General features: G+C 47.3%; 3 protein-coding genes and 1 long non-coding RNA gene across 5 annotated transcripts in view; 3 read left to right on the forward strand and 1 right to left on the reverse strand.

Moving 5' to 3' along the window:
* Window positions 1–24,158: 24,158 nt before the first annotated feature.
* Window positions 24,159–158,661, reverse strand: UNC13C (unc-13 homolog C). 2 transcript variants are annotated; one of them, XM_083586098.1, is made up of 33 exons: window positions 158,426–158,661; window positions 148,969–152,176; window positions 130,999–131,021; window positions 130,361–130,422; window positions 118,870–118,948; window positions 110,432–110,503; window positions 103,608–103,827; window positions 101,533–101,760; window positions 98,550–98,691; window positions 84,555–84,724; window positions 82,498–82,613; window positions 81,348–81,511; window positions 78,728–78,878; window positions 75,721–75,789; window positions 73,110–73,199; window positions 72,332–72,460; window positions 68,565–68,698; window positions 66,688–66,773; window positions 56,254–56,380; window positions 52,631–52,727; window positions 51,672–51,815; window positions 49,815–49,892; window positions 48,179–48,256; window positions 47,362–47,391; window positions 44,147–44,235; window positions 40,946–41,095; window positions 40,223–40,346; window positions 38,457–38,513; window positions 37,803–37,883; window positions 30,098–30,245; window positions 27,362–27,454; window positions 26,066–26,225; window positions 24,159–25,973 (listed from the first exon to the last, which is right to left on the reverse strand). In XM_083586098.1, the coding sequence occupies exons 2-33, from the start codon at window positions 151,940–151,942 to the stop codon at window positions 25,688–25,690; spliced, it is 6,651 nt and encodes a 2,216-aa protein (XP_083442224.1). In that variant the 5' UTR covers window positions 151,943–152,176; window positions 158,426–158,661; the 3' UTR covers window positions 24,159–25,687. The 2 variants fall into 2 exon arrangements, with proteins under 2 accessions (XP_083442224.1, XP_083442225.1); XM_083586099.1 differs by lacking the exon at window positions 47,362–47,391.
* A 24,943-nt stretch (window positions 158,662–183,604) lies between these two features.
* WDR72 (WD repeat domain 72) lies at window positions 183,605–258,190 on the forward strand. Its single transcript, XM_083586340.1, has 20 exons — window positions 183,605–183,704; window positions 188,354–188,520; window positions 189,601–189,707; window positions 192,261–192,339; window positions 193,774–193,948; window positions 195,337–195,413; window positions 196,525–196,644; window positions 197,541–197,686; window positions 198,014–198,110; window positions 200,886–201,027; window positions 201,820–202,065; window positions 203,956–204,176; window positions 206,565–206,763; window positions 214,302–214,516; window positions 224,669–225,480; window positions 228,329–228,414; window positions 231,816–231,898; window positions 233,006–233,162; window positions 249,127–249,222; window positions 257,678–258,190. Exons 2-20 carry the CDS (start codon window positions 188,365–188,367, stop codon window positions 257,731–257,733), a joined length of 3,270 nt encoding a protein of 1,089 aa, XP_083442466.1. The 5' UTR covers window positions 183,605–183,704; window positions 188,354–188,364; the 3' UTR covers window positions 257,734–258,190.
* Window positions 258,191–277,930: 19,740 nt separating this feature from the next.
* Window positions 277,931–288,358, forward strand: part of LOC310749799 — a 14,528-nt gene continuing 4,100 nt past the window's right edge. The window contains exons 1-2 of the long non-coding RNA XR_014541795.1: window positions 277,931–278,052; window positions 279,170–279,362. This is a non-coding gene — a long non-coding RNA (uncharacterized lncRNA). The remainder of the gene's footprint in view (window positions 278,053–279,169; window positions 279,363–288,358) is intronic.
* Window positions 283,442–283,808, forward strand: LOC310748734 (large ribosomal subunit protein eL39-like). The gene is given in 2 exon segments (XM_083584587.1): window positions 283,442–283,536; window positions 283,543–283,808. Coding segments are annotated over 2 exon segments (150 nt in total). The 5' UTR covers window positions 283,442–283,464; the 3' UTR covers window positions 283,621–283,808.

The raw sequence follows: 288,358 nt of genomic DNA on the forward strand, positions 1-288,358 counted from the left end.
TGCGTATCCTGCACAGCTAAGGGAATGATTCAGCAGTTGTTTCTGTGGTCCCACCCCATCTCAAGCACCAAGGGAACAAATCCAGCCAGCCTCATAATACCAACAGCTCCTTTAGCAAGGAAAAGGTACAAAGGTAAGAACAGAGTGGAGAGACCTCCATTACTAAGAAATCAATGAGATATTATATGCCAGGTTGTTGTTTAGCATTTCCCTATAATGCCCAAAGTGGTTCAAAAGCCTTGCTGAAGCGGAGTCAAGGCGACACTGTCTACCCCCCCATCTCCCCCCTGCTCTGTCTTGCATTGGCTGAAGCAAACATTTATCCCCTTTCATAAACTTTTTTTGGGGGTGGGGCGGGAAGTGCATGCATCTTTACATTTCCTCACGTTTCGGTCATTTGAGGAAAAAGTGTGGCTAACCCAAACTCAACACTCACCCTCCTTTTCTGCCTTTGGTGAGGGAGTTTTCAAAATCACTGCTCCTGAGATGCCACAGCAGTGGTTTCTTCTCAGGTGCATTGAGTGTTGGCCAAATAGGAGGCTATTTTGGGTGGTCCCAGGCTGTGCCCAGGCCTCCTGGGAAGGAGGAACAGAACAGCGGCTGACCTCAGGTTAGAAAGTGGGGGGCAGCTTCCCAGGACAAGAGGAAATCTGTTCCTGGAAAGTGAAATGATGTCTATGCTGGTGGTGTGTTGCTCAGCACCACGGCCAGATCCAGGCATGGCAGCTTGCATCCAACCACATTTATTATGTATAAGCAACTCTGCCATTTTTTTTCAATCTCAGAAATCAATAGTTGTTTTCTATCTTCTACAGCAAGCGCTGAACAAGAGAAATCCATTTCTAGCAAATGCCTGAAAGAGGAGCCATAAATCAGGCGCTTTGCTCTAAGCCCTGGGGAGGCCAAGAGGAGGCCTTAAAATGTCACTTGGTTGATTTTATTTGAAGACAGTATTTCTTTTGCTCTGGAGGACACTCTTTCATTCATTTCTCTGCAAAATTTTACACTGCCTCAAAAGTGACAGGTGCTTATTTTAATTTTTTTCATCTTCTTTCTAGCTGTGGCCTGAATGACTGATGCGCCATCATTTTTTTTGAATTCCACCCTCTTGGTTTCCATTTGGTCATGGTCAGCTGGTACCAGAATCCACATTTTTCTGGTTGCATTCTTTTTCAAAATTGTCCTGGAGAGCTGTGCAAGAGGAGCAAACTTTGGTTTCAGGAAGCAATAACAATCCCTTGTGTCTCAGCCAAAGGCCAGAATAATTCATTTCCTTTACCCATGAAAAGTTTAAGAGGCATTCCCAAATTATTTTATTATTAATAAATGTCTGCTGTGTTTTTTTCTTTAATGTCAACTTTACTTCCAGTAATTCCCACCGCCATGTTTCCATTTTGAGTAATAATTATCAATTCTTCCATCTGTGTCCATGTTAAAACTCTCCACTGTGATCACATATTAAAATAATATTTCATAATTCTCTTTGTATATATGCTTTACTTCACACCCAGTTCAGTATTTCTGTTTACTGTTGTATTTCCATTTTCTCTCTCTCAGCTCCATCAATGCCAAATCCAGATGATTCTCCATCTCTCCATTTATTATTTTATCCTCCCTTCTCCTCCAAGCCCTTGTATGAAAGGCATTTCCATTTCACCATTTGCCTTCTCCAGTTTTGCTGTTTCATCATCCTGTGCTGCCAGCTCTTCATCCATTTTGCCTGAAGTCTCTACATCATCTCCAGTTCTGTTTTTCATTTCATATATCTCTGATTCATTTTCTTTCCCCATTTCATCAAATGTTGATCTGATCATTTTTAATTGTTCAGCCATCTACTGCCAAACAATACCAACAGTCACTGGGAGATCCAAAGAATTGCCATACAGGATGTTTTTCATGCTGTTAATAACTCAGTCTCTCAACTATACCTTAAGATTTCCACCTTAAGAACACAGACACAACAAGATTCTTTTCCCAGAGGAAACAATGGCTGGTTTACTTTCAGTTTCCTATCAAAAAAAAAATTTTTTTTAAGAAGAAAAAGAAAGATTTTTCACACGAGGAATTCCCCCATTTGTTTATTGTCAACCATAAATTAAGCTTTTTGCTCTGCCTTGGACACTTGAACAGCCAGTTTTTCTTCTCTTCTTTTTAAAGACAGAAAGCAGCTCTTGAAATTTCCCCAATAGGAAAACTTGCACCAGCAGACAGAAAAATCTCTCATAAGATACAGATTATCTTGTCCCAAAAATGTTTAAGAAAGAGAGGATGCAGATCTTATACCCACGAAGGGTTCTTACATGCTTGGTTCCTCAACATGCTAGCTCATTTTAGCTCCTTGTCTAAGTCCCAGATGCCAGCAGCAGAAAATGGCTTTGATCAGAGCATTTGAAGTTACTCCCTCAATCACTCTTTATCTCAGAGTGATTTTATAATCAGACCTTCAGTCTGATGACAGTGGTACCTTGGGTTACAGACGCTTCAGGTTACAGACTCCGCTAACCCAGAGATAGTACCTCGGGTTAAGAACTTTGCTTCAGGATGAGAACAGAAATTGCGTGGTGGCAGTGGGAGGCCCCATTAGCTAAAGTGCTACATCAGGTTAAGAACAGTTTCAGGTTAAGAACGGACCTCCAGAACGAATTAAGTTCTTAACCCGAGGTACCACTGTACTATCAATCACCACATAATTATCTTCTGTCAGTAGAGAGCCAACAAAAGACCATCAGTCCCCTGGAAGTGAGTTTTAGTGACTGGTTGTCTTGTCAATGACTTATAGCAGGGACGGGTGACCTCCAGTCCACCAGGATTCCATTTAGCAGACCAAGCCATTTTGGTGAAGTTTCACCCATCTGCCAGTCACCCAATATCATGTAACAGGTGGCTGGGATGGACTAAGAGGGACTTCTGAAGTGTTGACGACCCGCTGATTGGTGGTTGGGCTTCAGCACATCATTCTTTGCAAATCCTTGCTTGGCACATTGAAGTCCCGATGATGAGCTGATGGGTGCTTCAAAGTGCCCCACAGACCAATGTGGAAGGAACCTGCAAAGAATCATAGACTCATAGAATTGTAGAGTTGGAAGAGACCATGAAGGGTCACTTAGTCAAACCCCCAGCAATACAGGAATATTTTGCCCAGTGTGGGGCTCAAACCCATGGCCCTGAGATTAAGAATCTTATGCTCTTACTGTCAAATCTGATCCATGTGGGGTAGGAGAGGAACTGGCCTTCTGGCAGGAGCCAACTCTCCACCCTACTTTACAGCATTCTTAGAGATTGTTTTGCTTCTGAGACTTTATATTGTTAAGATTTTCCAATTTGCAACAACTTATTTATGCTTATTCCCCCAAGCCCCTAATTTTATCTCAATATTAGCAGAATATATTTCTCGTACATCTTGTCTTACCCTCTTTAAAATCTTAAGCAACTTCTCATATATGGCTTCAGCATATTGCATTTATGCTTTTATAATATAGTGAAGCATTCTTATTGCTTTTGCTCTTAAGTTAGCTGGAGTGGTGAGAGAGTGTTAGGAGGATAATAGCTTTCTTATAGTTCGCTTTTTCATCTATGATTTCTTATTACGCCTTAAGTAGGTAATGCAACGGCTTCATGTTCCTTCTGTTTTTAATAGCCCCATTGTAATGGTTTCAAGCAGTATATGGTAATCGTTTTTATATTACTGTTTATTTTGCATCATGCTTTCCCTTTAAAATGAATATTTGCAATCATTTACTATTTGTCAATTATATTAATACATTTTAAATTGGCTTTCCTTTTGGTGTGGTTCTGGCTCACCATATGCTCACTGGATTATCTTGGGTGACGTTGAGACTTCCGGTCAGCGCCGGCGCTTAATGGCGGATCTCAACCGGAGCTCCGGGAGAGATCTGCTTCGTGGGTTCGGGTCCTGTCAGCTACGGCGAAGCGGGGACCCTTAAAAATCACAGGCGCGTTGCCTGTGAACTGGAGACTCGGCGGGCACCTTTGCGCCCCCCCGACGCTGCGAAATAGCCTTTTTAAAGGCTCCGGAGGAGCGGAGGGGTCTTGGAGCGGTGCTGAGAGTCGTCTTCACCCAGCCTGCGAAGCGAAGCCGCGTCGCCATTAGCGGAGAGCGCTGACTTCTTCCCGGGAAATTGGATTAAAAGAACAACTATCCGTGAGTAGGATTGACCGCTAAAATATAACTGGACACTAAAAGTAAAGAAATTGGGCACCGAGACGGACAAGCACTAAAAAGGAAGTCTGCTTTCCGTTCTGTAGCAAGATCAAAGCGAAAGGCACTCTAGCTGTAACTGCTTGAGAGGAAATTTGCGGGATTTAAGAAATCCACCACCAAAGCAAAGAACTCCCCCCCCCCCCGAAGGCAGGAGGAGGGGGAAGAAGATTTTAAAAGTGTTTCCCTGCCAATTTAAAAGAATTGGATTAAGTATCGCTGCTCTTTAACCTGGGATCGGACTGCCGGAGAAAAGGAACCAGCTAAGGACTGTTGCTATAAGAAGCTAAAAAATATCTCAAATTGACTTTGGTTACTTCCAATTTGAAACACTGTTTCTGTGGCATTACAAAGTTACTTACAGGACATTATTGACTGGGATCCCCTTGAAAAAGGAAAGAAAAATTGAAAGGGACTAGGAAACTTTTATTCCTTCTTTTTTGAAGAGTGTGGGATTACTTTGAGAAGTATAGAATTGACTCTACGCCCCCTAGAGGACCTACAAATTGTTTCAGCAACAAGTGGAGTTTAAAATTTGAGAACTTTGTTTGTGAGTTTCAAAGTCTGGGAATGACCTTGACTAAAAGACTTTGTTATGGCAGATGGTAAAGAGAAAGGGGAGTTACAAGAAACAACCTTGAGATCTGGCAGACAATACAAAATTGACACTTACATGCAAAGAAGGGCTTCTGTAACAGGAGCCTCTGGAACTATAGTGGCTGCAAAGCCAAAAGCGAAAGCAATGTCTACAGAAGAATCATTTGCCAAGGTATTGGAGAAGATAAATGACTCTTTGGAGGAACTAAAAAAGCAAGGTGCGGAGACTAAATTGCAAGTTGCTGAAACTAAAGTACAAGTTGCTGAAACAAATAAAAAAATTGAAGAAATCTCTGGGAAAATTGACCTAAATACTAAAAGTATAACTGACCTAGGGAATAAAGTGAACTCAAATGCAGAAGCAATTGGGAAATTATTGGAAGATTCATCTACAACACGAAAGATAGCCGAGGAAGCTAAGGAAATTGCAACTGCTGCGGAGGAAAAATTTCCACCAGTTTACAAGAAATTGGATGAATATGAACTGGCACTCTCTATGCAGGATATGCAACGCAAGGAGAGGAACCTGAGGATCAGACTTGTGCCGGAAAAGGAAGGAGAGAACTTGGTGGATGATTTGACAAAAGAATTTTCTGACTTTTGGAAGCAGGAGCTGAAGAAAGAAGATTTTAAGATAGAAAGTGCATTTAGATTGGGAATAAGACAGAAGAGAAATCGACCCAGAGATTGTCTTATTACCTTAAGATCAAAGGAGGAGCGAGATAAAATATTGAACCTGCACTACCAAACAGCCCTTCGAATTGAAGACTTTTTTATTGAGATCTTTAAAGACATCCCTAAGAGTATCTTGGACGCAAGAGGACATTATAAAGACCTGGTGACACTGCTGAAGAAGAACTACATACCATTCAGGTGGGAATTTCCCCAAGGCTTGTCTTTTAAATATAAGGGAAAGAAGAGAAGAATAAAGACTGTAAGTGATAAAGACAAGTTCTTGGGAGAACACGAAGAAGACCTACAGAAAGAGACATTTCCAGGACAAGGGCATCTATCACTGGACACGAACACGGTACCACCGACAGACGAGGAACAAAAACAGGGAGCTGTAGGAGGAAGGAGTAAATAATCCCATCATGGCTCTGCAACTTCTAACCTGGAATTGTAATGGCTTAAATATTCCCAGGAAGAGAAAAAATATATTTCATGCCTTAAAGAAAGACCAATTGGACTTGATTTGCCTACAAGAGACCCACGTGACAAGAGCACACAGAAAATTATTAATAAATAAAAGACTGGGACAGGAATTTATATCTTCAGACAGAGTAAAAAAGAGAGGAGTGGTGATCTATGCAAAAGAAAAATTGCAACCGAAACAAATTTTTAAAGATGATCAAGGAAGATATTTGGCAATTGAAATTCAATCTCAAGGAGAGAAGTATTTGATAGTGGGAATCTATGCACCAAACGAAGGGAAAGCTGAATTTTTTAAGAAGTTGCATGAAATTTTGATGGACCATATGGATTACAACTTAATTTTGATGGGAGATATGAATGGAGTGGTTTCAACAAATATGGACAAGGCACAAAGACAGGTAATAACAAAAGATGGAAGACTACCAAAGACTTTTTTTGAAATGACTGACAATATGGACTTGATTGATATTTGGAGAACAAAACACCCATTAGAAAGAGAGGGAACCTTCTTTTCTGAAGCCAAAATGACATGGACAAGGATTGACCAAATCTGGGTGACTAGCAGTATGGCTCCGAATATAAAAAAAGTAGAAATCTGCCCAAAAACTTTCTCCGACCATAATGCTGTAAAGATGGTGATGAGGCAAACAACAACTGGTTCCTTCAGATGGAGAATGAATGACACCTTATTTAGAGACAAGGAGATCTGTAAGAAGGCCCAAAAAATCTTGAAAGACTATTTTGAAATCAACTTAAGGTCTGAAGTAGAAAAAAGAATAGTATGGGACGCTAGCAAAGCCGTGATGAGAGGGTTTTTGATTCAGCAAAATACTTTAAAGAAGAGAAAGCAAAATGAGAAAAAGGAGAGAATTTTGGAAAAGATAAAAGAAGGGGAAAAACAATTAAGATCGAAGCCAAAATCCCAAGAGATTCTAAGAGAAATCAAATTTCATCAAACACAATATATGGAACTGATGAATCAAGAATTAGAGTGGAGAATTAAACAAATGAGACAAAAGACTTTCGAATCTGCTGATAAATGTGGCAAGTTACTGGCTTGGCAAATAAAGAAGAGACAAAAACTCAACACGGTAACAAATATAGAAGTGGAAGGAAAAAACATAAGCAACCCAGCGGAAATTAGGAATTGTTTTCAGAACTACTTTAGACAACTTTACACACAAGGGCCGCAAAAAGAAATGGACATACAACAGTTCCTCGAGGAAAATGGGCTGAAAAAGGTTTCGCATGAAAGTAAGATAATATTGAACCAGGAGATATCAGCACAAGAAATAGAAGATGCCATTCAAGGCATGACGCTGGGCAAATCCCCTGGACCGGATGGACTGACTTCCAAATACTACAAAGTTTTGAAGGAAGGGTTGATACAACCTTTGAAGGAAGTCTGCAATGAGATTATGGAAGGGAAAAGGGCACCCGATACGTGGAGAGAGGCCTACATTACACTTATACCAAAGACAGAGACTGAAAAGACCCAACTTAAAAACTACCGACCCATCTCGTTATTGAATGTGGATTACAAAATCTTTGCTGATATTTTGGCAAAAAGACTGAAGAGAGTTTTGATGGAGGAGATTCACGGGGACCAAGCGGGCTTTCTCCCAAAAAGGCACTTGTCGAACAATGTAAGGAATATAATTGACATTTTGGAAAAGTTGGAAGTGAACATAAACACTAAAGCTGTTTTGATATTTGTGGATGCCGAGAAAGCCTTTGACAACATTTCTTGGAGTTTTATGTTGAAGAACCTCCGGGGGATGGGGGTAGGCCAAGGGTTTGAAAATGGTATAGGTGCAATATACTCTGAACAGAAAGTCAAACTAATTGTAAATAATGTGGTTACAGAAGAGTTCAAGATTGAAAAAGGGACACGTCAGGGGTGCCCTATCTCCCCATTACTTTTTATATCGGTCCTGGAGGTTTTGCTTAATATGATTAGGAGGGACCAGTTGGTTAAAGGGATTCAGGTCGGAGCTAAACAATATAAACTGAGAGCATTTGCAGATGACTTAGTACTTACATTACAAGAGCCAGAAGCTAGCACGAAAAGAGTTTTGGAAATAATTCAAGAGTTTGGTCAAATGGCAGGATTCAAATTGAATAAGTCTAAGACAAAGGTTTTGGAGAAAAATTTGACACAGATAGAAAAGGAAAGGTTTCAGAACGAGACAGGGTTAACTGTGGTTAAAAAAGTGAAATATTTGGGTATAAATATGACAGCTAAAAATGTGAATTTGTTTAAAGATAATTATGAAAAAACTTGGAGAGAAGTGAAAAAAGATTTGGAGATTTGGTCCAACTTAAAGCTTTCCTTGTTAGGCCGTATTGCAGCTATAAAAATGAATGTATTGCCAAGAATGTTGTTTTTGTTCCAAGCATTGCAAATAATTGATAAAATGGATTGTTTCAAGAGGTGGCAAAAAGACATATCTAAATTTGTCTGGCAGGGCAAAAAGCCCAGAATTAAATTTAAGATACTAACGGATTCAAAGGAAAGAGGGGGGTTTGCCCTGCCAGACTTCAAACTTTACTATGAAGCGGCAGCTTTCTGCTGGCTGAAAGAATGGCTACTTCTTGAAAACACAGACATTTTGGATTTGGAAGGTTTTAATAACATTTTTGGGTGGCATGCATATTTGTGGTACGACAAGGTTAAAGCACATAAAAGTTTTAAAAATCATATTGTCAGAAAAGCACTACTAAATGTCTGGGACAGATATAAAGACTTGCTGGAAAATAAAACTCCAAGGTGGCTGTCGCCAATGGAAGCTAAGGCAGTTAAAAAGTTAAATATGGAGTCCAAGTGGCCAAGATACTGGGAAATTTTGGAAAAGGAAGGGGACAAATTGAGATTGCAGAGTTTTGAGAAATTAAAAGGGAAGGTGAGAGATTGGTTCCACTACCATCAAATTAATGAAGCGTTTAAACTGGACAGTAAAATTGGCTTCCAGGTGGAAAAATCAAAATTGGAGACAGAACTGTTAGAACCCAGTACTAAGAATTTGTCCAAAATGTACAATTTGCTGCTGAAATGGAATACACAAGATGAAACGGTTAAATCGGTCATGATTAAATGGGCTCAGGACATTGGTCATAATATTTTGTTTGCTGATTGGGAAAAGTTGTGGACCACCGGGATAAAATTTACGGCATGTAATGCCTTAAGAGAAAACATTATGAAAATGATATATAGGTGGTACATAACCCCAGTCAAGCTTGCAAAGATTTATCATGTGCCTGACAACAAATGTTGGAAATGTAAAGAAACTGAAGGTACATTTTTTCATCTTTGGTGGACCTGCCCGAAGATTAAGGCATTCTGGGAAATGATCTATAATGAACTTAAAAAGGTATTTAAATATACTTTCCCCAAGAAACCAGAGGCCTTTCTCTTGGGTATTGTCGGCCAAGGGGTGTTAAAGACGGATATAACTTTCTTTATGTATGCTACAACAGCAGCTAGAATACTCATTGCAAAGTACTGGAAGACGCAAGAACTACCCACACTGGAAGAATGGCAGATGAAGGTGATAGACTATATGGGCTTGGCAGAAATGACGAGCAGAATCCGAAACCAGGGAAGAGAAGCAGCGCAAGAAGAATGGAAAAAATTCAAGGACTATTTAAAGAAATATCATAAAGTTAATGAAAGTTAGAATGATGTTGGACTGGAAAGTAAATGGTTACTATTAGCAATGGTTAAGACAAGGAAAATAAGGAAGAATAGTCTAAATTTAAATTAAAATAAGGGAAGATTTGCTGAACAATCGATAAGAATTTGGAATACAGAAAGGGGAAGCATGAGGAAGTCGGGGAAGATAGGATATGAAATTAGGATATGAAATGATACATGTTTTTTTTGTTTTGTTTTTGTTTTTGTATGTTTATGTTTGTTGTATTGTGTTTATATGGAAAAATAAAAATATTTAAAAAAAAAAAAAATATCTTGGGTGACGTTAACTCTTGCCTTAACTCCTTCCCAGAAGAGAGCCATGACCCAAGATTCCCGCAAAAGATATGTGAGATTGGCTTGCAGAGGCCCACACCTTGGGCACCTGTCTTCTTGCAGTCTAAAAATAGATAAGGGATGAATGTTTAAAATCTTGACTCGAATGAAGAAAGTACGAGTTGCACCTTCAAAAACAGAGAGTAACCGAGTCACTGTTTGATCTGCAGATTTGTATGCCTGTCACTGCAGAAAGAAACTTGGCTCAACCCAACTGGGGGAAGGTCTGTGGAGATTCCTCATTTTTCGTTTGCTTAAAGGAGAAGGACAGGCAAGAACACCGATCCCATGCAAAGCAAAGCAAATCCATTGCAGTTTTCCCTTTTCATTTATGAGAAGAGTGAGAAAAGGCTGTTCTTTCAGAAAATGAGAAATGAAAGGTGAACTTCTCCTCTGTAAGCCACAAGGGCAAAGATTTCCTACCTGACCCTGGAGGCTCCTTCTGCCTCCAGTGGAAAAGACTTTTGAGGCAGAAGCAGCAGCAGGCCTTCCCATCTCCATGTTGGTGTTCAAGCTGTCCAAATTTCAAGGGTGTCTTGGGGTGAAAGCCACTGACAGGGCAAGTGATAAACTTGGCTATTAAAGGATAATATATAATTTTGCTTTTTGATTGACACTAAACCTGTCACTCATATAACAAGAGTTCCTCGGAAATTCTCCCAAGGGCACCTCTCACTTGGAAAGCTTTTTATTTCTTTATCACAGGAGCAAGATGGGAGTCAAACTTGACAAAGCCGCTTGAGGGTGAATGAAGGCTTCCTCCTTCTTTCCCGGTTTGGCAACCATGAGCAGCCCAACATCAGTTTAGGGTAAAAGCATGCAGGGAGAAGGAAATGAATTATTAAACCTGGCGCATTTCCATTTAGAAGCTGTGAGGGCACGAGACAAATAACAGCCCAGTGCGGTGCCCCAGAGAACGCAGGCCTGGCTGTTCCCTTTGGACTCTTGTCCCCAAAAGAATTATAGCCAGTTTCAAACCCAAATTGCTTAAACACCACGAACTCTTTTGTGGCAGGCCTGGAAACCACATGATGAGCACTTTCTCCAGGGCTGGAAAGAACAAATTGTTTCTTTAAGCTCTTTTTCTATATCTTACTGAGCCACCCATTATGCAGATAGTTATAACTTGGTTGAAAAGGAAAAGGAAATATATATTCAGAGTGCTGGTCTGCTTCTAGTGTTCCCCCGCCCTCCTCCTCCTCCTCCTAAACTGAAGTCTGCTGCCTGATCTTTGTGTCTTGATGGCCTGATTTCCTGGACTGAAGCTCTGGGCTGCTCCACAGGGAAAGACTGCGCTTCCCAGGACAGAGGCAGCTAATGAGAAGAGTCATTTCATCACCTCCGTGCTATTTTTACAAGTGCAGATCTGAATTTAATTTGGCATCTAGTTCTGAGCTCACCTGAATCCACCAAGCAGGAATCTCAGATGGCAATTTGTAGAAAACTGTATTGGCAGATTCTGATTGAACACAACTGGTTTGCAGAAATAGCTCTAAACGAGTTAATTATGGTGCGGCTCATCTTTTTAATATTATGCAGCTGCTCTGCCTGGGAAAGGCTTCCTTGCCCCTCTTGGAGCGTCTTGTATCTGGCCAGGCCTGCCTGGCCTGGAAGAAACAGGGCAATTCACCAGATGCTGCCTGTCCACAAACCTCAATGGACATATGGGGAGCGATGAGCAATTCTGGCTGTGCCTGCCTGCAGGCTGATGGATGGCCCCTTGGAAAGGGGTCTTCCTAGAACTGAGCCCAGGAGTTGGAGGCTGATTGGCATGGCAAAGCTCCCAGGTATTATGGTCCTGAAATATGGTTGGGCAGGTGGCCAGACGGCTAACGAGTCTCTGCCTTGGCTTTTGGGATGCAGCATGGTGGCTGTGAGGGTCTCTGCCTTCTAGGCAATGTTCCTCTCTTGCCTGCATCTCCAGACAAATTAAAGCTCAAGGACCTGTTCGTCTACATTGCTTGAAAGTCTGCACTGCAAAGTATAAGCCAAAAACCAAATAAGCAGCAGCATCCCCATCCCCTAAGATGTGCAAGGGAGGTGCCAAAACACCCCCCTTCCCCTGACTTCCACTTCCTCAACCCTCATTGGAGTTTCCAACTTCCTCCAAATTGTTCAAACCTATGAAATTTGCACTTTCTGAATCAAAACGTGAGCTGAAACGCAGCTGTCTTTTGACATTTGCACTACTTAGAATCTTCCATTGCGGTTCTCCAGCCAAATGTGTGCAAAATGCATATTACAAGGGTAAAAATGCATATATTTCTAGAAGCTGACGAAGGCCCTGGGGAGCTGCTTCCTGTGTCGGTGGATGCTTTGGGGCCAGATGCACCAAAGATCAGGCCTGGAATAATAAGGCAGCTTCTGACGTTCCTAATACAGCCAGGGCAGAAGATCTACTTTAAGTGGGAATCTATTTTTGGTGTGTGGGAAAAAAATTCCCAAACTGGATTTTATTTTTCTCATGGCTTTGTTTGTAGGTGGGGAACTGGAGCACCTAAATTTATAGGCATTTCTTCTTTCTTTCTCACCCCCTCATCTGCCAGAATTCCCTCCCACCCCATTTTTAAGGGCGGAGGAGAGTAGGAGCAGCTGCCTCTGGGTCGGCTTCGCCCTTCTCAGCTCTAGTGTTGTTTTTCCTTTGATGCGTTTTAAATAAGAGAAACAACCAGATATTCAGCTCGGCCAGAAAAAAAGAAGTAAAATTTCCCAGCAATTCATTGCTAGTGGCCAATTTCACTCTGGGCAGCCAAGTGTTGAAAGCTGATGGTTTTAATATTTTTTCCTTTCATAATTTATTAGAATTCCTCCCCAGACGCAAAACAGCACAAAACAATGAAGCTGATTTTTCCTTTTTAATAACCCCGGTTAACGTATTTAATTTTGTAAAAGTTATGCCTCCTTCTGTCAATATCTTAGAAAGAGGTATTGACTGAGACTTTGGCTGTATGCATTATACCGTACTCAATTAGTTGGTTTAGAATCTTTAGTGGAAACCCTTAGAAATAAAGTCTGAATGATGCAGGTTGACCGGAAGGGCTGCTTCTCTAGAAGAAAACAGAGTAGTAACATGTGCACAACTAGGGCAGGCTCTCACTAAGAATGTAGAGGCACAATAGCCACTCAAAAATGGAGACTTGATTCCTAGCGAAAAGGACCAGTGGTCAGGGATGATGGGAACTGTAGTCCCAAAACATGCATGCAAACCTTCCTGACACTGGGTCATGGCCCTTTCCCAAAGGCAACGACTAGGCTTCAAAGGTGCACTGCCTCTGAATGTGGAGGTTCTACACTGCCACTCTGACAGCGGCATGTTTACATAAAGCAGAGCTTTGACAAATGGGAAGAGACTTTAACCCTTCCCCGCCCACCAAACCCCTCCAGTCTCAAGACAAGAGTCATAAAATCATAGAACTGGGAGTCTTTCTCCTTTAAGCTCCCACGCCCGTAGCTGTAAAAACCCACCACTGTTCCTCCAAGAATATCTGCTCTGCTCTCAGCCAACCCTTCCCCCTCCTTTAGAAGCCTTTTGCAAAGCCAGCAGTAGATGGAAAAGAGGCGCAAGTGGGCCCATATTTCTCATGTTGTGGTCAGACCTGAGTCCTGGCCCGGCCAATACTAAGTTACAATATCTGGGAAACTGTTGCATCCCCATTTCCCCACCCAACTGGCTAGCTGTATAGCAGGCAGGCTGAATCAAAAAGACTAGCTGTAAAAGGGCAGGGCCATGGCTTTCCCAATTACAAACGTAGCTGCAAGAAGTATTGTTTGTGTGGCCGGAAAAGGGCATTTTCTGTGGCAGCCCGTAAATTGTGAAACTCCCTGTGCTCCGAAGCGCCCTCTCCGATTGCATGGAGCCCGGACAGCCCCGTGGTTTTCCACGGATCTGAGGGCAATGAAACAATCGTTGAGACGGCTAGAGCGCCGGTGGCGGATAACTCATTCCGAATCTGACCGGACACAGGTTAGAGCTCAACGTCAAGCCTACCAAGTGGCGATAGCGACGGCGAAGAAGAATTTCTTCGCCGCCTCTATTGCATCTGCAGAAAACAGCAGCAGGAGACTTTTTCAGGTGGTTCACAATTTAGCGGAACCACCTGCAACATCGGGGCCCAGTACGGGCCACATGTTCTCCTGCAATGATTTTGCAAAGTTTTTTGCAGATAAAATCGCTCAGATTCGGGAAGAAGTAGACTCCACCGTGGGAGCAGGGCCGGGGCGGGAGAGTGCTAGAGTTCTGTCTAGTCAAGTTGAGTGGGATCAATTCCAGTCTGTTACCTCCGAGGATGTGGACAGGCTGCTTGGACGAGTGAAACCAACCACCTGTCTCCTGGATCCTTGCCCATCCTGGCTTATAAAAGCTAGCTGGGAAGGACTGGGCGATGGGCTTCGTGGGGTGGTGAATGCTTCCCTCCGTGAGGGAGCCTTCCCAGACCCGCTGAAAGAGGCGGTTATTAAACCGCTTCTTAAAAAACCATCTTTAGATGCGGCCACGATGGCCAACTATCGCCCAGTCTCAAATCTTCCATTCTTGGGCAAGGTGATTGAGCGAGCGGTTGCCGAACAACTCCAGGCACGCCTGGAAGAAGCGGACCATTTGGATCCCTTCCAGTCGGGATTCAGGCCTCATCATCGGACTGAAACTGCCTTGGTCGCACTGGTTGATGATCTCCGGCGGGCTAGGGACAAAGGTGAGAGCTGTTTCCTAGTTCTGCTGGATCTCTCAGCGGCGTTTGATACCATCGACCATAACATCCTTCTGGACCGTCTTCAGGGTCTGGGAGCTGGAGGCATTGTCATACAGTGGTTCCGCTCCTTCCTCCTGGGCCGTGTTCAGAAAGTGGTGGTGGGGGATGAGTGTTCAGACCCCTGGGCTCTCACTTGTGGGGTGCCTCAGGGTTCTGTCCTCTCCCCCATGCTTTTCAACATTTACATGCAGCCGCTGGGAGAGATCATCAGGAAGTTTGGGCTGGGTGTTCATCAGTATGCGGATGATACCCAGCTCTACCTCTCTTTTAAATCAGAACCAGTGAGGGCGGTGAAGGTCCTGTGTGCGTGTCTGGAAGCGGTTGGAGGATGGATGGCAGCTAACAGATTGAGGTTGAATCCTGACAAGACAGAAGTACTGTTTTTGGGGGACAGGAGGCGGGCAGGTGTGGAGGATTCCCTGGTCCTGAATGGGGTAACTGTGCCCCTGAAGGACCAGGTGCGCAGCCTGGGAGTCATTTTGGACTCACAGCTGTCCATGGAGGCACAGGTCAAATCTGTGTCCAGGGCAGCTGTTTACCAGCTCCATCTGGTACGTAGGCTGAGACCCTATCTGCCTGCAGACTGTCTCGCCAGAGTGGTGCATGCTCTGGTTATCTCCCGCTTGGACTACTGCAATGCACTCTACGTGGGGCTACCTTTGAAGGTGACTCGGAAACTAAAACTAATCCAGAATGCGGCAGCTAGACTGGTGACTGGGGGCGGCCGCCGAGACCATATAACACCGGTCTTGAAAGACCTACATTGGCTCCCAGTACGTTTCCGAGCACAATTCAAAGTGTTGGTGCTGACCTTTAAAGCCCTAAACGGCCTCGGTCCAGTATACCTGAAGGAGCGTCTCCACCCCCATCATTCTGCCCGGACGCTGAGGTCCAGCGCCGAGGGCTTTCTGGCGGTTCCCTCCTTGCGAGAAGCAAAGCTACAGGGAACCAGGCAGAGGGCCTTCTCGGTAGTGGCGCCCGCCCTGTGGAACGCCCTTCCAGCAGATGTCAAAGCGATAAACAACTACCTGACATTCAGAAGACATCTTAAGGCAGCCCTGTTCAGGGAAGTTTTTAACGTGTGATATTTTACTGTATTTTTGGTTTTTATGGAAGCCGCCCAGAGTGGCTGGGGAGGCCCAGCCAGATGGGCGGGGTATAAATAATAAATTATTATTATTATTATTATTATTAGAGGTGCACCTGCTTGAAGACACATCTCTTTATCCTGGCCTTTGACACCTGAGATTCTTAGGACCTGCTCTACTTTTGTACCAGTTACAGATAGGTAGCCGTGTTGGTCTGCCATAGTCAAAACAAAAAATTTTTTTTCCTTCCAGTAGCACCTTAAAGACCAACTAAGTTAGTTCTTGGTATGAGCTTTCGTGTGCATGCACACTTCTTCAGATACAGAAACTACTTTTGTAGTTTCACTGTTTTTAATCTTCTCTTTTAAACCTTTGTAACTCTTGGTCCTTCGGGTAAAGGTTGGGTAAAAAAATCAGTGTAATGTGAGAAGCACAATAGCTTGCAATCCCTTCTACTCACCCCATTTCTTTGCAATTATGTTTTTTGCTTCTTTCGAAAAACACCTTACAAGTTGTTGATGACGCTTGAAAGAGCCCTTCAGATATCCAAGCTGTGTCCATTAAGGGCCCATTGGTAAGGCCTAGCTAGTTGTCAATGGCAACTTTCAATTTTCGCTCCAGATGAATTTGGGCCAAATCCGCAACAAACATTTAAAGCCCTTTTATGCCACTTACCAGCGGGAAGGTAAACGGCGTTCCGTGTGCTGCGCTGCCTCACCAGATGCAGCTTGTCACGCTGGCCACGTGACCCGGAAGTGTCTGCGGACAGCGCTGGCTCCCGGCCTATAGAGTGAGATGAGTGCACAACCCTAGAGTCTGGCAAGACTGGCCCATACGGGCAGGGGTACCTTTACCTTTTACCTATGCCACTTTAAACAGTCACAATTGACTGTGTGCATCTGTGGGCAGAGAGGCAATTGTTACCCTGGGCTCAGGGAGGCAGCCCACTGGATCCTCACAGCCAGCAGCCTCTGGACTCAACACCTGGCCACCCAGGAGGCTTTTGGGTGCCAGGAAGGGTTCCGAACTCCAGGCACCCCCCTTCTCTTCCTGCTCATGGCACTAGGGAGAGGCTAGTTAAAGATGCAGCTCAGCTTCCCTCTGACGTGGGGGATGCCTCATTAAGCAGGGCTTTGCTTCTCATTTGCAGCCAGCTTCTCACTGGTCCCACTTGAGAGGCGAAGTGCATTTGTAGCAGCTGTGTTGCAGCTGAGCCACAGTGTGGGGGGGCCAAAGCCACCTAGCCAAGGAAGAAGAGCAGCACTTAAAAATTAACAAGGGTGGGGCAGGAGGAGTGATGACATTTCCCTGTATTTGGGCTCCACTGCACAGAGACTGCCATTTTTCCTGCCGCTGCTACTGCTCACATCCTAAGCACAATGGATATTTTATCTCCTGGTAAAGAAGCCAGAAGGTGGGTTTTTGTTTTGTTTTGTTTTGTTTTACTATTCCGTGCCAGCAGTGTGTTGTTGCTGGTGGAGGGAATGCCTGTTTGCAAATGAACATTTTCCAGACTGGTGCTGAAGGCCCTGAATGCAGATCCTGCTCCATTCATTAATTAGAGCAGGGATAGGCAACCTCGGCCCTCCAGATGTTTTGGGACTACAACTCCCATGATTCCTAGCGAAAAGGACCAGTGGTCAGGGATGATGGGAACTGTAGTCCCAAAACATCTGGAGGGCCGAGGTTGCCTATGCCTGGATTAGAGGATGTGTCTTCCTGTATCTTCCTTCTGTTTCAAGAGTCAGGACAGTGGAGGCAATCCAGGCCTATCAGGGTTTATTCAATGTCCCCACTGAAGTGAAGAGCGAGGTGTGCAAGAGGGTGCCTGCCTGTAAAGGGGGGGGGGTAGCCATTCTTAGGTCTGCGGGATGTATCATTCACTGTAGCAGTCAAATACAACATTTCCTGTTTCCTAGAGTGGACACTCAGGGGAATGTTGCTCCAGACAGGGAACACTTCCTGTCATACCTGCTTTGGAGCATCCTCCCCCTGTGTGTGGCCAGGTAGATGGGCGTGACCCTAGCAGACCCTATAAAAGGGCCAGTCACACAGCCATCTTCCTCTCTTGCCTCTTTCACCTTTTTCCATTTTCAGCTTTTTGACTTCTCTGCTGGCTCTTGGCCAGCAACACATGGCTCATCCTTACAGAGGATGTAAGCCACAAGGTAGAAAGTCCGAGGCCTAGCTCAGACTTCTTTTCTCTTCGAATGTAACTGTAACTACAAGATAAAGCCTGCCTTCAGGATAATACTGTGAACTGAATGTAAGTAAACTTTACCATTACTTTTAAAAGACAACTGTCGTGTCATTATTGTTTTTAAGAGGGAATTAAAGGGGAAATTTACAAGGAACAATCCAATCTGGACAAGCCAGACTGGTTTGCTCAACTAACGAATCCATCAACTTGCTTCCAGCAATGTGCAAGGGAAGGTGCTCTGCTGCTAGCTCACTAGCGTGAGTGAGGAAGGATAATATTTAATCAATCTATCCTCTCCTGCTACCCACAACATTCCCACAAGGTCCTCCTCTTGGGCCACGGAAGGCACAAGCACAGCGATGGTAAGCAAAACAGCCTACAAGAAAGCTGCCGGTCTGACTGAGGCCCCCAGAAGCACCGCTGCCTTTGGAGGGTGAATATTATTGGAAACAAGTGCACTGTCAGCTTGTTTTAGGGAGGGCTGTGGTGACAGGCTGCTACTCCTCAAATTAACATCAGCCTTTGCCTTGGGCACTGTAGTGCCGGGGAGACAAATGTTCTGCTGTCATTTTAGGATCTGCGGAGGGGCAGAAAAGGACTGCAAACTGGGTCCTGTGGTGGGAAACTTGGCTGGCTTGATTGAATGAAGGCTCAATCCCACTCCACCCTCCTACCCAGGAGGGGAATGGGGACTTGAGCCGACCTCTGTCTAAAGATGCCGTACTGGTTTCTGTGTGGGGCATGTAATGATGAGAGGGGAATGCAACTCAGTTCACATTTAAAGGTGAATCTAGCTGCTCTGCGCTCCCCTTAACAGTGTGCAGACTGAAATGCTGCCATCCTCTGAAAGCCATATGGCTCTGAATTCTGCAATGCAGTTCTCCAACCAATAATGCATTCAAAACAGCATATACTAGGGGAAAGTGTGAACATGATTGTAAGTAGTGAAAAACAGGATATGAAAATGCCTGATATTAAAGGAAATTGCTTGCAAATATAGGCAAATTTGCATCAAAATGTGTATATTACGATACATGCACAGAAACACTAATAGATTTTCAAGGGGACTTTAAAAATCGCAAACTGAGGTGGAAATGAACTTAATACTTGAAAAATAAGAAATGTCATCTGACACTTTTACCCATCGCTTGGTGTGGTTTGTCAAGCTTCCACCTTGTAGAGAGGCCATCCTTCCAAGGGCTGCAACCAGAATTTAACCAAGCAACTCAGCAGGGAGGGGCTATGGATTAGGAACCTTGCCTTGGTGTCATGAGCAAAGACTGGGCAAAACTAGCCCATTCCTAAGAGTTGGAGGTGAGGTGGCTGGCTGGCAACTGAGGGAGCTGGGGGCCTTCTTGGTGTGTACAACACGCTCTGGAACAGGCATAGGCAAACTCGGCCCTCCAGATGTTTTGGGAATACAATTCCCATCATCCCTGACCACTGGTCCTGTTAGCTAGGGATGATGGGAGTTGTAGTCCCAAAACATCTGGAGGGCCAAGTTTGCCTATGCCTGCTCTGGAAGGTGGGGGCTCATTTGGCACACCCTTTGCAATCTTTTTGGGACCCACAACCTTCTTATTTTCTCAGGCCTTTTCCTACCGATGGAGCTATTGATAGCTGACCGCATTATTGCCATGTTATCCAACTGCTGCATTTTAAGGATTTCCTTATTTTTATCTTGCCAACCACCCTACTAAAATTTATTGAAGGATGGCAAAGAAAGAAAGAAAGAAAGAAAAGAAGGAAGGAAGGAAGGAAGGAAAAGAAAGAAAGAAAGAAAGAAAGAAGGAAAGAAGGAAAGAAGGAAAGAAGGAAAGAAGGAAAGAAAGAAAGAAAGAAAGAAAGAAAGAAAAGTTCAGCACTTTTAGCTGCCATTGCCTTCAAATGGCGATAAAGGCAGCCGTGCCTGGCCGGGGCAGTCAGCCATCAGACTGTCCATCCATTGCATAGATATGAAGAAAGCTTTTTCTTGCTGAATCAATTTCTGTTCTTGATGGTCTCCAGAGGAATATTTGTACTTACTTGATGGGAGGAGGGAGGGAAAAAAATCAATGAAAAGTAATAAGTATCAGAAGACCTTTGAAGTTTGGGAGATGGAGTGAGCAAAAAGCAATTCTGCCCCGGCGCTTCTGATGTACCCCTTTGGCTGCTCTTGCAACGCCTCAGTGGTGTGATTACAGGCTTCTGGCAGAGCCTTCCAATTAACCTGTTGGCCAAAGGGAGTCTCATTGCAGCCTGCTAGCACTCTGCGCGGAAGCGAGCTCTCAGGAGCTCTTGTGCTATTCTTGGTGGCTGTGGAAGCGCTGTGCTTTGAGGTGGGGGCAGAGGACATCCTGCCATTTTCAGTCTAGAACTGGTCAGCCCACCCAGTGCTTGTCTTGGGAGTACAAGAGATGGGAGATTGACAGGCCTGTCCCACGTGGTCCTCTTTTAACACACAGTTGTGGTTGGTGGATTCCACCCCGTGCAAATGAATGCAAGAGTCAAACCAAACCAGGGAATCTTCACATTGTGTTCACTAGGGTTGCCATATTTCAAAAAGTAAAAACCAGGACACCCTGAAAGTTAGAAAGACCCCAAAATTGTTGAGCCCTATGTTCACAATCAATACTTGTTTCCCTCCCTAACAACCTTGTGGGGTGTGTATGTGTGGCAGACTTTTGACTGTTATAGCTAAGCAGCAATGAGAAATTTTTAATCCTTTAGTACACACAATGCATTTTAATGGGTGTTTAATTTGTTGGTTTTCTTGGGCGCTTATTAAAAAAAATTCCACATGGAGACTGGGTAGATTAGATTTTGAAATAAACAAGAAATAGTAAAGAGAAGAAGTCCTGGCTATTTGGCACTAGGGATCCTCTGTTCTTGGGCAGAGAGGAAGGTCTCTGTTATTCCGGGAGAAATCAGGCTAATATAAAATTAAGGCCCCTTCCTCTCCAGCCCCCGCCCTCATCCCTCGCTTGCCACAGAAACCAAATGTACCCTACACTACACTCCTTTAGCACAACAGGCTGGATAAAGCTCAATTGCCCATGTAATTGCTTTGTATTTCTCTGCTGCCACAAACTTCATTTCTGATTAGGGAAAAATTCTACATGCAGGAGGAAAAAAAAAACACTGCCAAGAAAATTGCTTCTATTTTGATTCCCTGCATCTTCCCAGCAGCTAGAAGTCTCCAGACACATGTGTCAAGCAGGTTGCCTACAGCACTCGGGGAACCAAGCAGTGGGAGAGACTTCTAGCAAATCATTTCTTGGACACGAGCATCTTCCTTCCACAGCCTGTTTGCCATTGACAGACATGATATGCAACAGGCCTCAAGACAATAAAACCCAGACCGCAGCACAATCTGCCTTGGACACAGTGGAAGGAGGAAAGAGCCCCACAACTGTGGCACCACAAACAAAGCCATGGGCTTGGAGTGTGTGGCCTCGGCAACCTAACTTTGAGGTTGGCTCTGCAGAAACATTCAGTGAGGTTTCAGTACTATGGACAGCTCAGACCAGCACATTTATAAAGCTAAGCAGAGTCCAGTATGGATTCAACCTGGATGTGGGGACATGTGTTGAGATTCCGGCATTGCAGGAGGTTGGGCTAGATGATCTTTGGGGTCCCTTCCAACTCTTCAATTCTATGAGCTGCCCTCAGAGGCAGCTTCTTCAGACCAGCCTTGCACAGCCTTAGGGAAGGCAGGGACCAGCTGTGCCCAGATCACTCTCCCTGGGGATCATCATTGGGAGATCACAGCTTGTCAGGACCACGGCTGGAGTCGCTTTCCATTTCTCCCCTAATCTTCACATGGCAAAAGAGCAATCTCTGAAGTGATGGGCTACAGTGGTAACTGTGCAAAAGCACACACAATGGCCTCAGACGGAAACGAATCTGCTTCTAGCCATAGCCAAGATGCTCTCATTATACTCATTCCATCTGGAGGTTTACTGACATCAAAACAAACCAGCAATTAAACAATTTCTCAGATATGACAGTTTGATCTAAACAGGGAAGGAAAAGAGGGCAAGACAATCTTGGAGATGAGGAAACTCAGTAAGGACAAAGCATTAGTTACTCTCCAGTGGAGTCCCTGTGGAAATATCCTTTGGGAGGAAAATCGGTCATCATGAGGAGGCGCTCAGGAAGGATGAGCGATCCACTAAAACCATAATCATAACCAGGAACAAACATGATCCACCTTCTCCCTCTTAGATGATTCATGGGTGCCAGGAAAGGAGATGTGGCTTCTTAGATGAGCAATCATTTCATCCTTGTACTATCTAAAGGCTATTAATTAAGGTTCCTGTGAGCCTTGGAGGGCACACTTGGCTCTGGGTGACAGCTTGAGCATGGCCTAAAAGGACCCCTTTGCCTACATATTTAGCTACAATTGGGGGCTGCCACCCACCCCGTCAGTCTCGACTCACAGGTAAACTGGAAGCTCCAGCTGATGTGGTGAAATGTAATTGTACAGCACTTAGAAACCCCAGAGTTATGTGGTGTACAGATTGCCAAGACATGTGCCCCAAGGAGGCCTAGGTGACCCACAAGAAGTCAAGTCAGCTACTCAAGGGGAAGGCAGGTGATATCCAGGCCCTGAGGTGGGAGAAGAGGCCAGCTTTCCTTCATCTGCTGTCCTGCAGATGTTGTGGACGTCTCTGACCATGGGCCATGCTGGGGGGCACTGGAATCCACCAACATCCAGGGGGCCTCTTCTTGTGTGGCTACCCAGACACTATCAGGTAAGCAAACCCTTTCTTCCCAAAGGGCCTATGGGAAGGTGAGCATGTTTGTCCTGTGTCTCTGTCCCTGAATGCATTTTGTTGCAGGAGAAGCAGGAAGATGCTGAAGGGAGCCACACTGCTAGTTCCACAGCCATCCTGGAATATGGCTGTTCCCACTTCCCCTCCTCCAGGCTTGGAGGAAAAGTGTCCTTCTGTAAACTCCAATGTGAAGCGGACTTTCTATTATCTGACTAAGGCTGGAGGCTGATTAGTAACTCCCACCTTCCAGGACCCTCCTGCTATTTCACAGCTCTGTTTCTAAGGCGTAATCTAGGGAGAGTGGTCTTTCCGTGGGCAAATCCAGGGCTTACAGGCCAGGTCCAGCCCATGAGGCTCACGTATCAGCCCTCTGACAAAATCGGGCACCTCTCCTTGCCCTAAAAAATGGCTTCTTCTCCTCTGAGCACTGTTGCTAAAGTTCTCCAAAGGTGCCGCCCTCTCTGTGCAAGCTGTGTGTTTGCTGCATGTGTCTGCACACTGGTCATGCCCATCGCTGGGTGTGCGTGTGGCCCTCAGAGAGTTGGCCAACTCCCAATTCTGCCCTTGGGTGGGAAGCAGTTAGCCACCCCTGGAGTAGAATCAACCACCTACTTCCTTTGAGCCACCTGCCTCATTCTCAGAAGTCGAGCCTGGAGTATGTGGCATGGAGGAGGAGAATGTCCCCGGCGCTTCCCTTTCCACTGGAGAAAGGGAGGGGCTTCCTGGAGAAGAAGAGTTTGGACTTGATATCCTGCTTTATCACTACCCGAAGGAGTCTCAAAGCGGCTCACAATCTCCTTTCCCTTCCTCCCCCACAACAAACACTCTGTGAGGTGTGTGGGGCTGAGAGACTTCAAAGAAGTGTGACTAGCCCAAGGTCACCCAGCAGCTGCATGTGGAGGAGCAGGGAAGCGAACCCGGTTCACCAGATTACGAGTCTATCGCTCTTAACCACTACACCACACTGGCTCTCAGACATCAAAGCATCCTTTTTTATAGAAAGGCTTTCCCAGTTTGGGCAAGGTTTGAGACTGGCTTTGGACTGTACTGTCCAGCCTTGGGTATAATCCTTGGATCTGCCCAAAGGAATACTTCAGACTGGGATGTGTGTGTTGTTCTGGGTAGTGTGTTGCCTAGCTATGCCAGGGCAAAATTCGAAGCTCTGTGTCAGTCTTGCCCAAGTCCACCAGTGACTGCCCTTCTTTTGAGTCATGCTGTGATAGAAGGCAGCTGCAATCTATCTGTCTGTCTGTCTGTCTGTCTGTCTGTCTGTCTATCTCTCTCTCACACACGTTCATCCAAATCACCTTCCTGATGGAACCATGTCTCTGCGGATGGGGAAAATCAGGGCAAGGAGGCAAGTGGAGAGCAGTTTCTTCTTGCTTTATTGTACAATTTCTCACGAAATATATTTACAGCACATGGATTTTTGCCTCAGTGCAGGACATAGTCATGTTGCATAAGTAGAAACCTTTGAACTTCTATGAAAATAAAAATAAGAAGAAAAGCACTTAACTGCGACTTCAGCTAAGTATGTAAAAGAACATCTGTAATGGTCAGAGTGAAAAATGTTAACAGCAAAATTGCTTCTCATGAAGGATCTCTAGATGGAAACCACTGAGCAGCATCTTCCATCTCGTTAACCCTGTATAGTCCGGCAGCATTTCACACAACAAAACTCTGTAAAGCTCTCTCACACATGCACACGCACACACGCACGCACGCACACACGCTGCATCGAACACTACCCACGGGGAATGGCTCCTGTGTGGGCTACTAGGGAGCAGCCCTTCACCCACCGCTAATGGAGCACATCCCAGGCGCCCTGAGCCAAGGAAGACAAGGGCCTGCCTCTTTTGCCAGCACCCCACACCCCCTCACTGACTTGAGAGCCCCCTCCTCCTCCACCTTCTCCTCTTCCTGAAGCAAGCCCCGAGGGTCCTTCCCTTCCACTTCAACGGAGAAGGAGGGGGCAAGGGCCCACCTGCTCCCATGGAACACCCCACCCCATGGAAGTGAGCCGGGGGGAGCGTGCATTTCCAGGGGTCCCACGGGGGCCCTGCCTATGCCAGTGGCAAATCACCAGACTGGGGTGATGGGACTACCCTTGCATTACAAAGATGATGTTACCATGGCAGTTTGAGAGAACAAAGTTATCTCAAGTTATCAAACATCAGTAACAAACGGAGTTAAGCTTCTCGTGGATGTTGCTTGGACAGCATTTCTTCACAGTGATAAATATGAAAGGTTGGAAAAAAAGGTCAGCATAAAACATTTCCACTTTTTGTTTTTTAAAGTCTGTATGCAAAAAATCATTTCTTTTGTTATCAGCAATTATAAAATTACAAACCCTTTCTTGAAGTAACTGCATCTGTAAGTTATGATAGAAAAAGATCTTGGGAAGTGAGGCTGAAAACGGAGTTTGCATAAAATGGAAGCTGGAAATTAGCCCAAACGTGGGGGGGGGGGGGAGAGAGGGGGGGGACTTGGTTAAGATGACGCTGGAGAGGCCACATGGTAGTTGAACAGAGACAGCTAACAGATGACTCAACCCAAAAGTCTAACATGTTATCGGGGAAATGCATACTAGAGGAGAGACTGGGATGAGACAAAATCAACGTTTCAAAGGATGCCATTAAGCGTTTGCTTTTCATTGCAGTTTTGGCACTTCGTTGAAACAATTACTTATTTTTCCCCAAAGACCCAAACATGTAGAAAAGGTCGACAGCTCTTGGACATAACCTGGCAAATATAGTACTTTTATGTTCTGGCAAACACGGAAACAGAGTTAGTTAAACATTCCCACAGAGTTGCACACACATGCATGATTCAGATGTCGGTAACACTGGGTCAAGGGTCTTGGCGCAGACATTTTGCATTTACTCGCGAGGAGCTTTCAGGCTGTTTCTTCGACGGACCGTGTTTCCGATTTGAGCCGGACAAATTCTTTTGCGACATCGTCATTGGTCCTCTGGGAAAGGATCCGCAGGATCGTCAGCCCGGTCTCGTCCATGCAGATGTTCCTCAGCAGAGGGTGCCAGGCGGCACAGCTGCCCTTCTCTGCCAGGCTCCGCAGCTGTATGACAGCCATGCCGATGACCCGGTCCTCTCTGGCAAAGCAGTAATCCTTCACAGAGAGGTGAAGCTCATAGGCCCCGGGCCTTTCTTCGCTGCTCAGGAGGCTAGAGAGAGACGGGACACACACAGGGATTTACCACACCGCCCCCGTCCCCGCTGCCACCAGCCACAGAGAGAGCCGAGAAGGGTCACTTACAACTGGAACGTCTCGTTGTATTTGGGAGACCAGGTGTTGCTCTTTGTCTTCGTCCCGTGCTTCCGTTTCTTGTCGCTGAGGCTGGGCCCCAAGATGCAAACCTCCACAAAGGGCCGGAACATAGCACTGGTTTGCCAGTTGAGGTTATTAATGGCGACAACTGAAAACATCAACCAGACACACGGAAGGAGGGTCAAATGGAGCTCTAAAACACACACACACACACACTTGAGGAAATACAGCTCTTCCTTGACCATTGCTCCACATGGGGATGGTCAAGAGACAGGGTCTTCCCCGTGAGGGCCCCCCCTCCACAAGGACCTCTCCCTGGAGTCACATTTGCTTTTTACATTCAGATGTCAGGTGAAGATGTTCTTGCTCACCCAGGCTGATATTTTGCTGTTTTGCCACTGACAATTACAAGACATCTCTGTGTTTTAATATTTTTTAAGAAATATATAGCTATTTGCGGGTTTGGGGGGGCTTTATTTTAGGGACGCGGGTGGCGCTGTGGGTTAAACCACAGAGCCTAGGACTTGTTGATCAGAAGGTCGGCGGTTCGAATCCCCACGACGGGTTGAGCTCCCGTTGTTCGGTCCCTGCTCCTGCCAACCTAGCAGTTCGAAAGCATGTCAAAGTGCAAGTAGATAAATAGGTGGGAAGGTGGGAAGGTAAACGGCGTTTCCGTGCACTGCTCTGGTTCGCTTAGTCATGCTGGCCACATGACCCAGAAGCTGTACGCCGGCTCCCTCGCCAATAAAGCGAGATGAGCACTGCAACCCCAGAGTTGGTCAAGACTGGACCTAATGGTCAGGGGTCCCTTTACCTTTACCTTTATTGTTGCTTTATCTTTTATTAGCAGTCTTGTGCCGGACACCTCATGCAGTTTTGAAAGGCTCTTGATTCAAGAGGACTGATTCCAAACATAGGTAAAACCGCTGCTTGATATCAGGAACCATCATGCAAAATTTGGTTATGAAATCTAAAGAGGTCAGTCCGGGCTCTTTTGGAGGGAAGGAGAAAACACCTTTGGCTCCAAAAAGCCTTGCCTTTGTGTTCCTTCTGGGAGAAACCTGCTGACCCCTATCATCAGCTCCCTATCATTTCTATGGAGGTTAGCTCAGGACAAGGGCTTTCCAGAGCCTGCCTTCCTTTGCCATCCTCTGAGTGGATCACTTCAGATCCCCAAGGCAGAGCAGCTCCAAAGGCACAACCTGGCGAGGAGGAATTGCCTGCCATTCAGCTTAGAGAGGATGCTGCCACCTTCATGCAAAGCCAGCATATTTTGACACCCACCTTTGACGGTGACTTTATGCTCTCCGGTTCCCGGGTTTGTTGTGAGGTCCACTTGGAGATGGATCTCCCCCACTGTGTTGTTGCTTGCCTGACCTGCAGCAGAAGGAAACAAGCTCTGATTAAGTGCCAAAGGGGCCAAGAGAAGAAGTCCCTGCCCATGGGAGAACCTGCCCACATGTTGGCGAGGCAGGTGCTCTGTTTTGTTCTGGGTGGGGGATCTTTTGAGGGCACCCAGAATGGCTCCTTTGTTTCATATATTCTTCTACACATTGCCATTCTTTCCTTAAAGTTTAGTTTGATTGTAATCTTAAGGCTGCTGTCATTTTTGCCAGCTCAATAAATTCACAAAGCTTATTTTGCCATTCAGTTATCGAGGTTACGTTTTCCCGTTTCAAATTTTTCGCTATTAATATTCTGGCAGCAGCTGTGGCATACAAAAACACTTTTTCTTTCTTGTCGATGGGGATGTCTATTGAAACTATACCTAGAAGGAATGCTTCTTTGTTCCATTCTGATGCAGAGATTGGAGATCTGTGCACAGGAATCAAGTCCATTGGCTGAAATAACCAGAGACAGGATTTTTACCCCACTGGCTGTGGGGCCCAGTTCTACAACAATAGTATACTGGCACCCCCTTGCAGTGGGAAGGAGGAAGGTGTGAGTGTGATGACGAGAGGAGGAATCCTGCCTGAATGTCAGTGCAACCCATGGATGTGTGTGTTGTGTAGGGTCTGGGCTGAGGGTGTGTGTTTACTTGCCACCCACAGATTCCGGCCTGAGCCTCACCAAAGGGAACCAAAAGGGCCCCAGACCACTCTCTGCAACCAAATGGTGGTCACAAGCTATCTGAGCTGCCCAAATGTCCAAAGAGGCAAATGAGCAGAGCCTCCCTGGGGATGCAACGAGAGAAGGGCTACTGCAGTGATGGGGCAATGGCTAAACCATCTGAGCGAGATCAACGGCACCTTTCCCTGCCCAACCTTGACTGGAGAGTGGGAGGACCCAGCAGCAGCAGCCCCAGCCCTAGCCAGAACATCCTTTGAAGGGCAAGGTGCACCATTGCATGTCCCCCACGGTCCCGGAGGTATGGGGTGTGTAATGATTTCCCCTTTATCCTCACAACAACCCAGTGAGGCTGTGTACTGTTTCCCACAGGCGAGGCTGATGGAGCCAATGACCTCTTGTGGGGATTTGGGGGGGAGGAGGGGGCAGATGCACCCCCTGCCCATGGCTGGGCTGGCATTTGAGCTCCAGTGTTCTGAAGCTAAGCCGGCTGCTCTCCCGCCATCGGTGGCAACCCTCCCCACTTCTCAGTTAACGCAGAAAAGTAGAATGCTTCCAGCTGATTGCTCCATCTGTGGAAAGGGAGCCTTTTCGAAACTCATTCATCACTGTCCAGACCCTATTTGTTAACGGAGACAATGTGTGCGGGGGGGGGGGGGGGGAGCTGGGCTCAAAATTGGATGCAAAACAACATGTCAGGGAAACATTTCAGCTGCAGCGCCCATTCCTGGGGCAAGACAAAGAAGCTCCTGCTGATAAAACCAGATGCTTATTTTCCTTCTCAGAGTGGGGTGGAGAACGACCCCAATGTCAGATTTGTGTGTGTTTGTGTGTGTGTGTGTATGGGGGTGGGGAGGGAAATGCAAGGATTTCAGGGCCAAAGACTCTGGTGGCTAAACTGACACATATTTGACATCTGTTGTGGCTTTTTAATTCCTTATCATGTCTACAGTAGCCGTATTGATGGCTTCCCTCACCCTTCAACATGCGAAGGAAAGGGATTTGTGTCTTTGGTCGGCAGAGCAAGTGCATGAGCCCATGTCATCTTTCAAAGCAAAGGTCACTTACCATGCAGTGAATTGCACAATTGAATGGCACTACACACACGCACACACACTTTTTTTTAATCCCTCCAATTTGCATAAAATCAGAAAACTGCAAAAGGAAACCATATTTAAAATTTCTTTATCAGATCTCTTGGACAGCCTTTTGAAAAAGCGTGTACTGAGAATTTACAATTGCTTTCTTTTCGTACTAGTAAAGGCTAGTCAGAAGCATGCCTATAGATATAGATATAGATATGATTCCTCAGATTTGCACAAAACCAGAAAACCACACAAGCAAAATTCAAACTGCCTATGTAACTTTGTTCTTTTTTTTAAACTGCCCAAGAAGTGCACAAACAGGGTTTTTTATTTTTTAAAAATGTTTTGTTTTTTAAACCACTTTTTCTAAAAATAAAAAAGACATGGTACATGTACAGCTATCTGTGCCCATGCCCAGCTGGTTTTTAAATGGCATAATAGGACCAACAAATGAGAAGGCAAAAGGGAATGTCTCCTAGTATGAAGGGGGAAGAACACAGAATATTGAGGGGGCCCAGTCCCGTCCTTGAAAATTTGGGGATGCCTCGGCCCCCCTAGATAACTTCCCTGATCCATCCCTAAATCCAGTAATCGCAAGTCACAGTAAATGGTGATCTCTGAAGGAACTGGCTTGAGGGGAGGGGGAACTTGGCTTGAGGGGAGTGCTTGAAGAACCACACAGACTCTCTCCCTTCCAGGAAGGAATTGCCATTCTCAGCAAAAGCAGGCCTTGAAGGCGGCCAGTAGTGGCCACATGCCATTTTCCCAGGCCAGCAAGTTATTCTTTCTGCGCTTCCTTTGGCTGCCATTGGGCTGCTGCCCTGAGTATCCTTTCAGGCCAAGCCTTTGTCAGTTGCTGCTCACTTACTTTGTGAGGTCTGGGTGTCAATGAACTTCTTGATCAGGACGTCTGTCGTCTGGGTGTAAAGGTTGAGGGCGTACTTGAGAGACTGCATCTCGGGACTCTTCTCCAGGTAATTCTTTTTCAGCCCATTCCCTCCGGCGTGGAAGTATTGCTAAAAACAGAAGCACAGATCCAAATTGGAAACGGAATTGTTAGACACTAATGTTAAAATTCTCTCCAAAATGTATAATTTGTTGTTAGAATGGCATACAAAGGACGAACAAGTTAAATCTGTGATGATTGATTGGGCAAGAGACACAATATAATGTTGGAAGATTGGGAAAGGCTGTGGAAGAAAGGGGTTAAGTTTACTGCATGTACTGTATTAAAAGAAAATATTATGAAAATGATGTATAGATGGTACTTAACCCTGGTGAAATTAGCAAAGATGTATCATACAAATGATAATTTATGTTGGAAATGTAAAGAGAAAGAAGGTACTTTCTATCATATGTGGTGGACGTGTCCTAAAGTAAAAGACTTCTGGGAAAAGATATATAATGAGTTGAAAAAAATGTTGAAAAATACATTTATTAAAAAAACCAGAAGCCTTTCTACTTGGAATAATAGGATTGGAATTGCCCAAAAAAGATGTTAGACTGTTTTTGTATGCCACTACAGCAGCAAGACTTTCATTAGCCAAAAATTGGAAATCGCAAGAGATACCAACAATAGAAGAATGGCAGATGAAGATGATGGACTTTTGGGAGCTGGCTGACCTGACTGGAAGAATCCACAACCACAAAGAAGAGGAGACACAAGAGGATTGGAAGAATATTTAAAGAATTTCAAAGAATATTTGGCTAAATATTGTAATATAAGATAAATAGAAATTTCTTGGAAGTAGTAATTAGGCTTAGGGATAGATTATGAATATGTTATTAATAAAAATTAGGGATTAGAATATTAATAAAGGAGAAGAAGTTAGTAAATGAAAGAAGTTAATATTATTAGAAATATGAATTTGGAGAATTACTAAATAGGTGATATAATGAAATTCAGTTAGAGGGGATTCAAGGAAGTCAGTTATCAATGTACTGAAACTAGGATTTGGAAGTTAAAATTCATTTTTATGTGTTTTTCTTTGTTTTTTGTGTGTATTGTAATGTTTTTCTTTTTTCTTGTTTTTCTTTTTTATGTGATAAGTGTGAAAACCAATAATTTTTTTGAAAAAAACAACCCCAAAAAACAGAAGCACAGAGAAAGGGAGGAGAGGAGAGACACCAGATCCAGGAGGTCACCTGGCCTCTGAGCTTCTTGGCTAGCCAAGGATCCCTGAAGGATCTATCGTCTCACCCTTTATGTACTCAAGCTGTGTAGGGCTTTGTATGCCTGGATCAGCACTTTGAGCTGCCAGGACCAAAAGCTTCTGAGTTTTGGGGTTGTTTCTCCATTGGGGAGGAGGATTTCTCCCCAAGGCTGCCTGGGAAATGAGGAGCGTGATGGCTGCAAGTCATGTTGGTGTTACCTGTCTACCTGCCGAATCAGAGGTAGCTGCATGGAAGCCTGAGTCCAAGTTGCTGCTGTGGGGTGCAGTGGGGCTGCTCTTGGGCTCTGCTTGTGGGCTGCCCTTCAGAGCATCTGATGGACCCACCGCTATGGGGCAATGAGGAAGTTGGACTCATCTAGCGGGGCTCTCCAACCATTATTGTAGAGGCAATGCCACCTTATAACATTTCTTATTAACTTTTCAAACTTTACAAATTATTTTAAACCACCATCTGAATAAATCTCTCCTGTCTGTTGACGTCCCTTCCATTGTGTTCTTTTCTTACCTTATAAAGCTGCTATATTACTTATATTTTACCCATTATGTATGTTAATTATAAAATATTTAAACTGCAATTCTCACCTGCAGCTATACTTCAAATCCTGCATACATTTTAAGATAACCATAACTTTTTTTTCAAATATTCCACAAAATATTTCCATTCTTCAAGAATTTTTCTCTCCATTCTGTTCTTTAATTCTCACAGAACGGGGAGGCAACGGCACTTTAAAAAACCATCTCCTATTACCTTGTGTGGATTATTCATTCAACCGATATCCCCCCTTCCTTCCAAAGATGCCCATGGGGTCAGAGGAGGATGGGAGCCATGTTGAATACTCAGCTCCCTTCTCATTTGGGTCTCATTTTATTACACAGGGGACATGACTGTCCCACATTCCAGCTCGAAAATGGTGCGCTGATGCTCCTTTGCTTCTTTTTGTTTTCCCAGAGCGATTTGTGGTAGGTAGGTCAGCATTTTATTTGTTTAGCTATAAGCCACAACAAGAAGAAGGAAAATTCGGAGTTGAGCCACAAATTTAGCTCTTAACTTCCTGGCCGTAGGTGCAAATGAAGGAACAGGCAAAGTAACGGAGTGATTTGTGCTCTTCCCCCACCCTCGCCGTAGAATAACTTGTCCCTTGGGGGAAGAGGCAGCATAATGATGATGATGATAATTAATAATAATAATAATAATAATAATAATAATAATAATAATAATAATTTATTATTTATACCCCACCCGTCTGGCTGGGTTTCCCCAGCCACTCTGGGCGGCTTCCAACAGAATATTAAAATACAATAGACTATTAAGCATTAAAAGCTTCCCTAAACAGGGCTGCCTTCAGATGTCTTCTAAACGTCAGATAGTTGTTTATTTCCTTGACATCTGATGGGAGGGTGTTCCACAGGGCGGGTGCCATTACCGAGAAGGCCCTCTGCCTGGTTACCTGTAACCTCACTTCTCACAGTGAGGGAACCACCAGAAGGCCCTCGGAGCTGGACCTCTGAATGATGGGGGTGGAGACGCTCCTTCAGGTGTACTGGACCGAGGCCGTTGAGGGCCTTAAAGGTCAGCACCAACACTTGGAATTGTGCTCAGAAATGTACTGGGAGACAATGTAGGTCTTTCAAGACTGGTGTTATGTGGTCTCGGTGGCCACTCCCAGTCACCAGTCTAGCTGCTGTATTCTGCATGCCCATAAGGCATCAACCTTAGCTTGTGCTGGATCCAAGGCAATCTTGGGGACCAATGTGCAGCCAGCAGAGGCCTCTGCAGCACTTCAGGACCGCTCTGGAAGGAGGCTGTCTCGGGGGGGGGGGAGGGCCAAGCATGACTCTCAAACCCCTCAGTGGCGACATCAGGAGATGACAGAGGCAGAGGAGTCACTCCTAAAACTGAAGCCTAACTTGTATGCTGCATGGTTATGCCCCTACCATGCTTTTATTTGAGCAGATCAACCCTCAAAACTAACTCAGGGTCTTCAAGGATAGCTTCCTGCCTGCATTTGGGCCAGAAATGAACAACAAAAAGGCAGAAACACCCACCCCCCCACCTGCTGCCTCCCCCTGCCCAGCCCTTTGCCCTGGCAGCTGAGGAGGAGCGTGCAAACTGGCTTTTAACCTTGTGACATTTCCCATCACTTTGCATGTCTCTGTCTCCTGTAAAAATCCAGGGTTAGCGCATTGTTCCTTTTCTCTGTGTTCCTCCTCGCTGCTTTCCAAATTTTTTATTTTTTCTTGGGACCCCTGAGGCTCACAAAGGCTGTTCCTGCTCTTTGCTGCAACAGCTTTAGTTACTGCTGAACACAATCTGGAGCCAAATATTAAGAGTCAGACTCCCTAAGTTTTGTGTGTGTGTTTGTGTGTGTGTGTGTGTTTATATTCATCAGAGAGAATGCGGGGAAAGCAGAAATCTGAAAAGAATGGAGGCAGCTGCCCATGGCAAGAGCTCAAAGTTTTCATTCAAGGGAGACGATCTTCAAAAGCCTGATTAAGCCATCCGAGGGTTTGAGACTCATGTCTGTGTCACTTGAAAGAATCTGAAACATCGGTGTAAAATTGTTAGCCATTCCATCAGGCTGCCTCAGTGGGAGAGATGAGGAGCAGAAAGCTCTTTCCATCAGCTTTGTCTCCCGCCCTTGGTTGCTTTCCCTGCCAGCTGGTCATTGTAAGAGTGACCAATTAAGTACTGGCAGCTGAGATTGCTCCCCCACTTTCCTCCCTTTTCTCTTGTGTGTTGTGCTGTTTAGAGTGAGGCCTTGGGTGTCACGTATTCCATGGATGGGGGGCGGATGGACGGATGCTCAAGCAGGACATTTCTTTGCCATGTTCACCACGCTGAAGACACAAGTTGCTTTTCAGTTTAAATGGTGCCTTCCTTCTTCAGCACTGCCAGCTGCCATCGCAGCGATGTCAACGGCACGCCCAGCTGCTTGATTGCTTCTGGACGGTGGCCAATAAGATTTAAATTGCTGGGAGGGAGAGTTAATTAGCAAGCAATTATAAATTAAAAGTGTACAATTAGACACATCTTTCTAGATAGAAGAGCAGCTCAGAAAAGGAAGGGTGGCCGGAGGGAGCTTTGAAATTCATCATCCTTGATTGTTTTGAGGGAGCTGATAGCATCTGAACATGTTCACACCTAAAGGTGTATTTCTCCACAACAAGGGCTTTACAGCAGGGGTGCAATAAGAACGTAGAAAAGCCTGCAGGATGAGGCCAGTGACTCAGCTAGTCCATCATGCTCTCACACTGGCCAAGCAGACGCCTTTGGGAAACGCTCATGTAGGATTCGATCGCAAGAGCCCTCTCCCCTCCTGTGGTTTCCAGCAACTGGTGTTCAGAAGCATTGCTTCCTCCTACTGTGATTACAATCTAAAAAGCAGCCAAATTATGCCTTGAAGGTGCTGAGTGGCAGAAAGAGCACTGAGATATCCCTGGGCACAAGTTTCTTTGCCGCAGAAGAGGGCAAACTAACAGGGCTCCAAGGTACCAGTGTGGAACAGTGCAATGGCCCTTTTTATCCCACACTGGAACAAATATTTTAGGCATCCTGAGCTGGGGGTGGAAATCTCTATGTTAAAGATCATAATAAGAAGCTGGCCTCCAGCTGATGTCATACATGATGTCATGTGTGCAGCAGGCAAGGGAACAATCAAAGCAACAATCTGGAGTGCTGGAGCAAGGTGCAAGCTCATCCACCAGCCGATGAGAAGCCACTTCTCCCTCCCAGCGCTTCTCTTTGAGGCCTTCTGCTCCCCTTTCCACTTCTGGAAGCAGGGAGGTAAGGAAGAAGCTAGGTGATGGTTGTTAGGCAGAGGGCTGGTGCATCCCTTGAACTGTAGTTCAACCCACCTGCCTATCTTGTGATGTCATAACCACATCATATGATCGACAGGTGGGCTGTCCCACTCATCTGTCAAACTCAGCTCACAGGGCCAAAAAAGCTCCGCTACCCCCCGTTTGAGACAATTTTAGTCTTTGAATATAATAGCTGCATTCTCAGCTTCACAGTAAACTAATTAAAAAATAGCTCCTACTTTTTGATCACGATCTTCTATTGTGCTCTTTTGAAGTCAGATTCTTGAAAAGATCAAAGAAATAGCAGAGTATGATATTCCTTTAAAACTCAAAATAGTACTTTGGGCTTACTTAAATCATGTTGCTTTTTAAGGAGATTTTAGAACCGGTCATTTGTTTACTGTCTGCAGCTAAAACTGCCTTAGCTGCCAAACAGAAATCCTGAAACTCTCAATGTATAATGTATGGGGAGAAGTATGTATTGACAATCCCTTTCTTAACTAAGCTGACATATTACTGAAGATCAAAGGGGGATTTCCCTCAAGACAACTTTGTTAAAATGTGGGCTTGATTCACATCTCTGCCTTCACATCCATGGAATCGATTTTTGATGAAGTCTGGGATATAAATATTTTAAATAAAACAATGTAATTGGAATGTTAATTTCCAAGTAGCCTGCAATCAATCCACTGTTCTATCTTTTTGCAAGTCATGGCTTTGCAGGGCATTGTGTTCCATAGTGCAGTATTTTGTATTGTGATGTTACAGCCAAATGGTAAGTTAAGGGAGCAGCAGCTCAAGGGGGAATTTGGGAACCCAATACCCTTGGCATGGTGCATGCCCCATGTCTGAATTGTCCTCTTGAAAGAAAGGGGGATGAAGAAGAAGAAGAAGAAGAAGAAGAAGAAGAAGAAGAAGAAGAAGAAGAAGAGGAGGAAGCAGCAGCAGCAGAAGCAGCAGCAGAAGCAGCAGCCAACCTGGGGACTCGTTTCTCCATTACAAATCAGGAGCAGCCCAACCTCGGACCATCCAGCAGTTGCTGTGGGACTCTAACCCCCACATCTCCTGACCACTGGCCATGCTGGCTGCTGGGGCTTCTAGGAGATGGACTCCAACGCCAGCTGGAGGGCACTTTCTTGGTTACTCATGTGGCCCCAGTTGCTCCAGTTCAGCAGTGTGCAGCAGGAAGGAGCTGGGAGGAGCCTTGTATGCACTTTTGCACATCTTTAACCTGTTGGCTTTGCTGTCCCTTTTAGAGGCATAAGACCCTACAGATCTAATTTAGGCAGGGATTTGGAAAATCCCTAGAGGACGATTTCCTCTAGTGGCATATCTGGCGGTTCCCCCGTAGCCACAGTTTTTGAGAACAAGGCAGTCCTTTAAAACAGGAAATGATGCAAAATATTACCCCTCCTCACCCCCAAGGACACTTGCTTCCTGGCTTCCCCAGTAAAAACCCCTCTTCCCTCCTGCCACTGGAGTGCCACCCCCAAGACTGCAACAAACATGCAAGGCTCCAGATTCTGGTCCAAAATGTTTCAGGTCAGCTGGAGATCCACTTTTTTAAAATGGGGAAATCAGATCCTCCACTCCTATGATTCTGGCCTTGCCGCTCTGATCCCACCACGACCACTCTGGATTAATTCTGCCGGAGCCATCGTGGCAAAGATTAATGCATTCAGCTGAGCTCCTTGACACCTGGCAGGCAAGTTGGCACCACTCCCAAATGGGGCCCAGCGAAGAGAGTAGTTCATCATGATCTTTGAGTGAGAGCCAGTTATGTGGCAGTGGCAGCTAATTAGCCAAAGGATGAGAAATGCGGCAGAGCAGCTGATGGAGAGAGGGAGGAAACAGGACTTACTAGGGGGACACTTCTCTCCCCGACCCCCCATCTGAGTCTGTCCTGCAGATTTGGCCGCTGTTGCTCACACTCAGATCAGATGGCCACAAAGCCCACTCCACAGGGCTGCCTGTGAAGTGTTTGGCAGCGTCAGCTGGTGTGTGCCCACTTTTCAGGGTGTGTTAACTTATTCCTACTTGCACTGGCTTACAGCTTATTTCAGGACTTGAGGGTGACTCTTTTTGTGGCTGCACCTGAGCTGTGCAGTGCATTTCCTGAAAGAGGTTTGGGTGGATAGCCTCTTGCCTGAGTTTGGAGGACAGCAAAGACTCCCCTCGCCACCCCTGCTTTGAGTTTCCAACCTCCTGCTGCAGTTGCTGTGCTTTTAAACTGACCTACTTGGTTTTACGCTCCTCTAGCTGCCACTTTAAGGAATTCAAATATGCATTTGTTTTTATTTTTCACAAATTTCTTGTTGTTAATCTAGATGTTACTGTTTCGGTGTGGAAATTTCTAAAATTAACAGAAAAACTGGCTCTCTGGGTTTGCTACTTAGGCAAGAGGTGTCTCCCAGCCCTTCGCGGGGCTGAACTGATTGGAGATAAGGGTTAGGCTCTCCATCCTTGAACTACAACCTCTTTCACTGTTGTGCCTAAGGTCGCCTGTCCCTTGTGCAGAAAGAAGACTCCAGCCCAGCAACTCCACAGGACATGCTTGTGTCCTTTTCTTATGCCAGTGTCCAACTGATTAAGTCATACCTTAATTGTTGCCAGCACCACATCCATTATTGCGCACTGCCTCAGAGTCAGGCTTTTGGTTTCTTCTCGGATGACGTGGTCCTGAAAAAACATACAAAGATGGAGTAACTGCTGCTTGCTCTATCCAAAGATGGTCAAATACCTTTCCGCCTGTATAAAATAAGGTGGCTGACACTTTTGCAGCTGCTCATTGTGGAGTCAATGAGGTACACAAAGGGAAGTTCCTTGTCTCTGGCTAGGTGGTACCAACTGAGCTTCTCCGTTACAGAGAAGAGCCTTGTGCCTTGGTGGGAGGAAAAAAACACAGCACAGGGAGGGGAGATGCTTAATTCACGCATGCAAGATGTGGTGATGAGTGTTTGCTAAGATGGCTTTCAAGAGGGGATTAGGCACTTCCATGGAGGAGGTGGAAGAGGGGATAAGGTCTGGCTGGAAGAGATGGATCCTTGGCCCCCAGCCTTTGCATTCCATGGGGAGGGGCCAACAATGTTCTACTATTACTGGGGGTGGGGGATGACTGTGCCCTGAGAGCAGCACAGTTGCCAAGGCAGGAAAGGGATACCCCAGTGCCTGCAAGGAGTTAATGTGAACAAGCCTCAGCCATGGAGAGGGTGTTGTGTCTCTTTTCCTTCAAGCTGCATAGACTTCCCTTACCTTTAATTTAGACAACTGGCCAAAGTCTTTGGCTGCACTGAGGATCATCGGAGGGCCCTGTGGAGAGAATAAATAATATAGAAGAAGAAGAAGAAGAAGCAGAAGAAGAAGCAGCAGCAGCGGCAGCAAGAGGTGGGAAAGTGAGACTGCCATGGTGGGACTGCCCTGAGGGCCAGCCAAGGGGGCTCCTCTCACTCAGGGCACTTGGCTTGGGTGCCACTCTTCCTGAGGCTGGGGGGGGGGCAGGGGAGACCTTTCCTAGGTTGATGCCCTAGACTACCAAGTGCTCCCAGTGGGCAAGTGGAGCTGCCAAGGTGTGTTCTGCTCTAGACTTTTCAAAGGCAGAGGAGCAAAGGCTGCCTGCCTTCTCTAGCCTGGGCTGGAAATGGAAGGGAAGCAAAGAGGAACTGAGTCTGCAAGAGTCTGCGGTCCCAACCTGGGGAGGCCCAGCCAGGTAGTGGAAGATTTCTGTGGCCAAGCTGAGGAAGATGACGATCCCTGGGGGCTGCCTGCTTTCAGGAGCATGTTGAGATTCATTGGGAAAGAAGGAAGGAAGAAGTTTTCAGCACAACCATCAAAAGAACCATCACTGTGGGCAAAAGGAGTTTGGATTCAATGCCATCCCCGCTGCAGCTGCCTGTGGTTCTGTGGGCTGGTTTGGGCAGCCAGTGGAAACTGCGGGCACCAAGCAGTGCGTGAACCTCCTCTCTCAGTCTCAAAGTTGCCCTTTGCTCAAGGGAGCAGAAGGAAGTCCTTCCCATGAGTCAAGGCTACCAGGCAAATGAAAGTGAGAGGGTCGAGACCCCGTTTCAAGGAGCAGAGGCCTCCAAGCACCCTCACGTTGCCCTCTAAAGTGTGTCAAGTGGTTGCCATGGCAAAGGAGCAATTAGCTGTCAACAGTGAAAGGATGGAGTCCACCTTCACTAATTGGATGAGGAAAGTGGCAGGCAGACTCCCAACTCTCGGTCCTCACTGCCAACTGCATGCTGCGGAGGAAGCCGCAGACCATCCCCCCCAACTGAACACTTGGGCGACCTCCACAGTGGGTGACCCTGACAGGACCCGGTTGCCATTGAACTCCATCCCACAAAGCTGACTCCACACTGATATGCTGTCTTTTCCGAAGCCAAGAGCCCTCTTGGTTTGCTGCTGCTAGCTGCTTAATTCACAAGCAGCCCCCTCTCTCTGAAGGCAGTTTTCATGCCGGCTTCGTCTGAGGGAAAGGGAAGTCCATGTGTCTCTTGAGAGGGCCAAATGCATCCATCCTGCCCTCTTTTCAGGGACTTAGGGACAGATTCAGCTATCGAGTTCTGCCAGCAGAAGCAAGGACTTCCACTAGGGCAACAGGCTTTCCCCTCCCTACACATCCTCCCAAATTGGCTGTGGGGTGTGTGCCAGGAAAACTCCCAGAACAGCATGGGGAGGCAGAAGACATGGTGGGGTGGGGTGGGGCGTTGTTCTGTCTAGCAAGCTCATATGCCATTGTGCTGATGAAACGATTGCCACTGTGCTATGCTGAAGTCCTCCCTTATAATTCCAAGCAGCATAACAGCAGCTTACGAATGTGGGCTTGTAGGATTTCAGTTCCCCCAATGAGGGGGGGTGTCCCTACCCCCCTATGACTTTCATTTTGAGCATCTTCCCACCAACAAGCACACAAGAAAAGTAGCTAAAAAGGTGCATTTCCAAAGAGCTGTTTTTGTTTCTATGGCAAAATGGAGCCCAGACCAAGTGCTGGTTCTCTGCAAGGCTTACGGGAGACTCACAGTTTGGTCTGTCAGTGGTGGGAGTACAATCTGCTTTTCTATCCGGTTCAGGACCAGTTTCCAGAGCTCTTTCAAAACACGCTTCAGAACGGTCTTCTCGCAGATTTTTGCCGATAGGCTTAAGCTGCAAAACAATCCAACGCTCTCAAAATCTTCATCTATATAGGCAGTTTACAAAGCAAAAACTATGTAACCATGCAACTAGAATAAAAGAAAAACGCACACTGCTGATAAAAACCCAGACTCTAAATGCTTCCCCAGCCTTCCCTCCCACCAGGGAGAAGCCCACGTACATCACAGCTCCGCTGGCAGGTAGTGACTGCACGAAGAAGCAAAACCACGAAGCAACAGGAACAGATGGCAGGGGGAATTGAGGGGCCGTTTTCATGGGTTCCTTGCCTGCTGCAATTATGGGCCTGGCTGCACAATGGGGTGCCTGGCACACAAAGCATGGCACAGAACAATGCAGTGCCCAAAGGAGCCAAGCCGAAAAGAGGATGAAGTCCGGGCTATGGATCTCTTCTAGGGGGAGAATAGGGGATAGGTCCTTGTGGGACCATTGTGGATGTTCTTGAGACATGAATGAATGTGAGCTGCTTTGAGAGCTGAGAGAGGGCACCAGGGTCCGGGTATTGGTGCATTGCAGAGCCCAATGCTGTTTGCCACAGACCAGACCATCTGTCTGGACACAGCAGTAAAGCCCACAGCACCTGCCCTGCTTACGTTTTGTCCAGGAAGTCCATCAGGGGCCGCAGCACAATCTCTGCATCCACTGTGTTGTTGTTCTTGTTGGCAGCCGCAGTTCCGTCTCCTTTCATCTGGTTCAGCTCCAAGCTCATCTGCCGCACACACTCCTCAATGACAGGCTGGAAGCTGGAAGGGGCCAGAAAGGAGGGGATGGGGTGTCAGAATTCATGATCTATGATTGCAGTCATGGGATTTTTGTCTATCACATGACGGTGTATGTTTTGACTCCACAAAGTGGGAAGTGACGGAGACAGGATGTTTGCGTTACTGTGTTCCGTGAAGTGGGACTTTTGTCCTTTGTTCTTTTTCCCTTTGCTGTCTGATGCTAGAGAGAGAGGGAGCCATGTTGGAGTGCTCCGTGTCTGTTTATATGTAAATAAAGTAGATTAGCCAAAATGCTGAGTTGCTGAGGTCTGTCATGAAAGGTGCGCAAACTCTGCGGATCCCTAAGTGTGCCGATGTCAGTTGGCATCGGTCGCTGTGATGTTTGGGCTGAAGAAAGCTTTTGAAGCTCCCGAACGATGGACCAGGAGGGAGGGAAGATGTTAGTCGGGCATGTGTCTCTGCCAGGGTCCTACTCGAGTGTAGGCTGAACTCCTGACATGGGGATGGAGGTGCCATAACTGGTCAAAATGGCAAAGCAGACCCTTCCCCAGAGGTTCTCTATGTTGCTGCCTCCCCTCTAGGAGGCCACGGCCCCCTTCCTTGTGTGGTAATTATACTTTAAAGAGTTGTGTGGACGTTGCCCCAGGTCATTTGACCCTCTTAAATAGTTCTCCCCCCCCCACTGGCATATCTACACAACACATTAAAGTTTAAAAATAACATATGACTTTTATTTGCTGTACCGGCTCTTGTCATAGTGAATGTACAAGAGAGGTAGGCAATACAGTGGTTGCGAACGGAATCCGTTCTGGAGCCCCATTCGCAACCTGAAAGGAACATAACCCGCGTCTGCGTATCTGTGCACGCGCAGGTGGCGATTCGCCACTTCTGCGCATGATGTCATTTTGCGCGTCTGCGCATGCGCAAACGGTGAAACCTGGAAGTAACCCTTTCCGGTACTTCTGGGTCACCACGGGATGCAAACTGAAAACGCGCAACCTGAAGCAAACATAACATGAGGTATGACACTACTTCTGTTACTGAAACATACATGAATTTGTATCCGAGGCTGATTAATATTTACAGACTGAGGCAGCAGCAAAGCACAACACACTTGCTGCTTTAACAAGTTAAAATCCACACAGCAGTTGATGACTGAACTAACTGATAAAAACTGCCTCACTATATGACATGGCAAGTACTGGTGCCAAATATAGGGGGCATCCATACCACGACCTCTGAGGGAACGTCCAAGGCCCTGCAAAGTCTCTGACGTGACTTCCAGTAGAAACCATTGGGTGCCATTGGGCACCCATAATCTGGGGCCCAAGTTGGCACCCCTGATCACAACATTCTATGCTACAACATTAACCCTTTGCGTGGTATTTTGGATGCACCATTCCCACACCCCTGACAAGGGCCATTTCCCCTTCTCCTAGTAGAAGTCTTTGGCACTCTGGATCTCTGGCTGTGGGGTGAAGGGCAGAGGCTGACCCAAGGGTGGGGCAGTGTCTGAGGAAACTGAAGGTACTTTCTATCACCTTTGGTGGACGTGCCCAAAGATCAAGGCCTTTTGGGAAATGATCTATAATGAAATTAAGAAGGTACTTAAGTGTACTTTTCACAAGAAACCAGAGGCCTTCCTCCTGGGCATGGTGGGCCAATTGGTGTCAAGGAAAGATAGGACGTTTTTTATGTATGCTACAACAGCAGCAAGAGTTCTTTTAGCAAAGTATTGGAAGACACAAGAGCTACCCACGCTGGAAGAGTGGCAGACGAAGGTGATTGACTATATGGGACTGGCCGAGATGACTGGCAGAATCCGTGACCAAGGGAAAGAGACGGTGGAAGAAGATTGGAAGAAATTTAAAGTTTATCTTAAGAACTGTTGTAAAATTAATGAGTGCTAAAATGTCATGGGTAATGTAAAACAGAATTGCAATGATAAACGATTGGGTTAGAGAAAAAGGATCAAAGAAATTGAATCATAAGTATCCGAAATTAGGGGTTGCTGAAAAAGTTTAAAACAGGGATGCAGAAAAGGGAGGTATGGGGAAGTCGTTGAAATAAGGTTTAAGAAAAAAAGGTGATGAAATTATACGTGTTTATATGTTTGTTTGTTAACGTGCTATGTTGTGAATTGTTAGTTCTTGTCTGTTAATATATGTTGTAAAACCAATAAAAATTTATTATATATATAAAAAAAGGGTGGGGCAGTGTCTGATGCAGAGAGGGCACTAGAGACCAGGTGTGATCCTGGGTGGGGGACATTTTGGAGCTTGAGTTAAACAAAAATTGACGCCCCACCCACACAGAAGGGGTAAGTGAAGATCTACATCTGGAACGGGGGCGGGGGGAGATAAAGATCTACATCAGGATCTGCTACCCTGGAGGATCCTGCCGCCTGAAGTGGTTGTCACACCTTGCCTCATGGGTGGGTCGGCCGTGGGGGGTTGAGGTTCCACAGTGGATCCACACCCAACCTCCCACCCCATTCTGAAAGCCCTTTTGGAAAACCTGGCCATGCGCCATTCCACTCCCTCTTCCCCTTCCCGGGCCAACCACATGACAAAAAAAGCCCTTTGCACCCTAGCACAGGGGTCAGCAAACTTTTTCAGCAGGGGGGGCGATCCACTGTCCCTCAGACCTCATGGGGGGCTGGACTATACAGTATTTTTTTTGGGGGGGGGAATGAACGAATTCCTATGCCCCACAAATAACCCAGAGATGCATTTTAAATAAAAGCACACATTCTACTCATGTAAAAACACTCTGATTCCTGGACTGTCTGCGGGCCAGATTTAGAAGGCGATTGGGCCGGATCCAGGCCCCGGGCCTTAGTTTGCCTTCCCATGCCCCAGAACATCTCATATATTATTTCCTTTAATGCATTTGACCCCTGCCTTTAGGAAAATCCTTGGTAAGGCAGATTTCTAAGGGGCACAGGGACTTCCCAAGACATAGTAGCAAAACAGGGACTGAAAAGTGGCTCCCCCCCCCCCAATGCTGTAGAGTATGTAATGCAGCCCCACAAGTGTGTGTCTGGGAGCGGCAATGAAGCAGGCCCATTACCTGGCGCCGTAGGTCACGCTGAGCTCATCCAGGACGCCACTGAGCTTGGCCTGCAGCTCTTTCAGGGCCTCACTGGCCTCCGGGTCCAGCTGGAAAAAGGCAACGGTGAGGTTAGTTCCCCCTGCTCGGCTTCACCTGCTTCTTCTCTGCATCGGAGTTAGTGGGAAGGAGGAGAAGGCATCCATCGATTAGATGGCATTAATGGAAAACAAGCGTGGAAACCCTTTGAGGCTGTGCGGGGATGGAAAGTGAGACCCCAAACAGGACTTGAATTGACAAAGGGCACGGCCCACTCTTAAAGTCCGTCTATACCCACCTCACTGGACTGGAGGGGGCATGGCCTGCCTCCTAGGGGGGTGAGAGCTGCCATGTATTTCCCTTCCTCAGGCCTCGGTGGAAAACAGCCACCTGCTCAGGCTGCCTCTGGAAACGCCTGGTGGAAGATGCACAAAGGGAGAGGAGGGGCAGGAGGAGCTGCGCTCATTGGCTAAGGGGGATCCATGGAGGTGCCCGTCAAGCCAAACACAAAGGTGTCACCAGAGGCAAAGATGGCCTCCCCATGCCACACCCTGCCCGGCTGGCTGCCTTTCCCTTCCCACTACAGCATGGCTGCAGCTGCCCATTTATTACGCAGCCTTCTGAGGCAGGCACCTGCCCTGCCCTGGGGCTGCACTTGCTTAGAGGCCTTTTTTTGGATCGGGAGGGGATTCCACGCTGTTTTGCATTAGTGTAGAGAGAAGCAGAGCATCCAGCAATGAGGAGAAGAGCGTGGCAGACTCTACGGGTGTGGCTATTATTATTTTTGTGTGGAGCATGCTGTTTCCGGAGGGGGAAAGGAGGCTTCGCAGGTGGGGGAGCTGCTCACTGTTAGCCCTTTGAGGCCGTCAGGGTGGACCAACAAGAACCTGGACCGCCAGCACAGGCTGCATCTAGAGGAGGCCCAAGGGGCACAGCCTTGGCACGCCATCTGGGATGCAACCACAGATGGAAGACAACCACGGCAGCCTTGTGGCCAAGGAGGATGGTGGCAGACGGGCTTTGTGTCATGGAATGGGAGAGGGAGAAAGGGGTCCATGCACAGGCATTTTCGTTGCCCCACTGGCAGTGCAAATCCCACCTACCCCCAGAGCCCCTTTCAGGCAAGGGAGGGGCCCAGCCCTTTTGGCCCTTGGGGTTCACAGACTCCCACTTCACTAAAGCAGCACTCAGATCCCGTTTTGCTAAAAACATCTCTATGATGGGAATTCCAGCTGTGGCAACTCCATGTCTACAAAGTCCCCTTTGGAGATGGGATACATGGGAAAGGGGATCAGTGCTACGAAGGGGGTCACACTACTGCAGCTTCTCTGGATGCCAACCCCAATGGCCCCCACACCACACTAGGCTTGGCTATCCATCTGCATGGAGAGCATCTGCATGGTCACCTTGCATGATCCCAGGGAGCCCGACAATACTGGTGGGGTTTGCCTAATACATGGGCATGGGCTTGTGTGGTCTACAGAAGACCACTACTCCTGGGGAAGGCTCTTCAGAAGCTGACATGGTGGGTGGGGCATAGGGAAGACTCTCCATTAGCAGCAGGGAGGCCTTGGAGAGCATTTGGTGGAACTGGCTTCCAAGGCAGACCTGGGGAGCCCTTCAGCTGGACTTGGAAGCCTGCAGGTGGGAGAGGGAGGTTCTCCCTGGGGAGCCATTGCTGGTCAGCAGCACAGACGGCAGCCGATGGGACAGACCAGTGGACTGACTGGGTGCAGGAGAAAAGCTTCAGACGCATCCCATACACAGACTCTGGAGCACATGCTACTCTTGCCGGGTAATCAACTCTCTGCGCTGAGACCTGATCATCCACAGGCATTGCTAACCGCGATGCACCATTAATTGCTTTTCTGAAAATGCCCATATCGCCTACGTCACCCGAGGACAGGCAGGTAATTCAAACACAGAAAACAGCAAACTAAAGCAATTGAGTGCAGATCCACGGGCCGGGCCGTGGAAGCCACAGAGGCCCCCTTCTAGCACTTGCTTAAGCCTCACGAAAGACAAGCAAGGAAGGGGAGCTTCCGTTTTGCGCATGCTCGGAGAAGAGGCCGGCTGTCGATTTCATGGAGGGCTGGCCTGGGGTGGGGGGAGGGGGCAGAGGCATTTGCATTGCACCTCTGCCACCGATCCTTGGGCGGGTGCTGGGCCTGCTGCTTGCCCAGTCTGCATGCCCTTTAGTAAGAAAACAGAACAAAACAGAGCTCCCACACACTGAGCCTGCCCCTTTCCTTTCACAGAAGACGAAAGCTCAGCTCGGCTTTCCCCCCATGGAACTGAATGGGCAGCCCTTGGGAGCTTCTGCTGAGATGGAAGGAGGCTTTCTCCAGCCTCAGTTGCCCAGGGGTATGATGGGGAAAACATGAGCACTCTTCTTCTTCTTCTTCTTCTTCTTCTTCTTCTTCTTCTTCTTCTTCTTCTTCTTCTTCTTCTTCTTCTCCTCATAAGCTAAGCAAGTGCTTGATGTAGAAACGTAGGAGAGGTTAACAGGCTGCAACTTAGCGCAGAGCAAAATGTGGATTCTCTAAATCTGCAGGTCTTAAAAGTAGGTGAATGTGTGCTTGATTGTGGCCATTGCTGGTGGCTTGGAAGTTTTCAATTCACTCAGGAGGTCCAGTGTGTGCGCGTGCACAAGTGTGCCTTGCCCTCCTCCCTCCCAGCATTAGAAAAATGTGCCTCTTGGCCACATCCTTCCTTCCTTCCCTCCCTTCCCTTCTCAACTGGGACTTTAATTTGTGATATCCAAAACACCCCCTGCAGTGAAGCTGTCTGATGCCCTCTTCTTCTGCTCCCGCCCAGGTGTGACGTCCAAGTCTGTTCATTTATCCAGTTGCTTTCAAATGAATTAAATCAGCTTAAACCCCAGTGCTTTGGTTTACAGCCGCATTGCCTGTTTGTTTGCTTGTTTGTTTGTTTGTTTTTGAAGCAAACAGTCGTCCCCCCCTCCAGCAAGTCTTCATGGGCTTTGCATTCTAAAAAAGAAGCCATCCGTTTGTCCACTGAAAGATCTGGACTCCAATCTTTCTGGTGACTTAGGATTTGTCGATGAAGCACAGACACATAGCACCTCAGTAGTGCAAGGGCTCTGAGCCGCCCAAGGAGGAGGAGGAGGAGGAGGAGGAGGAAGAGGAGAAGGAGGAGGAAGAGGAATAAGAGAAGGTGCGCTTACTATCACAAACCTCAAAAGAGAACCGCTCTCCTTCTTGCTTCTGCTCATGGAATGGCAAGTTAAAGGTATTGGACAAAGACAGGACGACAGATTACAGACAAGCAGTGGGCACCCCCTGACTCCCCTTCCACTCCCCGCCTGCCCACAGAAAGCAAACCACTAGCCCAGCTGGAAACAGACACATCACCAAATGGAGTCACAAGATGGCCTAGCAGGAGCCATAAGGAGGAAGAGGTGCCAGGAGGAGGCAGGAGACCAGAAGGGAACACACAGTGGGCAGTGCCAGCCGCACACCACAGATAACGGCCCATCCAAGGACATGGACTTCTCTCCCCGCTCAAATGTCTCAAGCCCCGTCCCCCCAAAAGAGAGGATGAGCCAATGGCGGATGGAAAAACCAGCAAGTCCAACACAGACTTTGTGCGGGCTGTCTCCTTTTTTTTTTTTTTGAAAAAGCACAGGACATATTCTTTGTTCCCTGGCTTAACCCACTTTGGCTGCAAAAAGGGGAAATCTCAACAAAACGCAGGGAACAAATGTGCTCCCATAGCAGGAAGACTGCCGAATCTGGAGGGACTCTCCTGTCCACATAATTTCCTCTCCTGGGATGGCAGGCCCAGAGCGGCCTTTCTAAGCTCCTAGGCTAGGGAGGCAGTCACGGAACACAGTTGGTGGCTCTGCAGACACCTGTCAATCAAAAGCAGGACCGGAACGAGATGCAGGCACCCCAGACGGGCCTATGGATGCCTGAAGCAGCCTAAACCTCCATGTTTTTTTTTCTCTTGGCAGAGCTCAAGGGTCAAAGCACACAAGCCATGACAACTCACCTCTTTGCCCCCCATGGCTTCAAACATCTTCTCGAGCAGAACTCGCAGTTGCTGGATGTTGTTCATCAAGATACAGGGCTATGAAGAAAAGACACGGCATGGATTTATTTAACTCTACCAGGAGGGCCCCAAAACAGTGCTAAGACTGACCAGGGAGCCCTAATGGAGGCGGAGGGTTCTGGAATGGCATCTTGGGGCTTGAGGGGTGACCCTAACTCCACCCCCAGCCCAAGGTGCTGAAAAAACAGAGCCCCCTCCCCTGTTTATTTTGGGGTTTGTTTTGATGTTTATGTATTTTGTGGCCATTTGGTGTAGTGGTTGGAATGTTGGGAGGCCGGGATCTGAATCCCCACTCAGCCATGAAACTCTCTGGGTGACTTTGGGCCACTCACTGCCTCTCAGCTGAACCTACGTCATAGGATTGTTGTGTGGCTTAAATGAGGAAGGGGAGAGCTATGTACACCCCCTTGAGCTCCTTGGAGGAAAAGGTGGAATGTAAATGCTAATAATGCTAATAATAATGCAAATAAAAGTGAATAATAATAATAATAATAATAATAATAATAATAATAATTTTATATTGTATTTCTACAGTGAAGTGCCCTGAGATCTATGGATGAAGGGCACTATAGAAATTTACTACTACAGTCATACCTTGGGTTACAGATGCTTCGGGTTGCGTTTTTTCGGGTTGCGGACCGCTGAAACCCGGAGGTACCGGAACGGGTTACTTCCGGGTTGCGGCGGTTGCGCATGCGCAGAAGTGCTAAATTGTGCTTTGCGCATGCGCAGACGTGTAGAATCGCAACCCGTGCATGCGCAGATGCACCACTGCAGGTTGCAGATGCTGTGGGTTGCGAACGTGCATCCCGTACGGATAACGTTCGCAACCCAAGCGTCCATGTACTACTCCTATTACTACCCTTTAATTGATTTACCACTTCTCTATACCGTTCCAAAAAGTTCAGGGTGGTGTACATGGGGCCGTCCTTTTAGCCATCACAACAACCCTATGAGGTGGGGCAGGCTGAAAGTGACTGCTCCACAGCCTCTCCGTGGCTGACAGTGCGGACTGCAGTCTGGGCCTCCACAGTCTCAGCCTAGAACACTGTCCATTAAGCAACACTGGCTGGCTCAACAATCCTGAGCTCAAGGGACAGAAAACCTGCCCTGGCCTAAAGCAGCTCAGGAGATCAGGGAAGAGGGTACTTAACCCTTTTCTCTCATTCATCTGAATCGTTTCCCTGAAGCTGCTACTTGGAGATGGGGTGGAGGGAGGCAGCATCTATAAAAGTGTGGCATCTATATTACCCCCTCCCCACCCAATCTGTGGTTAAAAGCAGCTTCATGAAGACAATTGGGGAAAGGCTCAATTGCCTCTCCCAGAGCGCACCTTCCCCAGAGCTGCTGCATGGGCCTGCTAATTAGTAAAAGCTAATGAGTCATGGCTCTCTCTCATCTGGTCCCTGGAAGGAGTCGCTGACCCCACCTCCCCAAGGACAGGAAGCCACCTGCCCTCCACCTGGCCAGCCTCTCCCCTATGAGATCACGCACCACCCTCCGCACAGAACCTGTCTCACCCCAACCTGCCGGGATCGTAGGACAGCACATTAAGAAGAAATTAAATTTCACTCACCAAATTTTCTTTATCGCAGTAAGAGCTGAAATCATTTGTAATAATTACAGCATACTGAACAAGCACTTTATGGATCGTCTGGGGGGAAAGCACACACAAAGGAGCAGCAGTCAGTGTCACATTACTGTGGCAACTCCACGGGGGGGGGGTGAGTCCTTGGAGCAGAAGAGCCAAGCCTCATCCCAGACCCCCTGGCCGAGGAATTAAGCTCCCTGCCACTTGGTCCAGAGTGGGGCTGGTGCCTTTGGCCCAAAGGCACATCAATTAAGTGGGTATGTTCCTAGGGATGGAAGACTCTCTGGCAATGTCGTTTTCTCCCAGTTTCTCACTTCTCCAGGCTTTAATTATTTTCTGCAGCCATCTGCTATTTTTGTCTGTGCGCCCCACCACAATTCAGGCCATGGTTTTGTTGTACCCCACCCCATCAGAAATCTGCTCTTAACTCCTGAAACAGGGGGAAGTTGAGGAAAGGGGGCCTAGCAGAGGTGGAGCAACTTGCTCTGGTATCCGGAGCGGCGCTTGTCCCAGGGGGCGTGGCACACGTTCCAGGGGTGCACGGCGAGTGGCGCGCGCCCTGGGAGGCGACGCCAATCGAGGGTCGGCATTTTGTCCCCCCCCGAAATAGCACCTGGGGCGTACCGCCCCCGACCCCACCTCGGAACACCCCCAGGGCCTAGGACCCCCTGGTTGCCTCAGTGGCGTAGCGTGGGGGTGCAGGGGGGGCCGGCCGCACCGGGCGCAACATCTGGGGTTAGGGCAAATCCACGGGTTAGGGGGCGCAAATCCATGGGTTAGGGGGCACAAATCCACGGGTTAGGGGGCGCAAATTACTTGCCTTGCCCCGGGTGCTGACAACCCACGCTACGCCACTGGGTTGCCTAACAACCAGGAGTGCATAACCATAAGAACAGCAATAACACAAGGACCGGCTCTTCCCATATAAACTGACCAAGACCCTGCAATACTCATCTAATAATAATAATAAATTTTATTTATACCTCGCCGGCCAGGACCGGGCTCAGGACGGTTAACATCAAAATAAGATACATTGAAAACATAACTCAAACAATCAATTAAAATACAGCTTAAAATCAAATTTGGAGCAGAATAAAATCAGATGGAACTATAGGGGATGGGAACATTGAGGGCTCACCACCTGAGGCCCTTCTTTGTCTGCCTCCTCCCTGAGAGGTCTGGAGGGGGGCAACACGTGAACAGGCCTCTTCTGTGGTGGCTCCCCGCTTGTGGAATGCCCTCCCCAGGGAGTCTCGCCTGGGGCCTTCATCACATAGCTTTAAGTGCCAGGCGAAAATATTTTTATTCCCACAGGGAATTAATTAAAAATCGATGGCCTTTTAAACTGTGTGTTGGGGTGGTGATATTGTTTTGTTTGTTATTATGTCATGTATTTTCTGTTTTTATATAGTCAACAGGCCTGTGATGCTCGGATGAAGGGTGGTATATAAATTTAATAAAATAAACAACATAAGCATGGCATTTCCATCTTTGTTGAGCCAACACTGGGCTGGGCAGACTCTGCCGGACTAGAGCAGCTTTGCCCCTCCAAGGCATCTCGTGCCCCCTCCTATCCCATGGATGAGGGCCCAGTTACCTAGATAAGGTGTGGCTGACCTAACACACACAGCTCTTATCCTGGACAGACATGACATCTAAAGGGAGAATTTCAGGACGTCACAGGGCTGGAAAAGTGGAGATTTCCTCTCTGACAGGGCAACAAGCAAGAGCTGAAGAATGCCAGCAAGGCTTAATATACAAGGCTACAGATTAAAACACCACAGGGACAAAACGTGACTCCTCCCTCACAAACCCCAAGCTGCTCAGAGGATGCAAATCTACCTTAGAAAACCTTCTCATGAGATGAGAGAGAGCTTCTGGATTAGGGCACTCCAGCTTCTTTATGATCTCAAAACTCTGGTTGAGCTGTGTGAAGACGTCCACCACTGAGCAGGAGAAAAGGGCATGGTCCGATGTTCTCTGGAACTACACAGACACCACAACACACAAAGACACACCGTTAAAGGGCGCTTGTGCAGGGTGTGTGGCTTCCCGGCTGGAGGCTCTTCTTCTCAGCCTATTCATTCTTTCCACTTTTCTCCAGAAAGTGAACCCCAGACACACCCAAACAGCCACAGCAGCACCAGCCGTGGTTCCTCAGCTGAGCACACCAGGAGTGCAGCACAGACTGAGCAGCCCACATTTGAAAGAACGGGGTTTTGGAAAATCTGCCATCTAAATAGGTCATCAAGCAGCAATAGGGTCGTGTAAGGTTTGCATTCAGTGCTGTGTTGAGGCTGCTACGCTCTGTGGCGGCAAACACAGATCTTTCTCCTCACTCACGGTGGTGGGGGTGGGGTGGGCAGTTCCTGGCCATGATTCCCTCTGCTGCTTCTGCAGAAAGATGCCCTTTTTACAGGATAATGCCTGGCTACAGCTACTGCCTTAATTATAGCTCTCTGGATAGGATTGCAAATGCTGTCACAGCAAATCAATGAAAGGGGCATTTTTGTCCAATAAAAAATTCCTCCTTCTCTTGTTTTCACCTAGCAAAACAAGCCACTCTCAAATCTCTCCATGGTGGGGGAATAAGAGAGGAACAGGGCAAGGCAATAATCCATGTTTGCTGTGAAACAGGAAGTGCAGATGTGCATTTATTTACCTCAGGCGCCACGTTATATGCCAAGGAACCTCTCGGCTCTAGGCTGCTGTGGATTGAGTGTGTGGGCCTCAGGACCACCGCCCCATCACCCAAAGTGCTCCCTGCCTCAGGGCCTCCCCCACTTCACAGCTCTGCTCACCCCGTCCTTCTTGTCTCTTCCCAGTGCACCGTGAAGAAACTCCATGGAGACGTCCTCATTCTCATCCAGCCACTGCATGACAAAAGGCTCAAACCACCTAGGGAGGGAGGAAGGCGGCTGCTTCACCCACATTCTCGTTTTTCAGACAGTCAACACAGGTTCCTCCTTGTGCCTGAACGCGCGCAGAGTGAAGCAGCCTTGACGCAAAGGATATGGTGCCTTGGAAGGGGCTCAAGGCAACCCTCAGCCCTGCAGTCCTATAGCTCTGAAACTCCCCTTGCTGCAGTATTGATTTTTTTTTTTTTTTACTAATCTTTTTATTGATATTTTGGAAACAACATCAAACAATACAAAAAAGAAAAAAAACTGAAAAGAAAAAAAAAGCAAGCAAGCAAACAAACAAACAAACAACAACAACAAACAACACCTATAAACATAAAACAGACAAACCAACATAACATCACTCAATTGACTTCCTTCCATCTCGGTTTAGGCAAAATAAACTCATCGCTTATCTGCAGATTGTATTATATCAGCTCTTTACATCGCAGGTTTTAGATTCCGCCCACTGTGATTTTGGTAATACCTAGATTGGTTTCAATGTAACTTAGAAATTTATTCCAGTCGTTCGTAAACTTAACGATTTTTTGGTGCCTAATTTTTTGTGACATTCTAGCTAATTCTATATACTCATATAATTTCATTTGCCATTCTCTAATGGTGGGGATATTGGGAGTTTTCCAGTTTTGCGCTAACAAAATCCTGGCGGCCACCATTGCATATTGAAAGAATGTTTGGTCTTCATTTTTGATCTCCTCTCCGATCATACCTAAAAGGAACGCTTCAGGTTTTTTGGGGAAGGTGTATTTCAGTATTCTTTTTAATTCATCGTAAATTTGTCCCCAAAATCTTTTCACTTCGTCACAGGTCCACCACATGTGAAAGAAATTACCCTCTTTAGTTTTACATTTCCAGCATGTGCTGTCTCCGGTCTTATACATCTTCCCCAGTTTTGCCGGGGTGATGTACCAACGATACATCATTTTCTCCATGTTTTCTCGGAGAGCAGCACATGCTGTGAACTTCATACCTTTCTTCCAAAGTTTTACCCATCTGTCAAACTCCAGATTATATCCAAGGTCTCTGGCCCATTTGACCATGACTCCTTTCACCTCTTCATCTTTAGTATCCCAGTCTAACAGTTGGTTATACATTTTGGATAAAAGTTTAGTATTACTTTCTAAGATTTCCACCTGGTACCTGGACTTTTTTTCACTCATTCCTATTTTTTTATGATCGTACCATAACGCATTAATTTGGTGAAATTGTATCCATCCAGTTAATTTATCCTTTAGCTCTTCGTACGGTCTAATTTTCCACCCTCTTTCTGATTTAACTAGGAGATCTTCGTATGTCCATCTTTCACATTCCAGATTTAACTTTTTTATTGTTAAGATATCAATTGGCGAAAGCCACCAAGGGGTGTCTCTTTCAATCAGCTTTTTGTTCCTGTTCCAAACTTCTAATAACGAGCCTCTAATGATATGATTAGAGAAGCCTCTATGGATCTTTCCTTTATCATGCCACAAATAAGCATGCCAGCCGAATCTAATGTCAAATCCCTCTAGATCCAACAAATCCGTGTTTTTTAAAATGGCCCATTCTTTTATCCAACAAAGACAAGCGGCCTCATAATAAAGTTTTAAGTTCGGAACTGCAAAACCCCCTCTTTCTCTTAGATCCGTGAGGAGTTTGAATTTAATTCTTGCCCTTTTCCCTTGCCATATAAATTTAGCTAAAGTTCTTTGCCAATTCTTAAAACATGCCGTACCTCTAATTACCGGGATATTCTGGAATAAAAACAGTAGTCTCGGAAGAATGCTCATCTTAATCGCGGCCATCCTTCCTGTCCAGGACAATTTTAACCTATTCCAAGTATCTAAGTCTTTCTTAATTTCTCTCCAGACCTTGCTGCAGTATTGAGGCATCCACAGCTGGGGGATTCCAAGGTTACGGGGGGGGGGGGGAAGGGCTGCATTATGACTAAACTGTCAGACTGGAGAGGGTGGGGTCTTTTGGCCTGCCTTGATTCCCAGCCTCAGCACTCCACCTGCCCTTGCCCAAACAGGATTCCACATTTTGCAGGAGAGCAGGGAAAGAGTGGCAGCTTTTATAAGGGAGAAATTGAAATTGAAATACAGTGGTACCTCGGGTTAAGTACTTAATTCATTCCAGAGGTCCGTACTTAACCTGAAACTGTTCTCAACCTGTAGCACCTCTTTAGCTAATGGGGCCTCCTGCTGCTGCCGTGCCGCCGGAGCACGATTTCTGTTCTCATCCTGAAGCAAAGCTCTCAACCTGAAGCACTATTTCTGGGTTAGCGGAGTCTGTAACCTGAAACATCTGTAACCTGAAGTGCATGTAATCTGAGGTACCACTGTACTTTACTGTCACTTGTACAACTTGTATACAGTGAGATTACACGAGCACCCCCCACTCAGCTCTCTTAGTCTTAATTCCCCTCGTTTACTGACGCACACCCACCAAACCTGAAAGTCAGTTGCCCTGTTGTTATCTTTTCTTTCAGCAGCCTAACAGCCCAGGGATAGCAGCTGTTCTTTACCCTGTTGGTGCGACTAATCCTGCTTCTATATCTTCTGCCTGAGGGCAGGAGACCAAGAAAGTGCCGGCCAGGGTGTGAATCATCCCTGAGAATTTTCCTCACTCTCCTGAGTCAACGTTCTTCCGCTATTTCATCCAGCGGATTCACGGGACAGCCCATAATATCTTGTGCTGTATTCACCAGCCTCTGTAGGCACTTCCTATCAGATGATGTCAAACCAGCGTCCCACACCGGGAATTCCAAGAAGCAACACAACAAATATGGCATGCAGCTTTGGTGTGTGTGTGTGTGGGGGGGGGGAATGCTCAATGAACGGAAAAGAAAAACCAGTCCCGAGCCTGCTGGATCAGGCCAATGGCCCATCTAGTCCAGTATTCTGTTCTCAGGGTGACCAACCAGATGCCAGGGGAAACCAGCAAGGGGGATTTGAGCTCAAGAGTACTTTTCCCTCCCTTCCAGCAGCTGGTATTCAGAAGTGAGCATAGACATCCTGACTAGCAGCCATCAATAGCTCTCTCCTCCAGGCTGAAGAATTTCCAGAATTGCCACGGCCTCCACACTCCTCCAAGGGGGTGCCACGCAGTCTGCATGATGTGGGCAAAAGCCTCCAGGCAGGAGGGCGGCAGCAGCAGGTGTTGCCTTCATCCTAGGAGGAGCCACCCAGAGCCCGTCTGGAGCTTCTTCCAGCCTTGTGTCTCCCCACTCCCCCATTAATATTCTGATGCCTGCAAGAGGTTTTAAGTATAATTGCTGAAAAGCCCCTTCCTGAGAAACTGATTGCCTTTTCTCTGCAAAAGGTTCACTGAGAAATAAAGAAGTCAGGGGAAAGACATTTAGAGTCTTTTAAAGTTCTAAGTGCACCTTAACACAAATGGACTCCGGTTTGAAGGATGTGCTGGATGAATATTTAAAGAAAACTGAGCCCAACAAGCAGAATAAAAGCTCCAGAATGTTCTTCCTCCCCCCAACTGAAACATTCTCTCCCCCCCCCCCCACTTACAGAGAGTATTCAGGCACTGCATCTCTGAACGTGGGGAGTTCGCGCACATATTCATTATAAAACCATTTCACTTTGAAGTGCAAATTCATATAATCTGTGCTCTTGCATAACCGTTGCTTTTCATGCTCTGTAATGGAACACAGAAAAATAAAAATAACATATTTAATAAAGTTCCAGCTGTAAATAAAATTACAGAGTCCCCGTGCACATTTTAGACCCAGCAAAATAAATCCTAATGGCCTTTTAACACCTGAGATCTGCTTAGGTTTCAGAATTGCTTTGTGCTCATTGATCTAAGCCAGGGGTCAGCAACCTTTTTCAGCCATGGGCCAGTCCACCATCCCTCAGACCGTGTGGTGGGCCGGACTATATTTTGAAAAAAATATGAACGAATTCCTATGCCCCACAAATAACCCAGAGATGCATTTTAAATAAAAGGACACATTCTACTCATGTAAAAACATGCTGATTCCCGGACTGTCTGCGGGCCGGATTAGGTTGCCTACCCCTGATCTAAGGTGGTACAAAACCCACAAGTGAGTCACAGGCCTGAAACGGTTAACGAAAGAGAGTAACAGAGCACTGGACCTCATGGAAAAAGCAGACCCACTGCAGAGATGGGCTGTGCCTCTCACGAGAAGGGCTGAAGGCAGATATACCTTGTGTGCAAAATTCCTCAGGTTCAATCCTCAATGGCATCTATAGGCAAGGATGAGAGAGGGAGGGTCTGGAGAGCCACTGCTGCCAGCCAGTGTAGGCCATACTGAGCTAGAAGAACCAACTGTCTGACTCGGGATAAGGCAGCTTCCTATATTCCCAACAGCCAGAGAGGACTCAAGTAAGCGAGCCAAGTCAATGCCAGGGGGCTGAGGCAGCTGTCAAGAGGTCTCCCTCTCTGACGGGCAGCCTGCTTAAGCTCAGGAGAGTGGAGAGAAACCTGTGAGTGTCTGGTGTGTGCCACAAGGTCACCAAGAGAGGCCTTATTATGGGCTCCCTGAGCCCACCCTGGAGACTCACCAAAGCCTCAGGCAGAATCTTTCTCATAAGAGCTGCAAGATCAGAGCTGGCTGCAATGGACCTGCTTTACTGTGCTGTGGATTAAGACTCATAGAACTCTAGAGTTGGAAGATACCCTGAGGGTCTAGTCTAACCCCCTGCAATGCAGGAATCTCAACTAAAGCATCCGTGACAGTTGGCTTATTCCTCTTGTCCTGCTGTTTCGTCCCAGGGAGAACTGCTCTTTAGCATTCAGTTGGAGCAAGCAGCAATTTGGGGTTGCCATGGATTGCTGTTGGTTCCAGTTTAGAGCTGAAGAGTGGATTTTCCCTGGGAAAGCAATGGGACAAGGGGAAAACCCCTCGGACCCGTACCAAGAAAGCATGAGTCAAGCAGAAAATAGTTTGGACTCAAGCTTTCTAGGCATGGGACAAGCAGGAGTGTGGATAAGCCCTGTGCTCTTGGTGCTGAGCCCCTTGGACTCTGGGGAAGGGTCTAGAAACCAAACCATACCCTGCAAGTAAATGCCGACTCAGCTCTGAGTGGCCCCACTTGCCTGCTCATAAGAGACTTGCCATGCAAGATTTGTTTTTCCCTGGGCCAGTGGGTGGGGCAGTGGCAAGAGTGACCTTTGAGTCAGCCTATGTGCTTGCTGGTGCATCTGAAGAGGCTCTGTTCAGCTTGATCCAATCAATGCAAGCATCTCCTGTGCTCAGGTCCTGCCTCACACTGAGAGCCAGTGTGGTGTAGTGGTTAAGAGTGGCAGAGTCGTAATCTGGGGAACCGGGTTCGCATCTCCGCTCCTCCACATGCAGCTGCTGGGTGACCTTGGGCTAGTCACACTTCTCTGAAGTCTCTCAGCCCCACTCACCTCACAGAGTGTTTTTTGTGGGGGAGGAAGGGAAAAGAGATTGTTAGAAGAAGAAGAAGAGTTTGGATTTGATATCCCGCCTTTCACTCCCTTTAAGGAGTCTCAAAGCGGCTAACATTCTCCTTTGAGACTCCTTCGGGTAGTGATAAAGCGGGATATCAAATCCAAACTCCTCCTCCTCCTCCTCCTCCCCCTCCTCCTCCTCTTCTTCTTCTTCTTCTTCTTCTTCTTCTTCTTCTTCTTCATCTTCGCCACTCCATCAAGGCTGCTTCCAGGAAAGAAGGAACAGGAGGGTAGTGCCGTGCAGCTCTTTGGATGGGGCCCACTAGAACTCAGATCACTTTCAAAAGGTGTCACCTTGCAAATGATGATAAAGGATCTGTGCCCCTAATGCAATCCGTATGTAAATAAGGTCTGTGGTGTGGTTGCTAATGTGTTGGTTTTCCTCCAGAAGGTGCATTTCATTTGGTGTGTGTGTACAATGCTCCTATTGCTCATTTCCAGAGAAGCTTTTTCAATTCAGGTAGTGAGATGCCAAAAGCTCTGCTTGATGAAGACAGATGTCCAGGCGGTTCAATTTCTCACTTCCAAAACAGCTCTGTCCTTTTGGATCGACTTTTTTTCTCCAGCAATTTTGTCCTTTGCAGACCTGCAGGCTGAAGTTCTAATTAAGAGTGGCAAACTTTGTTAACAATTGCTTCAGGAGAAACACGGCACATACAGTTCCAAGTCAACAGCCACCCACATTTTTCCTTGGGGAAAGATCTGGGTGAAGTTCTTGCATTGCAAACTTATTTACGAGCAAAATCCATTTTCCTACCAAGGTACGTAGTTAGGAATGGCCGGTTCAATTTCTGCCCAGGTAAATGGCTGCATAGCTGACAATAAAAATAAACTGCAGGATATTTATTTATCGGGAAGTATCGGGAAGTTTTTAAATATTTGATATTTTTGTATGTTTTTATATGTGTTGGAAGCCGATCAGAGTGGCTGGGGCAACCCAGCCAGATCGGTGGGGTGTTGTTGTTGTTGTTAATTGTATTGCAACAGTTGAACCACCTTCCATCACTGCTAATATGGTTAAATGCAGTAAATGAATGGAAGAGCAAGAGGAGAGCCTTGCTGGATCGGGGGGGGGGGGAGGGGGAGTATCAGGAGCTTGTCCTACTCTCGAGTAGGACCCTGGCAGAGACACATGCCCGACTGGCATGTTCCCTCCCTCCTGGTCGTTCGTTCGGGAGCTTCAATAGCTTTTTTCTGCCCAAACAGCATAGCAACCGATGCCAACAGACATTGGCACACTTAGGGATCCGCAGAGTGCTCACAGTTTGCGTAACAGAACTCAGCAACTCTGCATTTTGGCTAATCTACTTTATTTACATATAAACACACACGGAGCACTGCAGCATGGCTCCCTCTCTCTCTAGCATCAGACAGCAAAGAGAGAAAGAACAAAGGACAATAGTTCCAATTCAACAGAACACAGTAAAACAAACATCCTGTCTCCGTCACTTCCCACTTTGTGGAGTCAAAACATATACCGTCATGTGAAAGACAACAATCCCATGACTGCAATCACGGAGCAGGAATTCTAACATTGAGCTCATACAGTCTCCAGTTCTCCCACAGTGGCCCATAATGGGATGCTCGCTTGAGGGCAACTATTGCCGCCTCCTCAGCTGCTCTTGCACTCACAAGTGGTGCAACAGGCGACAACAACCCTCCAGGGCTGACCTTGGTCTCTTTTATGGCCTCAGGGACAGGGGGCCAGTTGGAAGGCCCCTTTCCTGAGCCAAACTCAAGACCCTGACAGAAGGCACAGGAGGCACATCCTGCAAAACCTTTGGAGCCAGGCGCATGGGTAAGTCTATCTCCTCTGCAGTGTTCACATTATGCAGAACTGCATTGCTCTGCCAGAACAAAATATTGATGCCAACTACAGCCAATTAAACATACCAGCCTTGTTCAAAAGCACCCTGGCCAAGATAGGCGGGCACAGCTCCAGCAGTGGCTTCGCTTGCGGAGGAGGTCCTTGTTTATGCTCAAAGGACTCTTTCGTTCTCCCTCCCAGCTGTTCCCTTCTTACCACTTAGGTTTAACAGCCACAGGACAGGATGAGGCCTGAGTGCTGTTTGGTGGCTGCAGCCCAAGGAAGACCTGGGACAGCTCAGTCAGTGGAGCATGAGAGTCACATTGGGTAAAAGATTCCTGAATTTCAGGGGGTTAGACCAGATGACCCCGGAGGTCCCTTCCATCTCTACAATTCTATGAGCAGTTTCTACCGGCAGCCACTCTCTAAATGGTCCCAGCGCTGGAAGTGAATGTTCTGCAGCCTCCCAGGTATGCCTTGACCCACCCCCTGCCTGAAAGAGGCTTTGGACCCCATCTGTCCTAAGAAAAAGCAGGCAGTGGCAATTTTTAGGTTGTGCAGGACGCACCCGTGAGAGAGGAGCTTGCTGATCGAGAGAGCCACTGGGGACTCCCTGGTGAAAAAGCTTCCCAAGTTTGAGCCTGTTGTAGTTCTCCCGGCTGGGGCTGCCACACAGTTGGATCCTCCTTAAGCTTCTCTTGATCAGGGCAGCAGAGCTGAGCTCCTTCCACTGCCCCTTATGAACAACGCAGGGGCACAAACGAGCAATTCAAGTTCAGGGAAGGGGGAACCTCAGGACCCCATCCCATGAATGCTCTCTTCTATCTTCTCTTCGAGAGTATTTTGCCCCCGAAGCTCTCCTTAGGCTACACCCCTTATCTCCAGGCCACACCCATCACTAACTCACCTCCTGCGGTAATTTTGCTGGTCTGGAATGTGTCTGTGAGCAAGGATCATGCCTCTTGCTTGCTTGGAAGTGTGTGTGTGTGTGTGTGTGTGTGTGTGTGTGTACAGAAACCTCAGAACTTTTGTGTGGACAGGATGTAGCCTACAGTACAAAGTTCTGAGTCACATTCATTGCTCTGCCTAGTCTATGTTTGGCCTAACCTGCGCTTGTCTCCGTCCCAGTTCCCCACTAGCATGCAGCCTTTGGAAAGTTGACCAAGACGGAATGTGGTCCTTTGGCTTAAAAAGCTCTCCCTGCCCCCACCCCCCATGCCAGGATAATTTGCAACACCCCCTCACTGTGAGCTGGATGGCACCCAGCAAGATGCCCCCTATCTAGGTGTGAAATTGGCCAGCAAGGAGTGTTTCCCCCCCCTCTGCTTCCAGCAAGAACATGGCAAGTGCCAAATGGATTGTCCCTCCATCAAATGGCTTGGAAGGTCTCCATGACAACCAAGTTCCAAAGAAGCCTTCAAGTCTTCTGGAAGAAAAGCGCAAGGACATAATCCATCTGCATCCAAACTCTCAAGGTGACTGGCAAGACTTCCTCTGCCCTTCTCTGATGCCAATGTTATTTATTTATGCCTTTTTTCCTCCTTCAAAGAGGAGGCATTTTTTTGTTCCATAATGAAAAAAAACAATCTGTCATTTTGGGAAGGATATCAGAAAATGTGTGTAAACAAGACTACCCGCTTCCACTTAGAAATATAATGGAAATGCCACAGATCTCCATTCTGGAGAGCCCTGACTAAGCCAGTGTTGTGTAGTGGTTAACAGTGTTGATGAGGACCTGAGAGACCAGGATTCAAATTTCCACTTAATGGGAGGGGAAAAGCCATGTATGTCACCTTGAGCTGTTTGGAGAAAAGGTCAGATATAAACAAATAAAAATGAAAATGAAATAATAATCAAGCATGTGCTTCAATTACTAGCAAATAAAATAGTTCCAATTCTGATGGGATTTAAAGGGAAGTATCTAAAATGAAATATTTTCTGCTGGTTTCTATTGCAGCACCAGAGTTAGGGTAGTTCCCACACACAGAGCTTCAAGCCAAGGGGGTGCAAAACAACAACAACAACAACAACAACAACAACAACAACAACAACAACAACACCTATATTTACATAGGAACTTACTGAGAAGATCCATTAAAAAGCAACAGTATAAAAAGGAATTATTGTGAAAATAGGAAATATAGGAGATGCCAAATTTTGTCTTTGCTCAGGGTGCCATAATACCAAAATCCGCCCCTACCTATTGCTTCAGAGATTTTGTATTTAAATGGCGTCTCTCGGATGTCTTCCCTTCCCCAAGTTCTGGTCTGTAATGCGGGGAAGGCTGCTCTGAATTCTCCAGGGCTAACGGCAGATTGGGGTGGAACTTACTAGCTCCCATCCACTGACACATTCTGGGCTCAAATGAGATAAAACACCCCATCTCAGATGCCACATCCAGACAAACTGCCACAACCATCTCAGGGCAGCCGTGAGGAGTGGGTGTTTCTTGGACCCTAAGCCCCTCTTCATTTGGTAATGCTGCACAGAGGCAGAAACTCTACTTTCCCGTACTATTTTTCAGGCTCCTCACCCCGATGACTGCCAGCAGGATGTTTTTGCACATGTTCCTCAAGGGACGCAGCATCTCTCAGGCTTCTAGCAACAGGCTTGGCTGCGAGACGAACACGAGGCCCACTTCATCATCATGATGACTCTCTGTCTGCCTCGACAGGCAGAGACAAACGGCACAGATGCAGATCAGCTGTTCTCTGCCAGCGCTGACTCTTCATGGTGCAACTCTGGAGCGCAGAAGGAGGCTGGCGACCATCGCCCAGACACCCGTGAAGGAGTTCACCCATGGCCAAAACCCAGGCCTGCAAAGGCTCCTTCCTTCTTCCCTGAGCCTTGCAAAGTGGAATGGCTGCCGGTTTGTCGGACACTGGTACTGTCTCTGGCTGCACAGAGAATGAGGCGATGCCCAAAGCCGCAAGGCCTCAAAGCAGGGCTCATTCAGGCCGCAATTGGTGGCAGAGCGGAGGCCGCTTTTGCACCTGCGATGGATGTCCACGTTTCTCTTCTTACTCTTCATCTAGGACTTGGGTAGGCAAACTAAGGCCCGGGGGCCAGATCCGGCCCAATCGCCTTCTCAATCCGGCCCGCGGACGGTCCGGGAATCAGCGTGTTTTTACACGAGTAGCATGTGTTCTTTTATTTAAACTGCATCTTTAGGTTATTTGTGGGGCCTGTCTGGTGTTTTTACATGAGTAGAATGTGTGCTTTTATTTAAAATGCATCTCTAGGTTATTTGTGGGGCATAGGAATTCGTTCATTCCCCCCTGCCCATATAATCCGCTCCCCCCACAAGGTCTGAGGGACAGTGGACCGGCCCCCTGCTGAAAAAGTTTGCTGACCCCTGATCTAGGGAGTCTGTATTCTGGTGGGGTTGGGTCCTGGCCTTGCCTTGCCTGCACCAGGCTCCAAAAGGCTTTGTTGGAAACAGTCCCCTCAGGGCTTGGCAGCAAAGGCCAGAGACCAATTGTGACAAGCTGCCAAGTTTTATATCTTTGCTTAAAATAACAAGGCATCTCTACGAAGGAGAAGAGGATGGCAAAGGGCACAGAGCTTCCCAGCTCAAGCGCCTGGCCTGGCCTTTGGGAGCCTCCACCAGCCAGGACTCAACATGTGGTCATCTCTGGTGACAAAGCCACAGGAGCTGCCCAAGTGCATTGGTGGACGGGGTGTTCCGGCCGGCTCAGCCTCTTCTTGTCACCAGCAATGGCCAGCTGGTTGGGACAGAGAGAGGAGAAAGATTGCCTGGGATCCCTGGGCTCCTTAGGACAGTCTTCGAAGCAGGAGAGACAGGGGCGCAAGGCTGGCTGTGGCTGGGTCCAGAGCATTCTTCAAAAGTGGGCAGGGAGCGGGGAAGGGCTCTGGGCTGGGGGCTGGGGGCAGAGACCTCACCACAACAGTCTGGGGGCACTTCTTTCTCTCTCTCTCTCTTTTTTTGCAAGCTTCTGCTTCTGCTCAACAGCCTTCATTGAAATCTCTGTTGCTGCTGGTGGAATCTATGTTTGAATGCTCCTCCATGTAAAAACATGCTAGTTTGCCTATTCAAACTAGCACAGGAGGGGAAGGGTTCTAAGGCTGCCTTCTCTCTGGAAGGCAAATTATGTTCGGGGAGGGCATTCTTTGATTCAGCAAAGCATTCAGGAATCGGACTCACAAGCTGCAGGCTGAAGGGCTTTTGTCCAGCAACAGTGAAGCAATGCTAAGCTTACCTTACCGCCCCCCACCCCCACTTCCCCAGTTTGAAATGCACAGGAAGCCCAGCTGGCTTGACTTTGTAAAGAGACATGCCCTCTCCCTTGCTTAAGGAGGCTGCAGCAGCAGCAAGGCAGCCCCAGGACGGCAACCTTCCTCCTCCTAATCCCCAGATCCAGCCTCGTGAAGTCAGGTGGCCATGGAAGCATCGTGTTGTTGGGGCAACATCTGTTGCCAGGCAGAACATCAGCAGCTCTCTGGACTAAAGCAGCATTAAGGTCTTACGCCACTAAGAGCAGGAGATAACAATGTGGCACAACCCACAACGTTGGAGAAAATAGGTTAGAAAGCAATGGCATCCCTGCGTGGGGCCTTTCTGAGGCCACATGGCTCCTCTCGGACAATTCATGTCTACTAGAGTGGATGGAGCAGAAATACAGGAGGGCAGCTGCCCCGCCCTCTCCCAGGCATGTTTCCCATCCATCCCAGTCTTGCTTTTTTTATACTGTAGGTGCAATGCCTTCCTTTATTCCACATTAAAATTTCATTTGCCTTCAAATAGTTTCATTCAGCAAGTAGTATTAGAATTAGGATTAACAATGCTCCGAAGCAGCACTGGGTGCCTTGGCTTCTATGTCTTGGGAGGTTTCAAAGAGAACCCTACCCTCTTGGGGGACTGACTTTTGAGAAGCCCTGGCCAAGTTCAAGCCCCCTTGCCTGATGCTGGCCACACCTGTGTGGTGATATCAGGACACTCAACGGCAGGAAGTGAGGGAGGGGAAGCAGGGGTTTCATTGGGTTGGGGAGGGGGTGGGAGTGGGGTCAGTGGGCCAAGAAGCCACAGCAGTGGGAGAATGGAGCAGGACAGGGCTTTCTAGCCACTGACACTGGAAATAGAATTTGCATTCTTAGCAGAGATGCTGACCATTTCGGTTAATTCTAAGCCAACCCGCCGCCCAATCAGGAGTGCCAACTTGGACCCGCAACCATGGGTGCCATGTAGCGTGCATGGCCCTGGCACTGAAATTTGTGGGTGCCTGGCTCCTTCATGGGGAATTTTGTTGGTGCTTGGGCACCCAGGGAGTTGGCATCTATGCCCCCCAATGTTTTAGACTATAATTCCCATCAGCTCCAGCACCCTACAATTCTGCTGGCTGCAGTGCATGGCAATTGTGGTCCAAAAAGCAACTTGGTCACTCAAGCCACATTTTCTTAATTGAAAACCCAAGCAGTCACACACCCTTGGGTTAACGCTGTTGCATTTTGCAGCCCTGTAGCTAAGCTCTTAGTCTTGTCTCTTTAAAAGTAGCTTTTATCAAGTTAGCTCTCAAGCTCCAGGAAAATATTGCTGCTGAACAGCTCAGTGGGAAGCCATTTTCTGCTGCTCTGAATGTGAAGTGAGTTGATTTCTCAACAAAGCCAGATGCGTAGAGGTGGTCATTTCTGGTCTGGATGCCCCCAGCCACCCTCCCGCCATGGTTCTGCCACTGCCTCTGCCATTCTGCCTATGTCCTCCTTTCTTTATCCCCTGTGTGCATTTCCATGTGCCTCAGCTGGGAGGGGGTCGCTGCCTCATGTTGACGCTCACTCTGTCGAGCGTTTCAGGGGAAAAGCCAGCCATGCAGCCCTCAGCGGTTGCTTAGTTAACCGATAGGGATCCCTGCCAGGCTCTCCGCTGGAAGATTAACAGCAGACAGGAGGGAAAAGAGGTTCAGAACACGCTCTGTGGTGGGCCAAGGGAAGTCTGTGTCCCAGTGATCTTGCTTTGGGCAGATGGAAGGCAAAGGGTTGTTGCCAGTCCACACACACAAACCCTAGTTATGATTTCCGGCCTTCTGGGTGACCATGGCAACCAAGCCTCTTCCATTTACTCATTTGCCTTTGCCTCTGGAGTGGCAAGGCTCATGTGCCAGTGGCCAAGTCTGTCCTAGGATGTGGGGCCACACAGGACACCCTATGTTTTTGGCACCAACGGGCCAGTGGGGTGTGTTTGTGTGGCACAGGTGGCAGCAGCAGCAGCTCCCCATCCCATCAGGGTCATGAGCCCTCCACCCTGGCTTCCTGATGCTGCCATGGTTCAAATCCTGGAAATGCCACAGGAAAGGGATGCAAGGCCAGCTTCTCAAAGTAGAGGACAATGATGGAAGGAATCATCCTCTCAGCTGCACATAAATCCAATTCATGTGGCCAAGTGTAGTGTGAATAGCCAAAGACTTATTTCGTCAAACACCCATGATGCTCCAGGAAGAATATTTTCTACTCTTGCGTTGCTCCTTTGTGGAGAACTCTAAAGACTCACCACTTTTATTACACTGGCAAATGCTTCTGGGGATGAAGATGTTTTGACCGGCCAGCTCTCCACACTGGTTAATACTAAATGTACCATTTTCTTTGCTGGGTCATTCCTGCGAACACCCCACATCCCTGCAATCCCACCTGCTGCTCCACATAGAAATAGCCCCCTGCTCTGCTAGGGAGCATCTGCACCCCCTACCTTCCAAGGCGTATTTCATGTCCTGCGCAAAAAGGGTCCACATGATCTCTGAACTGACTTTGCCCATGTTCAGCTCTTGAGGGAACCTGGAAGAAACCAACCGGAGGGGCGTTGTCAGTTCTCCTGCTGGCAAGGGGGCACCCTTCAGCCCTAGACGCCCCTCAAAGGGAAGGGCTTGGAAGATAGTGGTTCCCCCCCCCCCGGCTTGCACTGTCCCTCAGACTTCCCCATGGCAATCGCTGTACATGGGAAAGGGTCACGGGAGAGGGAGGGGCAGCTGCTCCCCCTAAATCAATAAAATTAAATAAAAATACATAGCTAACTGAGGTTCTGCCCCCCCCACAAGAGGCCTGCCCCCATTAAGAAAAGGCTTGCCCCCCCAACAAAAATTCTGGCTACATCCATGGGGAGGGGTCATTCTTCTGGGCAAACCAGCCGCCTTCCCATCATATACATAGATTAAAGGAGTGGCAGTTCCCCCACCCCACAAACACATAACGAAAGTAAGAAGGGAAGCAAGAGGACCTGTCCACTTTCACTTTGTGTGCACAGAACTATCCTTCCATGGATGAGATGGAGGGAGGCTCTACGACGTTCCTCTGAACCTCTGGGCCCATAAAGGTCCACTGAACTGGGATGGCAGGACTGGAACTGTTGGAACTGTGGGTGGGCAACAGTCCGTACAGTATTCATTTGGAGGTTGCATGGAGGAGCATGTCCTCTTCTGGGGAGGGCTCCTATTTAAATAGAGCTCAGGGAGAAGCTGGAGGGGAAGAAGTGGGGCTGGTTGGGCTGGTGCCCACCAAGGAAAGCAGGAACGGTTTTAAGCCAGAAGGAAGCTCAATTCTGGCAACCAGAACTGTTAGGAAAGGGTCCTGAGTGAGCTTCAGCAGGGTGCTGGGGTCAGGCCTAGCTCATCAGCAGCCCCTCAGCCTTGCCCAAAGATGCTCAGCTCCTGATTTTGCGAGGCTTGTCAGGGCAATGCCAGCTCCATGGGATGGGCAAGAATGAGCTCTTAATGCGTTTTCCATAGCTCATTGCTAGATAAGCTTTTCCGGATTATTTTGCTTTCAGGAGTGCTGTGCAAATTTGGCATTTTAAAAATATCCTCTTTATTTGTTTACCTTAATTCCCAGGGACTGGGGAGTGCAAAGGTGGGGAAGATCTCCAGCCAGGGCAGCGCTGACTCCCGAAAGGAAATCAGCATAAGGGAGGGTGGTTTTGTCAGCAGGTGGTATCAGGCTAGCTCTTGATCTGGGGCCACCTGACTTTAACAATGGTGGCTGCTGTGGCTACTCCACACAGTGGCCACTCCTGGGCTGTGGGTTGCCTACCTGCAACCACAATTCCTGTGGCTGGTCTACTGACCTAGTAGCACTACTTTCCTTCCTTAATGACCATTTGTAGTGGGGTGGTGTTTTTTTTGGATGGGGGAAGCATACAGCAAAGTAGGGTCTCTGGCACAGAAAGTCAAGCATCCTAAGGTCTACAGATGTGAACAAAACATTTAAAAAGAAGAAGAGTTTGGACTTGATATCCTGCCTTTCACTCCCCTTAAGCGGCTAACAATCTCCTTTCCCTTCCTTCCCCACAACAAACACTCTGTGAGGTGAATGGGGCTGAGAGACTTCAAAGAAGTGTGGCCAGCCCAAGGTCACCCAGCAGCTGCAGGTGGAGGAGCAGGGAAGCAAACCCAGTTCACCAGATTACGAGTCCACCGCTCTTAACCACTACACCACACTGGCTCCCAAAAAGGAGCTAAAATGCTACAGCAGAAAGACAACTTTTCTTCTGCTGATTATTCCTAGCAGTGCTCTACGGGTGATCTCACAGCAGGCCTTGTGAAATGTCTGTCTATCCCCCCCCCGCCTTCTTACTGGTTCAAGACAGGAGTGTAGGCCATCTTGTCTTCATCAATGATGGTAACCATGAGGGTAATGAGCTGCGTCCAAAAATCCAGATTCTGAGTAGTTGGACCCTGTTCCTCCCGAGGAATATCTTGCTTTTTACCCTGTTACCGGGAAAAGGAAAGGAGAAAGAGTCCATTCTATTTTTCTATTAACACTGCCCCCCCCTTTTGCTAAAAGCAGGATGCAGAAAAAGCCCTGCAAAACAGGCCTTCCCAGGATTGCTAGAAGTGCTTGCCTCTTTGCATCTGCTCAACAAAGGCCTCCTCTGGGAAGGCAAGAGAGCCCAGGCTGAGCACTGCACTGCCCTCCTTGGCCACACGCACACCCACCCTGACCGCCTGCGGTGCCAATGGTTGGTCTGAGCAGTGCCTCTCCCAATTATGCTCTGCAGAGCAACTCCTCAGACATCCCTCTCTCTAGGCACAGCTCTCCCTTAGAAGACGCAAGTGCAAGCCAAGCAGCTGGTTGGAAGTCAAAGCTGATCCCAGTGATGGCTGCAGCCTTGCTGGAGGTGCAAGGAGCTGTTCAGCCAGGCAACTGCTGAGGCCAGGAGCTTATGGCACAGCTGGGCCACTGCTGCCTCCTCCAGGCAGTGATGGTGGGTTTTAGTTACTGGTTTCCCCTTGGAACCAGCACTGCCATTAAGGGGCTATTAATTGCCAAGGCCTCAGCCGCACTAAACAGGAAGCATTAAAATGGACTAGGCCAGGCAAGAATATGCTTTTGATTAAAGTGATAGACGCCCTTGAAGGCTGCCTTTGACAGCAGAACAAAAAAGGAAAACACCACAAATCAGATCAAGAAAAGGACAGGAGGACAGCGCAGTAACAACATCCCTGGAAAAAGCCAGGGACCAAAGGAGGAAATTCCAGACTCAAGCATCCATCCTGTGATTTTATCTCTGTGCTGTTGTTTTAAACCATTTTTACAAAAATTAAATCTTTAAGTAAATTAAAAAATTATATCTATTTTTAAAAGTTGTTATGGAAATGCAATTTACATGCTATTGTTTCATATGCGTTATTATATTGTAAATCACTTCAGGGGTGCCTCATGAAAAGCGGTTGAACTACTGAGAGCACAATCACATGGGCTGTTATTTCAATACTGTTGCATTGATCGTTTTCCTTTATGCTGTGAGCCATTTTGGGTGTTCCCTGGAAAAAGGAAAGCGGGGTGTACATCTGAAACCCAGTGCTGCTGCTCTCCAGACCTCCTCCAGCTGCTTGGAATCCAGCTTCTTTGTCTGGAAAAGGTTGCAGCTACTCAGCACTTATGGCAAGTAACAAATGTTAAAACCAGCAAAAGAAAACTGAAGGGCAAGTCAGCTGAAAATAGATGGGGGAGCCCTGGGACCCTGTGGAGTCTCTGGGTACAGACCCTTTCATGCTGCCCTGATTGTTCTCAGAAGGAACGTTCTGCCAGGATTTCTGGTGCTGCTGAAAGACCTCCCAATATTGTTGTTGTTGTTGTTGCTGCTGCTGCTGCCGCCACCGCTGCTACCTTTGCTCTTGGGGAACTTTAGCAGGTCACATACTTCCCTTATTTCACACACATGGGCCTCGTTTGCATCTTACTCGTGAGTAATGCTGATTCTAATTGCTCCGGATGTACCCAAAGTTAGACATGAAAAGCACTGCTCAAAGCAAGCTACTTGTCTGAGCTCTTGGGCGTGCTTTCTTCATGCCAAACAAGGATCAGCCTCCAAAATATTGCCTTTGTTTTAACATCCACAAAGAGCCACGCAGCCTGAGCTGCTTGGATCCTTGTAAACACGAGTTGATGGCGAAGGTGACCGTGGAATGTGTCCGAATGTCATTCAGAGATTAGCTGGGAGACAAATGATGGCTATGAAGGCAGGCAGAGGCAACTCATAGGTGATAAGGGCTATCATTGTTTTGCATCAGTGACTGAATTCTTGCTATGCGTCAGAAGCAGCCGGTTGTAATGACAGTTCTGAGCACCAGACCCCTTCAGGTTCATCCAAGAGGTAACCGAACCACACACATTGTGCTTGTAAAGAGGTAACTGTTGCCAGGAAGGAAGGAAGGAACAAGCGCTGGCTTCTTTTACTGGTTAAGTGAGAGACAAGCCAATCCCTGGGTGACGCCATTAAAAAAAGGATTCCAATTGCAGACCTCAGCCAAAGAGCAACCTTCACGATTTCTTCTTCCATAAAGGCAAGGGACACTTTTACTGTTACAATGCTCATTTAATTGATCACATCTTGGTTGTTGGCAATTTGGCTGCCTGTCTCTTTATTGCCCTCTATTATCCCTCCTTTTAGAAGGGTGAGAGGAAGGAATATGGCCAATTTCCACTTTTATTGCAGTGATTTCATTGCAGGCCAGGTTGGGATGAGGCAGACCGTAGCCTGCTGGAATCAGCAGTGAGAGTAAGAGAGAGGCAGCTTCATCCAACCTCGGGGTCTGACTGGAGCAGTGAGCGGTGGGATGCCCCCACAAACAGGGCACGGAGGTGAGGGTCTATTGTGGTTCATCATGCCCCGAGACCCTTTCATTTCAGAAGCCACCGGCATATGGGAGGGAGAGGATTGTGGTTCAACCCTGTGGCATTCCATGATCTCAGCAGTAGGTATCAATCTGAAAGGCTGGTAGTCAGCAGCAAATCCCAGCAGCCACCCATACTGGCTCATAGGAAGCCTATTTGGTGCTACTGCCCATCATCTGGGACCCAAACATCTACAGAACCACCCCTCATTCCTGCTCTGTAGAGAGTGAGTTCCTTCATTAAGCGATGGCATTGAGGAGGCCCATCTCCAGGCATCCCTAGGAACCTTGAGAAATTAGGTGGATGAGGGACCCTTTCCCCCCGTACGTTTCTGAGCACAATTCAAAGTGTTGGTGCTGACCTTTAAAGCCCTAAACGGCCTTGGCCCTGTATACCTGAAGGAGTCTCTCCACCCCTATGGTTCAGCCTGGACACTGAGGTCCAGCTCTAGCTTCTGGCGGTTCCCTCACTGTGAGGTTACAGGGAATCAGGCAGAGGGCCTTCTCTGCAGTGGTGCCCTTCCTGTGGAATGCCCTCCCATCAGGTGTCAAAGAGATTAAGAACTACATAACTTTTAGAAGACATATGAAGATAGCCCTGTATTGGGAAGCTTTTAACGTTTGATGTTTTACTATGTTTTTATATGTGCTGTAAGCTGCCCAGAGTGGCTGGGGAAACCATTGGCCAGGCCTGGTTTTATCAGCTTACATCCCCCCACCCCCTCCCCCTCCTTCTTTCTTTCTTTCTTTCTTTCTTTCTTTCTTTCTTTCTTTCTCTCTCTCTCTCTCTCTCTCTCTCTCTCTCTCTCTCTCTCTCTCTCTCTTTCTCTCTCTCCTCTCTTGCAGTGGTTTGTGCTCAGGGCTTGCAGGTCAAGGATAAAATTGGCTCCAGCGATCTGTACATCACAGTGCAAGTGGGCAAGACCAAACCCAGCCAGATTATTGGCAGGGTGTAAATAATTTGTGGTGCAGCTCGAAGGATGAACTCTCTCCTTAGACGTGCCCGCTTGGGGCCACTTTTGCTATATTTTAGGAGCCCAGTGACTGCTTGGGCGGCCATGGGCCCAGTGCTGGACTTGGGACCCTGGCTAATGCCCTCGCTTGCCACCCTCTGGAAAGGGCCTTCAAAGCAGGGCTGGGCAGGAGTGAGAGGAGAGCTCTGCTAACAGGGCTTTCCAGCAATGCCAGATAATTGCAGGGGCTGCAAAGGGATTCAAAGCTTACCTGGTCCATTAGCTGAGAGTAAAGCTCGTAGCAGTTGTCAAAAATGTATTTGTACGTGGAATCCAAGCAGGCTCGGACGCAGTCCTTCACAACCGCACTGGCTCGGGGCGGACTCTGCAGTTCCAGGACCTGAGGAGCATCACACAGAATCCATGGGCCAGAGTACAAGCAGCAGCTGGCTTCAAAGTCTTCAGAGCTGGCTCCTGCCAAATTACTGGGCCAACTCTTACCAGGTGTGCAGGCAGTATTTTGAGCCTCAACACTCCAGAATCTCTCAGCAATGATAACTTAAGGATGCTATTTGTCAATTTCCAAGGTGATTGGGGGGGGACGGGACACACCAGGGGAATTTGTTTTCATTAGAAGAGAGGGGGTTTAGAGGCAGCCCCCCTCCCTGCACAAGGCCCAGAGTGGTTTTTGGGGGGCTAGACGGTGGACTCAGAGGGAGTGAGAACATTCTAAATATCGATGTCCCCCTGTTTTACAGTTTATGATTTCTGGTCAAACGAGAAAACAGCATCTTACTCATACTAAATTTCGTCATTTTACTATATGTGGGAAACATTCAAACCAGCTCTTTTGAGTCACTCCCTCCCCCTCCCCTGGCCTGATTCACAGTTGGGAGATTCTGTGGAGGATTTTGAAGTCTTCAAGCAACCCCCCCCTTCCCCGAGGGAACCCCCCCCAGCTGCCACCGCAAAGCACTGAGAGATTGATCCTGGTGGTCTCGAGGAGCACATTATGGTAAATAAATGTCTAGAACAAGAGCTGGAATTACCTTCATGCGGAAAAATGTAATGCTTGTTAGCAGATCCACGGTTGATTTCAGGTCTTGAAGCCTCTCAGGGCTGGTGGCAGGGAAATTATCCTGGCACGCGAACAGAACAGAAAATGTAGAGAACAAAACCGTCGGGGTTTTGACAGCCAGCAAGTCAACAGAGCCAGGCTCCGGGTGTCCCTGGAGTCAACACCCCGCTCTGGCAGCAAGCAGGCATGGAGCCAGCAGGATGAGAAATGGTGGAAAGCATCGCTCTTGCAATGGCTTCGCTGGGAGAAGAAGCGGGATTTGTGCTTCAGGGCACATCAGAGATGGCCAAGGGAGGGCTTCCTCTCAGCTCCCTGTTGGGGTTTGGCAGAGAAATAGCACCCAAGCTGGCAAGTAGGGAGAACCTTTCTCCTCCTCTGGGAAGTGTGGGGAAAATGCCTTTGCAGCACCAGCTCTTTCCTGCTGGGATGAGCAGCGGCTGGTGAAATAGGGAAGGGCACTTTGCTTCAAGCACCACGTGCAAGATGCACAGTCTCCCTCTCAGGCCTTGAAAAGTTACCACCCTCTTGCAAATGCATACAAGATGTGTCATTTAAACCTTCCCTATTATTCTTAAGCTTTGCCAGCAGGGCTTGGATGTGCCTTGGGAGTTCCTTGCTCCAATGCACATTTTGCCACCTCCGTGCTGTGACTTTTCTGCGAGAACCATTGCAAGGGAGGAGGCAAAATCTTCCCACTCTCTCCCCTCCACAAAGCTCATCTTGCTTTTTGTGCCAAAGAAAACCACACCACAATTTTGGAAGGGAAGCCGAGAGACATTTGTCTTGTCCCTGTCAGTGCTCAGGTGCCCAAAATCACTAAACAGCAGATAGGAACACCCCACCTATGCCCATCCAGGAGAGATTCGGTCAGTCTGTGCCCCCCCCCCATTCAGCCCATCTTTCCAGCACAGACTGAATTAAACTCAAGGTTTTCTCCAGATTATCAGTACAGCATGGTTGCATCTCACACATTTAACTTGAGTGATTTCAAATATATATGGCTGAAGGAAGGCTGGTTGAAATTCCGTAAGTTAAATGGAAGCAAGGCAGATAACTTAAAAGCTCTTTTTCGCACCGGGTTTTCCCAGCACGAAAAGAGTTGTGAAACTCTCTGCCTTTCTTTTCGGGTGCTGGTTTTGGGATGCTCTCACAAGCAGTGCTTTTTTCCTGGGGGTGGGGACGCAGTGGTACGCATACCCCTAAACATTTTGTGAATCTTTGTACTTTTGTCCATTTACTATATTTATTTTCCCCAATTTGAACTATAAAATGGTGATTTTTCTTGAGTCAAAATGAGAATACCCCTAAACGTTGCTTTTTAAAGAAAAAACACACTGCTCACAAGATTTTGCAAGGCTTCTCTGAATTCCCACGAGATCTCATGCCAGCATCCCTAGCCTTCCGGAGACAGCACACTGAGCAGGTTTTGCCCTGCAAGCAAGGCAGAAAGCTTAAAAGCTCTTTTAGTGCCGGGAACACTGAGTGCAAAAAGAGCTTTTAGGCTAGGGATGCCTGGGCGCGGCAGTTTGAGTATATGCCTTTTGCCATATATGCAGAACCCTTGGAACTGAAGCTCCATATAAGATACTGTACTTTGTGGGATTCACCTTTCCTCCATATGACCTGCCTACTGACCATTCATCCTAATTTGCCGGGCACAAAGCTTACCTGGGGGTTAGACGAAGCCTAGTCTTTACTGAGCTTTCTTCTGATTTGCTTGTGGGGGAGCTTATGCATCTGCTCCCTCATCTTTTGTTCATCCCACGCTTTTCAGTGCTTGCCCTCTCCTAACCACAAAAGTCTACTTATTTATTTTTTAATGGATAAGTTACGTGAAGGTGACAGAGTGCTCTAATTGCACAGGCCTACATTTCCTTTCCTGTGCCTAAAGCTGTCCCACAAAGTAGTGACATGGCCTGGAGCAGCAGTTTGAAATTTGCCAGTCATCAGGAACATTTTGCACCTGGCTAATTGGCCACTGGCAACCAAGTCAAGATGCCCGGGTGCCAGGATGGCGCCTGACGTCTCCACCATCTGGAGGTGCATGCCTGGAGATTCTTGGATCTGGACTGTTTTCACACATTAGCAACACATCCTGTAGAATTCCACCCATTATATTTTATCTGCACAACCAAAATGAATTTCAGAAACCAGAAAGTCGTACTGAAAAATACGACTTTTGAGCCATCTGGCCCCAAAAGGCAACTAGGCATTCCGTTTTGGTGCCTGTGACCTGGTTTAAGAAGCCATTTGAGAAACTATCTGAATTTCTAACACTGGGCCCATCACAGGCTGGGAATTTAGTTGTACACAATTGGTTGCATCCCTGGTGCGACAAATCTATTTAAAAACAACAGCATACTTTATGCAATTTGAAAAATGGTGGAGAAATGCATTAAAAGGTGCGCTGACAAGTCAATGGGAAGGTGCTAGCAAATGAGAACAAATGCTCAGGACACACATCACAGAAATCCTCCGAAGCTTTGTGCAAGCAAATTAGGATGAATGTGCTCTAAACAGGTTATCAGGAGAAGCCCCACGTCAGGCAAAAGCGGTGGGTGAAAGGGGGTTGCTGTACCTACCCTATATTTGGAGAGGTCAATCCTCAACGAATTGTGGAGCTGATCCAGCAGTTTAATGAACTTTTCTCTCTGCGTGGGAAAACAACAGCACAGAGAGTTGCAGGTAAGACAGTGACTTGGTCACAACTACAGCACTCTGGAGTGCAAATAGATGGCTGCCTCCTCCGCCCTTCTGGCTCCTGCTGAAGAGGTTGCAAAAGCTAGAAGCAGCAAGGAGGTTCTTCAGGCATCCTCCAGAAAAGCCCAAGGTTGGAAATTAACAGAGCTGGGGGCTGGAGCACTTGTAAAGCAGAGCCACCTCTCCACAAAGCCAGGACTCCTGGGACTTTGCTGCGGCTGCTGCATGGAATTGTAGAATTGCAGAGTTGGAGGGGTCCCCAATGATCCTCTAGTCCACCCCTGAAACCACAACTGCTCCCTTCAGAATAATTTTAATTTGCAGGGGGCATAGCCCAGTGATTAAGCACCTGCTTTGCATAAAAAGGTCTTGGGGTTTGATCCCTGGCAGCATTTTTCAGCCCAACTGACCACATAGATTGTCATGAGGATAAAATCAGAAAGAACCAGGAGTGCTGCCTAGAGCTCATTGCAATAAAGATTGGATACAAATGTAATGATAGTAATAATAATATTAATGTTGATGTCACCAATAATTTTTTTTAAGAGTACCAGAATTGATGTGTGAACATTGATTGTATAACTAAATAAAAGCCAATGCAATATTTCCCCCCTCCCCAGCTATTTTTAGGTTTTCCTGATCCACAGGATATTTGGAAGAGTTTGATTTTAGAAAACGAAGACGAGCCAAGCGCTGTCCCTGAACTCAGGGCTCCATTCCCTGCTGATGGTCAGGCTTGATATCCATCTGTTGAAAGCCAAATTGGATTGGCATTTGCGTCAAAGGCAAATTAGCATTAACTTCGGAGAGAGGACTTTAGCTTGCGGAGATTAAGATAAACATGTTCGGAACAAGAGGGAACGGGAGTTAGGAACAGGGGACTGGGCCACTGGGGTGGCGGGTGAGACTTTTGTTTCCAAAAGCTACAATGAACCTCCCAGGCGGCCGTGAAATCACACGAAATCAAAGGTGGGAGAAAGGCTTTCTACAGGCTCCCAAACAGTTTGCGATAAGCCTGCTAACCCTGCTGAACTGAATTATGACAGAGAATTTGTCTGGGTGTGCTGGGGGTGAGAGAGAGTCACTCTACTTTCTGGCTTTTGTGTGTGGGGGAGGGGGGATGTCCTTTCCTTAGCCTTGTCACTCTTTGTTCCTGGCAGCTGAGCACTGAAGTCTCTTCTCTTGTTATTGAAAGTAATGCTTTATTCACATTGAGATCATTGGAGGTGAAACATAAAGAAGACTGTGGAGGTTTTATTTTGGATTGAGGTCACACCCCTCATTCCCCCCCCCCCTGCCCCCAGCCAACAGGAGTGCTGGGAGGGGCTCAGACATAACACCGGTCTTGAAATACCTACACTGGCTCCCAGTACGTTTCCGAGCACAATTCCAAGTGTTGGTGCAGACCTTTAAAGCCCTAAACAGCCTCGGTCCAGTATACCTGAAGGAGCGTCTCCACCCCCATCGTTCTGCCCGGACACTGAGGTCCAGCGCCGAGGGCTTTCTGGCAGTTCCCTCGCCGCAAGAAGCCTAGTTACAGGGAACCAGACAGAGGGCCTTCTCGGTAGTGGTGCCTGCCCTGTGGAACACCCTCCCACCAGATGTCAAAGAGAAAAACAACTACCAGAGAAAAACAACTACCAAACAACTACAAGACATCTGAAGACAGCCCTGTTTAGGGTAGCTTTTAATGTTTAATAGATTATTGTATTTTAATATTCTGTTGGAAGCTGCCCAGAGTGGCTGGGGAAACCCAGCCAGATGGGTGGGGTATAAATAATAAATTATTATTATTATTATTATTATTATTATTATTATTATTATTATTATCATCATCAGACCCTTTGCAGTCTTTTAAAAACATATCTCTCGTTTTCCACAGCTGGTTTCTTAGCCAGAGAAGTTCTGGGTGGCCAGCCCCAAAGGCTACTCCACCAACATGCTAGGTTCTTGGTCTAGTCTGCACAATTCTTCTTTTTACTAGAATGAGGTTACCAGATTTTTTAAAATGAATCTGGGGACACTTTCCAACTTCCTACTAAATAGATGGATTTTGTCAGGGGACGGGTTTGTAAATCTGAGGACTGTCTCTGGGAAACGGGGATGTCTGGTAACCTTATACTAGAAGAAGCAGTGGTGCCATATTGGTTGGAGTGTTGGCCTGAGACCTTGAGAGTCCGGGGTCCAATCCCCACTCAGCCACAAAGCCCACTGGGTGACCCGGCACTCACCTCAGCCTTGCCTACCTCACAGGGTTGTTGTGAGGATAAAATGGGGAGGAAGAGAGCCATGAATGCCACCTTGAACTCCATGGAGGATGATATAAACGTAACAAAATTAATAAATAAAAAATATTACCCTGAGGGCTAGTAACTTGGGGTGTGTGTGTTGAGCAACGAGACTAATTTAGAGCATAACAAAAATCCACATCACAACAAGGCATAATAACCATAAAAGGTGTTCACATAACATCTTCGATCCAGCCAGCTCAAATTTCATTGCAGTTCCTTGTCTTATTTCTTCTCTTTTAAGCTACCCGTTCATTTATTGTTTTGTTTGTTTTTGGTCTGGTTCCAGCCCTCAGTTGGCTCCTGAAGCAGCAGCCACAGTTTTCAGTTACAAATGTTACAAACAGAAGGGAGTGGGGAGCTCCTGGGCAAAGATGTGAACCATCAGACTTACACTGGGGACTCACAAATCAAACAAGAAAAACAATACAGCTCCACCCTTGGAGATCAAATTGCAAAGATGCACTTCAATGTGACACAGAAATATAAGCCAGAGTCTTGGTGGTCTTGATGCCTCAGGGACTGCGGATGAAGGAGCATTTCCCCCGGGGGAACCTGGACTGAAAACAAACAAGGAGAAGTAGAAGAAAGCAGCACCTACCCCAAAGTTGGTGGCAGCAAATCGGTCCGAGGCAGAGACGTTGGTTGTGGCCGTGGTGTGAGCGTAGAAGGCATTAATGTTGGCCAGCAGAGTGCTCATGACTGCCGGGACACCGGGACACATGTACTTGGAAGACAGGCAGGAGAAATGCCTAGGAGGGAGACCAGACGGGCAGGCTGAAGCTCTGCTAGTGGGATGGGGGCCCCCAGCTGCAGAACAGGGGATCCACCATGCCCAGAATGACCAGAACAGTGTGAAATGAAGAAAGTCTTTAAAACCACAAAACTGAACTTGGATAGATTTGGAATGACCCTTCATAGCTTGCATGTCAAAACCCAACTTCTCCTGGAAGATGCTGGATGGGCAGAGATGGGGCAGTGGCGGAACCTCCTTCCCCTTTTGCTTTTCGGCCATGCCCTCTCCAACTGTTTGTTTTCGTGCCAATAGCAGCTTTGTGCGGGTGTGTGTGTGTGTGTGTGTGTGTGTGCGCTTATAGGATTGCCACTTTTGTTCTGGTAAAATGCAGGGCAGGACAATGGCGGGCAGGGGGGTATTGGGGCGGTTTCCTTTTCTACTTGGTGCTGAAATGACTTCAAAGCAATCCTTTACATTCCATTGCAGTTAAACCAGATAGGCCCTCTGGAATTTAACTCACTTTCACTCTCTCATACACACACACACACACACACACAGAGAGAGAGAGAGAGAGAGAGAGAGAGAGAGAGAGAGAGAGGAATTTGTAAATCTGTGCTTTGCTACCCAGAGTTGAAATACATAACCTTTCACCAGTGGCATACCGTGGGTTGCCAGCTCCTGGGGCAGAGGTGGATGGGTGGGAGGGAAATGGATGCAGTACACATGCACATTCAACTGCCTAATGGCATTCGCGTCACCCAGGAGATAAGAAAAAAAGAGTTGTTCCATTGTCTGGAGAAGTCACTTCCTGGTTTGCATGGAGTAGTCGTTTTCAGCAACAGAAGTGCACAGCTGTATTGAGTCAGCACCAGGTGTTGAAATTTTACACCTTCTAGGGAGCTACTTTTTCCCCACCCTCCTCTCTCAAATACCATGTAGGTAGGTATGTTCAGAACTGGGCCTTCTGGACTACACTGGCACAAACCACTTGTCTGTAGAGCCCTGGAACCTGTTGCTCTCTGAGGGACGGGGCCTGGCGCTCCCAGGCTGCAGCTCTGTGGATGACCACCTTAACCCAGCTGAAGCTGCAGGGAACTGGAAAAAACAACATGAAAGCTGTGCCTTGGTTTGCTACTCCCTGGGGCTGGGGCGAGTAGTGGTAGCAATGAGAAAAAAGGAAAAGAATGGAACAGGAGGTGGCTTTTTCAGCCAACACAGCAATGCCTTTCCTATAGGAGCGGAATGGGCATTTGAAGAGGCTCCTTAGAGAGAGAGAGAGAGAGAGAGAGAGAGAGAGAAACAGGAGCAGAGTGGAAATAGGGGAAATACAGGGCAAACTGCAACCCTACCCACCCCTGATCCAGATGCTCATTTGACAATGCCCAACAAACCAAGGTTAAGTAATGGAATTCTGATGGCTAACAATCAGAATTGCAAAGCACAGGGATGGCAAAAGGCAACTTGGAGTAACAGAGCAAGTGTTAGACCCGTGAAAGTCAAATTCAAATTCCTGCTTAGCTGTGAAGCTTCAGGCCAGTCACTCTGACTCTCTTTTTTTTTTTATAATAATATTTTATTAGATATCACTCTGACTCTCAGCCTAGCTGACCTCACAGGTTGTGAGGATGAAAGGGGGATCACAAGGACAACCACACATGATGCCTTCTGTTTCTTGGGGCAGGGGGCGGGGAAGGTGAAATAAATCAGCCAATGAGCAAACTGGTGGAGGGAGGCAAAGGATTCATGAGTTGGTGTCTTAAAAGCATTTGGGACACAGCAATGCCCCATACACAGTGCATTTGATGGAAGAAAAAGCCTCAGGCCAGCAAGGGGAGGAAGTCATCCATATTCCTCAGGGGAGATTGTGAGGTACTGTGGTTTTGTCTTCTTTCCTCTGAGTTATAGCTGGAGAAGCTCAAACCAAAGTTTAAGTTTCCTAAGAGCTAGGCAAGGGTGCTGATCCCATGTGTTGCAACAGAGGCAGCAGCAGCAGCCACCCTTGGAGCATACACAAACAGCTGAAGTGGAGGGGGCAGACCTTGTGATTGTGGGTGTGCAATAAGATATGTGGGGCATCCCTTCACATCTCTGGGTTGAAAGATTTCTTTCTGGCAAATGGAACGGATATTTTGCTTTTGTGCATTGAAAAAGCCATCAGTTGTCTTGGGTGGATGGCACTAGTTCAGGAGCAGCTCACCTGCACTGCAAAAAATGTTTAGTATGCAAATACCACAATGCTTTCAAAGTCTTTACAAAGAGCTTTACACTTTCCCCAGGCATACCTAAAAGGACGGCATTAAGAACTTGCATTTTGATGCTGGAATAAAACCAACTTGGTGTGTCAAAATAATTTTTTGAAAATGGATCTGCAGCTCCTACTCTTCATGGGAGCTCAGCAACTCATTTGCAGCAGCAGTCGCCGCCCTCCCAATCCGCCCCGGCTGCCAGCAGCTCTGCTCCCAGTTCAACATGCTGTGCTACTTACGTCATCGCTTGGTAGATGTATTCGATGCCATAACGCATTGCAAACTCGTCAACGATCTCTTGGGCGGCTTCATCAAAGTAGACCTTCCAGGCCTCGTCTCCTTTGACTGCAGGGATCTGCACAGCCCCGCTTGACTTCACCTCAGTCAAGTAATGGAAGAGGTTCTGAAGGGAACACATTTTTCACCTTAATTGGAAATTTCAACCTCCAAGTGCATTGGAGAAGACAGGGCTGTATTATGTTCACATTTCCTCCAAACTTTCATTACCGTATTTTTCGCCCCATAGGACGCACCGGCCCATAGGACGCATCAAGTTTTTTTGGGGGGAAATAAAGGAAAAAAAAATTATTTCCCCCCCAGGCGTTTGTGGGGCCGGCAGCGGAGAGAAGCGCTCTTCTCCCCGCAGTCTGCCTTCAGACCAGGTCCGGGGACAGCAGGAAGAGGCACTGCGTCTCCCAGCTGTCCCCGGAGCTTGCGGGGCAGGCAGCGGGGAGAAGCGCTCTTCTCCCCGCCGCCCGCCTTCAGGTCAGGTCTGGGGACAGCAGGAAGACGCGCTGCATCTCCCAGCTGTCCCCGGAGCTTGTGGGGCTGGCGGCGGGGTCTCCCCGCCGTCAGCCTCCAAACCACTTCGGGAGACAGCGGGATGGCGGCGTTCCGCCTCCCTCTGTCCCCCGACCTTGTGGGGCTGGCGCTGGGGCTCTCCAGGCTTCAGTGAAAGCCTGCATTCACCCCATAGGACGCACACACATTTCCCCTTCATTTTTGGAGGGGAAAAAGTACATCCTATAGGGCGAAAAATACGGTAATTTCACATCCTATTTGCTTGTTACAGGGATCTTTGGACAAATGAGGTCTGAGAAAAGCTTAGAGCCCAAAAACATCCTCCTGGAATGCCAGGAGTGATTTGGCCTCCTCATTTCCTGGCCTTGGCACAAGCCTCCTTGCCCCCTCCTCAGCTTCTTACCCCCTACCAGTCCTGATCAGTTTGCCATCTTGTAGACTCTGCACCCAGCCACCCACCCACCTATGGGCCCTGCCTGGTCTTCCTCTCTCAGCCACAGAGTCTTGTCCCCGAGAGCCACCGCCAGGCTCCTTGCAAGCTACCACTGGGCCATGCGCATGAAGGAAAAGTCCCATTCCACCACATACCTCATGTAAGCAGGTGTATTGCACATGATAAGGGGCTACCTTCTCCTCTCCTTTTATCTCAACGTTGAGCTTCAACCGAATGGCTCCGGAGACAGCAGATTTATCGGTTCGTTTGTCTAGTAAAAGCAGGCGGGGGAGGAGAGAAGGAAAGAAAGATGTTGGCTGTGGCCAAAGAAGCTATTGTTGGCAGCTGAGAGGACCAAATGCTGCCACAAGCAGATGTCACTGCTTTTCTGCAAGTAATTTTGGCCACGTGCAAAGCATTCCTGCAAGAGGAGCAACAGTTCTGCCCTCCTCCCGATCCAAAGGTGTGTGCACATGGTGGGTGGTGGAGAAGCTCAAAGGCCTGGGAACATTTTATGTGAATGCCCCCTTGAAATCAATGAGACAAAGCAAGAGGTCTGGCACACCCAGGAATGATCTGTGTGAATCAGAAGAGGAGTGTGTGTGTGTGTCGCTCCATACAATGCTTTAAAATCACTTTAAAATCACCTTGTCTGAACAAGAAGGAGGTGAAAGAAGGGAAAGAAAAAAAGGTTGTGTTGCTACAACGGCAGCAAGAATACTTATAGCAAAGCACTGGAAGACTCAAGATCTACCCACTCTGGAGGAATGGCAGATGAAGTTGATCGACTGTATGGGACTGGCAGAAATGACTGGCAGAATCCGCGACCAGGGAGAAGAGTCGGCAGAAGAAGATTGGAAGAAATTTAAGGATTATTTACAGAAATATTACAAAATTAATGAACTCTGAAAAGATGCTGGATTGAATTTTTGTGGTTTCTAGCTGCTATGATAAAGATAATAGGGATTAAAATTGTTTAAGTCAATAAACTTAAAAAGTTGATTGGGAAATATGGTGTTAATTAAAAGAAATGTTAAGAGATTAGGATTTGCTGGATTAACAATTTGAAATAGAAAACAAGAAGGGGAGGTATGAGGAAGTCAAAGAAACATGTTATTGAAAAATTGTTACTGAAATTGACTTGTTTTTAATATCTTTCTTTTTCTTTTTCTTTTTGTGTTTGTATAAAATTGGAAAATCTAATAAATATTTATATATATATATATAAAAGGTTGTGTGTCTGTGCCTTGGACAGGATCTTCAAGACCACCAAAGATGGAGGTGATGGACTTGGGTTAGGGGTAACCAAGGCTAGGAAACAAACGCCTGCTTTGTGGGATGTGGTCCACAGGTAGCAGTCAAGTACAACATTCCTTGTAATGCTAGAGTGGACATGCAAGGGAATGTTTGGTCCAGCCAGTCGAGACTTCTTGTTCCTCCTGGCCTGGATCATCCTTCCTCTTGCATGTGACCAGAGGTGGGCGTGACCTTACCTGTCCAGGTAACAAAAGGACGAGTCGCGCAGCACCCCCTCCCTTCTTTTTTCTCTTTCTCCTTTCGTCTGCTTCCAGCTAGGACTGCTCTGTTGGTTGCAGCCAGCCGCAGCACCGGGACTGTTCCCCATATGGGGTAAATCCACATGTCGCTATTTGTAACTTTAAGTTTTTAAGCCTGCCTTCAGGATTGATACTGTGTACTGCCTGAATGTGAGTAAACTTACTTTTTGTTGACTATGAATAGGATTGTGGTGTCTTTATTCTTTTAAGAGGGATTCAAGGGAACTTACCGGGAATGCACAATTCAATCTGAGGCAGAGGTTCTAACGAGCCTGCAACCAGCTATCTGCTGTGCATGTACGAAAGGGGAATGTAACTCTTCCACATAAGGAACTTGCTAGTGCAAGTTAGGAAGGATATTAATACATTAATATATATATATATATATATATATATATATATATATATATATATATATATAATATAATATATAATATATAATATATAATATATAATATATAATATATAATATATAATATATAATATATAATATATAATATATAATATATAATATATAATATAATATATATATATATCCTCTCCTGCCACCCTGAACATTCCCACATGCTTCAACATTTTGTGTCTGACTCTGGCCACTGGCAAAGGAAGCCCCTTTCCCCTGGGGAGACTTTGCTTGTAACAAGAGTATTGCCTACCAAGGTTGTACCAAACATCCATTTCTCCGCTGAGGGTTCTCACTTCGATAATGGTTTGCCCCAAGAAGTCATCTGATTCTTTTTTGAAGTGCTGCTTCACCCGAGATTTGATGTCGTCATCCTCATCCCAGACCCTGACTTTTATTCTGTCTGTCGAGTTGTGGCATTCGCTGAAAAGGAAAAGTCATAGAACAGGTGGTGGCTCTGGAACGGGGCATGTCAGGCGAAAGGGCAACGTCCCACTGAGCCCAGGGAGCTTCTGGAGGCCTTTGCTTTTTGGGTCTGGCTATGGTTTGAGGTCACACTTGGGCTGCATTTGATAAGCAGCTGTCACTCTACAAGAGTGACCTCAAACCGTAGCCAGACCCCCGCACATAGAAAGAGCTTCTCAGGCCCAGCAAACAGGCAGGTGCTCTTGTTCCTCTCCAGGGGCACCTCCAGGGTGGGGGAGGGGAGGCTCTCTTGTCCTTCACAGGAGGAACAAGGATATTAGTCAAGATCATGACCTGGTTTGTCTCAGGCTAGCATAGACTTCAGAAATGCAGGCACCATGGAGCTACTGGATAAAAATGCTCAGGTAAGAAGCAGGGGAACAAGGGGGGGGGGGAGAGAGAGAGAGAGAGAGAGAGAGAGAGAGAGAGAGAGAGAGAGGAGGCGCAGCTGGTCCTGGCAGAAGGAGGAAGGCCAAAAATATGGAGAAAGCAGGGTGGGCTGCAGAGTTGAGCCTTTTGGTTTTCTGCCTGAATGCAACAGCAGCCGCCATCAAGGTCAGTGCACCCTAAGCACCAACGGGCTTTTCTTCTGCGGCCTGGACATACGGATTACTGTATCCTTGGGCTCAGAAGTTAATCTGAGAAAAAACATACCATATTTTTCCATGTATAAGTCGATGCTTTTTGCTAAAAAAAAAAAAGGCAAAAATTGGGTGTTGTCTTATACACGGATAGTGAATGCAGAGGGGGAACGTGCGATTAATGGCAGCAGCAAGCAGGAGATTGGCAGTGGCAATTGGGTGGGTGATTGGTCGCTGCGGCAAGGCCTGCTGGTGACTGGCCATGGCAATTGGGCAGGCGATTGGCGGCTGCGGCAAGTGGGCGGCTAGGCTGTTGGTGGCGGCAAGTGGGCAGACAATTGGCTGCTGTGGCGAGGTGTGCGATCGGCAGTGGCTGTGGCAAGCAATCGGCAGTGGAGGGCAGGTGGGTGATTGGCGGAAGTGACCTCCCCCCCCCAAAGCTAAACAACTTAATTTCTTAATTTTGGGTTAAAAAAATAGGGGTTGTCTTATACATGGGGTCATTTTATACACGGAAAAATACAGTACGTGTAAAATATTGGGGTTGTTTGTTATTATGATTCTTGATCGGTTGATGAATCATGTCTGTGATTATTCATAGGAAATAAAACATTTCCTGTCTTGTCAAAGAGATGAAAAGCAAATCTAGGTCACGACATAAACAGAACCTGGTTACTGTGGTTTCTCCAGCCTGTTGTTAATTATCTGCTTTACCTCCCCATCCCCCCACCCCAGTTCAAGCCTGGCTCTCCAGCTGATGAGGTGACATGATTCAGAAGCTCTGGCCCTGAGCAGGTGCAAGGTAAACAGTGGAAACCTCCCCCCCCCCATATTTATGCAACCAGTTTGGAGCCTGGGCTGCTGAATGCAGGAGCTGAAGGGGCTGCTTTGGGGTTCCACAGTGGATACAGATCAGCTCTGTGTGTTGCCTTTTGCCAAGTGCAGTGTGTGTGTGTGTGTATGGTCACATGCACAAAACTTTCTGCCTTCCTCTGAAAAGCAGCAGCTCCCCAAGTCTTGCAACCCTGTGTAGCAACGTAGGAGCAAGGATAGCTTCCAAGCAGGGTGGGTGGCATTGGGGGGGACCACTTTCAGGAGCAAGGATGAAGGGGCAGTAGCTCCACCCTGCCTGCCAGGGCAGAACTTCTCCACTTATTAATTGGGGGGGGGGTAGCTTAGTAAATGAGGGGAAAGAAGAAGAAATTAAATAAGAAGTAAAACATAACACCATTTTAAAAGAGGGAGACGACATGGAAATGTCAGAAAAGAATTCACTGCACCCCCCTCCCAATTAAAAACAGAAGGCCAGATGAGATGAGTTATTTCAAAAGGCCTGGGTGAGGAGAAACTTCTTCATCATGCACTGAAAAGACCTCAGAAATGGTACCAGGCAACCCGCTCTGGCATGTCTGTCTGCTGCCTAAGTGGGGGGCTACCATTGAAGTACATTTGATTCTAATATATCATCTATCTATCATCTATCTATATCTATCTATCTATCTATTTATCTAATCTATCATCTATCTATCTATCATCTATCTATCTATCTGTCATCTATATCTATCATCTATCTATCTCTATCTATCTATCTATCTATCTATCTATCTATCTATCTATCTATCTATCATCTATCTATCTCTATCTATCTATCTATCTATCTATCTATCTCTATCTATCTATCTATCTATCTATCTATCTATCTATCTATCTATCTCTATCTATCTATCTATCTATCTATCTATCTATCTATCTATCTATCATCTCTACAGGCACACTTCATGTTACGTCTGCTTCATGTTATGCTCTTTCAGGTTGCGTCCTGCAGCGACCCGGAAGTACTGGAAAGGGTTACTTCCGGGTTTCGCCACTCATGCATGCGCAGAAGCGCAAAATGATGTCATGCGCATGTGCAGAAGTGGCAAATCGCAACCTGTGCATGCGCAGACACGCCGCTGCGGGTTGCGCTCTTTTCATGTTGTGAACGGGCCTCCAGAACAGATCCTGTTCGCAACCAGAGGTACCACTGTATCTATCTTCTGAGTGGATTTCCTATGAGAACACACACACACACACACACACACACACACACACACACACGGAGTGCTCTGTGCAAATGCTTGCCCAGTTTGCTCCCTGGAAGGCTCAGCATCCTTCTCCTGGATCTGCCATCCTCTCCTCCTGCATGGCATATTTATAGCTATGCAGATTTTCCCAAGAGAGCAAGGCTTAACACTATGGGGGGAGTGCCAGGATCGAACCCACAACCCAAGGGCCTTGTAAGGTCTAAATGAAGTTATTCGTGGGAGTTCCAGTTCTCCTCCTTTCCCCCAGGAGACTGGCAGCATTTTCACAAAATCAATTCTTCCCTGCTATAAATAATTGAAGGAGGAAGAAAACGCTGCATTTTTATAGTGGCTCCAAATAGCATCAAAGCCGTGCAGCACCAGTAGCGGGAGGCAGAGCCAAATTTACTTGCTGGGGGCGGCGGGGGAGGGAGGAGAGGGACTTTCACTGCACCGGTCATGCTAGACAAAATCCTGACTGCTGTGCTTGATTGTCTTAATTAACTTACAGAGTGGCAACACAATCCATTTGATCAGATTTTTTAAAGTGACAGCAGAGAGGGTAATCTGTAGTCATTTTGAAAGAAACAAGAAGAGATATCAAGTTACTTTGGAGCGGCTCAGAACACAGGTGTAAGATTTCTGGGAAACTTTTGGAAAATTTGAGCCGGGGGGGGGGGACACACCTGAAATCTGAAGAATATACACTGTTTATTATCAGATGTAAACTAATTTTACTGCTTTAACAACACAAAACACATCACACGTAAGTTATCCAGGATATACAATTGTACTGGCATATTTATGACAACTACAGAGCAGCCGTTTGCATCCTAAGACCAACTCTGTTCAGTTGAGCTTCCTCCTAGGCAAAAGCACAGAGGAATGCAACCTCAAAATGCCTACATCCACTGAACTCAATGGGATTTACTTCTGAGTAGACATGTACAGGATTGACCAGGTCTGCAGGTCAGCATCTAGCACTGGTGTGCCCAAACTTTTTTCAAAGAGGGCAGTGAACATGCGTGAGGGCCGACCAAAGTTGTTGAGCTTTTTCTTAGGATTGAAGTTGCTGAGTTTTTTTAAAGGATTTTACCCCAGGAGGTAGACTGCCACAGGGGCCTGATTAAACCGACCAGCGGGCCAGATTGGGCCCCCAAAACGGACTTTGGACATGCCTGATCTAGTATCTACAAACTGAATCAGAAGTCACTGAAAGAAGGCAAAGAACAATTTGCAAGCAACAAAGTTGGTGGTGGGGGTAAAAAGGTAAAGGACCCCTGGATGGTTAAGTCCAGTCAAAGGTGACTATGGGGTTGCAGCGCTCATCTCGTTTTCAGGCCAAGGGAGCTGGCGTTTGTCCGCAGACAGCTTTCCAGGTCATGTGGCCAGCATGACTAAACTGCTTCTGGCACAAAGAAACACCGTGACAGAAACCAGAGCACATGGAAATGCTATTTACATTCCCGCCTCAGCAGTACCTATTTATCTACTTGCACTGGTGTGCTTTCGAACTGATAGGTTGGCAGGAGCTGGGACAGAGCAATGGGAACTCACTCCATTGTGGGGATTCGAACCACTGACCTTCTGATTGGCAAGCCCAAGAGGCTCAGTGGTTTAGAACATAGTGCCACCTGCATGGTGATGGTATGCTCCTGTTGTGCACATGGTAGGACCCTCTGGGTACAGAAATGCATCTTTGGTTTGGGTATTGCATATGCTTATAGTAAACACAGAAGCTATCATTCTCCCTTCCCCACATTGTTCCCCAGGCCTTCTCACTCCTCTAGTTCAGACTCTCATGAGAAGGTCATTCTCATCTGTCAGGATCAGGGCACATGGCCACAGTGGCTCTTGGTGACCTGGGACTGTCAAGCAAAGATGGAGACTAGCCTGGTACACACACAATGCTGAGCCCACAATGAAAGAAGCCATGGTTTGCTTAGATTGCTTCCCAGCCACTCTTGCCTCCTGCCTCTGCAGCCTGGCAAGGGTCTGGAGTGGGATGGCCAAACAAGGCGCACTTAAGGAAGCATGTTGGGTTTGTACCTAACACTAAGCTATCATGACAACAACCCAAGGCTTGTAAGCCATCATCATGTGTGAGCCAGGCCTACACGTCATCATGTGTCTGTGGCCAGTGGAAGGATCTGCAGCCTATGGCCAGTCATGAAACTCCCCTTGCACCTCCAGCAGGCCAGAGCAGGCCGGGTGCTAATCCCCAACCCCTTCACTGAGCCCTCTATCAAGGGTCTCTGCCTGTTGGTCCTGCAGGTCCAGCTTTTCAGCTTCCATGCGTGCTGCAAGGTCCAAGTCAGAGGCAGCAGGAGGTGGATCTCATTTCCCTGTCTTGCAACTTAAAATATTCTTCAAATGACACCTTTTGCATGCAAAGCAAGGGCTCCCTGCCTCGGGGCTGTGGACCTTCCTGCTCTCCCCTCCTCTTGCCCCTGCCTCCCCTCCTCGTCCCTTGCTCAGCCCCCTGCCCTATTCCGTGCTGCCCCTCCCTCCAGGTTTCCTCGCCTTCTGACTGCCGAGGACACACAGTCCTTCGAAAAGGAGGCCCCACTTCTACAACCGCCCCTCACCGATTCATACAGTATTAATGCAACATCGATTCACAGGCTTTGCATCTGTTTACATCTAGTGATCTATTTCATTTCACATGCTTTGTGGTTATGATTCTGCCTGCAGGGCTGGGGCATCTCCCATCTGTCACTAAAACCGTTACAACGGAGGTAAGCCGTGGTCCAAAGCAACATGCGAGGCGCTGTGAGCCCACAACAAGGTGTCTGCAGCTTATGCCACGTGCAAGCATTAGATGCATTGAATAGCTGTGAGAGCTTCTTCCTGGGAGGGGATTTGCCTCCCAGCCCCCACTGTGTGCCTGGCCTCTTTAGATTAAGAGGGTTTTGTAGCAAGGCAAGGAGGGAGGGGACACAAAGGAGGTGGCGATGTTTTACACAAAACAAGCTGCATTCAGCGGATTCTTGATTTGATGTAATCAGACCTCGCCTTCCTCAGAAAGCCGAGGATTATGACAAGAGCAAAGTGACTGGAGGTCTCTCAGCACCACCCAGGAGTGCTTGGGCACCTCTCCCTTCAGCTGAACTGCAGCCAGCCTAGTCCCTGCCGTCTTCTCTACCTTGCAGTCCGGGGCCACAGGGAAGCCTGGCATGGGGAATGCTGCAACAGGGCACTCACCAAGGAAGGCTGTTCCTGGCATAGAAGCATGAACTATGCAGGGGCCACAGGGAGGTGCCAGGTGCACATGGAGTGTTGTGGTGCTGGCACAGCTGGCCTTGCACATTCAGAAAGAGCACGGAGGCACCAAACGCTGACCCAGTGCCCTCCTGGAAGGAGCCAGTCGCCTCATCAAAGGCCACTAGTCCTTCAGCAGCCAGAGGGTGGAGAGCCTTGCAGGAGGCCAGCGTGAAAGTAACTGTCCGCTGGTTTGAGCTGCAAGACTGCTGTCCATGGTCCTGAACCCTTTGCTTTTGTATTTGACAGAGAGCACCCAGAGTTCCGACCTCACCCCTGCATAAAGCTGGCTTGGGCAGTCCTGGCTTGGAGAGTCCTGGCTTGTCACCACCCTCTCACCTGGGCTGCCACCTCTTTCTTGGTGTGGGAGGAGTTGACTTCTGATCAGGATGGGGCTGGTTTGCCCAGCAGCAGACACTACAGGAAGGCGCCTCCTGAAGAAAGCCCTTAGCTGCAGATGCCACATAGCTCTGCACACCTCTAGTAAGCCACAGAAATGCAGGAATGAGCTTCCTGCCTTTGATAGAGGCAGCATGACTGAACTCCCAGGGACTTGGGGACTGGGCTACCTCTGTGCCTCACCACTGGAACGTCAACGTTCTCCATCATTTCTAGGGCTGTGGTCGAGATGATGGAGACCATTCCATGCACTTAGATACAGACTTGCCCCAGGCACTTTTGCTAGAGGGGCAGAGGGCTCTGACCTTATCAGCCATTGGGTGTGGGTGTTCAGATAAGTACCAAGCCCTCCCATCCACTTGCCCTTCCCCCTGCAATTAAAATTGCACCCTTTCCCCTTTCTACATGACTGAGGCAGCTCCACGTTTCAACCTATGGAGCTATCAGCATAGTTTTCTTTGGCCCTGAATTCTATACTGGGTGATCATGGAGGGAGGAAGAGGGATCAGGCAGATAAACAGAACATCCTCCCTTAACCCAACAACAGAACCGCTTCTCCTTGTAATCAGTCTTCAAAAGCAAACACAGGATTATTTTAAGACCAAGCAGGGTCAAAGAAACAATTTGCATAATGTAAAGTAAATCCATACTTGTAACCAGAAAGCTGCACGCTTTAAATCCTTGGCCATTTCTATTAATCCCAGAGGCCATGTGGAGACTGATACATGCAGGAGTAAAACGAACTCACTCTTGGGATATTCAAATCCCATGGCATTGCTGGGAAGGCAGCTTCCTTGGTAGCCAGCACTATCTCCAGCCACAGCCAGCACTGGCCGAAGGAGTCCCTCCCTGGCCATACCAGGGACCTATTCTCGGCTGTTCCCTAAGAGGCTGGATTCTGACTCAGCGCTGGACGGCTCATAAGCAAAGCCACAACGAACCTCCCTCTGCTCCTAGAGGCTGACAGGTCCAGATCTCCATCTCCTCAAAGGGGGAAACAGCCCAGGGGGGCTCCTAGACTGAAGCAGGGGCCTGATCCCAGGAAGAGAAGGAGCTACCACTCTTCTTCTTGTTGACAATATAAAGTCTAAGCTGCTAGTAGTACTGGAAGTGGGAGAGGAAATGGTGCAGGGAGAAGCATATTCATTCATTAATTCATCACCCTGCATGTTCTAAGCACAGCCCTGAACTCTGGGCAGAGCTCCAAAGAGGAGCAGTCTGCAGTGGTGGGAGATGTGGAGAACAGAAGCAGGTTATAGGACACCTGCAGATGCCTTTCAAGGGGAGCAGTTGGCTGGCTGGCTAGGGCTGGCCTTGGCGCCCTTTGGCGGACCTCTTTCCAATTTCATAGTTCTGCGGACAGCTGCAGTTCTCAAAAAGCTTCCTCAAATGGCAGCAACAGTGTATTCCACCCGTTTCTCTTAATCAGAGGGCTGCATTTGAAACAGCACCGCTTTGCATGGAAATGATGACATACCATCCAAGCCTTCCACAAGAACTTGCAAAATTTTCTTTCTTGCCTGGGGCATCAGCAGAGTGTCAGCCATACATACACCCTGTGAACACCCGTGGTGCTTTGAAGTTTTGCTCTCAGATCTTAGGCCAGGGGGTTCTTGACCTGACTGGGACCCCCTTTCCATCCCATCCCCATGATCCTCTGAGGCTGCCTCACTCTTTGGCAAACATGGCCATCTTGCTTTGTCTATGAATATCTTCATCCACCACCAAGCCTTATTTCTCATGGCCCCAGCAGCCTTCAGCCTCCTGGTAGCAGCGTACGACAGGTAGGCACTCCAGTGGCCATCCCAGAATCCAGACAGGAACTGATGTTTAGTGGATGTGCCCCTGCAAAAGGACCCTCTTGGGGATTCAAATCCTTGTCATGGCTCAGGGCACAGAACCAGATTTGGGGGCCCAGGGAGGCTCTGCCCCAATTCTGCCCTGTTCCAATCTGCTTTACTCTAATTGATCCAGTAGCTCAAATCTAAACTTTGCTTGGGGTCATTTCAGACATGCTAATTGAGAGAGAGAGAGAGAGAGAGAGAGAGAGAGAGAGAGAGAGAGAGAACCTTTTCTTCCTGTCCAATCTGTTGTCATGCACATCAGTGGCTGACCTCCTGGGCTTCCCCCCTCTGTTTCTCTCACTAGAAAACTTCATTGCACTCACTTGTTCAGTGGCAGAGGGGCTTCCTTGACTGCACACAAGGTGAGTCTGTCTGGGAAAACCCCCACCAGACCCTTCAAAGGCTGCCTATGCTCATTTCAGCACTTCCACCTTCAGGGAGGGAGAGTGGAGACGAGAAGCAGCCTGGAAGTTGCCTTCAATTGACCAAGCCAATGGATTGGCCCATCCTGCATTTGATGGACAGGGTCGCTCCAGGGTTTCAGGCATCACTGGAGCCTTTCGATTTCATGGTGAACTGATCCCAAAGCCTTCTGCATCAGCCCAGGGTCCTGATCCCATGGTGGCCAACCAATTGCCCCAGCTGGCTGCCTACAAGAGCAACAGCGGCAACTCTCCCCTCTTGTGGTTCCCAGCTACTGGCATCATTCAGAGGGATGTTGTCTTCCATAGGCACCAACTCTGAGGGGCCTAGGTCCCTTTACCCCCCCCCTGGAAAATTTGGGGAGCTGTCCCCCCCCCCAAGTTGAGGACAATCAGAGGTTTTGTGAAGGAGGTGTGAGGGCTCTGGCAGGGTCTTAGACTCCTTCCTTTTCCTTCCCAAAGGGGGCGTATTTGTGTGTGCGCAAGCACATCTGTGTGTGGGAGAGCAAAAGGGTTTTTCCTCCACAAAGTGGAGGACGTGGTCCTTTCCTGAGTCAGGGGAGAGAGGCGGCTGGTGGAAAAGGGTGCTCAGTAGCTGCAGCATCATGTGTTGGGGTGGGTGAGTACTGGGAAGGGCTTGAGAATATCCTTTATCTTCTCTGCCACCCCCACCCCCTTTTCCTCCCCTGCATATCTGGGGAAACAACTGAAAGTGGAGGAGAGATCAGACCTCCCCCTCCTGTCCTTTTTTTTGAAACTGGAGCCTTTGCCATGATTGAACAATTTAAAAGGAAAGTTCGCAAGATAAGCACTGGAGTACTGCTTGCTTATATGTGTGTTCTGTGTGGGCGGGTGTTTCTTTGGATCTAGAGAACTACGAGTCCTGCGTGTGAGTGAAGGGTGTCTCTCTCCCTCTCCTTTGCTGGTGGGTAGGGCAAAAGGGGCCGTGCTGCCCTCCCAGCTGCTGCTGCTGCCACACTTGGATCTACCCCCTGGCTTCTCCAGGTCACTGCACATCATGACACACGTCTTTGCCTTCCACACAAGAAGCATTTCAGAGCCATCATGGTTTGTGGTCAGGCAAGCAACTCTTTCCTCCTTTGGATATCAGCTGGATGTACATGCACAGTAACTGCTCAGTTCTTAAGCCGATTACCGAAACTGCGCTGGACTTTTACTTTATGTAAAGCTGCAGAGCAAAAGGACTTTTACTCAAAACAAGGAAGTTATGCTGTGCTCAGCATGGGGCTATGTAGGGTTGCAGCCACAGCCCCGTTACACGGCTCTTATGCCTTTCATGAAGTTCTTCTTTAGGATGATGAAAGTCTCTCTCTTCATTCACTCAGCAGCAAATATGGGGGCTTCCCCTTCCCTTTCAGTTCCATGCCCCTAAGCAGCTCTGCATTCAGAGGTGCACCTAGGCTCCTTTGTGCCCTTGGCAAGGAGCTGTACTGGCACCCTCCTCATATCCCTTGCGCCCCTGGCAATCACTGGCTCTCCGTCTTTGCTGCAACGGCCCACGCCAGCAACTGGATTTCTCCGCTGCGCCTGTGTGTCTTGCCCGGTCTCCCAGAGCAGCAGAGGAGTGGCCTGGGGAGAACAAGGACTAGTGGGTGGGCCATAGCTGTCAACTTTTCCCTTTTCTTGCGAGGAATCCTATTCCGAATAAGGGAATTTCCCTTAAAAAAAGGGAAAAGTTGACAGCTATGGGGTGGGCTTCTAGCCACTATGAGCCAAAGGGAATTCTCAGTGGACCCAATGCTGATTTGATGGTCTCCTTGGCACCCCCCACCCAAAAGCTTCAGGTGAACATTTGGACTTCTTTTTAAAAATTATTACTGCTTTCTGAAGTGGGGCTTGATTGTTGATGCAACTGAATGTTTGTGACCTTGTTTCAAACATGCACATGCACCTTTTGAGAAGCTGAAAAGCTGCTCAGGGGAGGGTTGTTCTGTTGCATCTCAGGGAGAAGCCACTCATCAGCGCTGTTGTGCACAGCCCTCTTGTGCTTCCATGGAGGACTCCCCCCCCCCACTGCTGAATTTGTAGGTGAGGGGTGGTGGTTGTGAACCCCCCAAAGTTTGCTGCCAAGGCTAAGTCAAGTGATCACAACTTGCCCAGAATGAATGTGCTGGCGAAGAGAGCAAATCGTGGATTTCCAAAGCTCCGCTGTTTGTGTTATTTGAGTTAATTAACATTTATTTGCTTATTTTGGATCAAACAGCCGGCACAGGCGGAAGCTGTTTACTGATGCCAGATGGTAAGCAAGAGACAGCCAGCCAAAAGAGGCATCCGGAGTCAGCCACCCAGATAGGAAGCAAAGGCAAAATTTCAGGTTAGAAAAGTGTTGCTCTGAAGCTCAGAAAATGCGTGGGGCTGTTGGTCCATGCAGCCGGAGCCCCAAGCACACAGGCCTGCCTGGGTGCCACCGAGCCAGAGAAAGGAAAGAGGCTGGCCAAGAGCCTGGCAAAAGAGAAGCAGAATCACAGCGAACCCTTCAGAAAAGGAAGGCAACCTCCAGGGAATCCAGTTGGCTGCTCAGGGGGAAGGGGACACCCCCCAGTGGGGTCAAGGTGGCCCTGGGCTTGGGGAACTGTCACCATGGACACGAGTGGCTGTGGCCTGTGGGCAGGCAAGTCATCTGTGAGGAAAGTAGGAAAGCTGAGAGGACCAGGAGGCCAGTGCATGGCCCAGAGAGGGCTCTGCACCAGGGCAAAATGAAGCTCTTACTGTCAAATATGGCCCAAAGGAGGATAGGTGTGTGCATGTGAGCTAGCAGGCCCAAATGCTGAGCATCACTCCCTCTAACAGTGAATGCAGCTGGTGTGTGCAGAGAGAGAGAAGCAAAAGGCAGAGCCCCTAGTTTGAAGAAGCACAAAAAACACCTTTCTTTAAAATCCTAAGTGGGAAACCTCCCAGTACACAAACACACCAAGACTGAGCATGCTAAGTGGGCATTGGGATGGTGACTGCTTGAGGAAGGAATGGAATAGAGTATTCTAGAGGTTGGGTGCAGCTGGCTGGAACCCAGATGAGGAGATGCTCCTTCTCCTCCTCCCTGCAACGTATTTGGGCCTGCCCTGAAAACTAACAGCCATCTTCTATCTCATCCCCAACCTGCACTCAGTTTCATTGGACTCCCCCAAGGTAAAGGGAAGGTAAAGGACCCCTGGATGGTTAAGTCCACTCAAAGGTGACTATGGGGTGTGGCGCTCATCTCACTTTCAGGCCGAGGGAGCCAGCGTTTGTCCACAGACAGCTTTCCGGTTCATGTGGCCAGCAAGTCTAAACAGCTTCTGGCGCAACAGGACACCATGATGGAAACCAGAGCACACGGAAACACCATTTACCTTCCTGGTGTTTACCTATTTATCTACTTGCACTCGTGTGCTTTCAAACTGCTAGGTTGGCAGGAGCTGGGACAGAGCAACGGGAGCTCACTCTATCCCGGGGATTCAAACCACCAACGTTCTGATCGGCAAGCCCAAGAGGCTCCGTGGTTTAGACCAAAGCATCACCCATGTCCCCTACCCTATGCCATGCCACGGGCACCCAGCCAAAGACAACACCCAGACCCCTTGACCTTTTGTTCGAGTGGGCAAACCTCACAAGGCTGTCCAGCCCTCTGCCCAATCTCTGCCCAGATTCCATTTGCTCAATGAACACCCAGCGAGCCTCTTTCCCATCATCACCCGGAAGTGCCTTTGCTATTCTGCTCACTGAAATTGTTGCTCAGACACCTGCTTCCTGCTTTCACAGTTCAATGCAAGAGGCCCCATTCCCTGCTCAGAATCCTCAGAATCCTGCTTCAGAAAGGAAGAGGCCCTTTCAGCAAACCTGCTCAGAGATGCAAACGTGGTCAGGGGTTTTTAGAGTCTATGGCCACATGTTCCCGTTACCATTAGAGGCCTCCAGCAGATGTGATTCCCAGCAATGGGCCTAGCCAGAAATAAGCATTTCCAGGAAGGAATAGGCCACAGTCTCCGCAATCTCTCTAGAAAAGCCCCTTCCTGGGATCACTTGAAGAGAGGAGGCAGCCTTTATCCCCCTCCATGCTGTCTACGCTGATTGGCAGCAGCTCACTGGAGGAATAAATATCCATGCCTCCTTGCCAAGCCAGCAATATGGCATCCTGCCAAAGAAAGGGTCCCCTCTCACCTACTCCATCTTGCATTTCATCTACTGCCTGGCTGGGTGCTCACAAGCAAACAATTAAAGTCAAGGCTGGCCACATAAAAGTCCTGGACCAGCTATGATTAAGCTATAAACAGACACCAGCATGTCCCAGGCCTTCATCCATAAGGTGCACAACTCATAAAGAAAGATGTTTTTCCCGCCTCTGAAGGAAAGCAAAATCTTCTTCCTGCCATTGCCTGATCTGCCTGAGAAGATATCTTTTATTAAAAACATTTTTAAAATTCTAACTTCCTAGAGCAACGCCAGACACACCAGCGGAAGGCATCCATCTCGTGAATGTACTTCCACTTTCATTACGGCATATTTATAAATTATGCAGCTGAAACATAACAATAATCTAATAAGAAATTGCATGCCACTAAATTGAGTTGAACATCCCAGAGGCAGATCCCAGCATCCTCTCCAATATAGAAATCAATGTCCCCCAGAAAAATGCTCCAGAGAGAGCCCATTTCCACAGTTTCAGGCCTGCAGTTATTGTATGCTAAATGCAAAACCACTGGGATGTTTCAAATGGCCCCATTTTGAGCACAATGACATATTCCTGGCTGCTGTATTTGGTGTTAAGTTCTAATAGCTGGTACTCCATCTTTGGAGGAGCCAAACAGCCAACCTCACTCTTCCTCTCTGGCTTCTACAGTCACCAGAGGTGGCCTCACATATGCTCCAAGCCCCATGCGACCCCGGCCCCCTGGCCAAATGAAGGAAGGGCTGAGGGCACCCCCTCCCCAAAGAGACCACTGAATCTACCTTCAATCCCTAGAGTGGCCATGCTTCCCTGGGACCATTGCACTCCAGCATCATCGTCACGTGAACTTGAAGTCCACACCAACCTACATTTTGGTTGTGAGTTAGATGTCGCAATACGAGTCTGTGGCTTCGGGCTTTTAATAAGGCCCAAGATGCAAACACCCAGGTAAACATGATGAATCACAGATGTAAGGAATGTCATGTGCAAGCAACATTTACTCCTGAGTAATGCACCCCAGAAAGTCAAAAGAGGAAGGAATACTCACAAATAGAACTTCTCGTCCCATGTTGGATTCAGGTTCCCAAATATGGTTTTTGTCCTCCTTTTGGTCTTGCCCACTTGCACCGTGACGTACGGGTCACTGGAGCCAGTTTTATCCTTGGCCTGCAAGCCCTGAGCACAGACCACTGCAAGAGAGGAGGAAGAGAGAGAGAGAGAGAGAGAGAGAGAGAGAGAGAGAGAGAGAGAGAGAGAGGGAGAGGTGGAGGACACAAGTTGATAAAACTAGGCCTGGCCAACGGCATTGTGACCAGTGTCCCCACCCCCTTGCAAAAAGGGGGCTAAAGGGCTTGTGCTGGGCAGAAGAACACATGGAAGGTCCCAGGTCCAGTCCTCAGAATCTCCAGCTCAAAGGTGATGGAGCTAGGTGGACTAGGTCAGAATGAGGCCACTTCCAGTGTTCTTAGATGTAGGAGAAGCCCCCCAGTACTCTGAGCCAGAGTAGAGCAGCGTGTCTTTTGTGTCCCCTGGGCTTGCGCCCTTGGCAAGGACCAACCTAACCAGACCCTAGCTATTCCCCTGTCCCAGCTGGAGACCCTGGAGACCACTGGCTGCCAGTCAGTGTAGACAAGACTGAGCAGTATGGCTCCATGACCTGACTCTGTAGAGGACACCTTCCTGTGTTCCTAATAGTTCCAGATTCTCTGGAATGTAGAAAGAGTTGCTTTCCAACAGCTGGATCAGGGCGAAGGCTGGCTACCCTTCCACAGTCAGCAAAGAGCTCAGGTGGCCTGGCTCTATTCCCAGTTATCAGTAAGCATTGCAGGAAATGCCAGCATGAGGTTATAGGGGCGTCTCTCTCCTGGACCTCCCTTTGGCTGACATCCTGGCTGGCTCTGTGGAGGAGCTGGCTGCCTCTTCCAAAGGCTTAGTTTTCAGACACGGTGACTGAAGGACAAGCAGTTTTTTTGTCCTACACAGGGATTATCCATGCAGGGGGAAAAACACCACTCAAGCAGGTGTTAAAAACAAACAACACCATTACAAAAAAAACACAGGACAAATAATGCAGAGAGACAATGTGAGAACCAGGCTGTGAGGCCTTTGAGGACTCCCCCCTCCAAGGGGTGGGGGGAATGGAGAAAACAAACTTAGCCTCCTCTCGGTCATGCAAGGTGGACTCTGCTCTGGTCTTGCCCAAAAAGAGTTGTGCCTTCTCAGCTCTGAGAGCACACAGAGTTCTGTGCAACTCAAAGATTACCAATAGCAGGTGGTCTTCCAGGTGTTTCCTTGCACCTTCCAAGCCACGACACTGACCCACTGTGCTCCGCTCCTTCTCCCACAAGGTAAGCTGTCCTCTCCCCCAGAGCAAGAAACATCTCCCAGGAGAAATGTCCAGGTATATTACTTTGGAACAAGATGCTTGTTCCAATGCCCCCTTCCACCCCGAGAGCTGCCTTCAGACCCCAGGAGCCTATTTCCTGAGCCATTCCCTCTTGCAGAGCTTGGTGTCCCGGCTGCAACCTCCAGTTACAGAGACAGCCAGCTTCCCTGTAGCTGCCTTTCGCCAAGAAAACAGATGTCAGGATTTATCATCGCTAATGTGTGTTTATGCTGCTATAAATACAAACACTTGTCAGTTGACTCCTCCATCGCAATTCATAACTGTGCGAGTCTCTCCATCGGCTTGAAAGCCAACTGGGACGTGCCACACTCCCTCCCCTCGGCCCCCCTCTGACCATCAGCAAATATTTGCTTTGTAAGTTGGATCCACGTGATTTAAAGCATCGAGACAGGAGCATTTAGTTAACGTTTTTGAACTGCCACTAGTAGGGACAGCCCAGCTCATTAACTGCCTCATCAGAGAAATGATGGGATCAGAATGCTGTGTCCCTGTCCTGTCCTGTCCCATTCCCCGCCCCCGCAATCTGACTCAGCAGCAGACCTGTCTCTCCCCCCCCCCCCCGGGTGGGTCCATTCAGAAGAAAGTCTGCAGATCTTGGGGAAAGGAGGTTGTGTGGCTTCTCAAACCAGGATGGTGCCTGTGATGTCTCCTCTGGGCAACTCCTACAGCCAATCTGCTGCCAAACGTCTTGCTCTGCTTTCCTTTGGACCACATCAGCAGGGCTAAGAGAGAGGTCTTGTTGTCTGGGCTGCCCAGGACCTCCATATACACTGCCCAAGTTTGAGCCCGGGGGAGGTCACTTCGTTGCTGCTAACACAGCAGTTTGACTTCACCCATGGAGGCGCATTCCACAGTCTCCCGAGACAGATGGATGCCAGCACCAACACAGTATCATGAACCAAGGCTTTTATAAGCCCTGTGGACCACCCAGTTGTTATGGCTACTGGACAAACTGTTCTCCTAGGCTGCATTGAGGACATCTTAAGTCACCTGCAGCAACTGCTGCCTTGACCAGATCTAAATTTTAAAGGAAGGACTATTGTAGGTGATGCTGCTCTGTACATCAAATAGGGCATTGAGTCTAGCAACCTAGAAATCCCCAAAGAGACAGACTTCCCTGGCAAAATCATTGTGGGCGGTGATACCAAGCCCCAAGTGCAGTTTAGTCCTGGGGATGATAATGTTATGCTTATATTCTGTTTCTTGAATTTTTTTTTTTAAGTACTGGGGATGTGCTATCATCCCCCTGAAGATGAATGAAATCAAGGAAGCACCCAACAGAGGAGATGTAGTTATGGGCTACTTTGACTACCTCCCACAAACTGTTTATGCAAAAAGTTTGGCATTCAAAGTGTAAATGGGAATTGCTTGCAGTCCTCACCCCACTGGGGGGTTTCAAGGTGGCAAACTGTTCTGCACCAGCTTGGAGGTGGCATGGACCACCTCGTGAGATCAGGGTGTACACTATCTTTCTACTTCGCACACCCAGAGAAACAACCACACACCAGAGACCCTCTTTCTGTTTGTATTCTGTAATTGCCATTTTGTAACCACCTGGGCTGGAAGGGAAAAGGGAGCTTTGGCCAGAGAGAGTTCTCCAGCTGAAAAGGGGGAATCCTCTCACCCGTGATGGTGATCTTTGCTGACCACTTGGATGTCCCATCCAGGACACTCTGTTTGGCTGCCTTGGTGTGCTGTACAAAGTCCTCCTTGGGGATCTGGAACATTTCCTGGATCAGTTCAAAAACTTCTGGCCTGTTTCGCTCCCTGATCTTCATTTGCTCCTTCATTGCTGTAATAATATTCTGGGTCTTATCCTCAGCACCGTGCTTTGAACTCTTCTCCGCTGCCCCTAAGGTGACATAACAACGGCATTAGCAACATTTAACAATGCACTACTATAGCAGTAGTTGTGATTGCAGCAGCTGGAGTAATATTGGGTCACCTTCTATGAGGAGAAGGTGACGCTGCTGAAATCTGGAAAACAGCTGCCCTCAATGACACAGAAGGTGCCTGGCCAGGTGGGTCTTTCATTGATGCCTTTGCCAACCTGATACCCTCCAGCTGTTTTGGACAACCTGGACTAGCCAGTGATGATGGAAATTGTAGTCCACAACAGCTGGAGGGCATAAGGTTGGCGAAAGCTGACCCTCCTCTTGCTTTCTGTGTGTCCTGCACAGCATGGATGAAGCCCCTTCCTTCCACCAGGGACATCTGGTTCCATGTGTGGTGCACATAGACCACAGCACACAGAGAGGCCCCTTGATGTTGTGACGTCAGTTCATGCCTGGAAGGGCTTCCAGAAAGACATCGAAATGGAAGCCCGAAGTCTGGCACAGATGCTTTTTCCTGCCCTGAAGCAAAGCCAGGGATGCCAATATTCTGACTTTTCTGGATCTTTGCAAAATAATGGGATTCCTAGTGGATCACAGAGATCAACTGCCAAGGGGGTAGGGGCGTCACAGTACAATAGAGCACCCAACCAGGAATCTTTGGTGGTGGGCTTTAGAGAGGCTCGTTTGCAGCCCATCCCTGCCTGGACCAGCCTAGCATAGGCTGCAAGAGACCACCTGCACTGACTGGGGACGGAGGGCAATGGTGGCCGCAGATGAAAAGTCAAGGTGGCATTTCTGGCCAGCCCATCTTTTTCTGCTTGACTGCAGGTCACAGGGGGCGAAGTAGAAAGCTGACAAATGACACCAGAGCAGCCAGCAAGCCTCCCTTGTTTCTGTGCCATGAGGCAGCCAAGCCACACTCCTGGGGACCTGCGCATCAGGTGGCAGCAGCGCAGCAACAGAGGAGAGACTGAGGAAGAGAGAGGTCTCTGGGCCACTGGATGGCTTTTGGCGAGAGGTGACAAGGGGCCTCATGCAATCTCTTTAGCCAGCTGGAAACCTGGTGGGTTTAAAAGCAAAGGAGGAGGGAGAGTTTTATCCAGTGAAACTGGAGCTAAATGCAGACAGTGCCCAACTGAGTGAAACCCAAATGGGGTGGGAGATCCTTGAGACCAGAACGCAGGGTGGGTTGGGGGAAGCACAAGACCCATTCAGCGTTAGGGGTGCCTGCATGCCCAGAGATACTATGTCACCTCCACTCAGCCACTTCACTCTCCATCCTGCCACCTGGAGCCCCTGTGAGATTAGTGGTGTCATTGCCGTCCGAGCAGCCCAACCATTTGCTTGGGCTTTGCGATGTGCCAAGCAGACTCTCCCTTGCCACTGCCAGGGCTGCTCCAACAGGCTTCTGTTGCCACCCCAAACCACAGGAGGAGCCCATGCCCCAGAGCTGGGACACCCATGAGGCAGGGTGAGGCAAACGCTGCGGGTGGCAGGATCTACAGGGACAGCAGATCCTGATGTAGATCTCTCTTCTTCCCTTGTTTTTGGTGTAGATCAGGCATAGGCAAACGCAGCCCTCCAGATGTTTTGGGACTACAATTCCCATCATCCCTGACCACTGGTCCTGTTAGCTAATGATGATGGGAGTTGTAGTCCCAAAACATCTGGAGGGCCGAGTTTGCCTATGCCTGGTGTAGATCTTCATTTGCCCCTTCCTACCAGGTGGGGGGAGGGGGGAGGGCACCATTTTGCCGTTTGCCTCAGGTGGCCCTGCCCTGCCCCCCTCACAAAGGGGGAGGGGCAAGCAGCACTAAGAAGGGCAGGAGCTGTGCCCACACCAGGTGCTCCTCAGACTACTCACTCTGCAAACAGTCCGCGTTGAGGAGATCCTGGCACTTCTCATGGCACTTGACCCCACACTCTGTGCACCTCATTCCCTGCCTGGCGATGCCCCAGAGGAGACCCTCGCACTCGTAGCAGTAGGTGGGGGCGGTGGCTGTCCACACTTCAAAGTAGTGTGGGGTGGTGGAGGACATGGGGTAGATGAGGGCCTGAAGGGTTTTTTTGAAGACGTGCATTTTCTGAGGGGACACAAAACACATTCAGACACATCAACAAAGCAGCCCACAGTTCCCAATTGGCTAAGTATTGCAGGCCTCCTGTTTTACAAAAGCCAAGCCATGGACTCCATACTTTTGAAAATTTCGATCCCTGGGGTAGCTTTGGTTATGTGAATGGTGCCACGGACCTCCTGGGTGGGGTCCGCAGACCACCAACTGAGAACCACTGGTCTAATCATTATTTCATGCATGTTCAAACTCCTGTCACAAAGCTTTTGCTGAAGCGTTGCAGAACACGTGCCTCAGTGCAAGAGGCTCTCATCAGCCGAGCTCTTGCTGACTTGCTTTGAGGCCGTTGGAAGAGGAAGGCGCTCAAAAGCACCACAAGGGCTGGTCAGGCATCGGTGTGTCTTTGCAGAGAGCTGGGGGCTGCCCAGTGTCCACACTGGATTTAGGGCAGCGCAGGGGTTTTCCCCACACAGGATACTGTGCCAAGAGAGCACAAAATTAATAATAATAATAATAATAATAATAATAATAATAATAATAATAATAATAATAATACCTATAGCTATACAGGTACATTCTGAGAAGATCTATAAAAAGACAATAGTACCAGGAAGCTGTTCTCTCACAGCACAGGAGACCCTTTTCCCCTGAGCCCAGAAGTCAGCCCCTGGCTCCTTGCAATCTCTGAGACGGCTGCAGAAAAACATGTCGCCGGAAGGAGAAATGAATGGTGATCGGGCAACCACTACAAAGATTGCAGCCTCACATCACTTACGTCACGCTGGCATGTCTGGTGCTCGGGAGACACCTGTGTGGGCTCCTGGGGGCAGGGAATCAACTCCCCACAAGGGCCTCCTTAGCTGGACAAAGGCAGGGGCCTGGCGGACATCCCCTCCTGTTCCTTCTCCCACAGCCCCCTGACTCATTTGCCACACACAGGCTCTTGCCTCTGGGGCGGCACATGGTGACACTTGCTCAGCCCACGCCGTGGCTCTTTGCCATGAGAGCAGGGGAGCAAAGCCAGCTGCTGGCAGGATACCAGAGGTCCTTTCTTGCGAGCTTCACTCCCAGTGAAACCCAGTGGCCTGGACCAGTGACTCCACCATGTCTCAAGGACTGTGGCACTTGCTGGCCAAGGAAAGCGTTCTCTGCTGATGTGATGGCAAAGGAACTCTCTGATCTGAACACTGTGCCTTGAGTGGCTACATGCTAAGTCACAGGCAAAATCTCCCGCTTCAGATGTGAAGGGGTTCAGATGTGATGCTTCTGCCCATCTATCTCCAGGGTGCTGATTCACACAATCCACTAATTAGCACCAGAGATGGTCTCATTAGCATTGAAAGCGAGTCCAGTGCTAACAAACAAGGCCCCTGCAGAGCAGCAGATCATCTGCCTTGCCTTCTCCGGCTCTCCTAATGGCACCCTTCGGTCTGCTTAGGACGGTTTGCTGAGAAGGAGGTTTGAGTCAGCACTGGCTTCCCATTGACGTCAGCTAGAAAAGGCTCTACTATAGGGATGCTCAGCACTTGAGCAGTTTGGGGGCTGATCCGGCCCACCTCTGATGGTGCTTGGGAGCATCACGGGAAAACACCTCCATAGAAATATATATATATATGGGGAAAGCACTCCAGAGAGCCGTTGCTGCCAAATGCAAACTGGGGCAAAGAGATTGGTAGAGAAAACAAAAGCATCAGCTGGGAGCATTGCAAGAGAGCAGCAATTGCTTTTTATCACACACAGCACACCGAGAAAGGGCTAGGCAACACCTGGGCTTCTGCAAAAGAGAAAGGGTGAAATGTGCTTAACGCATTGCAAAGCTATCACGTAAATGGCCCTCATAAATTGTTTCCAAGCTAATGCTTAATTTTGCATTCCAGGAGGTTTGGGAAGGGAATAACTAAATATGTTGATAGCCTAAAATGTGAAGGCACACTGGCAGATGACAAAGGGGAGAACGCTGGGGAAATGAGCAAGTAAACGCTCTGGGGGAAACTCCAGCAACCTGGAATCAATGGCTGCCGACTGCACTCGTCTTCCTAGGATCAAGCAAGCAGGCAGCTGCCGCTTATGCATCTCCCTACTTCTTCTTCCTTCTTCATCATCATCATCATCATTATTATTATTATATACCGCCCTTCATCAAGAGATCCTGGGGCTGCAGTTCACAGTACAAAAGACAAGATAAACAATTAAACCAAAAAAACAAAGCATTAACACCTCCACCATTTATTTCCTCCATTCCCAGTTGCGGGATTCCTGTAATATTTTCTTTTGGGGGTGGAGAGGAAGCTGTTTGATATGCTGCTGCTGCTGGGGGTTGGAGGGGGCTTCTGCCTGCCCCCTTCCTGACCTCAGTGGGGAGGGAGGGAGTGAAAGATCCTCTGAGTATTATTATTATTATTATTATTCACTTTTATTTATACCCTGCCCTCCCCAGCCAAGACTGGGTTCAGGGCGGCTAACACCAGTTGTATTTAAGTTGAAATACAACTTAAAAACAAGATTAAAATACAACATTAAAATGCACCCTCATTTCAGTAGGAACTCAAATAAAACCTTTTTGGGGGATGAAAACGTCAAGTCTTCACCAAGGCCAGCTATCCAGACTGGTCCTACATGGGCCAGAAAAAAGCCAGGGAAGTCCCCAAATAGGAGTTCCATCACAGAAGGAGAAAGGAAAAAGGAAGAGGGGGAGAGTATCAATTTGATTCCAAGCCAAAGGCCAGGCGGAACAACTTTGTCTTACAGGCCCTGCGGAAAGAAATCAGAAAGAAATGACATTTGCCTTGGAGATGGATTTCCAAGGGCAGAGAAAACACTCAGAGTGAACCGTGTTCCAGACACAGCTATTGTCCCCAAAGAGTTTCTGTGCCTTTAGATTCAGGAACAGGATAATATTTGATGTGTGAAGAAAACCTTGGCACCTGATTAGTGCGACTGACAGAGGGGGTTCTCGGTTGTTTTACTGACTATCCAGACCAGGCTACAAGTCTTTATGGGGATTTGCTGAAGAAATTTCTGGTTAACTATATAATCCAAGGGCTATGGCTGCCCTGTAATGTCACACTCCCATCCATGGGCAGCAGCTATTTATTTATTTATTTCATACAATTTATAGGCAGCTCAATTGCAAAAAGAAAAAGAAAATAAGCACACCTTGAAGCAGTTTACAGAAAGAGTTTTTGAAAATATGACCGAGAGAAAAAAAATCACAATTCTACTTCAAAATGTGCAAAAGTTAAAATATGAAAGCAGACAAAAATTACCTCAACTTTCTAAGTATCTGGGTAGGTTTGTCTAAACAGGACTAAAGACCTCCAAAGTGCATTGATCTCATACAATGACTTAACAGAGCTTGGGATGGAGCATTTCTTAGTGAACGTGCATATTATACAAAAAAATAAGGATCCAAATAAGTTTAGCCGACATTGGACTTTATTTTCAATCATTGGAACCCAAGAATTCAAGGTCATGTCCAACTTTATTCTTCATTCTCATATGTATGAAGTTCTTCCTTAACGAAACATTTTGTTCTGTGCTGTATTGTTTTACTGTTCTTATATTGTAATTTCTTTCTCTTTTCTGTTAGGAAACATGTGTGAATAAATCGATTTATTTCTCTCTGAAGGCAAAGGAGACCCTGAGAGGGTTTCGAAGGCCATGGCAAAGGGGTGTGTGGAAGCTCTCCTGAGGGGTTGTTGTGAAAAGGCACCTTCAACCCAATGTAGTCTTCTAGGGCATGGGTAGGCAAACTAAGGCCCGGGGGCCGGATCTGGCCCAATCGCCTTCTAAATCCAGCCCATGACGGTCTGGGAATCAGCGTGTTTTTACATGAGTAGAATGTGCCCTTTTATTTAAAATGCATCTCTGGGTTGTTTGTGGGGCATAGGAATTCGTTCCCTTTTTTCCCTTCAAAATATAGTCCGGCCCTCCACAAGGTCTGAGAGACAGTGGACCGGCCCCCCCACTGAAAAAGTTTGCTGACCCCTGTTCTAGCGGCTCAGCCTTCAAGGTAAAACCAAGAGGGAGAAAGCAGCCAAGTCTTCTTGAGTTAAAAAAAGAAATGAATATTCTATTTACGAAAGTATAGAGCAAATAAAATTAGATAGAGAGGGACAATCAATAGAAGTTCTTGCCAAGGAATTTCAGGCCTGGCTGCAATCGATAAGCCAGACGCCCAAGCAGTTGGGAGGGGTTTGCTCCTGGTCACACTTATGCAAGTCAGTTTGGAGAGAGAATGGGGGAGGCAGCAAATAAATGGGCGAGGGGGGAGAAACCACCAGCAAACATGGATCAGAATGATGCTCTGCGTTGCACGGTGTGGACTGGATGACCCCTCCATTCTACAGTTCTATCATCCCATTCTACAGGTGGCTGGGGAGTGGGGTATGTCTTCTACTTTTTCTTTCTGGTCTCAGAAACTCTCAGCTGTTGAAATCGTACAGCTGGAAACTTACACCGGATGAATTGGGGATTTCAGTTTCCCTTGCACAAATATTGAGCAGGGAAGTTAGAAGCACAGTTTGACGTGGCCCAAATCTTTGCAAGCACAATCATTTTTATTTTATTTTTAAATTTCTCTAGGGGCTGCATATACATATACATATGTAACAGGCTATATGATATTGTAAGTGGAATACCTTCCCTACTGAAGTGAATCTTTCGCCCTCATCAGTAACTTTAAGGGAAACTCTAAAAACATGAACTCCTCTGGCTGTCTGATCTGTTCCTGGCAACCCTGAAATTATTAGCTGTCCAAGCAGGGGACTATGTTTTTTAGTAGTTTTTAACCAGCTTTTTAGAAGACTTAAAACTGTTTTTATAAATTTTAATTGCATTTGCTGCTCTGGGCTCCTTCGGGAAGGAAGGGTGAGATGTAAATTAAATAACTCAATTAAATAAATGTGCATATGTAAAACAGGCTCAGGTAAGGGTGGTTGAAGCCTTGGTGCTGCACTAATTCGCAGGGGTGGCGTATCCAGAAAAACACATGGCTTTATAGGACAAAGATAAATTACTCTGGTTAAAGGAAGCAGAATTTGATGTCTATGATAGAAGTCTCTTTTTGGAGCTATTTTATGCCCTTTTCTACATCTTCACAACAGCCATATGAGGTAGGTTAGGCTGAGTGTTGGCGACTGACCCAAGTTAAGATGTGAGAGGAAAAAAAGGGTTTAAAATAAGAAACTGCACGTGCTCAGAGCCTTTTCTGGTTATTAAAGTTACTAAAATGTTGTTAGTTTGTGTTTTGAAACTGCACATGCTCAGAGAATATTTTTTGTAGTCCATAAAACTTATTTAATAATACATTTGTTAAGTTTTTCAGATAAATGCATTCCTTTTGGAAGGGAGGGGGGTCTTATTTTAGGAACGGCACTAGCCCCCCCATCTTAATCCAACCTTGAACCGTCTCCAAAGGCAGCCATAGTTCAACCTTCTTGTGAGGACAAACCAACAAATATTTAGAACATAGCAAAAAGCTATCCAAAAAGATAGAAAGCAATCAAACTGCAAGTTGGGGCAGACTCTCCTATCCCTTTGCACCAGAATTTCTTGGGCAATTTCACTTTGCGGGCATTATTTTCCCCAATTGCCTGCTTCTGGATTTCCTTACACACACTGTCGAGAGACAGGCAGCTCCAGACCTCAGAAGGGCCTCGTTTCACGTTGTGCTTCGCCTTCCTCGCGGAGCCACTGTGTGGCTTCCAGCACACGGCCAGCAGATGCTTCCCTTCAGCTGCTTGCACAGCCCCCGCCCTCAGGTGCCTCTCCTGAGCAGTTAATTTAGAAGCCAGCCATGTGCGTGAGCCACATGTGCCATTGGTTGCAAGGAATCTGCTATGGAATCCATGATTTCCTAGAGCCAAATGCTGCTTTCATTTTCAGTCTGCCACGGCCCAACTTCTAAGGCAGAGCTTTCCAAACGGTGTGTTGCGTTAGTGTGTCGGCTGCAGTGGGCAGGTGAGTTGTGCGAACGCTACCTGCACTCCTCCCGGGATTGGAAAGGGGTTAGCTTAACCTCTGGTTTGCTAGAAAAACTGAATTACTGTATTGCAAAATGTCTAAAAAGTGTGTCACCGACATGGAAAGCTTGGAAAGCTCTGTTATTAGGGGAAGCATTGTCGTGTGTGTGTGTGTGTGTGTGTGTGTGTGTGTGTGTGTGTGGATGGATGTGCTAGGAGTAGCCACCTCCTTATCTGACTGAGTGCTTGCTATACAAATGTGGTCAGCCCTAGACCACTGGCACTGGGGGCAGAGAGAGAAGATGCTGAATGGACCTCTTAGAGCTGGGTGGACCTCACATGCACCCAGGGGAGGTTCTTCAGCTGCTGGCCACCTGCAATCTCTTGCTTGACTTTCCTCCCAGAACAGACATGGAGACAATTGAGAGAAGAGAAGGAGCACACTTTGTTCTCTTGGCAAAACTCGATTAATCAAGATGACCACACAGGAGACAACTTCAGGAAGCCTCTGACTTTCATAACGGGTAGCCAGGAGAAACAGCACAGCATCCAACAGAAGGCGTTAAATACTTTGGTGAATACTCTCCCCCCCCCCATTTAAAGGAAGCCAACCCGCCCCTTGAAGAAACATGCTAAGCAGCCCCCTCTCCTACCATCTCCTCATTGTCGATTGACGTCCGGATGACCATGGCTAGCGAGATCCCAGACTTCCGGGTTGCAAGGGTCTGTGGAAGGCAGAAGTACACAGAAGATATAAAATTTACAGAAAATGATATAAAAATGATATATCGATGGTATCTACTGTATTACCAAGTAAATTGGCAAACATGTATAAAGCTAAATCAGGTAAGTGTTGGAAATGTAAAGAAGGTTCTTTTTGTCATATGTGGTGGTCTTGTAGTAAGGATAAAGCTTACTGGGAAGTGATATACAATGTATTGAAAAAGATGTTTAAAATAACGTTTGTAAAACAGAAGCTTTTCTTTGGGAATTATAGGGACAGAACTACCCAAACTGTATAGAAATTTATTCATGTATGTGACTACAGCGGCAAAAGTGGGAAGATGAAGAAGTCCCAGCAAAAGAAGAATGGAGACAAAAACTTGCAGAATATGCAGAAATGGCAAAACTTACTGGAAAAATAAGAAATCAAGGTAACAAACTTTTTATAAAGGAATGGAAATGATTTATGGAATATTTATGAACAAACTGTAAACAGATAGGAACATTGGCAGGATTATTGTAATAACCTGCAGTTTTATAAGAGTAAATATTTAAGGTAGATGAATAAATGAGCAAATTAAGTTAATTTGGATATGCAGAAAATATTAAAAATAATTTTAAGGAACCGCAGAAAGAAGGGGAAGGAAGTCGAGTTTTGAAATGTTAAAATGATTATAAAATTATTGAAATGTATAAAACGGAAAATCATAAATTACACACACACACACACACACACACACACACAGTGAGTCACTGACATGAGCAACCATGGCTGATGAAGGGCTGGATGAAGCAGGAAGGTGTGTATTTGGGGAGTCTTATTCAGGGGGGTGGGGAGCAGGGTAAGCCTGAGGTAACAGATCTGCGCCCATTTTAACTGCTCAGAGAATATTTCAGCTCACCCCCTCTGCCTTGCACTTCTCTTGCCCAACAATATCTCCTCCAACACTGTATAATCTCTAGGACCAAGATGAAAAACACCAAAACCCTTTACTGACGTATTAAGCCTTGTCAGTTGAATTTCAAGGCAAAACTGCGATGGTGCCAACTTGCTGAATTGAAATAATATACAACTTGCTTCTGGCTCCATTAAAACATCTAAATCCAGGAGCGATTGTGAGTGTTGAAAACAGCAGAATTCAAATGACGGGTGCATCAAGAAGAAACTTTACCCTGCCAAGCACAGAGTTAGGCAGATTAATCCCACCACCCACAGGGTCTACAGGTTGTCCTGGGAGAGACGCAATCAGTCTGCCAGTTCCCTTGCAGAAACTCTCTTACAAAAAGGAGTGGATTTGGGCCAGAGGAAGGGTCTCCAACAGAGCCACTGGGGTGCCTTGAAGGATATTAAAACAAAACAAAACAAAAAACCCCCAAAACATACCCTGCTCTTGCTAGTCTGCCCTGCTGCCTTGATCCCAAGGTGAACAACAGGCAGACAGATCCAGTTGCATAGCCCCTCTCAGTCCTGGGAATTTGCCTGCTCCAAGTTCAGCTCAACAGCATTGTGGGATTTACAGATCTGGTTGTGAGCTGACTCAAGGCTACCTTAACACGAGAAACTCCTCACAATCTTTTCTTTGTGGGGACAGTTCACAGAGCTGTGCTACATGTCCTCAACCATGTTTGGCTCTTGGAAACCCACCCTCTTCACACCTGGCAACGCAGAAGAGACGGAGAACCTGGGCTGACCTACTGCAAGAACGATGGGAAACAAGTCAACCGAATTCAACGGCCGTATTTCAGAGGATTGTGAATGTTCTTCATAATCACAAATCACAATTGAAAAGGGCCGTTTCACAGCATGAAGCATTTTGTATCAACCATTTTCATGTGCACTAAAGATAAAAATGGTCCAAGGCTGAAAGCTGCTATTAGCCCCAGATTCACGTGATTGTTTACTCCAATCCTGTATTATTAATGCTGCATTGAGAGCGGTATCATCCTGCTCAGAGTTGCTCTCCCCATAAGCAGGACCATCGGGGGACTTGGATGCCAACAGCCTGGCTCTGGCTTAAGTGAGTCGTGGGCAGCAGAAGCCCCTGCACTGGAGGCCGAGAGTTCGGATGACGGTGAACTAATGGTATTCCTCTAATACTGCTCGCCATTTAAATTGCCTGTATTTTAATAAAGCCTCTCAGTGTCTCTCTCTCTCTTCTTCCGTCTGCCCAATTTTCAATGTCTCCCTTGACAATAGTTAAACTTGCAGAGGTGTATAATATGATTAACGCCATGAAACTAATTATGATGTAAGAAAGAACCTTTGGCACGGTCGTATTTGGTTTGGTTCATTATCAGTGTGTGACGGTTAATAAATGAATCTCACAAGTTTCTGTTTGCAAACTCTCAGCAATTTGGTGGGATCATGATGCTAATTCACAATTAATTTCCTCGGCTAACCATTAATAATGAAATAACTCTGTTTGCTTGTCAGCTTCCATCTCTCTCTTTTATTCCAATCAACGCAGCACATTCATGTACAGAAATTACAGAGATTAGCTTTTCCGCAACAAAGGGAGAGATAGTGAGCAGGCCGGATGATGATTCAGACCCCAAAACAAAGACTTAACTGCCCAATTTCAGCCCTCAAAGCACCACTCCTGGAATGCTGGGGGGGGGTCACTTTCGAGAGATGCCACAAGGATGGATGCTGCCTAGGAACCCTGTGGGGAAGGGGACGGGATGGACCCAGAGAACTGCGTCTGAGCATCCAAGGGAGTTTTAGACTTGTGTTTGTTGCCCCACTTCCTGCGATGCCACATGGCAACTCCATTTTGAAGCTGAGGGGAGTTGCAAAAGCTCTTTGTGATGAGGCATGGAGTTGGGGAGAGGTCTGCCAAAGTTCATAATCTCTTGGCTTGAAATATGCATCTTGGTGAATCATAATCCTTGCATTCAAACTGAGGGGACTCACTGAGGTCCCAGAGCGTTTCCCTCGCTTAGATTTTGAGCTGAGTTAGAAAACCCCTAACCCGATACAGGGTTGCCTTCAGATGTCTTCTAAAAGTCAGATAGTTGTTTATTTCCTTGACATCTGATGGGAGGGCGTTCCACAGGGCGGGTGCCACTACTGAGAAGGCCCTCTGCCTGGTTCGCTGTAACCTCACTTTTCACAGTGAGGGAACTGCCAGAAGGCCCTCGGAGCTGGACCTCAGTGTCCAGGCTGGATGATGGGGGTGGAGACATTCCTTCAGGTATACTGGGCCAAGGCCATTTAGGGCTTTAAAGGTCATCACCAAAACTTTGAATTGTGCTTGGAAACGTACTGGGAGCCAATGAAGGTCTTTCAGGACCGGTGTTATATGGTCTCAGCGACCATATGGGCATCCTGATCAAATTTGCAGATGACACCAAACTGGGAGGGGTGGCTAACACCCCAGAGGACAGGATCACACTTCAAAACGACCTTGACAGATTAGAGAACTGGGCCAGAACAAACAAGATGAATTTTAACAGGGAGAAATGTAAAGTATTGCACTTGGGCAAAAAAAAATGAGAGGCACAAATACAAGATGGGTGACACCTGGCTTGAGAGCAGTACATGTGAAAAGGATCTAGGAGTCTTGGTTGACCACAAACTTGACATGAGCCAACAGTGTGATGCGGCAGCTAAAAAAGCCAATGCAATTCTGGGCTGCATCAATAGGAGTATAGCATCTAGATCAAGGGAAGTAATAGTGCCACTGTATTCTGCTCTGGTCAGACCTCACCTGGAGTACTGTGTCCAGTTCTGGGCACCACAGTTCAAGAAGGACACTGACAAACTGGAACGTGTGCAGAGGAGGGCAACCAAAATGGTCAAAGGCCTGGAAACGATGCCTTATGAGGAACGGCTAAGGGAGCTGGGCATGTTTAGCCTGGAGAAGAGGAGGTTAAGGGGTGATATGATAGCCATGTTCAAATATATAAAAGGATGTCACATAGAGGAGGGAGAAAGGTTGTTTTCTGCTGCTCCAGAGAAGCGGACACGGAGCAATGGATCCAAACTACAAGAAAGAAGATTCCACCTAAACATTAGGAAGAACTTCCTGACAGTAAGAGCTGTTTGACAGTGGAATTTGCTGCCAAGGAGTGTGGTGGACTCTCATTCTTTGGAGGTCTTTAAGCAGAGGCTTGACAACCATATGTCAGGAGTGCTCTGATGGTGTTTCCTGCTTGGCAGGGGGTTGGACTCGATGGCCCTTGTGGTCTCTTCCAACTCTATGATTCTATGATTCTATGAAATGCATAGGTGCAGAAGAGGAGGGTTTTTTTTTTGTTGGGGACAAAAATCCCATTGAACCCTACCATGTCCATCTCTCTCTGTGCGTGGGGGTGCTGCTTGGGGGTGCTGTGGGTGTTGCGGTTAGGTTGCAACTCAAGGAAGCTGATTTAGATGCCATCCAGGCTCACAGCACCTCCTCTGGTGCTTTGGAAAGTACAACACTACCACCAATAAATTCAAAAGGTGAAAGGTTAGTCAGAGAAATCTTTTCACCCTCCAGGGCTTGCATGGACTGTTAACGATTATATAAAACCAGCAACCACGAAACAGTGACACATTTCCCTTCAGAGAGATGTGGAGCCTTTTGTGACGTTCTTGCTGCGCAGATGGCAGGCCCCTCAAAGGATTCCACCTGAACAAAGTGGAGAGTGCGGGAGGATGGGGAGAGACCTGGGAGAGGGCTCCATGTTGCCAGAAAGGGTCTCTAAAAAGGGGGGCAGCAGAACCCACCTCCTGTGGGACGCAGGAGACAGAAGCCGGTTTGGGGAGTTGCTATGTCTCGAGCCCTCAGATCGTGTTATGTACTGAGTTGAATAGGATCCAAAACAAAAATATATTATTACTCTATATTAAATATTTTTATTAATTTGAAAAAAAAAAGGATCCAAAATGCAACAGTCCGATTGGTCCTAGAACAATAGGATTCAGAATGCAGCAGTCTGATTGGTCCTAGAACAATAGGATTCAGAATGCAGCAGTCTGATTGGTCTGCAGGAGCCACTCAATCCAACTCCAGAGAGAAGTGAATCCGCAACCTGATTGGCCTACAGGAGAATCCTGGAATTAGCCAATCACGTGGGGCCCATTGTGTAAATAATGTATATAAAGCAGACATTTCGGGGGAACTTCCATTCCTCACTACTACGAGCTGAATAAAGAGCATGAAATCCGCACTCGACTCCATTTCAGATTGCAACACAGGCCAGGCTCCTCAGGTACCAGCCCTCAAGCACTTCCCAACCCTGCTGCCACACAAGGGCAAGCCCTCTTCCCTCCCTCAGCTGCCTGCCTCCCTCCTTCTGGCTTCATGGAGTGTCTCCACAGGAGCCCCACTGCAGCCTGCTTAGCCAGAAAAATGCTTTATGGGCCTTGAGCAGGAGAGGCTGCTCAAGGACCAGCAGAGAGAACAGGCTGGTTCTCTTGGGGAGGGAAAAGAAGAAGGGGTGGGTGGGGGTGTGAAGCTCTATTTTGAGATGGAGGACCCAGCAAGGCACCTTCGCCCCACTCAAACCTCCTTGCTAATCTCCTCCAGATTGCCTTTATGAGGAGGAGGAGGAGGAGGAATGTACATAATTATGTTTTTATAAAATATTCATCAAGCTCATATGGAAGAAATTGGGTAGCACGCCTTTATCAATAATTGAGACTTGAGAGAATCATCATCTGTTGGGGGCTGAGCAGAGGGCGAATGGAGCTCACCGTGCCCCCCCCACCAGAGCTAAGCAGGGCTGCTTATCCTGAGTGCAGTGGCGTAGCGTGGGTTGTCAGCACCCGGGGCAAGGCAAGTAATTTGCACCCCCTAACCCGTGGATTTGCGCCCCCTAACCCGTGGATTTGCCCTAACCCCCAGATGTTGCGCCCGGTGCGGCCGGCCCCCCCTGCACCCCCCACGCTACGCCACTGCCTGAGTGGGTTTTCTTATGTTTAAAGAGGCATGAAGGCATCTCAGCAAGGGCATTTCAGGCCATCAGGGCAACTGGCGTTGGCTGGGGGAGCAACCTGAGAAAGAGCGGAAAGAGAATCTGTAGGAAGAGCCTGTGACAATGCCAGCCCTTTCACAGACGCCAGCCATTCTACAACAGAGGCCATGGAAAGGGGCCTTTCCTAATTCCATTTAATGAGAAGCAGCGTTCTGTGCCAAGGTGGGCACCCAGCAGGAAGGGCACAGACCCAGGACACCTGCTCCCTTGGGAACCAATTGCCCCTCCTCGCCTCTCCCCCCAAATGCAGGAAGGAGGGCAGGGGCAGAGTCCAAATGCTCAGTGACTGCATGGCTTGCAGCTCCCTTTTTTTGTGGGGGTGGGGAGGGTATTTCTCTGCATTTGGCTAAGTACTACTGTGGGCTTATCCACACTTTTTGCCCCACTCTATCCAGGCACAGGTCTGTGCTTAAAAGCTCCATGTCTGAGCATTGCCCCAGAGCTTTCCCCGTGAAAACCTGCTCTTTAGCACTCAATTGGAGCAAATGTCAATTTGACTTTTCCGCAGATTGCCATTGTTATGTACTGAAGTTCTCACCCTGGGCTAGCAGGGGGATACTGTAGATAGTTATGCAAATAAGGGATCGAAAGTGACGTTCAGTGATTGGATAGTTTTAGAAAGTTGTTACAATTATGTGTACTGGAGCTCTATATAAGCAGGCCGACTGAGCCCTTCAGTTCAGTTCAGTTCTGGCCTCTGAATAAACAAGAGCTGTTTGAAGAATCGCTGTGTCGTCTGATATGTTCACCCACAACTTAACAGCCATTTACCCTGATTGAGCTTTAAAGAGTGGGTTTTCGTGGGGAGCAGCTCCAGAGCAAAAGCAAGGGTGCTCAGGCATGGATCTGTAAAGTGTAGTGTGCCTGGAAAGAGCAGAGGAAAAGTGTGGATAAGCCCTGTGTCAGCAGCGTTTGAGCCCCATGTTGGGCAAAGATTCCTGTGTGTTGCAGAGGCTAGATGACTCCTGGAATCCCTTCCAACTCTACAATTCTTTGATTCATGCACAGATACAGCCTTGTAGCTCAGAACACCTAAAGAAACATGTCTAGGAAACCCCGCTGAAATCAGCAGTGCTTACTCCCAAGTAAGAGGGCAGAGGATTGCAGCCTCAGGCCCACCTCTGAACAGTACAGACATGGCAGCAGACTGCACTGCCAGCCCCAGGATGTACCACCCAGTCAAGTCATTTCAGGGCTCCGACATCCATCATCTCTTTCTGAAATAGGTCTCAAAACTCTTTTGCAAACCCATTTAGCACTAAAGTGCCGCTTATGATGAGGCAATTCTCTTCCGCAGCAAATAGCTGCCCTGGAACACAAAAGATTAATTATGACATTTCAAAACATTCATCAACAGAGAAGCACTTACCATGGCCTGGGAAATCCAGCGTTGATGAGGAAGAAATTAGAGAAAACATTAATAGTCAGGTGTTATTGGGACGAGGCAAAGCAACACTTAATAAGCTGATTGGTATCTAAGCAGCAGAGAAACCACATTAACTGCTGGCATTTATTTCTCCATTTCAGAAACATCCATACAGGCAATTGGATGGATCCATATAAGAAGAGACTCAGGAGACAGAAAAACACGGAGGCCCCATAGTTCACTTCTCCCTCTTATGAGCACAACTGCATTGCAACTCAGTTAGTGCAAAGCACATCTGTATGGTGGTACCTTGGTTCCTGAACGGCTTAGTTGTCAATCAAATCGGCTTCAGTTTGCGAACATTTTCGGAAGCCAAACGTCTGACGCGGCTTCTGCAGCTTCCGCAGCTTCCGCTTGAGTGCAGGAAGCCCCTGTAGCCAATTGGAAGCTACACCCTGGTTTTCGGATGGTTTCAGGAGTCGAACGGAATCCCGGAACAGATTAAGTTCGAGAACCAAGGTACCACTGTATTGAGAAAGTGGCAAATGGTAGCAAACATCTGATTGCAAAGGAATGATAATATTGTTTTATTTGGAATATCTTTGGGGGACTCTCAGCTACTCAGTAACCTCGTTCACTGGAAATCTAGACTCCAGATTTCTCCCAGAACTGAATATAGCTTCCACAGCTAATACAGAGAAGTGCAAAACACACACATCCACGTGAAAAAGTCTGCATCCATCTAGCACACTTATTAGGAATGGGAAGGAGACCAAGGTGACTCTCTTGCGGTCTCACATGTTGCCATAGATCACGCCCACTAGATCACTAATTGCTGGTCATGATGACTCCACAGGTTATGTTGTTCTAAGCTTTGCTGGACCCTACACCAGGGTGAAGTCAGCCCCCTCCTTCGGGGCTTGCTCACAGCTTAATTCCAAAGTGAAGGAGGGAACAGCACAGCCCTTGTGACCAGGAAAAGCAGGTGCCAATCATTGCATGCAGGGGCGCATGTTCAGCACAACGCCAGGAACTTACCACATCTCTGACGATGGGGAACGTCTTCTTTCTGCGCAGGTCTGGCATGCTGTCAATTCCATACAGTGCACTGTTGGGGCTGAAGAAGAGAGAAAATATGGGCTAATATGGAGGGAAACATCACAAGTGTTCATCATCGGTTTTTAAGAAAAATTCTTTCATAGAACCACACAGTCGATAAGACCAATTAAAAACAGCCCTGCAATGTCTGAGGTTTGTGAAAAAGGGATGTGAATGACAACAAAGATCGCATTGGCCCTCTGAGCTGCAGCATCACATTGGAAGCTCATGCACAGCTCTAATCCAGGGGTCAGCAAACTTTTTCAGCAGGGGGCTGATCCACTGTCCCTCAGACCTTGTGGGGGGCTGGACTATATTTTTTGGGGGGGGAAATCCCCCCAACTCTCCCCTCCCTTCTCCACAGCACTGGATGAGCCCCAGTGGCTGCTTACCTGTACCTTACAAGCGGCAGGGGCTGGCAGCGGCGGAGGGACGATGAGCGCTGCAAAAGGGCTGGCTCCAGAGGGGCTGCTTAAACTGGTGCTCAGCCAACCACCGCTCAACAAAGCCCAGCCCCCTTCCTCCTCTAGGCAGGGTAGGGAGAAGCCAGGAGGAGGGAGGGAGGAGGTGTGTGTGTGTGTGGGGGGGGAATGGTGCAGCCCAAATGATCAGAATCCCCTCGCTGATCCACGCGGTGATTCCTGGACCGGCTGCGGGCCGGATCTGGTCCCTGGGCCTTAGTTTGCCGACCCATGCTCTAATCTATCATCTATCTATCTATCTATCTATCTATCATCTATCATCTCTGAAGTCCTGCTGCTGAGCCAATGACACGCTTTCCGTAATACGACACTTTGTACTCCACTGCACCAAATTCGAGCTTGGAGGCAGGATGGATGTGCGCTTGGCATCCAGTGGGGGAACGGCACTGGGGACATCTGATGTAAAATAAAAGAATATAGAGTGCCAAAGTCTTTCTCAGTAAACTGACCTAAATCCATTTAAAACCAGTTTTAAAGGCAGGGGAGGAAGGAAACATCCAACTTTATTTGGACTAACTCATGACCGAGGTGTGTAAGGGCTTCTCCACACTTCCCCTTCCGCTGTGCTTTCCAGGCACGGTCCTCCCTTTAAAGCTCCATGGCCAAGCACCCTGTGAAAACCTGCTCTTTAAATCTGTATTGGAGCAAACTGCAACCCGCTGAAAACCCAAATTGCTGCTGTGCTTCAGCTTTCAAGAATGGGTTTTGGTGGGGGAAACTCCGGCGCAAAAAGAAGACAGCTTGGACACAGAGTTTTAAAGCACGGACCTGTACCTGGAAAAAAGTGGAGCAAAAGGTAAGTGCAAATAAGCCCTAAGATTATGCATGGTGCCACACAGAATTATGGAGCTGGAAGGGACCACAAGGATCATCTAGTCCAACCCCCGGCAATGCAGGTATCTTTTGCCCAACCACAACCCCGAGATGAAGAGTCTCATGCTCTACCGACTGAGCTGGATGGAGAACGGGATGGGGGAGGCGTTGTTCTCCCTCTCTCATGATAACTCAGACCTAACTGGGTTTTCCAATGAAGCTGCATATTGAAAGATTCAGGACAAAAAGAAGAATTCTTCCACATAGTTAAACTATGAAACTTGCTCCCCCCAAGATGTCATGATGGCCACCAACTGCTTGTGGGCTTCCCATAATGAGCATCTGGTTGGCCACAGGATGCTATACTAGATGGGCCTCCTCTGGCCTAATCCAGATTCAGGGCTCTTTGGATGTTGCACCAGTTTGATCTGTGCATTTTTTGGTCAGGCTTTGGTTAGGTGTTGAATGCAACAGTAAAACAATGGCTGGCTGGCGGGGGTGGCAAAAACTGCCCTGTGGCTGGCCGAATCTTGCCAGGGAGCAGCAGCAGGTCTTCCTGGCTCTTCTGCTTCAGCTGAGAATCTGCTGCCAACTGCACCACCTACGTTAATTTCATTTATTTCTAACTTACCCTTGCAAAAGCAAACAAGGGCTTGCTCCTTCTATCCAACTCAAGCACAGGGAAAGCAGTGTAAAGAAATGCAAATAGGAATATGAAGGAAGTGCAAATCTCCCACCGCAATAGGGCAAGACCCAAGATCCAAAGCTGCTGCAGTCTTTTAAGCACCAACTGGTCAAATCAAAGGTATCCTTTCCCCCCACTGGCCCTCTGTTTCCCTCACTGGCTGTGCAGTCTTCATTTCCCTGACAAATATGCAACTTTATCAGCAAAGCAGAACCAGCTGGTGGGCTCCTCTTCCGCAGCAGCACCAAGAACAGAGACTCTGCTGTGCGCCCTCCCCAGAGAATGACTGTCCATTCTGCAGTTTCCTAAGGGAGGGACACAGTCAGCAGGGAATATGGCGCAAAGATGCCTTGATGCCTTGCCAAAACTGAGCTATGTTAAAAGTCCACTAACATGTGATAAAGTATTATTATTCCCTTACTGCTGTAAGCAAGCTGTTTTTTAAACAGTTCTCGCACAAGTATAATAGCAACAGCATAAGTTTGTCCCTAGACCAGACATCATTACTGAGAAGGGGCAACCTCCTGACAAACATTGCCCCGCAAAGGTGGTCAGCTATTGAACCTGGAGGAATTTGTCTCTCCTTTCCCATTGCTCTTTCAGTCTGGGTTGGCTTCTGGATTTCGGAGGCTGCCAGGCAAGAGAGACCATCACTAGGCCCATGAACAGAACACTTCAGGGGTCTCTCTCTCTCACAAGCCACACCTCATGTCAAAGTCTGCTTCAAAAAACTTTGTTAAAAGAATTCTATGGTGTCATGAATAAAATGCATGTTCATAAGGGCACAAAGTAAACACACATACGTAAGTGCATAAACCACATGTCTGAAATAGTACAGAGAGCAATGCACCAGCCATGTTTGGCCTCTAGTCAATCTCAGGGACCCCCTCAAGTCACACAGCAGGAAATTCCTGATAGGTCGCCCCTCTGCGACAAGTATCTGTTGAATGGCAAAGCTGACCTGTCAAAAGAGCAGATATCTATGTGTGAATGTAACAGGTCCTTGACAATGGATTCTGGAGCCAAGGTATTCACCATTTCAAAAGGATGTCTCTAATGGGCCAGGAAGGGCAATTATCAGGCATCTTTGATTGACAGATTTGTAAATAAGTTGGAGAGACATGAACTCTGAGCATGATCTGATTTACATGTACAACTCATTTTGTAATGTATCTATGACATTTCTGGGGTGGTCTATCCCAATGGTTTAAAAATTGTAACACACTTTTGTTCTGGGCCCCTCACCTCCTTGCAGGGAGACGGTTGCAACAGACCAATGAAGATCAACAGTTTGCCTTGCCTCCTTGGTAGCCTCCAACTGAGTCTCTGACCAACGGCAGACCTCAAGGGACCTAGAGTCCCTTGATGGGGAGTTGGGCTGTAAAAGCCAACCTCAACCTTCTTACAACAACTTCAACTTTGTCTCCTGAAATGCCAGGGACGATGCCATTCAAGAATTGGTGTTAACCCTGCCACGGCACAAGGCTGGCATATCTGAACCACCCTGTAATGTAGCTGCTGAATTGCAACTCATTACCAAACTTAAAACCATGGAGAGACCTGGTCTGAACAAAGACATTGGATTCTTATCTCATTATACATGACAAAGCCATTTTTCACCTTCTCACCCCTTGCTTTTTCCTGTAAGACCTATTGCAGTCGTTAAGAGTCGTCAACAGGCTCATCACAGCTATCTGCCAATCACCCATTTCCACCACCCTTCTGAGTAATACCCCTCCCCACCTTCTCACTATATAGAAGGATCTGGCAACTTCTGTTTCAGTGTATCTGAAGAAGTGTGCATGCACACGAAAGCTCATACCAAGAACTAACTTAGTTGGTCTTTAAGGTGCTACTGGAAGGAAAAATTTTTTTTTTGTTTTGACTATGGCAGACCAACACGGCTACCTATCTGTAACTGGCACCCTGTAATGATGGTTGATGATATCCCCTATAAGAGAACTAGCACCAAGGAATGAAGGGTAGGGAGGATCCTGTGAAGAAGGCCAGATCTTGGAATGGCCACCACTTCTTATAGTGCCACCACTCCCAGAAAATCTCATGAAATGGCCAGCACTCCCCTGGGGTCTCCATGAGACCTGACATCAGCCAGACAATACATAAAGCCATGTAGCCAATCAGATCTGGTTATGAGATGATACTGGCATGCCACATTGAATGAGAAAAATGCCTCCTCAGTGCAAAAGGGCAAACATCACCACCTTGTTTGGCACCCCCTCCATCCCAAAACCGTTTGACGCAGGGCCCGAATTTTTCATGAAACTCCCTCTCCCTCCCCTCAGTTTTGGCTCAATCCTGCAAACAACAAGAACAACAACAAGCAAAACAAACAAAAGGCCACCCATCAAGATTTCCACCTAAATCATAATTCAGATTATATCAGGCGGAGTAGTTTTAATGTTAGTGCAGAAGTGGAAGAAACACTAAGCCCTGCAAAAGACGGCAGGATGGAATTATACAGAAGAGCCTATATTAAAATGCCATGACAGAGACTGCTTAACTGTCTTTCCAAAGGGGATTAAAGAAGCTTTAATAGCAAGCAAAAATATCAGTCCAATTCCTCTGCAGCGGAGCAGTCATTATCGCCTCCCATCATGCAGGCTCCAGCGAGGGGATGGGCCGGATGGGTCTGGGAGTGAGAAGCCAGCGGGGCGCTCAGAGCCACAGGAAAATGCGGGGCAGGGGAGGGAGGAACTGGGTTTGCTTAAATCCACTCATCTCTTCTGCTCCCCATTTGCATCTTTATTAGCACAGCTAATGCTGGGATTATCCTGCGTAACTTTATGATGCTGTCACATGGGATGCTGAGTGGCTGCCAACCACCTGCTGCTCAGAGGACCTTCTGGGACCATCCAGGCTGGGGCTGGGGAACGGCCAGCAGGACACTCTCCTTGGCCAGCCGTCCTTTGCCCTGGGCAGCCTTGCAGAAGACCAAAGTGAGCTGGCTAATTGCACCTGTCTGCACTGCCATCTCTCGAGGTGTAAAGGGAGAGGCCCCAAGCACCTTGGACACCCCAGCTTCCCTGGATCACTTCTGCCACACAAGGCAAGGGACTGTGGGCTCCATCCTTCCCCAAGTCATAAAGCTTTGGCTTCAAAGAAATCATGCTTCTAATGTACAGTTATGGTTCTATAAAGAGCTGGTTCTGCCGCAGACACCTGCCCCGGGGGACTGATCCCCATGTCACTTGGACAAGACTGAGCAGACCTTTTGGGCCTCCAGATTGACAGCCAAGTGGTAAAGAGGGTTTTACATGCAGCTTGGCATATTTATTTCCTCCATTTCCAAAGTGTACTTCATCCAGGCCACTTTGTAAAACTCAGTTCAAACAGTACTTCCAATAAAAGCCATTTTAAAACTTAACGATTATAGGAAAGCCACATTCCAAACCCGACGTCACTTCAGCAGAAAGGAAACATCAATACGTTAGCCTAAAACTACCCGAACAATGTGAAAGGCAACAAGGCAACAATCTACCCTCCCTTTGCTCCTGTGAATCGCAACATGGGGTTGGGATCCTGTCACCTTGCTGCTGTTGAAGCAGCAGCTGCACTCTGCTTTCTACATCCCTCTACTGGGAGAACTGTCAATTTATTCTGACTCTGATTCCTGCTACTGAACCAGCTCCTGATCCACAAGAGGACCTTCCAATTTCCTTTTTACCAATCCCCTTTTTTGTGTGGAAAATATCCTCTTTTGAATACAATCCATAAATGCACTTCAGATGAGCTGGCGGGTGCCATCCCATTCATCTCTGTCCATTTGCAGTGATGTGGCATCTGCCCAGTCCTCCCAAGAAGGGCCCTGCAGGGTCACACCGAGGGTCCTTTGAGCTCAGCACTGTTTCCCACCCATGATCTGCCAGGTTCCTTCACCAAGCCAAGCCCACAGGCTAAGCACATAGGCCTCCTCCACTGTTCTCTGCACCTAGCAACTGGTACTCAGGGGCACAGAGTACTGCTGATCACAGAGAAAACTTGCAGCCATCACAGCAATAGCTGTGGAGAGATCGCCTTCTCCTCCTCCCTCATGCTCATGGGGCCGCGCTGTGGTCTAAACCACAGAGCCTAGGGCTTGCCGATCGGAAGGTTGGTGGCTCGAATCCCCGCAACAGGGTGAGCTCCCGTTGCTTGGTCCCTGCTCCTGCCAACATAGCAGTTCAAAAGCACATCTCCATCACCATACTTTGTGGTGGAGAGAGTTCCTGCATCTCCCGCCACTCAGGTTTGTCCTTGGCTTCTTCCTCTATCTCTTTTCTTCACAACACATTTAATTTTAGGCACCTCTATCCCATCCGCCCCCTCTCCTATTTTCTGCACTAAAAAGGCCCAAATATTGTAACGTTTCCTCCTAGAAGAGTTCTTCCAGCCCCTTGATCGATTTGTTTGCCCCTTTCCAGCTCTCCAGGTGTGAGTGGCCAAAAGTGATCACAAGAGCAGCCCACACCTTAGATATGCGTTAGGCCATCATGATACTAGCAACACAGATTTGTCTAAAGGAGGTGCGAGGGGCTGTGACACTTCCAACTCTGCCCTTGGTGCAGAGTCCGCTTGTTTTGCTCTCCCCACATACTAAGCAGAGCTGACCACCATGGCCCCAGAGAGTCACAGCCAATTTGACCCCCATCTGTGTACACACACAGTTGCAAAGCCTTTAGGCTCTTGAGGGAAGATCCTGGTAATGTCTAAATATTAGGTCATTCTCCCACTCTAGTAGGCAACTATCCATGGGTTTATTTATTTGCCTGCCTGCTTGCTAATTTCATTCCACTCTTCGTTGCACAGAAATCCCAAGTTGTGTTAGAGTAAAACCAAAACATACAATAGCAACCATTTAATAACAAAGTTCAATGCAAAATTCTTGGCGTATGATACCCTGTTGCCGTGATAATCGTGGCCAACAAGCTCACCTCTTCACGAGGCCACCCTGGATGAAGAAGAGGTGGGTTTTAAATTGATACCTAAAACTAAATAGTTTCTGTAACAGGCCTAGTCTGGGAAGTTCAGGTGCCATCACCCAGAAGGCCCCTCTCCTGACTAGCTAAAGGGCAGCCTTCACCTGCGGATGGAATAACAAAAACAGCCTCCGTGGTAGAGTTAAAAAGCCTAGGCAGGCTAGTGGAGGAAGATTCCCAGGTTGTATGTTGTTTGGGGCTTTGTATGCCACTCTCTCAGCAGCAGCATAAAGGTAAAGGTAAAGGGACCCCTGACCATTAGGTCCAGTTGTGGCCGACTCTGGGGTTGCGGCGCTCATCTCACTTTATTGGCCAAGGGAGCCAGCGTACAGCTTCCGGGTCATGTGGCCAGCATGACTAAGCTGCTTCTGGCGAACCAGAGCAGCGCACGGAAACGCCGTTTACCTTCCCGCTGGAGCGGTACCTATTTATCTACTTGCACTTTGACGTGCTTTCGAACTGCTAGGTCGGCAGGAGCAGGGACTGAGCAACAGGAGCTCACCCCGTCATGGGGATTCGAACCGCCGACCTTCTAATAGGCAAGTCCTAGGCTCTGTGGTTTAACCCACAACACCACCTGCGTCCCATTGACTGACTCTATGGAGGAAGATTCCCAGGTTGTATGTTGTTTGGGGCCTTGCATGCCAGTCTCTCAGCAGCAGCATAGGAAGGCACAAAACACAATGGGAAAATGGTCAATAATATTTCTAACAAATTAGAGAAAATAGGATAAGATGACGGAAAAAGGGATTGATAACAGAAACCAGGGAAGGGTGGTAGGAAGTCAAGGGATTCTGAGACTCCTAAATGCGAAGGTGAGGGATATGTTTAAATTGAAATTTGTTATGTAAAAATCTAATAAAAATATTTATTTTTAAAAAGGAAGGCCTCAGAGCAAGACATAGGGCTTATTTATACTTACGTTTTGCCCCTTTCTTTCCAGGCAGAGGCCTGCACTTTAACCCTCCATGTCCAAGCTCCCCCCTCCCTGAACTTTCCCCGCAAAAACCTACTCTTTAAAACTGAATCGGAGCAAATGTAAATTCAGAGAAAGTTCTGGAGCACAAAAAGGGCACTCAGACATGGAGGAAAGGTAAGTGTGGATAATCGCATACAGTATTGGCTTATTTGGAGATCACAAATATCCTAGACACACCATTCTGTGTCTTTGGGTATTAATGGGCTCATAACCTAGCTTGATTTCCCACTTAGTCAAGCAAAATTTCTGTTTCAATTGGAAGGCTGAAAGAGCCATGCATAACACTTTGCAACGAAACAGACTGACTTCCTGTGCTGGTTGATTTGAGTCCAAGCAAGCAAGCAAGCAAGCAAGCATTGTGGGATGTTCCCAAGGTGGTAGAGGAACACGACTGCTGGGACTATCTAGGATTGGGATATGGCAACCTTTTAAGATGTAAAATAAGCCTAGAGCTGGAGTGCCACTTCTACCTTGCCTGAGAATCTTTCTCCCGCTGTACTGGTGTGGGGTCGCAGAATGTTCACAAATACTCCAACTGTCCAGGGTGAACATGCTCCAAATTGCTACCTTGTTTAAAAGTGCAGGGTTCAAAAAAGAAGTGGAAACTCAGTCTGCTGTGGGGTGTGGGGTCACTTGCAAAGAGCCTGAGGGCCAGAAGAGGCCCTGAAGCCAAATGGCTCAGAATCAGAAGGGCTGCAGGACGTTGAGCAGAATGGGCTCAGCTCAAGTGCTATATGCAAGCGATGGAAAGCAGAGTGCCACCATGTATGCACGCCACAGGCTTAGCAAAACTAGCCCTCGCCAGGTCGCTGGTGCTGAGAGTGTCACGATTTGCCTGCCTCCCTCATGACCATCGCCTTGGACTCAGGGGATGGGTACAACGAAGCAAGGAAGAAGCCTTTATCCTCACCCCCCCCCAGCAGTCCGTTTGCCCTTCACTTGCATCGCTGATGAGCTGTAGCTTGAAACAAAGTCTGTGCTCCCTAATGGACCGCTGTAGAGAAATTATTTCTGCAGAAAATCCAGCCTGTCCCTCTTTCAGCTGTGTTTACATTTGCTCACGATATTTATCCCTTCAAAGAGTTCATAGGAGCGCACAAACAAGCATTGCAAAACACAAGGAAGCAAAGGAAAGAACTGATAAACAAACAGATCAGCAGAGAAACAGATTTTTAAAAGCCAGTAGTGTGAAAATACCATGGCATTAAATACCCTCCGCCTCCCCTCCACTGGCCACCGCAGAGAGCGATAGAAGTCAGGCCTACAAAGGGAAAGGCCTCTCCCAAAAGGAACTTTTTCATCTCTTGCCAGAGGCGGGTGAGGAGGGGGCTGTGGGGGTCTAGAGTCCCAGGGTCTTGACACAGCAACTCCCCCCCGCCATTCCTATCAAACAAAGCAATGCCTCTTAATTCTACAGCACAATCCTATCTATATGTCTACTCAAAAGTAAGCCCTGGTGAGTTTAATGGGACTCGTTCTTGGTTAAAGGTAAAGCTACCCCTGACCATTAGGTCCAGTCGTGGACTCTGGGGTTGCACACTCATCTCACTCTATAGGCCGAGGGAGCTGCCGTTTGTCCGCAGACAGCTTCCGGATCATGTGGCCAGCATGACTAAGCTGCTTCTGGCAAACCAGAGCAGCGCACAGAAACACCGTTTACCTTCCCGCCGGAGCGGTACCTATTTATCTACTTGCACTTGACATGCTTTTGAACTGCTAGGTGGGCAGGAGCTGGGACCGAACAACGGGAGCTCACCCCGTTGCAGGGATTTGAACCACCGACCTTCTGATCAGCAAGCCCTAGGCTCTGTGGTTTAGACCACAGCGCCATCCACGTCCCTTACTCTCGGTTAGGTGTGTCCTTTAACTGACACTGTTGACAGAGAAGCTAAAAAGACCACGAGTGAAATGGTCACGCCTGTGCTTTTCTCGGTCAAATTTGCTTTTGTTTAAATCAATGGGGTCTAGAGGGAGGAGTGCAGTTTGTTTGAGGAGAAAAGGGTGGCACTGCTACCCTGTGCCCAAGGGTCCCCACTGAAATGGGGCAAACAACAAGCCGCCAAAACCCAAATTGCTGTTTGTTCCGATTCAGTGTTAAAGAGCAGGTTTTCCTGGGAAAAGCAGCTTGCGGGCAGGGGGAGTGCTCAGGTGCAAACCGGGAAAATGTGGAGCTGTGCCTGGAAAGCGTGGGGCAAAAAGCAAGTGTGGATCAGCCCACAGGCTCACAGCTTAAAGCAGCTTTTCAACCAACTTGAAAGAAACACTCATTTCTCTGCTTTATAATCTCCTCCTGTTTTCATGCTGTCAAATCAGCTGCATCAGACTTCGAACCCTGCAGGACGGAGCATCTGAATGGTGAGTGATCTGACTGCAACATTAAAAGTTTCTGAGAAGGTGGAGCGGGAGAAGGAGAGATGGAGACAGCAATCTAATGCAATCCAATCTCACCTTCCCACCCACAGGAAACAAGATCTATAACACAAAAGAGTGTACAAAACTCATTCAATATTCCATCACATACGAAAAAGGAGGCAGCGCAGAAACACCCCCAGTGACCCCCAGCAGCTGATGCAAACTCAAAAACATCTATCATCCCCCAAAGCAGCACAGCCTGCAAAACGTCGCCACAGCCATATTTCCACATATCCTGGGCAGACCACATTGTACGTGTGCGTGAACCAGGAGCTACTAGACCTCAGCCATGCTCTGAAGTCATAAAACGACCACCTGTCGTTTGAGCAGCTGGAAGGAAAGAGGCATGGCTCAAGGTGCTTTCTGAGTCCACATTAGTTCCAGTGTGTCAGCAAGATCTTGTTTGGAAAGTGCCGGTTGACAGAGCATTTTGGGGCATTGAGCTGCTCCCTTCCTCTTAACTGGCAGCATGCCGTGAAGCAAACGTCGACAGAACCGTCCTCTGAAGGGGCTGCCATGCACTTGTATGTGCCAGTGATGGTGCCTCTCGCACTGAAAGGGATCTGGCTCCTTCACAGCCGGATGGAGCCAGACATCCAAAGCAGAGCCAAGGGGACACAGCAAAGGTGCAAGGAGGAAGCCTTGTCAGCCCAGCAAAGAGGGGAGCCCTCCAAGCAACTGCTCTGGAGGAAAGGCAACCAAGGGCTCACATACCCCTTCCAGGCAGGATACAGAAGCAAACCTAACCAACCAAACCCATGACGACAGGCTTTTGCTGCCTTCAGCATCAAGGCTTTGCTAGGGGACACACATCATGGGGGATCAATGGCTGAGCACCCTCCAATTCCCATCACCATCCCTGACCACTGGCTATTTTGTGGCTGCTGGGAGCTGGAGGCAAACCACTTCTGGAGCCCCAGCATTGTCCTAAGCCACCTGAGTCTTAGCCATGGCCTCCCAAGGAATTTCTGATTTCTCTTCCTACCTTATGCAGATCTGTGTATGTTTTTCTTGGGAACACAAACGCAAAGGACACAACACACTTGACACTCGCGCTCATGGTGCAGTTGCGCCCAATACTTACCCAGCAAAGGCTTGGATTGCAAGCTTGGAAGCGTCCAAAGACCCACCGCTGACTATGCGAGCCTTGAATGGGGAAGAAGGAAAATCTTGGTTACTCTGGGGGTGGGGCGAGCAGAGCGTGCCAGACACAGAAGACACCTAGGATGGAGTTGCTAAGCAGGGCCAGCTCCACGCCAAAGCTGAAGTCCTTCCCGTTTGAAAAGACAACAGAGCCACGTTCAGCATTTAGAGAGAAACCTCCGGCAGGGCGGCTGCTGGGGGTGCCCAGGAACCCCCCGCAGGCAGTTTCCCTGCAAATCCTGGAGTGCAAGCAGGGGTGGGGGTTGGCAGCGGCCTAGGCGACAGGTTGCCACAGCAGGGCAGCAAAACTGGGAACCAGGTTTGACCGTAGCGGACCCCCGGAGCTGGCACAACTTATGAGGTCAGAGAATCACAACAGTGAGGGTTCACTCTGCATATCAATGGAAGGCATTTGGAAGACATCAACTGAGGAGGACAGACGAAGCATGGAAAGCTGGGGGAGGGGAAACATGCGCCATCTCACAACTCAAATGAAGGGACCAAACAGGTCAACTGAGTCACAAAACAAACAGTCCAACAAAAGACATGACCCTTTAAGGAAATAGGTGATTTTGGAACCTTTTCATCCACAGAACTGCTATCTGAAAGAGAATCGGGAAGAGGAGGAATAAAGGTTAGATCAAAGAGTCTCCAAGAAACTGTGCATAGCTCAGAGTGAACAGTTACAATCCTACCTAGAGCCTGGCCAGGCAGCCCTCACAGTCCTGGCTTTGCCCTCTAGGGATGAAGCAAAGAGGAACAGATCAAGAAGAGAGGCTGGATGCCCCCACCTCAAGCCCAGGTGTGCGTTTTAGGCCCGGTAAGATCTGGACAGTCACTGAGTGGTGGTGCTGGGAAGCCAGCCCCACAGACTCAGGCCAGAGGAGGCTGCGACATCATTTGGGGCACTGCTCTCAGCAGGCAGCCTCACTGCTAGGCATGTCTCTGGGAGGGGGGGTGTTTGTGTGCCTCCCTTCCGGCACACAGTAGAAACAAGGCCCTTGCATCATTCTAACAAATCTGCTCAGAAATCTCACCAAGGAAAGCAGTGAGCATATGGCACTTCCAATTGTCTCTCACATTTCATGCTGCAAAATGAGCTCTACATTAGCACATTGTTCACCAATGCTATAAAAATATAAAGCTGTCAGGGAGAGAAACTAATCTTGCTGATGATTATCACATATTTCATCCTTCTCCTTCTCCGAAGAAGAAAAGCCACATTTTCTGAACTAGGTGGTTCTCCTTTGATCTGATCCACCTGCAGGGCTCCTCTTGAGTTCTTAGGAGTGTTGAAGTGACGTCTGCAGCGCAGCCTGTGTCTTTCAGACATGCAGATTCCCTAGTCCTCCAACATGTCCAAGTGGAGAGGCCACATTATTACTGTTATTATTATTTAGATTTCTTACTTGGCCCTTCACCGTGAGCTCCAAAGGTGGGTTACACCAATTTAAACATACAAAATTAAAATCAGTTAAAGCAAATTACACCCAAGAGAACAGGGCGTGCTTGACAGTGTTTCTCTCAGGTGTCAACGACACATGTTGCCGACACTTAGGAGGGAAGCTGGACCACTCCAGCAGTAACAAGCACAGGGGCCGCCCCATCCTCCAACACCCCCAAAGGTGGCCACAGGTCGCCTCTCTAGCTGGCTGCTGAGAGGAGTCACCTGTTGATCATAGCCCACCTGAGCCAAGAGACTCAACATTCTTTTGCCCCTAATCCTGCAACCAAGGGCTTAGCCACACTGACCTTTAGTGCTCAATTGGAGTAAACGCCAAACTGTGTTTCCTGCGTATTGCCGTTTGCTCCGATTGAACTTTAAAGAGCAAGTTTTCATGGGGAAAGTTCCCGAGCAAAAAAAAGGGGCGCTCAAACATGGAGCTTTAAAGCACAGATAGTGCCTGGAAAGAGCAGAGGACAGGTAACTGTGGCTATGCCCTCAATGTTTTATTTTCCTGCTGTTTCCCCCTTCACCTTTTTACAGCCCCCCTTAAATAAAATGCTTGACCAGACTTCTTGGCTGCAATGCTTTCTCTTTTCTGTGTTTCTCAGAACACTTGGACAATATCTGCTGCTTTTGGAGAGGAGGGGGGCTGAAGCTGTCAGGCAGGAATTTGGCAGGCAGCCCCCTACTCTGAGTAGACCAGTGCAAGGCAGCAGCAACCCAGCACCAAAAAGGGAGAGAAGGCAGGTCACCTGCTGCCACCGCTGCTGGGTTGGCACCAGAGTTAAAGTTCACCATGCTTCACATCCTCTTCATCATGGTGGCACCATCTAAAATAAGGGATAACCAGTGGGGTGGAGTCCAACAACATCTGAAAGACAGCTGCCGTCATTCTTGGTTGGCCATTGGCTATGCTGAATGTCCAACATCAGTTGGAGGACCACAGGCTCCCCATCTCTGCCATCAAGACTAGAGCAAGCATTAAAGAACTGGAACCCAGTTGGACCCATTGGCCTCTGAATGGCCCTGATTCATTGGTCAGCACCTGGAGTAGCCAACAGTGTAGCCTCCAGATGTTGTCCTCGGACCACAGTTCCCATCATCGCTGACAATTGGCCTTGCTGGTCACAGGTTCCCCCACCCCTTCTGTATGGTCTTGCTGCCCTGTAGCAAAGGAGGTGACCAACAGTTTCATGTCTTCTTGCCATTTTGCTACCAGAGAAGCCCTGGCGTGCAAGAGAACCGAGGAAGAGGATGTGAGTCTGCTCTTGCTGCATCAGGTCACCTGCATGCCAGGCCACTGGATTCAGCATCCCTCACTTGCTCAGGCAGTGAAATGCCAATCAGACCCTTTTACTGTCTTTGCGGACATGCTGTGTGAATCACACAGTCAAAAGGTAAGCAGCGATGAGGCCCCAAACGCCTCTGGAGAGCACAGTCTGAGCCGGGCTGTGAAGAGAGGCAGTCTCTAGCCACGTCCGTAGTGGCAGCGGCTCTGCTTTGTCCATCCGCTGCGATCGAGGAAATTGCTGCAGCTGAATTCGTGTTCACATTAGTTACATTTGCACCCAATGCCAAAGCTGCTTAGCCCTAGGCACCTAAGCCTTTAGCTCGGACCCTCAAACCTCCTGGTCTCCCCAGAGCCCTATCCCAAGGAGGTCAAATGGTCATCACCTTTGGGGTGGGGAACCCCTGCTGCCCTGGTGTATGAAGCTGCCTACAGATCCGTCGGCTCTTACACCGTGAGCCATTTAGTTTTAACTCTACAATGATAGCAGAAGATGACTTGTTTGGCTTCTGCTCTTGCAAGCAAATGAATCCTTACATTACAAGCAAAAGACATGATGGAGAATGATAAAACATGAGGCTTTGTATAGGAGGAAGGAAAGCTGTAAAGCTGGGCTTTGTTTCATGACTCCTGGTGGGCATCTCAGCACTGGGCAGCTGGTGAGGGGACATTCCACTACCTGCAACACACAAACTTCAATAGTGCAGGAAAAAGAGACTCCGCTACATGGTGATTTATATGCTAGAGGAGGGAAAGCTTTGTATTAAAGACCCTTCTGAGTCAACAAAGTGCTGTCAATTTCACGCTATTTTCCTCCCGTATTTGGAAAATATTTTGCAAATCACTCACATCATGTTACAACTCTGTTTTTGCTCACATTCCAAAATGTTGTCCTCAAAATAGAGTGTCAGGCTGTGTGAATAAAAGGAAACCACCCCAGGCTTGAGATGGACCTGCCCAGGGTAGGGGGCCCTTTTTGGTGGCAAAATCCTGCCCCCCTCCTGTCCCTTTCAGATCACCCGGCTTCTCTAGTCCTCCATCACACACGTGCTGTCAAGGATGCCATGCCTTCCCAGTAAAACACAACTGCCTGTCGCTGGGCTTGAAAGCTGGGCAAGTCCAGCAGCAGTTAACCACCCCATCCCACCTTTCCCAGGTGACAGCACCTTAGCTCTGCAAATATGCAGATGAGTTGGAGCCCACCAGCCTCAATGGTCTTAAAACTGGGCTACTGCCAACATAGCATTGCCTCTCACCCCCTCCTTGACCATCTGAGATGCTGAGTTACTTAATGCAAGGACGACTATCATTTTGGTGAAGGAGTGCCCAGCAGCTTCTAGGTCTACCTTCTAAACATTTTCTTTATTTTCTTAAAACACTCTTCTGCTTTCCCCCTTGCTGCCTCTTAAAACCTCATTTTTACAAACTTCTTAATGCTGGCTGTTGGGTTTCTTGGCTGTGTTTATGCAAGCTCCAAGGGATGTTGCTGCATCCTGGGCTGAGACTGTCTGGCTTCATGATGCGTAAGGGAGGAGGGAGAGAAAAGCCAAGCACTGTGGGCCCCGGTGAGAGGGGTGGAAGCTGGGTGCTCTCTGTCTCCTTTCACCAATACTGGCCTTGCACCACTGGGTTTCACATCCCCCCAAAGTGGGGTGGGGCGCAGCTGGGCTGCTACCTGCCAGCGGTTTTACTCCTCCTGTACACCTGCTTCAATGGGGGAATGCTTTCCCAAGAACAGGGAAAGAAGCTGTGTGCATGAGATAAGAGGAAGGAAGGAAGGAAGGAAGGAAGGAAGGAAGGAAGGAAGGAAGGAAGGAGGGAGGGAGGGAGGGAGGGAGGGAGGGAGGGAAGGGGACAAGTGGGAGCCAGAAGCTGAGCAAGCAGGCTGGCTATAGCACTGCCAAGCTATTTATTGGCATGTTGATTTTACACATACGCTTTCACAGAACGAGAAACAGTAACATTGCGTACAAGCACACCCACGAGTCTTCATTTTGTCTTTTATAGATCTTGCACGTCTTTTTCAGTTGTCCCTATTTTTATGCCTCCTCCTGCTGTTCTCTCTCCCTCTGCTAGGGTTGCCATATCTTGAAGAGCAAAAGAGAGGTCAGCCCAAGTCGCTGCCAGCCCGAGCCAAAGAAAGTGGTGTGCAGGTATGGGCGTGTGAGGCCAACGTGCCCGCTTGCCTCTTTTCTTGGCTAGGGCTGGCAGCAGCCACAGCCCAAAAATAACCACCTAAACCCAGACATTTCCTTTAAAATGTAAAAATCCACCTGGATGGGCACGCTGGCTCCGAAAAAGAGGACATGTCCAGGTTTTCCGAGACATATGGCAACCTTAGCCTCTGCTTTATATTGTGGTGCAGATCTGGGAATACTGGATGGTGCTGAAACCAGCCTGTCTCCAATAGGCAACCATGTCTGCTAAGTGGATGGACCGTGGCTTTCTCGCTTTTCCCCTTGTTTCAGGCCGCAAGGCTAGCAATCACACAGCTCAAGCGCAGCTAGCTGGACCACCAAGCTGGAACTGACCGAGGCCGGCTGCTTGGTGTGCTTCAGGCTGGTGCCGTTGAAGCTGACATGGAGGTGGCTTGTCAGTCCAGAATTATGCAAGCCAGAGAAGCCCCTTGTCATTTCACAGTGGTTTACAGCTAAGTGCTTAATTTGCTTTTGCAATTGTGCCAGATGCTTCCTTAAGCTAAGTGTCAGCATGGAAGCTCTCTCCAAGATGGCATCTCAGGGCCTGGTAGTCACCCACAGAGTGGCCACTGGGCAGAACGACTGGGAGGAAAGGAGTCCCCAGACCCTCTTGTTAGGGTGCCCCCAAATGCTTCTCCCTTTCAGGGCCACTGCTGCCTAGTTGAAGCCACTGGATACTCTTCCCTCCCTGACCTCAATCACAGAACCCTGGGAGCTTGGCATCTGCCTAGGGTGGGATAAAGGTAAAGCGACCCCTGACTGTTAGGTCCAGTCGCAGATGACTCTGGGGTTGCAGCGCTCATCTCGCTTTATTGGCCAAGGAAGCCGGCGTACAGCTTCCGGGTCATGTGGCCAGCATGACTAAGCCGCTTCTGGCAAACCAGAGCAGCGCACGGAAATGCTGTTTACCTTCCCACTGGAGCGGTACCTATTTATCTACTTGCAGTTCATGCTTTCGAACTGCTATGTTGGCAGGAGCAGGGACTGAGCAATGGGAGCTCACCCCGTTGTGGGGATTTGAACTGCCGACCTTCTGATCGGCAAGCAAATCCCTTTGCTACTAGACCACGAGCAAACAGCCCTTTTCCAGGGACCTCCACCATGACCGAAGGAGAAGTTGCACATGTGGAAGATGCTCTCACCCTTTTCCCTTTATGTGTTTTCCTATGAGGAAAATAACCTGGTGCAAAATAAAATAAAGAGCTGACTTCCCTGGGTTGCAAGGAAATCAGGATGGTTTAAAAACAGTGCTGTTGCTATGAAGGCAACTGAGGCCTAATGGCATGGATTGACAGCATTGCCCATTCCTTGGAGAAGGGGGGGGGGTCTCCCCCCTCTCCTGTCGGTAGCTCAGCTGCTTCCTCCCCAGCCCTCTGTACTCTTCTTCCAAGCTGCCCAGGACCATCAACTAACTTGCAATACTTAATATGGGGGCAAAACCATGGGCATAAATCACACAGATGTATGGCAATAATTAAAACTCTTTCTCTTGGCCATGGAAATAAAGCCAATTCAATTACAATACCTTAATTACAGTGGAGGTGGTGGAATGATTAAAACGAGGAGGGAGGGGAGATGCATCTTAAGAGGTTGTGTCACCTCCCAAAAGTGACTGATCCATCAGCAAATGGGCTGTTGGGGGCGACGCCGTTCTTACGCAGGGCTTAACGAATATCTCACAGCCTTAAGAAACTATACTCAAGGCTTCCTGTGTAAAAGAACCATTACACTACAAATTACATGGTTTAATTGAGGGCACACACTGAAGAATTAGAGCGCTCACACAGGAGGACTTTGACTTAATTGGAGCTCCGCGGCCTGTAACTAGGAGCTGCGTGAGCAACAGAGAGAGAGAGAGAGAGAGAGAGAGAGAGAGAATTTGTATATGTGCATGTTAGTCTGGGAGAAGGGTAGAACCTTGTACAGAGCAAATTAACAGCCTGGCTCCTCCCTGCCTAGTTTGTCTAATGGCAAAAGCCATATCCTCCAACATTTCTCCAATGAAAATAAGGACGTCCCATTCCATAATGATCATTTTACTATTTATACCCTACATATTTTACTGGGTTGCCCCAGCCACCCTGGGAAGCTTCCAACCTATAAAAAAACATAATAAAGCATTAAAAATTAGAAAAAAAACTTCCCTCTACAGGATTGCCTTCAGACAGCTCGGGAGGCAAATAACTCCACCCCCTCCAACATTTCTCCAATGAAATTAGGGACAGCCTAAGGAATAGCAGGACATTCCAGGATCAAATCAGAAACCGGGATGGCTTCTCTAAATCAGGGACGTCCCTGGAAAACAGGGACACTTGGAGGGTCTGAAATGCAAGCCTTCCAGGCAGGCCCTGTGTCACCTTTAATTATGGGGTAAATGAGCATTTCTGAGCAACTCTCAAGGCAGGGGGGAAAGAGAGTCCAGTAAGATCCAGTTCTAGAAAATTTTATTCCAGAAGCTGCCAAGCTCCATTGCTGCCCCCCCACCCCCCTGATTTCCCTGGAAGGGGGCAGCACAGAGCCATTTCCCAGCCCCCCAAGTGCTCTCTGTAACTGTGGGTACTGGGAAGGATCAGGGAGGGTTACAGGGGCAAGCAATTTGGAGTCCAACGATCCTTTAATTAGTGCCCAGTTGCTGGGAGGCAGTCAAAGAGGTAACGAGGGAGGCACCAAAATCAGTCATAACAACCCAAAGGAAACCATGCAGGAATAATGGATTCTAAAATTACCACTCCGCTGCAAACGTATTAAGGCGGATTTGCCTTGAGCACGTTCTGTTGCCCAGAGCAGACACGGAGAATATAACAACGTTCAGCGCTCAAAAGAGAATATTAAGGCTCACGCATCATAAGGAATGAATAGCACTTGTCTGATCCAGAGAAGGTCAGAGCAGAATTATGATTGGTTGATGGGAGAAATGAAAAACTGCTGCCAGCCTCTCCGGAGCAACGAGGCAGGAAAATTAGCCACAGTGCATGTCGGACTGCCCTGTGCCCATTCACAAGTGCCACTGAGCACCCGTCACCCCCCTTCTTCCCCCCTTTCCTCTTAAAAGTGGTGCAGGGAGTTGCATGGGGCTGGGTATTAAGTGCTCCACATTACGGAGGGCTTGCCAGGTGTTAAACGGGTGCCTGTCTGTTAAAGACAGGATCAAGGAGATGCCACCCCATGCCAACTCCCAAGGCAGGAGGGGCAAGAAGTGTCTTTTCCAAATGAGTCAGAGCCAATCGCCTGCTGGCCACAAAATTAGGGGGAATGGGCTCATTCGCTGAGCCTCTGCAAAAGACAACTGGATCAGGAGACAACGTGCACCAGCCTCCTCTCCTGATCTGCTCCAGAGAAAAGGAAGGGGAAGAAGGGATGGACATTTCTGCACCCAGCCATGGCCCAAAGTACTCCCCGACTTCACATATTTCCAGCCTGTCTGAATAGGTGGAACGAACCAAGGAGAGCCCACCCCCAGGTTGGAGCAAAACAGTTACTGTGCCTTCTTTCAGCCAGCGTGTTTCAATCACAATCCTAATAAAACTGGAGGAGAGGGCAGGTGTGTCCCTTCCTCCAGGAAATCTTCCAGGAGGCCCAAGAAATTGCCAGGATTTGGCGTTACATCCCAGAGCCAGAGCCCTGCAGGATTCAACCATTTGTGGCCATCTCCTTCTCAGTTACTAGGAAGACTGTGAAGCTTCTGTGCAGAGAAAACTCTGGCCAACCTTCTCTGCCGTGATCATCCCCTGCAAGGAGGAAGGAGATGGGGCGGCGTTTGCAAAGGGGCCCAGAGCAAAAGCCCAGCCATTACCCCCCTCCCCGGCAAAAAGCTGCAGAGGCTGAATGTATTAATACATGGCCACATGAGGGCAAACCTGGAGCTCCGAATTAACAGCACACAACATATGGAGCAGAGATAGATGGGAGGGGCTCAGGAGCAGTGATGGATTGACAAATTCCCAGGTGCAAACATCGAGGGGCTGCTCTGTTATTTAGCATTTATGGGAGAGAGTGAGGAGGGGAGGGGGCCTTTACAGAAAGGGCTTTCCCCTTCCATGAAGAAGGACAACTGGCAAAGAACACTCTAGCAAACGGTGATCATTTCAAATGCTGCTGTTAATGCAGGGAGGTACAAAAACTCTTGCTGCAGAAAAGGTCTTGAATTGTCCCTCTGACTCTCCAGCAGAGCCAAAAAGCATTTTAATTATCTGCGCAGAAAAGGCAGATCTCCAGCTCTGCCTCTCCTCCATCCCCCCCAGGGCTAAATTAGTGAGAAAGTCACCCAGGCCGTGGAGCACATTTTCTTGGAATCGGGGAGAAGTGGTTTTGTAACAGAGGGGGTTAGACAGGCATGGAGATCATCACAGTTGAGAGCAGCCTTTCCCAATCTGGCGCTCCCCCCCCCCATGTTCTTGGGGCTCCTGGCTAATGGGAGTTGGAGCCCAGCAACAGCTGGAGCCCAGCGGACTCTTGGGGGCTGTTCTGCAGGGGAACACAGGTGACCTTATGTGTTGGAGGCGAACGGGGAAAGCCCTGTGGCTTTAGAGGAGGCCCCATCCAGCAAACCCCAAAAGCGGCAAGCAGCTGAAAAACCTTGCAGTGCAATTGCACAATCCCCATTTACTCCAAAGGGGGCTGTGCACCCACAATGCTTCCCTCCCTCCCAACATACACACACACACACACACACACACACAAGCCTGACCTCCTTTTCACTTCCATTTCCACTCCAGCTGCTCTGCCAAATGCCTTTTTTAAGCTCAGGCATTATTTATCCGTAAACTACTATATGCGACATGAGCACAACATGCCACGATTACGGAAACGGCTCTTCAATGGCCCGGATCCTCTCGCTGCTTAAGGAAGAAGGGGGTTGCCTTATTTACACAGGGGGAGCCCAGAGCTCAGATGCTTCTGACCTCCAGCTAAGACACAAAGATGCTTCTCCTCCTCCTCTTCTGTCACAGTCTTTTCTTTGGCCACAGGAGTCAGACGGAGCAGGCAAGCAGCCTGCACAGAGTCAGGCCCGGGCACGGAAAGGGCAGCTCTAAGCTTGCCTCATTGCCAAGACCTGCAACATTCACTTTTCAGAAAGGATCTGAAACAGGGACTCTTCCATCATTGCTGATCTCAAGGCTATATTCAGGGTCCCCTGACCCCTTCCTCTCTCTAGGCAACACCTTCCCTCCCCATCTAGGAAATGTTTTCCCCACCAGAGAGGCTCGCCTGCCCCCTCCCCTGCAAATGCCTTTTCAGTACCAGGAAGAGACCTTGCCATCTCCCCCATGACTGTGAACTTGAGATGTTTTGAAGCTGCTGAATATTTTGCACCAGTCTTTTGCCGGTTGTTTAGTATTCATTTATTGTTTTGCTATCTTTGTTATAGGAACAATCCTAGAAATGTTGATTCAAAGCTGATATAGGAGCTCACATGAACACAGCACATCCAAAGGCAGTTCCAAATTCCAGATGAGTCCAGTGGCCCCTGCCTGGCACAACACCCCCATCCTCAAAAGCAAGTCCACAAGATTGGCATGTCCAGCTGCAGCCATTCTCTGGTGCAGAGACCAAAATGCAAAGCCCAGAACTGTTGAGCCACAAGGGTCACAGGCTTTGACCTGATTTCCCCTGGAGCCAAGAGACCCAGACACCCCTCCCATAGCACGTCAGTGCTAGCCTGGCTCAGTCCAAAGGACACAGAGCTGGCAAGTCTAAATGCACTCAGAGCAGGCCCTCTCGAGCTCAAAGCATCATAACGCCTCACCCCATGGGCCCATTTGCAAGGGGGATCCTGCCTCACTTCAGTTTGGAACCTGACTTGCTTAGACACCGCTCTGGATGACTCACTTCAGCCTCTGAGAGCCAACAGAAAATCGCTGCCCGCCAGAACCTCCCTCTGGCTCTGACCAGCTCTCTCGAGGACTGGCTGGCAAACAATCTCACACTTGGTGCTGATGTTTCCTTTCCTGTCTCTGCACAGCTCCTGAAAAAGCTACACATTTTTCCAGGAGCCCCCAGAATCTCTACCTTGCCAAAGTGTTTTGATAAATCAAAGCACCCTGGCTGCGGTAGTGGACTGGATGAGGGTCAATAAATTGAGCTTGACTCCTGGAAAGACAAAGGCCTTGTGGGTGAGTGGTTCCTGTGTCGAGGAGATGTGTCAACTGCACGGCACTTCATCTGAAGGAGCAGCATCACCAGAGGGGTTTGTGCCTTGATAACTTCAGGACTTGATCACTCTGCCATGCTTTATGTGGGGCTGCCCTTGTAACTGGTCTTTAAATCCCTATACGGCCTAGGACCCTCGTACTGACAGGACCGCCTCTCCTGGTATGTCCCACGGAGGACCTTACGGTCTTCAAATAAAAACAACTTGGAGGTCCCAGGCCACAGGGAGGTTAGGCTGGCCTCAACCAGAGCCAGGGCTTTTTCGAATGTGGCCCCGATCTGGTGGAACGCTCTTTCACAAGAGACTAGGGCCCTGCGGGACTTGACATCTCTCCGCAGGGCCTGCAAGACAGAGCTGTTCCACCAGGCCTTGGGCCAAGGCACAGCCTGACCCCCTCCTTTGGCAATCCTCACAGAACTCCAGCCCAATGGTTGCCATTAATTTGATTTTGAACTGATTTTAAAATGAATTGATTTTAGAATGTTGTGTTACTTTTATTGTTGTTAACCGCTCTGAGCCCGGTTTTGGCTGGGGAGGGTGGGATATAAATAAAATTTATTATTATTATTATTATTATTATTATTATTATTATTAGCTGCAGCTAGTGCAAAATGTAGCAGCTGGATTGCTCACAGGAGTAGGCAACGGTTGACATGTGCCTGCACCGCTGAGAGAGACTCAAAGTTCCTGCGTTAATTCACAAATCCTGAAACAGCTTGGGATGCAAATTCCGTATGCTCCACATTGATCACTGAGATTCTCTGATGGGGCACTCTGATGTGGTCCCTGAGGTTCAGTTGGCCTTTACTAGGGACTGTGCTGTTAGTGCTTCAAACCCTGCCCTGTGGAACTCCCTGCCAGTAGAGGTTTGGCAGAAACTGACCCTGACTTCTTTTAGACGTCCTCTAAAAATGGCATGATTTAGAGAGGCCTCTGGAATATGGATTTTCTTTTAACCAACCAGCATTTATGGATGTTTTTATTGATCTCGCTTGTTGTATATCGCCTTGCTGCACTTTTATGAAACTGTGGTCTAGAAATATTTAAATAAAGAATATAAATAAATAAGGAAATTGCAAGTGAAATAACGGCATACTCTTCTCCTTTTTGCTCCTACCTCCACCTGTTTTCCTCAGCTGCCTCTCTGCATTTCAGGATGGACTGACACTTGACTTGATAGCATACACAGGAGAAGGACCTGGAGATCTTAGCAGACCATATTATGGAATCCCCTCCTAAGAGAGGTAAGACTGGCTCCCTTGCTGTTATCCTTCTGCCAGCAGGCTAAGACTTATCCAGACAGGCCTTTGAAAACTAAGGGGCAGATGATGCTGACCACTGGGCTGCTGTCAGGGCAGACCATCATTTAATGCTGCTTTTAAATCTGTTTTGATATATTTTAACTATTGCTTCTAACTAGGTTTTGTTTTATTACTGTGTCATTTTATAAGGATGTTTTTAAATCTTGTCAGTCGCCTTGAATCCCATTTTTTAAAGAAAGGCGGGATACAGCACATTAAATTAAAAAATAAATATAAAACAAAGTATGAGCCAGCCCTGGAATGCAGCGGCCAAAAAGCCTAATGCAATTCTGGGCTGGATCAACAGGAAGAGAGTGTCCAGATTACGTGAAGTTACCGTGCTGCTTTATTTTGTTTTGGTCAGACGTCACCTGGAGTACTGTGTCCCGGAGGTTCCCAAGCACAGCATGGCTGCCCCCATCAGTCAGCAGACTTCCTGCATTGGCCAGTGGCTGGACTAGATGACTTATAGGGGCCCATCCTACTTTTCCATTCTATGATTCCTTTTCCTTCCTCGGTGTGCTGCTTGGGGTGGGGGCTGATAGGAGGCTTCAGGGACTCTGCAGCGCCAAGAAAGTGGCTCTCCAGTGAGCCCACCTCCCTCCTTAGCTCAGCTACTCTGTCGTTCAGGAATGCTGCTTGCTCTGTCTGCCATGGGTTGAGTTTAATGGAGGCTGCTTTTCCCTTTCCGAAATGCAATGATGGAGAAATATTCAAATGCGGTGCAACTAAGGAGGGGGGACTGCCTTTCATCCAAGCATTAAAAGATTAACTTGTGCTCTTTTCCACAGCGGGATGAGCACGGCAATGTCTAAATATGCCCTTGAGGCTGACATTCACGCCCAGGTATGATCTCAGCTCTGGTGAATATATTTTAATCTATTTCCATCAAGAGGCCACAGAAGCTTGAAGAAGCACATAGTTGTTGCTGGATTGTTAATCCCTGCAGGCTCAGGAGCACTACCAGATCTGCACAGAAATCTACCATGGAAGCACAAATGGAGGCTTTAGCTGAGACTCTTGCATTGTAGAGGGTTGGACTAGATGACCCTTGGAGTTCCTTCCAACTCTACAATTCTATGAACTGTCCCATCATTGGGTCACTCAAAGCATCTTTGGAACTCTATGGCCATGTTTTTCTGCATTCTCATTTTGCCCTGAAAATCCCTGGCCAAAGAGCCTGGCCTGTGTTCCACAAATCCCATTGCACACTTTTGATGGAGTGCCTGTATTCAGGCCAGGGCACAGGTTGGTCTGCCAGCCAGGTAAGCCAAACAGGCCATGGCAACAGCCAGACATGAAAGGAGGCTGTGCTGCCACCCGTGAGCCTTGCTCTCAGCACAGGGGCACTTCTTTGAATAAAATAGGACTGAAATTGGTCTGGAAAACGGGCTGCGGAGGCCCTGATCTTTGCATGTTGTTATATTTGGTACTGTTGTGCTGTTTCACTATGTTATTATGAAATAGAAGAACTGAAACCCAGCTGGACCTCATGGCCTCCTGACGTCTCAGTAGCGGGCAGGGCAGGGTACCCATTGCTCAGCCCATTTCCTAGGGCCAGCCTCTCTTGAGTCTTATGTAAGGAGGAAAGCCATAACTCCCCAATGCAAAAAGGGTTGGGGACTGAAGACACGGAAGGGAGGCAGCTGTTGCACACCGTGAAGGAGTATGATGGGGATGTGGAGAAGCAGCAAGCCAGGACCAGGAAGCTGAAACCAAAAATGAGGTCCGTAACATCCCCAAGACTGAGATGCCCCTGGAATCCAAAGAACTGCAGATGCGATGAACATCTGTAGATTGCAGATTCCAGATGAAAGTGGCACACTGGCCTGCAGGTTCCAAGCATCCTCTGTGATTTCATCAGCTATGGGATGAGAGGGGAAGACAAGCCCCTTTCAGAAAGGCTCACTGGGAGCAAGACTTAGTGGGCCTTGGGTTGTTCACCTGACCCAACAAGGGAGCAAGCTGAAAGGGGCTGGCAAAGAGGGACAGTGAGAAGGAGGAGGAAGATGAATGATGAGCAAAACGACAAGGATATGGCCACATCCAAGGGAGCCTGGCTGCAGAGGGACAGCAGGAAGGAGAGAAAGGAATCTGGGTGAGGAGGCAGAAGCAAAGGAGAGAGGAGCGGAAGAGGCAGTGCGGAAGAGGAGGAGATGGAAGCAGAGGAGGCAGGCTGGTACTTCCCAGAGATGGGAGTGCCAGAGAGGCCAGAGAACAGCAGTTGCAAGGAAGGAACAGCAGCCTGAAGAGGAGAAGCAAGATTCAACCATGACTAAACATTTTGGGGAGGATGGAAGAGTAGCAAGAGACAGTCGGACAGGGGGCAATGCACCACCACCCCAGGGCTTGCAAGTGGAGATACAGTGGTGCCCCGCAAGACGAATGCCTTGCAAGACGAAAAACCCGCTAGATGGGCAGAATCCGGGACCGGGGAGAAGAGGCGGTGGAAGAAGATTGGAAGAAATTTAAAGACTATCTACAGAAATATTGCAAAATTAATGAATGTTAGAATGATGTTGGATAGAAATTAAGTGGTTTCCAGCTGTAATGCTTTAAGAATATGGAAGAAGGGCATAAATAGGTAAAAAAAATAATAACTAAAATGGTGTTGGATTGGAAATAAGTGGTATTAGTAACAAAGTTAATAAGAATATGCAAAAATGAATTGATAATGGATGAAAATACTGAGTTATAAAATGTTAAGTTAAGATAAGATAAGATAAATGAAAGAGGGTAAGGATTTGCTGATTTGATTATTTAAATGGGAATACAAGAAGGGGAGGTGTGAGGAAGTCAAAGAAACAAGCAAATGAGTTTTAAATTATGAAAAAGAATTGTTTTTAATTTTTTGTATCTTTTTTTGTGTGTGTTTACTCTTATTTTTTTTCCTCTTGTTTTTTTTATTATGTGTTTTTGTATATCTGTTGTTTGTAAAATCTTAATAAATATTTCTTAAAAAGAAAAGAAAAGAAAAGAAAAACCCGCTAGACGAAAGGGTTTTCCGTTTTTCTATGCGCTTCACAAGACGAATTTCCCTATGGGCTTGCTTCGCAAGACGAAAACGTCTTGCGAGTCTTGCGGTTTTTTTCGCTTTCCCCCCCTTTTTCTAAGCCGCTAAGCCGCTAATAGCCTTTTAGCCGCTAAGCCGCTAAGCCTTTAATAGCCGCTAAGCCGCTAAACTGCTAATAGCGCTAATCCGCTAAGCTGCTAATAGGGTTGCTTCGCAAGACGAAAAAACCGCTAGACAAAGAGACTCCGGAATGGATTATTTTCGTCTTGCAAGGCACCACTGTAATGAAGTGCAACAAATCAGCGTCTGAGTCCTCCAGCCATTCATTTCCAGAGCAGCGAGCAGTTTTCCCTAGCCTGGTACCCTCCAGAGGGTGTTGGACTCCTATCAGCCCCAGCTAGCAGGGCCAATAGCCAGGCATGCTGGGAGTTGTAGTCCATCAACAGCCGGAGGGACCAAGTCGGCAGGCAGAGTGGGATCCTGGTGCCTTTTAAAGCTGAGCTGCTCCCAGCAAGCCTCGCAGGACACAGGATCCCAGCAGGGAAGTCACCACCGCTTCATCAGAACCAGGTTCCCACCACCCTCAGGTGCGGCTTCCCGCTGCTTCACAACACACTCCCAAGTGGAGTAGACTGAGATGCCTCACTGCACAAACATGCAGAGACTGAAAGATTGCACAGGCATCAGAGGCCAGAATGCAGGGAAGCATCATTGCCTGCAGGAAGAAAGAAAGGGCCACCCAAGCCCTGCCTAGAACACAGTCTAGAACAGGGGTCAGCAAACTCAGTGTGCCTCGGGCCGGTGTCTCCAGCGCCGATCGTGTGGTGGGCCGGAGGGCGGGGGAGCATGTGCCCATACGCATGTGCACAAGCTATTTCCGGTGCACTACCAGGTTGGAGGAGCACCGGAAATAGTGTGTGCGCATGTGCACGGGACTCCTCCAAACTGGATGTGCACAGGAAATAATGCTTGCGCATGCACAAATAACACTTGCGCATGCACAAATAACACTTGCGCATGCACAAATAATGCTTGCGCATGCGCAAATAAAGCTTATGCATGTGCACAAGCTATTTCCAGTGCTCCTCTGACCCAGAAGTGGGCACCCGCACAGCGCAGTGCTGGTAAGAGCAGGTGGTGGCAGTCACCGTGGGCCAGATAAACGAGTCCCCCGGGCCTTATCCGGCCCACGGGCCTTAGTTGGGGGACCCCTGGTCTAGAAGATCCCCTGAAGGCCACCCATGTCCTCCACCAGCCCTGAGGAAGAATCCGCCATGGACCACAGCAGACAAGAGAGGGAGAGGTGCATCATCCCAGCCTCTCATTTCAGCTGGGAGGCTGATCATGGCCAGTTTCACATGAAGATCAGGCGGTGGCACAGAAGATTAAGCCACATGGAGGCCGCTCCTGATCCAGCTCAGCACCTCCCACCTGGACATTTCCTCCACACCTCCAGAATCCCCCTTGGCGGCTTGTTTACATCAGCAGAGCTCAAGTTCCTGGACCCATGTCCCGAGATGCTTTGCTGTTATGGATTGGGGCTGGGCAGTGGGGAGGGGGGCAGCCAAGACTGTTTGCATAGATTGAGGCTGCAGGAGAAGAGATGACTTCTGGCTCAACAGAACTAAAAACCTTCTGAGCAAATATGTCACTATATGGCAACTCAAGGGAGTCATCTGCCGTATTGGCAGATTGGGGAAGGCAACCCCAGAAAATTTTGCACCAGTGGTCTCTTCCTCTGAACCTCCATGTTATTCTGGACTCACAGGATCCCTCCCCACAGCAGTCCCCTGTTGGGTCCAATAAGTGCAAGGTGCAGCTCCCCCTCTAGGGCCAATCCTGCTTGTTTCAAGAAGGGGGGCAGCCCGTCAAAGCGAGGGGCCCAACCTCACCACTGTGCAAAGTGAGCACCAGCACACCTGCTTGGAAAGAGGAGGCTGTGCAGCCCCTGAGCTCGCCCCCCCCCATGGTTTATGCTTAGAGAAGCTCCCCTGCCTGGGAAGAGATGTTCTGTGAGGCATGGGCCCCCCACCCACATTCAGGGCCACTGTGGGGAACAGAAAGGCAGCTCTGAAGTCAGAAAGGGGATCCCAACAGAAAAGACAGGGTTTTTCTTTCACACAACTTCCCTCTTGACCCATTACAACACTCTACCTTATGAAAATGCAAGGTTTGATTGAAAGCTGTAGGAGAACACGCATAGCCCCAACCTGAAAAACCAGATCAACGTGGCTGGCCTAGAACAGTAGAATGCACTTCTCTCCTCTTCCGCAACCCCAAAAATATGCCTTACACAGGCAATACTTGGTCTAGAGGCACATCAAAGGCATTCAACCAACTGAGCATTTGAATTGGAGGCCCCATGGTACAGAGCCATAGGAACATGTCTCCTATTAGGGTGCGATGCTCAGGGAATGCTTGAAGGCCTAAAAGTTCTCCTGAAGCCTCTTTGATCTCTGCTGGACAAGCACACCATTTATTTCCCTCTCTTGCATGTCAGATCTCATTTTCTTCTTAGGACACAGTCTGGAACACTTATTGTTAAGTAAATGACAGCAAATTGTTCAAAGAATTGGACAGGCCAAAAAGATCTTGAGAAATCAGTTCTAGAACTCCCACAGGTTTTTTGTTGTTGTTTTTTTACAGAAAAGATTCCAGAATGAGGATGCTCCCATCCTGCACTTTAGAAGGGATTTGAGTACATGATATGTAAAGCATTCATCACTTCAAGACAGAGCTAGATACATTAAGAAGGATAACATTTCAACCATCAAGAAATTCCTTTTTGGGGACACATGCAAAAAATTTGATTTTCAATTGAGTTAGCCACACTCGGATGGATTTAAGCCAATTTACTCAATCAGTTTCAATGGGATGAAGCATCTGAACTCTTTGGATTTAACTGAATTGTGGATTAGGTTGGACGACTAGTCATGTTTGGGTTAAACTACAAAATTCCCCTACTGAAACCAGCATCATTTCTTCTTCCTTAAGTTAAATAGTTTCTGTGATACAGAATTCCACAGGAGAAAAACAGCACCTACAGAACCCAAGGCACGTTCTTTAGCGATGTGTGTGTTTGTTTTTTTACATATGTATAGATACACACAAATACACACTTATGCATTTAAGAATGTCAAAAGTGCTGTACCTCCAGCAAGGATCTTCTCCTCCAGCTCACTCATCTGCTTCCTGTAAGCCTTCAAAGCAGCTTCTTTGAAAGAAGGCCGAATTGTTTTTTTCGCTGGCATCTGAACAGGAACTTCGGGGACATTTTGATTTTCATCTTCCTGCGCTTCTGCTTCTGTTTCAACAACTGTATCCTCTGTGAATTCCATCACATCACCACCAACCACACCGGCATCGAAATAGCCGTCAGGAGTGTCATCCTCTTGCGAAACAGCGCAAGGGCTTTCGTACGGAGTCTGCTCTGGCTCGTATTCCTGGACCAGTTCCTCCGATTCATTGGTACTAGTTCTGTTCTCCAGTTTAGCAAGAACTTGCTCCATGACTTCCACATAATCCGTTTCATTCTCTCCAGCTGGCTCACTGTAGTCTTCCTCATCTTCGGCTTTGTAGTAATAAGGCTCTGTGTAAACGTCCGAATCCAGGGTTGTGCTGGATTCGTTAGCAGTGGATTGGGACAAAGTCCGAAACCTCCCCATAAAAGATGACCCGCTGTCCTCGTATCCACTCAAACTCTGTGTGCTTTTATTCCATACCACTTCCAAGGCTGACCTGGCCCGCTGCAGGGTGTTTCCAAATTTTGGAAAGCTGAATGTCTTGTCCGAAAGGTCAATGCTCAGCCTGCTATGCCAAGACTTAGGAGGTGCTTCCTCAGAGTCGTCGCTTGGAAGCTCACTTTGGCTTCGGTACATCATGGGCTTCCTGTTCTGGTTCTGATACAGTGTGTTGGCATTGGTCTCCTGGTAGTCGTCATACTGGCCAATCCACTGGCTCTCGGCTTCGTTACTGAACTGTGGGCCAGAGGGAGAGTTGCTATCCAGGGCAAAATCATAACTTTCTGTGTCATACTGGAGGTCAGAAATCTGACCATAGTCTACCTGTTGGTCAGAAGAGCTACTCAAGTCATAAGCCAAAACTTCTTGTGTTGATGAATCTAACCCCAAGTCCGTGTTCTGTTCCAGCTGATTCCAGTCTTTCCATGGAGAGAGATCATCTTCTAAGGAGACTTGAGAGTTGCTGTAATGACTCCTGTCTCCAGACGCGCACATGATCCCATTGCTGAGCCCACTGTCGACCGTTTCTGTGTTCTCTACTTCATTCTCAACCCTGTAGGGGGGGCCACCTTGACTGAACGTCTGCTCTTGTGAACCACCCCCCCAGCTGGATGGGTCGTCATGTGTCCTCTGCCAGAGTTCTCGATCAGAGGAAGACAAGAGAGAGCTGCCATTGGTTCTGCTGAAGTACTGATTCTCTGAAAAGTCTTCGGAGTATGACTGGCAGAGTTTAGTAAAGTCAGATTCTGAACGGCTGAGCTTAAGCGTTCCAAAGTCATTCTGTGACTGCCAGAGAGGGGTCATGCTGGAGTAACAGCCGCCCTTGGACTCTGCCTGTAGGCTCTCAGCCCCTGGTGACTCTTCATTATAATTTATTTTGTTTGGGACAGTGTTACCATCTGCAGCTCCTTTGAGGATTCTGCTATTTGAAGACTCCTCTCTTGCCTTTGTGGTACTTCTTTTCATTTGTGGTGCCGATTTGGATATCTTTGCATAACTGTTCCGGTTTATATCCGATTCCAGTTCCCTGTCGCTGCTGTCAGGGGATTCCCAGGCATGCCTTTTAGTTTTGAGGTCAACGGGCAGCAGTTTCATGTCCATGCTCTCGTACGTCTGCGATGAAGGCAGACTTCTGTCCTTTCTCTCTTTTGTCTCGTGAGAGATGATATCGGTTGAAACCCCAATGCCAGTTCCTTTGAGCTTGTAAGATTTTTTCAAAACTAAATCTCTTTGCTGGGGCGTTTCAAAGTACACAAGAATGGGTCTGGGCTTGGCGTTGGGGCATTCCCTGTGGTGCCCCACCCGCTGGGCAAATTCTATCTTCACAGGATTGGGGCTTTCAGAAAACCCCATTTTCTCCACTAGAATTCTACACACCACATGCTCAACATTTTCAAACTTCTCTTCCGGGACATTGAGAAACCTCAGGCTGGCTTTGCTTCCCGTGTGCCCAATCTGTTTGATGTAATCATGGATGTCTCTCGTCTCCCTTCTGGACTGGACAAAGCCCGTCCGCAACTGCTCGATCTCGCTCTGCACGACTTCCACACTGCTGGAGATCTCATCGATGGACTGCTTCAAGGCGTTGACATGCCCCCGCAGCTCAGAGAGCTCGGTTTCAATCTGGCTGATTCCCTGAAGCTCCTTGAAAATCATTTCCATCACATCGTGGGTCTGGCTGATACAGCCTGTGGAACTGAAGCTGGGTTCGAGGGCGCTGGACTTGGGGGCCCGAGCTGTTCTGTCCAAGGACTTGCTCCTGAGGCCCCAGGTCTTCTTCCATGTGCTGAGCTCGGAGTCCGAGGAAACACACTCCTGGCTCTTCTTCCATTTCCGCAGCTTCCGCAAGGCTCCGAGCTTCAAGCTGTGCAAAGTGCGCTCGCCGTCAGAGCTCCCGTCCGAGGGGGCGAGGCTATTCAGGCTCTTCCGGTTGCGTCTCACCGGCATCGTGTGGGACAAATACGCTTGGCCCTTACTCGGGCCCTTGACTTCGCTTAAGGACTCTGAATACGAGCTCTCGTTGGAAGATAGATCTTGGAATGGGTCCTCATTGTTATTTGTCAAGAAAACACCCTTCTGCAGTCCGTTTGCAATTGCCACCCGATAGCTGAAGGTCGGGGAGAGGGAGAATTCTTTGTTGCCTTCCTCCTCTTCGGTGGACAAATTACGGGCGGAGGAGCACTTGGCGATCTTTTTGACCGTGCTTTTCAAAGTGTTTGAGAACTTGGGATTCTTTATGTGCCCAACCTGGGGAACTTCTTGTTCGTGTTTGCTTTGACAGCTCTCTTTCTTCTTTGTACTATTGCCCAATTTCTTTGTAAACATTCCTTTGTAAATCTTATATATGTAGGAAGAGATCAGGCTCTTAAAGAGAGCAGAAACCATGGAGGGTGATTTCAGTGGGCCTTTTCCCACAGAGATGGCAATTTTCTATCCATGAGAATGCTGTTTTCCAACACAGTCTTCAGGCGGTCATCGCGCTGACAGCGGCAAGGGCTAATCCTGGGCGCTGGCACCGTTTCTGTACAGTCTGACAGCGAATCAGTAGAAACCAATTCCTGAGGGAGGTCCACAGGTGAAGCAAATTTGGGTCCTGATCCCCATCGTTCTCTGCAGCATCTAGAAGGAAAGCAGAGGTGTTACTATGGCTCCCAAACCAAAATTTTCAATTTCACATACGTGCCCAAGAAATGCTGGACACTTGCTCACAACACCTGACATTTTGCAATATGGGGTTTTAAAGAATGAAACTGATACATTTGAAGAATCTGCTTTTCTTGAATGCATATTAATACAGGCCGTTGCTCTTAGGAGAGACTGCACTGCTGAAGTCTGACTTCCAAACTAAACATGAAAAGCTGATCAAGAGGAAGTTATTTCATGCAAGAAGTTTTCATGGCACACTTTGATACACTCAGACCTCACAGCTTTAGAGTTAAGAGGGATCTTGACTAGGAGGAGGAGGAGAGGCTGTTAGCTCCTACCTACTTGGAAACAAATTTGACTAAATTCAGCAAGACTGAAGTATGCGCAGCCCTTTCGCTCCGAAGACATCATGGGGTAGGCACATTAAATCCAGGAGACTGCCTACAAGTAATTGCTTTGAGGAGTGCACAGAGGACGTGTAGGGATACTTGTACATGCGTAACTTTCTTTTTTTTTAAAAAAGACACCCCAAAGTTTTTGGACCCTGAGATATCTTTCTGCAAACTCAGCCAGTCGCCAGCTTGGCTGGTGCTTTCCCCCTCTGCCTACGGATTCTTACAGTTCAGCTGTTCTGCCCTTCGCATCGGCTAGAACGAGAGCAGCCAAAGAGCACTTCCTGCAGCCAGGCACCACCGCTGACTCCGGCGATGCGAAGGATGGTTATGCAATGTGCAACTGCAGGCAGTGAAAGAACGGCGGCTCTCAGGCCATGCAGGAAGCAAGCAAAAGACCCTTCAAGACGCACAAATGTATCAGGAAACAAGCTTGCTTCTGATGAAGCGGACATGGGTGTCCACAAAGCTTATACAATAAGCAGCATGTCTGCCTTCCAGGTGTCTGAAGGCCTTTGGGCTGTTTTTGCTGCCAGACTAACAAGGCTGCTGACACCCCCCACCGCCCCCCTTCAGAAGCTGTTACAGTCTTGTCCTGTCAACCCTGTGGATAATATTAATCCTTGAGATTTATCCTTTCCCCACTATTTTAATGCAGGGTGCAAAAAATTGATTTTTGCAATTAAGTTTACAGTGCTTAGTACCGAGATTTTTAAATACGGTTTCCAAGCATTTGTCTTGTAAACAACTGAACACCTGAAATGATTGTCTGAGTCAAAACAGCTCATTCAGAAATATCTCATTTGTTCTGCTGCAAGCAGCTTCCCAGAGCGGACCTACCAGTGCTTGCAATTTAGCCACAAGGCTTGGAAGGCCCAGGAAAAAGGCAGAGGTTGCATACATCTAGCTGCTCCCAGCCCCCAACCCATTCGTGCTTTGCTAACCATGGGAAAGATTAAGGAGAGTTCAGTGGAGCACAGAAGTCAATAAGAAATCCAAGGCAGATCTTAGAGAAGCTCATTGGAGCACAGTTCTCATTTGGTAGCACAGACTTCATGTACAACAAAATGAATTCCACCCATCAAAACTTATGGCGGGATGCAGAGCTGAGCATCGGCAGGAGACAGAAGTACTGGTTATGAGGTCTTTGATGGGCACACACCATTTGAAAAAGACAGTAACACAAGGCTATAATGACAGAAGGTAGGAATGAGGTGGCCTCGGCAGTCTGTGCCAGACCCTGGTGGCTCTTGGCATTCCCTGTGGTCAAGAGCCTTCAAATTACCAAAAAATGGGACTTCAATGGGAGTTTCTGAATAAACTGACGCATCTCATCCTGCCCGTAGGGGTGTCGCTGGAAGTGATGCTCAGGATGACATTTTAATTTTCTTTTTAATGACATTTTAATTTTCCACATCTCTCAGTCAAGTGGAAAAAGCCTCATATATTAAAACAGCAATGAGAGTCAAAATTGCTCCTCATTCCATCTCCCTTTTTTCCTACTGGCTTCCTCTCTCATGCAGGAACAAGATTCATAAGTGACACAGGAAAGAAGGGGGGAGGGGGCGTTTGGAGCATCCTCAGATTTAAAAGGGAGCTGTGTGGTGTTTCTACCTAGGAAATCTCTCTTTTTACTGATGGGAGATGCTGCCGCCTCCCTGCTCACTTGTGCTGCCCTTGGGCATTGTCTCCCTCTCACCCATCTGCTTCTGGGCTCCTACCCACTCGCTCCTCACTGTGTGGCCCTGGCTTCTCCACTCTGTTCTCCCCAACAGGGCAGGCAGGATGACTCTACTAAAGCTTGGCCAGGCCAACTTCATGTGCTTCTTTCAGGGAAAGAAATCCCCTTGACTCATTTGGGGGAACAAACGGGGATCTGCAGTAGCAGGGGCTGCCATCCTGCCCCTCTTCTGCTCCCGGGACCAGCTGCACCCTGCAACGGAAATGGAAGTGGTTGGCTGAGTGACAAAAGCTATCATGGGAAGAGTGCACTGGGCCCGAGGGAGGACAGCCAGCATCCCTCTTTGAATTCTTCTATATGGGGCAAATGAATGGGTACAGGAGGAGGGGGTAGATTCAGGGAGATAAGCCACAGGTGGGTGGGGGCAAGCAGGGTGCTTAAGAGCTTCAGATAGGGAAGGAATGGGGGGCAATTTTTGGAAAATTCCGATCTTTTGGGAATTTGGCGAAATACATCAATAGAGTATGTCCTTTTAATACATCACACACAGAAAAGAAATATAGAAGTAAACAAATATACATCACCTCCTAGCAACTAAAAAGGGGGGGAAAAGAAAAACAACAACAAAAATACATTAAAATGAATATATATATTTCATTTTAATGTATTTTTGTTGTTTTTCTTTCTTTCTTTATACACACACACACACACATTATATATATATATATATATATATATATATATATATATATATATATATATGGTATGTCCTCTTAAGTGGGGGGCAGCTGTCCCCTATTAGGAAAGGGGCATATTTTGAAAACTGGAATACCACGAAGAAGCTTCTAAAGGCCAAAGAGCAACACCCCAAGAGGTGCTGACCCTGTGGCTGCTTTTGAGTCTCTCTCTCTGGTGCTATTTACATTCTTCAGCCAGAAGGGAAAGTGAAAGAGGGACACTGAGGATGCCAAGGATATTCTGGCCAAGGGAAGTTTTGCATTTGCTCAAAGCACTTGCCGTTTCAACAAGTGTGCAAAGGGCTTCCAGGAATGCCTTTTGGCATGATGTCCAGTGCACAATTAACATGATATTGACAGCTTTACTAATAGGGTTCAGCAGACTTAACCATCATCATTTATTTATTACGGCCATAGGCCCATACAGACTTAACCCATTTGAATGAAGTGTGTGTCAGGGCTGGGGGAGTCTGTTGCAAGACTACATTTTCCACCTTCCCTGACCGTTGGTCAGGTTGACCGAGACTGGAAGCCAGCATCATCTGGAGTGCTCCAAGTTCTCCGTCTCTCAGATAGGCTATATCCAGGACTTGTGGAAAGAGATGTAGCGAGTCTCTCTTGGTACACTGTTATAAGGCATGTGACAAGTCCCAGAAAACAACAACTGTGAATGCATTTCAAACACCCAGGCATCAGAGGGGGGAAAGCTCCATCCAGGCTGGCCCACAGCAGAACCAAACCAGGGGAGAAGTCTTGGTGGCCATGGGGGAAGCAGAGTCCCCAGCTGGACCTTGTCCCCTGCCTTGAGCAGGGCAAACAAAAGGAACTGTAGGAGAAGGAACTTTGTGCTCAGTTGCCACACTCCAGAGACTGGTTTGAAACAGGCCTTTCCTTGCACATGCCACTCACTGGTATGGGGAAGGGGAAGAAAGCTGTTATTGGATTATCAATAGGCAGCCCCAACCCACAACCTCCTTCAGCAGAAATCCTTAGATGAATATAATCAACCAGCTCAGGAACTGGCTGGGAGAATGATAACCCCACACAGCAGAAGGCAGGCACCCACCAGCCCCTGGAGAGGTCTGCATCTGAGCTGAAACCCTCTCTGAGCCTGATCTCAAGCCCTGTTAGGCCAGGACCAAGCTGCAGCCACAAGTCGGAAGAACAGGTGCGCAGTTTGCTGTGGGTTGTCATGTCACTCTGGGGCTCTGACCCTCTGGCTCCAAGGGTAATGTTGGAGAGCTCCAACATTAAACCATTTTGTTCCATCAATCACCTCTTTTGGGGGAGGGGGCTAGGGGCGCTGAATCCTCCTGGCTCTCCCTCGGCGAGGAGACCCTCCAAACTCGGCAAGCTTGCAAAGGGAAAACTGACATTGGGCAACATCTGACGTTGCTCCTCCGTCCACCACCACCGCCTGCCCATCGCCAGCCCTCGACTTGTCCTCACTCAGGAAGAGCCTCTTTCACAAAGCTCCGTGGATCTGTCTGGATCCATGGAGCTGGTTTTAGCTCCCACCTCACCCACAAACTCCAACAGCTGGTTTTAGCTCCCACCTCACCTACAAACTCCAACACAAGGTTTACGCAGAGAAAGATGATGCAAGTTTCTGGGAAAATTGATATTGTCCACTGCTCTCTCTTAGTCTCCCCCACCTTGCCACCAGAACAGGCCACATCAATGAATCCCCGCTAACTGCAGAGTCATGCTGCAAATACACTCAATACCCTATGATGGGGCTGGATTCTTCACTGGATCACAGGGGTCTGCTTGCTCCATCGAGGAGGGTTGGGGCGACTTTGACTCTGGTGAGAAAAACCTGACACAGGTCCAACACCTGGCCAAAATTAGATGCATTATGGATAAGTGTCTCCAGTCATGTTCTCAAGAGGATATAGCAATAACAGCCACTGCAGGAGAGCCTTGCCAAAAGATTTCCAGATTCACCCTGGGAACCCAGTTCTGTGCGACCCCTCCCGGTCCAGGCTGGGTTTGCACACAGGTGATAGCAGAGTCCCCCCCCCCCCCCGCCACAATGCGAAACAGAATTTGGGGCCCCAATGTTGGCAGCCACATGACGTAGACATTAGGCTCAAAACCAGCTTTTGGCCACATTCCATGGTTTGCTAATATCACTCAGAAGCAAGAGACTGAAAGGAATCTTTTGGGAAGACACCTTTAGGACAGCAGAGGAGCTGGGGCAGCAGGATGGTGGTTTGGTCCCACCCCGCTGCTGCTGCTGCTGCTGCCACCATCCCCTTTCTTGACCAACAGTGACAAGGGGCAGTGGAGACACATTGCTGGTGCTGAGGCTCCCCGCAGCTCTGCGGCCAAGCACAGGGGACTGGCTCAGGGGAGACCCTCTGACAGCACCTTCCAGCAGCATCAGGGTTTCCCAGACCCGGAGAAAAGGGGCTTCTGAGGACAAGAGTGCAGGATGAGTGTGCACAGCTGTCCCCTGGGGGCAGAAGGATCTGAACCAAAGAGAAGGGGCCATGCCAATGTCCTAGCAAACCCTCCCCTGCTTAGGAAGGCATGTTTGCCTCCTGCGATGTTACTTTGGAGTCAACTCCGAAGGGTAATTAGGAGTCCTTTCCATCTCACTAATTCGTCGCTTGCTTTTAATGCGCCCTGATCTATTGCCCGCTTCGCAACTCGCCGGCAGGAGACGGAGAGCTCCAACATTAAACCATTTTGCTCCATCAATCGCCTCTTTCGGGGGAGGGGGCTGGGGGCGCTGAATCCTCCCGGCTCTCCCTCGGCGAGGAGACCCTCCAAACTCGGCAAGCTTGCACAGGGAAAACTGACATCGGGCAACATCTCGACGTTGCTCCTCCGTCCACCGCCGCCGCCTGCCCATCGCCAGCCCTCGAGGTGTCCTGGCTCAGGAAGAGCCTCTTTCGCAAAGCTCCGTGGATCCGTCCGGAGACGATTGGCGGGGGGGGGGGGGGCTCCACTGACACTGGAAGTCACCATCAAGGGTTCTCTCCCCCCTCCATTCTCCAGCAGCTCACGTAAGAGTCGGGGGAACTACCTCCACCGTGGGAGAGCCCCCCAGCCCCACGCCGGCATTTAATCCCCCCCCCACCGGCGAGGGGAGACTCCGAGGGAGCTGGAAGCCGGCGGCGGCGGCGGGCTGGGCGCCTCTTCCACGGGGTCGCGAAGAAGCCCGGAGTGGCGGCGAGGAGCGGGCAAGGGCGAGGCGTGTGCCGCCGCTGCTCCCGCCCGCCTGGTGGGGACGCGCCGGGAGGGCGGCTGGGTTCCCTTGGGACTCGGCGGCTGCCTTGCCTCGCTCCCGGGGCCGCCGCCGCCTGGCGCCTCCCAGGCCAGCGAGCGAGCGAGCGAGCGCGGAGCTGCGCGTCTCTCCGCGGCGCTGCCCGGCCCACCCTCCGCCGTCCCTCCGCCGGCTTACCGGGCAATGTACGGTTACGGCGGCGGCGGCTCCTGTCAGCGGCCGGAGCAGGGCGCTTCCACGGCCGGCTCCGAGGAAAGGAGTCCACGCCGCGCCGCTTGGGTCTCCCATCGCGCCCGTCGCAGCAGCCAGTTGATCGCTCGCCTGCTCGCCTGGCACAGCGGAGCGGAGCAGCGCGCGCCTCGCCTGCCTTCCTCCTCCTCCTCCTCCTCCTCCGCTGCTACTGCAGCGCCTCCGCCTCCTCCTCCTCTCTCCCCGCCCGCGAGGTCTCGGCCGCCCCGACGCAGCCGCCTCCCCCTGCTGGCCGCGCCGCCTCGGGAGCTCCGGGTCCGGCGGCAGCGCGAGGCCAGCCGGGCCCTCCAGGGCCACGTGCCGCCAGCGGGTGGGGGAAGCCCTTCCTCTGCTACGCGCCCTCTCCCACCAGGCGGCTCCCCAAGGCCGGGCCGGGGCTCCAGGGGCCTGCCTGGAAGGGGCGGGGGGCGCTCTGCAGGTTTCTCTTCTCCTGCTTCGGAAAAGGTGGAGGAAACGGGGGGGGGGGGAGAGGCGGGGGGCTTCCTTCCGAAAACAGCGCTGGCTTGCAGATCCCCCCCAAGCAAGCAGACCATTAGGGATGCAAATATCAATATCAATAATAATATGGAGGAGTCGGTGGGAGCTTCTGCCTTAATACGTGTGTTCAAGGTGTCAAAAGACCTTGTTTTGTTCTTCATTCCGTTTGTATTGCACGTTCCTGCCCTTGGGGGAATCTGGGCATACCTCGGGAGATGGAGAGAAATGACAGATAAAGCAAAGTAATAAACTACCAGCAACCCAAGGGCAGTTGTGCGTAAAAGGCGAAGCAACAGGCCCCCACCGAAGGCCCCCCAACCTAAGGCATCCCTCCTCCGGGCGCCGTCAAGGCGGTTCCCTCCTGCACTGTCAAAACGCCAAAGCCGACTGTGGGATCTGGGACAGATTCAGTCTTCCACTCTGAACGTGTGCAGAGAGAATTTGCACCACTTTGGTTCTCTGTGCATGCTCTAAAGCCTGCAGCTCTATGCGGGGGGGGCGGGATCAGTGATCTTGGCACCAGCGAGGCCTTGGGGAGGTGATACCCCTCACTTCCAAAGTGAATAGAGAGCAGCCAAAAGAGGAGAAGGCTCTGCCTTCCAGGAAGAAAAGAACAGTGAGCAAAAGAGGTCCTAAAGCAGCTCCTCACATTCCTGGAAAAGGCTGAAGAAGCAGATGTCACGTGCGGCTGATAGAACGGTGTTCTTGGGGGGGGGGCTCCCAGATTTTGAGCTTCATTTCTTCTTCTATCAGTCTGAAAATGTTTCACAAACTGCCAGGACTTTTATTTTAAGTCACATGTAAGAGGGTGTGTGTGTGTGTTTTGTTATAAATATATGCGGTGGTGTTTCATTCCTGCCACTCACGGGCTCAGCCTTCCTCTACAGAAACTTCCCACGTACTTTTTGCGTTGGGGCCTGAGCTCAATTCGGGAGAGATTTGGCGCCTCTTGCCTGGTGCTCTGCAGCTCATGGCTTATAAAACAATCCCATGGAGTATATATGAGCATCTGTTAAAGTCAATTACAAGGTTATTGATCTGCCTTGGAATTAAAAGACCATAAAGAACTAGTCTTGCCAGCCAACTGTCCATTTTGGTCTTAGCAAATCATGTCTGGGGAGTATTATAGGTTTGCACATAACAAGGTTTGGAAGGGGAGGGGCATCCTCTTCCTTGGACAAAAGTTGGTGGGGGCGGGAGGGAGGAATGCAGCTTGACTGACATCTGCAGCGCCCCTGCTTATGGTTTGGTTGACCGAGGTCTTTCGTAAAAAGGCTTTTCCCTCCCTCCAGATGCCTCCCAGTCATGGTAACTTGTCACAATCCAGCATGTTATAACAGTGAGGGCCTCTTTACTCATGTGGACAGGGCTGAATGGCAGCCTTACAGCCTCATTAGGGACTGACTCCCCCCCATTCACAAGTCAGAAATGCTGAATATGCGTAGCATTTGGATCAAGACCATCAGACCTTGTTGCCCACAGACGAAACAACTAGACTGGAGCCAGGACAACCAGACCAGTTTGTTTCCATGGCAGGAGGAACTTGTGGGCAATCTGAAAACCACCTCTTTCCACGAGTGCGCCTCTTAGGCATTGCTTCCCTGATGTCTAGTTTAGCCCAGGCCCTGGAAAGCATTGCTGTTGAGAACTGTTAGGTGCGTTAGGGGTGGAAAGAAAATGACGAAGAGTTACAGTGTTATTTGCAAATGCCTGCATTGCTGCCTGGGTAGGGAGCAGAATTGGAACCTCCTGGCTTCCTAATAAAAATGCTTCCACAGCATGCATACATAGCAGAGATTCCCCCAGACAAATAATCCGACATCAGCTACCAACAGATGACATTTCTATACTACGTAATTAGAGTAATTTCTATACGCTTCACTGCTACAGTGAAATTGCTTTACTACAAGTGAAATTCCAGATGCAAAGGAACTGGGTTTTTCTGCTCTTGACTTTTAGCCTGGGAGGCTGAAGAGTTTGCAGAGAATACAGTTTTTCTCTTCACCTGCTGGAGGGGACCCACGCCTCCATCCGCCCACTGGAGCCCTACAGAATGCAACCGCTGTCAGCATAATTAAGACCAGAGTTGATCCTTAACTCCAAAAGACAACTTTCCAACCTCATCAGTATCACCAGCTTGCAAAACGTGGAAAAAAATGTGTGCCGAGGAGAGGCGGGGGTGGGGGGGTGGGTGGAGAGGGAGCTTTCTTACACATCAGATTCCTTAGCTGGATAGAACTAAGCCAAGAAGAGCTCAGTAATCCCCGGAGAGTAAATAACTTCATGGCAATTTCATTTGCAAAACATTGGAGATGGGCGATGGCTCAAGTTGCAATATTACATTGCAGCGCAGGAGAAAATCACACACACACCCTTCACCGCCTGCCCTCCCATACCCCTTGCAGGTCAGGATGCGGTCTGGCTCCCATCCGCCTCTTTTCTTTTGCATTCAGAATTAGGGGACAAAATGGGTCCAGCTCCTAGTATGAATTCAGTGATGACGGCTGGTTGTGTGTGACAGCCTATCTGTGGCAAATGAGGTGCAGCTAAGCCATCCCTGTGCAGTGTTCCCTGTGCCTTGGAAGGGGCTCTAATTTAAGAAAAGGACACCTTATAGGGGTGCAGGCCAGAGCTGTGGATTTGTGGGCCAACCCCCCAAGCTATGTGGCCTAGGACCCACGTACATACGGGACCACCTCTCCTTGTATGTCCTGTGGAGGACCTTGAGGTCCACAAATAACAACACTTTGGAGGTCCCGAGCTGCAAGGAGGTTAGATTGGTTTCAACCAGGGCCAGGGCCTTTTCAGCACTGACCCCGACGTGGTGGAACGCTCTGTCCCAAGAGACTAAGGCCCTGCAGAACTTGACATCTTTCCGCAGGGCCTGCAAGACAGAGCTGTTCTGCCTGGCCTTTGGTTTGGACTCAGTCTGACCCTTATGTTTCCCTCCCCTTATGGTCTTGATTTATTGGCTGCTTTAAAATGAGGCTGCATTTTAAGTTGCATTTTAACCTGTATTTTAAATTGGTCCCCCCTCTTTTTCCCCTATTATTTTTTTACTATGATTTAATTGGTGTTAGCTGCTCTGAGCCTGCCTCTGGCTGGCGAGGGCGGGGTATAAATAAAATTTATTATTATTATTATTATTAAGCTGTTGTCTGCACCCAGTGGCATAGCTAGTCGCTCGGGTGCCTAGTGCAGGAGCGTGTCCTGCAGCCAGGGGCGGGGCAAGCTGCCCATGGAGGCGGGGCAAGCCTCTCTGATGCTTTGAGCCTCTCCACCGCCTCCCCCTCAGCTGTAGGGTGGCTGAGGGAGAGGCGGACGCAAGTCACACACTGCCATTTCAGGCAGTGTGGAACCTGCAGGCGCCTAAGCCACCAAGTCACCCCTAAAAAGTTTCGTGAGCCTTTTTTTTTAAAAAAAGCTCATTTTGTCGCCCCCCCCCCGAGATGACACCTGGGGCGGACCGCACCCCCCTTCCTCCGCCACTGGCTGCACCACACTCCTGGGGGCCTGTTCTGATACTCAACATTATTATATCTCACCTTCCTCCCACAAGGAACCCAGAGTGGCAACATTTGAAAATTGAAATACGTGTCAAACATCATGGAAAATTCAGCATCTGTATTTGTTCTGTGAACTGCCCTGAGACCTTTGGGTATAGGGCGGTATATAAATTCGATAAATAATAAGAATTTGATGCATGTCAGAGCAAAAAAAATAAATCTGAATTTCTCATAGATGCTCATAGGGTCTAAAGTGGCAGTGACTGACCAGGAACGAGACCTTGGGAGCATAGTGGATGAATTCATCAACCCAGTGTGCAGCAGCTGTGAAGAAGGCAATATTCATTCCTGGTGATCATTAGGAAAAGGGTTGGAAGTAAAACTGCCGATCTCATAAGGCCATTATACAAATCTGTGGTGTGACCACATTGGAAATCCTGTGTACAGTTCTGGTCATCTTGCCTCACAAAAGATAATATAGAGTTGAAAAGGGATCAGGAATGAGCAACCAAAATGATTAAGAGACTGGAGCTGCCCCCTCTGAGGATATTTGGTCCTTTGACTAAGGGAGCAGGGCAGCTGTAGCTCAGTCAATGATGATGTGCCTGCTTGACATACAGAAGGTTGCAGGTTCAAATCCCGGGTGGCATCTTCACATAGGCCAATAAAGGTGAGCAGGGGCAAGTACTGTCAATCAGTAGATCCTCGTGGAACATTGAGCTCGGTGGAGAAACAGCCTGACCTCTCCTTGTAGTTGCTCTCTGATAGCTTGTAAAATTTCATATTTTGCATCCTCCAAGTTAAAGTCAGCAGGAGTTGTAGTTGCCTCCTGGCTTGTTCCTTCTGCACTTAGAATGAAGGGACAAAACGTCTCTCTTCACTCTGAAAGCCCATTTTCAAATGTGTGTCTTAGCACCCCTCACTTCCCATGTCCAATGGGGAGGGGAGAGTTCCCTAATATGCCTGCCCCACATTCCTCTTAGAGATGAATTTGAAGTCTACAGAGAGCCCCTTACAAAGTACTGCAAGGGGGCACCCTCTACTATATGCCAAGGGGAATTTCCCCACCCAATGCAATCTCTGGGGCTTCTGGCTGGCTGGTTGGCACAGATTCAAGGGGCTCTCAGTCTTTCACTCATCTCTCCTCCTGCCCCATCTGTGCTAGCAGAGTTCACAAAACGCTCCAGCTTCCTTGGCAGGCTCTGCCCAGCTATGTCAACCTCCCTGGAAAGAGGAGCAGCTTGCCAGTAATTCAGTCACAGGTCTGTCTTGGGAGCCATACAACACTCCTAATACAGTGACCAACCATAAAACCAGCAATAAATAACACCCCACAAATCTTTAGAAAAGAGAGAGCTAAACAAATCAGGGGACTTGGCTGCAGGGCTGAGGGACCAGTGTCCCTTCTCCTGCCAAGCTGATTCAAAAGAGCAGCAGAGGCCAGAGAGGTTGCACAACCCATTGGGCTATTGTGAGATGTTTCTGCCAGGGAACCCCTAACCCTGCCTCTCCAGGGCTTCAAGAGAGATGGGATTTCCTGGGAGCAGACAGAGTATGATCTCTGCCCAGGCAGACAAGGCTGCCTGGTCTCTAGGCTGGGCTCCTTCAGTACTTCCCTCATCTGGCACCACCAGCAGCAAAAGAGGACATTTTTCCAGTTGCAGGTCCTTCCTGGGAGGGATGGGGAAGAAATCCGAATCTGTTCACATTCCAAAACAATACTACATGATCCACACATTCTGAAGCAATACGTCAGTTAAAACACACTCCTTCAAAACCTGCACTTCTCCAAATTTTGCAATGCCATTCCCCAGCCAAGTCATGTGTTCAAAAATGCATATAGCAGGGTGAATTGTGCACAAAAATACACTTATTAGCGAAAATAACATAACAAATGTGTCAGGCACAAGGCAGCTGCCCCCATCAAACTAACACAGAGGACAGCCCAGCACAAAAGGCAGATCATTAAGCAGTTTTCCTTCAAATGTTTAAAAATGCTGGAGGATAAATCTGCCCATGGATTTTCATTACAAGACATTATACAATGCATTGCAACAATCCTCCTTCAAAGAGCTGCGAGTGTTTGCTATCAGCATTAATCTCTTGCTTATGGAAATCTACCCAGCCAGGGCAGCTCCTCTGCAGTCTCCATTCATGGCTCTGCACTGCTCTTGCTACTCCAGCAGAAACCTCACCGCAAGGGCAGGGAGATGGAGAGCAGGGCTGCTTACACCCAGAACCAGCTAAAGTTCCATTCATAGATCAACTCCGAATTCCTGGGGCTGAACATCAGTTTGCCCCAGAGCAGTCAGAGGGGCCAGGATTATCTGCCACCATCGGAGGAGTCTTTATAACTTACCGGACGTTACGCCTAATTGACCAGAGAGCTTCCAGGCAGAAGTGAGGGCCCCAACTACCGTATCAGATTTACAAAATGAATGCAGCAACCACAGAAGCATGTTGAGCTCATCCGTCCCCCAAAGTGGTTCCCCCTTGCCTTGCAGCATTCAGTATCTGTGGTTTCCTTGTCTCCTGCAGAATTTCTCCGTGTGGATTCCATGGCTTATTGTAGGCAAACACCTCACATGGTAGCCAATCCATCTTCCTAAAGGGCTCCCAACTGCGTTCAGTTTGAGAAAGCTCACAGAAACACAATCCATAAAACTGTTTTATATACAGCACCTAGATGCTGCAGGAATTCCTGGACACAGCAAACGAGCTGGAAAACGATGCTGGCAAGACTCGTTCGCCTCCTACCACCCAGCCCTGGGGATGAGGCACAATCAGGCGTGTTGTGGTGGTAGCGAGGAAGAGGGCTGTATCTGTAGGTCTGCTCAGCAGCATCCAGTGCCCCTGGGAAGCATGGAAGCAATCTGAGCCCACCCAGAAGCTGTGCTGCCGGCCCCATGGTGTCCTTGACTCCCACAAAGAGAACAAGTGACATAGAACCTGCTTTGTCCAGCCTCCTCCCCCATATTCTTCCACAACTTAATGTGCCCAAAGCACAGACATGGACCAGTGGGGACGGAGGTGAGGTGGTCATGCATCCTGCTGTTTGCCCAAGTAAGGCAAGTTGCATGGGCAGCAAAGCATCCGCTTCAGCCTCCAGCCATCCTGAAGGCCACGTTCTGTCTCAAGGGCCACAGCAGTAGGAGTGTTCAGAAGAAGCCCCCCTAATGTGAAGCTCTTAAGGAAGCCATTCCAGACCACTCCTGAAGTCACCCAGTGTCACCAGAAAATAGGGACACAGACAGGCTGCTGCCAGGCCTATATATGTGGAGATGCCCAGGAGGGAAAAGACCAGCAGGCTGTCCTTCCTCCTGCTGCAAGAGCTTTTTCTCCATCTCCTACTCTATTCTGCCTTGGTCAGACTGCACATGAGTCCGGAGTCCAGTTCTGGGTGCCACAATTTAAGAAGGATATTGAGAAGCTGGGAGGTGTGCTAAGGAGGGTGACCAAGATGATCAAGCGTCTGGAAAGGAAACCAAGCCGGATGAGGAACGACTGTGGGCGTTGGGTATGTTTAGCCTGGTAAAGAGGAGACTGAGAGGGGATATAATAGCCATCTTCAAATATCTGAAGGACTGCAACACAGAAGATAGAACAAGCTTGTTTCCTCCTGCTCTGGAGGCTAGGATCCAAAGCAATGCATTCAAGTTACGAGGAAGGAGATTCTGATTAAATATAAGGAAGAACTTTCTGACAATAAGAGTTTTTCAATGGTGGAAAAGACTTGCATGAGAGGTGATGGACACTCCGTCCTTGGGGGGGTTTTAAGCAGAGGTTAGATGGTCATCTGTCATGTATTATTTGATTGAAATTCCTGCATTGCAGGGGGTTGGACTAGATGACCCTCTGTGTCTCTTCTAACTCTACTTCCATGATTCAATTTCAGGTTCCCTGCCAAAGGTTGCCCTAGCAGGGGATTTCAGGCAGCTAGACTCACCTTTAAGGACCTCCCTCCTGATGCCACGTCCGCTCTGGCTATCATCAACACCACAACTATGTCCACCGTCGTTGTCTTTCTCCTCATTCCTCATTCCTCAGTCTCACAGTGCCCATTAGCTTATGAGCCTTTGAGACAAAGATGCTTTCTACCAATTTGCCGAGGACAAAACTTCAGTTGACAGGTCTGCAATTTCCAAGATCCCTCCTTGATTATTTTCTTCTCAGTTGGTGCTCCATTGGCCGCCTGCCAATCTTTGCCTTTTGTCCTGGAGCTCTTCCGTAGGAACCCACAGCTCAACGGGCAGCTAAACAGCATCCCCTCGCCTCTCACGGCATGAGATGCTCTCGTGGCTCTTTGAGGTTGAATCAGGCACATCACAGACCAAAAGCCCAACATCAGGCAGGCTTGGGTGGTGAGCGTCTTCTCCAGGGGTTTTACGCAAATACCTGCATCCTCTGCCTGATTCAAATGGCCCACAACCCATGCCCCATAGAAAGGCCTGGTTGCCACCTCCTCTGATCACCCAACATTTACTCTGATGGTGGCATTCCAAAGCTCTAGCTGTACTACAAGACTGTGGCTGCTGAGGGCCACATGCTATGGCTCACAAGTCTCTTCTGTTGGCCATTAAGGAAGGATCCAGAGAGGAGCTGGCAGGAGTCAAGCGAGGCATTCTGAAACACAGCTTAATCTTTTTGCAGCCAAAGTCTTTCATGAAAACTGAGCTAAGCTGTGTTGGTGTGATCAACAGTTCTTTGGCAGGTTAATTAACCGCAGCTACAGTTAGTGCAGTTCAGTGGGAGTGGAACTGACCAGAAGGAAGGCAAGGGCAGTCAGAAAATCACAAGAGACAGAAGAGGTGGAGAAGGAGGATCCAAAAATTGTGGAAGTACCAAATCAGCTGCTGGCAAAGCCTGTAGGAACAACAACTTTCTTTTGCCTGAGACATCATTCAGTATATAACCCTGTAGAAATATTTGGTACCAGGCAGTAGAGGAAACCATCCTGAGAAAGAGATGAAGAGTTCCAAGAGTAGTGGAAAGTTCTTTCCAGTACTGACTGCAACAGCAAAATGCATTTTCATTCAATAGTCTAGTCAATACGCACTTATTAGGAATGGGCTGAAAACAAAGAATCTCAGAGCTATTTATTATTTTCAGCTCCATTAAGGTGAAGCACACTGAGCCATTCTCTCACTATTTCAAAGACTTCTTTTCAAACAGAGCATTAGATGTGTGCATCACAGTTAAAATTCCAAGGTACAACCAATGTTTATATATATCAAAAGAGAACCTTGAGAGCTGATCAACTCTCTCCCAAATAAATAAGCTAGTAATATGAGAATTATCAGCTCTGAGAAATGGCAGAAGCGAGAAACATTTCCACCAACCACAAACATTCAAGCAAAATTGCTTTGAACATGGTTAATAATGATAATAGAGATGAAAGCGCTCACATTTTACCTCCCAGACGAGCATCCTGGAATTGCAGCTGGCTTGTCATAAAGCAAATGATAACATTCTCTACCTTTTCTATGGCTCAGACCCAGCTGGCTGTTGCAGAGGCCCTGCTTCACATCTCTAGAAAAGAAGACACAACAATCAGCTGTAAATATTAACCTGCGTATCAACAACTCATCTAAGAGTACCACTTCTGCATTTCAAGCAGGTCCAATACTCTGTTCTCTGAAGCACACTCACATGTAAGGTGAATCTAAGCAGAATGATTTTAATTGCAGGGCGCAACTCTGTGTCTCTGACTAGGGATGCGGAACCCACCCCAAATGAATTTATCTCACAAATTCTGTTTTTACAAAACCAAGCATAGAACATACTTCAACACAAAGGGTTGCATTCAACTAAGTCTAAATCAGAGTAGACCCATTGAACATAACAAGCCTAATTTAGTTGTGTGTAAACTAGCATGAAATGCCCCTATCCCTTCCTCTACCCTCGCATCTGGGTTGCTTCTATGCAAGTGTCAGCTGCAGATTTTGTAGTTCCAAGGTTCTGTAAACACTTTTCAGGCACATTTCACTCACAGTCACAGTGCATAAGGGTGATTACTTCCAAACAGGCTCCAAGCCAGTGCACTCAGCACTCCTTGGTTCAATTAACACACAGGTCTAGCTTCCAGCTGCCTTACCTACTCCAAGAGCAAAGCAGCTTGCAGATCCCCCTAATATTTCTAAAACCCAGGAACTCTGAGACAAATGCAGCCTGCACGTCCCAGGCAGTTCCCTTATAAGTTACTCAGAATGTAAAGGCAGCCTATGTTCCCCGAGTCTCATCTAGATCATACTGGCCCCTTTACAACTCTGCTTCTAAATTTCCAAGCATCTAGGCACACATGACTTTCTTTAGGCACATGGGGATTCTAAAACCCTGAGGCTGGCAATCCCACACACTTCAGTGGTCAAATTATGAAACTTTATTAAAAATAAAAGGTAGAGGAAAAGCAGGCAGAAGGTCAAAACGGATTACAAAATCAGCAATGGCTCTAACACTGGAATTATTCTAGCCTACCCACTAAAATATAACGATTCTAACTTAAAGAACATATCAGCATTTAAACTTGTGCCTTTCTGTAGAGATGATTTGATATAGATGCAAATCCCATTTGCCTTGTGAACTGTCTGGTATGTTAAATTGCTCTGTTGCCTATGCCTTCTCAAGTCACGCAGCAATCATCTACCTACAAATTTATCTAACCCTCTCTAAAAGTGTTTTCTTATTTTCAAAAGCACTTGTTTACTTGTTGGATTAGTTTTTCCTTCAAACAAACCCCTTCAGCTGGAGGGGCATTTTGAACTAACAATGTAAGGATACAATAATGGAGCGAGCCTTCCAGTTAGTGAGTAAATACTTTAGCTAATATCTGTAATCCAAAACTACCTTCATTCTAAAAGCTGGGGGTACACTCATACTCTACCAGGCAATAACATTGGATATATTGTTATAATGTGCGATGTTTTGCACATTCAAACTCTATTGAACTGGTCTGGTGTGTTTTGAGGAAGATGGTGGAATGTGTCTTGGGTCTCCAGTACAAGGCTGGGGCAGAAATCCATAAGAGGTTTGCATTATGCTGAGTCAGACCAATAGCTTATCTAGCTCAGCATGGCCTACACTGACTGGCAGCAGCTCCCAGGGGTTTCAGGTAGGTTTCAGTAAGGCTTTTGACCAAGTCCCCCATAATATTCTTGTGGAGAAGCTGGACAAGGTTACTGTGAGGTGGATTTGTAGCTCGTTGACTGACTGAACCCAAAGAGTGCTCACTAATGGTTCCTCATCTTCCTGGAAAAAAGTGACAAGTGATGTATCACAGGGTTGTGTCCTCGGCCTGTTGTTGTTCAACGTCTTGGATGAAGGACTTGAGTGGATGCTCATCAGATTTGCAGATGACAGGGATCGGGAAAACAGAAATGGCATTCCAGATGATCTTAACAAATTGGAGAACTGGGATCAAACTAATAAAATGAATTTCAATAGGGACAAATGTAAGGCAGGAAGAACCAGCTGCACAAATATAAGATGGGGGACACCAGCTTGCAAGTAGTGCATGTGAGAAGGATCAAAGGGTCTTAGCAGACCACAAGCTTAACATGAGTCAATAGTGTCCTGGTCAAGCCAAAGGAAGAAATAGTTCTGCTCTATTCAGCCTTGGTCAAGCCATACCTGGAGTACTGTGTCCAATTCTGGGCACCACAATTTAAGAAGAGTGTTGACAAGCTGGCACATGTGAAGAGGAGGGCGACCAAGATAATCAAGGGCCTGAAATCCAAGCCTTATGAAGAACGGTTGAAGGAGCTGAGTATGTTTAGTCTGGAAAAGAGGAGACTGATAGTCATCTTCAAATATCTGGAGGGCTGCCACTTGGAAGATGGAGCAAGCTTGTTTTCTCTTAGTCCAGAGTTAAAAGAAAGGAGATTCTGACTAAACACCAGGAATAACTTTCTGAAAGTAAGTGCTGTTAGACAGTAGAACAGACGCCCACAAGAGTTGGTGGACTCTCGTTCCTTGGAGGTTTTTAAACAGAGGTTGGATGGCCATCTGTCATGGATGCTTTAGCTGAGATTCCTGCATTGCAGAGGGTTGGACTAGATGATCCTCAGGGTCCCTTCTAAAACTACAAATCTATTATTCTATTCCCTCTCCAAAACTGCTATTTGGAGACCAGGCCAATGTTCTCAGCCCCAGCTGTGTTCCAGGTAGATTTCTTGCCGTGCTAATTGCTCATTAGTCTGCTTCTTCCGTCCACCCTGGCACTCCCCCTCCCCCTCCCCCCCCAGCCCCAGCCAGCAGCCAGGAAGTCTGCCACACTCAAGGGAGAAGGCAAGCTATCTGCCTCACTTGACAGAAGCCTAACAATCACAACACCCATTAACACACCAGCTGCTGCACCAAAGCAGAGAAGCTCTGGATTTCAAGCAAAAGAGCTGAGGTTACTGATCTCAGCTATTAGCAGATCACAGCAAAGGGGAATAAGCAGCAGAGAACCCATCTATCTGAGTATCCGCCATGATTCTCAGTAAACAATGGCAATGCTTGGAGCCTATGGCTGCTGAGCATAAGTAGAGCTGGGGACAAGGCCATGCCTAGGGGCACGTGTTTGCTCCATGTGATGTGATACACACACACCCAGAGGTCTCAGGGTGGTTCCCAAAACAGATCAACATAAAAACAACTATCTCTATCATCTATCTATCATCTATCTATCTATCATCTATCACCTATCTATCTATCTATCTATCTATCTATCTATCTATCTATCATCTTCAAAATAAAAGCGGCAACCCAATACCCCCCCCCCAAAAAGAGCCACATTTTAAAAAGAGCATAGGATGTCAATCAGATCAACCAAAGGCCTGGTTAAAAAGGAACATTTCTGCCAGGTGCCTAAAGGTGTATAATGAAGGTGCCAGGTGAACTTCCCTGGGGAGAGCATTCCACAGACGGGGAGCCACTGCAGAGAAGGCCCCGTTCTCATGTTGCCACCCTCCGGACCTCTCAAGGAGGAGGCACACAAAGAAGGGCCTCAGAAGAAGATCTCAGGGTCCGGGTAGGTTCATGTGGAAAGAGGCAGTACTTGAGGTATTGTGGTCCTGAGCCGTTTAAGGCTTTATAGGTCAAAACCAGCACTTTGAATATGGCAGCTTCCTGTGCATGTGCTGCTGCAAGTTGGGTGACAGATGCTGTGAGGTAAGTGGATGAGGAACCCCAAGACCAGCTGCAGTGTATGGCTGCTCTTTTGGTGTGGCACAAACTGGAATTGGGGTCTTGTATCACTTGAGACCCCAGGAGCTTCCGTTTGGTTGAGCTACTCTTTGCTTCTGGCTGTTTTGATGGGGCAGAATCCTTATCAAAAGCTGAACCAGGTTCATCTGGCCAAACCGTCTGAGTGAAGGGGTTTACAACAAAAACAACCCCCCCATCCCGCCTCACAAAAAAAAGGTGCCTTGAGCTGTCTTTAAGGAATCTCAAGCAAGGCAATGCCAGCAAACTACCAGAGAAAGTGAGCAAAACAAGATGCCCATTGCATGTGGCTCTCTTCTTGTTTCTCCTTTTCTGCCTTCCCATCATGCAACACAGGCAGGAAAAAGGAGAAGCCAGGCAGTTTGGAGGTTTGGGGTGCCAAAGAGGTGGTGTGGACCAGAATGCAGAATCTGCAGTTTGAATGGGCCAGCTAAATCTTTGGCAGCTGGCAGAGGAGCAAAGGAGTCGCGTCACTGAGATGCCACCAACATCAGAGCAAGACAAGAAGAAAGGAACAGCGCCCTTCCAGCCACTCTCTTCTCCTGAGCAGGCAAAGGACATCAAAATAGTCTGAGGACTGCTGGGTCAGGTGAAAGAGGACTTCTCTAGTCCAGCACCCAGGTTGCCACTGTGGACAACCAGAGGCTTCTGATACACACTTGACCACCATCATACCGTATTTGGTCCATACCTTTACTGTCTTCCAACAATCCTCAGATGGAAAGACGGACATACCTCACTCCCCCACAACTGAATTTCCTCGATGCCACATGCCACATTCATGTGGACTACTGGCACCCAAAATGGCTTCCACAGTCTGGCTCTGACTGACGGAACAGGTGGAGCGGCAGAAGGTGGGGGGAATCAACAGATTTCCGACAGCAGGAAACTGGCTCCTCAGAAATACCCACTTCCTTCAGCGCAGGAAACTATTTTGCCTTGGATTCTGATAACAAAGAGCAGCAGCCATTAAGCAACACCACATTAACCTGCACACCTAGAGCGAACGCGTGCTCTCCTCCTGAGTTCACGGCCCTACCCAATGCCAGATGCCTGCAGACTTTCAGTGATTTCCTTACGATTACCCAGCAAGGCATTTAGGGGGAATTCAAGTCTGCTTTATGCTTTGTCATCTCGCAATCTCTCTCCCTGCTCCTCCCCTGGGAAGAAGATGTTTACTCCCGTCTGCATGGGGACCGATTGGAGAGCCACGTAAAGCAGCTGTGCTAAGGAAGCAAAGAGGCTGGCGGAGGCAGCAGTTCTGCAAGGCTGGGAGTGGGGACCAGCATCATGAATGAAGAAGCAATCTCTGTGTTGTTGTTTTTTAAAAAGATACCCACTATTGCCAAATTGTGAGGTGGGGGACGGGGGACAGGACCAGAAATCATTTGTGGGGGGAGGTGCAGTCTTGTGTTACCATCTCTCCATTGAAATACTCGTGTACAGAAATGATGTAATCCCCAAGACCATTCTGCAGAAATTGGGAAGGGATGGTTTTGGTTTTTTTGTAATTTTTAAAAATTAGTTTTCCAATATATCGCCCCCTTATAATAGCCAAATGATAACAACAACAATTAATTCCCAAATTATACCATTATCAAAATGCCAATCAACTTCCACTTAATACATTTTCGTTAAAGTAACTCCCCGCGTGGTGGATTGGGTGCATTTCCGATCTTATATCACTGTGTTCCATAATCTTAATTAATATCATTCACATTTCAGTTATAATAATAATCCCTTAGTCAACAGCTACATAATTAATGATTCCCATTCATGATGTTATAATATATAAATTTAAAAAGCTTCAAGTGAGGAACTCAAGCTATTATCTTTCTTCTGCCCTGCATGCGAAAACTGTTATGTCCATGGAGATTCCTTCTTTCCATATATGTTGTTGCCTCTTTCACTTCTCAGCTGTTGTTTTCTCCCATTGTGACGTGGGGCAGAACTGAATCTAGAAGTTTCTCAGAGGTCTTATCTGTCTGTCCCTTGTTTTGATGTCTCGGAACAGGCGACTGTCTGCTGGAAACCATTCTATCTCACTAGTAAAACGTGTCACAGATCTTCATCAATTTTCTCTCAGCCTAGGAAAAGGTGGGCAATTTTCAAATGTGCTAAAGATTTAATACTCCTTTCCAACTCCCAGAACTTTTGCAGCATTCTTATCGCAGCCCCATAATTCTTTTCCTTTCAGCTAGAGATTTATGGCCCAATTAAACTTTATCTTAGATTACATTCCGTCAGTAGCACAAACAAATCTCAGTCTCTTTTTCCTTGTCTGTTGTTTTTAAACAGAGGTGAGGGGAATTACTCTATCTTTCCACCACAGTCATACTTGAGCGTCCCCACCCCCTCCTTTCTTCATTTCAAATCACACATAGTTTCCATTTTTGCTTGTTAATATCAATATTATTCCAATGTCCCTTCCTCACTTGTAAATATCTTTTTATCTTCTGTTCTGGAGAGGGTTGCCGAATCATAAATACATAAAAGAAACTTAGAATCAACAAACTGTGGGCTTCCCTCTCCCCAGTGGACTCACACTGAAGAAAATCTTATCTCAATCCAAACCTTTGATCCATGTAACTGATATGTTCCACAGTATGTTGTTGCAACCCTTTCCCATCACATGCTGGTACCTTAAAGTCAATTAAAAATCAAATTAAACGGAGAACCGCTGCTTCTTAATCTTAATCTTAATCTTAATCTTCTTAATTCTTAAGGAGGGTTTTCGCCAGAAGAAGTGCTTTTGCACTCAGCGCCTTCCTGCCTCCCACATTCCATGCCAGAATGAAAGCCAGGTACCGAGATGAACTGCGAGTGAAGCCCATTCCCCCAATCCCTCGGGGGGAATTTGCGAGGATGATTTACCCTCTGTCATCCTTGTTTTTCGTTCCCCAACGATCCCCCACTATCATGGGGGCTGCCTCCATTAAGGCAGGCAGGACTGGAAGCCTGGGAAAGGATGGGCTTTGACCAGGGGTTGTATCCCATACCTTCCAACATTCCTCAGATGAAAGTAGGGACATTTCTCACTCCCTGCCCAAATGGCCCTACTCAACCCCCCCATGCCCACCCCTGAGTACTTGCTGTCAGAAGAAGGGCGAGTGCCCCCAGCACTATACGAACAGGGCCCAGCACCCACCCACACCACTCCATCCAAAGAAAACTCCTTAATCCCGATTTTATTTTATTTTATTCTTTAGTAGATTTACAAAAAGAAAAAACACACACCAATAAATAAATTTTAGAAAGTGGCAGGATTAGACACAGATACACAAAGCTTTTTTAAAAAACAAAACAAAACCAAGATTCCTTCCGTTCCGTTCTGCTCCACTCTCTCTTTCTTCCCACCCAGCGGCTCTGCCCTCTGCCTGCCCCTTAGAGCCAGCGCATCATGTGGGGCTGGGTCTTGGTGGTGGCAGCCTCTACTCCTCCTAGCCCACTCTCCTGTAGCCACTACGCACTGCCCAAGGGAGGAGCCCAGCAGTGGTGGCCATGGAGAGGCCATGGAGGGGGAACCAGATGTTGCCTTGCACCTGCTGCCACCCGGGACAAACACCAGCTCCTCTTCCTCCCCAAGCTTGGTGGTGGCAGCATTGGTGGGGGAAATAGGGACATTCTGGGATCAAATCAGAAGCCAGGATGGCTGTTGTAATTCTGGGACTGTCCCTGGAAAATAGGGACGCTTGGAGGGTATGGATCCTTAGATAGGGTTGTGTGTCAGACCACCCAAAAGATGTTCCATTTTTCTAATATTTGTAATAAGGTTCCCACCAGTGTCTATCACAAAAGCTATTTCATTCCTCCTTTCTGCTTGATCAAACTGGGCCAGAGTTTGGATGTCCACTTCCTTGTTCAAAAGTTTCATCTTGGCAGGTTACCAAATTACCTGGTTCTCTGCCAGAGATGGCAATTGAATTCTTATCTCTCTTCTGTGGACATGGATCACAACTGCAAGACCGAGATAAGATAACGATGAGAGGCGCCAGCTATTACCTTTGTGGTTTAACTTTGGAATCTTCATACTCTTGCGGCAAAGTCTTTTAAAATATTGCCCTGAAGGTATTTGGAGGATTCTAACATGGCAGATTAACATAAAGTTGCCACCTGGCTTTGGATTTTTGTCCGAAGGATCTTAGAGAAGCCTTCAAGGCCTGCAGGGACTTTATTTGCTTATTTCACAAGAATTATATACTGCCTGATTGAAATAGTAAAACCGCAAAGCAGTTTACAAGACGTGATTGCCCCTTTCTATCTGGTTAAGGTGACCAGAGTGAAGTTGTGATGAGAAATTGAGGTAGCAAGGAAATTGAACCGAGGAGTTGATTATATGCTCCAAAAGAAATATATTTTATCAGCACAGGAGCTGGAGCCCCAGACAGAATCTGCCAGGCCCTTTTTAAGATTTTCTTGGCAGACACGAAAGCCGGCTGCCATGCTCGATGCTGAATTTGTGACCCAAGAGGCAAAATCCTCCTCCCTCTTTGGCTCCCACAAGTCCAACTATCCACTTCCCAGTTTCTTTTCTCCACCCGTCTCCGAAATTAGTACTAAGGTTCCAAACTTTTGCTTTCTGCTGCCTGGGATGAATCTCCTTGAATTAATCGTCTTCTGTAGAGCTAGGAACGAAATCCCCACTGACAGTGAAATGAACCACTTGTCAGAGGCATGAGACAAAACCCAGCCTGTGATTGGCATTTCTGGAAATCCCTGAGCCACCCGAGGCCTGACAATGTGCCCTCTTACCTTAGCAGCTAGAAATGACATTTCAGCCAAAAAAGCGTGGGGGGAGCATCCACCCCACTTTCAAAATCTTTCGGGCATCAGATTCAGGGCACAGATATTTCTAGAAATGCGTTTCTTTTGGACTGAGAGACCTGGGTTGTTGTTGTTGTTTTGCTCTTTTTGCAATTTTTTGTAAAATCTCCCCCCCCCAAAAAAAAGTTTCTGAGCTATTTTTAAGGAAAATTGCAAAAATCTTGCTGCTGAAATGGAATACGCAGGATGAAACGGTTAAATCTGCTATGATTAAATGGGCACAAGATGTTGGACATAATATCATGTTTGCTGACTGGGAACAGTTGTGGACCACAGGTATGAAATTTACGGCATGTAATGCCTTAAGAGAAAATATTATGAAAATGATATATAGGTGGTACATGACCCCAGTCAAGCTTGCAAAAATTTACCATTTGCCCGATAATAAATGTTGGAAATGTAAAGAAATTGAAGGTACTTTTTTCCACCTTTGGTGGACGTGCCCTAGGATTAAGGCTTTCTGGGAAATGATTTATAATGAATTGAAAAAGGTATTTAAATACACCTTTGTGAAGAAACCAGAGGCCTTTCTCCTGGGCATGGTCGGCCAATTGGTGTTAAAAAGGGATAGAACTTTCTTTATGTATGCTACAACAGCAGCAAGAATACTCATTGCAAAGTATTGGAAGACGCAAGATTTACCCACTTTGGAAGAATGGCAGACGAAATTGATTGACTTTATGGGACTGGCAGAACTGACTGGCAGAATCCGCGACCAGGGAGAAGAATCGGCAGAGGAAGAATGGAAGAAATTCAAAGACTATTTGCAAAAATATTGTAATATTAAGGAATACTGAGTGATGTTGGATTGAAATTAAGGGGTTATCAGCTGTAATGGTATATAAGAATATGAAAAAATAGTTCTTTTTTGTACATAAGTAAAAGTATAAGCTACAATAATTTAAGAAGATGGATTGAAAATAAGGTTTATAGCTGTAATGCTATGAGATAAGGATTTGCTGGATGAACAATTTGAACTGGAATACAAGAAGGGGAGGTATGAGGAGGTCAGGGAAATATGTTATTGGAAAATATGATATGAAATTTATGTGTTTTTAATATTTTTTCTTTTTAATTTTTTTCCTCTTTTTTCTTTTTCTTTTTGGTTTGTATAAAATGGAAAATCTTAATAAATATCTTTTTTTAAAAAAAAGGAAAATTGCAAAAATCTACACTTCCGACACAGGCGAATCTCAGCTATATCCGGGAATTTTGGATATATGGCAACCCTTACAAAGGGACTTTTGCCCAAAGGGTCTCTACAACCAGCCATCTCCCTCTTTCTGTGGATCTCATAGGAGCAGCCACCAGCGCCCTCTCCCCTCCCCAGTGCTATTTTCCCAGAAAAAAAGTGTTGCCTGAACTCACCATGAACATCTCTCTTGTTCTGTTAGAATGGCAATGGTGCCGACCTGAGAGGTGCAGGGACTGAGTTCCTCCGTGTTCCAGCTGGAGAAAGACCATGAGGTCTTGTGTAATGGAATTTTAAGGTCATATATATATATAAAATAAATGTTCATAAATGTACCAATGTCTGGAGCAGCACAGGAAGACCTTCCTGAAACCATTTTGACTCCCTGAAACCATTTTGACTCCCAAACTGACCAAATGTTTTCTCTGCAAGGAGGGAGGGGGTGAGGGAACTTTCCCATTGTCTCAGGAAGTGGGTAATCACCAGGCAATCAGATAAGGCAGTATCAGAAAACCTGCCAGACAGGAAAAACAACAGCACTCAAATTTTTGCTGTAGACCGCCTTTTCCGTGATGTAGGTATGATGTTTTTGGGGGGTGGTCTTAGGTTACACTCCGTCTGTGATGTATGTATGATGTATGGAAGGGTGGACTTGAGCTCCAGGGCAGGGAATTTAAAATGTCTATATAAGGGCAGGCACACCTGGGTTCAGGGTCCTCCTCCTTTCTTGCGTGTGAGGGGAGCACCCTGTTGCAACAGATCAATAAAGATCAGGCTAACTAGCTGCTTTGCTTCTCAATATTCTCTGGTTGGCCTCTGTTATTTTCTTCTACCAATAGGGAACCCACGTAAGGACTCTATACAGGCTCTTGGATACCCCGTAAGGGGAAAAGGGCAGATTTTGTTTACAACATTTGCAACCTGGCTGGGAATCCTGGGGGCAGTGCTTGTGGCACTCCACTGCCCCTGGCTGACCCTCCTGCCTGGGTCTGTCCCTCCACCCACACTGGGAACCTCCACACCTCTTTTTCCACCAACTGGCCATTAATGCAATGCTGGCAGCCGAGGTGAACTTGGGCTGTGCCACCAAAGATTCCCTCTTGGGAATATGACAAAATGAAAAGCATCAAGTGGAGGGGTTGAAATGCCCCCCCACACAAAGGGTAAGGGGAGCGTATGAGAGGTTCTGGGATGGCAGCTGATCTGCTTCCTGCCTGACCCCTAGGAGGCAGTTGATGGACCATGCGAAGCAATCCTTGCTGGCTTGTCTGTGACATCAGTTGGACAGAGGAGCCATCATTGCTTCTTTATACACAAGAACCAAAGAAAGCTCCTCACAACTGAACACTGTGTGGAAAGCATCCTGCGCATCCTTCATCAGCCAGTGGTTTGGCAGTCTACCATGCCCTGAGTCAAAATAAGCGGTTGCTTCATGGCTGCCATCATAAAACAGGATGCAAGTTGCCACATCAACTTCTTCAGAAGTTTCTTTCTCTCCCTCTGCCTGCTTCTCCCAGCCCCCTCACTCCTGTTGTTTGGCATCCAGGGAGCCCTTTAATCAGCCCCTCATCTTTCCGGAATGGACTCAGCCTCAAGGAGCTTACCTGGCAGGCCTCTGCTTTGAATGCTGTGCTCAGCACCCTCGAGTCACAAAGAACAGGGAGACAAAGGCAGTTGAACACGTCCAGGTTTTTTGTTGTTGTCCTGATCCAAGCGGCAGCCTGATAAATGGATAATGTAGTAAAGCTGGGGGGGGGGGGTGGACAGGACACCCAGTATAAAATCACATGGTACCCAACTGTGGATGTCCTGAAATGCATTGTGTAAACAAGTTTTTAAAATTATTATTGAAACGGGTGTGTGTGTGTGTGTGTGTGGTGATTTTGCTAGGCGCCATCACCACACCCCCTACTTCTGTTGGGGAGGTGCTCCTTGGTGGAGCCCTGGTGGGGTGGGGTGTGATACACCCTTCTTTTTTAAACAACAACAACAACCCCACAATGATAACCCATTGTTGTGTGCAAGTCTGGCATATTGAAAAAATTGTATCTCAAAAATAAAAAACTTGGCCACAGACACAGGTAAGCACATACCTGCCGACATGCCTCAGGTTCCTAGAACATTGGAGGGGGAGGTTCTAATTGAGGGGAGGGGTCCCCAACCCACAGTGTAAAGACATCCCATCCTAGCAATGCCTGCTACTGGGGACCTGGAACACTGAGACCGCTCAATGAAAAAAGGTCATTTGATAAAAGCTCAGTTGAAAGTGGTCGTGTGTGGATGCACATGCAAAAAAGCGCATAAGGGGTGCCTCAGATCTTTGTGACCCACAGACATAATGAACCTCAGTGCTGAATTCCTCTGGCAAACAGAATCACGACTCCCCCAATTGAGCCCCCGAAAGTTGATGTCAGAGTGACCTCTGGTGGACTTGCAGAGAATTGTGCTTTCCAGAAAACAACAACAGGAAAACAGGTTTAGTGAAGAAAACAAAGAGCTGCAATACAAATAATGTACAAATTCCCCCCCCCCGCCACTCCTACAAAAGAAATCTGTTTGCCAGAACGCTAAATGCAAATACATAGCTGGGCACAATCCTAAATAATATTCAGAGTAGGCCCATTGCAACGAATGGGCTAAGTTATGCGACCCCCGAGCCAAGGAGATAAGTAACTATACAACCTTTAGAAGACATATGAAGGCTGTCCTGTATAGGGAGGTTTTTTAACGTTTAATGTTTTATTATGTTTTTATATATGTCAGAAGCTGCCCAGAGTGGCTGGGGCAACCCAGTCAGATGGCCAGGGTATTATTATTATTAATAATAATCATCATCAACATCATCATCATGGAATAGTAAAGGTAAAGGGACCCCTGACCATTAAGTCCAGTCACAGATGACTCTGGGGTTGCGGCGCTCATCTCACTTTATTGGCCGAGGGAGCCGGTGTGCAGCTTCCGGATCATGTGACCAGCATGACTAAGCCACTTCTGGCGAACCAGAGCAGCGTACGGAAACGCCGTTTACCTTCCCGCCGGAGTGGTACCTATTTATCTACTTGCACTTTGACGTGCTTTCTAACTGCTAGGTTGGCAGGAGCAGGGACCGAGCAACGGGAGCTCACCCCATTGCGGGGATTCGAACCACCGACCTTCTGATCAGCAAGCCCAAGGCTCAGTGGTTTAGACCACAGCTGCCCCTATTTGAATCGGAAAAATGTTGGAGGGTATGTTAAAGAGGGCACTGATGCCAGTGGTCCACTTTGAATATGACAAAGGGCCCCTCCAGGCATCCCTTCTTATGGTGCATTCATGACAATTTGTGTTCAGGAGGGTATTGGGGAGGACTCACTGCCAATAGTGTTTGAGCCTGAAAAAGGTTCTGGAAGGACAGACTGATCCCTTTCCAGCTGGCGCATGCCTGGTAGCTTCCTGGCAGGAAAGGAGGGAGGGAGAGGGAGACTCTGGCAGGGTCAAGGCTGGGCTCCTATTCTGAGGCTCTTCACTGCAAAATGGCACATGCAGTTTCTCAATAGCTGTCAACCTTCCCTTTTTTTGCGGGAAATTCCCTTATTCCAGTGCTGTTTCCTGCTGCTTCCTGCTGCTATCCCAGATTGTTAGATATCCCGTAGACTGTCCCCGAGACAGGTGAGGCTGCTGATCCCTTATTTTCAAATCTGAAAGTTGACAGCTATGCGTTTCTCCACGCTTCTCATTGCAAGGCACAGGCTGGCCGTGATGATGGGGAGAGATGCACCCACCCCCACCATTTGCCTTGTCACCATTTGTGAGATTCTATCTATTATCACAAACAACAATGGTTTATACCCTGGAGGGTTTCCAGGGCGAGAGTTGGGGAGCAGGCCTCCCATTTATGTTTCCAAAACAAGGTAAAATGTTGATACAAAAGGGGGGATTTTTCATCAATACTCCATCACACTCTGCAAAAGATGACACAATAAATCCTTTGCCCTTGACACGTCTTCCCTGAAGGAATCTGAGCTGTTTTGTCTTTCAGTGGTGTTGACATCTGTCAACAAGGTTGTTAACCACTAATTAGCCGTCTGCAGCCCAAGAAGCTGCCCCTCTCCCAATCTGTGGGTGAGGCAAAAGTGAGCCAGCAAGGGAACCTTTAGTAGAGATCCTCAAGGTTTGACAAAGAGCGCTGGGCAAAGTCATACCCCCTCAGCCCTCCACAAATTGCCCAGTGTTCAAATATGGAGCTCATTACAAAACTGACCTCCTTTTCAGACACTTGGAAAGTAGAGAAGGCTGCTTCATTTGAAAAGGTTCCAGGATACACAAGGGAAGACGGGAGCTTCCTTTCCTCCGTCAAAATCCCACTGACACACAAATGTAGCCGGAACAGCCAAAGCAGGTGAGGGGAAACATATCCCTTTGCACAAACATGCACAAGAGGCCCAGCAGCTGATTTTAAGAGGTTTATGAAAGGTTTAAACAGGCAATAAAGCAAAGGAACATGAAATAAATAAATAGCTCAGTTCTATCTGTCCTAACACAGCTACTTCACAAAGAGACTTCCGATCTCCTCGTGAACTGCATGTTCAGAAAGACATTGAGGGGAGACAGGGAGTTGGCAACAGTCAGCTTTTAAGGGCCCCTGACCCTGTCAAGCTCTGATTGACAGGTGAATCTGTCTAGCCAGTAGAATGGAGGCCAAGGAAGGTGCTGTCAGTGGTCCATTAAGGCAAATGTGTGCTGCCCCACCAATCTTAGCCTGCTCTCAGCCAGCCCCCAACTGTGTGCCTTCTTGCTTGTGCCTAGTCCATGGGGTGGTCCTGGCTGCCAGCTTCCTCCTCCTCCTCCTGCCTGTAGAACTCAGAGGATGAGGGCAAAATGAGAGCCAGTTGGCTCTGTCTGCCATGACTCTGCCTCCATCGACTGTTGGTCTCCCTGCCTTCTGCCCACCAGTCACTGCTGGGTGTTGTCGGCCCCTGGGGAAGTGGAAACTGAGGCTGTTGAAGTATTCCTGCCTGTTGGATTTCCTCCCCTCCCCTCCTGAAGGGCAAAGATCACACAGACTGACTACTGGAAACTTGGTGGGACTCCATGGTCTGTCTCCTCTGGGAAGCTGAGGGACTTGGAGGTGTTTAACTGCAGGTGTCTCAGGCCGGAAGGTAGCTGAGAACAAGAGGTGGCTCAGGATACAATATATTGTGAGACATTTGAGCAGCCCTTCAAATACTGCTGGTGGCCAGCATGGCCAATGGTCAGGGAGGATGGTGGTGGTGGTGGTGGGCCCCATGGTATCTAAAGGGAACCCAGTTGGGAGGGGAGCATGCGGCAGGGGCAGAAGAGCACCAGCTGGGGTGAGAAGAATTTGACTTCCCCCTGTGATCTAATGGATGATAGGTCTGGTCATTGGCCGGGGGTTTGCCACCATTCAAACTAAACTTCACCTTTTCCAGAATCTGCTTCTCTTCACCCTAGTTTGGAACTGAACTGGCTGAAAAAAGGAAGGCACCTCTATGCTGCTTCATTTGTCAGAATTAAATGCACCAATCCTGAAGCCCAGTCATCTGCCCAGAATAAGGAGAGCGTGCCCAGTCATCTCGTGGTAGTGGGGGCCAACATGCACCCACCTTCCTGGCAGTGCCAAATCTCCTCCAAAGCAGGCTCAGCTATTCCACTGCAGCTCCAGGGAGAAGCTCAGGGCTGGGAGAGGCAAGGTGGGGAGGAGAAGGCTGGGTGAGCCAAGCCCAGTTCCGGCCAGCTGGGACTGCTGGCCCAGAAGGTGCCCAACCCTCAGCCAAGGTCAGTCTCTGTCAGAGCAGGCAAGGGGGGGAGGGAGCGTCTTCTGGGCTCAGCCAGCAGCAGCAGGTGGAGCCCAGAGAGAGCTCCTCCTCCTGTGAACTGAGAAGAGCTCTAAGAACAGCAAGCTCCCCACAGGCAGGCTGGACCCATTTCCCAGCACCTGGCTGAGGAGAGGGAAGAGACTGGATAGGAGCACACGTCCCCAGCCCCGTGAAGAGCCTCGATGCTGGTGAGTTGGGGTTGCAGAACCCAGTCCTGGGAAAGAGTCAGAATCCCCCCTCTCCCTCCCTCCCTCTGTGTCCCCCTGTCCCACAAAGCCTCCCTGGCTCTGGGTCAGCGTCAGCCCAGGGGAGTCAACAGAAAGGGGGTCCCATCTGGGCACTGAGGGACTCACAGCCCACCTCATGCCAACTGCCATGAGCTCTCCTCTCTTTCACTCCCAGTGGTTGGCAAGGAGGCTGTGCTAGTGTTGGGGCAGAGGAACCCCAGTGTGGATTCAGTGGAGGGATTTGTACAGGCCCCTACCTGACCCCTGTGCCCTCCACTCCCTGGATCTTTGGGGTGGTCAGGGGCAGGCTCTGGAGAGCCTCCTTGCAGGGCCAAATTCAGGTTTGCCTTTCCTTGGAAATTTAGTGCCAGAAACCTGACGCATACACCCGTCTCAGTTTCTGGCACTATTCTAATATTCATCTAATGTTTATTGGATGGATTTCCCCCCTAAATTGATTTTTGAATTCTGAATTTATTGTTATTCACGTCTTTTATGCTGTTGTTTGTTGTATCAACTAAGTGTTTTAAATTTGTTGTTAGCTGCCCTGAGCCCGGTTTTCTGGACCGGGAAGGCCAGGGTAATAATAATAATAATAATAATAATAATAATAATAATTATCCACCTGATTACAGAGGAGGTTGTTTAGCTGCATCCTTTGTTTCGGGAGGGGGCTCCAGATGCTCTATCTGTCAGTACCCACCTGGGCATAAATAAAAAGGCCTGGGTTTCTGGGTCCTCCTTCTAATTCCATGCAAGAGGTGGCAGGCAGGCATTTTCATTTTGGGATTCCTTTCTGAAAAAGAGAGGTTCTGAGGCTTGGACCTGCCTGCAAGCCCCATCCGTCCCTCAGTCCCAGACAGAAAAAAGCACTCTGCATGTGTAAAGAGGCACTCTGTTCTCTGGGATTACTGTTAAACCTCTGGCTTTCAAACTGTTCTTTGGGGGTGGGGAGGCAGGGAGGTTGCGGGCTTGTAGGGTGTGGTTCAAATGACATTCCAGCCCTTTCCCCCTCTTTCCTCCCTGCAGGCAGCAGCCCCGCATCAAGATGCCTTGCAAAGCCCATTAGTCATCCTTGCTGAGTGTTTACCCTAAACAGTGGCTGCCTAACAGGAAGAAGGAAGAGAGGGGGGGTGAGAGAATTCAGCTCAGTCCCAAATGGAGAAGAATAAGGAGCAGGCAGAAAACCTGGGCCATGAGAATTGCCAGGTCAAAACAGCTGAGTTCTGATGATCTGGGGATTCAATTTCTCCTCCCCTGCTGGACAGAGCCACAAGGTTGTGTGTGTGCGTGCGCGCATTTCAGAAGTGTGGCCCAGGCTTTGCTTCATGCTCTCCCTTCCTGATGGACCATAAATGCTGCTCTTGTGTACTGTTTCAACATGACCGGATGCTTCTGAGGAGCAGGAACCAAAACATGGCCTGTAAGATCTGCTTGGCAGGGTTGAGTGGAAAGAGAGTTCAAGGTCACAGGAAAGCTCCTGCTGGCACCGCTGCTTGACAACTGGGAGCATTTGGGGTCTTCTCACTCGGTTGACTTGCTTCAGACCCCTTTGCTTTGATTATAGCCCATTTTGTCCATTTGGGGTGCAGATATTGCTGAACTCCAGCTCTCCTCAGCAACCAGCATGGCTGGTGGTCAGGGAAGGATTCCAACAACCTCTGATCAGTCCCAAGGTCCCTAAACTTGTGTACTGTTGAAGCCTGTGGAAATTCGAGGTCCCATCTGATAGTTTAACCATTTGAGAGACCATTATTTTTCCTTTATGGCCTTTTTCTTTAAAAGTTCAACATTTATGAATCACCACTGTTAAACCCCCTTGAATCATTTGCAGGAATTCATCATGTTCAACCCGAGGCATAGCTCAGTTGGTAGAGGATGAGACTCTTAATCTCAGGGTCTGGGGTTTGGCCCCATGTTGGGTGAAAGATTCCTGCATTGCACGGGGTTGGACTAGATGATCCCTGTGATCCCTTCAAACTCTATGATTCTATGATCTTTCACCTTTTTCTAAAGTGTTGTGCGTGCAAAGAGGTCTTGTAACAATTGCAAAACTTTGCATGTAGCCATGTGTGGGCCATATGTATCAGCCACAGTTGAATTATATGGCGAGAGAGAGCCTGGTGTGTGTGTGTGTTTGTGTGTGTGTGTGTGAGAGAGAGAGAGAGGGGGGGGGGGACTTTGGTAGTGCCTTCCTGCAGGCTTGTAGAAGATGTGTTCAGAGATTCTTCTTCTCTTTTCACTGCTCTGTTCCCCAGTTTAGAAGCAACATAAACTATTTTAATTAATATTGTGTCACCAAAAGGGCTTGAGATGGCCAATTGAATTCTACCAAGATATAGTATTTTGATGAAAACATATCTTTATTGATTGTTGAAGATGAAAATCATTCTTAAAATGCAATCCAGAGAAAAATCATATCCCCCCGAGAAAATTCCTGAGTGGCAGGCCAAGATTAACATCATAAAATTGAATTTGTGCTTCAAACCTTTGATGTAATCAGCAGCTGGAGGATGGTCTTGCCCTCGCGGTGCTCCTTCTGATGGTGGGGAATTATGGAGGGGAATGAAATAAGTGTTTCTGGTGCCACTCATCCTAGAAATACAAACAAGATATTACTGGCAGACCCTGGCTGGTTGAAATAGCCTATATTGATCCCTGGATCCAGCTCACTAGGGGGGTGGGGGGGAGAGACGGCACCCATGGATGGCCTGGAGGTGGGGGAGGGAGATGGCTGTCACTCAGCAGGGACTCCTCTGGCCAATCAAAAGGCAGCCATTGCAGGGCCCCAGGAGCCCAGCAGGTTGGAGCTTCAGGCAGAATCCGGGGAGGTCAAGAGCTCTTGCACATGAAACAGAGACGGATTTAGGGTAACACAACTGCTGTGGTCACCCCGAGTGCCGTGCTGCAGGGGTGCCAAAACAATGCTATAGAACAGGGTGCACAGGGCGCTTTGTCACACAGGACACCACTGAAATTCAAGAATCCCAAGTCCACCACTGCACAAAAGGAAGCGGAAAAGCCAAGTGGATGTGGCAAGGGCTCTTTATGCTCAGCCACCGAGCAAGAGGTGGGGCAAGATCTGGGGCAACTGACTCATCACTGCACCATTGCACCACATGATTGTGCCCCCTTCCATAACCTGAAAAGAGCCCACAAGAACTCTGTGCCATTCCTAGCCTTCTGGTTATCCTGTGGGTTTAGCCTCCTCCTCCTCCCAGGCCATTCTTCTGTCCCACCTCCCCAGAAATCACAGCATTTCCATCTTGTGTGACTTCTGACTTCTTCTGCCTCTGTAAATGAAAGCTGGTGTGTTCCATCTTAAAGTCCCCCAACTGCTCACTTCTGAAGATACACACTTCTTTGATATGCCCCTCCCATCTGCCAGGAGTTGACCGAACAACTTCCCTTAACTTAACACCCACCCAGCTGTATCTCCTGGCTCCACAGGTCTTAAGAGCATCTTCCTGGCTAAGAGCAAACTCTGCCCATTGGCTGTGGCAAGCAGGCAGCCCATCACTCATGGCCACCTGAGCTCAAACCTCATGCATATGGCTTAAGGACAGTGCTCCTTTCTTCCTGCCTTTGACCAGCTAAGGCTGCTGCCTGCTTCATCCCACTCTGGAGTATGTGAGCATCGTGGGACTCTGCGCTATAGTCTGCAGCTAGATAGCTTTTTATATCCCTTTTGTCTCTTAGATCCTATTCTTAATTCTAAAAAAGTTTCTTTCATCTGGTATTGAAGTGAGTTTCTGATGGGCCCAAGGAATGGTGCTCCTTCACCAACTAAGGTGGGACGTGGGGCAAGTCCATGGAAAGTGAGCTGTGCTGTGGCCTGCAGAGCAGGAAGGGAGCTGTCCTCTTCCAGGCAGGTAGTTCTACCTTCCAAGTCAAAAGTGAGAGGACTAAGGGAGGCAGCGGCAGCACAAACATTTTTTTTAAATAAATTTTTATTGATTTTCCAACATAAATTAAGACACTTTACAACTAACAATACATAGACAAACATATAAACACGTATAATTTCATAACCTCTTTTTCTTAAGCCTTATTTCAACGACTTCCCCATACCTCCCTTTTCTGCATCCCTGTTTTAAACTTTTTCAGCAACCCCTAATTTCAATTACTTATGATTCAATTTCTTTGATCCTTTTTCTCTTACCCAATCATTTATCGCTGCAATTCTGTTTTATGTTACCCATGACATTTTAGCACTCATTAATTTTACAACAGTTCTTAAGATAAACTTTAAATTTCTTCCAATCTTCTTCCACCGTCTCTTTTCCTTGGTCGTGGATTCTGCCAGTCATCTCAGCCAGTCCCATATAGTCTATCACCTTCGTCTGCCACAGCGGCAGCACAAACATTGCCTTGTTTTTGTTGTGTAATTGGTAAGCACCTTGGCAAGAAGATGGACTCTAAATATATTCAGCAAATAAGAGAGGTCTCTGGAATAACCACCTTTTCTTCCTCAGGTGCCAAACCACCCAAAACAATGGGGCCAGGTGGAGGGGAGAGAGTTCCACAGGGGTAGTGCAATGACTGAGAAAGCTAAATAATAATAATCTCTATTCAACTGACTGCTGAATGCCCTTTCCTTTTGTTTTTAGATTAGCTCACCATGAAGACCTCAGTTCAGCTTGTGACGTTGTGGGGGAACCGAGCCCCAGCTCACAGCATCACAGCCATCTTGATCACGGAAGACCAGAGAACCATTGTTACAGGGAGTCAAGAAGGACAAATCTGCCTCTGGGACCTGTCATCAGCAGACCTGAAGGTTTGTGGTATTGCAGGGGAGTCAGTCATCTTGCTGCCCCATCCTATCCTGTCTTCCTTTCCTCTTTCCTTCCCATGAGGCCTCGTATAGCTACTGTGCCCAAGACATGCCACATCCGTGGTCAGAAATCCCTGTGGAAGAAACCCTTCTCAAATCATATTTCCCATGGTATATAAAACTATTAGCAGTACTATTTTTGAACAGCCACTTTAGAACACGGGCTTGTCGTGAGATACCAGAGGTTGTATGAATCTCCTTCCCCAGTTGCGGGCTTCACGGCCCCACCACATGCGCGGCGGCTGGAACCCAGCCCCCACGCAGTTGGGGGGATTCCCGGCTGCGTCACCTCCTGGCCAGCCAGTCGGCTGGCTCTGGGGGTGTGGCCTGCCCGATTTAAACCAGGACGTGGCCGGGGATCTCCCTCTTTGCCGCCTGCCACCTGTTCTTGCTTTTTCCACCTTCCCTCCCTATAAGGTTTTCGTTCCTTGACCTTGCTATGGACCTCGGTTGGTTGCCGTTGAGGAGCCTGGTAGGAATTTTTCCACTTGGCAAAATGGCACCAGCCGCTTGGTTTTCGCCTACTTTGTAGCAAATCGTCACAACTTTCTTGGTATTGGCGGTTAGGCATTGGTATTGCTCTGTAGATGGAAGAGGGGAGGTAGCGCCATCACCTGCCCCGCATATTGAGGGGTAGTCTGATAAAGGATTCCAGGGGGCGTGGCCCTGTCCGAAGCCTGGGGAGGTGAGGGCCTAAGGCACACCCCCTGTCAGTGACCCCAGGGGAGTTCCTAGTTGATGTGCATCAGCAGGACTCCCCCTACTGGTGGTTAACCCTTCCTGGACTTCAAGTGGACGGGCTGAAGTCGGATATAGTCGGTTAGGACCAATGCCTAAGCCAATACTGCTCATCACCTGTGACCAATAAAGGTGTGGCCTTATTTAGCCTATTAACCTTAACAATTGTGTCATGTGTCATTATTTCCATGGGGGGGGGGCGGGAACTCGCCACGCAAGAATTTTTACTCGTGTATCCTTAGAAAACAGCCACTCTGACATTGCTGCATGGTTTTGCTGTTGTAGATTTCATCAAAGCAAATGCTCTTTGGTCACACGGCATCAGTGACATGCTTGGCCAAGGCGAGGGACTTTGAGAAGCATCCATACGTGGTCAGTGCTACTGAGAACGGGTCAGTCGCTTTGCATTTCCCATGACGTGCAACCATCTCTTCATTTCAACGGTGGGAATTCTCAGAGTGGCAAGGAAGGATGCAATCTCTTCTTGAACAGTAGGCTGGTGATTTGTGGCTTTGGGGAAGACAAGATCCATCAGGAACATCTGGAGGAGCCCCATGGAAGATGGTTCTGCTACTCCTTCCCCAGGGGACAGTATTGGGGGGAGAGTCCTTAGAGCATGAAGGTCTGGCAGATGTAGCAAAACAAAATGAGCTCTCCAATATGCCACAGTCTGTAAACATAAGTGCATATATAAAAAGCATGTTTTTGAGCTCTTCGGTCTCTGAATATGTGCACCTGAGAATGATGAATGCCTGTGTGAGATAAAATATTTTAAAACCACCCTTCACCCAAGGATTCCTAGGCAGTATACAATAAGCATGAATAAAAATATTCTTACACAACATAAACACAATAAAATCAGTGGCCTTCGTAGCAAACAGAAAGGCAAAAACCCTAAAAGCTACTGAGCAGGACTAAAGCAACGTAATAATTTAAAATCCCTCAGCATATAAGAATGTCTTCTTAACCTAACATCCAAAAGATGTAGAGACAGCCCCAGTCTTACCCCTTTGGGGAGGGCATTCTGAAGCCACCACAGAAAAGACCTTGTCCTCCTGTCTTCATGCATCAAGAATGTTTGCTGGAGCGTGGTATCGGCTGAAGATTGTGAGACATTTTAAGTCAAGCTGCTGGCACACCCAGAGGTGCTCCTTTGGGCATTTGGGTGAATGCCAGCTTCTTGACCTGCGCTCAGAAGCCAGCCAGCCAATGTTGTTTGCTTTCAAAATATGAAAATACCTGGCTGAAGCAGTTTAAGTACTGTAATGTGCTTCCGTGAAGTAGCTTGTGTGGTTATAATTGTATGTGTCCCAGCAAATGTGATGAAAGTTGATGTTTACTAATAATTTGATGAGACAGGAAAGCAATGTTTGGGCTTTGGACATTTTGATAAACCACTGGATTTCATCCTAATACCCACCATGTCTTCCTAACGTCACTTTTCAGAATGAATTTCATAGTGGCATTAATAATAATAATAATAATAATAATAATAATAATAATTAATATTATTATTTATACCCCGCCCATCAGGCTGAGTTTCCCCAGCCACTCTGGGCGGCTCCCAATCGAGTATTAAAAACAATACAGCATTAAATTATTAATTGAAGGATGATAAAGGGTGGAGATATTTAAACATGATCTTGGGGCCCTTCACAGAGGCTGGTGCATCTGTGGACATTTCTAACAGAAGGTCATTCAGGTGGTCGGTCTGCAAGGTCCAAGATGTATCTTTCTGGATGTTTGTGATGATGCTGACAATCCGCATAACATCACAATGGGCTGAGAAAGAGACAGAGAGGCTGCCAGGGGTTTGCATGTATGGATGCACTAGGGTTTTCTTGCTCTTCAAAAGAATAGTGCCAAATTAAATAGATTTAGGCTGCATTCCTATACTGCACTTATTTCCAAGTAAATGTGCATAAGATTGGGCTGTGAAAACATTTCGATAGACCTAACAGAAGGCATGTTTACTAAATTTGAAACAATTAGCACAATACAATAAAACAATAAAGCTTCAGCAGGATGAACTCACGACCCTTGAATTCACGCTGATGGTTCTGCAATGAGGTGCACATCTCATGGCTGTCCTCAGGGTGTCACTGTTTCTTCTTTGCCCAGATTGACACGGTTTTCTGAGCAGCCCTGATCCTGGGCAGAGAAAAAGGGGAGGGAGGACGCTTGGCAAAGCAGGCAGTTCAAGTTTAGTGAAATGAAAATCACTTTCTGCTCTTCCAGTAAATGATAGCTGCAGTGACAAGTTGACGAGCTGTAATGGGAGCCATAATGGCTGCTTTTGTCACAGGCCTGTCGTGCCCTTGCAGGTAGCTATGGCAGCAGCCAGCTGCAATTTCCAAAGCAAAGTGAGGCTGTGCTGCTCCTGCTGTCTGGCCTCCTCCCTCCACCCCAATAAACAGGAGCAGTTTCCCTCAGGTTTCCCTCTGCAAGCCAGCCACACAAATGGTCATTCCTCAGCTCTGAGGAAAATCACCCAAGCCACAAGAAATTTTTATTCTGACTAGGTAAAGGTAAAGGTACCCCTGACCATTAAGTCCAGTCGCGGACGACTCTGGGGTTGCGGCACTCATCTCGCTTTATTGGCTGAGGAAGCCGGCGTACAGCTTCCGGGTCACGTGGCCAGCATGACTAAGTCGCTTCTGGCGAACCAGAGCAGCGCATGGAAACACTGTTTCCCTTCCCACCAGAGCGGTACCTATTTATCTACTTGCACTTTGACGTGCTTTTGAACTGCTAGGTTGGCAGGAGCAGGGACCGAGCAATGGGAGTTCACCCCGTCGCGGGGATTTGAACCGCCGACCTTCTGATCAGCAAGCCCTAGGGTCTGTGGTTTAACCCACAGCGCCACCAGTGTCCCATTATTCTGACTACTTGGCTACAAATCATATCGGATGGAGAGTAACAACAAACTATATTTTTTTTTACAGGGAAATGTGCATCTGGGACGTCATCTGTGGGCGGTGTGTGGAGAGCACGAGGCTTCCCTTTCGGCACACAGCGATTTGTGTAAGTACAGCCAACTTCACGGTGAAGAACTTCTGTCCATCTGCCCATTGGGACTCTCTGCACCCAGCCTGGATGATGCTTCTTCCATAAGTGTTTTAAAATAAAAAACCAGATCCACTGAAATGCTGTCCTGCCTGGAGCAGATTGGGTCACTAGAATCTCAGCAAAACAATGACCATTAGTACTAGCAACCTGAGCTGTCGGAATACAGGCTACCTCTTTATTTGCTGTGCAATGTCTCATTGGTGCAGCTGTGCCTGTGGGCCTTTTCTGCCTGCTGGTCTTTGTCCTCAGTGCCAGGAGTTAGCTGTTCCCAACACTGCAGGGGCAAATCATTGGGCTGGGTAGAGGTGGACACTCCACTGGTGGCCCCCTCCCTCCCATCAGGCCAATGAAGGCCAGAGAGGGAGGGAGGGAAACAGGTCAAGCTGGGCAACTGCTAGAGAGGTGGCTGATGTGGATGCCACTGCAGAGGAAACACATCAAAGTGCCACACCTGCTGCCCCTGGATATCCTCTCCTTCTCACCCATGGGGCAGAGCAGATGCACACCTGCTGGCAAACTCAGCTGAGGACCTCAGGATATGGCAAGGACGAGCACCTGGACCAGAGGAACCCGGCAGTCTCCTTCTGAAGGGATCAAAGCAAGCCATGAGGGAGTCTCCAAAACCTCTTGGGGGCCATTCGGCAGGCAGGCGAGAAGTCTTACCTGCTGGCCCGAATCCAGCTGCTTGAAGGAAAGCTGCAGGTGCCTTTTCTGTGCAGCAGAGCACCTTTTAGCATTTTCTTCGTGGGCTTTGAAGTGTGTCCAGTGTGGTGTCTCCCCATGGATTTGGACGGGTTGCAACCGTTTCTCGACAAATGTCAAGCATACGCAATGCTCATCCTGTTTGTATGAGTTGTATTCCATTTGCCGCTTTGGGGTTATTTGGGTCCTGAATCTATCAAAAGCTGTACAATTCTATTGTGTGGTGTTGTGTGGGAGAGGGCTGGGAGTGGGGAGGGAGACTCATGGGCCATTTCCTCCACTGCTCGCACAGGACCTCTCTGCTCTAGGCACCAATGGGGTGTAAATCCATGGCACGGGCTTCCCTATGGAGGTCTATTCATTTGCCAGGGCGGTGCCAGGGGTCTCTTTTTTGCCCACCGTTGTCACAGCACAAGAGGTTTGGGCTTTGGAATAGGAATGGTCACCCTAGGGTAGTGGTGGCAGTTTTCCTGGGGAGTTCTCAGTGCAAACCAATGCTTTGGAAGCCCTCGTTGGAGTCAGCCAATTCCCCATCTCCAGATCTGCACCTAAGAGTAGCCAAAAGGCATTTTAATGTGGGTGACAACATTTTGCATTCTAGCATGCACATCAGACCCCCATGACCGAAAGCAATCCCTCAGCGGTCTTCTCGTGGCTAACCTGTTGTGGCTTTCCCCCTTTGCTCAGTATTACCACAGCTCGTTCCGCATGACGGGAGAGGGCTGGCTCCTCTGCTGTGGGCAATATAACGATATCCTCATCATCGATGCCAAAGCGCTGTCTGTGCTTCACACCTTGACGTCCTCCCAGTCTTCAGATTGGATCAGCTGCATGTGCTTAGTGCATTCCCCTCGCATCCAAGGTAGGTCAAAGCTGTGAGAATGTTCAGGGATGCAGGAGATGATATATTGTCTGATTATATCCATTTCCAACTTGTGTTAACAAGTTCACAATTTAGCAGAGTAACATTCCCCTTTTTAAACTTGCAGTGGATGTGTTTGCTCAGGCTTGCTAAAGCCTCTGTTCTGGTATTATTCCCTCATAAAAGATAAGACACTACACAGTCTTCTACAAAAGTATAAAAAGAGTTTACTCACATATCATTCTGTTCACAATAGGATCCCAGAAGGCAGACTTAGCTTAGAAAAGTAACATACACTTGGAAACTATTCCATAAGAAGACAGTCTCTTTGTCCTCTCTTGGCTGGAGCCAAGAGGGCATCTTTGGCTAAGCAGATGTTGCTTTTTTGATGCATGTAGTGAAAGAGAAAGATGGCTGCCCTGCCCTGTGCTTTTGTTGTTGCCTGCACAGGTGAGGCCACACCCACCTCTAGTCACATGCAGAGGAAGTCTGTCCCAGCCCAGAAGGAAACAGGAAGTGTACCTGCTAGCTGGACAAACATTCCTCCCCATGTGTAAACATGTTCACTCTAGGAATGTTGTACTTGGCTGCTCCTGTGTTTCACATCCCACAAAAGCTGGATGTTTCTGTGGGACTGAGGCCAAAGGCTCTTCACCAGGCAGGGCCAGGACCAAAAGGACAGCCTGTGGCATCCCTGCTGCAGACCCTGTGGCTGCAAAGCAGGATCTCAGCTGAGTGGTCGTGCAACTGCTGGACAACCAGTCTGTTCCTTTGGCCCTCCCAGCTGGTTTCCACCTGAGCCCTGCTTTCTCCAGGCCTTCAGCTTCCTCCTTGACACCGTTTGCTACTCTCTGCTGCCCCCTCTGCACCTTTCTCCCTAGTCCCTGCCCTTTCCCCACTTATTCCTGTTCCTTTCTGTAGGGATGGATTTCGGCACTAGGAGAGGATATATGGGTTAGTTCTTACCCTTCCTTGCTCGTGTGAATGAGATCAGCAGAGTACCATACTTGAAAGCTAAGCCTTTGGAGGGCCTGAAAGGACCTTGGCCCCCATGAGTTGGCTTGTATGCTTGGGAGGCGGCTGTTGTCAGGGAAATCATTATGAACGGGCAGCTGCAAGAACCAATATTTCATGCAACCATAAGGAAAGCACTGGGGGGAACAGCTTCCAGTCAGGAGGAAAGGGTGGCTCATTGGCATTAGCTAGAGATCCTGTTCTATGGCTTCATCCTAACAAGCATCTTTGCTCCTTCATTTCGCACAGCCAGCCCATATCCTCCTGCCTCTCCCCCTCGTCCATGCCCTTTGCCCTTTTGTTTCGGCTCTATCCCCTTGCTGTGTGGATTGCTCTTCCCATTGAAAATATGTCTCTGTTGCTTTTTCTCACAGAGGACTCCTTAATAGCCGTCTCTGCAACAGGAACCCTTAAAGTCTGGGATCTGTCCTCATCAGTTAGCAGGATACGGGTAAGGAGCTACAGTTTGGGCTGGCAGGCCCCATATGTCAAAATTCTAAATTCTGTCCCTTGTGAAATGCTGTACTAGTTTTCTGCAGCTACTTGGCTTTTATTGAGGATCAGAATTTTTGACTCATCTGCAATGGGCAGTGGCTGGAAGAGGAAGAGGAGGATAACGCAGATTATGGCTAGAAGAACGAGGAAGGGCCTGTCTGGCCCTGGGACTCTTAAATCCGGAGGCTTCTGCAGTCAGCACAGTATCACAATTCTGATTGCTAGATTTATATTTATTTAAGTTATTTTCATCCAGACTTTTAGGGTCAAACCTAAGGAACTCTGATTAAAACATTAATATGATTAATAGCAAAACAATCCACAAAATAGTAGTCTGCCAACAAAAACATCAGTGAAACACTCGATGGAGTCAAGACTTTTTAAAGCATCCATTTGAAAAGTACAAGGGAGGCAGGGGAGCAGGATATAAAGTGCTGGAGGGATGTGGTGTCACCACCGAAAAAGCCCTGCTAACCTGATTGTAGCAGTGGACCACTAAGCTGGACCTCTAGGCTGGGCAGAATCGTGTGGCTCTAGGTGGTCCTTCAAGTGGCCTGATCCCCAGGCATATTAGGGAGCATATAAAGTGTCATTCCAGCACTTTAAGTTGAGCCTGAAAATAAATGCATTGTGTGTGCAATTCTTGCAGTGTGTGGAATGGGAGGGCCTTGAGTTCAAAAAGTTGTGGCAACTTTCTCTCAAGACACCTTGGGACGCTGGGCTTTGATAGTCAAGAATCACATGAAAGCCTTGACTGATCCACTCAAGCCACAAATAGTAACTTAGATTGGCCTCTTTAATGAGAGAATTGCTCATGAAGAGCCACACCTGAAAAGGCTCTGCAGCTCCCTGTAGCAACTGGCCCTGAGCACCTGGGGAGAGCCACATGGGAGCAAGAGCATCATCTTCATGGCTTCTTGCAATTTCAGAGGAAGGGATGGAGATGTGAGGGAGAGTTCTTTTCATAGCAAGGCCAAGGTCTTTATACCAAGAGCACCCTTTTATTAGGATGACGACTGGCTTTTTCTTGTTCAACACAGCCATGCCTTGTTTTGTTTTGCTTTCAGGAGAGGCAGAATATTCATGAAAGGGAATCCAAATCTCTGGACTGTGCTCCCTGCTGCACTGTCAGATTTTGCACCTTTACCGAAAGGCTTCTTCTCGTCGTGTTTTCCAGCTGCTGGAAGGTACATGCTACAGAATCGTGCCATGGAATATTCTCTTTCTCTCTCTCCTTTCTGTAAAACTTCAAGAGCTTGTGGAATCCCAGATGATTAGTGAACTCTCCATGGGTGAAATTGCAAAATAAAACCCCAAATCCATATATGTTGACAAACTCATGCAATCTACTGTTGTTATGTTGCTTTAATTTTAAAAAAAGATCAACATTTGCCCAAGTTGGAAAATGAAATAAAACCGGAATAAAGGCTTACATCTTCAATTGCCATTTCTTTATCCATCACTGAATTGAAGCAGACTTTCCGCTACGTGAACTGTATCAATATTACAAAATCAGGCCTGTGACTCTGCACAGCTTCTGTGAGAGCCAATTAATGAGTTGCACAAGAGGTTTTCACCTTGACTTGGCAATTTGCTCTGTCCAGGGAGCTCAAATGTTTGCATGATGCTCCCTCGCCTGAAATAAATACACCCCCCCTTCTCCCACCTGCCCCTGCTAAGAGGAGGAAAGCAGAGAAGGCAGCCCAGCAGCTCACACAAGCAGGAGCTACAAATTATTATTTATTAGCTTACATACCACTTGTGGAACTAAGCAAATATGTTTTGCCATTGCTGGATTTCACTTCTTTATGGACACTGAATTATCCATGGAATGATTAGAACTCCTCCTCCTGAAATAATGAATGAATGAATGAATGAATGAATGAATGAATGAATGAATGGAGCAACCATTGATAAAGAGCCTCCATGTGGGGCTCTAGGTACCAGACATCCCATTTTACATGGAAATTGTAGTTAAAACCCTTCTTTCCTTTTGGGAGACTATTGAGCCTTTGCTCATCAGAAGCCGCTATTAATGTCAGTGTCTCGATGGGGAAATCAGTATTTCTTTCTTTGACGTTAGATATACGATTACTGTGACTTCTCCTTGTTATGGACTGAATTCAGCCCGAGTGGACAGTCCTTTGCTGGAGGCGAAGTCCTCGCTGCTCACAGGGTCATCATCTGGATGGAGGACGGCCGTGGCTTCATCTACCAGCTGCTGAACAGGTGGGCTCAGATGGGAAGCACACAAAAAAGTTTCAGGCACCAGCTGAACTTGGGGAGGCCCATGATGAAAAGCCCCTGGTCACAGCGATGGAAGCACAAGAGGCTAAGCTCAGCCACCAGCCTTTGTTTGGCCTGGCAGGGGGTGAGATTAGCCATGTCAGGAGCGATGTCAGCTGGCCGAGGGTGTGTGTGTGGCTCCAAGAAGGAAATGCCCCGTAATTAATTTTAACTGAACTTGGGAGTCTCAGACACTCCCTGCTTGTCGTCTTGATGCCTTTCCAAAGTTTTGACCTTCACTCCTCCCACCTTTCTCTTTGACTTATCCAGTGGTCTTTCCCGAAGCATCCAGCTATGCAATGGACGACCGCTCAAAGAAACCCTCCACCCTCAATTACTTTGTTCTACTGATGTGGGAGATGAGAAGGTAATGCAGCTGGGCTCCAGAGCCATCTTGGCAGCAAGTAGCAGCAATCTGTGGCAAACCAAAGGCAATTCGGCTGGGGCACTGCCCACCAGCTTAGGGTATCTTCTTCATTAAGGACTTTGAGATTGCTTTTTGAATATCTTGCCTCCGCGCATGGAAGTAAAGAGCAACACTGAAAACAGCCCACATCAGCTTGAAAAGTGGCTCTCTTCTTCCTTTGTGGAAAGAAGAGCTACCCAAATGATTTCTGCATTAAAGACTGAAAGGTGACAAGAAGGCATAGGTGCCAACTCCCTGGGGCCCTGGGTGCGTGAGCACCTACAAAATTCCCCATCAAGGGGCTGGGCACCCACAAATTTCAGTGCCAGGGCCATGCACGCTGCTTGGCACTCATGGCCCTGGGCATTCACGGTCATGGGGCCAAGCTGGCACTCCTGCCTGAAGGTGATTTCACAGGTGGCAGACTCAGACATCGACCCTTCCCAAATAGGCAGCTGATATAGAGCTCTATTTTCCCCCTTGAGGTAACACCTAAACAAAGAAAAACCCCTCATCCTGAATCCTTTTACCCTCCCAGTGAATGCAGAGTGGGAGTGTGATGCTCTTTGACCACCTGAGCTGTGTAGTTATGGGGCATTCTCTGGTAGGTGGGTTGCTTCAAGAACCCTTGGCCTCCATTGCATGCGATGTTCTCAGATTCCATGATGACACTGGTGAAGTCAATGTGGGATCAGAGAGTTGACGCTGGGCCTTGCTGCAAGATCTAATTCTTGGGCTTTCAACTCAGTTAGGCGGTCCATTATGGGTGAAAAGTTTCTCCAGACTGGAAGACCATTTGCAGACAAGTGCTGGTCTTCCTTCTAGGCTTGTGGGAGGGAAGGGTAATCTTCCAAGAGAGGTTGTAGATCCTTTTTGATGCACTGGAGAGAACTTTAGCAGGGGGGCTCTAGCATACCCTCCAACGTTTGACAGAGGAAAATAGGGAAATGCACAGGATGGCTTCTGCATTTCCAGGAATGCCATGGTTAAATCGTGGCAGTTGGAAGATATACTTCCTTTTTTGAGCTGGTCCTGGCAACTTGCTGGTCTCACTGAGGGCTACTGTAATTTTAAGAATGCTGGAGGTAGATTCTCCAGGTGATTGTCCCAAACATACTGCCCTCCACCTTAACTGCTCATGAGCAACAATGGGCCATCCCATAGAGATATAGACCTACAACCCCCGCCCCCTTGCAACAAACCCCAGAGCCGACTCCATCCCTGCCAAGAGCTTGTTCTTTTGCACATCTTCTAGCATGATATATGCCATCATATGTGCAAGCAGGGACCTCCTGCCATTTACATTGGCCATACCATTTACATTAGTATTTACATTGGTCTATTATTCAGTATGCATTATGCAAGAGAATAAATGGAGGCAAACGAGACATTAAAAATGGTGATACTCGGAAACCATTTAAATCTCCCTGGACATTCACTCAGAGACATCGGAGCTGGCTGGGCTTAAGCAGAAAGTTTCAAGAGGAGGCGAGTGAGGTGCATTTCAGATGCAGGTTTAAGCTCACGCGAGACTGGCAACGGCTGCCTCACAGTCACTATATCTGGGAGTGGTCCTGGAGCAGGTGTTTAGCAAATGGTGTTCATCTTGCTTTGGCAGCTTATTATCCACTGGGAACAGCCAGTCCTCTTGTACGAACCCCAGTTCACATTGGTAGACCGCCGACTTTGCTTGTGAGAAGTCCCAGATTCAATTCTTGGCAGCCCCAGGGAGTGTTGGAGAAGACTACTGTCCAGAACCCTGGAGGGCGATGATACATGATGATGATGATGATGTTAGGTGGGCCAGTCACTGAGTTAGCTGGGCAGCTTTCCTGTGCCCCTGTGACTGGATCTTCCACCTTTTCCACTAGACTTTATTGGCCTTTGACCAGGCGTTGCAATGGGGCATGCCTCCCTCTTGAGTTGCAAGGTCTCTCAGCTTCACTTTGTAAGGACACACCTCATGCCATCTTCTGTGTGTGCAGATCAAAGCCCTGTTCATTTGATAGGAATAAGGCCCAAATAGAATGGCAAAGCAAACTGTTGGAGCATATTGAACTGGCTACATTAACAGAGGCAATTAGAGATCACACTAGACAAGAGTTTCAAAAAGCATGGGGAAAAAGCAGCGAACACTTCGCAAAACAGTGCTCTAAAATACATACCTGGACTTGTTTCAATTAATGTCTGCAGGAGACTTTGTGGATATTTAAGTTATAATTAGAAAAATATTAATAATTATTCATAAAGGAAACAGCTTATAAGAAGTAAATAAGGAGACCAGATACAGGATAAAGGAAGTATTTTATTTGGTTGTTTGTATTGTTGTATGTTATGTTTATTGTATTTCTGTATTGGGGGGGTGGGGGGTTTATGTTATGTTGTAAATAAAATTTTCAATAAAAATTAAATTTAAAAAAAGGAATAAGGCCCATATTGATGTGACCCTTTAGCCATGCTCCTGGGACATCTGCACAGATGCTGTGGGCATGACCAGTGGAGCATGCTCACAGAAGGGAGAGGACTAGTGGGCAAAATCCTGCTCCCTATCTGAATAGGGCCATGGATAGATATAATATGGATAATTCTTCATGCATCTGATAAAGTGGACCACAAAAGCTAAAGCAACATTAAATCTGGTAGTCTTTAAGGTGCCACAGAACTCTTTGTTGCTTTTGCTGCAACCGACTAATACAGTTTAAACGTGTGGTTTGTTTGTTTGTTTTTAATGAACAGAGTTTTTCTTACATTATGGGCTTCATCAATGAAAGAAAGGAACCTTTTTATAAGATCCTTTACTGTGGTGCAGCATCAGGCAGAATCACTCTGTGGCATATTCCAGATGTGCCAGTTTCAACTCTGGACGGCTCTCCAAAAGGTTGGCTCAACTTTTGAATGATTCAGGAGGGCAGGGGGCTTTAAAAGGATTGTGAAATGGGAAAGGTCGGGGTCTCCAGAAGGGGGAGGAGAGGGAGGAGGAGGAGGAGAAGGAATGCCACCTTGCCCTGATTTGCTTGAAGGCAGGACGATGACTCAAACAAAGGAAAACCTTTGCGAATTTTCAGACTCTGGGATTCCCACTGCACTCAAACAACGAATGGCCTCTTGTCAACAGATATAATATTTTATGTTTCATTTGCCTGCTTTACTAAGGAGTTCCTCAAATTGGACACATAATACAGAGGGTGGCTATTACTGAAAATGAGTTGTTCACATATCACCAACATGTCATTGAAAACAGTGTTGTTGTTTTTTAAGACCTTACTGGATTTTTCCTAGAAAGGGAAATTTAAATACAGGAAAAATACAGACTGGCATACTGATGCCAGCAATGTCCTATGGGCTCTATGAAAATAATAGAGCTGGAAGGGACCCCCCCGGTCATCTAGTCCAATCTTCTGCAATGCAGGAATCATGCCCACATGTGCTCCCACCCCACCCCACCCACAATCTGGAAGCAGCACTTAGAAAGAAAAACCTGCTGGGTTTTCCTGGAGGCAAAGAGGCATAATACTTGCTTTGAAAACAGGACCAGAAAGACCCCCATCCTAATTCTATAGCCGTGACCTACTGGTGGCAAGACAAATATCAGCAAAGTCTTTGAATTTTGCCTCCGTCTTCTCAAGCAGTTGGGCTCTGTGAACGACCCCCTATTTCTCTTTCTCCCTAGAGATCCCTATAGCAACATCCTGGACTCTTCAGAACAGCTTTGACAGCTGCAGTCCTGCGGCCGAAGGCATCATCGACCACCTCTGTGGAGCTGAGAATGGGATGGGGAGTGACACCATCACTTCCTCCATTTATATCCCCAGCCTTGATAAACTGGTGTGCGGGTTTGCGGATGGCAGGATCTTCATCATGCTGGCTCTGCAGGCTGCCAAGGCCAGGCTGATGGGAAAGGGCTCCTTGCTGAAAGGTGAGTGGGAATCCTGCAAACACTCCGGTTGCCTGAGTTTCTGGCTGGCATGGGTTTCTCATTTTATTAACTAAAATGCTACACTGCTTACTATATATCTGTCTAAGTGCTTTGCATAGGGTTGTGTCCAATGAAGCTCTACTCAGAGTAGACTCATTGAAATCAATGGGCCTGTCAGTTACGCACATCCATTGTTATTATTATTTATTAAATTTACATACTGCCCATCGTCAAGAGACCACAGTACAGTTTACAATGTAGAATTTCAGTATGTCAAACGTTGGAGACAACCCATTAAAATGACAACAGCATTCCATAAAAATTCCTAACAACTAGATAAAAATGAAATAAAATCCAAATGCACCTATATTTCACAAATAAAGCTGAGCAGTGTACAAAAGAATTAAAAATAAAGAGTCGCAGTCCAGGAAAGCTTGGGTGAACAGGCACATATTAAGGGGCATTTAAAGGTCATTAAAGGTAAAGGTAAAGGGACCCCTGACCATAAGGTCCAGTTGCAGACGACTCTGGGGCTGTGGCACTCATCTCGCTTTACTGGCCGAGGGAGCCGGCGCACAGCTTCTGGGTCATGTGGCCAGCATGACTAAGCTGCTTCTGGTGAACCAGAGCAGCGCACGGAAACGCCGTTTACCTTCCCAAAGAGGAGTACCTATTTATCTGCTTGTGCTTTGACATGCTTTCAAACTGCTAGATTGGCAGGAACATGGACTGAGCAATGGGAGCTCACCCCATTGCGGGGATTTGAACCGCTGACCTTCTGATCAGCAAGCCCTAGACTTTGTGGTTTAGACCACAGCACCACCCACGTCCCTTTGGAAAGTTGGTTGGTACTAATAAATGTCTTACTGCCCAGCTGTGGATTTTGTAGGACTTTTAATAACAGTCAGGGAAAAAATGAGCAGAGTTAGACAGTTGTTCCAGCTCTAAAACTGAAGTACTGATTGTATGCAGAAATGCAATTGCAATGCCTCAAACCAAGGGGATCTCTTTGCTTTCAGGTGGATTTATGTGCAATCTCGTTTAGGATCACAGATCTACCGATAGAAAATTATCTACTTTGCCAGCATTTGTTGCCTGGTTTAGTCTGCACAAGTAAACCACAGAACCTAGGACTTGCCGATCAGAAGGTCAGCTGTTCGAATCCCTGTGACAGGGTGAGCTCCCGTTGCTCGGTCCCTGCTTCTGCCAACCTAGCAGTTCGAAAGCACACAGTGCAAGTAGATAAATAGGTACCACTCTGGTGGGAAGGTAAACGACATTTCCATGCGCTGCTCTGGTTCGCCAGAAGCAGCTTAGTCATGCTGGCCACATGACCTGGAAGATGTACACTGGCTCCCTCGACCAATAAAGCGAGATGAGTGCCGCAATCCCAGAGTCGGTCACGACTGGACCTAATAGTCAGGGGTCCCTTTTACCTTTACCTTTAGGCCTATAATTCCCTATGCAGTCACACCTCGGGTTGAAGTTGCTTCAGGTTGAGTGCCTTCGGGTTACGCTCCGCGGCAACCCAGAAGTAATGGAACGCGTTACTTCTGGGTTTCGCCGCTCGCGCATGTACAGACGGTCAAAATGATGTCACACGCATGCGCGGAAGTGTCAAATCGCGACCCGCGCACGCGCAGACGAGTGTTGCGTTTGCTTCTGGATGTGAACAGGGCTCCGGAACGGATCCCATTCGTATCCAGAGGTACCACTGTAATTCTTCTTCTGCTCATGGTGCATTATTAACACTTCTCCTGTGCAAAGGTGGCCACAGTTTCTGGCCAGATGACCTTCACTCTTTTCTGTCAGGAGAGAGTTAGCCCCTGTTGGACTCTGCTTTCGTTGTTGACTTTCTCTCTCTCTTTCTCTCTCCCCTTGTTCTGTCAGACACCCTGCCTCATAGAATACTCAGCCACCACAGCACCAGCGTGACCTCCTTACTTTACCTCCATGGCCGATCAGCCCGGTTTGATCCCAGCTGGCTGATGTCCGGGAGCCAGGACTCCAGTGTGGTCTGGTGGGACATTTTTACTGGGGAATTATTGCATTGCTTTTCGCTGCAAGCTGGTCCCGTCACAAATCTGCTGTTGTCTTCAGAAAACTACAGGGTAAGTAAAGAGCATAAGGGAGATGGGTCTTCCTGGAAGGAGAGAAGAGACAGGGCTTAGTCTACACTCCTGCCTGAGTTCTTGGGCAAGACTTAGAGGACAACGGCAACAGGCAGGGTCAGATTTTATTTCCCCTGGAGGAGAAGGAAATCCGGCACTCAGCAGCGTGACAAGTGATGCAAAGCCCCATTCTTTGCACCCACCAGACAGTAAACAAAATAAATTAATAATAATAATAATAATAATAATAATAATAATAATAATAATAACCAATAACAGCATGCATTGTCCACACAGCTCACTGACCTAGGATTTAATTGCATCTGGCTTTTGACATATGCCATGAAGAATGAGCTTGCAATTAGTTTTTGTAAAATAAAAACATTTTTATCTGTCTCTTCTTTGCGTGTAGATGACCAGGGAGGCAAACTCTGCCAATTAAAAGTGCCTCTGTTTACTAAAAATCCGTCAGTGGCACCCCTCGGTTACCCCAGAGAAACAGCCCATACTATTTAAAGCATTTTTTCTCTGCTCCTCAGCAAAAAAACCCCCCCAAAACAACCCAAGACATTCCCTACCCACTGCAGATAATCCAAAACACAGGGTATGGGGGTCCTGCCAGGCCAGCCAGCCAGTGCTAGCTACAAGGGGTTGGAGGTGGTGAAGACAGTGAAGTGGGAGGGGAGAGAGGGTGCCTACCCAAATGTTCACCTCACCAGAGCATCCCCAGTTGGTCTCTACAGCTGCTTTTGCCTCTTTGTTCTGAGCCCTTGGCACAAGGAGGTCTATAATCAAAATAAGGGATGAAGGGCGGGGTTTCATGTGGAATTTATGAGATGAAGCCTTTGCATCTTCCTATGATTCATTCAGCCTTGCCACAGTGCCCTCATCTGGCCAGATTTAGACTTCACGAGGCTTTAAATTAGATTTCAGAGACCAAACCGACAAAGGAGTTCTTAGGGAAGAAAGAGGTGTCTGTCATCTTCTTGCCATTGATGGTTTCTTTTCTACTGAGAGAAGGAGTCAAGCAGTTCAGATGTGGGGTCAGTTGCTAAGGGTGTTCAGTGGCACAGTCTCTTCCCTCGATATTTCAAGAAGTGGAGGGGCAGGCAGTTGCCCACGGGGGGTGCTTTGTATGGAGCTGATCCTGTGTTAAGGCAAGGAATGAGCTTCACAATTGCATTTCCAGTGCCTCTAGAAGACTAAAACCCTGTGCTCAGCATCCATTAGGTAAAGCTGTTAAGGGTGTGAAATTGGACTCATTTTGCACAAGTGTGCTTTGTTTACAGGTGTGTAATTGGAATCCCAGTGTTACGGCTTTATTATTTCCCCTCCTGTCCTATTCCAAGGGCAACAGGCAGTATGTATACATTTCCTTGTAGCAATTTTGAGGGGGGGACAGGATGAGCAGAAATCTGACTGGATCCCAGGAGACAGAAGCAGGCAACTTGGCTGGATGCAGGAGCTCAGCCTCTCCTCAGACCTGCTCAGGCTGCCTCTGCTACTTGTAAATAATAATAATAATAATAATAATAATAATAATAATAATAATTTATTTGTACCCTGTCCATCTGGCTGGGTTTCCCCAGACACTCTGGACAGCTTCCAACAAAGATTAAAAATACATTAAAATGTCACACATTAAAAACTTCCCTGAACAGGGCTGCCTTCAGATGTCTTCTAAATGTCAGGTACAGTGGTACCTCGGGTTAAGTACTTAATTCGTTCCGGAGGTCCGTTCTTAACCTGAAACTGTTCTTAACCTGAAGTCCCACTTTAGCTAACGGGGCCTCCTGTTGCTGCCGTGCCGCCGGACCACGATTTCTGTTCTCATCCTGAAGCAAAGTTCTTAACCCGAGGTACTATTTCTGGGTTAGCAGAGTCTGTAACCTGAAGCGTATGTAACCTGAAGTGTATGTAACCCAAGGTACTGCTGTAGTTGTTTATCTCTTTGACATCTGATGGGAGGGCATTCCACAGGGCGGGCGCCACTACTGAGAAGGCCCTCTGCCTGGTTCCCTGTAACCTCACTTCTCACAGTGAGGGAACCACCAGAAGGCCCTCAGAGCTGGACCTCAGTGTCCGGGCTAAACGATGGGGGTGGAGATGCTCCTTCAGGTATACTGGGCCAAGGCCGTTTAGGGCTTTAAAGGTCAACACCAACACTTTGAGTGCATTAAATGCATTTCTGTTCCATCTGGAGTGTCATGCAAAGCACAGTCCATTCAGAAACTCCAGCTTTTGCCTTATTCACAGTGGTTTCCTACAAAGAAGAGAAGTCAGTTCCCTTTATATGTTTCACACATCCACACAAGCCACCCTCTTGGCACACTTTGGTGTTTGTGAAGGCTTCTGAATGACTTACCTTGGCAAAATCCTTCTTTGCAGTTCAGAGGGCACCGTATTGTGTGCTGCTTGTGTAGCGATGACCATGCTGTGGTGCTTCTGCACATACAAGAGCGAGCCTGCCTCATGCACGCCAGGAAACACCTTTCCCCTGTGAAGAGGCTACGGTGGCATCCTGTGGAAAATCTCTTGGTGGTTGGATGTGAAGATGATTCCGTTTACGTCTGGGATATTGAGACCGGTAAGGCCTCTCTCTTTCTTCGCATCTTTTGTTTGCAAAACACAAGGGACCCCACCAGCCTGGAGAAGCAGCTAGCAGAGGCAAACTCTGTTTGAAATGCCAAAGTCAGAGAAAAGGCCAATCATAACTGTCAGCAATTTAACTTGGACTCTGAATGGTGAATGATTAGCTAGACTTCAGAGGCTTTGCTGCTCTGGCCAGTTGCCTGAGGTAGAGTGAGGCAGTGGCGTAGCGTGGGGGGTGCAGGGGGGGCCGGCCGCACCGGGCGCAACATCTGGGGGTTAGGGTTAGGGGGCGCAAATCCATGGGTTAGGGGGCGCAAATTACTTGCCTTGCCCCGGGTGCTGACAACCCACGCTACGCCGCTGGAGTGAGGCACAAGCCCTCTCCATTTCTGGTGACACTGAGTTAGTCAACACTGATAAAGGGTGTCTCCAGGCTGTCCCTTTATTGCAGGAGTGATTCAAGCACATACCGGAACTTTCTGCATTTAAATCAGGGGTCGGCAACCTAACGCCCATGGGCCACAAGCGGCCCATGCGGGTCATTTAACCGGCCCACAAGCTGCCCCCAAACTGAGCTGCCCGCTCGACGAGTCCCCCCGACACAGCGTGGCACGGGGACTTGATTCTGCAGTGCCGGAAATTGCGTCTGTGCAGACATAGATGCCAGAAATTGTGGGCGCATGGGCGTGATCTGGCCCATGGAGGGATCTCCGCTGGAGCGAACTAGCCCAGGCGAGGTAAACCTTGCTGACCCCTGATTTAAATTAAAGCATTCTTGACACCCTGCCATAACAAATCCACTTTAAAAACACAACAAAACGCAACACAGACTTTTGGGTTTTCGGAAAGCAATGGGGAAATGCATTGAAAAGTGTGTCTGAATGAATTAATAATGGGAAGACGCATAAGCACCCCATAAGCAACTCTTCAGGATGAAGACTCTTTGCTGTATAGGCATCCCTTAGACAAATGCTTGGAAAAGGCTGAGCACTGGGGTCCCTCTAGCGTTTTTCCTCTCCTTTGGGTGCATTCTGCAGCACTGCGACACTGATGCAACAATAGTGCCTCAGTGGTAGATTTATACTGGGTCATCCGTAGCCCCTATCTACAAGAAGGGAGATATTCAAGATCCAGCAAACTACCGCCCTGTAAGCCTTCTGGACATCGCATACAAACTTTATACCAGGTACTTATTAAACAAGTTGGTAGACTGGGCGGACCACTCTAACCTGTTCAACCAGGAACAGGCAGGATTTAGAAAGGGCCACAATACGATAGGTCACTGTATGGTACTATAGACCCTGGTAGCTAAATATGCAAAAGCATATAAGAGCAGACTTTTCGTGGCCTTTGTTGACTTGACATCTGCCTTTGATTCAATCTGTAGAGATAGACTATGGAAAAAATTATATGAAACGGATATTGATAGACGACTTTTAAAAATTCTCAGAGAGTTACACACAGATACTACAGTCAAAATCAGAACTGGGCCAATGGGAACTCTTACGGACCCACTGCCATTGGGGAAAGGGGTCAAACAGGGATGCCTGCTAGCCCCATTTCTTTTTAACTTTTATATAAACGACATTGTTCAGTACATGGCAAAATACAAGTCATCGGCTCCAGCCATTGAAGGTAAACGTTTGAATATATTGCTATACGCCGATGACATGGCTTTAATGGCACTCACCCGAAGAGGCTTACGCAGCATGCTGGAGGGGATCGCAGCCTACTGCTCTCATAACTCACTAAAGATAAACTATGACAAAACAAAAATTGTGGTGTTTACTAGAGCTCGCCACACCTTTAGATGGTCTTTAGATGAACATGTGATTGAACAGTGCCCCTTTTTTAAATATCTGGGTGTTACATTTCAGGCTACATCTAGTTGGCTAGCCCACTTTAAGGCTGTAACCATCCTAACACGAAGAACAATTGGTGTCCTGCTTAGTTTCTTCCATACCCGGGGAGGACAATTGGTGATCCCGGCATTAAGAGCTTTTGTTGGGAAAGCTATTCCCCAGATGTTATATGGGATAGAACTCTGGGGGTGGAACCAGAGGCTGTTGGAACGGCTTGAAATTTTGCAAAATTATTACCTCAAGAGGATTCTAGGCCTTCCTCAAGGAACACCAGCAGCTTTCTTGAGGGTGGAAGTTGGATTACCCTCTGTGTCTGCCAGGGCCCACTTAAGATTCCTACGATTTTACATCAACCTTGCAAACACTTCAAACACCTTATTGGCCAAACAAGCCTTTGTATCTCTTCAAAAGAACACCACTTGGCGTCAAAACCTATCTGAGATCCTGGTTAGATACACCCTACCGGAGTTTAATATTCTCAAACTGTGGAGCCCGGACAAAGTTCGGGAATGGATTCTGGAGAGAGATGCTCTGTTAGATATCACAAAAATACAGAACCCAGGGTCCTCCCACTGGTTTCCCCGACTGAAAACAGTCAAAACCTGCGCCAATTATTTGGCGAATATCACCAATCCCACCCTTCGGAGAGCTTTCACCATGGCCCGTTTTCAAACCATTCCTACGGCCTATTTGTCAGGCAGATATGCAAAAATCCCAGTAGAGCAGCGTATATGTCCTTGTCATATGAGAACCAAAGAGGATCTCACACATTACATGTTGTATTGTCCCATCTATTCGGCCTTCAGGGATGCGATGTTACAAACTATTCCCAAATCAATAGCCAACTCTGAGGACCAAGTAAAGTTTTTACTGGTGGACGCTGATCCACGGATTTCTCACGTGGTAGTGGTCTTTGTGGTGAAGGCTATGAAAACTAGGGTATGGTTCCTGGAGGAAATGGTGAGGTTCCTCCCATTGCTCTCCTAACCTGTTGCTGTGTCTTCTTTCCTGAATGACGAGGTTTTTTGGGTAGTTTCCTTGCTGGGACAGCATGGCATGAATTTTAGCTTATTTTTATAATTTTATTGTTTATCTTTTAATAATGTTTTATGGTATTTTGTGTAAAGGCATGGACCTCACAAATCTAATAATAAACTTTGACTTTGACTCTACTGGGTCATCCACATATCATTCTGAGTTGCTCTGCAGTGCTTCCCCAATGCCACCATGTTCTTGCCACCTGGAAGGGCATAAAAAACCCCTTTAGGATGAATTTGAACTAGTTCGTTTTGTAAAAATAGGAACCAGTTCCTTTTTGGAAAGGATGAACTTGAGCTAGAACCAGTTCCTTTTTAAAACATACTTTTCAAGTATTGTGTGCAGACAGCCTGCTCTGCTGCAAGAATCCATGGATCAGGGCCCCTGGCTGTATTTTGCATGGGAAAGAAGGCTGGTTGAGAAAATCATATCCTACATAAATCAGCATATAAAATTTGAGTCCTTTTATAGTCTGGAGGATTGCTATTGAAACAGTTTACTTACTGTTTTGGACATGCTTGCGTATCTACTACATAAAATAGAGACGTGTAACAACGTGCTTTTTAAAATAAATAAATAAATAAATAAATAAATAAATCCATGTATGTTCTGAGATGGTTGTGACATTTCCTGCCAATTTGCAAACATCCAGCGACAGACTCATTTGAGCTACAGTTCTCCTGGTTCCAAGTAAATGACAGGTCTTTATGACAAGCCTAGCAGTGGGTGAAAGAGTCAGACCTCCGCCATATCACACTCAGGCTGTGTTTCTAAATGAGAAATATTGGGGTGTCCAGGAGGGGGCCACATGTTTGGGGCTTATCATGCCCACCCCATCTGCAAGACACTCTGGGACCCTAAGAAGAGGCATGCAGGAGCTGCTTGTTTGCAGTCAGCACTTCAAACTGCCCACCTTCTGATCAGCAGGCCCAGGCTCCTGCCAACCTACCAGTCTGAAAGCATACCAGTGCGAGTAGATAAATAGGCACCACTGCAACAGGAAGGTAAATGGCATTTCTGTGTGCTCTGGCACTCGTCACAGTGTCCCGTTGCACCAGAAGCGGTTTAGTCATGCTGGCCATGTGACCCAGAAAGCTTGTTGTTGTTGTTTAGTCATTTAGTTGTGTCCGACTCTTCATGACCCCATGGACCAGAGCACGCCAGGCTATCTGTGGACAAACGCTGACTCCCTTGGCCTGAAAGTGGAGATGAGTGCCACATCCCCTAGTCAAGTTTGACTGGACTTAACCATCCAGGGGTCCTTTACCTTTACTTTACCTAGTCAGCAGCAAAGGAAATTAACTCTGTACATGCTATTATTTCTCATGCTCTGGACCCAAGAAAGGGTCAGAGCATGGCACCAAAGTAAATTGCAACATCCCTTCTAGGAACCAAGGGGATTGTCTTTAGAAACTGGGCACATGCCTCCATCTCTCCTCCTCTCCCCCGCCCCCTCCCCTAAGTTAACAAACTTTGCCTTGAGGGAAAGCTGACATTCCTTTAAAGAGGCATATAATCCAATTATGGAACCATTAGGTGTTTTCAGGGAGCTCTGTAAGCTTATGGCACCTTCCTGCACTCTGCTTTGGTTGGAACGAGCATGAAGGAAATATCTGTGCTGCAATGTTTGGCTATGAGTCTGTCTGCATTTTGGACATTTGGGTTTGCTGGATTTTTAAATGACTTCTTTGCACTTTTTGCCATTATTTGATCATTTGTATTATCAGTATGCATGTACACACACACACACACACACACACACACACACACGAGATACATATATCAAAACAGAGGGCTCAACGATAGTTCTGCTTGTCCCATGCCTAGAAAGCACAGGTCTTTCTGCTTGTCTTGCCACTTCCCCAGGGGAAAACCCCCTCTTTAGTGCTAAATCAGAGCAAACATTCCCTGCACACTCACTGCCCTGTTGGAAATGGAAGCCCATGTTTAAGAAGACCAGAAGCTGGCATCCGTTTCTCTCAGGAGACAATGGAAGAGTGCACCGTTTGGGGGGGTGAAGTCAAACTGTTGGAAGTTTACAGTTTCTGCTATGGTGGTAGAGACTCATATGAGAGAGACATGTTTTGTTGCAGCTGAGGCAGATAGAGGCATCTGGTTGTGCTGCTGTAGATACACCACGGCGTTTCTTCTCTCTGTGCTCCTTCCTCTGGTCACTGCTATGGATATATGAGCATATCCGGTGACGTGGTGCAAAGCTCCCTCCGGTCCCCCTCCCCTGGTTTCTCAGAGGATTTTTTAGGGAGGATGGCACTGCTGGCAGGGCTGAAGGAGGCAGACAGTGGCTGGAGGGTGACTCCTCCGGCGGGGAAGAGGCGGAGGCTGGATGCGGCACCTCCCAGCTCAGCTGGCCGCTTCATGCTGTGGTGGCCACAGCAGACAGGCTCCAGCTTGGCTTCGGCGCAGCATGGCGGAGGCGGGTGAGGGCGGCGAGCTGATGCCGGGACGCGCCACGTCCAACCTCCGCCTCTTCCCTGGCACCCTCCAGAACTTGGTGCCCTGGTGCCCTGCACCACTAGCCTCTATGGGTAATATGCTCCTGATGACCAGATTGACAGTCTCCAGATCAGCAGAAAACTCAGCCATTTTTTCTCTGTGTTTTTTTTATTTTATTTTTATTTTTATTAAGAACAAATTAGAAAACATACATATTTACAACAAAAGAAAATACATATAACCAAGGAGAAAAATTAGAGAATACTTTGTCTCTTTTCATATTTACAGTTATTTATACCTCTATAAAATGCTATTCACAATAAAGGAGTGAAATGAAAGATAAGATATCAGAAAAAAGAAAAAAAGAACAAAGAAAAAATAAAGAAGTAAAAGAAAAGGATCATAGGTGAAAATTTTGGTGTTTTGGTTTTAACTGAAGGCCTTTTGTCTTACTGGTTTATTTTTCTATATCAAAACTTCCTTAAATTAATAGATAAGTCCTTGGTGCCTTCTGAGGAAGTTCACTGCTGTGCTAGGATTTTCATGCAACAATATTTCTGAAAAGAAAAAAAAAATCCCAGCTCAGAATGGCTGTAAGAAAGTCTAGCAGAATAGAGGGACCTTCCACATTTTCATTTGTTCCATGATTTCAAGTGATAGGTCTGAGTGTTTTGTTTTTGTCCCGCTGCTTTCCCTGGGAAAACCCACTGTTTGTTGCTGAATCGGAACAACCATCGATCGGGTTTTCTGTGGGTTGACATTTGTTCCGATTCAGCAGTAAATTTCAGGTTTTCCTGGGAAAAGTCACAGGACAAAAAAAAAATACCCTCTCAAATCTGTGACTTGAAATCAGGGACAAATGAAAGTGTGGATGGTCCCAAAGAGGAAGAGAGGAGGAGGAGGAAGACCTCTCTCAATGAAAAGAGGGGTAGGATATTACAGAAAGGGAGGGAGGAAAATTGAGGCCTTCAGTGGCTTTGGTCTTCCAGTGAAAACAATTCAAGGGGTCAGCCGGAGAGTCTTGGTCTCATGAAGTCAGAGGCCTGGTCCCTCCTATCTGTGCAAATGTACCGGTAAGTAGGATGGAGCATAAATGAGCAATGGGAAAGATGCACTTGTGAAGAAAAGAAAAAGGACCATCTGCCTCTTGTCATTTGATACCTGGAACACTAGGGGACAGCATTCAAATGCTGAATGGATGCTGACTATTGATTGGAGTCTCCAGGCTAACCTGTAAGTTATGAAGTGTTTCTGCTGAGAGACTGAAGGCGATTTGGGCAGGCAGCTTCCAGGGTAAAAAACAAATGGGAGAATGAAACAAGCCTCCCTTACACTCTGGTTGCCCTGAGCAGCATTTCAGATGCTGGAGAGCCCCTGGAAGCACATGGAAAACATGGAACCAGGTGCACCAAATGTGAATGGTTCCAACTGCTTTTAATGTTGCATTTCTATAGAGTTGCAACCCACCCAGGGACCTTATGAAGGGTGGGTAAGAAATCCTGTTGTTGCTGCTCGTTACAATATGATTTGATATAAGGTAGAATCCTATGCTGTTTCTACATTAGAATTAAATTAATCAGCTGCTCACCGGAAAGGGAATAAAATGTGATGATTATATCCATTGATTTCTTATCATTTAAGTATGCGTCTGTAACTATCCCCTCTTACAGTTATTAATTATGCCATTCACAGCAGCTGTGTATGGGGACCAACCATGTGGGTGACTTAAATGGTGTGATTCCTGGCATAAACTGGGGGCAGGAATGGCAATCGTGAGGGGTGGTTCTTCTTAACTTTGTGACTGTAGTTATGCTATAGGCCTTGTATGTTTATATACCTGGCATGGGTTCAGCTTTTGGCAGAGAATCCCTTTGGGAAGTTCTTTAAGCCCCTTACAGAGCTGACAAAATCCTATACCAACTTCCTTCAGAATATTGCGCTCAGTGGGACTTCCCATCTGAGCAGGCAGGTGCAGTACGATTCTGTGGCTGGCTTTTTGCTTGGTACCATTAAACAGCCATCCATGGAGCAGTCTTAATGCTCACCTTGGTGAATGAACTTGTCCAGCTGCAACTTACCTTCTTGGCGCTGATTCTGCCCCGGAGCTCCTGCTCTGCTTATGTGAAGTCATGCTCCGCTGCCTGTAAATTTCTCAAACCACTATTTCTCCTCTGCCCAGGAAGTCTCGAGCGCCATGAAACTGGGGAAGTTGCTCAGGCAATCCTTGCTTGCTGTGAGGACTCAGTCATGGCAGCGGCAGATTCTCTGTCGGCCGTCTTTGAAGAAGACACACCTAAGCAGGAAAACCTGGATGGCCAATCTTCCAACTCCTATAAAATCGGTACACTTTCCTACAGCAGCCTTGCTCATCGAGAAAAGTCTTCCCACCACCAGGTGAGTGCACAGAAAGGGGAAACTTTGAATCAAAGAATTGCAGAATTCTAGAGTTGGAAACCTCTGGGCCAAACCCCTGCCATGGAATCTAGACAGCACTCAGGAAAGCTACCTTGATGCCACATAACCCAAAGTTGCTTTCTCCCGCCCCCCAGAACGGATGGTGTTACAAAAGCACCATTCAGGAGAACATTAAAACATTAAAGCAGGTTTTGCCTGCAGGAGCTGAGGCCTGTGCTGATCTTGTAACTGGCCACTTAAGTCCAGGCTCCACGCTGAAGAAGAAGAAGAGTTTGGATTTGATATCCCGCCTTTCACTCCCTTTAAGGAGTCTCAAAGCGGCTAACATTCTCCTTTCCCTTCCTCCCCCACAACAAACACTCTGTGAGGTGAGTGGGGCTGAGAGACTTCAAAGAAGTGTGACTGGCCCAAGGTCAGCAGCTGCAGGTGGAGGAGCGGAGACGCGAACCCGGTTCCCCAGATTACGAGACTACCGCTCTTAACCACTACACCACACTGGCTAGAAGGCTGAATCCTTATGGGTTCAGGATGTTGGCTGGGAGTGAACTTGCTCTGTAAATTGATAACAAGTCCATATACCATATTTTTCTGTGTATAACACGACCCCATGTATAAGACAACCCCTATTTTTGGGAGTCCTCAACAGTGGTTGAGCTTCTTTTGTAAGTTCGCTGAGCTGTTGAGCAGCTTTTCGATGATCCTCCGCTCTGGCTGATGGAACTAGTGCCGTAATACACCGCATACTGGCACTCGCCAAATACTCTTCCTAAGCCGGGAAGAGTGGGTAAGCAGCCTCCTCTCTGTCATTTCCCTGCTACCGCTGCAGCACCAGCCCTTACTTACTTAGCATATTAACCCGTATATAAGACGACCCTCAATTTATAAAAAAAAAATATTCAGAAAAAAGGTTGCCTTATACATGGAAAAATATGGTAAATGCTACTTAAACTATAGAAGTCCCTCCAATTTGTTATTGATCATGCCTCAGAACCACCAACTACAGATGAAACTAGCACTTCTAACAAGACATCTTGACCAGTAAATATACGAAATATGAGTGCTTGATGAAAAGTAAGTCTATGAGTTTTACATACACAACAGCGGCTCAAAAAGCTTGGGTTTTTTGGTGGGGAAGGAGCCTCGATTGTTCCCTATCTTTGCACAAGTAGAAGGATCATTTAGTATTTAGGTATTTAATGGTGACTGCCCATCATCTCCTGTTGATTTGGAGCAGCTATTAGGCGTGATAACCACCCTCTTTGATATAACTCTATTTATATAGACTAAGTGGTGACTGATGAAGAACAGTAGTAGTAATAGTAGTAGTAAGATAATAACGCTATTTAAATGAATGTGGCTAATGAGATTTGGAACCAGGTTCATTCTGCAAATCGTAAAATGGATCTGCTGGGAGACTGAAAATGTCTCCACTGAAAACAGAGCTCTACAGAGTCCTGAAATGGCAAGGAATGATCTAGCCGCACTCCAGCACTTTAAAGTCTCATTGAATTCCAGAAAAGGGAGTGTTAACCACGTGCTTAAATGCCTCCCATGGAAAACAATGTTTAAGTGCTAGAGGCAGGCTGCGTGGCACCTTTCTTGTACCTCATGGCTGGCCAGCCTCTGAAGCAGATTCGCAGTATCAACGTATTTGTCCTCATGGAAATTGCAGCCACCAGGACCGAGGGCTGCTTGGGTGATTTTTGGTGTGGAACTGGGACGTGTGCCCAGAAGATAAAGTTGGCCCTGTTCCTCCTGGTGGGACAATGCCGTCAGTGCAAAACGAAGCATGCGTGTCATCAAATTCCCTTGATATACAGTACTTAAACAGGTTTTAATTATTTCCAGCATCAAAAGGCCCCCTCATGTGCGGCATCGTTGTTTGCCAGAGAAAGCGCCACTCTGAACGGGGTGTGAGAAGGGGTCTCTCCCCAAAATCAGACCCTCAGCATTTGCCTCAGTCACTGACAGGGGGAGAGGCGGCAATTTGTGTGGTGAAGCCTATTTGAATAGGGTATTGTTAGAATACTTATGGTCCACTTGACAAGGGCTCTTGCTGTAAATAGCACAATTTGACTCCAGCTGTTAAAGGGAGGTTTTGACAGTCGCTGAATGGGATTGGGGGGGGGGAGGTGCTTTGCTGCAGAGGAGAGAAAATCAATACTGGCCTCTCGTTCAAAGCAACCTGCTCTTTTTCTTGTTCAGTTCTCCTTCCGGGTTTATATAAGGTGATCTGCCATTTAGAAAGGAAGACCTAGCTACTGTTTAAAAGCAGGGTTGGTTTGTGTGTGTATGTGTGCATGTGCAGACTAAACCAGGCAACAAATGCTGGCAAAATAGATATTTTTCTATCGGTAGATCTGTGATCCTAAACGAAATTGCACATAAATCCACATGAAAGCAAAGAGATCCACTTGGTTTCAGGCATTAGAATTGCATTTCTGCATACAATCGGTTGCCTCTGTACTTCAGTTTTGGAGCTGGAACGACTGTCTAACTCTGCTCATTTTCCCCCTGGCTGTTATTAAAAGTCCTACAAAATCCACAGCTGGGCAGTAAGACATTTATTAGTACCAAGCAACTTTCCAAAAGCCTGCCACTATTCTGTGACGCTGTCATTGGCCCTAATAAAGACATCACCCAACTGTGGATTTTTGAATTTTTTACTGGGCGATTTTTGCTTCTTAGAACAGAGTCCTCTTCTGTGGACTTCTTGGGCTCCCTGGCAGTGTGGCTTCCTCCATGGCCTGGTGCTGATCATTGCCATCTAGCCAAGCTGTGACCTGACACTCCTTAGTGACAGAATACCTGGCTAGGGGTAGCAAGAAGGCTTGGGCATGGGGCTTCCATGGCACCACATGAGGGGTGGTCTTTGGTAAATTTTCATAATATGGCACCCTGTGCGAGGCCAAAAATTGACGCACCCAAACTGGTCTCTCAATTATGGATGTGCTCAATTATATGGCTCTATGCTCTGTGCGGGGCAACCATCTAAATCATTTTGCAGCACAAGGGTTTGATTGTGCAGGTACCAGCCAACCTTTAAAAATGATCGCTGCTCCCCACCACCCAAAAAACAGAAGAGAGGAGCAGTTCCAGTGCTGCGCATGCAGCAGAGGAAAATATTTACTTTGCTCAATTCTTTGCTCAATCCAGTTTCCATTTTCTGCTTCTATGTAATGAAAAATGAAAAACACAGAAGCATAACAATAGGGAGAGGACTCTTGGTTTAAGAGATTTTTCTCCTAAACAAAGAGTCCTGATTTTTCTCCTAAACCAGGAGTCCTTCCCCTATTGTTATGGTTCTGTGTTTTTCATTTTTCATTACACAGAAGCAGAAAATGGAAACTGAATTATTATTATTATTATTAATGCTTAATTGTGAGTGAATTTAACATGTAATAAACTATAGCTTGCATGTCAGTGCATTGATATAGTTCTCTAACACCCCGGAGTTAAAATGGCTTCAGAAATAAATGTGTTCAGCATCTAGGCCCACATATGTAGTGGCACTTCCAAGATTCAAAGCTCCCAGTTATGAGCATCTCTTTCTGTTGTCAGGAGCTGCTAGCTTTAAGTGCCTGGCTGGGGAGGAGGTGTGTGAGCCTCACTGAGAGAAGGAAGGAAAGACTATCCCTGACAGCTTCAGACAATGCAAAGGGGGGAGGCAGCAGATCGATGCTCCCTCCCCCAATCTTGGAAGTCTCTGCTGCTCCTCGCCCCTCCACTGTCCCGCCCCCACCCCCGGTCAATGTAATGACAAGAAAATTGGTGTAGAGGCCAGTCTTGCAGCTAGATCATTTTAGACCCTGGACTTAATGGTCCTCCAGCACATGCACACACACTAAACAGTCATGTGTGTTACTCTGGTTAGGAAGCAGACTGCTCTTCTCTCTAGCCATGCCAGCGTCTGCAAATGCTCCTACATTCTTGGCACAAGAGAGCAAAAAATAAACAGCCCCCCACCAAAACACACACACTAAAGGTTGGACAACCTGATAAAAAAAGAGAGAAATACTTTGAGCATGTGCCGTTTCATATTTTATACTCGCTTCAATCTCCAAGACCACAGGAATAAAGCAAGGTTTGCTTCTGCTGCCCTAAAGCTACACACATTTACTTGCAAAAAAAATAATAAAAGGATAATAAGCATTTTTAAAGTGAAAAGAAAAATATAGAAATGGGCATCTGTAATCGCCTGCTTGCCTGCCTGGCTCTCCCTTCCCCTATAAAATGGTTTTAAAGGTATGAAAGGCTGCTGTGGGGGTAACCACCGTCAACCTCGGTGGGGCTGAGACCAGGCCTGCTTGCTGCTGGCCCCCCCTGCACAATCTGTTGCTCCCCGGGTGGTCATTTGGTAATGGGGGGCAGGGTGGAGGCTGGACTTTGGCCCCAGGTCTAGCCTGAGCTCCACCACCGGTAGAGCCTTCAACATTTGCGTGAATTCTGCTCCTATTCCTAAATGTGTGCTAAATGAAGCAGAGCTGTTTTGCATTGCAGTGTGTGTGGAGAGCAGCAGCAGTCAGTGAGAACATAGAAGCCTCTCAGATACCCTCCTGTCTTAGCTCTGCGCTGATAGGCCTGCCGCTCCCACCTTGGGTGCCAACAGCCAGCAGCTCTGACGTTTTGGGTGCTGGACAGCTCCCACACCCATATGCCGTGCTGGGGAGCTGTCCAGCCTCCTGGAGCCTGACAGCAGGACTGGGTAGATGCCTTTAGAGTTGTCCCTAGGATCAGGTTGCTTGAAGGTTGGCAGGGCAGGCAAGGGGGTACATGGTGTGCATGCCCTATACTCCCACCCCTGGTCCCCCACAGCTTCTTGGCACAAGGTCCCATGTCTGCCCCACTGCCATGTGAGCCCACAGGGAGACTTTGGCTGTCAGAAGGTTACACAAGGGTCCTCCCCACCCTTCGCAAATGACTGGGAACTTTAAAAACAAATCAGAACCCTTCTCTTCAAGGGCACGGGCATCTTTGAAAAGGAGAAAGTTGTACTGACATTCAAAAAACCTGGTTTTATATGGAATTTTACTGTCACTGAAATTAACTCAAGTTTCATTTGAAGATAATGCAGCACGGCTATTTAAAGCCTTCTGAATGCCAAACAAAGGCTCATTTCCATGCTCAGTTATTACTGGGCCTCAGAACACTCTATGCTGAGTCTGGGTTTATTTTTTTCCCACTTGAAAATGTTTATATATTAATATAAGCAATTTGTAGATTGCCATTTATATTTCTTTTTTTTTAAAAAAGCATTACTGTGCCGCCATAACTTAAAATATCAGGTGAAGTCCAACAATAAAATATAAAACATATTAAAAAACTACAGAAACCATAAAAGGGAGCGTGCTGAGGACAGAGCAGTCAAAGCAGCCTTGAAATACACTTCTAACAAGTAGAACTTTCTGTGGCATATGAATCCGGACCCATTTTTGTGATATCAGTTTAAATCAAACAAACAAAACACACCATGCCACCAAATGCAATTTCTGCCAGCCTCTGTAATCAAGAAGCTCACTAAGCGGTGGCCTTTCCAGTCCAAAATGTTTGCTGATTTCGTGAAGCAATATTTTATGCTCATAAACTGGCTGCAAGGTGGGAGTGCAATTCCATTTATCTTGATATTCTTTAGCTTTATAGAGCCTGCCAAAGTGTCCATCTGTTCGGCGGAGATTGCTTCCCCTCGCGAGTGGTCAGGGGGAGTGAGCCGGGAGAGGTCAAAGGAGCTTCTTGACCTCGGGTGTTTCTCGCCGGAGCAATTGGAGTAGAGGGAGCCGGCTGCCATTACGAGGTGCTGCTCAGCAAAGCAGCCCCCACTTTAATTGGTAATGATAGCAGGGAAGACACAGCGAAGCCACAGCCAGGAGAAAACAAAAGGCATCCAATATAGTAATTTATTACCGGTCGCTGGGTTTCAGCCGCTTGGTTGTTTTACCCCTGCCGTGGCCGCAGAGAGCAAAAAGAGGCTCCAGCACTTAATGCAAAATGGAGGCCTTGCTGCCGGCAGGGCACCGTGGGGCTCGGAAGAAGATTGCCTCAGCTATTAGTTGGATCATGGATTTGTGCTCGTTGGCTCGGCTCTCCAGGCCCTTCTCTCCAGTGCATCAGCTGCAATTTCCGGCTTGCTTCTTCGCCTACAATTTGCCCTGCCAATCTTCAGGCTGCTGAGCTGGTGTCAGCACTCAAACATGGTGAGATGTTGGGGCCCATGGAGCCAAAAGAGGTGCATCTGTCCACTGTGTTGTCCAAGGATGCCTCTGGCCCCACATTTACAGGTGCCAGGGGCTGCTGCAGACTCTCTGGGCAGTGGCCTGCGGTGTGCCAAGCGCTAAAGCTGCCTCTCCTCTTGAGCGTATGGGTGGGGTGGAGGAGGGCTGCAGGTGGTTGGCACCAGTGGGAGGTAAGTGAGGGTGCTCAGCAGAGAAGGGCCAAGGGAAGCACTGGGAGTAGCTCATCAGGCTGCTGTCCACCAGGCACATCTTACGGAACCTACTTTGCATTTTTGCTCATTGCTTCCCAGAGCCAGCAACATAGCCAGTGGTTGGAGGGACTTGTTCCCTTGCCAACCATTTTGTGTGGTTCTTTTAGTCCTACTTTGAATCCTGTCCATGATTCAGCTGCCTAGTTATTCCAGCTCTCTGCTTTTTGTTCCTTAAAGGTAAAGGTAAAGGGACCCCTGACCATTAGGTCCAGTTGTGGCCGACTCTGGGGTTGTGGCACTCATCTCGCTTTATTGGCCGAGGGAGCTGGCGTACAGCTTCCGGGTCATGTGGCCAGCATGACTAAGCCGCTTCTGGTGAACCAGAGCAGCACACGGAAACGCCGTTTACCTTCCCGCTGGAGTGGTACCTATTTATCTACTTGCACTTTGATGTGCTTTCAAACTGCTAGGTTGGCAGGAGCTGGGACTGAACAACGGGAGCTCACCCCGTCGCGGGGATTCGAACTGCCGACCTTCTGATCGGCAAGTCCTAGGCTCTGTGGTTTAACCCACAGCGCCACCCGCGTTTTGTTCCTTAACCACTTGCTAATCCAAAAGAGGACCTTCCCTCTTATTTCATGTCTTTGTAGGAGTCTTTGGTGAGGAAGTTTTATAAAAAAAGCTTTTTGAAAGTCTAAGTTCCCAACTGTATCACCCCTCTCTATATGCTTGTTGACACTCTGAAAGAACTTGAAGAGTTTAGTAAGATAGAACTTATCTGTAATGGTTATATGGGGTTGCTCGTGTGTAAGTTGCTGCCACTCCTGGCTAGGTTGCCTGGTTAAACCTTTTCCTGGCTGGACAGCCCTTCATTTCGTGGCTGTTTCAGTCGCTAGCAGAATCCGTCAGTGGGCGTTCCTTGAACTTCTTCCAGCAAAGAAGTTCTTTGACGCCAAGTCTACGCCTACTTTCCCTGCGTGGAAGTCTTCTGCGCAGGATGGGCGTGGGTAGCGGAGGACCCGTGCTCTCCCCGCTGGTCTCCGGCGAGGAGTCCTGGAGCCCCCTCCCCGATTCCCCCATCTGCCCCCCTTTATCCCTGGTGTTACGCTGATTTCCTTCCCCAGCCGATGAGCTCCCTCTCTCCCTGCTGGGCCCTTCTCCAGCATCGCTTGGGAGCCTTGCCTCCACCTCTGGCTCCGATGTCAGTTCCCTGACATTATCCTTGCAGAAGCCCCACTGCTTCCACTTCAGGACTTATTCTTCTATATGCTTTGTAGGTCTTAGTTTAACAACACTATCCACCAGTTTTCCTGGAATAAACTTTAAGCTAACCAGTCTGTAATTTCCCCGATCCTTTCAGTATTCCTTAAAAAAATGTTGCTACAGTGGCTGCTTTCAAGGAAGACTGAAACAGCCCCAAGAATCATTCATTTTTTTCAAATAACGCATCGCACCAATATTATTTGAGATGTAGAAGAGGCATCTCTAACCCTGGTGCCCTCCAGATGTTCTGGACTACAACTCCCATCATCATCTTCCCTGACCATTGGCTGTGCCAGCTTCTAAGACCAATAGGAGAATTGTTGGTGTGGAATGTGTGATTATTCACGGTGCATATGAACATCTAATGAATGTTCAGATTTGTTGGGAGAAAATCTTTCAGGCAGATATGAATATTCAAATAGCATCTGGAAGATCTCTCCAAGGCAGGATCTGTGAAACGTGTACTGGAGAGATGTGTGCTTTGTAGAATGTGCAAGGACTTGGCCTCAGATTTACTCCTGAGTAGAAATGAGTTGGCGGGCCTGTATGGTGCTCACCTTCGGCATTCTGGTTCCCCCAAGTTTTTTGGGCGTGACAATCTCTGGAGCCTTTCTGCCCTGTTCTGACTCTAGACAGAGCAGCCTCCTTGCAGCTTCTGATTTTTATTTCCTATCCAAAGTTTCTTAGCAAAAGGCAACAGTTTCTCATTTGCAGACTTAGCAGACCTAGGTGTAAAAGCATCCAGATTTCCTTGTTTTCCACAGGTATGAATAACCATTCCAGTGTCCGTGCCACTGGGAACCAGGCCTTTATTTAGAGAGCACTAGGGGTGTGGTGACCTCTCCCTTTAATGGAGAAGGGAGGATGGTTTTCTTTGCAAAACTACCACATGATTCCATTTCTTGGTTCCCTTGTGGAAGGAGAAAGCTTTGGTTGCTCCCATTGTCTCTCGATTTAGCACTAATCCTGCCATAGGATGCCTTGGCATCAGGAAGCTGGAGTGCCTGAAGAATTCAAGTGCTCTGCTTCCTAATGGACGTGTGCATTCTAAGTGGGCAAGACATAGTTCCTAGAAGCAGGTGAATCCCAGCGGCAAAGAGCCTGCAGAGATGAAAAGGTCACCTGGTAAAATAGCATTTCCATTGTACTTTCCATAAAATGTTTGTGTGGTGGGTCTGGCTTAGACCAGTTAAGGTTAATAGCCTGTATTGATGTATTTGAGGATGAGGGGGAAGAGAAGAATGACCTTTTCCCTGGAAGCAGGGGATTAGCCTCCTCTCTCTGCTGAGTTTTGCCAGAGACTCTTTCCCCCTTTTTAGTCACTGAGTTTGCAGTGAGCACTAGCAGAAGCAGCGAAGTCTTGGCTCTTGTTGAATTGCACATGGTAGTTCTACATGGAGGAACTGAAGCAGAAGGAGCAGAAATGGTGAAAGAGACTCCCCCCCCCCATTGCAGTCGACACAGGCACCATTTGCACCCTCCTCCCAAATTGACTTCACCTCTCACAATTAAAATGTGAGGATTGCATTTTTATTTCACTCTGCCTGTTTTTAAAAGGAGCTTCCAAAACAGTCTTACAAGGCATTGGAAATTGTGGTAGTCATCAAAGAAAGCAGTTTGCTTCAGGTGAGTATGAAAGCATTCTCCTCTGAGCATTTCCTAACATACTTTTAAAATTTATACTTTCCCCTTCAACAGGTTTCCAGGGCAGCTTACAGAAAGTTAACATTACAATAGAACACCACCATACAAATCCATTTTGCCACCTGCCCACCTCTGAAATGCCATGCCCTGGTTGGGGTTGCTTTGCTCTCAGTGCCATCTTGGAATATGTAATAATAATAATAATAATAATAATAATAATAATAATAATAATAATAATAATATTTATACCCCACCCATCTGGCTGGGTTTTCCCCAGCCACTCTGGGCGGCTCACAACAGAATATTAAAAACACAATACAGCATTAAACATTAAAAACTTCCCTAAACAGGGCTGCCTCCAGATGTCTTTTAAAAGTAAGACAGCTGCTTATTGCCTTGACATCTGATGGGAGGGTGTTCCACAGGGTGGGCACCACTACCGAGAAAGCCCTCTACCTGGTTCCCTGTAACCTCACTTCTCGCAGTGAGGGAACCACCAGAAGGCCCTCGGAGCTGGATCTCAGTGTCAGGCTGAATGATGGAGGTTCAGACAGAGAGACACGAGAGACAGGGCCTTGCCTGGAGTGCTGTCCCAAAAGAAACCCATCAGACTCCTTCTGTGGGTCACCAGAGATTGAAGATGCTTTTATTTAACAGTCTTGACTTTTGGTTTGCATTCACTTTTGGTTTTGCTTTTAGAAATGGTTTGTTATATTTACCCTTCTGTTGACTATACTATGTGCTGTGGGTAATTTTTAGTGGCTGACCAAAGTGTACATTATTCTTGTTCTTATTATTTTCAGCTACCCACTGCCTGCCATACCCAGTGGCCTTTTACCATCCTCCCTGTGAAGACAGAGCGACAGAACATCCATTTTTACGTCCTTCTCTTTGATTTGGAAAAATTGGCCGAACTCCTGCATTCAGCCCAGCTCAAGGGACTGAGGTCATCCAGCTCATTCCACAGCTATGACGCTCTAAAGAGAGCCAAAAGCACAGCTGACAAAAGGATGCTAATGCTGAAACGAAACAGAACTTCTGGGTCACTCTTTCCGTTGGATGGGCAAGTCAAAGCTCCAGCTGAAGAGCAAACATTTGGGGAGAGTAATGCAGTTGGCTCTTTGGAACAAAGTGGCGGCATCAAAAGACACAAAAAGCCGAAGAGTTCAAAGAAGGTTCGGAGGCAGCCATCAGGAAAAGTCAATGTGAATGTTGTCATGGATGCAGCGAAGCTCCTCTTGTCATGCCTCTTGCCTTGGGGTGTGGATGGGGAGTTGGATGATCTCTGTGTTCAGTATTTAGATATCTTGAGACTTCTCTATCCAGTCTCACTTGGACTTATGTCAAGGAACAATCATCTCTCTCTGACATTGCCAGGATGGCGCTATGCCAGTTCCCCAGGGGCGGAAGAGCAGCAGGAGGCAAATCACTTGTTCTCCAGAAAAGTGCTGGATTTGTGTCACAGGTACATTAGTGTGGCCCAAGAGCAAACAGGAAGGTTCAATGGACACACAAAAAGCATCCGTACCACAGAGAGATCCCTGACTCTGAGTTACTTACTGAGAAGGATATATTTAGTTCAAAGGATATTTGGCAGGCCCTTAGAAAAGACCAGGTAAGAACTTCCATTTTCCGGTGTTTCTCTAATCCCAAGCAGGCAAAATGTTAGATGGCACAGATGGATGGGCAGACATCCCTTTGTCTGCCTATCATTTGTCATTCATAGTGTAGCCTAGTGCCATGCCCTGGAAACCCATTAAGAGTGTTTCCAAATTACTCTTAATTAACCCACATTTATATCCTTTGGTGTACCAGTTAGGATTTAGCTCCTTCTCATTTCATCTCCATGAAATGGGAATAATAATTTGCATCATTTATTTGTTTTGCTTGCTCTGTTTATTCCTTGCTTTCTAGAGGGTCTTACAGATGGTTCTCAGTTGGTTGACTCCCAGCTAGGCACTGCTCAGGGGCAGAAATCCTTTGCTTTAGTCACTGAACTTTAGTCACTTTTGCTTTCAGACCATTTTTCTGGGCCATGATTGTGATGGAACTGTGTTTTACAGCGCTTATTCCACATATTGTCACGTCCCATAGCCTGCCACAAAAAGGGGAGCAAATGTCTCAGAAATTACCAAGGGCAGCCCCATATAGCTTAGGCTTCATTTTATGACATCTAGGCTTGAAGACATGAACAAAGATATATTTTGTGAAACAGATTCCAAGCCACTGTTGAAAACTGAGGTCTCCACATAACCTTAATTTATGTGGGAGGCTGAACCTTGTAAATAACGATTGGGCTTATATCCAAGGAACTAATGACATCTCCCATGCCTAGATTCAGTTTCAGGCACTGTCCCAATTCTCAACTTCACCGAAGCCACCAACCAGATTCTTTTTTTTTTTTTAATGAGGAAAGAAGAGCTGGATACTATTGGTATCATGGCAGCATTTCACACTAAATACTTCTGCAAAGTCCTTGCAGGTAGGGGAGAAGAAAATATGGAAAAGGCTATGAGGAGGAGAAAAGTAGATCATCATCAATCATTCCTTGCTACCAGGAATGGAACCTGAGAGTAGTTTCCATTTGCCATGCTATCAACACTTCCTGCTCAAGAGTGTCACATACCTTAGAGTTGGGACCTAGTGAGCCTAGGGCTTGCCAATCAGAAGGTCGGCGGTTCGAACCCCCACAACGTTTAGGATCACAGATATACCGATAGAAAAATATCTACTTTGCTATCATTTGTTGCCTGGTTTAGTCTGCACAAGGGACTTGGGTGGCGCTGTGGTCTATACCACAGAGCCTAGGACTTGCTGATCAGAAGGTCGGCGGTTCGAATCCCCGCAACGGGGTGAGCTCCCGTTGCTCGGTCCCGGCTCCTGCCAACCTAGCAGTTCAAAAGCACGTCAAAGTGCAAGTAGATAAATAGGTACCACTCTGGCGAGAAGGCAAACAATGTTTCCGTGCACTGCTCTGGTTCACCAGAAGCGGCTTAGTCATGCTGGCCACATGACCTGGAAGCTTTACGCCGGCTCCCTCGGCCAATAAAGCGAGATGAGCGCCGCAACCCCAGAGTCGGTCACGACTGGACCTAATGGTCAGGGGTCCCTTTACCTTTAGAGTCAGTCAATAGGACAGAGCTCATTTGTTACCCATCCCCACCCACCTCAGACATAGTTCAGCACCTCTCCCTTATAAGGCATTATAAGCCTGGAAACTAGTAAAGGTCTTGAGATTGAATAGCATACAATATTTGTAGTGCACATTTTGAGAAACCTCAGTCTCCCTACCTTGAAAGATATAAATATACACCAGGAAATGCCTGGTTGGGGCACTCCTGGTTTTCTATTTGCATATAAAAAACTGGACCTTGGAAAATGGCATTTCCCAGAATTAATTAACCTGAGGAGTTGAAATTGGCAAGTTGCAGGAGTCATCTTCCCAAGTCGCAGTAAGAAGGCTCTTGGGAAGGGATAATTGACAGACACTTCCTCGCACACCATGTTTGGTCTACCCTTTTGAAAGTCCACCATTAGTTGCCTTTTTATTACTCCTGCCTATTAAACAGGAATGTCAAAATGAAGTTGTTTGGTTGGTTTGCTTGTTATGTTCATACCTACTCAAGGGCACATTTATTTTGCTGGCTGCTCCTTCAGCATCTGGGCAGGAGAGAAACAATATGTGCCGTGTTTTTAGCCAAGCCAAGTGGAGCATGCTAATTAGACAACTGGTGTGGGTGATCATTGTCCTTCAAGAAACCTACATGGCTCTTGGGTCTGGCCTTCTAAGGACAACTAACTTGAAAGCTGGGGGGAGGAGAAAAATTGTACTGCTGGTTCTGCCAACAGTCAAGCCAAGAAGAAAAGTGGCTGTGAGGGAGGAGCCTGTGGCAGGCAGGCAGGAAGTCTAGATGGCAACTGTGCAGCTGCCAGTCATTTCAAAGGGCTGCTTTATGCCAAGGGCCTCCCATGACTGGCAGCTTATATTGATGAGGAGCACAGTCCTTTCCCAGGCCTGATTCCTTGGATGCTGGGATCTGAGCCTGACAAGTCAACACGTGCAAGAGGCTGGGGGTTTGCTTTGCTGTGGACTGTGGGCAAGAGAAGGGCCAGGCAGATGATTTTTCACACGGGATCCTTGTTGCTTTAAGCAAGTGAGCCTGCTTTCTGTGCCAGCCACTGAGGACAAATGGCTCTTGGGAAGTCTTGGCAGGCTGCCCAGCTTCACACTCTTTGATCATCTGAAAGATAGCTGTACACTACGGGAGGGTCCTCCTCCAGTTATATATGTATATTGGATTAGAGCCAATGTTAGTCCTACTCAGAGTAGACCCATTGAAAATAATGGGCATGACTTACTTAGGTCCATAAAGGTCAGTAAGTTTACTATAGCCCAGGATTGCTTAGTGGTATCTCTGCTTGCCTGCACTGATCTCCTTGACTGTTATAACATTTCCCCTCAGTCGCCAGAAACTGGAGTCTGCACGCAACAAATGGAGACCCACACCATCTCTTGGGACCACAAGCTCTTATGAAGAGTCCACTAGACGTGAGTATCAGGAGGCAGTGCAGAATTATGGCAGACACAACCCATGTTTGTTTTCTAGACATGACAGCATTGGAAACACATTTCGAGGTGCTGAAACATTAATGTCATCCTGTGCATTGTGAGAAGGGAGCCTGAGTTTCTATATGTTCCTCTAGTACCTTCTGAACTTTGAACTTCTCACAACACTCAAGATGCCCCAGGTATCCTTACTTTCATTTAAAACACTGGTCCATCATGATCTCAACTATTTTCAACTGGTAGGGCAGCTAAGCCATGTGGCCTGAAGCACTGGTGTGATGCACAGCAGTTGTTTCTCAGCCTCTGGCTTGTGAACTTGAAAGATGTTGGGCCAATAAATCATTTCAGTGCTGCTACAAGTGGGCTTTCCTCTTGTTTTGTGAGGTATGACTGTTAAGAGATGCCATTTGGGGTTTTTACTTATGGGTGGTGAGTGACACCACCCTCCATATGAACATTTCAAACTTCCATTATCGTAAAAGAGAAAGAGAGAGACCTAAGTTAGCGTTCCTTCCAGCAAAACTGTTGTATGAGTAAGATCCCCCCCAAGCAAAGCTTCAGCATTGTTGATAACAAATTCATAGCCTAGTGACTATCCGAGGCTTCATAGTTTTCATTATGACTTGATTTTAGCTAGAACTGGACTGTTCAGGGAAGTTTTTAATGTGTAACACTGTACTGTTTTTAACACTTGATTGGGAGCTGCCCAGAGTGGCTGGGGAAACTCAGCCAGATGGGCGGGGTATACGGTAAATAATAAATTATTATTATTATTATTATTATTATTTCATGCTTTAATGCATGGGTAGGTGAACTAACACGGGTGGCGCTGTGGGTTAAACCATAGAGCCTAGGGCTTGCCGATCAGTAGGTCGGCAGTTTGAATCCCTGGAGAAGGGGTGAGCTCCCGTTGCTTGGTCCCTGCTCCTGCCAACCTAGCAGTTCGAAAGCACATCAAAGTGCAAGTAGATAAGTAGGTACCACTCCGGCTGGAAGGTAAATGGCGTTTCCGTGCTCTGCTCTGGTTTGCCAGAAGCGGCTTAGTCATGCTGGCCACATGACCTGGAAGCTGCATGCCGGTTCCCTTGGCCAGTAAAGCGAGATGAGCGCCACAACCCCAGAGTCGGCCACGACTGGACCTATTGGTCAGGGGTCCCTTTATCCTTTACTAGGCAAACTAATGACCAATCACCTTCTAAATCCGGCCCGCGGATGGTCCGGGAATCAGTGTGTTTTTACATGAGTAGAATGTGCCCTTTTATTTAAAATGCATCTTTGGGTTATTTGTGGGGCCTGCCTGGTGTTTTTACATGAGTAGAATGTGTGCTTTTATTTAAAATGCATCTCTGGTTATTTGTGGGGCATAGGAATTCGTTCATTATTTTTTTCAAAATATAGTCCGGTCCCCCACAAGGTCTGAGGGACAGTGGACTGGCCCCCTGCTGAAAAAGTTTGCTGACCCCTGCTTTAATGTCATGATCATATAAACCTATGAATAACCTGTTGCAGGCAGAAAAACATACAGCTGATGTAAGAAGAAGCTGGCTAGTTTCACTTCTCCCAATTCCTGGCAGCTGCATGGGCCACAAGATTTTTCCTCCCCCATAAGCAACAGCTTTTCTCACCTCAGAAACAGCATGCAATAAACTCATAAAATCTGATCATGTCTTTGTCTTCATAACTTTTAACAATGAGTCTTGTAGCACCTAATATATTTATTGTAGCATCAACTTGGTCAGATGTGTTTGATTTTTCAGTATACCCATAGACCTTTGGCTCAGAGCTAAATGAAACAACCTCCCCCTTTTTGAGAGTTTGCCCAATGTGACCTGCAAAAAGTCAATATTCATTTGTTGTTATAAACAGCGGAAGAAATTTCAGGAGTGGACAGGCAGGTGCCAGATTCCTCCAGGAAATGCAAAAGGCCTACATCACATCCTAAATTATAGTCAGATGGGGAATCCTTTAAATAACCAGTCCCCTTCCTCCAAAAGGATGCTGAATATGAAAGTTGGAAGCTGGTTGTCTGAAAGGGCCCAGGGAACAAAGCTGCTCAGTTTTTACCCAGAGTAAGCTCCATTGAATACAGTGGGACTTCCTTCTGAGCAGACAGTGTAAGGCTTCATTTACAATAAAGGAATCAACATTCCAGGTGTTTCCTAGTAAATGGCTGCCTACAGTAGCATTGCAATTAGAGAATTGAAAGTGGATTGGTGGCCTTTTTCTTCAAAACTAAAGGAAGGGCTTCACCATTTCCTTCATTTGGTGCAGGGATTTTATTTTCCCTATAAACAGGACTCCAATTTTGCACCTACACACACACACACACACACACACACACACACACACACACACCACTTTTAATTGTTCTCTGAGAATATAGATGGAAAATAAGATATGGCCATGCATGCATGAATAATAAATATAATGGAACCATGGAGAGGGTAGAGGGAAATCAAGGGATTGGAGAAATCCCACACTGCGATATTGTATTGATGTTTATTTTATATTGTTTGTTATGAATAAAACCAATAAAAAATAACTAAAAATAAAAATTGTTCTCCGAGACATAGAGGGAAGGAAAAAAGAAAACCAGGACATTCCAGGAGCAAATCAGAAACTGGGATGGCTTCTGTAATTCCAGGACTATCCCTGGGAAATTGGGACACTTGGAGGGTATGTGAGGATTGAACATGGAGCCTTCTGCCTGCGTGGGGCCTCTGCCCCATCATTAAGTCACAGCCCCGCTTTGCTTCTCCCCACACCAACTTCTTCCATTTTCTATACCAGCTCCATTAGCAGTTCCAGCATCTTCAAGATATTCCTTACTGCTCTTTTTCCGTTTAGCTTTATATAGCTCATATGTGGGTGATTTATGGGTAATTTAGTTATATCCTTAATTCTTTACTGATAAGAAAAATAGCCATTGGTAACCAAGACTAAAAATAAGGTATTGGTTTTTTTAAAGCTGGGAGAAATAGATACTCTCCTACGCTGATGTTATGTAAGTAAACTGGAGACCGTAGGGCATATTGCATTACACCCCAGGATGGATTTTCTTCAGGGGAGGGACCTTGGAAATCAAAACTGAGGAATCCGGAACTTCAGTTACATGTGATTTGATATGTGTATTGTCAAGTGGATTAAATTTAAGTGGGCTGTATATTGCAAACAGAAAGTTCAGAGGTAGTCAACAATACCAGGATTGTTAACTTGTGTACAAGCTTCCTGTTTAGTTGCAAATGCTTCATGAAACTTCTTTTCTTAAACTGCCATCATCTTTTACAAGGCCTTCAAGACAAGTGGTTCTGTTTTAAAGGCCTGGTGCATTGTTATACTTCAACTGGATGCAGCCTGACTAAGAGTGTTTCCTCTATTTTCAGACATATTGGGGTTTCCTGTCCATGAACCAGAGAACAGTTCACTTGTCAAACTTATTTCTTCTTGGAGAGACCAATCCATAGAGGTAGGAAGTGGGTGCTCTTCTGCCATTGAGAACCATTGAGAACTATTGTGTAGGCTTCCTTGAAGCAACAAAGTGCAAAGAGACCTTGGATAGGTGGTGGCAATCCACTGCAGACTGCTAGCATGGGGAACAATATATGGTAGCTGAGACATTTGGTGTGACAGAGAAGCCCACAGTCAGTTATCTGTTGGTGATGCACTTGGTGCCGAAATCCAGCCACGATCACCTTGCTTGTCAGCACAGTGTGTCCTGCAGGGGCACCTTGGCATCTAGCCAAGCTCAGCTCATGTGCACAAGGGAATCCAGACCAAAGCAGCTTTTGCAGATCTGGGGGAATCAGGAAGGCCCGCAGCCTCCAGGTCTCTGCCTTGATTCAGTACCAGTTCACCAACACAGACACAGCCTGCTGAAACCATGAGCAGAAACTCCATGTGACATATTTGTTGCTGACCTGTCGGATTTCCAGTGATTGCCCTACACATGTGTAAGACGATTGTGTCAGGGAATAGGCTGGCCCTGAACCTTTCGCATATTGTGTTAGTTCTGCATGTATAGAAATTATCTGATATGGATGACCATGCAAACTTCTGAAAGAGCACTCTGCATATAAAAAGGTGATGCATCTAGGGGGAAGTTTTGGCCTAGCCATTCATTTGATGTGTCAGTGTGTGGAGAGGTCTTTTTTTCTTTTCTTTTTGACTGTTCAAAGTCAAAGAATATCAGGAACTGGCTGCTGTGTATGTGACAAGCGGTTGAAAAGTTCTCAGCCTCTCCAGTCTGATGGGCAGGAGAGGTTCTGGTCAGCTCCTCAACCCCACCCAGCTTTAGCACCCCCAGGCCCCTCTTCTTCACCCCCTCCTATCATGAAGCCAGTTGCCACTGATAGAGCAATGCAGCAGGGCAAAGGGTCAGCCTAGCTTTCCCTTTCCTCTGCACTGAGCATCCTAGCATATGCGCTCAGAAGCATAGGTAAGTAAGTAGGCCTTCCCTGCTCATTGCCCCTTTCCTGAAGCAGTGTTTGGGAGAAGAGGGGTGGGGGGAAGGAGGCCTGGGCTTGGGGCAGGACAGCCTAACACCCTCCTCACTGACAGCCTGCATCTCTGGCAGATGACTGAAGCCATCCAGGCTGCTCTGCTGGCTGAAGTTTGGCAGGGCCTGAGAAACCATCGGAAGACCTTGGCCAACGGTCATGGGCAAGCAAGTGCCAAAGTGGAGGAGCAAAGGACCGAGGAGCCAGAGATAATAAAGAGCCACCCCTTGCTGGGTAAGTGTCTCATCTGTTGGTGTGAGGGCAGGTTAAGGTGGATGGAGAAGCGTTTAAATTCTGAGATAAGACCAGGGTTCTCCATCCCAGAGTTCCTGCTGCTGCAGATCTCCCTCAGGTAGTTGCTGCTACTACTCCTGTTCGTCATCTCCATATTTAAGGCGTGGAGGGGAAAGGGTGTTGCTTTGTGTAAATGTTCAAAATGCTTCTAGTATTTCATTCTTGTGTATATTGGAAATACGATTGCAAACAATTGATGCATGCCATTTTATAGATAACATTAGTGAACAACAAATTATATGGAAATGAGCAGATGTTTTCAGATTTATCTTTTATCAATGAGATCAGACTTATACTAAAAATGTTGCTGCTCCAATTTTATAACTTCATACTATGAAATGTGGTGTTTTTATGCTTTGGTGGTAGAATAATCCACATTGTGGAAATTAGTTTTACAGCTGCATCATTTCATTTTACAGTGGGCCTAGTTGCTGTTACTTTTAATGGTGTTCCTGTTGATGGGCAGGAAAGTCTGATTCAGAATTTATGTTATGAGATGATATCCAATTTTCTTTAGGCCATTAGCTGAGCCTTAAAATTAAGTGACCTGAAGTTTACATCCAATCCTATTAGTGAGTCTTCTCTGTCATAGCTAATTCATAATCTCGTGGTGTGCATGTGTCTGTCATGAAGATTTGTGGCTAGCACGTTTGTTCCAGGAATCTAAGAAAAGTTAAAAATTTTCAGCCATAAAGAACACGATTGATAGTTTCAGTTGTGCTAATATGGACATGCATGTGGGATTATCTTTTGTTTTACAATGGGTTCCCCTCTCCTGTCCCCATTCTACACCAATATTTTGGTATTAAGATTTTTATTAAAGTCATAATACCGCAAGATATAGAAAACGAATGTACATTTTAAAAGAGACAAAAACAGCTACCAAAGAGAAAAGAAAAAGAAAATAATATTTGTCATGTCAGGTTCCCCCAGGTGCAGGTTACATCAGTGTGGGACCCCTGAGCATTCATGGAGTCACAGTTCACCATGTGTAACCTGCGTATACTAGAAGGTTGTTTGGTTCGAATATTTAGGAAGTGGTTGTGCATTGTCAACTCTGGTAGGCACCATTCAGGAAGAGCGCCTTGTGTCAACCCACTTGGAAAGAAAGGTGTTGACCGCTGAATCTCAGCAAGAAGTGGGCAGTTTGTTGTTCACAAAGACAGATATATGCTAATACATTAGAAAAAACTTGTTGAAATATATAAGCAATTTTCTTCTTTCCTGGAATCTCTTCCTTTCCCATCCTTAGCTATTTTTGTACCAAGGCTGGCAAGGGATCCATGTTGTATGTTTTCAGTCATAAGGTGTCCTGCTTGAGGATGAGGATGGTTGGGCTTGGTGATCCTTTCATCTGCCGCTTGGTCTTTGCACAAAACCCAACTGGGCCAATTGGCATGGCTCTGTCTTCAGTTATCAAGTCAACATTGGTATGTTAAAAGAACTCTGTCTAGGTGCTGTAAGTTCTCATTAACCAAGTTGATTCAAGCCAGAGCTCAAGGGGACCTTAATGAAATCTACAAGCCTCACCCATAAGTACCCTCCCATTTTAGGCAAACGGTGCCCCCTCCCCCTGTGGCTAATGTCCTAATAGAAAAGGTGACTAGGAGGGACCTGGGCCACTGTCATTCCTGCACTGAGCCATGGCCTGCCAATCTTCTTATGCAGAGGTGAATATCTGTGTTCACTCTCAGGTTCTTCCTTGGCTACAGAAAGGGGATGTGGCAGAATAGAGGCGGAGTATTCTGAGCGGCTGAGGTGTGAGATTTCTCCTGCCACCAGAAGTGGTGAAGGTCACTTTACTTCAGTGGCTCTAAAGGGATTTGGCAAATTCACAGAGAAGGAAACAGCTTGACAACGGTCCTTAGCCATGATTGTTCCATGGAAGTACTGTGCTCTTGAACTGCCTCGGTAGAGGTCCCTGCCAGCACATTTCTCCTTCTCCTCCTCCTCCTCTTGTGGAATATGCATCACTGAAAGACATTACACCCTTGTTTCATATTACAGCCCTTTCCTGTAAAGGAACACAACTCAATTTTGTATTTTATCATCTAACCTGTGGTTTAACTTAGCTACTGTATCATCTCATAGACATTCACTTAAAACTGTACCTTGATCCAATATTCTCTAATATTAGTGGTCAAGTATTGAAGGAAGCAAAATGGAAGACTCTGTAGAACTGCAGCTTATTTCATTCTTTGCTTCATATATTTTACCAGACATAACTCCTTAATGCAACAGAAATCAGATTTGTTGTGTATTTTTACACAAAATCCAATTGTGCAGGCGCCATACCAGGCTCATCCAAAACATTAGAAAGGATACGGTTCTGCTAGGATATTGTTGAAACTCCACACGGAAGCAGCAACACTTTGGATGCCAAGGCACAGGAAGTGCCACTGTAAAAGGTGGCGTTGACTGCTCTCCATCTCTGGTGGGTGGTTTTGGGGAAAGATGAATGATCCCGATAGCTATTATTTATTTATTAAAATTATCCCACCTGATGTAACCAAACAATAAACACACAACATTCAATGAAACTTGGTAAAAACAAAACACAACTCTCTCATACAAATAACACTGTTATTGTTGTTGTTTAATCGTCTAGTCGTGTCCGACTTCATGACCCCATGGACCAGAGCACGCCAGGCACTCCTGTCTTCCACTGCCTCCCGCAGTTTGGTCAAAATCATGCTGGTAGCTTCGAGAACACTGTCCAACCATCTCGTCCTCTGTCGTCCCCTTCTCCTTGTGCCCTCCATCTTTCCCAACATCAAGGTCTTTTCCAGGGAGTCTTCTCTTCTCATGAGGTGGCCAAAGTACTGGAGCCTCAGCTTCAGGATCTGTCCTTCCAGTGAGCACTCAGGGCTGATTTCCTTCAGAATGGATAGGTTTGATATTCTTGCAGTCCATGGGACTCTCAAGAGTCTCCTCCAGCACCATAATTCAAAAGCATCAATTCTTTGGAGATCCCAACCACCCTTATTTTTATGCAATGCCCCCCAATTGCACCCAAGGCTACTACTGCCCCCCTGGATCATTCCAGTGCCCCCCAGGGGACAGTATCGCCCACTTTGGGAAACATGGACCTAGATAAACCTAAGTTTTTAAGAGGCATTGAAAGGTTGTTACTGTGACTGTCTCACAAACTACCCGATGGAGGGCATTCCAGAGGCTCACTTACACATCGTCAGCAAGTGGCAGTCCACCAAGGACTATCTTCTTGGGAAGATCTTAGAGACTGGCTTGGTCTGTACTAAGTATCCTGGTCCCAAATGGGGCTTTAAATGTTGAGAACTAAACCTTGAACTTGGCTCAGTAGCTAATAGAACTTTCAACGCTGATGGGTAAAGCTGGGTGCCCCACTCCAGAAGCTGCTGCAATTTGCACTGGTTGTGCTTTCTGAATCAAGCACAAGGGTAGAGAAGAAATAACTAAAAGCCGGAGCTGAGGTCTTATGGGGGTATTTGGGGCCTTCCTGCTTTCCTACACTTATCTTACTATCTTCTCCCAATGGGGGCTGGGCAAGAGAAGAAGAAGCCAAGTTGCCCTGAACTTTTTATGCTTAGATTTGCTGCAGAACTTGCTGCTTCTAGTTCCTTCATCTAGCGAACATGACTGGACCTGGTGTTGCGTTGTGGCATCTGAAAGTATTGCACAGATTTTGGCCCACCTGACATTTGGTGGAGTCAAGATCTGTGCTTCGTGCACTCCATGCATTTTTGAAAACCTCAACTAAGCAGCTGCCCACGTGGGCCTGATATCTGCTGCACATAATGCACCCATTAATCCATTCCGCTAGAAACTCTAAAAATAAATTACAAACAAGCAAACAGAAACTGGAGATGGGAAGCTCCCTCTGCAGTACCTCAGCTCTGCTGCTCTCCTTCCACAGCTAACCTCTGTCTGTCTCCACTGCTGAGCCTCATCCATTTCTCTCTCCCCCTGACATTTTGCCTTTGCTAGATCACAAGCTGCCTTTTTAGAATCCACCTGGAAAGGGAATGCCTTTCCTCTGTGCCACAACCAGCATGAGCTGAGCTGACGGTTTAGGATTGCCAGCTTCAGGTCCTGCCTGGGGAAGCCCACTTGCCTCTTAGCCATTACTGTAAGGATGAGTCATTTGCAGGAGCATAACAGCAGCAGTTTATGGCGCCATTTCTCTTAGAAGCTCCCAGTCGTCCTCTCCTTCCCAGGTCAAACTAGGGGTCTTCTTCCTTGGGCCTGATCCAAATGGCTGTGCTCTCCAGCATATGGGTTTTAAGAACGGTTGTGTGCCAGAGGAGCTGAAGCTAGGAACAGAGCTTGGAGCAGGTGACAGCTCGGCTGCTTCGGAGGTGATCTGATGTGACCATTGTCCCACTGCACCAAGGAATGAGAAGAGGCACCAAGAGACTCACCCACGTGCTGATGCACACAGTTAACTTAGCCAACAACCCACTGGAGCAGCAGGCCATCAGCCAGCTAAGGTGCCTTCTCTGATGTGCCCACCTGTGTTTCTCAAAATCAAGCTGGTAGAGCCCATTAAAAATCTTGTTTGTTGAATTCTTTTAGCTAAAATTGCCAGTCATAAATTGCTGCAGTCACTGGAAAGTATCACTTCTGATCCTTCCACTTAAACATCAACTTGGCTGTGATAGGAATCCAACCAAAAAACTGTAATTCAGTGGCTAATATTTTTTTTTTAATCAAATCTGTGAACTGTAGAGTGGCTTCTCCCATCATCTGAGCTGGACTGAGATGGCTCAGGTGCCAGGAAGTTCAGTCTTCTCTTGTATCCATCCCTAAGTGGCTGGAGAGGCTGCTTGCTTAAGTTTGCTCTCTCATACACCAAACAGTTAGTGCAAAAGGGACAACAGTGTGTGCTAAGAGATACGCCAGTCAAGAACTTGACTTGCTCACAGAGCCATTACTCTAAAATAGGGGTCTAGTCTGGAGGCCTGATGCAGCCCCCCTGACCCCCACCAAGTGGAGTGGAGTTAGCAAAAAGAGCCCCCCCCCCCCCAAGAAGACATGCCCCACAACATCCAAAGTGACTTGGGAGGAGTTCCTGAAATCAATGCCACTGGAGCTGCAGCACAGAAACTTGAGATTCACCTCTGCCTTGGAAGATCCCTTTATGGTGTCCCTTAGGTATCACTCTCTACAGTGGTACCTCAGGTTACATACGCTTCATGTTACATACGCTTCAGGTTACAGACTCCGCTAATCCATAAATTGTGCTTCAGGTTAAGAACTTTGCTTCAGGATGAGAACAGAAATCGTGCTCCGGCGGCGCGACAGCAGCAGGAGGCCCCATTAGCTAAAGTGGTGCTTCAGGTTAAGTACAGTTTCAGGTTAAGTACAGACCTCCGGAACGAATTAAGTACTTAACCTGAGGTACCACTGTATTGTAAAATGGCTTAAAGACAAATAAAAACCCTGCATTTCATAGAGGCTGACAATGTCAAGGTTTCAGAAGGTGTAAGCACAGCTCCCCGATATTCTTGCCTGGTCCCAGAACAGCATAGTACGGATTGACTATATTATTTCCAGTTACCGGTACTTTCGTTGCATGGGGGGGGGGGAAGAATCCCACCTTTGAACTAACGCAATCTGCTGTCCCTTTAAATCCTACGAAGTCTGCAGACCCCTTAAACGCACAGGGGGTTGTTGGTGAAGTTAACTGTGTGCATCGGCGGGTGGGTGAGTCTGGAGCAAGGTGCAACCTTTCCCTGCGCTGTAATAAAGTAGCTGTTCATCTGTGGTCAGGGATTGTCAAGAAAGACCTTGAGTTCCTCTGCGTTATTTCACAGAGAGGCCATCAGACAGCTTTGCATCATCTCACTCTATCAATCAAGGGCCTCAGCCACTGCCTTCTGCGAGAACTCTTCCTGTTTTTCACAGACAGCTCAATAACTTGTCTAGGGGTTGTGATAAATGCCCTCCATGCCTCACAAACTGTCTCCTCCATCGCCACCTGCAGCTCGGCTTTGCAGAGCTGGTGCTTCCTCCCCCCCCCCATCCAGTCCATTTCATTTCTTTGCACTTTTGAATGAAAGAGCCACCACATTTATATATCTGGCCCAGTGGAAAAGCTGCACTGCAGATTCCCCATTTGTCCCCAACAGAGAAGATTAGATTTCCGCTTAGGAACAGTAAGTGGAGAATTGACGCAGGCAAAATGATAGGAACTGTTGTTTTTAATCCCTCCTCCTGCCCTGCTTGCGCTGAAACAAACACTCTTTTCCTTTAATTTCACACACCAGTCATATTTTTAAAGATCAACTTTTGCAGCCCCAGCTGATCCAACTGCAGCCTCCTGCTGGTTCTGGAGCTGGAAGCCCCACAGAATCCCATCTGGGCACAATTGCCAGCCATTGCTCAGGAGGCTATTACAGTAAATGAATAACTTCTCTCTCAGAAAGAAGGTGGCTCTTTCAGATCAGGTTGAAGGTCAATGGCAGGGGAGGACGAGGAGGCTCTCGTGTTGCAGCTGTCTGCAAATGCGCTTGGCTTCAGATTCAAGAAGGTCAGAAATCTGGAAAAGAACCAGAACTCTTGCGCGGTGGGGGTGCGCACAAATGACCTAAACCACAAGGGGAAAGCAAACTGCTACAAATGAGGCTTTAATGAGGCTTAGGGGTTCCATAGAAAAGAGACAGGGAACTTTTAAAATATAGTGGTTGTTCTAGTTTGAAAATCTGCATTTAGAAAATCCTCTCCTCTATGGGAAGCTGGATCATCTGCTGTAGAAGGGAAGGCCAAAGCGTTTGGGGATTTTTGGGTTTAGAAAACAGAGCAACTAAGAGAGGACATGGTAGAAGGCTGTAAAATCAGGCATGGTGCATAAACAGTGGGCAGAGAGGAGTGTCACTTTTGTCAATCTTCACACTTATTCATGCACTGCCACATGGTGTGTCTACGGCCACAAGGTCAGGTGGCTTTGAAGAGGGAATTAGACAAGTTCATGGAAGAGGCCCGTTATGACCACACGGATGGGACCTCCTGGTTCATGAGATGTGTGTGCCACTGAATGGCATTTTCTGAAGGGGAAACAACAGGAGGGGGCCTGTTGCCCTTGTGGGTCTTCCATTTGGGCCTGTGGCTGGCTGCTGTAGGGAGAAGCAGGATGCTGAACTAGATGGACAACTTTGGGCTATTAATCACAGTGATTATACAGATAGAAATTACAGGAGCTGAGACCATTTGATGTTTAATGTTTGGCTGGAGACTAATATGGTATGTGTGGGTGTGGATGCAGCTATTTCCATTCTGCTGCAGTGCTGGGCTTCCCTGAGGTTTCTAGCTCAGGGAAGCAGATCAGAAAGAGCCTGTCAGTCTCTTCCTGACACATGTGGAATGAAGAGGCTGAGCATCAAGGAGCCAACCAGTAAGTGAGGTTTATTAGAAGAAACAAGGCCTGCTTGGGGGTGCCAGGCCTAAGGAGCTCATCAACTCTTCTTGGTAGGTCTTGCGCGTACAAGGCAATTGTGGAGAGTGAAGTTCCTCACATTCCCACAGCTGACTAAATCTCCTCACCAGAGTCCTTCCCAAGCAACCTGAGACTACACAGTCTTTTCTCTTTCCACTTCATACCTCTCCTGGTCCTGGGAGACCGGGGGAAGGGGAGCTTGTAGCAGGAGAGGGAGACACCCTGGCATCTTCACCAGCCTGACTCATCTCTGCCTCTTGGACTCTCTCCTCTTCTGCTTCTTCCACTTCTGCTTCTGCACTTCTTTCTGCCACAGCCTCTCCCTGCTCACTAAACCCTGTTACCTCTTCCAACACCAACACCTCCGTCTTCTGCCTCTGACCACTAATCATCATCCACTTACCAGTCCACAGGCTCTGAGCCTTCTTCTCTCAGGGTTCCCCCACTGGTGCCTTCCACCATTCCTCTGCATCTAGCCAGTTCATGACACTGAGTGGGAGCTAAGGCAGCATTGCAGATTTGTGCTAGTGATCTTTCTCCAGTGGACCTGGTGACGTGCTACCTCCTCATGAGATCATGCCCACACTGGGATTGGCCTTAGGAGGAACAACAACATTCCGGATTTCCTTGACCCCCTTGGCTTCCACTTTCAGCCAAATAGAGCATCACTTTCCTCTTCCTGTGAAGCAGCAGGCCAGTGACCTCCAGATTGGCAATTGCTCTATCTAGGAGCTCATTAGTGGAGCTGTCTGTGTCTCTGCCATCAGCATTTGGTGAAAAGGGCTGCCACTGACCCTGCCAGACTTGGGTCAGGAGGTCAGGAGGTCTCGTTTATTATTCAAAATTGCTTTCTGACCTTTTCTCCACTAGGCCAAATGAGGTGGGGTGTCTTCTGGTTGGTTGGAGGAACTGTAACCAAATGCTGGTTTCTTGTGTGATTGATTATTTTATCACTGCTCTAAATTGGTGTTTACTTGTATATACCTACTCATAGGCACAGTAACCTGAAGATTCTTGCACAACAATTTATACATCTTGCCAAATATATATTTTGAAAATAATTGCAGCGCCATGGAGTCTGTGTATTGCTTCACCTGCAAATCTACTGAGTGATTCAGTAGATTGATAGATATGATAGATAGTTTGTAGTTATAGATCAAGTCCGAGTCTTTGCAGAGCTCCATGGTCTGAAGTTTTACTGTTTGACACTGATGGTTGTGGCAGTTGACCACCACAGCGTCCCTATGATGATGCACTATGATGACATTTTGCAGATGACAGCTGCTTAAGCCTCCTCTGGCTTTTGACAAAACTCAAAGAGGGCTCTCAGTTTGAATCAGATGGAAGTTTCGTGCTCATTGCTCTGATCCTCAACAGAGATCCCTGCTCTGTCTGCTTGTAAGGCTAATCTTATTGCATACAGCTCGTAAGTCTGATGAACAACCAAGAGTCTTGTGGCACCTTAAAGACCAACACATTGATTGTGGTGTAAGCTTTTTGGACTACAGCTCGCTTCATGAGATACGTACATTTGCATGTTTATACGGCTCTTCTTATGAACCACTTGCAGTTTGAACAGAGACAGCTGTACTATTAGGCAGAATAAGGTGACTGCCTCAGGCAGCTGATTTGGCATATTATGAAAAGACAGCAAATTATTGATTATTCCATTTATTATTGTAATTTTATTGTCAGGGAGAAAGAGAAGAGCCTGTTGGGTTTTCTGCATCAGGTTCCAAAATAAGTTGAGTCGTGTTCAGCATATTCACCTTGACTTGAGGTGGAGGCCCCATTTGCTAGAGGAAGCAAAATATCTTGGGCTGGCCTCAAGTTTGACATTAATTTAAAGGCTGTGTTGGGGCACCTGTTGTTGAACTACACCTCCCATCCTCCTCCCTGACCTTGCTGACTGCTGGGGGTGATGGAGGTCCAATAACATCTAGAAGACCACTAGCTCCCCACCCTAGTTTTTGGATCATATGTCCCGTTCCCCATCTCCTTTCTTGGGTTCTGGCAATTACAATAAAATCAATTCCTGATGTCACAGCCTGCTGTCTCGTGCTGATTTGGGAGAGATCGCTGCCTGGTCTCAACACATCTGCCTCTTCACCAGAATTAACAGGAGGCTAGTTGTCAAGTCAGCTGCATTAACAGCCAAATGAATTGGATCAAATCCCTTTGCAACACAGTGGATGAATGGAGACAAAATCAGGGCTTTTGGGAGCAGCTTAAGTTGCCCAAGCTGGCGGCGGGGGCAATGATCTTCATCTATAAGGCAGTCTCGCAAGTGCTCTCTTGCTCTCTCCCTCCTTCCCTCCCTCCAGCTCCATCCCAGCTCTCTGTGGTTCAGTTCCTCATCAGTCCTGGAGAACACTGGTCCTGGCCTGCCTCCCTGGGTCCTTGGGAGGGTAAACAATAACTAAATGGGTTTGCCCTGAAACTGGTGTCAAAAGTCAGAGAGGAATCAAATGATTTTGAGACACTTAAAATAAACATGGTTTAACAGAAAGTGGAGACAGTGGATATTATCATGCACTGAATTTCTTAAATATTTTGTTCTTTTTTTAAGGTAACTGGCAGATGGGAAAAGTCCTTTTTATCTTTCTTTATTGTTTCTTTCCCTTTTCTCTTTTTCCTCTTCTTTTTTCCCTCTCTCTCTTTCCTTTCTTCTTCCTGTTTCTTTTCTTTTCTTTTCCTTTTATCTCTTCTTTCTTTCTTTCTTTCTTTCTTTCTTTCTTTCTTTCTTTCTTTCTTGTTGTCATCTCTCTTCTTTGTTTTCTTCTCTTTCTTCTTTGGCGTACTCTGTGCTCGTGGGGGTGGTAGAGGGTTGGTGGAGGGGCCCTGGCTGGGAAGGTAGGGAAATGTTGGTCTCTGCTTCCAGCACATGGGCATGGCAGGGGGGGGCAGCTGCCCACCTAAACCAAGTAAATAAATAAAATACTTAACCAACTGACCAAATGTGTCACAGATAACTCAGTTCTGCCCCCCAAAAACACATAAAGCCTGCCCCCCAAAAAATAAATCCAGCAGCATCAGCTCCTGCTTGTGGAAACAGTATTGAAAGCTTTGTTTTGGGTGGGAAAAAGGGAAAGAAGTTTCCAGTCCTGTAATTCTGCTTGCTGTTGATGTCCTTTGAATTCAACCCCAGGCTGTTTTGGTGTGTTTATATATATATTCCCCACCCCACCCTGCCAGCACAGATGACAGTAGAATTAAAGATCACATTGCCATTTACATAAAGTAGGGACTTCTTTTAAAAGAGCACTGAAACCAAATAAGTATTCTATTCCCTAAATGCCACCAATTCATTATGAGACTTAGTATGTGAAATGAAAATGATTTTAGTCTGCAGTCAAGGGCTGCGCATAAAGTAACACCCCTGCTGTTAAACAAGTCACTCCAGACCATTTAAATGCCTTGTTCATTTTGAGGCGTACCTGGCATTTGAAAGAGTCCCTCCTCCGCAATGAGTTTCTCCAAAGCTGGATGGAGGTTTGGTGAATATTATTTTAAAAGGGTAAAGGGACCCCTGACCAATAGGACCAGTCGCAGATGACTCTGGGGTTGCGGCACTCATCTTGCTTTATTGGCCGAGGGATCCAGCGTACAGCTTCCGGGTCATGTGGCCAGCATGACTAAGCCGCTTCTGGCGAACCAGAGCAGCACACGGAAATGCCGTTTACCTTCCCGCCGGAGTGGTACCTATTTATCTACTTGCACTTTGATGTGCTTTCGAACTGCTAGGTTGGCAGTTAAACCCAGTCATATTCTGACACACACATCCCTCCCATGTCATGTGATGGTCTAATGGGATTTCATAAGGTGGAGCCCCTTAGCTGGCAGGGCTGGCTGATCAAACTCTGCTCTGTGGCTCACTCAGAAACTTCAGACTTGCCATAGAGGTCTGTTCAATCAGCCCATCCTCTGAGAAGGGAAATCCCTGGATCTTTGCCAAAAATCTAGACCCAGTCACAGGCTTTTAGGATTACAAGTAACTTAATAAAGGATAATGACGACCCCCAAACTGAGCACACCAGTATCACAAGCCAGCTTAACCAAGTGCACTTATAAAGCAGCAGGCTGATATTAGGTTTTAAGTCAGATTAAGTTGTTGTATAACCTACAATTACATGGTTTTTCAGTTTAAAAAAAATGGAGATGATTGGGCTCAATAGACCCTTCTGTATATTTAACTTCTGTTTAATTGGATTGGGAGCTGCTGAAACATCTTGGAGCTAGAGCCTCTAATCTGAGGAGATGATCCCAACAGTTTTGCAGAGCTTAGGGCAGCAGACAGATAACATAAGCATGCGAAGAAGGCTCACTCCGAGGCCCCTTCATCATCCCAGTTTTTCAGCAGCTTGTGCTGCCACTGTTGTTGTTTTTTAAACTGCAAACGTATCTATTAATTGTGCTCCACTTTGCCCACATTTGCAGGCCAAAAAAGTGAGTTTGGCTTTAGTTGCTCTGTTTATTTATTTTCATGCATGAATCACTTCCTGTACAACACCTCAAAGTTACATATGCAGTAGGTAACATATATTTAAAACAAAACAATTCCAGTTTCAAATTCATTACAAAGCCTTAATTAGGAGAGCTGTTTCTTGTCCCCTTTGCATTTTGTAGGTGCCAGAGTCCAACTAACCACCCTTAATGAGAGGAGCAGGTGCTTCCTCTTAGGAGTACAATGGCTGTCAGAAAATCTGTACTTCCCTAATGAACTAGTCGTCTTCTCTTGAAATCCAGGGGGAAACTGCCACCCGATCCACAGTAGGGTCATCAGTTGCAACTGGATCAGCTGTGTGGTGTTGTGGCTGGAGGATCAGAATTGAACTGGGGAGAGCTGGGTTCAAATCCCCACTTGTGAAGCTCCCAGTGTGGTTTTGGGTTGGTTGGCCAGTCATCTTACCTTACCTGCAGGGTTGCTCTGGGAAGAGGGATCACTGGACGGTATGCCCTGAGCACGTTGGAGGGGTAAATATATAAGACCCCTCCTTAAGAATTGAATAAGACCTAAGAGGTCCCTCAGCCTCTCCCAATCAAATGGGCTCAAAATTTAATGTGTTGCATAGATCTGAATTGTGCTTCAGGCATAATTGGCATGGATCTTCCTCCATTTTGCAGTGAAGTCTCCATTGCCCAGGCAATGCCATTGGCCTGGGATGATATGGTGCCAGCAAAGCATCAGCTGGAACTTCCTTTGCTTATTGCCTTCAGGATCCTGTGAGTCATTCCTTTAGCCATTTACTGCTATCATTTAAATTTCATTTACAGATTACACTTGCACTTCAGTGTCCTGTTTCAGGCAGAAGACCCTGCTGGGGGGGTTGGTTGGGGGGCACAGCTGGGCCCTGGTTCCAGAGAAGCCAAATCCATCCAGGGTATAATGAGCAGAGCCAGAGTCAAAAGTCCAGAAAAGCAAGTCAGTGGACAGGTGTCTTGTACTCCAAAATGTGTAGTCAGATCATAGTGGAATGCCAGGTCTCAAACACACAGAGCAGAGAAGTACTTATCAGCACCACGGAGAGCTCTAGCTAAACTGAGCCCAAAGGAGGGTTTTGGCTTATGGCCCCAGTATGGTCTCTATTAACCTTAAAAGGGACCTGATTGCTTTAGGGCAGCGGTTCTCAACCTGTGGGTCCCCAGGTGTTGTTGGACTACAACTCCCATCATCCCTGAGCTCTGGCCTTGCTAGCTAGGGGTGATGGGAGTTGTAGTTCAACAATATCTGTGGACCCACAGGTTGAGAAAGGCTGCTTTGGGGGATTTTGACTGCACCAACATGAGTGTGGATGTGGCATGATATGGCTTTGGAACTTGCTTCCCTGGCATCTGTGGATGGCAGTGTTGAAGGGCGGTCGGGGGTCTGGCTTCATGGAACTGCCTCCTGGTGACGTGAGTTCTCAGGCGGTAAGGGTGCTGATGACTTTGTCATACTTGCTTTATATAGAACATACATGTGGTGTTTGGGTGTCAGATTAATCGCATGTTATAGACATAGGTAACCAAGGCTTGAATTCAGCCTTTTTGGAGCCATGTGTCACTTCCTAACTGCAGTGGGTGTCTAATAAGGGGTTAGCATGCTCCCCTTCTCCTCTTCTATCTCTCTGACTTCATTCAGGCCATGTGCAGCTGTCAGATATGGTCTTTGTATCCATAAGGAGAAAGAAAGGTCATCTTGCTCTCTGGAAATTACACAGAGTGCCTATTGGTGTTTGCTGCTCTGCCCTTGCTAACTGTTGACACTAGTCTCCTGGCTGACCCCATCTATGTCGGTGTCTCTAAGAGATATTCCCCACTGCCATATGGTGCTCTACTCACTTCAGAGTCCTAATTTCAGGGCCTCTGGAATTAATTCTTTAATCTGCTCTCCAAAAATTGTAATGAAGACGCTGACATTTAATCAGTATAACAGCAAGAGCTTACTACACATCAGACCCCAACTCTACATTTCAGTAACCTCCCTACCTTTTAAAAACTACACCACCAGATTACCAAGTGCCCTAGTACCAGGATTGAGCCACTGACCAAAAAAGCCTTACAGGTCACTTCCAGCTGTGATTTCCCAGCCCTTCTTTAATCTGTGCCACTGCATGAGGCTTTCAGCATCTCTCAAATGACACAGTGCAGCTATTGAGTTCCTCTGGAGATGTGGAGCAACCTTGAGCAGGTTTCACCCGGGAATATTTGCATTCTGCTCCCTCACAGAGAAGTCAAAATGAACACAATCACTCTAGACTTCATTAATGGTTTTCTTGCAAGCTTTGGTGGGAAAATGGTTTTGACGAATTAGATTTGAAGCTGCTCAGAAGTCTTGCTGAGCTTGTAACACAACTTAAATTAAGTTATTGCTACAAGTGATAAGCCGTGCTTGCTAATTTACAATTATATTTATTCACTTTGTTCCCAGAAGCTTCTGAATGCTTTCACTAGTCCAAGATAGATTTGCCTGTTTACCAAATGCTCCTGACTTTCAAAAGGTGTGCTTAGCTGTGTTGCAGCCTGAACAGAATTATGATCTGCTAAGAGCAGCAAAACAATCAGATTTACCCTCCCCCTCCTCTCCTCCTTCTCCTGAGGTGATCCATTCAGGCTCTGAGGTGCATTCCTGGAAGGACAGTCTTCCGAACCTCAGCTTAGCCCATGTGCCTCTTGCTCCCCTTGGCAGCTCAGACTATTATCACAGTGTGACAACAGGCCAGCAAAAAGTTTATACAGTGGCACCTTGGTTCCCCAGGGACGCGGGTGGCACTGTGGGTTAAACCACAGAGCCTAGGACTTGCTGATCAGAAGGTTGGCAGTTCGAATCCCCGCAACGGGGTGAGCTCCCATTGCTTGGTCCCTGCTCCTGCCAACCTAGCAGTTCGAAAGCACTTCAAAAGTGCAAGTAGATAAATAGGTACTGCTCCGGCAGGAAGGTAAACGGCATTTCCGTGCGCTGCTCTGGTTCACCAGAAGCGACTTAGTCATGCTGGCCACATGACCCGGAAGCTGTACGCTGGCTCCCTTGGCCAATAAACCGAGATGAGCGCCGCAACCCCAGAGTCAGCCACGACTGGACCTAATGGTCAGGGGTTCCTTTACCTTTTTTTACCTTGGTTCTCAAACAACTTGGAACCCAAACACTGCAAAGCCGGAAGTAAGTGTTCCAGTTTGCGAACTTTTTTCAGAAGTCAAACATGCTCCGTTTCGAGTGTTACGCTGTGGTCTGTCTGCTTTTGCTATTTATTTTGCATTTTTGTGGCGCTGTGTGTGTGTGTGTGTGTGTGTGTGTGTGTGTGACTGTGTGGAACCCAGTTCACCTATTGATTGATTGTGTGACTGCAGTATGTTGTTTATTGCTTTCATTTTAGATCTTGTTAGATAGTCAAATTCATGTTAAATTGCTGTTTTGGGGTTGTTTTTAAAAGTCTGGAACAGATTAATCAATTTTGCATTACTTTCTATGGGAAAGCTTGCCTTGGTTTTGGAACGCTTTGGTTTTGGAACAGACTTCTGGAATGGATTAAGTCTGAGAACCAAAGTACCACTGTATAGAGAGGTAGATGTTAGGATTTCTTTCTCATCTTGTTTGTTTCCCGTACAGTATGTGTTGGTATATATGCACTAGAGGCTATGAATGTTGCATTCTCCCAGGTTCCCCCATGAATTTTCCTGCAAATTGTTGGGCACCTCCTCCGCTGTGGTGCTTCTTTCTCCATTGCCACAGAAGTTCTTATTCCTAAAATCTGGCTCAGTTCTTAGAGCGTATCAGTGACTGGGGAAAACAGTTGTGCTGGGTGCAGAAACTGGGAAAGAGAAGGAAGAAGAAGGGTTCAGACTTGTTTCATTTCTGGTTTGACATATATTCCCATTTATTTTGTTAAATCTTAAGACATTTGGGATTGGGAGGGCTTAGTATCCAAACTAAGAAAATGTGACCTCAGCAGCTGAAAGAAAGTTAGATATTTGGTAGTGTGTTACTGTTCTTCTCTTTTTTTTTTCTTTCAGCTGCCACCAGTTGTGACAACTGCACAACACCTGCAGACCTCCAAGAAGGAAAAGACACGGCTGAGAGGCAGGTCTTGGAAGAGTCAGAAAATCCAGGTGAGAGAATCCCAGGTGCTTGCCTGGTGCAGCTGTGTGAGAAAGCAGGCAAGGCAGAGGGGTCAAGGCAATGTGGGCAGTGCCTGAATCTGGCCAATTGTCTCTGGAGAATTTGGAGCCCCTTTCATCCAGGTCCAGGCAGGGCAAAGCTGATAGAAGAAGTTTGCCATAAGAATTCGTGATAGACTTAAGATGAGAAGCTGGATGGACCAGATAGGGATCTCTTCTTTCCCAGAAAAAAAGGACCAGGGCGCTGTTCAACTATCAATCATGCTGCTCTGGAGAAAATTTAATGGGAAACAGTATTGTTGCATTTCCCTGTTTCTCCAGATCAGCAACTACTATATTTCTCCTTCTCTCTCTTCTCACATCCATCTTTGGATAGATGCCAAGTACTCCCCATTGTTTCATCTCTTGTCACATGTCCTGCATATGTCCATTTTAACTTCCAACTACATCTGCAACTTTTGATCTTTGTCATATCCATTTATTATCTTTTCCATCTTTTAATGATCTTTCTTAGCTGGCCTGTTCTATGACATGCTGTGCTGTTCTTAAGCTTTCACGTTTCTCTGTGTCATGGTCCGGTTCTCTGCTCCATCACAGATAAAATGCGCATATCAAACACTTTAGCTTTCAAATCTAAGGTTGTATTGTTGTTTTTTTGATATAAAGCTAAATTTTCCAACAGCTGCTCATGATTATTTTAGCCTCCTATTTATTTCTGCTGTTTGTGCTTCTTTTCCCAATGCGACCTTTTTCCTAATAGTATTTTCCTAATATTTTAATAGAGGGGGGAATCTCCTGGAGCATCCTGTGGACCGATATATATTTGTGCACAAAGTACTGAAGTTATGACATGTCCCTCCTTCGACCCAATCGGCCAGGGCTGTATTCCGGATAATTTGCAGAGTGCTGTCTCTCACTCACGAAAGGGCTAAGCAGCCTTGTCCATCCATTCCCTCCCCCTCCCCCTCCTGCCACCAATATATTTTCTTCTCCTACATCTTTGTGTGCCAATCTGTGAACCATAAGCTGAGTTCTGTCAGCTTAGTTAAAAGCTCCCCAAATCTAGCCACGCATGTGTGCTGCTGAGATTTCAGGCAGCTGCCGAACGGCCTGATCCTTCCCCAAGGAGCACTGCTGAGATTTAATTTTCAGTGAAAGGGTGCAGCAGCCTGAAATCCATGTCAGGTCCCTGAAGTCATCTCAGACCCCACCTCAGGCTGTGGGCTACACGATTGGATTTCAGAGCACAGGATTCTCCAGGAGGGAGGTGAAAAGGAGCCGGCCACCATTTACCTGCCTCTGAGCTGGGCTTGGTTTCTAGCGCTGCCCAGGAATGCAGGAGGAACAACTCTTCTCGTGTAATAATAATAATAATAATAATAATAATAATAATAATAATAATAAAATAATAATAATTTATTATTTATACCCCGCCCATCCGGCTGGGTTTCCCCAGCCACTCTGGGTGGCTTCCAACCAAATATTAAAAACAATACAATGGTACCTCGGGTTAAGAACTTAATTCGTTCTGGACATCTGTTCTTAACCTGAAACTGTTCGTAACCTGAAGCACCACTTTAGCTAATGGGGCCTCCCACTGCTGCCGTGCCGCCGGAGCACGATTTCTGTTCTCATCCTGAAGCAAAGTTCTTAACCGGAGGTAATATTTCTGGGTTAGCGGAGTCTGTAACCTGAAGCATATGTAACCCGAGGTACCACTGTACAGTGTCAGACATTAAAAACTTCCCTAAACAGTTGTCTTCTAAACATCAGATAGTTGTTTATTTCCTTGACATCTGCTGGGAGGGCGTTCCACAGGGCGGGCGCCACTACCGAGAAGCCCCTCTGCCTGGTTTACTGTAACCTCACTTCTTGCAATGAGGGAACCGCCAGAAGGCCCTCGGCGCTGGACCTCAGTGTCCAGGCTGGATGATGGGGGTGGAGACGCTCCTTCAGGTATACTGGACCGAGGCCGTTTAGGGCTTTAAAGGTTAGCACCAACACTTAAGTTAAAGAAGGGCAGGAGCTTCTTCTGAGATTTGGCTCAAAAACAATAAAAGTCAGCAATTTGAGGAACAAAAAGAGCATATCCCGTGGCCTCGTTTGGTTGTAACAACGAACAGCCTGCAGTTGCAAATACTCTCCATGATCTGTTTCCCTTTGAAGGAAATGTATATTCTGGCTTTTGATTACCGTGTTTTTTGCTCTATAAGACTCACTTTTTCCCTCCTAAAAAGTAAGGGGAATGTGTGTGCGTCTCCTGGAGCGAATGCAGGCTATCCCAGAAGCCAGAACAGCAAGAGGGATTGCTGCTTTCACTGCACAGTGATCCCTCTTGCTGTTCTGGCTTCTGAGGTTCAGAATATATATATTTTTTTCTTGTTTTCCTCCTCCAAAAATTAGGTGCGTCTTGTGATCTAGGGCGTCTTATATAGCGGAAAAAAATATGGTATTTCTGCCATTAGCTCCCTTGAAATGGAGCCCATTCCCCCTTCTCTCAGAGATGTGCAGCTTGAAATCCAAGAGGTGTCAGGCCAGCAGCAGAGGAGTTAAGGGAGATTTAGCCCACAGGCAGAGGTGCGCCAGAGAATATGTTTACTGCCACAGCCTCTCTGCTGCATCTGAGAGCTCTGCCTGGCTTGTTCTCTTTGCAATCATTCCCTTTGCAAGGAGTCATGAATTTCCCCAGCCTTGGCCTCTGTCCATTCCTGCATTTTAAAGAACTTTCCTCCTCCTCCTCGGTCGGGAAACCTCCAGAGAGTTTTCTACGGGGCTCGTTGCTTCCCACTGAGAATTTGTAGCTTGGTTGCCATGGTGACATCGTATTTCTCCAAGAATTGCTCATATTGATCCGTGGACAGGCGTAAATGGACAGGCGAGAGTGAAGAATAGAGAGGGCGGCTGGGAGTCCTCTAATGTGACCAGAGGTTATGGGGCTGGAAATCAGCTCATAGCCAGCATCTAGAGAGAGAGAGAGAAAGGGACAGCTTCATTTCATTTCAGGGTTTTGTTTTCACACTTTGTGCGATTGTCGACTTTCCCCGTTGACTGGGCGGGGGGGGGGGGAAGGGATGACGACTTGTTAGTCACCTTGTCACGCCAGATCTTCAGCGCTTGCCCTGACACAGCTGTCAGCCTCCCCTTGCTGGGCAGTTTGGGGACCCGCAACAAAGACCCGGGGACATGAATTATTTATTGCTGCTTGTAGGGATGGAATTATGTGATAAGAAATCAAGACACTTCTGACAGAAGCCCTTGTTTGAAAAGAGAGGTCTGGAGAGAGGAGCCCAGGTCCTTCTTGATGACTGCCTCTTAATCTTTGGGCAAGCAAAAGCCCAGCAGTGCCGGGAAGATGGGAAGGGTGCCCAACAGGGGCTGCCCATCCTGCTTCATCGCCTGAGGTGAAGCGGGAACTTGCCAACCCCCCTCTGACCCCTGTGCCAAAGCCATGCTTTCCAGGGTAGCGGAGTGCGACGCATGCAACACGTTGGCAATTAATATACACAAAACAATAATTATACATACCTTATCAACCTTCTGAGAAAAATACAAAACATTAAACAAAGCCACAAAGACTTGCGAACTACCCAGCCTAAAATGATGTCTGGTTTCAATAGATTTTTCAAATGCTTCACTCAGTCTTTTCGATAAGTTCCTGAAGATACCAACAAAAGGTAAGTTCGGTGATATTCACAATACCGAGAGATGCTAGTAGAATTGTAGATAGATGCTGATGAAGTTGTAGACGACAGGGTGCCGGCGTTTTGCACCTGTTTCGCCCTGACAGTCCAAGTAATCAAAAGGCCGCTGTTTGCCCCCCATGGGGCCCTTTAACTGGGGCTTGCAGGTAGCACACTGCCAAGAGAGTTTTCCAGGCTTCTTCAGTGGTCTAATCTCAAAGTCTTGACACGTATATTTATATTCAATCTTATAGAGAATACTCTTTCTTAGCTTAAGCTTAAGAGACTGATTTGCTTCCAGGGTGGCGCGGCTGCAGCTTCTGGTTGCCCTGCTGTGCCATGGGAGAAGTGAGGAGAAGGGGCAGCCAGGATTAGATCTCTGCTGAACCCACCACCGCCATTAATCTTTGCTTCTCTGGATGTGGCAGGGGCGGGCAGGGCAGTGTCCCCGCAGGATTCCACCACTGGAGGTGGCTGCTTCAGTCCACTTCAGGCCAGCCCTGATGCCGAAATCTCTTTGCCCTCAAAAGCAAAGCTTGACTAAATGAGAGGTTACCTTAACCAACCAACAGTACCTGGTTGGCTGCAGGGTGCTGACTAGCAAGCTGCGTGTTTTACTGCCCCATAGCTGAGCTGATCCTCATTGCAGGGTCACCTGAACCTCACATGCCTCCTCCCCTCCTCCACAGGGGCCTCATCCATCCCAGATGTGGAGGTGCCTCAGGGACCACCCCAAGGCAACCACTCCTTCCCCAAGCATCCTTTCAGGCTGAGCACTTAAACAGCTGGCACCTTCACCTGACAGGGCAATGACAGGAAGGGGAGCCATAAATTGGGCCACCTCATTTGCTTTGAGTTGCTGTCCCCTGACTTGCTGCCAGTAGAGTAAGCATCAAGGTGGCATGTTGCTGGGACTGCCAGGGCCCTGATTCACACCCCGCTAGGCAGTGCCTGAAGGTGTTGCCACCCAGGGGCATTTGAGATACTGTGCACCTGTTTGCATTTGGCAGGAAAGGGCATGTCCACCATTAGCCTCCAACAGGTGGCTGTGATGTCAGTGCCTTCCCTCCGCTGCCAATAATAATACAGTGGTACCTCGGGTTAAGTACTTAATTTGTTCTGGAGGTCTGTTCTTAACCTGAAACTGTTCAGCACTTTAGCTAATGGGGCCTCCCGCTGCTGCCCGATTTCTGTTTTCATCCTGAAGCAAAGTTCTTAACCTGAGGTAAAATTTCTGGGTTAGCGGAGTCTGTAACCTGAAGCGTCTGTAACCCGAGGTACCACTGTAATAGTAATTAATAATAGTAATAATAGTAATAATAGTAATAATAGTAATAATAGTAATAATAATTTATTATTTCTACCTCGCCCATATGGCTGGGTTAAAAACTTCCCTAAACAGGGCTGCCTCCCGATGTCTTCTAAAAGTTGGATAGTTGTTTATTTCCTTGACATCTGATGGGAGGGCATTCCACAGCTCAGGCGCCACTACTGAGAAGGCCGTCTGTCTGGTTCCCTGTAACCTCACTTCTGCCTGGTTCCCTGTAACCTCACTTCTCACAGAGAGGGAACCGCCAGAAGGCCCTCGGAGCTGGACCTTTGGTCTGGGTAGAACGATGGGTTCCAATGGCAAGGAATTGCAAGTTAGGAGCAGGCTGTGTTCCATTCAGGCCCTGCTTGTGGGTTTCATCCCTTAGGGGCATCTGGTTGGGGCAGACTGAAGCAGCCATCTTGGGTGGTGGAATCCCATGGGGTGGCGCCCATCCCATCCCAGCTGCTGCTGCCAGAATTGCAAGGCATCAACAGCTTCCACCAAAATCTTGTGGAGCTACCTCAAGTCTTCCGCAAGATCTCACAAGAGTTCCATGAGATCTCATTGGAAGCCTCCTCCACCACTGTGTGATGCTGGTGAGGTTTTGGTGGCACCTTCTCATTTCATCTCAGGTGGTGGAACGGGATGATCTGTTGGTATTTTTGATTACGTGCCATTCTCTGCAGCTTCACACAGAGTCAATTAAGCATTGGCTGAAAGCCAAGATGACTGAGCAGAGAGGAGTTATTCTGCCTGGAGATATGAGACCCTGGATACAGCTTTACTATTGGTTGAGGTCTCACACAGGCATGATGACTTATGACCTTACTGACTGGATAGTTTGTTGGTCAGTGTGGTGGTCTGACAGTCGTTTGGAGTTTGTTAAGAGAGAGCTAGTTAAGATCCATATCTGTTCTTGTATATATTAACTTGTAGAGTCTGCTGTAAATATTAAACACCTCTGAGTAACCAAGTTGCTAGTAGCAGCATTTTGTTCCTGCTTCATCCATCCTGCCTGCAACTGATTGCTTTCTGGAACTCTGCGTATGCTCTGCTAAGGTCTGGCTAAGGTCCTGCAACAGGTCAAAGTTGCGAAACACCAATATGGTCTACCTCTAGAACTGGACGTGATGCTCAGATCAGCTGCTTGAAAAGCAGAACATCCCTGCCCCCGCCCCCCAAGAATAGGTCCTATGCAGGCAGCAGCAAGGACTGATTAGCCTTTTGGGCCAATGCTGTTTGGTCCTTATGCAAAACTGGAAGAAAACATGCCTCATTTATTTACATAATGCTTTATACCCCACCTTTCTAATGTATATGCATGATTTGTGACAGCTCGCAATAATTGAAATCATAATATCAAAGGCAAGACAGCAGTATCAGCAAAACACAGCAAAGGCAGACACTGCAGATAAGAATATGATCTTCAGATAAAGCATTATCTGCCTTGGAAGGCAACAGCCTGCTGGAACAAAAAGGTCTCCACTAGCCAGTGGAAAACAACCGTGGTCCAAAGTGTCCAGAACTCCACTGTGGGACACAGAGGAGCCCTCCCTCCATGTTGCCTTTACTGAGTTGGCAGGCTGGTCAGGGGAGAGGGAGACCTTCAAAGGACCTTGCTTTGGAAACGTTGGTCAACAAGCAAGAGGAGATTAATGGGCTGAAAGGGGCATGTCTTGCAAACAAAAAGCAGGCATGACACATTTTAGGAATGGCAGGAGAAGGAGTTCCTGCCAAGGAGAATTGGCATGACAGCTTGGACCTTGCAAGGCCAGCTGTAGCCTTTGAACCAAATGAGCAGAGCAGAGATGGAGGGGTATTCAGTATAAACTCATGGAAGTTAAATCCATGCAAATAGAATTTCCATGGTCAGAGGCAGTATAAACCCAAGTGTCAGGGGCAGGGCGAAAATCAGGGGTTGGTCATCATCACCTTCAGGCCTTGCATGTAAGCTTCAGTGGGAAGCATCTGAGTGGCCACTGTGAACAACAGAATTCTGGGCTAGGCTGACCATTCATCTTATGGCTGTTAGCCACAGTGGGTATGGGTCACCTCTATTTGCAGGAGACGCTATGACCAGGCAGTGGAAAAGAGAGCTCTTGCCTTCTTCATCTGCTGCTTAGAATCCTAGAATTGTAGCATTGGAAGGGACCATGAGGATCATCTAGTCCAGCTCCCTGAAATGTAGGAATCTTTTTCCCAATGTGGGATTCGAACCCACATCCATGAGATTAAGAGTCTCTTGGTCCACCAGTTGAGCTATCCAAGGTCCCCGTAGTGGCATCTGACTACTCTCTGGGCGATGATGGACCTTTGGTCTGATTCAACAGGGGGCACTTCTCTGTTATTATATATCAATGCTTTTTTATGTTTTCATTTTCCTGTGTGTTAAGCTCTTCAGAAACGACCAGGCTTACCCATAGCTTGTTTTGAAAATAATAATGAAAACGTCTTCACTACCTTTCCCTTGTTGTAAGCCTATCAGCCAAGCAGACAATTCACATGACATTTGAATAATTTGAGGAATGCATAAGGAATGTATCGAGCCGGCATTTCAGTTTGTCACACCCAGGGATTTTGCACAGCATCCAACCAAGCTTGAACAATGCATTTGAAACAATAGCCAGATTTTGGTAAATAATGTGCGCCGACCACATAAAGTCAAATGATAATTTGATCTATTGGTATTATCTAGCTTTTCTGTGGAATTTCTGATAATCCAGATAATGTGTCTGCCATCCATCTGTTGGGCTTTGAAATCAATTTGGTCAAGCAAGAAATTAATCCAGGATTTATCTGTGATCCTGACCCATCAGATCCCATAGGCTACAGTAAAGCAATTAAAAAGTTGAGGAGTCTATTAACCATTGCCCCACCCTTTTGCCACGTACCACTCCATTCACCATTGCGTGGCTTTTTGCCTCTGCAGGTGACCTAATTTCAGGTCTTGACCTCTAGAAAGGGGGGGAAATATTCACATACAAACACTTCTTAAGCTGGACTTTCCTTGCCCCTCCATTTTCTAGGTATATGAGAGGTGAGAAGTTGCTCAGATACCAGTCTGTGGTATGGAGGGGTGTGTGTGTGTGTGTGTGTGTGTTGTTTTGGGCCACAACACTGTAAAATTTGTTGTTGTTGTTTAGTCGTTTAGTTGTGTCCGACTCTTCATGACCCCCTGGACCGGAGCACGCCAGGCACTTCTGTCTCCCACTGCCTCCCGCAGTTTGGTCAAACTCATGTTAGCAGCTTTGAGAACACTATCCAACCATCTCGTCCTCTGTCGTCCCTGTAAAATTTATTCAAGGCTTAATTTCTGCAGGTGTTTGTTAAAGGTTATGGAAATGTGTTGTTCTAAAGTCAAGTGGCTGCATGTGCCTGCATGTGCGTAGAAAGCTTTTAAAAACATGCAAAATGTATCAAGATTTTTTAAAAATGTGGCATTTTTGTTTTGCAGATGAGAAGAAGTCGCATCCTTGGCTGTTCAAGGTGTGTTCTTGCAAACTGTGTTAGAGGTCGGTCTCACCCTCCTAAAGAAGGCAGAAGATGGAGAATTGTAGCAAAAGTGGAAATTCACACTGTGTTTTGGTGCGGCTGCCTGTTTCTTGGGCTTTGCATTAACCATATTTCACTGCACCTTCTGATCCTTCCATGCCTCCACTCCTTATCCCTCTCCCCATTACTACATTTACCCTAAATAACCAGGGCAGAGTTCCTGTTCCTGCTGAGAAAAACATGTACTATTTTTCTCCCCATTTACTTTCAACTTTCATTATTTAGGCACCCCACTCCCCCCTTAAAAAAGGCAATGGTGAGACAGCGCTAAGATGTTTGAACCACATGACAATGCAAAAGTGTTTATCTGAGTTTACCACACACACAAAAAAGTTTTCAGTGTGAGCTGCTTTGGATCATTATGTTTGCCCCCTAAAGGCACAAAAATAAAAACAGAATTTCAAAGAGAACATCAGTGTCATTGGAAGCCTTGGAGATGTCTTGTGAGAAATGCAGTTTCATCACCAGCACCTGATTCTGCATGTTTTTATAAAGGCATCTGTATTAATAATATGCAGAAATAAATTTGTTAGGTTTTTAAGGTGCCATAAGACTTTGTTATTTATAAAGGTCAGTGATGGTGCATTCACATTTCCTCTATCTTCATAGCAACCACCCTGTTTCAGAATCTGCTGTTTTTAAAACTTTGAGTAACTGGGCAGCCTGTCCTTCTGAATATCAGTTGCAATTGTGGGGCCTCATGGGGAGGGGGCAAGTGCAGATCTTGAACTCGTGGCACTTCTTATTGGCTTTTCTTGGGGCATCTGGGAGCTGGACTAGGCCCTTTGGCCTGACCCAGCTGCCAGGCTGTTCTTTGAAGAAAGATTTGATACAGAAGTTTGACTTGAGTTTAAATAAAGTATTGTTGCAAAAGTTGTGTGCCACCCCTACTCTCTGCAAGATTCCTGGGGGTACCAGACGCTCACCCAGGGTCTCTGTTCCTTTGGAGAATTGAGACACAGCAGAGACTGTTGCAGCTTTAAGAATTATGGTTTATTCACCTATTTACACCTTTAGTCCTCATGGAGGAAGTTCAAATCTTACAGCATTGTCATTTCAAGAGGGGCTTGTCCCCCGCAACAGTGCAGCCCTGGATTCCCGGGCATCTCTCCCAGCCAGCCTGCAGCCAGCCTGCCCAAGATGGATCCCAGTCCTCCTCCTTCCTTCCTCTTCCCAGAACATCTTGCTAAAAAACTCTCTTTTCCTGTCACTCCAGACCCAGTTAACCTGGCAACCTTTCAACCCGCTGTCTCTGTTCATACGTCAGGGCAAGGAGGAAAGGACAGTTCTCTTGCATTGCCAATGGCTTTCAGTGGCCCTGTATTGTTTCTTAATGGTCCTAGTTTGGCCAGGTCGCTTTGCATAGGCTAGCTCAAGAATTCCTCTGCAGCTTGTATTTCTCCCTTCACATCCCAAATAATCAAAATCCTACCATTTATTAATTTCTAGGTTTAGGGAGGTTTCCCCTCACCTATAACTGTATATTTTGAGGGCATTCAATGGAGTGCTAAGGAGATTGCTTCAGCACAAACATATATCCTCCCCTCTCCTCCCCTAACGTACTGTTCTGGGGTTTCTTCTAAGCCCCCCTCAGAGCCAATTTAGGTGGGGCAGAAGTGGGAAAGGGTGGGAAACCTCATTGTGCTATCAGAAGTCCTTGTATGGGCTTCCACTGGTGAGGTCATTTAGTTGAATTCGGGCCCTGGTCTCTGACCAATGCAATGCATAATATATGAAAAGCACAGCGATCCGTTCCAAAGGCAGTTCTTCCCTGGTGCTCAGAATCCATCAGGCCTGGCAGTGGCCAAGTCACGACTGGCAGTTGTCCACAGTGTTCTTGGGCGTTGTGGAAATAATTACATTGATGCAACATCATGTTTCACAGCTTGCTTTTAATTTTACATCCCAGCCATTTGGCAACAATGCTTTGGAATGCTTCCTGCAGAGGTGGCCCGGCTCCAGCCACTGCAGGGGGCTGCCATAATTCAGGCCGTGTGTGAGCTTCCTGAGCACCCGATAAAAGTAGCCAGGTTGTCCGGCTGCAGCAACAGCAACCTCAAGAACCAAGAGAGAGGTGCAGGCAGTGGCGTAGCGTGGGGGGTGCAGGGGGGGCCGGCCGCACCGGGCGCAACATCTGGGGTTAGGGCAAATCCATGGGTTAGGGGGCGCAAATCCACGGGTTAGGGGGCGCAAATTACTTGCCTTGCCCCGGGTGCTGACAACCCACGCTACGCCACTGGGTGCAGGTCATGGCTGCTGCTCATAAGATGAGGGCAAAAGTGGCTGAGACCAGACCCCATTGGCTAATGAGTATCTGAATGCTACCTGTCAGGGATTCATTGTTACCTTATTACCAGCTCAGTGTGTTTGTTCTCTGTCCTAACTAATAGATGCTGTAAATGTTTGATTCATGTTACCTTTTAATATGAGAATGTTAGGAAATGTTCCTGAACATAATCTCAACCAGATTGATTTCCTATGAAAAATTAATAGCTGACTAGAGGACAGTAATATGGGGAGGGGAGAACATTAACCCTCATTATATCCAGACTTCATCTGATTTTCATCAAGGCCAGAGATCATGTTGCATGTTGTTGCCCTGTTTAGGAAAGGCAAGGAGGTCTCTTATCCACTGGCCAAAGCCCAAAGTGTATACAAAACACCATTGTGGATCGATGCAGGATGGAACACCAGATTAAAAGATTGGAGGGAGGGGAAAATGGAGCTGAACATTCATGAGGTTGGCATAAAGGTAAAGATAAAGGGACCCCTGACCATTAGGTCTAGTCGTGGCCGACTCTGGGGTTGCGGCGCTCATCTCGCTTTATTGGCCGAGGGAGCCAGCGTACAGCTTCCGGGTCATGTGGCCAGCATGACTAAGCCGCTTCTGGCGAACCAGAGCAGCGCACGGAAACGCCGTTTACCTTCCCGCTGGAGCGGTACCTACTTATCTACTTGCACTTTGACATGCTTTCGAACTGCTAGGTTGGCAGGAGCAGGGACCGAGCAACGGGAGCTCACCCCGTCACGGGGATTCAAACTGCCGACCTTCTGATCGGCAAGCTCTAGGCTCTGTGGTTTAACCCACAGTGCCACCCGCGTCCGTGTGGTTGGCATAGCCAGGAGCAAATACCTTGACTTCAGAACCTGGGGCATTTCATTGCAATCCAGACAGAAGCTGGTTTTTTGGGGGTGCCTGAAAATGCTTTGGTTCAAAGAATATCTCATTAATATGAACCAATCACTAGAGGAGGGAGGTCAAAATAGGACAAGATGGGTGCCAAGCAGCAGAGCACCTGTTCTGCATGCAGATGGACAAAGTTCCTTCCCAAGAAGCATTTCCGGTTGAAAGGCACTCAGGGAAGAGCAGCATATTGGTGGGTAAGGGATCTCTTCTCTGCCTGAGATCCCAGAAAGGTCACTACAAGACAGAAGACAAAAATACTGAGCTGGGTGGGCAAAGATTTGAGTAGTGGTGTTTGCCAACACCCGAGGCTCACATGCTGGACAGGGGAGAGGTGCGGAGGGTGAACAGAGCCCTCTGTACCAGCCCATCTTCCACTACTGGACAGTGGTGGAGCTAGCTACTCGGGCACCCAGAGTGGTGCACATGCCATTCACCTAGGGGGCAGGTTGAGCCGCCTATGGGGGCAATTGGCATGGCAATTGGCGCCCACTGGTGGCAATCAGTGCCCAAGGGGGCAGCCTGGCGATCCACCCAGGGGGGTGTCACCCCCCCCCCCCGCGATGACACCTGGGTCAGACTGCCCCCACCGCCCCCCTTCCTACACCCCTGCTACTGGAGCCAAGTGGGGCTGTCCTACACTGCCTGCCTGCACAGGGGGGAGCCTGGCTGACCCCTGTGGCCTTTGATCGGCAAATCCTCCCTGACCCCTGTGGCATGGAGAGGTGTGCCAGGCCAAGCCACACTGCAGGTCAGCCATTGCCCACCCACCTCCATCCATTCGCACCCACTCACCCTCCAAGCAAGGAGAGAGAGAGAGTTGGCTGGACAGCCGTTCAGCAATAGTGCCAGGGACACAGTGGTGAGGCCAGGTGAGGTTCTGGGGCCCAGAGACCGCTGGCAGCAGGCAGGGTGGGACAGGCATCCCTGCATGAGGGAACCTGGTTCACGTCCCCTCAAAATTGTGTGTCTGGGGCCATGGCCCCCCTGCCCCCACTATGCTCCTGGATGTGGACCTATGCTCTGTGAAGGCCTGGGGAAATCAGGAGGTCATCTTTCTTGGGTCTTGAAAGGTGATCAGATGGGGTGCCTTCTAGGTGAGCCTCCCAGGGCCACAACCAGGAAGAAGAAGAAGAAGAAGAAGAAGGAGGAGGAGGAGGAGGAGGAGGAGGAGGAGGAGGAGGAGGAGGAAAGAGTTTGGATTTGATATCCCGCTTTATCACTACCCGAAGGAGTCTCAAAGCAGCTAACATTCTCCTTTCCCTTCCTCCCCCACAACAAACACTCTGTGAGGTGAGTGGGACTGAGAGACTTCAGAGAAGTGTGACCAGCCCAAGGTCACCCAGCAGCTGCAGGTGGAGGAGCGGAGACGCGAACCCGGTTCCCAAGATTACGAGACTACCGCTCTTAACCACTACACCACACTTCATTCTGCCCAGCCTCACCTCTAGCAGCAGGTGGATCAGAGGAAGGGGGCTACAACTTCTTCTCTTATATATAAATATGTGTATTGATTTGTTACAAGAAAAGAAAAGTACAGTATAAGCTAACAAACCAAAAGAAAACAAGGGATAAAAAATGTAAACCATAAAGCATCACAGCCTAGAAGGACAAAAGTTCAAAGATACAGCACAGCTCCAGAGGGATAAAAACGTATTAGCTCATGCAAAGGTACCCTATACACAGAATGAAAGTACCTACCAGGGTGGACTGGCAGATTAAACTATGGGACTACGCAGAGATTGCAAGATTAACCAGGAAAATCAGAAACCAGGAGGATCAAAACTTCAATAAAAATTGGGACAAATTTATATTATTTGAAAGACCACTGTAAACACTCGAACTCTTTAGCAGGTTTTAAATAACTCTTGCAATGATACATAGATTTCTGATACAATGGAGGACAGTAAATTGGATGGACTTATAATATGCAGTTAAAAAGTTACTCAAAGAGCCCACGGAGGGGAGGAGGGAAGTCTTGAGATTTGGAAGAATCTTGTGAATCTTTTATTTTTTATTTTACTATGGATGAATATGAACAAATTTGTAAAACCAAATAAAAATTATTTAAAGAAGAAGAAGAAGAAGAAGAAAGGTATATTAAAATAAGCTTATACTCCATCTGAAAGAGCAGGTTCCAACAAAGGAGGAGTGGCTTTTGAAAGGAATAGACTATGCAGAAATGACAGCAGAATTAAGAGATCAAAAGGATGAACTCTCTATAGAAGAATGGAGGCCTGTCCTGAACTATTGAAAAAAAATTACAGTCAAATGACATCGCAGGCAGGATTTGAGATAGAAGCAGCGGAAGAAAAATGATAAAATACCGGTAACTAAAAGGGAAACATTTTGTTAATGGATAAAGATATAATACAGTGGTACTTCGGGTTAAGTACTTAATTCGTTCTGGAGGTCTGTTCTTAACCTGAAACTGTTCTTAACCTGAAGCACCACTTTAGCTAATGGGGTCTCCTGCTGCCACCGCGCCGCCGGAGCATGATTTCTGTTCTCATCCTGAAGCAAAGTTCTTAACCTGAAGCACTATTTCTGGCTTAGTGGAGTGTGTAACCTGAAGTGTATGTAACCTGAAGCGTATGTAACCTGAGGTACCACTGTACAGTGGAAAAGGTTTGAGCAGAAACACTGTGGAGGTGGGAAGTTAATTTATGAACAATGTAATTATTTGATATGAAGATTATTGTGAAAATGTTTTGGGGGGAATAAAATTATACGGTAAAATTCAGCTACCTTTCTGCAGTCCCAGAGGAGACTTGAAAAGCATATTTGGTACTTAGAACTAAGGGAAGGAGGGAGGGAGAGAAAGAAAGAAAGTAGGGCTTAGACAGTCAATTTCTCAGCAGTGTTACCAGCATCTGAAACTGATGGTGGCTGGAAATACTTAATCAAAAAGAAAGTTGGGTGAAGGATCTACATTTATTTTTATTTTATATTTGAAGAGCAACTATACCTGGGGGGAAAGGGGGCGTTGCCTCACTCTGTGCTGAGGCTTCTTCTACCCATCATTTTCGCCATACTTTCCCATTATTATCTGGGTGATGGCAGTGACATATTGAGCATACGTGGCAGTGAGAAAATTGATTTCCCGCAACAGAAATGCTTCCAATTTTCCCAGGGCCATAATTTTATGTCCACAACAAAATAAAAGGGTTATTTTCCTTAAGATGAAGGGAACTGAAATCTTTGATAAAAGCCACGGTAAATGTTGTACTTTCAATTGTGAAAACTACAGTTTTCAGGGACGTTGGAGCCTATCTGGTTTGTGAAGGAAAAGCAAACCATACAATTGTGAAAAGATTTGAATCTGTCCTCAGGTATCCCAGCCAATTCACAACTTTTTATATCTGCTGGGTCAACAAATTGAGCAGTGGAAGGAAGGAAGGAAGGAAGGAAGGAAGGAAGGAAGGAAGGAAGGAAGGAAGGAAGGAAGGAAGGCAGGCCAGTCCTCTAGCCAAAGGACACTCAGTTGCCATCACTCTTGTGTGTTGTAAGCTGTACCAGGGTTCGCTTTTCATCAAAAAGCTGTCATGTAGGGTCTTGTGTAATCTTTTACCGTATTTTTCGCTCTATAAGATGCACCAGACCACAAGACGCACCTAGTTTTTGGAGGAGGAAAACAAGAAAAAAATATTCTGAATCTCAGAAGCCAGAACAACAAGAGGGATCGCAGCGAAAGCAGCAAAAGCAACGATCCCTCTTGCTGTTCTGGCTTCTGGGATAGCTGCGCAGCCTGCATTCGCTCCATAAGACGCACACACAATTTCCCTTACTTTTTAGGAGGGAAAAAGTGAGTCTTATAGAGCAAAAAATACGGTAATTTCTTTTTTTAAAATATATTTTTATTAATTTTGACATGAAGTTTCCAAAAAACATACAACATATTTTCTTCTCTTAGTCAGCGTTTTGGACGTCCATCAACCACATCTGAAGATTTTTCAATCTTTATCACTTAATCTGCATTTCATTAATTTCACTATTACTTTTAATTCACTAATAATTCTCTTCATACTTTTCTCTGCAATATTTCACATAGTTCTCCTTACAAAACTTCTTGCAATCCTACTAGCGTAATCTGTTGATTACAATTGCTTTTCAAATAGTTCACATATTTACTCCAGTCCTCTGAGAATCTCTGATCCCGCAGCTTTCAAATCCTTCCTGTCATCTTGTCTAATTCTGCATAGTCCATTAATTTCATCTGCCATTCCTCTTTTGTCGGCAATTCTTCTTGTATCCATTTCTGTGCCAATAGTATTCTTGCTGCCTTTACTGCACATAAAAACAGTTTATTATTCTGTCTATTAATGTCCTCCCCTACAATGCCAAGTAGAAATGCTTCTGGTTTTTTTTATATAAATGTATATTTCAACATCTTTTTCATCTCATTATATATCATTTCCCAGAAGCTTTTCACTTTCTTACATTCCCACCACATATGATAAAAAGATCCTTCTTTTTCTTTACATGTGTAATCTTTTAATTTCTAATGGGGAGGGTCTCTGGGAGGTCTGCATCCAGGCCCCCCATTTCCTCAGTGGCCTCAGTGCCCTTGAAGTTTATTTGAAATTGCTGTGTTCGTTAGTACAGTTTCCTTGCGCATACTTCAGCGGTGTGTTCAAGTTTTCAGCCCACAGGTCATGTTTCATGCTCCGAAGATTGCATGAACCTGCTGCCCTGAATAGCAAGTTGCTTCTTCCAAGATCCCTGCACCAAAGGAAGCCAGAGAAGGGCAGAGGGAGGCACAAACATTTGGATGCCTTGCTGGAAGTTGTGGAGCAGCTCTGGAGTATCAGAAAGGACATGGAAGAAAACTGTGTAGCAGCACTGCATCTACCTGAGTCGTCGTCGTCATCATCATCATCATCATCATAAATTATTATTCTTTATTCTTTATACCTAGCTCCCAACAGATTAAAAACACAATAAAACATCAAACATTAAAAACTTCCCTAAAAACTTGCCTTCAGATGTCTTCTAAAAGTCAAATACAGTGGTACCTCGGATTAAGAACTTAATTCGTTCTGGAGGTCTGTTCTTAACCTGAAACTGTTCTTAACCTGAAGCACCACTTTAGCTAATGGGGCCTCCTGCTGCTGCCGTGCCACCGGAGCACGATTTCATCCTGAAGCAAAGTTCTTAACCAAAGGTAATATTTCTGGGTTAGCGGAGTCTGTAACCTGAAGCGTATGTAACCTGAAGCGTATGTAACCTGAGGTACCACTGTAGTTGTTTATCTCTTTGACATCTGATGTGAGGGCGTTCCACAGGGCAGGCACCACTACCGAGAAGGCCCTCTGCCTGGTTCCCTGTAACCTCACTTCTCGCAGTGAGGGAACCACCAGAAGGCGCTCAGCGCTGGACCGCTGTCTGGGCTGAATGATGGCAGTGGAGACGCTCTTTTTCCTGTGATTTCAAGGCATGGATCCCCAAGGTTTTCCTTTGTTCTGCTGCTTTCCCCGGGAAAACCCTCCGCATATTGCTGCATCGAAACAGGTGTCCATCTGCAGAAAACCCAATTGACATCTGTCCCAATTCAGCAGTAGATCATGGGATTTCCCGGGGAAAGGGGCAGGGCAAAAGAAAAACCTCTCGGACCTGTTCCTAAAAATCACTGACAAATGGAAGTGTGGATGAGCCATGTAATGTCATCATGAGCCCACAAACCATTTATTTAAGCACAGAGGTTTACATTTAACTTTCATTGACAAGCACTGACTTCTTAAGTTCTCCTTCTGGGTGTGGCAAATGATGGCCTCCTTCAGGCTCTGCCCATCATCTCTCGAACCCCGTCCCCCTTGCCCAAAGCCCTCTTGGCCATCCTGCCTGGGTGACATGCAGGATCATGATGAATCGTCCCCAACTCTGGCCTCAGATTGTTTTTTAACATTTAATTTAGTTTCTTCCTGTGCTTGGATGAACAGGGCTGCGTTATGGATTTCTGCTCTAATGTACACCAGCAGGTTGGAAGAACAAACCTCAGCAAGCTGTGGAAATTAGAGAGGGTGGATCAATAGAAGCGAAGGTCGTGACCCCGCCTCTGATGCTGTGCACTGGCCAGCGATTTTCTGCCCCTTACAAACCTCTGGCTGCACACTCTCCATATCCAAGTGAACACCTAGCAGGAAAATCACACCCAATGCCACAGCCCCAGACGTAAAAGGGCAATTGCACCCATATCGCACCCTTGGCTCTCTTGGTCAATGTGGAGATGCATTTCTTCTCCTACAAAACTCCAGCGGGTGCAGAATGCTGCAGCGAGGCTCCTCATGGGGTCTCTGCCATGGGAGCATATACACCCAGTGCTTTTCCAGCTGCACTGGCTCCCGGTGGAGTACAGGGTCAGATTTAAGGTGCTGGTTTTGACCTTTAAAGCCCTTCACGGCCTAGGACCCTCGTACCTACGGGACTGCCTCTCCTGGTATGCCCCACGGAGACCCTCAAGGTCCATAAATAGCAACAGCCTAGTGGTCCCGGGCCCTAAGGAAGTTAGATTGGCTTCAACCAGAGCCAGGGCCTTTTCAACCCTGGCTCCGGCCTGGTGGAACGCCCTGCCTCATGAGCCCTGCAGGATCTGATTTCTTTCCGCAGGGCCTGTAAGACAGAGTCGTTCCGCCTGGCCTTTGGCTTGGAGCCAATTTGATTCCCTCCCCCTCTTCCTTTCTTCTTTTTCTTTTCTCCTCCTGTGATGAGGCTGCATTTTAATATTTTAATGTTTCAATATTTTAATTGTTGTATTTTAAAAACATGTATTTTAATCTTGTTTTTAAGTTGTATTCATTCAACTTGTTTTTATTATTGCTTGTTAGCCGCCCTGAGCCCGGCCTTGGCTGGGGAGGGCGGGGTATAAATAAATTATTATTATTATTATTATTATTATTATTATTATTATTATTATTATTACAAACTGAAAGCAGCTTTGCTAGCCAAGGCAGAGAGAGCCATGGTGACTATGGTCTGTCTCCACAGTTGGAGGCAACAATGCCAGTTTCTGGAAACCACAGGAAGGGAGAATGCTCTTGTGCCCAAATCCTGCTTGCGGGTTTCCCCCAGGCATCTAGTTGGCCACCCCAGGATGGTGGACTAGATGGGCCGTTGGCCTCACCCAGCAGGCTGTTCCTACGTTCTTATGTTAGAGCCTTGCAGCCTCTGGCTGCTGCCACTTGCTATCCTTTTTGAAACCATTCCCTGTGCTGGAACAACAACAGAATCTTGTTCACAAATATGCTCCATAAATATATGCATCAGAGGAAAGGCAGGCATGAAAAACCAGTGCAGGAGTTGCTATTGACTTATCTGGTTCCCTCCTTTTATCTCATTAGCAAGACATTACTTGCTGCAAGAGTCATGTCAATGCAATTTACCTCAGGGGTATTCTGTTCTAAGTTCCTTTACTAAGGTCAGGGAAGGAAGATGGACAAATCAGAATGCAGATGGGAAGGTGAGGATTTCATGCCACTTTGAGGGCCTAAAGACAGTAGAAAAATACTTACTCAAAGACCGAGGCAAATCATCACATCCTCCAGGCAATTCTGCTTCTACTGAGAAGCAAGGAGGTTGCTTGTGTGGAATGTAATCCATTGGAGCAGTCAAATACAATATTTCTTGTTTCCCTAGAGTGGACACAGACAGGGGGTGTTACTCCAGCCAAGGTAGAACTCCCTGTTCCACCTGGTCTGGAGCATCCTCCCCCTGCATGTGACCAGGTAGGAGGGCGTGACCCTTGCAGACGTAACATAAGGTCTAGTCATGCAGCCATCTTCCTCTCTTGATGCTTTCTCCTCCATTTTGGCCACTGGTCCTGATGGCTGTCTGCCAGCAGCACATGGGCCCTTCCTTACAAGGATGTAAGCCACACTGTATCACAAGCTAAAGCCTGCCTTCAGGGATCATACTGTGAACTGCATGTGAGTAAACTTTTCATTACTTACAAGGAAGACTCTTGGGTCTTTATTCTTTTAGGAGGGAATCAAAAGGGGTCTTACCAGGAATATACTCCAATGTGAGCATGCCAGATTGGTTTGCTTAACTAAAGAGATTCAAACGAATCTGCAACTAGTTTTTTGCTGTGTAAAGGGGAATGAGCTCTGCTTTATATATGTATGACTCACTAGCGTGAGTTAGGAAGGATAATACATATCAATACAGTGGTACCTCTGGTTGCGAACGGGATCCGTTCCGGAGCCCCGTTCGCAACATGTGCAGAATGCAACCCGCATCTGCTCGTGCGCGGGTCGCGATTCGCCGATTCTGCGCATGTGCGTGATGTCATTTTGAGAGTCTGCGCATGCGTGAGCAGTGAAACCTGGAAATAACCCTTTCTGGTACTTCCAGGTCACTGCGGGACACAACCTGAAAAGATGTAACCTGAACCAAACGTAACAAGAGGTATGACTATATCCTCTCCTACTGTCCCCAACATTCCCACAGGTTGCCACATGTGGGGTTGCTGGGATCCCTCATTGCTCTCCAGGAGTGGTGAGTGAGCTCAGTGTTGGAGTGTCTGCCTTGCAAGTGGCAGGTCCCTGGTTCAGTCCCTGGTATCTCCAGTAGGGATGGGAAAGACTCCTGCCTGAAGCTCTGGAGAGCTGTTCCCCTCAATGGAGACAATACTGCACCAGATGGACCAAGGTTCCCAGCCATGGGCTCCTGTTGATGAAGCAGCTTTGGGAGAAGCTCCACAGCATGGCAGCTAACCTGTGAATGAAGCTGAAAGCTGCACATCACAAAACTTGGCATTTTTTTAAGTGTTCAAAGGACTCCACTCAACACATTCCAGCTTAAAAGTCTGCTGGTGAATGCAGGTATTGGGTGAGGGAAATACCAAGTGATTCAGAGATTCAAGTAGTATTTGACTGAGGGAAATTAAGAAGTACCATCTGGTTCAATCAGGTGGTGGGGTGGGGAAACTAAGGCTGGTGCCTATCAGTTTGTTGGCTTCAAGCAGCAGAAACTGAGCTGCGGGTCTCAAGGCAGAAGGAGCCTTGGAACTTGCTTGACAGGCTTATTTCATCCAATCTGCATTATGAAATTGATATGGCAAGAGGATGTGCTAATGCAAGGGACTCAACGTGCCGTAAACTCATCTTTTTGGACTGACTTATCTATTGCTAGTTCTTTTTTGGCTGCTCCCAGTTGGAAGGTCCAATTGCTCCTTTGAGTGAGTCTTGAAGAGAAAAGCATTGGCTGCTGGCAGGAAAACAGCAGCCCAGTCAAGGAGCTCCTGGTAGGCCAAGCAAGCCCTGCCATGTCATCATAGACATGGGTAGCTTCCAAGTTCTGACTGCAGTCTGCTGCTGCCTTCCGGCAAGTCCACGTTTAGTTTCTTATAATACCAACCTGATTTCCCACTGGTCTCTCTGGCTTATTCTTTATGAAACCTTTCCTCATTCTGGCTTTGGGGTGGAAAGTTTCTCTATGCCTACTGATTCCTACTAAACCCTTTGGCCCATACATCACCTAGGTCCTGTCCTGCCTAGCCAGAGGCAAAACGCCGGAGGGTGGTGTGGCGATCACAGAGGGTCCCCGGATGTTTCACCATCTATTGATCCCTGTGCCACCACTTTATTTCTTGCTGCCACCACCCAGGCCCTACCTGGTACAATACTGAGTCCAGTCAGGGTTAATTTGGAACATAAACTTCTGTTTATTTATTTCAGTTTAACAAGTGTGTGGTTTCATAAACGGTATTGGTCAATTACAATCATAGGTTGCCTATCCAGACCTATAACTTCCGCTACCTGCTCTCAATCACTAAACCACCTCTCAGATATTTACTTGTCTTCCTAGCCCCTAGCTGTTCCTGACTTAGCTTATTTCTCTACACTAACTCAACCTACCCACAAACTCTATCCCAATTCACTCCCACTCCAACCAACCATCCAACTCCCAACGAACTCCTCCTTCGCCCCTCCCAGAGCTGGTTTTATAGTCCCTCTGACTCCAGCCCCCCCCCGGGTTCTGATTGGGTAACTTGTTTAACTATTTCACCTCCAGCACTCTCATATGTTAACATCACAGGTGGTGGCAGCCACAACTGGTCTGCACTTCAGAAATGGATACAGATCTCCTTAATTCCCTAGTACCATTTGAGGGCTCCCCTGTCAACTTTCTACCTGCTTTCCTGTTCCACCTTGAGCCACCTGGTGGCCCAGTCAGTGCCCCCCTCCCCCCTTAGAGTCAAAATGGAGGAGGTTAAGGCATATTTTGTGCTAAAGGCGTGTTATGTATTTTGGCATTTTTATATTCCTGCATTTCAGAGGGTTGGACTAGATGACCCTCATGGTCCCTTCCAGCTCTGCAATTCTATGATTCTATGAACTGGAGATGTCAGGGATGGTTTCATGGGACTGTCTGTGTGATCTTCGGATGAAGGGTGGTATAGAAATTTAATAAATAATAAGAAATAATTATAATATGTAGGTATTAGGCTGCCAGCTTTTTATGCAGGCCTTTTCATGCCATCATTACGGAGTGCCCCATTCTTGGTGACAATTATACATTTGTGCATTTCACAGGGAAGCCCCTTCTGCTGTTCCTGTGTGGCTTCTCTGCTCCTCTCCTGGACTCTTCCTCCTCCTTCCAACACTGGCAAAGCCTTGGCACCTCAGTGGTGATTTTTGTCAGCAGGGAAAGTGCCCCTTTAACAGCTATGGCAAGGTTAGAATCCTAATTTATAGGATTTTACCATTTGATGATCTTCTTTAAGACATTACAAGTGATTAAAAGGACCATAACAGATAAATGCAGCCTTTAAAGCTACTCATGCATTCTTAATGGGCAGCCTGTTAATCTGAGGTCTGGGTCATGAATTTGAATGCTCTTCACTAAACACCTCTTTGGCAAGGAAAGCCAATTTCCCCTCAGGGTAAACTGTAATTCATTAATTGTAATTAAATTAAACATCTGTGACTAACTGGGAATCCCAATTTGTCTCCTGCACAGGGCAGAGCCTTGGCATCCTCAGGCTCTTTTGGTCTCCCTCTGCAGAGACAGGGAGAGGGGGGAGGGCGCACAGACAGAGGAGCCCTATTGTTTAGAATTTCTATCATTTGCTTGCTGAATCCACAGCTTGCCATCCGCTTATCTCCTTACATAAAACAGCGGCATCTATGCGCATGCCAAGACTGACGTTTCCAATTTACTTCCTTAAGAAAAAATAAACTAATATAAAACCTAGAAATAAAATGCAACATGGTTTACCTCTGTCTTACCCCCATCAGAGGAAAAGTACTGGGCTAGATCAACCACAGGTCTGGTCCAACCATGTGCTTTGGAATTTGCCTCTGACATCCCTGGGGTCTTTTGGAGCTACTGAGGCACTTCCATGTGCTGCTGCCCCACCAGAGTAATGCTTGCTGGCCGTGGCTTCTGCTCGCTTCTTTCTTTGCAATTTCCTCTACAGCAGTGGTGAAGCGAAGGGCCGTGAGGGCCGACCAAAGGGCCAACCAAATTTGTTAACCTTTGTTGAGCTTTTTTTAGGCTTGAAATTGTTGGGGGTTTTTTAGGATTTTACTGCCACAAGAGGGATGCGGGTGGCACTGTGGGTTAAACCACAGAACCTAGGACTTGCCAATCAGAAGGTCGGGGGGGTTGAATCCCTGTGACGGGGTGAGCTCCCGTTGCTCGGTCCCTGCTCCTGCCAACCTAGCAGTTTGAAAGCACATCAAAGTGCAAGTAGATAAATAGGTACAGCTCCGGTGGGAAGATAAACGGCGTTTCTGTGCGCTGCTCTGGTTCACCAGAAGCGGCTTAGTCATGCTGGCCACAAGACCCAGAAGCTGTACACCGGCTCCCTCGGCCAATAAAGCAAGATGAGCACTGCAACCACAGAGTCGGTCACGACTGGACCTAATGGTCAGGGGTCCCTTTACTTTTACCTTACTGCCACAAGGGCCGGATTAAACCAACCGGTTGGCTGGATTAGACCCCCAAAACGGACTTTGGACATGCCTGCTCTACAGGCTTCCTCACAGTGAAGAATTGAGTTCTGCCTGAACTCTTCACGCATTGTTAGACAAGGGGTGTGGGTGGGTGTAGAGATGGAATTGCTTTTTTTTTCTATTCTACATTTGACTTGTTGAGACCAAACCCATATTTTATTCAAGAATCTGGTAAATATTGTAGCCCCAGAAGGCCCCTGCCAATAGCCACCCACCCACCATGACAGAACAATGGAAAAACTAGAAAGAAGAAACCTTTCACACAACAGCAAATGTCGCGAGGCTGAGCAAGTCCTGTTCACCACACTGGGTCCCATTTCTAAGCCCATCGTAACCTTGCCTTTGTCTCAAGGCACAGAGCAGGTGCTCAAGGCTCACAAGACAAATGCAAACCATTGACCAAGAAAGCAGGTGCAGCACTGTGCTCAAGTGGAAGTGAAGGTCAAAGGGGGTGGGCAGAGGTGGCTGAGAGAAGAGGAGTGGAAGCCATCCCTCTTGGAGCCATGGCCAGTATGTTTATGATCATTTCAGAACACAGAAAATGTGTATTAACAATGAACTAGAGCAGTGGTTCCCAATTAGCTGAGGACCCCCTGTTTTTCAAAAGCCAAACCATGCACTCCTTACTTTTGAAACTTTTGATATCTTTATGGTAGTTTTTGTTATGTGAATGGAGCTTATAGTTAATGGCGAATGCCTGGTATGTTCCTCCTAGTGGTGCAGCAATAAAACTGCTGGCACATTTGCAAAGCTAATCGGGGTCCAGTATGGTTTCTAATTGGATGGGGGACCACGTGCTGAGATTCCTGCATTGCAGAGGGTTGGACTAGATGAGCCTCAGGTTCCCTTCCAACTCTACAATTCAATAATTCTATTATCCTGGCTCAAATATATGTTGAAAATGCAAGGAAAAAGAAGGGACTTTTTATCATATGTGGTGGGAATGTAGAGAAATTTAAAAATTTTGGGAAGTGATATATAATGAGTTGAAGAAAATGTTTAGACTAACATTTGTAAAAAAGCCTGACACATTTTTGTTAGGGATTGTAGGGAAAGACCTGCCAAGGAAAATGAAGAAGATATTTATGTATGCAACAACAGCGGCAAGAGTATTAATAGTACAAGGATGGAAGAATGAAGAAATCCCGACAAAAGAACAGTGGCAAGAGAAATTAATGGACCATGCGGAACTGGAAAAACTGACGCACAAACTACGTAACAAGGATAACTGTGACTTTAAAGAAGAATGGGAACTTTTTACAAAGTATCTAAAGAATCAACAAAATGAGCTGGACTCCTTGGCAGATTTTGAATAAACATACACAAATTTATTTGTTAACATAATAGATGGATAGCTTAGAGATTTTTACATTTTTACTATATGCAGAGAACAATATGTGTTAATAAACCAGAAAGAGGAACTGAGGGAAGTTGTAGGGGGGGAGGGAGGGGGAAAATGGGGGTAAATACAGTTGTTAAAATAATTTGTTATGTGAAAACTGACAATAATTTACAAAAAAAAAAAATCAGAGATTTGCCGCACCAAAAGAAAAAAAGAGGGGAGATAAAAGATAAAAGAGCAGGTAAGGCTCCAGAATAAGCATCACAGGTAATGGATTTTAAAAAAAAAATGGCAGAAAATGCTAGAAAGACAATAAGGGCTCTGCAGACAAGACTGGGTATGTTTTGGCCTGATCTCTGCATTTGCAAGACATGATTGAGATTAAATACAAAATACACATAATTCAACAAAGATGAGTATGGTCCTGTGTTTGTGTGGATGTGCAAGGTGGGAACTGCAGTCAGCAATGGAACAATAGAACTCAAGAGGTGGTAGGCTCTCCCTCACCAGAAGATGCTCTGGATCAAGGTTTCCAGCAGGAGGTTGGACCAGGTTGGTGGCATGCTGTGAATCCCTAAAAGTTCAGTCACTTCTACTTGAAACCCAAAGGGCACAGGCACATCCATGTGTGGATGTGATCCTGGTCTTTGTGTGGCAGTGACTAGAGCATCGTGTGCAACAAACATGCAATGGGGCCAGATTCCTCCATGTCTCTGGTTCAATCTTTTGAGTTATGGGATCAGAACAAAAGCAACTGTTTTTCTGGCTTGTAAATATGTGACAAGTGGCAGTGTAGGAGCTCTTCATTCCCATTACAGTGATGAGGAAACGGCTTCATAGTCAAGACTAACTTTGCTCTAAAAAGGTAAAGGTCAAGGACCCCTGACAGTTAAGTCCAGTCGTGAACGACTCTGGGGTTGCGGCACTCATCTTGCTTTACAGGCCAAGGGAGCCGCCATTTGTCCGCTCCCCAGACAGTTTTTGCAGGGCATGCAGCCAGTATGACTAAGCCACTTCTGGCGAAACCAGAGCAGCACATGGAAACGCCGTTTACCTTCCCGCCGGAGCGGTACCTATTTATCTACTTGCACTTTTTGGGGTGCTTTCAAACTGCTAGGTTGGCAGGAGCTGGGACCGAGCAACGGGAGCTCACCCCGCCGCAGGAATTTGAACCGCCGACCTTCTGATCGGCAAGCCCAAGAGTGCAAACACCTTAAAATTCAGCAGCAAAGCCCACTCTGAGAGGTGTGCTTTGAACTGCCTTGTCAGCTTGCCAAGGCGCTTCTCCTGGCACTGCCCTTTGGATCTGAACACAGAGCTAAAAATGAGAACCAAACAACATGATGAGCAAGCTTCAGCACCATGGACTGGAAGCAAGCACTAGCTGGGCTTCTGTGTCTCATTCTGTCCCCCATTCTGTGGGGTAGGAGACAGGAGTTCAATCTATGTCCCCCCAAGCCTACTCTACTGCAATGGATTTCTAACAAATTCATTAAGTGGAACTTGCTTTTATGGAAATGTACGTTGAGGTCTAAAATATTTTAAAGCAGGGGAAAGTGCTCAATATAATTTTCAGGTTGGTCTGTCGTGTTTTAAATTTGAAATACTTTATTGTCACTTGTACAACTTGTATACAGTGAGATTACACGAGCACCCCCCCACACACAGTTCTCTTAGTCTTAATTCCCCTTGTTTACTGACGCACACCCACCAAACCCGAAAGTCAGTTGCTCTGTTGTTATATTTTCTTTCAGCAACCTAACAGCCCATGGATAGAAGCTGTTCTTTACCCTGTTGGTGCGACTAATCATGCTTCTATATCTTCTGCCCGAGGTCAGGAGATCAAGAAAGTGCCGGCCAGGGTGTGAATTATCCCTGAGAATTTTCCTCACTCTCCTGAGGCAACGTTCTTCCGCAATGTCATCCAGTGTATTCACGGGACAGCCCATAATATCTTGTGCTGTATTCACCACCCTCTGTAGGCACTTCCTATCAGCTGATTTGGAGGAAGGTGACAGAAAACAGAGTGCTGCCCCTTCCATGAAGCAGAGTGACGTGGGCACTTGAAAGGGAAGCAAGATGATGCCCATTTAATTTATTATTCCTATATTTTTGCTTTCAGGCATGGTGGGGAGAAGCCCTCGGGGAAAATTCTGCCTCTGGTGCACAAATACCTTGACCAGCCCTGAGTACGATGAAGCAAACCTTGGCTTGGAATTGAGGGGGGCATTTTCTGCTCAGCCTCTCATGCCTTGCAACGTCTTTCTCCTCCAGCCCTGAGACCACATCCCTTTTGGTCAGCAGGAAATCAAAGAGGACTGCTGAGAGTCCATCCAGCAGGAAGTTAATAGCCGGTTTAACCTTCATTTGGCTGCGGGGGATTAGCTAGCAGCATGGATAAATGGCAGGGACAGGTTTCTTCCAGTTGGCCAATGTTGTCCCCTGCTCAGGGCAAAGAGGGAGTTACAGCTTCCCTTCAGGTTTAAGCATTTCTGCCTCTCTTTACCTGCTCCACAGTTACCTCACCACCCTATGGAACATTGTGGAGCAGGCCCCATTCACAGGGCAAGAGATTCCTCCCAGCTCAGCCCCATCTGCAGCTTCCCCAGTGATGGTTTTTCCTCAGGCTCAAATCCATTTCTTGCTGCTTCACTTGGCTGATCAATGGGCGCCGTTCAGTGGTAATATTGACTTAGAAAACTAGCTTGGAATGTCAGATGAAGTTCAAACTGCTCCAGTCAACAGGAGGGCAGCAATCATCAGGGCCACTTTAGAGCATCACAAAATTGCTAGGGTGTTTTTTTTTAATAGAGGCCTCTTGGAGCTGTATGTGAAGCGACTTCACCTCTTTTCTTGTGTACCAAATAACATTGTGTTTGTCTCATTTAAGGCAGTACAACCTGATGCAAGACCATATTTCTGTAAAAATACTCAGATTTCCACACGTTGAAGTGCTGCTGTGTTAGAGCCAGAAGCACAGAGGGGGGTTCAGTCATTGATTAGTCTGCCCATTTCTTGAGACCGGAAGTAGTCTTGAGTTCTGCATCAATCTGTTTTTCTAAAGGTCTCATGAAAATTCATGTGTGTGTGCATTCCTTTCAATACATGTGATTTTGTATGCAATTTCCCTTAATGTGAAGAATTTATGTAGTCAGCACCACTTTTGCACACAATTTCCACTAACATATGTCCTTTTGCACACAGCTTTTGGTTGGAGAACTGTATCACAAAGTTTGGAGGAGTTTGAATTTCAAAGGATTGCTCCCCATTGTTTGTGTCTGCAAATCAGACAGGGCTTCCCACCCCCAGATGCATCTGTTTTTTTCTAGACCACCATATTGCAGCATGTAAACCAGTGTTTCTCAAACTTGGGTCTCTAGCTGTTGTTGGAATGAACTCCCATTATCCTAGCTAGCAGGACCAGTGAACAGATCCCAGGCACACCAACTCTCTAGCGGGCAGAGGTGTCTTCTGCCCTCTCAAGATTTGTTTGAAGGAGGCCTAGCCCCCCCCATATTGAGGGGGCCCAGCATAACATTGTGGAAGGCTGCACCTGCCTGCATGGTGTCAGGAGATGCCATAGGAACTGGCGTGCATGGTGTGAGGTCATCCCAGCCTTGGGAGATGCTGTGGGGACCGACATGGCCTAGCAGAAGGCTGCACGCATGACATCACACACATATGTGATGTGGGTGGGCCAGCCCCACCAAATATTGGGAGGCAACTTGGTGTCACTGGCACATCTTGAAAGGCACTCAATATCTCCTTTCCCAAATAAGGGAATGCTTTAAAAGGTAATGTGAACTTGTAACATAGACTCTGTGGATGGGGTTGAGAGGGCAGGATGTGGAAGGTCCCTGTGCAGCAACAGGATCCCCAATCTCTGCATAACTGCTGGTGCTGCTGGCACTCTCTTTCTGCCACCAGATGTTTGCCTCTTTCACCTGCTGTAGTCAGAATATAGAGATCAGCAGTGGGTTGCCTACTGTCCTCTGCAAAGGTTGCAGGTGGTGGGCAGATGGCTGCGTGGCTGCTGAATGGACTGTGAGCTGAGGGGGAATAGGGGAATTTCAATTGCAGAAGTACAGTGCTGGTAACTGGATATGTGAATCTGCCCACAGTCAGCCAGCTCTTGCAGAGGGGTTGGCTCACAGACCCCTGACAGTTAAGTCCAGTCGCGAACAACTCTGGGGTTGCAGCGCTCATCTCACTTTACTGGCTGAGGGAGCCGACGTTTGTCCACAGACAGTTTTTCGAGGTCATGTGGCCAGCATGACTAAGTCGCTTCTGGTGAAACCAGAGCAGTGCATGGAAACTCCGTTTACCTTCCTGCCGCAGCAGTACCTATTTATCTACTTGCACTTGAAGTGCTTTCGAACTGCTAGGTTGGCAGGAGCAGGGACTAAGCAACGGGAGCTCACCCCTTTGCGGGTATTCAAACCACTGACCTTCCGATTGGCAAGCCCAAGGCTCAGTGGTTTACACCACAGCACCACCCGTGTCCCCATGGTCCATGTTACTGGACTCCAAACAATGGAAGTGAATCCTATGCCATCCACAGTTTCAGAAAGTTCTGCTTGCAGTTTGTGTCCAGGTCTCTACATGATTGTTGTTAACTCACTTCCATGAGCGGAGAATGTGGTCATTGGGCTCTTTCTATCATCACAAATTGCAGGAGGCCAGGATGCAGAAAACAGACAAAATTCTTAAAACACATCACACACCTGTCAGTGGTAAAATGTGACAGAATTGTCATTGTCTGCAAACTTTCAGAGAAAGGATCAGTAAATGAAAGTGTCCTCATGACAGAAGCTGTTTCTGAGATCCAGAGTGGAATCAGCAGCTCTAAGGAGTAAACAAATGCCCTCATATCGTTGTCAAGAGGCAGCTCTCCTCTCTCTTTGCTTCCAGGTCTAAAGTTTTGGATGCACATTGTGCTCTCATGTGGAAACCTGGAATGTGACATTGTGTGGCAGGCCAAGCGAAGGAAGGTGAACACACAGGCGGAGGGCACCACTCAGGCACTCTGCAGGGTCGGCTGGAGTGGAGGAGGAGACTGCCGCAGGGCAAATGGCAGCCAGCCAGCCTTCTGGAGCCAGGCCATGTAAGCTGGAGGAGAACTCTGCCATGGGAGGACCTTCCCTTCAAAGCACAGGGGGCTCCAGGGGAGAGAGGAGGGGAAGGAAGGAGGGGTACAGCTAAGACTGTAGCCCAGAAAGCCAGGTCTGTGAAAGTCAATAAGGGGTGTGGACCAGGGCTTGCCCGGGAAAAGGGATGCACAGGCTCAAACTTGACTCTAAACTAAAGGTAAAGGTACCCCTGACCGTTAAGTCCATTCATGGATGACTCTAGGGTTGCAGCGCTCATCTTGCTCTATAGGCCAAGGGAGCCAGCGTTTGTCTGCAGACAGTTTCCGGGTCATGTGGCCAGCATGACTAAGCCGCTTCTGGCGAACCAGAGCAGTGCACAGAAACACTGTTTACCTTCCCACCAGAGTGGTACCTATTTATCTACTTGCACTTGATGTGCTTTTGAACTGCTAGGTCATGGGTAGGCAAACTAAAGCCGGGGGCCAGATCCAGCCCAATCGCCTTCTAAATCCAGGAATCAGGAATGTTTTTACATGAGTAGAATGTGTCCTTTTATTTAAAATGCATCTCTGGGTTATTTGAGGGGCCTGCCTGGCGCTTTTACATGAGTAGAATGTGTGCTTCTATTTAAAATGCATTTCTGGGTTATTTGTGGGGCATAGGAATTCATTCATTATTATTTTTTCAAAATATAGTCCTGCCCCCCACAAGGTCTGAGGGACAGTGGACTGGCCCCCTGCTGAAAAAGTTTGTTGACCCCTGTGCTAGGTGGGCAGGAGCTGGGACCGAACAATGGGAACTCACCCTGTCGTGGGGATTCGAACTGCCAACCTTCCAATCGGCAAGCCCTAGGCTCAGTGGTTTAGAACACAGCGCCACCCGCATCCCAACTCTAAACTAGGCAAGAGTAAAACAAAGGACATGGACAAACACCTTTGCACTTCTTGGGTTCTGCCACGGCGGCGCTTGCTCTCAGGTAAATGCACCCTGACTGGCTTGTAGCAACTTTACAACCTGGTGCTTCCTAATGTTTTTTGGGATTGAGTCTTTCTGGTGAATGTAGGTAAATGTGCATGCAGGATCATGTGGGTTTAACCATTGAAGTACCCCACCCAAACAGAGGAGGCATATATGCATATAATTCCTTCAGGTAACACCAAGCAGATGTTATGGATTCCATTCTGTGTTGCTGCAAATGCATCTGAGGAGACCCTTTCAAAGCTCATTGAGAAAGATGCAACCCAGCACAGACACAAACTCCTTGTTTCTCTTCTAAGCAGGACTCCTCCAGAAGGCATGGCAATCTGCGTGGTTCCTCTCTTCATAACTGTTACACCCAATCCTGGCCATAAATGCATCACAATGCCCTTGTGGCCTCAGTCCATCCCCTTCTGCTTGCTCCTGCTCCAAGAACAGTGATGGAGAGGCACCAGCACACTGGCAACCTCTCCCTTGGACCTCGTCTTGCCCACCCCGCCAATGTGGTTGCAATGGCTCCTGTGTTGGGCCACAGAAGAAGGTGTTCTGGGAGATGGGCTGGAAGTGGATGGATGGGAGGTGAAGGTACCTGTGATCAAGCAGTTAATTTGTTTCCCTGTCTTATCTGCTCATGACGAGGCATTAAGGAAGGTTTCCTTAATATATCTTAACTCCATTGTTGGCAAGTTAAGCTCGAGAGGCTGTGTGTGAGAGCTGGGAATTCCACTGATGTAGTCAGGATGTAATGTCGCCTGTACTCCCATCTTCTGCTCTATCTTTACAGCAGATATTTAAGCCTAAAAAGGCTGACACATTTCTAAATAATCCCCCAGGAAACAGTTTAGTGTGGGGCCATTATCTTGATAGTTCATAATTAGGTTCAATAAGAAAGCTTGTTTTGCCAACCCAGGTCAGATCCCCACTGTGTCCGCCTGTGCCTGTGCTCAGTGACCTTGTTCCAAGAGTGTATTGTTAGAAAATCCATTATTATCATCACACACACTTTGGAGAAGTGGCTGTTTTGCGAATTGATGGTGTGATGTTGCCACTTTAGATAAAAGAATCCATGAATTATTGACTTAATGAGTTAATGTTGCTTCAGTCTCCAATGAGACCTTTATAGGCTGGGTGCTATTTAACGGGAGACATCTGAGGCAAATACAGAGAGAGAGGGAGAAAGTGTGTCCTCTGCAGGGCATGGAGGACTTCCCTAGAGCAGGCTTCTATCTTCTTGGACAATTCTGGGATTAAAATGCTTGCAAGGCAACCAGATGCCCAACTACATTCGTTTTGTTTAATGCACAATCACAGCTTGCGTCTTACTCATTTATCATGTAATGCTGGGGGCAGGAGGGTTTCTGCCCTGTAGGAATGTCACTGATAACAGATATAATATGAAAATCATTGAGACCATGTAGGGCTATCAACTCCTATGGTTTGTATGGTGAAAATCTGAGCATGTAAAATACAATTTGGGAGAACTGCAAACACCCATCCATCTAGACCAATCTACCAAACATAAAGCTCCCGCATAGAGATCCTATTGCAAAGGAGCAAAATGAAGGTTCCAGCCAGCATAGGTTCCTCACAGCAGTTCCAAAGTTCCAGAAAAAAATGTGAAATTCTGGCTCTGAATAGGCCATCACACAGAAGGCTCACAAGCCTTCCATGTAAGAACAACTTGCCAGCTAAAGTCTGTCTTATCCAGCATCATGTTCTCAATGCCTCTGAGAAGGCCACAAGCATCTTCTCCAATCGTGCCCCATAGCACCTTAGCAAACCTTTGCCTCCCCTGTCATCTAAAAGTCCAATCACCTCCCTAGCCAGTCTCTTGTTACTAAGGCCTCTGAAGAGCTTCTTGTTATTGGTCTTCATGTTTCTAGCATGGTGCTTCTCCAGTTACCTATTTGCCAAAGTTTGTGTTCCTTTTTGTTTTCTTCATCCACACATTGTTTTAAAGGAAGGCATCCTCTTGGCCCTGGTGGTACTTTACTTGATCTGTGGCAAACATTTCAGCGGAGCTTCTAATCTTGTGGTTTTGAACAGCTCCCAAGCATTATGGAGTGCTTTGACTCTCTTGACTTTTCCTTTCAACTTTCTTTTCTCTCTCTCTCTCTCTCTCTCCCCCCCCAACCTTTCTTTCAACTTTCTGGTGCAGTTCATGATCCCAGTGAGAACAAGGAAGGAGCTGCTTCAACAACTTCAGTTCCTGTGGGGCTCTTCTTGTTGCATTTGCTTCAATGACTGAGCTGAGCTCTCCTTAGGAAAACTGTACTGGAAGTGTGACAAATGAAAGGAACCCTTTCTTGCATCTTTGCTTCATTCTTCTCTCTTTTTCCTTCCTAGAAAAACATGAATACTGCTGTTGATACACTCTCTGTTGAGGCATCCAGTGCCCTGTTCTCTGCAGTCAGTTGCAGTTAATGATGCCTGAGAACACGAACAAGACGCCCCTGTTTTTATTAAGCTTTTAATAGGTTTTATTTGATTGTTGTATTTTTATATGACTGTGTATTGATGGTGAGGATTTTATGTCAACCGCTTAGATATTTCTTTTCATATTAAGCCATTTATAATTTTTATACATCAGTAATAAAGCCCATCTTTGAATCTACTCCTGCCAGTCCCACAATCTTTCACTGTCTTCAGAATTCCTTTAGACACACATTTTAGCGTCCTGCTAATGTCACATTAGCAGATTGCAATCACAGTTGTTAAAATGAATACAAATGAATTAATAATGATTATCTAATTATTTGAAAGTGTCATCCTACTTTAGGAGCCATTTCACAATGTTCCCAGGGGTTAATGACGCCACTCACTTCCTGTTGTAAATCATACAGCAAAAGTGAGGGGGATGAAGGGGTGTGAGAAAGGAAGGCACTAATCTGACGGGCTTCACACCCTCCTTGGCAAACCATGCAGGAGTGATGGGCCCTCTGCTCTGTGTCTGCTTGCTGAAAGTCTTCACCACAGGGTCCCTTTGTCCTCCCTCTCTCTGTTTATTGTTTTTACCTTGGCATTTTATTAGAGCAATTTTAAAGTTCAAAGAAAAAACAAAATGTCAATCAAAACTATTAAAAAAAACAGCTCTTTTTGTTTGTTGCCATTGTGGTGAGCGGTTGGTGGAGCTCGAGTATGTCTTCCCACAAGACGTTGAAGATCAAGCGGTTTCTTGCTAAGAAGCAGAAGCAGAAGTGGCCCATCCCGTAATGAATCCGCATGAAAACTGGCAATAAAATCAGCTACAACTCCAAAAGGAGACACTGGAGGAGGACCAAGCTCAGACTGTAAAGAGAAGCAGCTCCAATCTTACCGGCACAACCCTGTATCTTGCATCAAACTCTCGAGTGCCAGAATGGTCCCTTGTTACCAATCTGCCAGATTATCAGGGCTGGAATTCTGTCTTGTGCTGTGCAGTCTCTCCCCTTTGTAGAAATATTTGTTATTACAAATATTAATGAATAAAAAACTGAATGATGGGGGGGCCTATTTAAAAAAACAGCAAAAGACAGCCAGTCTTCAGGGGGGGATGTCAAAAACCAACTAATTAATTAGCTAATTAACTATTAGCTTGGCTAAAATGACTTTTGCCAACTGTTGAAATGGGTAGCCTGGCAAGTTGTCACTGCCAGGGGGTCCTTGTATCCTTTCCCTGTCTCCCAAATAGTGGGGTCTGACCAAGGCAGAATACAGCAGGACTATTACTTCTATACTTCTGTTGATGCAGCAAACTCAAGAGATAGGGTCCATCCTTAAAAATAGCTAATTGGTTGATTAATTGCTGTTTTCAGCCCTTCCCACCTGGTAGGGTTGAGGTAGGAAACCAAAACACAAGCAGCATGGGAGAGGTTATGGAACTGGGATTTAAAGTTTACAGCATGCTGTACTTTGAAAGAAAATGATATAAAAATGATGTATCGCTGGTGTTTAACCCCTAGTAAATTAGCTAAGGGTTAAACCACAGAGCCTAGGACTTGCCGATCAGAAGGTTGGTGGTTCGAATCCCCACGACGGGGTGAGCTCCTGTTGCTCGGTCCCTGCTCCTGCCAACCTAGCAGTTCGAAAGCATGTCAAGTGCAAGTAGATAAATAGGTACCGCTCCGGCGGGAAGGTAAACGGCGTTTCCGTGTGCTGCTCTGGTTCGCCAGAAGCGGCTTAGTCATGCTGGCCACATGACCCAGAAGCTGTACGCCGGCTCCCTCGGCCAATAAAGCGAGATGAGCGCTGCAACCCCAGAGTCGGTCACGACTGGACCTAATGGTCAGGGGTCCCTTTACCTTTAAATTAACTAAAATGTATAAAGCAAGGTCAAATACGTGCTGGAAATGTAAGGGCAAGGAGGGCACCTTCTACCACATGTGGTGGAGCTGTAAAATAGTAAAAGAATTTTGGAGGGGTGATATATAATGAACTGAAAAAAAATGTTTAAAATAATCTTTTCTTTAAAAAACCAGAAGCTTTTCTTCTAGGATACTGGTGGATACTGGCATGGTGGTGGAGCCCCTCCCACACATCCCCAGCAGGTGGGCCTGCCACTTTCTGCACCAAACTTAGTCCAAGGGCACCTGTCACCAAAAACCATAGGGACATTTAAGGAGATCAGCAGGGATTCATAGAAATAGAATATCCATATGGTTTGAATTTAAAATGGCTGTTTCCTGTGCCCCATTAAACTATGAACTGCATTCAACTGAAAGACACAGGATAAATGAGATGCAAAATGGCCTTCTCAGCACCACTTGAAAAAGCATCCTGGGTCTCTTACTGCTGCAGGTAAGACCACCTATGGAAGGATGGAGCTGCACATGGAAGCAGCTCAGTTTGCTGATGGAGATGATGGAGATGTCAAAAGGCAACCTGCAGCCAGAATGACAGTGTGATTAACTGAAATGAGGCTGAAGTCACAAGCAGCTCAGGCCACTGGGAAATTAAGGCACCAATTCGAACCATCAAGATCAGCAATGATATTGTGGCATATCCTAGCAACAGCAGCAACATTAACCTTGCCATCCTAGACAGCGAACTAATTTCACAGCAGCAGCAGCAACAGCATTTCAGCATCTTTTAATCCCATAACTTTTTGAATGAATGCTGATATTCTCCAAATGGACCAGCTTCAGTCCTTTTCTTTAGGAGCAAATGGAGCGTATAATAGTGGTTTCCTCCCAAACTGTTCCTGCAGGAAAAGAGCGGTTGTACTGGTCAAGGAATCCACATCCAGGAGAGAAGGTTCGTGGTGCAGGAGCCACACAATTGCAGGGGTGAGACTTTGGGCATCCTTCCCTCCCTGAATGAGGTATTAATAAATGACAGGAAGCAACTATGTGGGTGGCCATAGTTTGCATCCCAGATAAATCCATAAGTGCTAATGAGGTGTATCCCCCAGCAAGGGAGTTGCTTCCTGTTGTGCAGCTGGAAGTATTTCTGTGCTCTCCAGTAAGTGATCTGAGGATTTCTCCCTTTTCCAGTGTGATCCAACCACCACACAAAACAATTCAGCTCCATTAAGGCAAAGTCAGCTTGGTGGAGAGGAGTGGCTACTTGGGGGCAGGGGTGAGAGGTACTATGCCTCTACTCCAATGGGTCGCTAAGATGAAGCCCCCAACCCCATGTCAACCAACTCTTTCACAATTAAGTTTGTACCCTACACTGAACACCCCAAATCCTGAAGAAACAGTGTTGCAGCTGAACTATTAAAGACTGTGATCAGCATGTTGTGGGGTGGCTGCATCTGATGCCGAACTATATTGCTGCTACAAATTTCTGCTGCTGCCTGCCTGCCTGGTTCTGCCTGAAAGGCTCCTCCCAGTCCTGTGGGCATTAGATGGGCACCTGGTTGCCCCCAGAGACTTGGAGGTCTTGTTCTGACCCATCGCAGCCCATGAGAGAAGGTGGGCATTGCAGTTGCAGCACCACGGACAGCTCCAGGTGAGCCACAAAGGAGCTTGTCTGGGGTTGGGGTCTTTGTGTTGTTTTGTTTCATAAATCAGAATCATAGAATTGTAGAGTTGGAAGGGACCACGAGGAGCATCTAGTCCAACCCCCTGAAATGCAGGAATCTTTTGCCCAACATGGGGCTTGAACCCATGAGATTAAGAGTCTCATGCTCCACCAGCTGAGTTTGAAGCTGAATCACTAGAAGTTAGGATTATGCACATAGCTGTCAACTTTCAGATTTGAAAATAAGGGATCAGCAGCCTCGAAAATAAGGGATCAGCAGCCTCACCTGTCCTGGGGACAGTCTATGGGATATCTAACAATCCGGGATAGCAGCAGGAAGCAGCGGGAAGCGGCGCTGGAATAAGGGAATTTCCCACCAAAAAAGAGAAGGTTGACAGCTATGATTATGCATCCTGGTCCCTGTTTTGACCTGAGAAGCTTCATGGTGTCTTGCTCTGATTTTGGTCAAATCTCTCCTCTCCCGTTAGACTAGTGGAGCTTTTAAAAAGAAGAAGTTGTGAAATTAGTGTCAGCTTTTAACAGCAGAATGTGTGCTCATGAAATTATTTATAAACCATATTTTGGGACATAGCCCACTCAGCTGTTGTCCAAGTGATACAATCAGACAAGGTTTATTAATACCAGAACACAAGAAATGTTTCCAAGTACTTTGGTAATAATGGGGTTGGGGGGGGGGGGGAGGCCTGAATGTGCCTGCTGTGCAGAAGAGCAAAAGCTGTGATTGATCTCAATGTAAACAGGGTGATTTTTCTTTCTCCAACATGACATGGAACCCAACCGTGTGTGATGGATTCTGTCACTGCCCCTTCCCGACCATCATTCTCGCTTTTAATCCACTCAGTGCTCTTGTTGGGCTTTTGCCTGCTCCCATTTCATTTCACCCCCTCTCCAAACAGGATGCATGTTCAACAGCAGTAAATAGTTTCCTTTAAGAATTAAGGAAAATATGTGGTGCTCCAGGGGGCAGGGGAATAAAAGCTACCGGCAAGAAAGTTTGATTTGACTTCAAATGAAAGTGATGATCTGTTGTAAGCGTTTTCAAGCCCTAGAATCTCATATGGTTTCACTCCTCCTCCTAATATGCTAGTCTTTTTTGTAGGAAGCAATCCAGATTTCCTGAACCTTGTCAGAGTAGAAATAAAGTGGCCTTTACTGGCCATCTCTTGCACAGGGTTTCCTAAGCACCTCTCCTTGGGAAATGGGTGCCCAAAGCGTTCTTAGATAGAGTACTGTGAAGGTTAATATATGATTGATTCCTGACGGCTCTGGGGGAGTTTTCAGTGGATAGAGCAGGTAATCTTGTTGAGGCTCTTGTCTCGCTGTGGAATGGCAAAATTCTTAGGGCCATCAGCATGATCATTCCTGAGGCTCCGCTCCAGTCCTGCAGAGGCCTCATTGCTCCTTAGTATTCTGAGAAGCTGCAGCTGATGAAACAGACTGGCTGCCGGGGGGGGGGGGACTGGTGGAAAGCACCATTAAAGATAAAATTATCAAACCTAGGAAAGGATCAGAGTTGCTGAAGAAGAATCAATATGGCTTCTGCAAAGGTATGCTCTGTCTGCCTAACCTTTTAGAGTTCTTTGAGAGTTCCAATAAGCATATGGGTAGGGGTGAACCAGTTGATACTGTGTACTTAGTCTCTTGAAAAGCTTTTGACAAAGCAGCTCACCTACTTAGTAAGCTAAGCAGTCATGGAATAAGAGGGAAGGTCCTCCTATGGAACAGTTGCTGGTTAAAGAGCACCCGAATTGATGTTTGCTCCGACTGAACACCAAAGATCAGGTTTTTGTGGGGAAAGCTCCAGGGCAAAAAAGAAGAAGACATGTCCATTCAGACAAGGAACTTCAAAGTGCAGACCTGTGCCTGGAAGGAGTGGGGCAAAAGCTAAATGTGGATAAGTGCTCAGTGTAAACAAGTTTAATGTTATGCATGTTGGGGCAAAAATTCTTAATTCCACAAATAGTCTCATGAGGGCTGGTTAGGCACTGACTGCCCAGGAATGAAACTGTGGGATTGCAATAGAAATGTCAATCCAGTGTGTGTGTGTGTGTGTGTGTGTGTGTGTGTC

This window comes from Podarcis filfolensis, assembly GCF_964270895.1.
Source record: "Podarcis filfolensis genome assembly, chromosome: 14".
NCBI classification, from domain to species: domain Eukaryota; kingdom Metazoa; phylum Chordata; class Lepidosauria; order Squamata; family Lacertidae; genus Podarcis; species Podarcis filfolensis.

Bases quoted from the DNA above. Each gene is read 5' to 3' on its own strand.
- UNC13C (XM_083586098.1), bottom strand. From the start codon at position 151,942: ATGGTTTCTGCTCTCTTTAAGAGCCTGATCTCTTCCTACATATATAAG. The intron at 131,022-148,968 runs GTACAGCACTTT...ATTCTCTTTCAG, and splicing joins GGAGAAGATCCTTGCTGGAG to ATAGCAGTTCTGTGGATGAA. The intron at 30,246-37,802 runs GTATGACTTAAT...TTCTGTTTTTAG, and splicing joins TGGTGCTGGCAACAATTAAG to CAATACTTCCACGCCGGAGG.
- WDR72 (XM_083586340.1), top strand. From the start codon at position 188,365: ATGAAGACCTCAGTTCAGCTTGTGACGTTGTGGGGGAACCGAGCCCCA. The intron at 214,517-224,668 runs GTGAGTGCACAG...TATTATTTTCAG, and splicing joins AAAAGTCTTCCCACCACCAG to CTACCCACTGCCTGCCATAC. The intron at 249,223-257,677 runs GTGAGAGAATCC...TTTGTTTTGCAG, and splicing joins GGAAGAGTCAGAAAATCCAG to ATGAGAAGAAGTCGCATCCT.